At 41.0% G+C, this 288,358-nt stretch overlaps 2 protein-coding genes across 11 annotated transcripts; both read left to right on the top strand.

Moving 5' to 3' along the window:
* Positions 1–83,254: 83,254 nt before the first annotated feature.
* LOC117523746 lies at positions 83,255–110,503 on the top strand. Of its 10 annotated transcripts, none has more exons than XR_004564601.1 (7): positions 83,255–83,327; positions 86,956–89,073; positions 89,624–89,716; positions 96,613–96,739; positions 99,550–99,721; positions 100,316–100,487; positions 100,674–100,733. XR_004564601.1 is itself a non-coding variant. In XM_034185358.1 (5 exons), the coding sequence occupies exons 2-5, from the start codon at positions 88,873–88,875 to the stop codon at positions 110,217–110,219; spliced, it is 453 nt and encodes a 150-aa protein (XP_034041249.1). In that variant the 5' UTR covers positions 83,255–83,327; positions 86,956–88,872; the 3' UTR covers positions 110,220–110,503. The 10 variants fall into 8 exon arrangements, 3 of the variants coding, with proteins under 3 accessions (XP_034041249.1, XP_034041248.1, XP_034041247.1); XR_004564599.1 differs by having other exon boundaries at positions 96,610–96,739; XR_004564600.1 differs by having other exon boundaries at positions 96,601–96,739.
* A 20,118-nt stretch (positions 110,504–130,621) lies between these two features.
* Positions 130,622–284,691, top strand: sorcs3b (sortilin related VPS10 domain containing receptor 3b). The gene is made up of 27 exons (XM_034184870.1): positions 130,622–131,458; positions 194,918–194,985; positions 219,594–219,693; positions 219,808–219,966; positions 229,363–229,436; positions 230,282–230,346; positions 234,416–234,534; positions 240,395–240,484; positions 240,727–240,906; positions 241,837–241,983; positions 242,857–242,959; positions 246,069–246,145; positions 246,255–246,346; positions 247,154–247,261; positions 249,483–249,600; positions 249,742–249,875; positions 254,105–254,218; positions 264,170–264,341; positions 264,589–264,775; positions 264,999–265,132; positions 267,041–267,164; positions 270,135–270,247; positions 270,542–270,673; positions 274,160–274,259; positions 278,425–278,530; positions 278,621–278,781; positions 284,392–284,691. Exons 1-27 carry the CDS (start codon positions 130,775–130,777, stop codon positions 284,454–284,456), a joined length of 3,726 nt encoding a protein of 1,241 aa, XP_034040761.1. The 5' UTR covers positions 130,622–130,774; the 3' UTR covers positions 284,457–284,691.
* Positions 284,692–288,358: the final 3,667 nt, after the last annotated feature.

Genomic DNA, 288,358 nt, shown 5'->3' with positions numbered 1-288,358 from the left:
TGCAGCCATAATGTCATAGCTGGTGTTCCTCCATCCATCCATTTTCTTCCGCTTTATCTGGAGTCGGGTCACGGGGCAGCAGCTCAAGCAAAGCCGCCCAGACCTCCTGATCCACACACATCTCCCCCAGCTCCTCCGGGGGAACCCCAAGGCGTTCCCAAGCCAGCCGAGAGATGTAGTCCCTCCAACGTGTCCTGGGTCTTCCCCGGGGCCTCCTCCCAATGGGACGTGCCCGGAACACCTCTCCAGCGAGGCGTCCAGGGGGCATCCGGAAAAGATGCCCGAGCCACCTCAACTGACTCCTTTCGACGTGGAGGAGCAGCGGCTCGACTCCGAGCTCCTCCCGAGTGACCGAGCTCCTCACCCTATCTCTAAGGGAGCGCCCAGCCACCCTGCAGAGGAAACTCATCTCAGCCGCTTGTACTCGCGATCTCGTTCTTTCAGTCATGAGCCAAATCTCATGACCAAAGGTGAGGATCAGAACGTAGATCGATCGGTAAATCAAGAGCTTTGCCCCCCTACTCAGCTCTCTCTTCACCACGACGGTCCGATACAGTGACTGCATCACTGCAGATGCTGCACCGATCCATCTGTCGATCTCACGCTCCATCCGTCCCTCACTCGTGAACAAGACCCCAAGATACTTAAACTCCTCCACTTGAGGCAAGGACACTCCACCGACCTGAAGAGGACAAGCACCTTTTTCCGGACGAGAACCATGGCCTCGGATTTGGACGTGCTGATCTTCATCCCGGACGCTTCACACTTGGCTGCAAACTACCCCAGTGCACGCTGAAGGTCCTGATTTGACGAAGCCAACAGAACCACATCGTCCGCAAACAGCAGAGACGAGATTCTGTGGTTCCCAAACCAGATCCCCTCTACACCCTTGCTGCGCCTAGAAATTCTGTCCATAAAAATAATGAACAGAACCGGTGACAAAGGGCAGCCCTGGTGGAGGCCAACGTGCACTGGAAACAGGTTTAACTTACTACCGGCAATGCGAACCAAGCTCCTGCTGCAGTTGTACAGGGACCGGATAGCCCTTAGCAAGGGACCCTGGACCTGTACTCCCGGAGCATGTCAGCAGTCACAGTCCAGTGTTCATTAAGAACACTGAAAAGAGTGGACAAGTGTAACACTTTTGCGTGTTAATTTAACACTTTTGATTTTGCTGTGTAACACTCTGGGGATGACTACCACATATTTTTCAAGTCTCTGTGCCATTGTTGTCCTGATGACCTTTCAGTGTCACCAAACCCTTTTAGCAGGGACCTATGAATCCATAATGTCTTCCCAGGTTGTTACTGACAGCCTGGATCTCAATCTTGACCCAGGACATTCACAAACACACAACAACCTCTCACTCAGCTTCTCAAATGGTGCAATTAGATCATCCATTTATGCCAAGAGATTACAGCATAGTCAAGGTCAACAAAACTTTCTTTGCCAATAAGGTACCAGTGCCACTTGTCTCCACCCAACATGCATAAAGGCATTGAAGAGAGTAGAATCCAAATATGTTATGGATTGAAAACCAGAATGCACTGGGAAGAAGTTATAGACTCTGCACAGCTCTCACAGTACCCAAGTATAGCCTGTATAGCAAATGAACAGGATCCAAAAGATTAGTTGGTCAACCGAATCAAAGGCTTTCAGGTGGAATAAATAAATAAATATAACAACAGCATAAATAGATATATAAATCAATCACTCACTTGTCTTCAACCGCTTGCTCCAATCAAGGGTCACGGGGGCTGGAGCCTATCCCAGCAGTCATCAGGCATGAGGCAGAGTTCAACCTGGACAGGACACCAGTCTGTCGCAGGGCCACATATAGACAAACAAACACATACACACTTGCAAGCACACCTCCGGACAATTTAAGATTTCCAGTCCACCTAATCTTCATGTCTTTTGGATGTGGGAGGAAGCCGGAGCACCTGGAGAGAACCCACGCAAACTCCCCACAGAAAGGCCACAGGTGGGAGTCGACCCCATGACCTTCTTGCTGTGAGGTAACATTGCTAACCACTAAACCACCGTGCTGCCTAAATAAATAGGTAGCTAGCTAGATAGACTTCATCAAGGCTTTGTTTTTCTTTCATTCAAATAATTAGCTTTTTCATGTCATTATGGGGTGTTGTGAGTAGAATTTTGAGGGACATAAATGAATTTACTCCATTTTAGAATAAGGCTGTAACATAACATACTTTCTGGATATGCTATAGATAGATTATTCATACAGAAAAATAAAAATATGACTAATGAATACGAAATTACAGTGAATAATTTTATAATCAAAATTAAAAATAAATAATACATAAATAATAATTCATAGATAGATAGATTCGACTGAGCGATCGATCAATCTTTGATGGACTTTATCAAGGTTTCTTTTTTGTTTAATTCAAATGATTTGCAAAATATATCCTCAAAATCTGAAGATTTCAAATTGATCCCACTCATCTATACGTTGATTTGCTGTTGTACATTTTAATTTTGTGTGTTTTTTTTTTTTTTTTAACAAAATCAGTCACGTAGCACCCAAAACATCTCGAACACGTGCAAATAAAATATGCAGTAGGCTCTGGTGTTTTAAATGAAATGTAGATCTCGAAAAAGTCAAATGTAGTGACAATGCCCCCCTCCCCACCCTTAAAGGCAATTAAACACTCAACCCTGTGTTCTTGTTCCTGACAATTTTCTGTCAGTTGGCTTCTATCAACACACAACTATCTCATACCAATTAGTTTCTGTCTTTTCATATGCATGAAAATTAAAGTTGCTGCAAATTAACCAGCGTTATCCCAGTCGCCGAAGTGTGCAGCCGCTGTGCAATCACTGTTATTTTGTCATTATTTCACCCTCCTGTTAGTGTCAGGATATTCTCGAGGGTAATATGATGGGACGGGATTAACCTGACTCGACCGATCATATCTGATGGAGCTGACACTGATGTAGCTGTTTATCTGCTACGTGTGACCAAGGAAAATTAAGGACTGTATCTCTCTGAGGAGAGGGAGGCTTTTCTTAATCAAACAGTGTGGAAAGACATGACCAGAGCACTTCTGTATAGTCATTCTACTTAGTTTGCTCTCAATGATCTAGCCCCCTCTAGTGTGTATAGAAATGATCAGGTGGAGAAATGATGCCGTAGAGATCCACTTTCCACACAGACCTCATACATCACACATAGGACACACTATTTCAGTGCATAATTGAGATATTAGGGTATTTCTATTATTTCTTCACACTACAGTGAATTGCCATTGAGGGAGGGGATGAAACCTCATTTTGGGGTCAGGTTGCACCTTATCCACATTCTCGTCTCATATCTCCTCTCGGGGGCTTTTACGCTTTGAAGAATCTGCACTTTTTTATTGTTGTTCAACATTACAGAAAAGCATCACATAGATAAGCAGCTTTGGGCCACTAGGGGGCACTGTGAAACAACCCAGCCATTAGTAAATTAACTGGGGAATGATAAAGGAGGGTTATTTCTTCAGCAGCAGCTGTTTGTTGTTGTTGTTACTGAGAATGAAATTCAAAACAAACAGGTCTGTTTGGTACATTTTTGACTCCTCCTCCCCCTCGCTATTCCTCACATTCTCTCCCCCCCCATGAATCCTCTCTTTTTCATTTTTTTCTGTCTTTTTTAACAAACCGGTGGTTATGCTGTCTGGGATATGCTAATCTGCTGTGCACCGGCAACTCCCCGGGTACAGATCACTTATTAAAAGCATAGTTGGGAGAGTTTATGCAAATTGTGCCAAATCAAAGCGACCTGTCCCTTGGTTGGTTACCCCCCTTTTGCATACATTGTGAATTTGAGACCAATATGTTTCCTTTTGGTGGATTGCTGCACCGCTTTCACATCACCTCTGAGATCTGCTGGTGTGCGATTGATGTTCAATTCATGTTGTTGTGCCTTTTTTTTTTTTTTTTGAGACAACCAATACAAAAGGAGAAGTTTCATATCCTGTAGAGTAGATTGACAGATTTGTTTGAGGGAAAAGATGGATAATATCCGCTGTGGCCAAAGGCTGCTGTAAAGTAGTCTGACACAGACACTGATTAAGCCTCTTGAGATCTGAAGGGATTCTGGGTCTTAGTTGAGAGAGAGAGAGAAAAAACTCCAGAAGTGCACAGGCTAAAGAACAAAACTGCAAATTGGATTGGATGAGATTTAAGCGTCCTGTGGCTGTGCTGGCTATTTTATTTTTAACGTGTTGTTCAGGTTGCACCAAAATGCCATTGTGCTTCCCCAAATACAGACCATTAAGTATTGGCAAAAGAACAGATAAGCAGATGAGACAAGGAAAACAAAATTTCTGCTTCAGTTTTGAATTCTAAGTCCTGCTTTTGTGAAACTAATGCTTTCGAAGTCAGTTGTGTCCACTTTATACACAGCAGTGTACTGTCATGAAGGACTTAATTGGATCTCCTGACGTGCATACGGGTTTATGTTTTTACTGGCAAAATAAAAACACATCTGACTCGTACAATCAGCCCTGCCCTTTGCTCACCTCATGCTTTGCCAATTTAGACTGCAAGTTAAGTGCTCCGTGTTCCATATTTATATTCTGACAGTAACTTAAGTAAAAGGAGCAGAGGTCACTGCCTTCTTTCCAGGCATATGTGACAAGTGTAAAGTCTCATTTACTGGTTCAGACTGAGGATTTTCACCCAGATGGTACAAATGGAGGGTTATTACCTGCAATAGCATTAGTGATGACTCAACCATTAACTTCAGACAGGCAGCAAGACTGACAAAGTAGATTTCCGTATTTGTGCATATGAGGGCTCAGGGCGTAGCATTAGCCAACCCCTTTTTTTGGAGAAAATTGGTTAAACACCCACCTCAAATTAAATTATTTCTTTTAATTTAAATTTATTAAATGCTCACCACAAATAAATTCATTCCATGACCCCCAACATATTGTAAAAAGCAAAAAATAATGAGTTTTCACTATGTTTTTCTCCTCTTTTGTGTCAGACCTGTGATGGTATCACCCTTTTGCCCAGTGCTCTTATTGTGAATGACTCTTGTGCAAGAAACAGAAAGTGTTATGTGGCAATGTGGCTATCTTTGCTACAGTCACATAGCGAAGGAGCTACTCTGTTTATGTCCGTTTTTGTCTTGCAAAAGTCATTCTCCATCCACCAAAATGAGTTTCTTGTCAGCTGATGTCTGCAAAGTTTCTCATTCAGTTTTGTGCATGTTCAGAACTTTGAGGGGAGTTTAAATGGATCTTTCCTGCTGCTCTGGACTGAACACTGAGAAAACTAACTTCAAGTGTTGACAGTCAGCGAGAGACAGCAGAACATTCAGAGGCTGACAGGAAAATTAAGGATTTTTTTTTTTTTATCTTAACAAGCAGGAATCACAGACAGCAATAAACAAATTATTTCACTGAAGAGTCACCTGGAGTTAAACAGGTACAAGTCTTTTTTTAATCTTCCATGAGTGCCAAATTTTTCTGCTTTAATATAAACGCTATGCAAAATGTTTCAGTGAAGTAAATTGTTGTCTGTGTAGGTAATATTGAAAACTGTCCATGCTTGTCACATCACCCTTTTTTATTTTTATTTTATTTTTTCTGCCCCAGACATCTGCTGACAAGGAACACATTTAATAAATTACAAAACGATAAAAAAAAAAAAAAAAAACAGTCAAGAACAGGTGATTTATTCATTATTTGTGAAGAAATCAGATATTTTATTGAAATGGATGATTGGACAAACATAATATTTGGCCAAGTTTGTGCATATGCCTACCCCTATTTCAAGCAGAATTTCACGTGGAGTGCCCAGAGCGCTTAGATGTGTGAATAATGTAAATGTTTATCCCAGCTTTGAGCTTCAAAGATGCCACATCTTTAAAATGGCTTCTTACATGTAGGCCTTTGGCCAAACTCCTGAAAGTGGGCGTGTCACTACAACCTAGGGTGGCAATACTTAGCACCCATAATTCAGGCGTACATCTATCTATCTGTCTATCTATCTATATCCCTAGTTAACACCGGCGCTCGGGTCAATGCAAGATTATAGAGGGGTCAAAATTTTAAAATGCTCCATGTGTATTGAGGAAGTATACCATATTATTTTTCTGATTATATGGATCCAAAAAGTTGTAGGTTGGACTATCTATGACCGAATGTTATGGAGTTATGGAGTAAAATTCAATTAAATTTATTTATATAATGCCAAATCACAACATGAGTTGACCCAATGTACTTCACCATCAGCATCCCCAAAATAAAGTCAAGTGGGCATTGTGACTCACAGTTCATCACAAGTCAGAAGGATCAACTGTCCAATGATTTTGTCAATTGTCCAATCAACCACGTGTTCAGCCAGGGGACCACTAGGGGGGCATTCTTCTCCATTGCAAGCATTGGTGATGACAATCGACTCCACCTCAAAAAAGAGAGACAGAGCAAATAAATCAGCCAGAGTAAACAATTTTCAGAAAACTATTTCTCAGCAGCAAAGTAACAGAGTAACAGACAGGATGCTAATGTGATCACTAGAAGCTAGCCCTTTACTTCACTAATAGTTGAAAAACTTAGATGAGTCCTGCTCCAATGTTTGTAACCTAATTTAAGACGGAGGGAAAAATAGTTCAGTATAACACTAATATATTACTCATGCAAAAGGGAGAACAGATGGGTCTATCTGGATTTGAATGACTGTACAGAATCAGACTGTTTTATCTCAGCAGGTGGACTGTTCCAAAGAACATGTGCACACTAAGAAAAACCTCTGTGACCTCCTGACTTTTTTTTTTAACCTTTAGAACACATAATAATCCTGCATCCTGAGAATGCAGGGCATGGGCCGGTACATAAGGTTTAATTAAATCAGCCAGATAGAGTGGTGCTAGATCATGAAGGATTTTGTAGACTAATAATAAAATTTTAAAATATGACCATACATGGACAGGACAGCAGTGGAAGGAGAGTAAAATTGGTTTAATATGATCAAACTTTTTTCTTTTAGCCAGACCTTTAGCAGCAACATATTGAACCATTTGGAGACCTGTAATGTTGGACTGTGGAAAGCCAGAAAATAGGACATTACAATCATCCAGTCCAGAAGAGACAATTAATCAATGTCACTGCATCCACCATAGAGAGAATAGTCTGAATCTTTGCAATACTACAGAGGGTGATAGAAAGTAGTCCTTGTAATTTCTCTCATGTGTAGGTCAAAACTCATCAATGTAATGTAGAATACGTGAGCTAAAGGTTAACATTCGCTGATCAAGTTGATGCCTGTGTCTCACAGGATCAATGACCATCATCTTGGTCTTGTCAGAATATAAGAGTAAGAAATTGCTAAACGTCCAATAGTTCACTGAAGCCAAGCAGTCGTCTAATGTCCTAGTGTGGGCCAGATTATCCGCTGTTATTGACATGTAAAGCTGAGTGTCATCAGCATAGCAATGAAAAATAATTCCACAGCATTGCATGATCTGACTAAGAAGCACTACACAGAGAGAGAATAGCAAGGCTTCTTAATGAAGTGGTATAGAGGAGGATTTTCTTAAAAAAAAGGCCTGAAAGTTCAGCTACTATTTGCCAGAAGGTAAATCTGAGATGCAAGCCTAGATTTGATATTTTGGTGAAAGAATATCCCCCTTTATACCACTTTATCACAAAGCTATACAATAGTGTTCAGACTAATAGTAGTGCTATGTGACTAAAAAGTTTAATCCAGGTTTTGAGTATATTTCTTATTGTTACATGGGAAACAAGGTACCTGTAGATTCAGTAGATTCTCACAAATCCAACAAGACCAAGCATTCATGATATGCACACTCTTAAGGCTATGAAATTGGGCTATTAGTAAAAAAAAAAGTAGAAAAGGGGGTGTTCACAATAATAGTAGTGTGGCATTCAGTCAATGAGTTCATCAGTTCTGTGGAACAAACAGGTGTGAATCACGTGTCCCCTATTTAAGGATGAAGCCAGCACCTGTTGAACATGCTTTTCCCTTTGAACTAATATTAGTAATAGTAGCATCTGCTGTTGACGCTATGAAATTGGGCTATTAGTAAAAAAAAGTAGAAAAGGGGGTGTTCACAATAATAGTAGCATCTGCTGTTGACTCTACAAACTCAAAACTATTATGTTCAAACCCTTTTTTAGCAATCCTGTGAATCACTAAACTAGTATTTAGTTGTATAACCACAGTTTTTCATGATTTCTTCACATCTGCGAGGCATTCATTTTGTTGGTTTGGAACCAAGATTTTGCTTGTTTACTAGTGTGCTTGGGGTCATTGTCTTGTTGAAACACCCATTTCAAGGGCATGTCCTCTTCAGCATAAGGCAACATGACCTCTTAAAGTATTTTGACATATCCAAACAGATCCATGATACCTGGTATGCGATATATAGGCCCAACACCATATTAGGAGAAACATGCCCATATCATGATGCTTGCACCACCATGCTTCACTGTCTTCACTGTGAACTGTGGATTGAATTCAGAGTTTGGGGGTCGTCTCACAAACTGTCTGTGGCCCTTGGACCCAAAAACAACAATTTTACACTCATCAGTCCACAAAATATTCCTCCATTTCTCTTTAGGCCAGTTGATGTGTTCTTTGGCAAATTGTAACTTCTTCTGCACATGTCTTTTATTTAACAGAGGGACTTTGCGGGGGATTCTTGCAAATAAATTAGCTTGACACAGTTGTCTTCTAACAATCACAGCACTTACAGGTAACCCCAGACTGTCTTTGATCATCCTGGAGCTGATCAATGGGTGAGCCTTTGCCATTCTGGTTATTCTTCTATCCATTTTGATGGTTGTTTTCCGTTTTCTTCCACGCGTCTGTGTTTTTTTTTTTTTTTGTCCATTTTAAAGCATTGGAGATCATTGTAGATGAACAGCCTATAATTTTTTGCACCTGCGTATAAGTTTTCCCCTCTCCAACTTTTTAATCAAACTACGCTGTTCTTCTGAACAATGTCTTGAATGTCCCATTTTCCTCAGGCTTTCAAAGAGAAACGCTGGCTTCATCCTTAAAGAGGGGACATCTGATTCACACCTGTTTGTTCCACAGAATTGACAAACTCACTGACTGAATGCCACACTACTATTATTGTGAACACCCCCTTTTCTACCTTTTTTTTTTACTAATAGCCCATTTTCATAGCCTTAAGAGTGTGCATATCATGAATGCTTGGTCTTGTTGGATTTGTGAGAATCTACTGAATCTACTGGTACCTTGTTTCCCATGTAACAATAAGAAATATACTCAAAACCTGGTTTAATCTTTTTAGTCACATAGCACTACTATTATTCTGAACACTACTGTATAACTGGGGATCCAAAATGCAAAACTTGCACGATGCACAATTTCTCCAATCACAGCCACAGAAGCCTATAACATCTTCTGGGTTGTCTGGGTGTCTTGGTGGCTTTTCTCACTCTTCTCCTTCTTGCACAGTCACACAGTTTTTGAGAACTGTCTACTCCACACAGATTTACCATAGAGTGCCATACTGTTTGTATTTCTTCATAACGTAAATAAAGTTCAAGACATATTCAGTGACTTGTAAATGTTCATGTATCCATCCCCTGACTTGTCTGAAGAAAACTGACAATAAAGCTGATTATTTACAGGTATTATACCAAGGGGACCCATTACTTATGCAACCTATCATCTTGGCTTTTGCATTTTTAATTAATTTATATCAAGTTGTAGAGATTCACTTTGAGTTTGAGTTTAAAGAAGATAATTTTCAAAATTTTTATATTGAGAAACCTGATTTACTTTTTGTACCTGAGATGGCATAATTAAATTAAAATGTGTGAAATAACAAGGGGCAGAATACTTTTGCAAGAAACTGTATGTTCCGGTTTATTTGAGAAAATGTGAATTATGGCAAATGTGATAGATATGTGTCAATTTAAATACGTTATCCTTTGATGAAAACAAGGATAAGGGTGGAGGCCAAGTGGTTAAAGACGTTTGTTTTCCAATGTGGAAGGTTCCCTGTTCAAACCCACCGTTTCACATTCTCCATGTACAGTAATGTGGAGTTGCATTAGGAAGGGCATCTGACGCAAAACTTGTGCCAAATCAACATGCAGATCCACCTTGGATCTGCTGTTGCAACCCCGAGTGATAAAAAGGGAGCAGCCAAAGGGACTCACTTACACTTTGACGATAACATTGTTTGAAAATGTAATTCCTACAGCTGAAATGCATCCCAATAACCCTTGCTTGCCTTCACCAAAAGAAACTTTGGTGTATTTCTTTTGCCTTGCACACTCACTGGTGATGCTCACCCACACACATTCAGACACACGTGCAGAATGCCATTCACAGCAGCGTGGTGGGCTGCCACTGATTGCTTCAGTTCTGCATGCATAAAGAAACAGCACTGACTTCGCTCCAGCAAGCAAACCACAGTGCAAATATTAAGCCGTCTGTTCATGAATACAGTCAGGGAAACATCTGTGGAATGTCTGACATGCTAAAGGTGTTATTTTGATCATTAAATGTTATGAATGGTCTCATCTCACGCAACCCTCTTCACTAAAATGAATCCCTCTAATAATTACAAGCTTGCACAGAAAAAAAAGCCAATAAAAAAGATATAAAACACTAAATTGAATGAAATTTTGCAAGTTATTTAACAACATATGCCTCTGATTCCTGTTCTTTTTGGGTTTCTCTTTCTGTCATATAAAAAAAAAAGACATAAAATGAAATTATTTCTATCTCCCAAATGGGGGCTGTGCACAAAATGTTTGGGAACAACTGAGATGGTGGTGGAATAAAACATATGTACAGCTGAAATACAAGCAGTCCCACAGTGACTGTTGCCTTACGTATGGCAGGTGTCAGGTCACCTGGAGTGTAAAAAAAAAAAAAAAATAGAGAGAACGGACAAGAAAAAGTCACCTCCCACTTCACTCCAGGTCTGGAGGTAAAAAATGCAACCAATTAAAGAATAATATGTGCTATTGGTGTCAGACATTGTGTTTGCCACAATATGACATGACACTAACACTTCCTAATTCCAGAGTGTCAGGTGCATTAATTGCTCAAGTTCGCTCAGTGACTGGCTGGAATAAACTGGCAAACATTCCAGAGAGGAAGACAGCTCCAATTCCAAACACTAACCTATGAGCAATGCAATACAGCATGTTACAAACGAGAATCAGTAAGCAAGGATTTTGGCATTTGTTACACCAACAACAAGAGCAATCAGAGATTTCTGGCATCCGCCAATCCGGATCTGGATCACCTCCCAAATTCAGTGCAGTCTTCCATGCCCTAATATCTATCTGTGGTTGAAATTTGGTGAGAATCTGTGAAGTAGTTTTGATGTAATCCTTCAAAGGCTATATAGAGTGAAATCCTGAGCCAGAATTGGGATCCATATCACCTCCAAAATTCAGTGCAGTCTTCCATGCCCTAATATATATCTGTGGTGAAAATTTCGGCAAAATGCTTGCAGTAGTTTTGAAGTAATCGTGCTAACAGACAGACAAACACACAAATAAATAAATATATATACGCTGATGATTTTATTATGCCCTTGACAGACGTAATAAATAACAGTCAGTTGGGGCTACTTTTGGGGAGGTCATGGTCTAGTGGTTAAGCGTTGGGCTTGAAACCAGAGGATCCCTGGTTCAAATCCCAGCCTGACCGGAAAATCACTAAGGGCCCTTGGGCAAGGTCCTTAACCCTCTGGGGTCCAAGGGCATTTTTTGGACAGCTCACTCGCCTGGCATAAATGTTTTATTATTGCTGTTAACAGCTCTCCCTGCATCCCACAATCAAGTTTTATGTCTTTTTTTTCAGGACAACCTGTGCTTTCAGAATATATATGTTTTTGTTGTGTTTTATAAGTGTAATAAAGGTTTACAATCAAAAATAGGCAAGGAAAAAAAATAAAGCGAAAAATAATTTTCCACACACATTTATTCAAAACACACAGCAAACTATAATAAACAACTGTTTTGATGCTTTATAAAGGTAATTTGAGGTCTTGTGTGAAAGACTGTACAACAAAAAGGTTCAATCAACTTTTTAATCAAACTACGCTGTTCTTCTGAACAATGTCTTGAACGTTCCATTTTCCTCAGGCTTTCAAAGAGAAAAGCATGTTCAACAGGTGCTGGCTTCATCCTTAAATAGGGGACACCTGATTCACACCTGTTTGTTCCACAAAATTGACGAACTCACTGACTGAATGCCACACTACTATTATTGTGAACACCCCCTTTCTACTTTTTTTTTTTTTTTTACTAATAGCCCAGTTTCATAGCCTTAAGAGTGTGCATATCATGAATGCTTGGTCTTGTTGGATTTGTGAGAATCTACTGAATCTACTGGTACCTTGTTTCCCATGTAACAATAAGAAATATACTCAAAACCTGGATTTATCTTTTTAGTCACATAGCACTACTATTATTCTGAACACTACTGTATTCCAAAGATTAAAAAGAAGTCAGCAGGCTACAGAGATTTCTTTTACTGTGCACTTGTTTTGTGGAACAATCTATCTGCTGAGCTAAAACAGTCTGATTCTCTAGAGTCATTCAAGTCAAATTTGTGCTGTTAATTCTGGCTGACTAATTCTGCTCTCTCTTTCTCTGTTTGAGGTGCTTTTGTCAGGTTTTTCAGTGATGGATGAAGTTTATTCCATTTATTGGAGCCACAGTTGAGGATGCAGCCGACCTATGCCTGCAACATTTTCATCCTGAAGGATGACATGGACAACAGTGGTCTATAAATCATAATGTTGTGATTTGGCGCTATATAAATAAACTGAATTGAATAAAATTAAAGAAGAAGAAGAAGCAGGTTATTTTTATGCCCACCAATGATTGGCAGCACACTTTTTTCCGTCTGATGTTTATGCAAAATAAATAAATAAATAAGTAAATAATAACACAAAAAAGTTCCTTCAAAAGCAATAAGGCTCCTATGCAGTACTATATGAGCTCCGCTATACTGCTATAGCATATTGAATGCTTGCTGGACTTCTGTTGATATTGTTACACAGAGTCGGCCCTGCGTTAATGGTGAACGCAGCTCAATAATGTCTCAGTCTGGATGAAAGCAGCTCCCCACTCCCCATAAAAACCATCAGAGGGCAATCAATGTGCTTTCATCCCCAGAACGGAAATTGCACTCATGTGGCTCAGAGTCCATGAAGGTCTCCCATCCAAAACCAAATCATTAACATCAAACTTGCAGGAAAGATATCAAAATGTCAGTCTGCCATGCCATCACTGAGCAGATAAGCATTGCCTTGATTCTAATACGGTTTCATTCTCCTTGTGTCTGCTCCCAGCATTGCAGACTGTAGTCTGCAGTATGACTTGATACAAAGTTTAAAGATTGTGTGTTGTATGCAAATATTACTAAGGACGCACTAAAGTCTACTTAAAAAAAAAAAAAAACACGTCTTGTTTCTTGAAGAATGGTGGTTGATTCTCAAAATAACTTGGGTATGTGGGTAATTTTCTGAGCTTTTCCTTGGCATGTACACTCTAAAATGCACTGAGTGACTAGATGTCCCTGCCTTCCACTGTGTTAAAAAGATAAACCAAAAACAATAAATGCTATCGTCTTGTAGGTCACCAGATTAATAGATTGTCTTTTCATCTCAAAGAAGATCAAGAAGCAAATTTATTCTGTCTGTGTAATATGCTATAGATCTGACTGCCACCTGTTGGATGGTTAGTGGATGCTCAAGTCATGGCTTAGTTGCAGCTCTGCCTGCCAGCCTGAGACAGACAGAAAGCATGGATTGTGTCTGTGGTGTCTGTGTTTCTGCTCAAAAGAATTTTGATAACTTATTATATTTCTTACCGAGCAGGGGTGGTGGCCAAGTGGTTAATGCACTTGGTTTCAGTTCAGAAGGTTCCGGGTTCAAATCCCACCCCTGCCACATTTCTCCATGTAATGTGGAGTTGCGTCAGGAAGGGCATCCGGCGTAAAACTTGTGCCAATTCAACATGCAGATCCACCTTGGATTTGCTGTGGCGACCCCAAGTGCAAACAAGGGAGCAGCCGAAGGGACTTACTTACTTACTATTATATTTCTTACCGCTTTCTAGTGAATTTTCCTCCATGTTAGTTATTTGTCATCCTCTCATTTTGATACGTTTTCTCTCTCTTGCGCGCTTTTCCACTGACTTAACTTCTTGTCACTATGGTTTCCGGTTTCACGTGCACTGTGACTTCCTCACACATGTAACGTTGCACAATCCCATAAGTCCAGAGCCAGAATGTCTTGCTCTCATGCCTGCTTGCTCGTGGTCTTAGTGCAGCAGATAGCAGAATATTTGCAGAGGAATCATTTAAATCCGGTCACAAGCACCAGAGTTTGACTGTATACCTTTTGGTACGTATTTAAAAAATACATTAGCCATTTGAATTTTCAATAGGGGGCCAAATAGGGGTCAATTGAAGAACTGCATAGGGGTAAAAAAAAATGTTCCAGTCATATTGAAAGCTATACCACATTATGTGTCTGATCACAAAGATTCCAAAAAGGTTTAGTTTGGACTGTCTGTGACTGAATGTTCTGGAGTTATGGGGTAAAAACAGCAAGCATGGCAACAAAGGTCACTTTCAGTTTTTACAGGGGCCAAAAGTTAAAGTTGCTCCAATTATGGTAAAACATGATGCAAATCATTGGTTGAGTTAGTGGTATTGTAAAAAGGAATAGTTTGCACCATGTATCATGCTTAGTTATCATGTTACATGGTAACATATGTCACATGTCATAGAATCCAATGGACATCGACATTGTTTGACCTTTACTTTGGAGACTAAACATTCAACAGAGTCAGAACTATTCCATTTGTTATTCCTATTCGTTCAACCAATAATTTGCACCATGTTTTACCAAAACTGGAGCAACTTTAACTTTTGACCCTGTACAAACTGAAACTGACCTTTGTCACCATTCTTGCTGTTTTTACCCCATAACTCCAGAACATTTAGTTATAGATTGTCCAAACTATACCTTTTTGGAATCATTGTCATCAGATACATAATGTGGTATCACTTTCAATATGATTGGAACATTTTTTAATTTTGACCCTGTGCAATTCTTCAATTTACCCCTACTTGGCCCCCTATTGAAAATTCAAATGGCTAAAGTTATTTTTCTACAATATGTACCAAAAGGTATACACAGTCAAATTTTTGTGCTTGTATCCGGATTTGAACGATTCTTACAGTTATCTGCTGTACTATCTTTCTTTGTGTTTGATCCACAGTTGCTGACCCATGCTGCGTCTACGTGTTTCCTAAATTTAGCCTACTGTTTTCTGATCTGTGGAACTGGTATGTTTGCTAGCTGTGTACTGACATTCTGCTTGTTTTCTGGTTCCCTGATGGATAGTTGTTGGACACTTCCTGAGAGGAAATCATAAGTTGGTGAAATAAAGCATCACTTGATTGTTTTGCAACAGTTACATTATAAAACTCAAATAACATGCTCAATAGCACACACAACCTAACAGAATGGATCTCGGATGAATTTATCAGCGACAAAAAAGAGCAAAGATTGCTGAGCAAGGTACACAGTAAATGAAGTCTGTGACTAAAAGAGCATTAATGCACAAAAATGTCATTTGCTTATTGTTTTACAGCAGTTACATGTTCTAAAACTCAAACAGTATAATCAGAACTCCACACAACCCCATGGTTAAGGATTTTGCACGAGCAGCAGTTTTGTTTAGGCTCACCATAAAATAAATTACTAAAAAGATTTAGCAATAGCATGCTTCCTATTTTGAAATTTTATTTTATATTAAATGTTTTTATTTTAGATAAAATGCTAACCTTGGCAACTATATGTATGAGATATTGAAGACATTTGTGATTGGTTTGCCTTGGATAATACAGTTGCCAGCAAACCGATGCAATTTAATTGTCTTTGATTAAAGCCATGCTTAGCATTAAACAAGGAAATAGGCAACTTGAATCCTTCCCACTGGACTTTCATCTTGACTGAGCAACATTTTTATCAATTTACAATTAGGATCTAATGTTTACTGCATTCTTGGACATTGCAGGAAGGAAGGAAGGAATGAACGAAGGATGTGTGTGTGTGGGGGATTGTATATATTTATGTATTTGTGTCCGGGTTTTGTGTGTGGGGTAGTATATGTGTGCTGGGATTGTGTAGGTGTAGGTGGGCTTGTGTGTGGTGGGTTGCCATCATTACTGTTGCTAAGTAACAGGCCAATCATAAGCATACATACATTTGACTTTTATATTCATACAATATTTATTTGCATTGTAATTGTGTTATATAAGACACAACATCAAGTTTTACTTTTGGCCTTTTATCCAGATTGATTTACGACAAATAAAAGGAAAGTCAAGTCAATTCTGGGAGCCTGCACTGGTACCACAGAACCACCCCGGATCCCCGACGGCAACCACCCACGCGGACAGCCAATCCAAAGGAAAGAATTTGGACATTTCTGCATTTGTTGATTTTAAGTCGCTTGCAAAGGGCTTGTTTGTCAGTTTCTTTCATTTCCAAAATCTGAAAGTCACATTTTATTTAATATGACCTCAGTGGCCAACGAGAGCCAGTTTGAAATACTTCAAAATACAGACATAAGACAGATTATTTTTCCAAGATCTTCTGAGTTACAAGAACCTTTCTGTCAAAATTGTTAGTAACATCAAAACATGCACAGTGGCTTGTGATTCAAAGCATAGGCCAGAGAAAGAGGATGTTAATCATTGGAAATGATGTGAAATGTTCAAACGGTGCATTAAAGCACAGATGCATTTATCCCTTTTGATCATCTTGCATTCATATTAAGTATAATGTATACCAAGGCCACAACACTTTTCACAAACACACAAACTCCTGCTCTCAATTTTTGGTTACTTCACCTCACTCTTGTTCTTCCTTTTCAATAGCATTTGCAGAGATCAAAATGGTTTCATTCCTCTGAAGCTCAGCTCAAGGAGTCCTTAAGGATGAATACACCTCTGACTTGTGTTTGGAAAAAAAAAAAAAAAGACATGCATCTATCATCGCTTGTCATCTTCGCAGTAACCATGTAATCAAGACAATTTTGTTATAAAAGCCATAACCATCCCCAAATCAACACAAAACAGAAATTCTACAATTCTGGTATTTTGTATATTAACTATACGAGGTCTATTAGAAAAGTATCCGACCTTATTATTTTTTTTCAAAAACCATATGGATTTGAATCACGTGTGATTACATCAGACATGCTTGAACCCTTGTGGGCATGCGAGACTTTTTTCACGCCTGTCGGTTACGTCATTCGCCTGTGGGCAGTCTTTGAGTGAGGAGTCGCCCACCCTCTCATCGATTTTTTCATTGTTTAGGAATGGCTCAGTGACTGCTGCTTTGTTTGATCAAAATTTTTTTCAAAACTGTAAGGCACAACTGAGTGGACACCATTCGATAAATTCAGCTGGTTTTCGGTAAAAATTTTAATGGCTGATGAGAGATTTTGGTCTGGTAGTGTCGCCGTAAGGACGGCCCACGGTGCCTGACGGCGATCTGCGCTTCGAGGCGGCAGCGTCTCGCCGTTTCAAGTTGAAAACTTCCACATTTCAGGCTCTGTTGACCCAGTAAGTCGTCAGAGAACAGAGAACTTTCAGAAGAAGTCGGCATGAGGAGTTTATTCGGACATTCCATTGTTAACGGACATTTTGTAATGAAAGAACGTGCGGGCAGAGTCGCATGTTGGGCCGGACCCGACCGTGGGGGGTCGCGACAGGAAAAACACCTCCGTTGGAAACCTTAACGGACAAGTTGGAACATGCCCAAGCTGTTAAACAATTTCTCAGTTACTCACTTGTTGAAAGCCATCAAAAGCCGCCTGAATTTTACAAATGGTTTTCAACACGGAGGTGTTTTTCCTGTCGCGGCGCACACAGAAACAACTCGGCGAATTTGCGCGCACGTCTTTCATTAAAAAATGTCCTTAAACAGTGGAATGTCCGCATAAAGTCCTCATGCCGGCCTCTTCTGAATCTTCTCTGTTCTCTCACGACGTCCTGGGTGAATTAAGCTTTAAATTAGAATGTTTTCAGGTCGAAACAGGCCGACGACGGCGCCTGGAAGCGCTGCGTGACGTCCCGCTCCGTGGGAAGTCCTTACAGCGACAGAAACACCCCATAATCTCTCATCAGCCGTTAAACTTTTCACCGGAAACCAGCTAAATTTCTCGAATAGTGTCCACTCGGATATTCCTCACAGGTCCAGAAAAAATTTTGATAAAGCAACGCGCACCGTCTCGAGCAGCGTGTGAAACAAAGGAATTCAGCCGAAAGGGCGGGACCACATCTCACTAAAGGCCTGCCCACAGGGAAATGACGTCACCGACACGCGTGAAAAAACTCACGCATGCGCACGAGGGTTCAAGCATGATTGGTGTAATCACACGTCATTCAAATCCATATAGTTAAAAAAAAAATAAAAGTGTTGGTTTCTTATCTAATAGAGCTCGTACTTACATTATAATCACACCTTGTGGACACCTAGTATTAATTCTTTGTAATTTTGTATAATGGTTGACATTACCCATTATCCTCAGCCAATCAGATCTATGCTGTGGTGACAGTTACAGTCAACATTTCTGCCTTGAAATTAATTTTTTTACTCATTTTTTTAAAAACAGAAAGATGTCTTTTACATTGTGACTCATCTTCAATTGATTCAAATGTAATATTGAACATGTCATTGTGTTCGAATGTTTGAATCACTTTCTGCATATTGATCCAAAGATATCACATTAAAATCTTTTATGAGCTTTGTTATGTTAACATTCTGATGTTATTCTAACAAAAACCACAGGGCACTGGACTGGACTGACTACGAGATGCCGTGCCTGAAGCTGATGCAGCACACTGCAGTCTGTGTTTGGAATAAAGTTTGCCACACTGACAAGCCCATTGACGACATGAGGGATGAACACTGGGTCTGCACCCCAGGATGACCCCCCTGTCTGCGTTGTAAATTCTTATGTGGTCATCTCAACAATTGCACCTTGCTTTTGATGTTGCTTTGATTTCCTGTTTTCTGTTTTTTTGGCTTTGTAAAACTTTGTAATTGTCAGAATGGCCTAAGCAGAGGGTCACCCCTGAGTCTGGTCTGCTTGAGGTTTCTTCCTTAATTTCATCAGAGGGAGTTTTTTCTTACCACTGACACCTGTATGTATGCTCTAAAGGTTGCTAAGGTTAGACCTTACTCGTGTGAAACGCCTTGAGGCAGCTTTGCTGTGATTTGGCGCTACAATGAATTGAAATGAAATTGAATTAGGGCTCTCTGGGTTAGTTCTAATGTGTTCCTTTATTATTTCCTCACTGACTGTTTTAAATGCTGCCTTTACCAATACACTGTGGAGATTCTACAATATACTGTAATGATTCAACAATATACTGTAATGTAATACAATACATACAATGTCACAATTCTTCCAGTTCAGACAAATCTGAATATTTTGTCATCATTTTTCACTGAAATTGATGGTTGCTCTTCACATGCACAGCAAATGGTGCAAGTAATGTTGAACAACAAATGTTTCTCATTTTCCAGTGCCACCGCAGAACTGACCAATCAGTGCATGAAGGACCACTTTTTTTGTGTTGAACTTGCTAAATTTACCTTCAGCTGATTGACAGGCTACCTAATAAATAACGAAGAGGCTTCATCTGCTTGTTTAAAAGTCCTTTTTCAGACTCCTTGTTTGGCTTTTTCTAGATTCTGATTTTTTTTTCTCTCAACCAGTAAAGTTTGCTTGATCCTTCCTGGCTGCTTTTGTAACTGTAGTTTCATTGACTTTTGAATGTGTCAAGTTGGAGCCTGTACTATTTCTGATGTTATTTTACTTCACTGTTGCTTCGGATGCTTGTATTTTTATTGATAAAGATGAAAGCCTTTGCTTCCAACGTACCACCTTCAAAGAATCATGCTTTTGGGTTTAATCACACCACCCTGATATGTTGGCTGTTTCATCAGAGGAACAGCTTCATTTGAATTCTTCAGTATTTTTGTTTTTGTTTTTCAGCAATGCGTGCTATGCCAGTGACATTTCATCAAGATGAAAAACTGTCGAACAATTTTATCTTATCTGGTGTGTCATCAATGATGGCGTGGCTACAGCAGGAATTTGTAAAAATTGTACAATAGAATAGAAATTATATTTCACCTTAAATATTATTTATTCATTAAATTTATTAATTATTTACCAGGTATAGATAGCTGAATAGCATTAGCTATAGCATCTCACTTGTTAATACCTTGAACCAAGCTAGTCCTTTATAAGAGCCATCACCAGTCTGCAAAAACTATGAGTTAACCAATCACCCAAACACAGGTTACCGAGCATATTTGCCTCATCTGTCTTGGTAACTTTAAGAGTGGTGGGTGTGTTTGGACTTCATTCTTCCTGCCCAGGTCATGTTGATCATGCCCACACCCCACCCCGTTTCTAATTCATTTATTGACTGGGAGTTTGGTGGCATCAGGGATTGCAAAGATGGTGGCATTTAGAGTTACCCAACTTAACTTCAAATCTGCTCTTTACAAACCTATAGTTGACATCACTGAGGGTTTGTCTATTACAAGCATGGAACCCACTGCCCCGCTCCCTTTTATAAATACATAGGAATACATACTACTACTACTCATTACATCCCTGATGAATTTTTTTCAAGTGGATATCAGTTACTTTGAAGAAATGCATCTAAAAGTCACATTGAGAGAATACGTATCCCTGTAAAGTATTCACAGCACTTCACTTTTTCCACATTTTGTTATGGTACAGCTTTATTCCAGAATGGATGAAATTCAGTTTTCCTCACAATTCTACACACAATACCCCATAACGACAATGAAAAATAAGTTTTTGTTGTTGTTGTTGACATTTTTGCAGATTTATTAGAAATTTAAAAACTAAGAAATCACGTGTACTTTAGTATTCACAGCCTTTGCCATGAAGCTAAAATTGAGCTCAGGTGCATCTTTTTTCCACTGATCATCTCTGAGATGTTTCTGCAGATTAATTCCTTTTCCACCTGGGGTAAATTCAGTTGATTTGGAAAGGCACACACCTGTCTACATAAAAGGTCCTACAGTTGACAGTGCATGTCAGAGCACAAATGAAGCATCAAGCCAAAGGAATTTTCTGTAGACTTCAGAGACAGGATTGTCTAGAAGCACTAATCTGTGGAAGGGTATAGAAACATTTCTGCAGCTTTGAAGGTTCCAATGAGCACAGTGGCCTCCATCAACTGTTAATGGAAGAAGTTAAGATCCACCAGGACTCTTTCTAGAGCTGGCTGCCCATTTAAACTGAGCAACTGAGGAAGAAGAACCTAGTCAGAGGGGTGACCAAGAACCCAAGCTCTGTCAGAGCTCCAGCATTCCTCTACGGAAAGAGGAGAACCTTCTAGAAGGACAATCAAATCTGCAGCAATCCACCAATCAGGCATGTATGGCAAAGTAGCCAGATGGAAGCCACTCTTTAGTAAAATGCATGTGGCAGCCTGCCTGGAGTTTGCCAGAAGGCACGTGAAGGACTCTCAGACCATGAGACACAAAATTCTCTGGTCTGATGAGAACTCTTTGATGTGAATGTCACCAGGCCTCATCTCTACAGTGAAGCATGGTGGTGGCAGCATCATGCTGTGGGGATGTTTTTCAGCAGCAGGAACTGGGAGACTAGTCAGGATTGAGGGAAAGATGAATGCAGCAATGTACAGAGACATCCTGGATGAAAACCTGCTCCAGAGCGCTCTTGACCTCAAACTGGGGGACGGACAATGACCCTAAGCACACAGCCAAGATATCAAAGGAGTGGCTTCAGGGCAACTCTGTGAATGTCTTTGAGTGGCCCAGCCAGAGCCCAGACCTGAATCAAGTTGAGCAACTCTGGAGAGATCTGAAAATGGCTGAGCACCAACACTCCCAATCCAACCTGATTGAGCTTAAGAGGTGTTGGTCAAAGATAGGTGTGCAAACTTGTGGCAGCATATTGAAGAAGACTTGAGGCTGTAATTGCTGCCAAAAGTGCATCAACAAAGTATTGAAAAAAGGATGTGAATACTTATGTACGTGTGATTTCTTAGTTTTTTTTTTTAATAAATTAGCAAAAATGTAAAAAACAAACAAGAAACAAATTTTTCCATGCTGTCATTATAGGGTCTTGTGAGTAGGTATTCATTTGTTCTCTGAGGGGGGAACTCATTCTGCCACACTTTGAAAACCCCTGATGTAAGGTGTATGCTGTCTGCAAAACATGTCTCCCGGTAGCTGAACCCCAATAAACAACTTTTGCATGTTTCAGTCTGATGCTCTGCATTAACACAAAAAATTGCTATTTGTCTTAATGAGGCCAACACTTTTCATTTTGTTTCTTTACAATAAATAGTGTGCGATGGGTGAAATGAACCAACAACCTGCCTGGTATGGGAGAAGCAAAGGACTTTTAGAAGAAAGTCAGACAGCGATTACGACTCAACCAGATCAAACGGCGTGTCGGTAAAGGCCTTATTGACGGAAGACACAAATTGACTGGGTTTATACGCCTGAACCTTCTTTTCTTAGACGTCTTTCACAGTTCATAGACTGTGAAAAACACATTTCTGTAACAATGCCAGAGACATTAAATGCAGGATAGTTTTGTATTCTGCGCATACATTTGCTGTGTTTCTAACAACAGGGAGGCGGGTTGACCTTTGCCCCCTACTGCCTCCCATGCTGGTGATGGAAAGCGTTATACTATCAGACACCACATGAAAGAATTTCACTCTTGTAACTCTGCTGACTGCTGAGTGAATACCCTGGCACTATCTGTTACTGTGAGAGTGGTCCGCTGCCAGAGGCACTTCTTGCTGTAGTAGATTATTTCCTTCCACTCACATAGTTGTACTGACACGGTACTAAACGTAAGTGATACGGGATCTGCCTGCTGCATGCATCCCATCTTCACTCCTCTGCTTTGAAAAGTGTGAGAGTGTTTCACGCTTGATTAATCTTGTAAATTTTACATCTTATAACCAGCGATCTTTATTGGAGGCGGATGCAGTGTGGAATTAATGGTCACAAACAAACAAAAAAACAAACAAAAAAACAAAGACAATGCTGTTTACATGTCTATTCTCAAATTGGCAATCATGTCATTGGAAATGAAAACTGGAGCCACTTTCAGTGTGGAATCTTAAATACACATCACTGAGGCACGGATGGCAGGCACTCTGCGCCGCAGAGTGTTTATAATGCTTTTGAGAGACATTAAATAAAGAGCCTAATGTGTTCTGGTGCCCATATCTAAATCAGACTTGTCAAGAGAAAATAATCTTTGCTTTCTACGATGCCTTGTATATTGTGACGCCTGTGCTTGTTTGTTTTTGTGTTCGAGGGACTGCTTTGAAAGGGAAATGATAGGGATATTTTCTCGTCAAGCGTGATGACTTCACATTTGGAAAACTTAAAAGTCTGCAGCAGAGGGACATTGTGCATTCAGATAAGCTTTAGGCTTGGACAGAAATAGACGTATACATCAGAGATGTGCAGTAGGCTGGAGGTTTTTACCACAAAGATAATGTAAAGGGTACAGCTACTTCTATTGAACATCAAAGAAAAAGTTATTACAGCATTATTTTCATGATTATCATTAAAATTTGTAAAAAAAAAAAAAAAAAAAAAAAAAAAAAAAAGGAACAGCTATTGCACAAAGGCAGATCATTTTAAGTGGTGAGGTGACATTTGGGAGTTTACTACCTCATCCATCAGCTGAACTGATTTGAATTCCAACCAAGCTCAATCCTCTTGCAGTTTGTTGAAAGGATACTTGAGGCTGGCTCCAAAACAAGTTAGTTCTCATAGAACCCCATGTTAATATGTTGGGATGTAGTGCAGAAATTAACATGTTTACAGCTTGGTACTAAAAATGGTACTGTTCTCTGAAGTTCCACCTTCATGACAACTGTAGAGGGTGATTTTTTTGATATTGTATATATATCAATCAATCAATTTCAATCAATTTTATTTATATAGCGCCAAATCACAACAAACAGTTGCCCCAAGGCGCCTTATATTGTAAGGCAAGGCCATACAATAATTACGGAAAAACCCCAACGGTCAAAACGACCCCCTGTGAGCAAGCACTTGGCAACAGTGGGAAGGAAAAACTCCCTTTTAACAGGAAGAAACCTCCAGCAGAACCAGGCTCAGAGAGGGGCAGTCCTCTGCTGGGACTGGTTGGGGCTGAGGGAGAGAACCAGGAAAAAGACATGCTGTGGAGGGGAGCAGAGATCAATCACTAATGATTAAATACAGAGTGGTGCATACAGAGCAAAAAGAGAAAGAAACAGTGCATCATGGGAACCCCCCAGCAGTCTAAGTCTATAGCAGCATAACTAAGGGATGGCTCAGGGTCACCTGATCCAGCCCTAACTATAAGCTTTAGCAAAAAGGAAAGTTTTAAGCCTAATCTTAAAAGTAGAGAGGGTGTCTGTCTCCCTGATCTGAATTGGGAGCTGGTTCCACAGGAGAGGAGCCTGAAAGCTGAAGGCTCTGCCTCCCATTCTACTCTTAAAAACTCTAGGAACTACAAGTAAGCCTACAAGTAAGCCTGAGAGCGAAGCGCTCTATTGGGGTAATATGGTATTAAGAAGTCCCTAAGATAAGATGGGACCTGATTATTCAAAACCTTATAAGTAAGAAGAAGAATTTTAAATTCTATTCTAGAATTAACAGGAAGCCAGTGAAGAGAGGCCAATATGGGTGAGATATGCTCTCTCCTTCTAGTCCCTGCTAGCACTCTAGCTGCAGCATTTTGAATTAACTGAAGGCTTTTTAGGGAACTTTTAGGACAACCTGAAAATAATGAATTACAATAGTCCAGCCTAGAGGAAATAAATGCATGAATTAGTTTTTCAGCATCACTCTGAGACAAGACCTTTCTAATTTTAGAGATATTGCGCAAATGCAAAAAAGCAGTCCTACATATTTGTTTAATATGCACATTGAATGACATATCCTGATCAAAAATGACTCCAAGATTTCTCACAGTATTACTAGAGGTCAGGGTAATGCCATCCAGAGTAAGGATCTGGTTAGACACCATGTTTCTAAGATTTGTGGGGCCAAGTACAATAACTTCAGTTTTATCTGAGTTTAAAAGCAGGAAATTAGAGGTCATCCATGTCTTTATGTCTGTAAGACAATCCTGCAGTTTAGCTAATTGGTGTGTGTCCTCTGGCTTCATGGATAGATAAAGCTGGGTATCATCTGCGTAACAATGAAAATTTAAGCAATGCCGTCTAATAATACTGTCTAAGGGAAACATGTATAAAGTGAATAAAATTGGTCCTAGCACAGAACCTTGTGGAACTCCATAATTAACCTTAGTCTGTGAAGAAGATTCCCCATTTACATGAACAAATTGTAATCTATTAGATAAATATGATTCAAACCACCGCAGCACAGTGCCTTTAATACCTATGGCATGCTCTAATCTCTGTAATAAAATTTTATGGTCAACAGTATCAAAAGCAGCACTGAGTTCTAACAGAACAAGCACAGAGATGAGTCCACTGTCTGAGGCCATAAGATCATTTGTAACCTTCACTAATGCTGTTTCTGTACTATGATGAATTCTAAAACCTGACTGAAACTCTTCAAATAGACCATTCCTCTGCAGATGATCAGTTAGCTGTTTTACAACTATCCTTTCAAGAATTTTTGAGAGAAAAGGAAGGTTGGAGATTGGCCTATAATTAGCTAAGATAGCTGGGTCAAGTGATGGCTTTTTAAGTAATGGTTTAATTACTGCCACCTTAAAAGCCTGTGGTACATAGCCAACTAATAAAGATAGATTGATGCATTAATTAATGGTAGGGCTTCCTTGAGCAGCCTGGTAGGAATGGGGTCTAATAGACATGTTGATGGTTTGGATGAAGTAACTAATGAAAATAACTCAGACAGAACAATCTGAGAGAAAGAGTCTAACCAAATACCAGCATCACTGAAAGCAGCCAAAGATAACGATACGTCGTTGGGATGGTTATGAGTAATTTATTCTCTAATAGTTAAAATTTTATTAGCAAAGAAAGTCATGAAGTCATTACTAGTTAAAGTTAAAGGAATACTCGGCTCAATAGAGCTCTGACTCTTTGTCAGCCTGGCTACAGTGCTGAAAAGAAACCTGGGGTTGTTCTTATTTTCTTCAATTAGTGATGAGTAGTAAGATGTCCTAGCCTTACAGAGGGCTTTTTTATAGAGCAACAGACTCTTTTTCCAGGCTAAGTGAAGATCTTCTAAATTAGTGAGACGCCATTTCCTCTCCAACTTACGGGTTATCTGCTTTAAGCTGCGAGTTTGTGAGTTATACCACGGAGTCAGGCACTTCTGATTTAAAGCTCTCTTTTTCAGAGGAGCTACAGCATCCAAAGTTGTCTTCAATGAGGATGTAAAACTATTGACAAGATACTCTATCTCACTTACAGAGTTTAGGTAGCTACTCTGCACTGTGTTGGTATATGGCATTAGAGAACATAAAGAAGGAATCATATCCTTAAACCTAGTTACAGCGCTTTCTGAAAGACTTCTAGTATAATGAAACTTATTCCCCACTGCTGGGTAGTCCATCAGAGTAAATGTAAAAGTTATTAAGAAATGATCAGACAGAAGGGAGTTTTCAGGGAATACTGTTAAGTCTTCAATTTCCATACCATAAGTCAGAACAAGATCTAAGATACTATTAAAGTGGTGGGTGGACTCATTTACATTTTGAGCAAAGCCAATTGAGTCTAATAATAGATTAAATGCAGTGTTGAGGCTGTCATTCTCAGCATCTGTGTGGATGTTAAAATCGCCCACTATAATTATCTTATCTGAGCTAAGCACTAAGTCAGACAAAAGGTCTGAAAATTCACAAAGAAACTCACAGTAACGACCAGGTGGACGATAGATAATAACAAATAAAACTGGTTTTTGGGACTTCCAATTTGGATGGACAAGACTAAGAGACAAGCTTTCAAATGAATTAAAGCTCTGTCTGGGTTTTGGATTAATTAATAAGGTGGAATGGAAGATTGCTGCTAATCCTTCGCCTCGGCCCGTGCTACGAGCATTCTGGCAGTTAGTGTGACTCGGGGGTGTTGACTCATTTAAACCAACATATTCATCCTACTGTAACCAGGTTTCTGTAAGGCAGAATAAATCAATATGTTGATCCATTATTATATCATTTACTAACAGGGACTTAGAGGAGAGAGACCTAATGTTTAATAGACCACATTTAACTGTTTTAGTCTGTGGTGCAGTTGAAGGTGCTATATTATTTTTTCTTTTTTAATTTTTATGCTTAAATAGATTTTTGCTGGTTATTGGTGGTCTGGGAGCAGGCACCATCTCTACGGGGATGGGGTAATGAGGGGATGGCAGGGGAGAGAAGCTGCAGAGAGGTGTGTAAGACTACAACTCTGCTTCCTGGTCCCAACCCTGGATAGTCACGGTTTGGCCAGATTTCTAGAAATGAGAGCTGCTCCATCCAAAGTGGGATGGATGCCGTCTCTCCTAACAAGACCAGGTTTTCTCCAGAAGCTTTGCCAATTATCTATGAAGCCCACCTCATTTTTTGGACACCACTCAGACAGCCAGCAATTCAAGGAGAACATGTGGCTAAACATGTCACTCCCGGTCCGACTGGGGAGGGGCCCAGAGAAAACTACAGAGTCCGACATTGTTTTTGCAAAGTTACACACCGATTTAATGTTAATTTTAGTGACCTCCGATTGGCATAACCGGGTGTCATTAATGCCAACGTGAATTACAATCTTACCAAATTTACGCTTAGCCTTAGCCAGCAGTTTCAAATTTCCTTCAATGTCGCCTGCTCTGGCCCCTGGAAGACAATTGACTATGGTTGCTGGTGTCGCTAACTTCACATTTCTCAAAACAGAATCGCCAATAACCAGAGTTTGATCCTCGGCGGGTGTGTCGTCGAGTGGGGAAAAGCGGTTAGAAATGTGAACGGGTTGGCGGTGTACACGGGGCTTCTGTTTAGGGCTATGCTTCCTCCTCACAGTCACCCAGTCGGTCTGCTTTCCCGGCTGCTCGGGATCTGCCAGAGGGAAACTAACGGCGGCTAAGCTACCTTGGTCCGCACCGACTACAGGGGCCTGGCTAGCTGTAGAATTTTCCACGGTGCGGAGCCGAGTCTCCAATTCGCCCAGCCTGGCCTCCAAAGCTACGAATAAGTTACACTTATTACAAGTACCATTACTGCTAAAGGAGGCCGAGGAATAACTAAACATTTCACACCCAGAGCAGAAAAGGAGAAGCTGCCATGCTAAATCAGCTAAGAGCTAGTAGCTGCGCTAAGCTAGCGGATTCCTAAAAACACACAAAGTGAATAATGTGTAAATAATTTAGAGGTGATTCAGCAGAGGGAGTGCTTTAGTTAAGGCACGTGAACATTACACTGTGAAACAAATCGTTATCTAGTTAACTAGATCAATCTAACTGCGCAGATTAAACAGCTAACAGATACAGCAAAACACCGCTGTGCTCCTGAACAGGAAGTGATACAATACCGCAGTGAGAGCCAACCACCATATATATATGTGTGTGTGTGTGTGTGTATGTGTTGTTGAGTGAGTTTGGGCTTTACAGTATCCGGAAAGGATTCACTTCACTTTTTCTACATTTTATGATACAGCATTTTTCCACAATTGAGTAAAATCTATTTTTTTTTCCCCCTCAAAATTCCACTCACAACACCCCAGGCTTGCCCACATTTTTACAGATTGATAGGATGTCTGGGAGTGAGGCAGAGTCATGCAAACTAATGGGTGACATCATAGAGGGTTTGTCTAGTACATATCTGGGTGTGTGGTCCACTACCGAAGACAAGAAGGTGGTGCAGAGGGTCATAAAAACTGCCTAAAAGATAATCGGCCCAGCCTGGAAACCATCACCACATCCTGCTGCCTGAGGAGAAGAACCAAGGCCATCACAGGAGACCCCACACACCCTGCCCACTCCTTGTTTGACCTGTTGACCCTCTGGAGATGCTATAGGTCAACAAAATCCTACACCAGCAGGCTGACAGACAGCTTCCTGCCCTCCATTTTTTGCACTACTCCACACAGTATGTATATATACTCAACAAAAATATAAACGCAACACTTTTGGTTTTGCTCCCATTTTGTATGAGATGAACTCAAAGATCTAAAACTTTTTCCACATACACAATATCACCATTTCCCTCAAATATTGTTCACAAACCAGTCTAAATCTGTGATAGTGAGCACTTCTCCTTTGCTGAGATAATCCATCCCACCTCACAGGTGTGCCATATCAAGATGCTGATTAGACACCATGATTAGTGCACAGGTGTGCCTTAGACTGCCCACAATAAAAGGCCACTCTGAAAGGTGCAGTTTTGTTTTATGGGGGGGGGGGGGGGGATACCAGTCAGTATCTGGTGTGACCACCATTTGCCTCATGCAGTGCAACACATCTCCTTCGCATCATCCGTGAAGAGAACACCTCTCCAACGTGCCAAACGCCAGCGAATGTGAGCATTTGCCCACTCAAGTCGGTTACGACGACGAACTGGAGTCAGGTCGAGACCCCGATGAGGACGACGAGCATGCAGATGAGCTTCCCTGAGACGGTTTCTGACAGTTTGTGCAGAAATTCTTTGGTTATGCAAACCGATTGTTTCAGCAGCTGTCCGAGTGGCTGGTCTCAGATGATCTTGGAGGTGAACATGCTGGATGTGGAGGTCCTGGGCTGGTGTGGTTACACGTGGTCTGCGGTTGTGAGGCTGGTTTGATGTACTGCCAAATTCTCTGAAACGCCTTTGGAGACGGCTTATGGTAGAGAAATGAACATTCAATACACGAGCAACAGCTCTGGTTGACATTCCTGCTGTCAGCATGCCAATTGCACGCTCCCTCAAATCTTGCGACATCTGTGGCATTGTGCTGTGTGATAAAACTGCACCTTTCAGAGTGGCCTTTTATTGTGGGCAGTCTAAGGCACACCTGTGCACTAATCATGGTGTCTAATCAGCATCTTGGTATGGCACACCTGTGAGGTGGGATGGATTATCTCAGCAAAGGAGAAGTGCTCACTATCACAGATTTAGACTGGTTTGTGAACAATATTTGAGGGAAATGGTGATATTGGGTATGTGGAAAAAGTTTTAGATCTTTGAGTTCATCTCATACAAAATGGGAGCAAAACCAAAAGTGTTGCGTTACATACATGCATACACACACACACACAGTGAGGAAAATAAGTATTTGAACACCCTGCGATTTTGCAAGTTCTCCCACTTAGAAATCATGGAGGAGTCTGAAATTTTCATCTTAGGTGCATTTCCACTGTGAGAGACATAATCTAAAAAAAAAACAAACAAACAAAAAAAATCTGTAAATCACAATGTATGATTTTTTAAAAATAATTTATTTGTATGTTATTGCTGCAAATAAGTATTTGAACACCTGTGAAAATCAATGTTAATATTTGTTACAGTTGCCATTGTTTTCAATTACAGAGGTCAAACGTTTCCTGTAGTTTTTCACCAGGTTGTCACACACTGCAGCAGGGATTTTGGTCCACTCCTCCATACAGATCTTCTCTAGATCTTTCAGGTTTGGAGTTTCAGCTCCCTCCAAAGATTTTCTATTGAGTTCACGTCTGGAGACTGGCCAGGCCACTCCAGGACCTTGAAATGCTTCTTACAGAGCCCCTCCTTAGTTGCTCTGGCTGTGTGTTTGGGGTCATTGTCATGCTGCAAGACCCAGCCATGACCCATCTTCAATGCTCTTACTGAGGGAAGGAGGTTGTTTGCCAAAATCTCGTAATACATGACCCCATCCATCCTCCCTTCAATACGGTGCCGTCGTCCTGTCCCCTTTGCAGAAGAGCACCCCCAGAGTATGATGTTTGTATGATGTTTCCACCCCCATGCTTCATGGTTGGGATGGTTTTCTTGGGGTTGTTCTCATCCTCTAAACATGGTAAGTGGAGTTGATTCCAAAAAGCTCTATTCTGGTCTCATCTGACCACATGACCTTCTCTTGTGCCTCCTCTAGATCATCCAGATGGTCACTGGTGAACTTCAGACAGGCCTGGACATGTGCTGGCTTGAGCAGGGGGACCTTGCTGCCCTGCAGGATTTTAAACCATGACAGCATCATGTGTTACTAATATAATCTTTGTGACTGTGGTCTCAACTCTCTTCAGGTCATTGACCAGGTCCTCCTGTGTAGTTCTGAGCTTTCTCAGAATCATCCTTACCCCACAAAGTGAGATCTGGCATGGAATCCCAGACCGAGGGAGATTGACAGTCATCTTGTGTTTCTTCCACTTTCTAATAAATAATCATAACAGTTGTTGTCTTCTACCAAGCTGCTTGCCTGTTGTCCTGTAGTCCATCCCAGCCTTGTGCAGATCTACAGTTTTGTCCCTGGTGTCCTTAGACAGCTCTTTGGTCTTGGCTATGGTGGACAGGTTGGAGTGTGGTTGATTGAGTGTGTGAACAGGTGTCTTTTATACTGGTAGCAAGTTCAAACAGGTGCAATTAATACAGGTAAAGAGTGCAGAATAAGAGGGCTTCTTAAAGAAAAATTAACAGGTCTGTGTGAACCAGAATTCTTGCTGATTGGTAGGGGAACAAATACTTATTTGCAGCAGTAACATAGAAATAAATTATAAAAAAAATCATACATTGTAATTTCCGGATTTGTTTTTTTTTTATATATATATATATATAGATTATGTCTCTCACAGTGGACATGCACCTATGATTTCATGGAGGGGTAAGTGGGGGGTGTTAAAATACTTATTTTCCTCACTATATATATATATATATATATATATATATATATATATATATTATATATATATATATATATATATATATATATATATATATATATATATATTTCATATTTAAACAATTCTTTGTGGTGTATAAGGTGTCTTCTTTTTTGTGGTGTGCAGTAGTCCTGCGGGAACACCCCCAATTTAGTTGTACCCCCATACAATGACAATAAAGAGTATTCTATTCTATATACAGTCTGTGGTTCTGACTGGCAACTACCCAGGAAGACCTGCTGTTCATCCCTCGCTTCCAAACACATCCCTCCATCTGTACCATTTAATCTTACATAGGCATTATTTCAGACTGGGCTCCTCAAAAATGAAGCTTTTGTATGCTGGATCACACTGAAGAGCACCTCACCACAGTCTCATATCAGACATGCCCACATGTTGCATATAAGGCTGTATCTGTGTCTCCTTGCCCAACACAAAATCATGGCAGTGGTACGAAAGGGCTCCCCAGAGAGAAATTGTACCAAACACATCCAGTTGTTAACTTAGCTCACAAATTAGCATCTATATCTCACAACTGTACCGTGAGGTTACAGGCACTAAGAGCCTTATTTATAAAACTCTAAAACTGTTTAGAATCACGGTAAAGGCAGGTATGTGCATATGCATGGTTTTTGCCAGAGTTATAAAGCCACGTGTGCACGTTTTATCTTTATGACCAACCCAGTGGTCATGGAATGCACATATGTGCTTAAAAGCCTGTTGGTCATTCCCGACTTCTTCCATAAATGTATAAACAAAAAGGTTATAGGGTGTGGTAGGTTGTAGAGCAGTTAGGTCAGTGGGATAAGGAGTTGGGCCACCAATATGTAGACTTTAGTTCAATTCCTGGTTATGCTGCCTCCAACCTTGCAAAAGGCCCTTCATCTTCATTGTACTAGTTAGTCCACCTAGCTGTAAATGGTTTTCAGCCTTGACTGTGGAAGTAACCTGGATCACACAAATGTCCCATCCAGGGGGAGTTGTGGACTCCCATCTGCTTCACCTTACAGAATTCAGGGATAAGCACTGGTACCAGGGTCGACATAGGCAAAACTCTTTGGTTACACAACCTCTCTATGTGTCATTCAAAAAGGATCCATTCTGTCACACAGTAGAGAAGAAGACACAAATGAAAAAGATACATATCAATCAATCAATCAATTTTTTTATATAGCACCAAATCACAACAAACAGTTGCCCCAAGGCGCTTTATATTGTAAGGCAAGGCCATACAATAATTATGTAAAACCCCAACGGTCAAAACGACCCCCTGTGAGCAAGCACTTGGCTACAGTGGGAAGGAAAAACTCCCTTTTAACAGGAAGAAACCTCCAGCAGAACCAGGCTCAGGGAGGGGCAGTCTTCTGCTGGGACTGGTTGGGGCTGAGGGGGAGAACCAGGAAAAAGACATGCTGTGGAGGGGAGCAGAGATCGATCACTAATGATTAAATGCAGAGTGGTGCATACAGAGCAAAAAGAGAAAGAAACAATGCATCATGGGAACCCCCCAGCAGTCTACGTCTATAGCAGCATAACTAAGGGATGGTTCAGGGTCACCTGATCCAGCCCTAACTATAAGCTTTAGCAAAAAGGAAAGTTTTAAGCCTAATCTTAAAAGTAGAGAGGGTGTCTGTCTCCCTGATCTGAATTGGGAGCTGGTTCCACAGGAGAGGAGCCTGAAAGCTGAAGGCTCTGCCTCCCATTCTACTCTTACAAACCCTAGGAACTACAAGTAAGCCTGCAGTCTGAGAGCGAAGCGCTCTATTGGGGTGATATGGTACTACGAGGTCCCTAAGATAAGATGGGACCTGATTATTCAAAACCTTATAAGTAAGAAGAAGAATTTTAAATTCTATTCTAGAATTAACAGGAAGCCAATGAAGAGAGGCCAATATGGGTGAGATATGCTCTCTCCTTCTAGTCCCCGTCAGTACTCTAGCTGCAGCATTTTGAATTAACTGAAGGCTTTTTAGGGAACTTTTAGGACAACCTGATAATAATGAATTACAATAGTCCAGCCTAGAGGAAATAAATGCATGAATTAGTTTTTCAGCATCACTCTGAGACAAGACCTTTCTGATTTTAGAGATATTGCGTAAATGTAAAAAAGCAGTCCTACATATTTGTTTAATATGCGCTTTGAATAACATATCCTGATCAAAAATGACTCCAAGATTTCTCACAGTATTACTAGAGGTCAGGGTAATGCCATCCAGAGTAAGGATCTGGTTAGACACCATGTTTCTAAGATTTGTGGGGCCAAGTATAATAACTTCAGTTTTATCTGAGTTTACTGAGTTTAAAAGCAGGAAATTAGAGGTCATCCATGTCTTTATGTCTGTAAGATATGAAGCACAAACAGTCCTCGGAGAGGTGGAGAAAAGAAAGATGCTTCATTTGGTCATCCTGGTTTTGGAATCAAGAAAAAAACTCAATGAGGAACATAAGTGAAGCAATCGCTTGAATTAATCGCTCTGTTGCGGCTACCACAACAATAATAATAATAAAAAAAATGAAATCAATTAATAAGAATAAAAAAGAGGGCTTATAAAATTTTGTGTAGGTATTCCACAGAGCAGTTGGATCAGCTCATTTAAACATTGGCTATAAACCCAGTCAAAATTCATGCTCACTTTCAGTGAGTACCCAGAGAGTTATGGTGGTGAATTCTGGACCATGTTTTTTTTTTCTAAAAGGAATAATGTAAATGTTGAAGTTCAGGAGAGTTGGCCAAACTCAGTGGTGTCAAATATTCTCATCCTGCTTTCATCTACACAGTGCTATTCTACACACTCAAAATTTGCTTTTGCAACACTTCTCTCTCTGTTCCCTTCTTCTCTCTGCTCATCTCTGTGTTCTTGATTCCCCTTTATCTTCAGATTTCTTAGGGGATTGTTGCCATCCTCACAGGGACATCCAGGAGTATAAATCCAAAGAGTCCAAAGTCCATCTGCTCCATCCATCTTTCTACTTCTTTTCAGTTTCCTACATTTATTCAATTACACACATTCAAAATGAAATTAGCAAGGAGTGTTCAGGGTAGAACAGAGCTCAGAAGGTATAGGGTGAGTTGATTTTTTTCTGACAGGTCAGGGGATCAAATCCCAGTCAGTCACATTTGGCTGTGTGTTGAGGTATCGCTGACCAGACCCTGAAGTCCAAACTGTTCCATTCTGAGTACGATGTTACTCTGCATGTGCCTTTGCATGCAGTTTTCAGAAGGCTGTGTAAACTGGACCTTATAATAAAAGAAAATTTCCTTTGAGAAAAGTTCAGTGGAGTCAGACTTCAATCACAATTACAATCTCTCCTTGTTGGGCAGCAAGTCCTCCTCTTGCCTTGGTTTTGTAGAATTAAGTCCTTTACAGTCCGCCAGGCCAATTAGTGCTGGTGTGTAACCTTGGATACCGTAGTGGAAAGCAGAGGAGAGTCTACACCTCCCTTTGGATGACACACCAGCCTGACACAAGTTACTTCCCCAGCCAGGACCGGTACCCATTAACAGCTGGGTGGATTTATCTCGGCAGTGACATTTCTGTCTCTGACCCTCAGCCTTTGAGATCAAAAGATGCTTTGGGAGAGCTTACGGAGTCATGATGTCATGAGAAAGAGGTGTTTGTTGATGTCGATATGTTTGCAAGACAATGAAGGTCTAAGTCGTTAAGATCCTGATGTTTCTTGTCGACCTATATGATACTTGGATGCTAACTAGTGACATAAGGCTAGATGTCTTTGGTACCAGGTGTCTTCAAAAGATCCCTTGGGTACTGCTGGAAAAACCTTCAACATTTAGGCCATGTGGGGTGTTCCTCTACATATGATCAAACACATAGGTGCCTATGAGATGTGGACCCCTGTGCCTGGAGAAGACCAAGGGGGATGCCCATGCTTCACATGGCTGCAGCAGAGAGAAAATTATTTTTGAGATGTAGGAATGGACCAGTTGTCTGCCTGGGTGGTTGCTATTCAGGACCCAAGCTGATTCCATGGTATTGTGGATGTGGCAAAGCATGGCACCAGTGCATGCACCCAGACATGAATTGAATTGGACCAGGGCAATGCAGATGAAGCATCTTATCCAAGAACAAGACAGGAAGCTTAACAGAGAATTGATCCAGGTCAAAATATTGGTACCTCAACGTTTACCCCACTGCTCCCCTCACTTCTATATAATTTTGTAAATTATTCTATGCAGCAAGCATTAAAATTACTAATCAAAATGTCTCATTTAAGGTGATATCAGAGTATCAACAGATCCATTCTTCAACCCTGTCATTTACAATTTCTTTATGAGTGTGTAAAATGATTTCCTTTCAAATGATGAAGCACTGAATGAAGTAGCCCTCAACAGCTCTGCAGCGCTCCATCTTGGACTATTTTTACAGGAACAACTCCATCATCATATTAATTCAAGCGTTTTAATTTTGTGTAGCGATATAATGCAGTAGTGTTGAAAATAGGCACTCAGCAGTTACTACAGTTCTTGCTATTCCAGAATGCTCTAGAAGCTTCTATTACATTATGAACGTGAGGTCTTTCTCGAGAGAAAAACTAAAAGTTCTGGAATCTTCAATATACTTGTGTATACACTGAGTAGTTACTAATAAAATGATCTCAAAGCCTTGTGTGATTCATCTGTGCCCGCTGTAATTGTGTAATTGTGATTCCTCATATTAACACAAACTGGTGCTGGATTCAAATGTTGCTTTAACTGTAGGAGCAACTGGAACAAGTTAAGACTGATGGTACAGCTTAACAATAAGACCTTTGTACAACAGTTAGGACTTATGGTACTACTTAACATTAAGACCTTTGGAACAACAGTTAGGACTTATGTTACTACTTAACATTAAGACCCTAGTAACAACAGTCAAGACTTATGCTACTACTTAACATTAAGACCTTTGGAACAACAGTTAGGACTTATGTTACTACTTAACATTAAGACCCTAGTACCAACAGTCAGGACTTATGCTACTACTTAACAATAAGACCTTTGGAACAACAGTTAGGACTTATGCTACTACTTAACATTAAGACCCTAGTACCAACAGTCAGGACTTATGCTACTACTTAACAATAAGACCTTTGAAACAACAGTTAGGACTTATGCTACTACTTAACATTAAGACCTTAGGAACAACAGTTAGGACTTATGCTACTACTTAACATTAAGACCTTAGGAACAACAGTTAGGACTTATGCTACTACTTAACATTAAGACCTTAGGAACAACAGTTAGGACTTATGCTACTACTTAACATTAAGACCTTAGGAACAACAGTTAGGACTTATGCTACTACTTAACAATAAGACCTTAGTAACAACAGTTAGGACTTATGGTACTACTTAACATTAAGACCTTAGGAACAACAGTTAGGACTTATGGTACTACTTAACATTAAGACCTTAGTAACAACAGTTAGGACTTATGGTACTACTTAACATTAAGACCTTTGGAACAACAGTTAGGACTTATGGTACTACTTAACATTAAGACCTTAGTAACAACAGTTAGGACTTATGGTACTACTTAACATTAAGACCTTTGGAACAACAGTTAGGACTTATGGTACTACTTAACATTAAGACCTTTGGAACAACAGTTATGACTTATGCTACTACTTAGCATTAAGGCCTTAGTAACAACAGTTAGGACTTATGGTACTACTTAACATCAAGACCTTTGGAACAACAGTTAGGACTTATGCTACTACTTAGCATTAAGGCCTTAGTAACAACAGTTAGGACTTATGGTACTACTTAACATCAAGACCTTTGGAACAACAGTTAGGACTTATGCTACTACTTAGCATTAAGGCCTTAGTAACAACAGTTAGGACTTATGGTACTACTTAATAATAAGACCTTAGGAACAGAGCTCACGTGGGTGATATGACATTCAGACTGCCTTCTGCGTTTTATGATCTGACAAACTGTTTCACCTGGGGTAGCCTGTCAATGTGCATGCCGTGCGCTCGATTGCTGCAGCTGGTCCCTACAGCAATATATGTTTTTATGTGTGTCCACATGAGGACAGCAAGGAGACACACATGTGTCACAATGGACAGTTGCTTGTTCATGTCCGTCCAAACACAGTACGTGTTCTCCAGCTGGGAGGTCCAGAAACACAGATCTCCACAGCAGCTTCTGTTGGCGGCCACACCCTTGTCCGTCCAGTGCACACACCAACGTGTCACTCAGTGTCTGTGTTATGTGAGCTGTCAGTGAGTCTCTCATCAGCAGCACCTCGCTGTGCTGTGTGCGCTCAGACCTGCCTGTCCGGCCCCCATGTGATCATGTCGGTGCAGCATATATATCAGCAATTTAAACAAGTGGGGGGACGAACCACACATATGCCAACTGTGTTTTTGGGGGGGGGGGGGGCGCAACACATGCACACACGCACACACGTGTGATGCACATGCAGACTACATGTGTGTTGTTGTTTGGAAACGCCACACTCGTGGGGGCACTTAGACAAATTTTCCATCCATCTCGGAAGTGATTGTCTGCTGACTGTTTTTGTGCTAATAGCATGAATGGTCAAACATTTTCTAAGTGCCAAGCGAACAGTGTTAGATGTTTGTGTGTGCCACATAGAATTTGGCCGGCACCTGCCGCGAGAGGGATCGAATGGGCTCTCACAGCACAGTCTCTGTCTTTCAGCCGCTGGTGTTGTAGCAACAGGTGTAGGAGGTGTTGGAGGCAGCTACAATTTTACACGTATTGCATACGATTCCTGCTTCATGTGCAGTTTGACCACATTCGGACTATGTGTGAAGGGGCCCTAAAATAGGTCAAGGTTAGCCATCTTTGAACTTGTCTAAGGTCTGTGTCCCAAGAAATTTCCCTGTAAATTTGAAGACTCCATCTGTCTTTGCTTGGCATAAATCCAGGCCTATTACTGCTAGACAGACAGACAGACAGACAGACAGACAAAATGCCTTTGCAATATCCAATGGCCATATTTGATGGCCTCGGGTAAAAATAAGAAGAGGGGTTTCATTTATTATTATTTATACCTCCATTTGGACGTGTTGATGAAAACATTTGCTACGATATTAGGTTAACTATCAAGTCACAATTCATATCTTTCACTTGATAACAAACAGTGCTTTCATTGTTGAGAAAATGTAGGGACACAGACCCACAACAGGGTGCGCAAATGAATGGACAATGGAATTAGCCAAAATATAACAATTTAATGTTGTGAATGTGCACAACAGAGCAACAGACAACACAATAGAGATTAACAGTCAATTAATCACGGTGTCGTGTGGGCAGGCTCGAGGATAGAAGACGCCCGTCCAGAAAAGAGCTGGATCCCACACGCCTTCCACTTCCACCGGATCTGAAGCACTCCGGAGCCACCAAGCGCTGGGTCCCCAGGTGGCCACTGCCTCCGGCTGTCAGATCGGGTACAGCTGGCAGGAAGAACAGACAGGTGATGGTGGGTGCTTGAACACCCAGTAAACAGTTCAGAACAATTAGATCTCTCCTTTTGTGGGAGAATCTCCACCTCCGACACAAAAACACAGAAACGTACAGAGACCGACTGTTACTTCTCTGGTTTGGAAACAGGAGTGAAGTCCGTCACTCCTCCACGTCCAAAACCCAGCTCCCAGCTGATTGAAGATATGTACTCCTGCAATGGTTTCAAAAAGACAATAATAAGTGCGTTCAGCACAGACACGGCTGAGAGTGTTACCTGATCGGTAGACGATTTCTCGGCAGTGAGGTGAAGATGCTGCCCGGCTCTTATGGAGATGTGGTTGATGAAGATGAGTGACAGCTGGTGTTGTTGATGAGTGACAGCTGCCACTCCCGGTTGCTCCGGCGCCCTCTCGTGCCTGAAGCCCGCACTTCAGGCAGGGCGCCCTCTGGTGTTGGGCCAGCAGTACCTCCTCTTCTGGCGGCCCACACAACATTCATTTGCCAAAGGGTTAAGATGTGTGATTTTGTTTGATTGTCTGTCTGTAAATCTTCCCAAAATGAGTAGATACAATTCAAGCCAGATCTCATTATTAGTGGTTATTGAATGGATAACTATTGTTGAGAATTTGTAAGTGACTATCTTTGGTCCTGAGGCTTGCAGTATCAGTGATAAGAATTCATGCTCCATTTCATGATTCCTGAATCTGAAATCAGTTGCAGAAATCAGTTTTGGTTTATCATACTGAGTGCAGCATGTTAGTCAAGTCGTTACTCATCAATTTGTTAATGTTTTTCTCTTCTAAAAATTCACAACCACTAACCTGAAGCCCTGGTGCTGTCTGTCAGTGTTTTGGACTGATCTTCTGAGATTGGGCTTGCTTTGATCAGTTTATCAAACTGGGCATTTAAGCAAACTAGATTTTATGTCTGCTGTCAGTTCAACATAGTTTTATTTTCTCAGTTTTTTCTTAGCAAGGAATAATTTGCAAAATATATTCAATGATGTAGGTTTTCTCAGTTGATGGATGTGTGAAATGTGTGTACATACCTTACAGAACAAGGACTTACCCATATAGCATATAGACACCTACGCACCATTATTCCCTCCTTATTTAGCCAAGATTTGCAGTCAGCTGTACTTCCATACAGTCATCAGTAAATGAGCCTTAACACATGTACAGAAACAATGTTGATTCATTTTTGCAATTTGGCTGACAGAATTTGGACAAAGTAATAAATACATACCCTACAACGCAACCAACCCAGGTAGTAAATTAACGTTTTTATAATGTTATGAGAAAGTTTGATTTAACATTATAAGAACGTTAGTAGATAATGTTACATTAATGTTATGTTTTTAACATTTTTGGCTGACAGCAAAAATATCCAGGTATTGGTGGTGGAATGCATTTTGTGTTGATTTTTGTTGATGTGCAATATGGATCACTGGCCAGGGATCTCAAACACATATTTGACCCCTCTGTGTAAAATATGGCACCTTAATGGCCCCTAACTTGGAAAAACTCAACATCCATCACTGAGCTATATTGTAGAAATTTACTTTTTGTTATATGAAAAATTTACTTTTTGATATGGTTGAAAATGTATCCACAAAGTCCTATAACTCTGTGCGTGTAGACGCTTCCCTGTTTTAAGCCAAATGTAAGCCTGACAGAAGTTGTTTCAGATGTTGGTGACATACAGATGGCAACATCTGGACTCCTGTTTTGCACACAGTCTCTAATATCTTTTTGCTGCTGCATAATATACGCTGCTTCAAAATTATGCTGGCACATCTCAGAAAAAAAAAAATCATCACACACATGCATCTGGTGCAGTTTCAAATAGGAAATGTTCAAAGACAAAGGGAATTGCTAATCATGCTTTCTTTGAAATATTTACAGGTACATTTTTTATTGGAAAACAAAGCTATTCAACAGAGTCAAACTCCGCACAGAAAACACTCATTTCAGGCTTTGAAGTCTTTATTCTTAAGTGATTTTACAGTGAAATTTCTATTTTTGAAAAGGAGTGTGAGCTTTGCAAGGCAGCTATGGGAAAAGTTTATTTTCGCTTCAGTGCTATGGCTTGGAGACAATGGCACTGACGAAAAGACAGGAGGCGGAGCTGGAGGCGGCACAGCAAGAGATGCTGCTATTTTTGATGAGAGTGATGAGGAACAATAAGATTAGGAACAAGCAGATCAGAGGGACAGCAGAGGTAGGATGGTCTGGACACAAAGTGAGAAGGTAAGATAAAAATGTGCAGAGGATGGATGTAGGGTATATTTGGAGAAGGATGATGAGGATGGAGCCACCAGGCAGGAGGACAAGAGGAAGACCCAAGATGAGAATTATGGATGTGGTGAGGGCAGACTTGCAGAAGACAGGGTGAGATGGAGACAGCTGATTTGCTGTGGCCTCCCCGAACATGCAAGCAGCTGACACCAAACCAGAAGCTTTGAGCTAGCAAGGACAGGAAGATTCTCAACACTAATATATTTATTTATTTATTTTGCTCTTGAAACTAGCCTCTCTCAAAAAGTGGTCAACTCCTAGTAGTTCATGAGTATAACAGTAAAATACCACATTTTAAATTAATATCATATTCCAACTTTCTGAGGTAATTGGGTGTGAACATAATTTTGTTGCTGTTGTTGTAATGACAATGAATCATCATTCAGTTCAGTTCACTTCAGTTATCTGCTTGTTGATTTTAGCCATTTCACACTACTGTTACTAGACAGTGATTGTAGTGCAGTGGTAAAGTTTCTGTCTGGTAATCAGAGCGTGTGGGTTCAAATCCTAGCATTTTTTTTATTTAACCAGGGTTATTTAACCACAGGCTTCTGTATTGCGTCCCCTTTTATGTGTTATTTATATCAACCCAGTGATATTCACTAATTATACAGCTGTTTTTTATTTTAGTTTCCTCCACATCAGTGGCGTGGTGTGGTGCACCTCATCCCATCAATCAATCAATCAATTTTATTTATATAACACCAAATCACAACAAACAGTTGCCCCAAGGAACTTTATATTGTAAGGCACGGCCATACAATAATTACGTAAAAACCCCAACAGTCAAAACGACCCCCTGTGAGCAAGCACTTGGCGACAGTGGGAAGGAAAAACTCCCTTTTAACAGGAAGAAACCTCCAGCAGAACCAGGCTCAGGGAGGGGCAGTCTTCTGTTGGGACTGGTTGGGGCTGAGGGAGAGAACCAGGAAAAAGGCATGCTGTGGAGGGGAGCAGAGATCAATCACTAATGATTAAATGCAGAGTGGTGCATATAGAGCAAAAAGAGAAAGAAACAGTGCATCATGGGAACCCCCCAGCAGCCTAAGTCTATAGCAGCATAACTAAGGGATGGTTCAGGGTCACCTGATCCAGCCATAACTATAAGCTTTAGCAAAAAGGAAAGTTTTAAGCCTAATCTTAAAAGTAGAGAGGGTGTCTGTCTCCCTGATCTGAATTGGGAGCTGGTTCCACAGGAGAGGAGCCTGAAAGCTGAAGGCTCTGCCTCCTATTCTACTCTTACAAACCCTAGGAACTACAAGTAAGCCTGCAGTCTGAGAGCGAAGTGCTCTATTGAGGTGATATGGTACTATGAGGTCCCTAAGATAAGATGGGACCTGATTATTCAAAACCTTATAAGTAAGAAGAAGAATTTTAAATTCTATTGTAGAATTAGCAGGAAGCCAATGAAGAGAGGCCAATATGGGTGAGATATGCTCTCTCCTTCTAGTCCCCGTTAGTACTCTAGCTGCAGCATTTTGAATTAACTGAAGGCTTTTCAGGGAACTTTTAGGACAACCTGATAATAATGAATTACAATAGTCCAGCCTAGAGGAAATAAATGCATGAATTAGTTTTTCAGCATCACTCTGAGACAAGACCTTTCTAATTTTAGAGATATTGCGTAAATGCAAAATCACACTATCCATGGAACATAGTGTGAGCAGCTGCAGCAGTTCGCACTGTGTTCCTGCTCGAAAGACATCGTCGTGTGCACGAACCGTTGCACCGGCATCGTGCACACTTGCCCCTCGGCGCGATGTTTCGTGGTGCTACCGCTGTGAGTCGCACTGAGTTGTACGTATTCGCACTATGTAGGCAGGGGCCCTTAAGGATGTACCACCTCTGAGTTTTTAATGATTTAACTCATAAAAAATTATTTGGCACCACTATAATTTTATTCCTTGCTCTTTAAATAAGTGATTCATAATATGATACTGTCAATATGATCAAAATTCACACGGTCTGTAACCAATTTTGAATTTAGACCCCTGATGGGTAGAAATTCAGGCAATCCGACAGCATCACCTACATTGGGTAGTAACATCATAGATCACGTGGGGGCTTCCCCTGACTTGTGCGAGTGATGCTAGGAAGCACACGGAGACAACCAATCAGCATATAGAAAGGCAGCTATTCGTACAACTACTACTACTAAATGCCTGCTGAGTATTTGGATACCGTATAGATTGTGACGTACTGCTTTTTTCCTACTATATGAGTACTGAGATGTAGCATTTGTTAGCCTCTAATGTGACTTATTAGGATGACTGACGGTAGTTGGGGCTTCACTTTTCAAAAGAAAAGATTGTTTCAGCTAATGTAATAATTAATGCAATAACTTCACTGGGTTGAGTCTTTTTTTAATCACTAAGCATATGAGTATGATGACCAGGTTTGCTCAGCTACTTTGGATCAAACAAAGGGCTTCATTATGCTCATTGGTAAAGTAATTATGACTGATGTATGTGGAACATGTTGCATCAGTGTGATGAAAGTCTGCCATTGTCCTGACTGCTGGTTTAAACATTGACATTTCAATTGGTGATTTACAGCTCTCATTCTGCCCAGAAATACAGACGGCAGTGGAAGTTTCTAGGATATTTCATAAAGATTTCGAGCTTCTTCAGCTGCTCACACAATCAATGCGCCCCGTCGCAAACACACACTCACATCGCAGAGTCATTGAAACTGAGCAGTCTGATTGAGCTTTGTGTGGGGCTCGGTGACAGCGTTGATTAAACATTAAGGAAGAGATATAATGTCATTTTACCACTGTGAGTTATCCAACCCCTTTGTACTATCATTTTATCTTTGCCCTTGAACTCAAATACATCGCAGAGTGACAGGATGGAAAGAATAATGATAATGAATTATGCATAAACGGGAACTTGAATTCATCTTTATTCAACTTTGAAAAAGGTGGCGCGTTTGAGAACCCCTGAGTGTTATCTGTCATGCAGCTGACAGGAAACACTGCGGTTGGTGCTCGTAAAATAGGTTGAATGCCATCCAGAACAGTTTTATGCGGTAGTGCGGACCATGATGGGGATCGCATTTTGAGCTCAGGTGGCTATGAGAGACTGAGCAAAGAACAAAAAATTATTCAAACAGAACACAGTCTTCACGTGCAAATTCCTACAAAATCTACTTTCATGTGAGATATTTTTACTTTATAAAAGCACTGCAATTTCTAAGAGTGTTTAAAGTCATGGGTCAGGTCATTCCATGCAAACTCTCTCAGTGATAGTAGGTTTATTCATACAAATCCACCTTGCAACAGTAGAGTCATTCCATATAAACTCACCTAGTGATAGTAGACTAATTCCATACACACTCACCTTGTGAAAGTAGGGTCTTTCCATACAAACGCACCTGGCAACAGTAGGGTCATCGCACACAGAATCACCTATGGACAGTTGAATCATTCCATATGAACTAACCTAGGGACATTAGAGTTATTCTATAAGAACTCTGCTTCAGACTGTAGGGTTTTTCCCTATGAAGTCACAGAGGGGACAGTAGGCCTATTCCATATCAACTTACTTTGAGGCAGTAGGACCATTCCATACCAACTGACCCAGGAACAGCAGGAACTCCCCTTGCATCCGTACAGTAGAGTTATTCCTCACAAACTCACCTGTGAACAGCAGAGCCATTCCATACAAACTCATCTTGCGACAGCTGGGTCATTCCTTACAAACACATCTAGGGACAGCAGGAGCATTCCATACACACTTATCTAGGGAGAATAGGATTATACTATACTACCTCACCTAGGGAGAGTAGGGTCATTCCATACACACTTATCTAAGGAGAGCAGGGTTATACTATACTACCTCACAAAGGGACAGCAAGAGCATTCCATGCACACTTATCTAGGGAGAGTAGGGTTACACTATACTACCTCACCAAAGGAGAGTAGGGCCATTACATTGCACCATACCTAGGGAGAGCAGGAGCATTCCATACATACTTATCTAGAGAGAGTAGGGTTACACTATACTACCTCACCAAAGGAGAGTAGGGCCATTACATTGCACCATACCTAGGGAGAGTAGGAGCATTCCATACACACTTATCTAGGGAGAGTAGGATTATACTATACTACCTCACCTAGGGAGAGTAGGGTCATTCCATACACACTTATCTAAGGAGAGTAGGGTTATATTATACTACCTCACAAAGGGACAGCAAGAGCATTCCATGCACACGTATCTAGGGAGAGTAGGGTTACACTATACTACCTCACCAAAGGAGAGTAGGGCCATTACATTGCACCATACCTAGGGAGAGCAGGAGCATTCCATACATACTTAGCTAGAGCGAGTAGGGTTATACTATACTACCTCACCTAGGGAGAGTAGGGCCATTCCATTCCACCTCACCTAGGGACAGCAGGAGCATTCCATACACACTTATCTAGGGAGAGTAGGATTATACTATACTACCTCACCTAGGGAGAGCAGGGTCATTCCATACACACTTATCTAAGGAGAGTAGGGTTATATTATACTACCTCACAAAGGGACAGCAAGAGCATTCCATGCACACATATCTAGGGAGAGTAGGGTTACACTATACTACCTCACCAAATGAGAGTAGGGCCATTACATTGCACCATACCTAGGGAGAGTAGGAGCATTCCATACATACTTATCTAGAGAGAGTAGAGTTATACTATACTACCTCACCAAAGGAGAGTAGGGCCATTCCATACACACTTATCTAAGGAGAGCAGGGTTATACTATACTACCTCACAAAGGGACAGCAAGAGCATTCCATGCACACTTATCTAGGGAGAGTAGGGTTACACTATACTACCTCACCTATGGACAGTAGGGCCATTCCAAACATACACAATGAGAAACAACAGGAACATTCCATATTAACTCACTGAGCAACATTAGGCCCGTTCTACAGTTTCTCCAATCAGAACAGTGGATCCATTCCATAAAAACTCACTAAAGTACAATAAGCTCATTCCATACAACCTCAGCTCCAGCTTTGCACTTTGTGTCTCTTGTCAGTTATATTTTCCCCCTACACAGTTGAAAGTTGATTTCTAAACTCTGTTGCAAAGTGCATTGAAGTGGCAACACATTTTGCAATCACAGATGAAGTGTCCACTAAGATATTGACTAGAAGCAGACTTTTACAGAAAAGATCCGACTTTCCCTTTCTCATCCGTCACATTGCAGCCACATTTGGCAAATCGGGGCTATGGATGTCTTTCTCTATCCGTATCAATAATACATAAAGCTCGAGCTTTGGATCCACTTGGACAATCAGAAAAAATACACCCTAACACATTGATATATTCATAGCTTTATTTCCACCTTGGTTGCACACTTATCACTTTCATTTTGCCTCAGATATTGCTGTTTGGATATGTGTAATTTTCTCTCCAGGACTTCAAATTTCCTGCTATCTTATCATCAGCCAGTGGCCTTTGATATTATGAACTTTTAGGTGTGATATGAAGGCTGGTTTGTAGACTGTTCAACAGTATTTCAGGTCATAAATTATTTTTAGAAAAAGAAAATCCGACAATTTTTGTTTTGTTGCCGTGTGCAGGGTGAAATGTGCATACAGGATACAAATAAGCTGTTCTGATGTGGATTTTTTATTAAATGTGCTGCAAGCCACAGTGTAACAACCTGGCTGAACTCTCCAAATAACCTTTCTTTTATTATATTATATTATTATGATTCTGTCCCTAAACAGTCAGTCAGCAAATCTATTTGTTCCTTTTATAATATTCAGCATCCAATTTAGAAGTTATATTTCTGAAAATGATGTTATTTATGTGTTGGCTTTACAACTGTCAAAAGTAAAAATGTTTAAAATTATGTGTAAAGTGAATATTTAATTATTTGCTTGCACCAACCCAATCACATCATTGTTTTTGTACAGTACAGTCATAACAAAATATTGGCACGTGTATATTTTAAGCATAGATTTAAAAATGTGTTCAGAAATAAAGGCAAAATAACCAGTTTTGTTTCATAAGAATATCTGATGAGATGTCCAAAGTAAATGAACAGCCACCATATAAGTGCTCAGAGACCAACACCACGCCTACATCATCCCAATTGTATCCCACATTGTCCTCTCCACTGTGATGTTGTATAATTGGTGATGCAAACAGGTAAAAGTTGTACTATGCCTTGTTTCACAAATCACAGCCATTCCTTTAGAGTTGTTATGGGTGTCTTGGTGGCTCCTCTCACTAGCCTTCATCTTGCAGGATCACTCAGATTCGAGAAATGTAGCGTAGCACAACTTCTACAAGGAAGACTCAGGTTCCATACTTTCATTCACATCTACTAATTAGCAAAAGCTATTTCTCTAATCAGAAGCAGCTGGTCCATAGTTTAGTCATCAACCACAACCAATAAAAAATGTCAAATCCATTTAAAGATGTCAAACTTGATACCCCAATCACACTTAGCATGAATGAGCCCGAATGCCGCACGAATGAGGATGCAACCCACATTTGGGCAAATTCAAGGTGCATCGGAAATCCTCGTACAGCATTCTTACATTCATGCGACCAGAGCACATGCACTCTACACTCGTGGTGCACTCGTGGTGGAGACCATGCGAACAGCAGTCAAGGTGGACTCTAACTGCATTCTGACGGTGTACTAATATTCTCACGACATCAAAACAGCATTCAAAACTTTCTGATTGTGTTTGAGGGAAACCTGCCATGGGCAGGCATGTCCCGTCCCTGTGCATCACGTTCGGTGTGTGCAAAGGAAATATTGTGCAATGTCTGTGGCACACATTCATTTTGTGAACTAGACGTGAACATTGCGCAGTCAGGCCGAAAACACTCAGCACATCTCTGAGGGGCGGAGCAGCTCACACAGCTGAACGGGCTGTTATATCCATAATAAACCCCTAAGTACAGATACATGGCCATGACCTCTCATGGGTTACATAATGTATGTGAATTATGATGACCAGCATAGCTGGAACACCACGTGCAGCTGTGCGGTGCCCTGGCTCACAGCAAGTCAAAGGCATTGCACGGCACCCCACAGTGCAGCTGACCGGGGTGCCATAGCTGTGGAACACATATCGTGACATGTACACCATCTACCTTTGTACAAGCCACGACGGTGCACCTGCGTCGGCAAGCCATCAGGACATGAATAGAAATAAACACTCACCTTTGGAATGCCTCCAGCTGTATCTCCCACAGCCGCGGGGCACCGCACACACATCTGAACAGGCTGTTATATCCATAATAAACCTTAGATCACAGATACATTGTCATCCCCTCTCATGGGTTACATAATGTATGTGAATTATGATCATCATCATAGCTGTAACATCACGTGCAGCTGTGCTGCGCCCTGCCCCATGGCGAGTCAAAGGCGCTGCGTGGCACACCACTTATGCCCATAATGAGCATGATATTACAGATCCATTGTCAGTCCATCTCGTGTCAGATGACTTATCTGTATTATCATGTTATCATGGCTGTTAGACCCTGTCCAGACAGCTGCAGTGCGTGTCAGTGCATCACGGAGACACACTGATGTGCAGTGTCTGTGAGCATGGTGTAACGTCCAGAATGTGTTTTTTCCCCAATTGTGAAGGGGCCCTGACTCACTTCTCTGCTGCTTGCAGTAGCTGTCTGGAATTTTGCCTCCTCCACCCAAGCGCCTCCTGTTGGTCCCTATTGCCGAGGTCACTGGCCTTGCCTCTGCCTCCTCCTCTTGACCCCTGCACTTGGATCTTGTTTGCTGCCCTAGTTGCTGACCTGCACTGCGTCCTCCCCACTGCACTGCCACCATTTGGTCCTTTTCCTGGGGTAGGTTTTGCCCCTGCTTTCTTCCAACAGCAGGATTCGAGTTTGACATACCCTGACACTGTCAGGAGTGGAACTGGCTCCAAAAATTATGGAATAAATGTTTAATAGCCTCTGGTTTTCTGAGTCTTAATGGTAGAACTACCTACTCCTCCTGTCTCTATTTCTTTTCTTAATGATTGACATGAATAGACTCCAGGACATATTCACACACACACACACACACACACACCCATCTTCACGCGCTTATCCAAGATTGGATCACGGGGGTGCTGGAGCCTATCCCAGCAGTCATAGGGCGTGAGGCAAGCTACATCCTGGACAGGACACCAGTCTGTCACAGGGTCACACATAGACAAACAAACACATTAACACCTGCACACACACCTACGGGCAATTTAAAGATTCCAATCCACCTAACCTGCATGTCTTTGGATGTGGGATGAAGCCAGATCACCCATAGAGAACCCATGCAAACACGGGGAGAACATGCAAACTCCACACAGAAAGGCCACAGAGATCGATTCCCGCAGGTGGGAACCAAAACATTTCAAGAAAAACAAAAAAACATTTGTGACTACTGGAAAATGGCTGTAATTTTGAATCATAGAAAGAATTCCAAAGACTAAGAAACAAAGACATGGACAATTACAACAATCTGTAACTGGACTTTTGTTTTATTCCTGTATTGCATGTTTGATGATGTACTTTATTTGATGTCTGTTGCTGTTAGAATGGTCAAAGCGGTGGGTCACCCCTCTGAGTCTGGTCTGTTTGAGGTTTATCCTCCAAATAAACTACATTAAAATGAAAGTTCTGAGATGATTTAGCAGTCAGTTTACTGCTAATATATCTTATAATAAAGTACAATTTGTGTCAGACTGCAAGCTTTCAGAATTGGAAAAATGCCACAAATGTATTGATAAAATCAATTGTTGTGGTTGGCATAATTACCAAAAAACTGAACATGAACTAATTAAAAACCTTAATTTATTTGTCATTATTTGGCACTATTTATTAAAAAAACTTAAAGTGCATAAATTATTCAATTTTAATTGAAATTAATGGAATTGTTTACATTGTGTTGATAGGATACCATGTTGCTTTGCAGGGTGCACAGTAATTCAACAAAATATGAAAATATTTATCTTTTTAGCCAGTAAAATGCCTCATAATTATTTTTTTTTTAATGCATCACTGTCATGCAGTATTTTCTTGACCATTCCAATTTTAGGTGTCTCTTAAAGAAAATTCTCTCTTTCTTTGTGTGTCCTTGTTATATCCTTTCAAGGTTCTCTTAAAAATACCAAATAAATGACTACATTTTATGTCCCCTGATTCAGAACACTGTCTCTATAATGAGCCCATCAAATTGCAGAGTCCTTTCCAAGAAACGTCTCAGAAATGTTCAGCACAAATTATTACAAAGCCGCGTAGAAATAATAATGACTAGTGAAAATAAAATATTTTTCACAACTTATCTCCTAAGTTGGTGAAACAGTCAGAAGTGGCATACGGCTCAGTGGTAATTGTATTTGTGTCTTTACCTCTGACCTGCATAAAATGCAAAGATATATTTTGCAGGGCTGCATTATTATGATGCAGCTGAGTGTGCTTCCAGGTGGAAAGCACAACCTATATAACCATGAGGACAACTGTACAGAATATCTTTTTTTTTTATTATCATATGAACTCAGAGCATAAAGTTAGGGACCATTTAATAGAAAAGTAGCCCTTCTGAACACTGGCAGTGTTTCCTGTCATAAAGCTGCAGTGCTTGACAACGTTGCACATCCAGCTATGTTAATCTAAGTGGGCAAAGGGAGGTCCTGTAGAGCCTGACTGCATCTGATAAAGGTGATATCAAACTCAATGAAAGGAATAATGATCACACCGACATGTGCATACCTTCTTTATTAGATTAACCCACTTTAATAGACTCACAGCAAGAGTGGGAGTGGCATAGCTTAACGTAATTGGTTACTAGACGACACGCAGAGCAAAGCATTATTCATGAGACCTGCTCCAGCTGGATGATAGTCTTCTTTCTTCTCCTGCTGGAGCTTTATTTGACCATTCTAATCGCTCCTGTTATGTGATCTTGCAAGTGTGTCATATAAATGGCTGGCGTGTTCTGTTTATTTTTCCCCATCCATAATACATGGGGTATCTAAATCCTGCTGGCGTGTGCAGAAAACACAAGGGGAGAGAGAGAGAGGGAGAAGGAATGGAAAAAATGGTGTGGCTTGCTAATGACGTGAAGCATAAAGGCTCAGAACAAAGTGGCAGAAATACATACACATAAGCTAAGAAGAGTCAGAGAGGCCACGCACTGCGCTCCGCTGGCTGACAAATGGTGATTTCAGAGTTTGGGAGCTTAGAACGGCTTTAGGTGGTTTGATGTACATCTGCTCGATAGCATTTGAAATCAGTCACCGATGTACTGCCTTATACCTGACTGCAAGGTCACCCAAGCGACATTTTTACTGAGTTCTTTGTAAGAAGAATCTGCTCTCCAATGTAGCCCTTGTCTTTTTATTAGTATTTTTTAACTCAAACTGCAGGCATGCACCAATGTTCCAGGCCATAGACAGCACTGGAAAAAAAAGAATGCATGACTTACATTTCCACTGACACCTTTACGGTGTCAAATCTCACGCGTAATCACGTTCTCGCTGGGGAAACCGAGATTTCGTTGTCAGTGTAAACAAGCGTTTGCGGGTGGTGTAATGGACAAGCAACAAGCAATTTGTTTGCAACATTGCATAGTTATGAAGGTGAGTTCAAGCAAAATATGTATTTAGGTGTTTAACTAAGATAATCGTGAGTCTTTAATGTGAGCTTTATAAAAAAAAAAGTGTGTTGGTGTTAAGGGTTGTGTGTCATGAACCGGTTCTTTTTGGGTATCGTTAAGAAATGATTCAATCCATCGACATCAATAGCCTTTTTGCTTAACAATTCCCTTATCGGTCCTTCAGAGTGGCCGTTGTTTTTGGGGGTGTTTGTCAGGAAAATGATGCTTCAGTATTCGATTTGCTGCTTCATTGGTTGATTCATTGATTTATTTTGCTTTATCTTAATTTTTCCCCACTAAACCCCCAAAGAGCATATGACTGTGAGTAATATTTACCTTTTTTATGTTAAACCGACCTGTTATGGTCTTCTGAAACAGTTGATAGATGTATTTTGTAACTTAAAAACAGGACCGATGCTAACGCATTAGCATGTCTATGGCATTTTCAATGTTAAAGTTAACTCTAAAACCGTGAATATGATCAAAATGTATCAAGTAATGTAATTTTATGTTTCTCAATTAGAAACATACAAAAGAAAGGTTTCAATGAAGTGGGGCTTGATGTTGCTGTAGAACCTCAGTAGAACCACCATAACTGTGGTTGGAGAGAGTGCGCAAGAATGACAGCGAGAGCAGGTGGATCTGTTGAGAAGGTTATGGGTTCAATTCCCGCCTGTGGCCTTTCTGTGTGGCGTTTATATGTTCTCCCCGTGTTTGCGTGGGTTTCCTCTGGGTGCTCCGGTTTCCTCCCACATCCAAAGACATGTGGGTTAGGTGGATTGGAATCTTTAAATTGTCCGTAGGTGTGCGAGTGGGTGTGAATGTGTTTGTTTGTCTGTTTGTGGCCCTGCGACAGACTGGTGCCCTGTCCTGGGTGTATCCCGCCTCGCGCTCTATGACTGCTGGGATAGGCTCCAGCAGTCATAGAGACACCCTTGATTGGATTAAGCGGTTGAAGATGAGTGTGTTTGTGAACTCTGACCTACTTTAGTTCACATTTGACTTCAAGGTAATCCCTAAAGGTCAAGGTTGATCACTTATCCCAGTTAATGGCTAATGGGCAAAGCCATTAACGATATTCATGCCAAATTTGGAGGTACAATTTCACAAACTGCAACCAGGAAAGTTGTTTTGGTGATTTTAGTGTTTGACCATCCTGTGACCTTGACCCTCTTGTGTGCTGAAAGGTATCTTCCGAGGACTGCTACTTTGAAGTTGCAAGAGTCTGCAATGTAAACTGTGTGCTCCAGATCGAGTTAAAGGTGAAAAATGCAATGATTACCATAAAAACATACATACGGAGTAACAGATCTTGCCAAAACCTTGATAAAAAAGATCCCAAGCACACACAAACAAATTTCTGTTTATTTTACTTATGATATATGTTGCAGTGTGATGCATGTAAGAGTTTATTACTGTGAAAATATTACAGTACTCAAATAATAACTGTAGCTGCCAGAATACAGTGAAAAGTCAAATTTTTATTGTGCTTCTTCCTATGACGTATCAACTTTTTTTTTTTAGTTATGTTTTGATGTCAATCAACATGTTTCTCGATGCTCGATGCTGTAACTGTGTCAGAATACAACACTGGTACAATGTTGAAATAGTTAGGTTTCTCAACTGTATTTTAATTTATTTTTAATTTCTGTTAAACACATTGGAAGTGTATCTATGTATTTATTTACGAAAAAGGAGCAGATGTTTCACTTGTTCATTTTAACATTTATTAGAATAGGTTGAAAATGATATTCAATATATATTTTGAATACCTCTGTTGAGCCAATGTTATTATTTCTACACTGATTCTTTTTTCAAATCCGATGTATTTTCTACATTGATTCAACCCCAGACTTCAACATGAATCCATGTTGGATGGATGTCACTTTGCCCACTGGGCAGACTAGCTTTGGACAGATGTTGGCTTTTCAAATACAACTCCAGCTGTACTAGGAGAATGGGACATGATTGCCATTGAAACAGGAATATTCTGTTCTGATGCAAGTACCTAACTTTATGCACCACCAATGCACTATGCTATGAATGGTCAACTTAACTCGTATGTTTTTCGTCTACTGATCAAACCCATTCAATTCTAAATACATATTTTCAAAACTCTGTATGTCAATAGGAAAAAAATTAGAAAAACATGTCTTAAAAATATGCCAAAAATATGTTTTAAATTAATTTTTCTGCAGTGCATTCAGAAAGTATTTACAACGCTTCAATTTTCCCACATTTTGTTATGTTACAGCCTTTTTCCAATATGGATGAAATTCATTTTTCCCCCTCAAAATTCTACACACAATACTCCATAATGACAATGTGAAGTGTTTTTTTTTTTTAGATTTATACAAAGTTATAATAAATAAAACTAAGAAATTACGTCTACATAAGTATTCACAGTCTTTGCCATGAAGCACAACATTGAGCTCAGGTGCATCCTGTTTCCACTGATCATCCTTGAGATGTTTCTACAGCTTAAGTGGATTCCACATGGGGAAAACTCAGTTGATCCGACAAGATTTGAAAAAGCACACACCTGTCTGCATATAAGGTCCCACAGTTGTCAGTGCACGTCAGAGCACAAACCAAGCATGAAGTCAAAGGAATTATCTGTAGACCTCCCAGACAGGATTGTCCCAAGGCACAAATCTACGGAAGGGTACAGAATTATTTCTACTGCTTTAAAGCTCTCAATGAGCAGAGTGGCCTCCATCATCTGTAAATGGAAGAAGTTTGGATCCACCAGGGCTATTCGTAAAGCTGGATGCCCGTCTAAACTGAGTGATCGGGGAAGAAAAGCCTTAGTCAGGAAGGTGGTCTGATGGGACAAAGATTGAACTCTTTGGTGTGAATGCCAGGTCTCATGCTTGGAGGAAATCAGGCATAGCTTCTAATAATATTAAAAATAACAACAGGCCCAAACAATAAGACCAAACTTTTTTCTTTTAACATTCGGCCCCTGCTGGAAACTCTTGTTTATTACAGCCCTCACAGCAGAGGCACTCTGAGAGCAGCCGTAAAGCTAGTCCTATATCAATTATAAAGGTCCGGTCATGCAGAGGTCTTGAAAAATAAAGTCATATTGACTTATGGTTTTCATTTATAAATATATCAGTGGCAGGAACTGGGAGACTAGTCAGGATTGGGGGAAAAATGAATGCAGCAATGTACAGAGACATCCTGGATGAAAACCTGCTCCAGGGCACTCTTGACCTCAGACTGGGGCAACGACTCATCCTTCAGCAAATGACCCTAAGCACACAGCCAAGATATTAAAGGAGTGCCTTCAGGACAACTCTGTGAATGCCCTTAAGTGGCCCAACTAAAGCCAAGACCTGAATCGCAATGAACATCTCCAGAGAGATCTGAAAATAGCTGTGCTCCAACGCTCTCCATCCAGCCTGATGAATCTTGATCGGTGCTGCACAAAGGAATGAGCAAAACTGCCTAAAGATAGGTGCACCAAGCTTGTGGCATCATATTCAAGAAGACTTGAGGTTGTAATTGCTGCCAAAGGTGCATCAACAAAGTACTGATCAAAGGGTATGAATACTTTTGTACGTGTGATTTCTTTCCTTTATTTTTAATAAATTTACAAAAGAAAAACTTTTTCATGTTCTCATTATGGGGTGTTGTGTGTAGAATTTTGAGGGGAAAAAAAATTACTTCATTTTGGAATAAGATAGTAGCATAACAAAATGTGGAAAAAGTGAAGCAGTGAATATTTCCTGGATGCACTGTACTTACCAGTTGGTAAACTGGGAAAAGGAAGATGGAATATGTTGTTCAAGGACACAGAAAGGTAGCATTACTTGGACTAAAACACAGGTCTACATACTGAAGTACTGGGACACAGTTTGACATTGGGCTGTGACCTTGAATTTTAACTGGCTTTTATCAACTTCAGATCTCTCACCAAGGTCAGTCCAAACTGACCCTAAAATCTATATTGTTATTTTCTTCACACACACACAGACTCACAGATTGATGGACGGACGGATACACAGAACCAGTCATCGCTGTGCATGTGTGAGTGGTTAGATGTGCTCCATTTTGATGGAATACTGCTGCGCTGACACTGCAGAGCCTGTTGTGCCTTGTTGGAGGCCTGTCCTCTTCTCAGTGCCCTTTTAGTTTTTCTATTGATTTTGTTGAACTGTGTTTGGTAAAACTGGGGGATTTAACAGAGAAGCTCCAATTTGCACTTTCTAGCTTCACTCTACCGTCACCAGTGTTTGGACTCCAGGGGGAATCAGGGATGCACGCTTAAAGAACCTCAGCACCTACATGCTCCCCGTTGCTGCGTTGTGAGTCCATACTTTCGTTTCTCTGCGTATAGCGAGCTGTAATTTATTTTGCAGACAGTGATTGCAACTGATTGAACGCGTACTTTTGGTTATGAGCTACTGAAGTTAAATTCCAAACAATGATGGGGTTTCTTCTATTGCTTGAAAACAAATTGTTTCTTCCCACAAACACCGTTTCGTGCTGGGAACTTGGCTGCCTAACTACCCCGTTGTTAATGACTTGGTTATTTACTTTCTCACTCGGCTGCAATCATATCGCACGCTTCCAAAATCCGATGAATATTTCAAGCTTTGTTTTTTTCTGATTAGTTGTTCTTTTTTTTTTTTTTTAACCCACAGCAAGACAATATCATCACAACATAAATGTCATCTGTTTCAGAGAGATTATAAAAAGAAATAAAAATGACTTGCAGCTAATTTTTACTTAAGAACTTCGCTTCTTGCAGCACGGCTTTATGCATAAGCTGCTGCAGGAAGAAAAAAAAGAAATTGTGCACGCTCTTGGTGTTGCACAGCAAAGCCAGGATGAGCAGGTGCTGGTTTTAAGATTACTGACTGAACCATTTGAACTGAAGCCGCGTGCAACGCTTTTGCTTTTTTTTTTTTTTTTTTTTTGCAAAATTCACAGAAACTACAAAATAAGATTGTTTTTTTTTTCCCTGCTTGCTTGTGAAATTAGAGACGGTGTAATGGTACCAAAACAACACCAACAACAAGAGTTTTGCTTCATCTTTCTTGTATCCATCCGACTGCAGATTTGTCCGAAGGCATTCCATCTGATTTGATGAAGCTGTCAAAAACGCGAACACAAAGGATGGTTACAGAAGATGCCAGATCAAAGGTTATCTTTCTAATATCTGACTGGGAGCGGCGCCAACATTCAGGAGCCGTTTCTTCATATTGTATGAAGCTTTCACAGAACTCAGTAATTATAGCTGCCAAGCGTTATTCATTTTCAGACGGCAAAACCCAATTGGCGCTCCTTGAATGACAGTATTGCAAAAACCGTGGCAAGAGGGAAAAATGAGAGTGACTGGACTGGAATAGAAGTGTCGCAGAAAGAAGATGGATTCCTGTGCTCTCAGTGGTAAGCTGTCACAACAGTCCTCAGCAGCTGTTCTGGGAGCAGCCAGGAGTCACCAGAAATGTCTCACATGTCTCTATTCCTCCGTGCAGGCCCAGGCAGGAGTCCCACCTAACTGTGTCACATTTCCATCTCGTTGCGGCGAACGCTGTCCAACAGAGAGGCAGAGGAGGCAGGGCACAGGAGGAAGAGTCTTTAATTTAGTCTCAGGGAAAGCTTTAAGCTTCCGCCGTGGCAGAGAGGAGGAGCGCCGCGTGAAGCCCCCCCTCCACTCCCCTCGCGTTATTCGCTTCCATCACCTCCAGTAGGTCTGCTGTGATGACAAGCGAGCGTGTCGGGGCGTGAACTGACACGTTTTGCTCTGTAGCTACCGAAAACCGTTTGAGCCATTACTTACTCTGCATCTTTGATATGTATCAGGCATCAGCTTCGTTCAATATTTCAGTCTTGGTCAGCAACATTCTGTCACACTACTTTGGGATTTTGTTGTACGAGCGAAACAGAAATTCTTACTCGTCCCTCTTTTACAGAAACTAGCGGCACTCTTGTTGAGTTACTTCCAACAGAAACCTTACTAGTGATGTCCGGCGCTGCACTAGGAGCATCAAAGTCCCAGCTAGCCTACTTTTTTAACACATATTCACTACACTACTCAACTGGTGATCTAGTGATTGGTAATTTCCTGCACTAGTTAACTACACACACACACACACACACACACACACACACACACACACACACACACACACACACACACACACACACACACACACACACACACACACACACACACACACACTCATCTTCAACTGCTTAGTCCATTGAAGGGTCACAAGGGCCTGGAGCCTATCCCAGCAGTCATAGAGGTAAGGCGGGGTACACCCAGGACAGGACGCCAGTCTGTCACACATTAGTTAACTAGTTACAGTTGAAATCTTAACTAGTTAATTAGTAAAAACCAAAGAGTTAACTTGTTAAGTAGTTAACTCATTAAGCTCAAAACATTTATAAGTAAACTAACAAACATTTTGAACATCACAAAATAATCAGTAAAGGGAAAAGAGATTAACAACTTAAATAGTAAACATTTTGGCTTTGACTAGCAGCTATCATCCATCTTTAACCAGTTTGGCTCGTTGAGTCAAGATGTTTCTCACTAGTGTAACTAGTGCATATTTTGGAGCTCATGAGTTAATAAATAAACATTTTGAGCGTTATTGACTAAACCTACTGACTTTTTGGATTTCACTTGTTAACTAATGAGCACTTTGTCTTTCACTAGTTAATTTGTAAATTCCAAAGGAATCAAAAAGATTACCAGTTAAGTAATAAAGCTCAAAAAGTTCATTAGTTAGGTAATAATGCTCAAAATGCTTACTAGTTAACTAATGAAAGACAAAGTGGTCACTAGTCACACTAATTACACAAAATACTAGTGAGGTAGAGGGGAAGAGGTGTGCATTGTCTTCTTATTGTCTTTAATTTCAAATTAAAAACTGGCAAGCAGCCACGATTCAGTATTTTATCATGATCCCGCCAGCTAAAACTGCATGTGGTGAACTAGTTATCACTGACAAACTACATGTAATTAACTAGTTGCAACTTACATGTTAACAAATCAAAAACTGTGACAAGTTAAATACGAGGTCTGTGATATAAAAAGCGGTCCTTTTATTTTTTTAAAAAAATAAATGGATTTGATTCATATGTTTTTACGTCAGACAAGCTTGAACCCTCGTGCGCATGCGTGAGTTTTGTCATGCCTGTCGGTGACGTCATCGCCTGTGGGCAGGCTTTGCGTGAGGTGTGAGCTCCCCCTACCGTCGGAATCTCTTTGTCTGAGACGCTGCAGGGAGACGGCGCGCGTTGCTTTATCAAATTTTTTCAGGACCGGTGAGGGATATCCGTGTGGACACTATTCGAGAAATTCAGCTGGTTTTCGATGTAAAGTTTAACGGCTGATGAGAGATTGTGGAGTTTCTTTCGCTTTAAGAACAGCCCACAAAGCGGATCAGCGCGGCACGGTCAGAGGTGGCGTCCGTCTGGCTGTTTCGAGCTGAAAACTTCCTAATTTAAAGCTCTGTTCACCCAGGACGTCGTCAGAGAACAGAGAAGCTTCAGAAGAAGCCGGCATCAGGAGTTTACCCGGACATTCCACTGTTAAAGGAGATTTTGTAATGAAAGAACATGCGGACGAATTTGCCGAGTTGGATCCGTGATGATGTGGCAAATCCGTCTGTGCCGCGACAGGAAAAACACCTCCATGTTGAAAACCATTTGTAAAATTCAGGCGGCTTTTGATGGCTTTCAACAAGTGAGTAACTGAGAAATTGTTTAACAGCTGGGCATGTTCCAACTTGTCCTTTAAGGTTTCCAATGGAGGTTTCCATTGTTTTGCCTCTCTCATACAGACCTTTGCTGCCGTTTCAACTTCCCAGAGTTATTTTCTGCCATCTTGGATTTGTTCATCTGCTGTGATATATCTTGTGCACTGACCTACTGTTTGCATTTTGGGTAACTTCTCTGCTGCTCCTACACAAAGATGACTGCCGGTTGGATTGATCGCTCATGAGACCTCTGCCTGTTTACAGCCAAGCCTGTTGCCAGCTATCCTAACTGTACCTTTCACTCTTGTGGGACAATAAACCTGCTTTTACCTACCTTCCATTGTGATTCTCTGCCTTGGGGTCTAGCTGTCAAATCTACTTTGACAAAATGTTTAACTAGTGTGAGAAAAGATCAAAAAATGCCTGATATCTTGGATAGTGCTCAAATGGCTTCACATATGAAATCATTAAACAGCTTAACCTTTGCAGCTTGCATTAATCCAGAATTACTCAACAAAAATATAAACGCAACACTTTTGGTTTTGCACCCATTTTGTATGAGATGAACTCAAAGATCTAAAACTTTTTCCACATACACAATATCACCATTTCCCTCAAATATTGTTCACAAACCAGTCTAAATCTGTGATAGTGAGCACTTCTCCTTTGCTGAGATAATCCATCCCACCTCACAGGTGTGCCATATCAAGATGCTGATTAGACACCATGATTAGTGCACAGGTGTGCCTTAGACTGCCCACAATAAAAGGCCACTCTGAAAGGTGCAGTTTTATCGCACAGCACAATGCCACGGATGTCGCAAGATTTGAGGGAGTGTGCAATTGGCATGCTGACAGCAGGAATGTCAACCAGAGCTGTTGCTCGTGTATTGAATGTTCATTTCTCTACCATAAGCCGTCTCCAAAGGCGTTTCAGAGAATTTGGCAGTACATCCAACCAGCCTCACAACCGCAGACCACGTGTAACCACACCAGCCCAGGACCTGCACATCCAGCATGTTCACCTCCAAGATCATCTGAGGCCAGCCACTCGGACAGCTGCTGAAACAATCGGTTTGCATAACCAAAGAATTTCTGCACAAACTGTCAGAAACCGTCTCAGGGAAGCTCATCTGCATGCTCGTCATCCTCATCGGGGTCTCGACCCGACTCCAGTTCGTCGTCGTAACCAACTTGAGTGGGCAAATGCTCACATTCGCTGGCGTTTGGCACGTTGGAGAGGTGTTCTCTTCACGGATGATGTGAAGGAGATGTGTTGCACTGCATGAGGCAAATGGTGGTCACACCAGATACTGACTGGTATCCCCCCCCCAATAAAACAAAACTGCACCTTTCAGAGTGGCCTTTTATTGTGGACAGTCTAAGGCACACCTGTGCACTAATCATGGTGTCTAATCAGCATCTTGATATGGCACACCTGTGAGGTGGGATGGATTATCTCAGCAAAGGAGAAGTGCTCACTATCACAGATTTAGACTGATTTGTGAACAATATTTGAGGGAAATGGTGATATTGTGTATGTGGAAAAAGTTTTAGATCTTTGAGTTCATCTCATACAAAATGGGAGCAAAACCAAAAGTGTTGCGTTTATATTTTTGTTGAGTATAGGGCTGGGCAACGTTAATGCGCTAACGTTGCGTTAATTATTGAGGTCATTATCGCCGACAATTTTGTTCCTCCCCTTAACGCTGCGGGGTTTTTTTTTTTTAGCTTTTTATGACTGTTGCTCGTTGCCTTTTATTTTGAAAGCGTCAGTCGGGGGCGAGTTTATGCTGCTGCTTCCTGCTGATAGCTGAGTTCACACAGAAAACGCCACGAGCATCGAGAAAAGTACAGGCTATGCAATGCACAACAAAACAAAATGCAGAAAGACGCCGAACTTTTGAATGGACATTTTCGGTACAAAGTTCTACAGGATCAGGCCCAGATCCAGACCGGTTTGGACCGATGCAGCTGCATCTGTCAAATTTTTTTTTTACGCATCGTTCGTCATCGGTAAAAAAAAAAAAAATCTTGAATAATCTCGAATAGCCGAACGTGTCCCCGCGGTGAACACAGCTTTTCGGTGGTTTTCATGTCAACCTATAGTCTGTAAATTATACAGATTTTTCCGAGTTTCAGAGTCATACGGACGTACAAATAAAGTCGGCTATTCAGGGTTTGGTGTTGTGTGGGCCGCTGAAGAGGAGGTACTGCTGGCCCACCACCACCAGATGGCGCCCTGCTTGGAGTGCGGGCTCCAAGCACGAGAGGGCGTCGGAGCCGCTGGAGGTGACAGCTGTCACCTATCAACACCAGCTGTCACCCATCACCACCACTACAAAGACCGGACTGCAACTCCACCTCCTCGCCGAGAAATCTTCTACCATACAGGTAATCTTCTCTGCTGTGATTATTGTTGTCCAAAACATTGTTCTGTGTGCAGCCGTGTTCCTGCGGGCTCTGTCGGAGGCTGGATTGGCGGACAGTGAGAGGACGACGTTCTTCGCCTCTCACTCCATCCAGGAAAGAGACCAACAGGAGCTGCACGGGTGAAATTGTTGCTGGAGGTGGAGGTTCTCCCTCCTCATTGTGTACAGACTGTGGGATTACTGAGTGTGCGAACTCACACTCATCCAGAACTGTTTCTGTTTTCTGCCAGCAGTACCGGGTCTGACTGCTGAAGACAGTGGCCACCTGGGGCGCAGGGCTTGGCGGCTCCGGTGTTCTTCAGGTCCGTTGGTGGTGAGGCCTGTGTGGGATCCGGCTCTTCTCACACCAGACGTCTCCTATCTTTGAGCCTGCCACACGTCACCTTTTTGTCGGATTGATATAGCGCATATTTGTATCTGTCTGTATTACGTTGTACACCTTCACAACATTAAATTGTTACTTTTTTGGTTATTCCATTGTCCCTTCATTAACGCCCCCTGTTGTGGGTCCGTGTCACGACACTTCCCCAACATTTGGTCTGTAATAAACTATTTCTGCAGCGCGGCTCCACTTTGAAACCACGAACCATTGAAGCAATGCTTCGATCCAGTAGCTCGTTGGTTCTTTGATTCACTGCTCTTCAGAAACGGCAAGCCGCTTCTTAACCCCTCGCAAAGCCATTAAAATATCGTCAGTCACTTTTGTGTGGATTAAAGTCACTAACTGGGACTCTTGTCTTGTTGCTATCAAGAAACGAGAATCGTCCTCCGTTCCGTTCACACAGCTCGAAACGCTGCGCGGCTGAGACAGAGTCCGGTCGGAATTAATAACTTCAAAATGAATCGCCGCTTTAAATAAAATGACACCTCTTTCCAAATGTAATACAGACAAGAAACTACAATCGACTAAAAGGTTTTTTTTCCCTCCCAAAATAAAACGTGCTGTATTTTCTTTTCAAATTACATCCTGAAGTGAAGCACAGCAGCTGTAAGCTCAGCTCAGATATATGGAAACACATTCATGCCAATGTCTGAAAGGAAATGCTTTTGACAAAAACTACAGATTTTGTATATTCCTATTTATGTCCAGAGATCAAGGATTCACCATGTAGAGTTCATGATGTACAAAGTTTAAGGATCCAGTGACCAAATTCATATTTATTTACTTTAAGACTCAATAAAATGTTCAATTTCAATTCAATTTAATCAGCTTATAAAGTGCCAAATCACAACAAAATCTAAATATACTAAAACAAATACATCACAATTGTACACATATCAAATTGTGGTATGTGTACAATTGTGGGTATTTGTTTTAGTATATTTAGTCATGGACATGAATATTGTTATTTTGATATGAAACAGGATAACAAATGACCTGCCAGTGGTTTTATATTTGATTTCATTAGTGTGTTTCAGTTGAAATTTACATTTTCAAATTTATGCTATGTTCATTTACATTTTCAAATAAAACTGCTTTTAAGCGGCTTTTGAATTCATTTTTGGGTTTCACATATACCATGCGATTAATCATGATTAATCACAGAAAGTCATTGAGTTAATGCGATTAAGATTTTTTATGTTTGCCCACCCCTAATTAATATATACACACACACTCTAAGAAATAAAATGTAGAATTTAATTGATAAAGTTAAGGTAACTTTTTCCATATAACTTTGTCAATTAAGTGCAAAACAACATTGGGATTCAAGTAATAATGTTTAATTTGATTTAATTAATTTCAACTACAATATTGATTTGCACTTAATTGACAATGTTATATGCAAAAAGCTACCTCAACTTTATCAATTAAATTCAATGTTTTATGCCTAAGAGTGTATGTTCCATTTCTTAGAGTGTATATATATCTGTATTAAGCCTTAAAAAGTCGTCAGGGGATGATGACAGTGCAAGCCTTGTAATCATTGGTAAGTCTCAGCCTTTGGCCCACCAGAAGGTTGTTTAAACTTTTTGGAAATTGTGAATGCCCAGCAGACTCTTGTGACATGTTTGTATCCTCAGCCTGAAAATCTCAGCTCTGAGAAAACTTTTTGCTCCAGCAGCTTGTAATGACAATGTTGGCAGTTTGTAAAAACACTAAATTAAAAGTGACGCTCCATTTATTCAGGATTTTCCACATTTCTGGGTGTTTGAGAGGAGGTGTTGCCATGTGGATGCTGACGACGTGTTGCTAAATCAAGATACTTAAAGCAAATAAACCGCAGGCAAACAGTGTCTTATTGCCGTTTCCACTATGTCGACAGTGACACTTTTAAAGTCACGCTCCACGATCCAAATGTAATAACTGCTACATTTTGTTGTTAATGTCTGAAAATATTATTCTGGTGCTGACAAATACATTTGCTTAATTACATTGTTGATGGTTCAACATAAGCTCGGATTGCTGTCAGCTCTCTCTAATTGGTTGAACATTCATGCCATGATATTATTACACCACGAGTATTAACTTCAAACCTGCAAAAGTGACTCAAAGCTGTGTATTATCGCTGGCAAGTGATGGGAGATAGTAGAGGTATAACCTCATCTGTCTAGAAGACAAACGTATCTGAAAAGGCAACAGAATATTGTGCAGAGATCGTTTTTAGTTTGTTGATTTTGGGGGGGGGGGGGGGGGGGGCTTTTATCTCTTTCTTTAAAGTTCTTCTTTCATGACACCACAATGCCATTTTGTGTTAGCATAGACTTTGTGTTTGCAGCACACTGTCATCAAAATGTACACATGGGTTCATACAAGCGAGATTAGGAGCAAAAAAGGTTGAATTATAAGATATGAATATTTCTCTGACAGGAATAAGAGGGCAGATGCTACGTGATCACTGCTGTTTGACTTTGTAAAAGATGGCTCGAAATGTAGCAAGCGTTTTTTGATTAAATTTTGTGGCAATGTAGTCCTTAGGTCAAGGAGGACTTTATTAAATCTTGGTAGTGATTTGAATCTGCCTCAAACTTTTCTTATTCATGGATCTGAACTTCTTCCATTTACTGATGATGGAGGCCACCATGCTCACCTTCAAAACAGCAGAAATGTTTCTGTACCCTTCCCCTGATTTGTGATTCGAGACAATTCTGTCTCGAGATGCAAATCTGTCAGTTCTGTCAACTGGATTGACCCCAGGTGGACTCCAATTAAGCTGTAGAAACATCTCAAGGATGATCAGTGGAAACAGGATGCATCTGAGCTCAATTTTGATCATCATGGCAAAGGCTGTGAATACTTATGTAAGTGTGATTTCTTAGTTGTTTTTACAAATTTGCAAAAATGTCAACACATTTTTTCCCTCATTGTCATTATGGGGTATTGTGTGTAGAATTCTGAGGAAAAAAATATTTCATCTATTTTGGAATAAGGCTATGACATAATATGTGGAAAAGTGAAGTGCTGTTAATACTTTCTGGATGCACTCCATAATCCACGCATTGTTTTTTGCTTTTGGCTTTGATCTTCATCTTTTTTGCCTCATGACATAAAATATCTAAACATTTTTGCCTTTTGACATCATAAATAGCTAAAATCCACACCATCTGGATTTTTTTTCCTTTTATCTCTAAAAGTTCAAAACAACCCACATCCTCTGAAATTTTGCTTTGATTTGTGACATTCTCACCCTGTGATATCATAAATATTTCCACTCACTAGCGACTTTATTAGGTACACCTTGTTCATCCCAAGTTGGACCTCCTTTTGCCTTCAGAACTGCTTTTATTCTTCATGGCATTGATTCATCAAGGTGTTGGTCCATATTGTCATGGTAACATCATGCTATATCCATCCTCATTGTCTGATTTATTCCTTTATTATCCACAAAAATCACACTGGCAGTCAAAGGATACTTCTCATTGTTCACAGGTTCTTCTCACTCTGGGCCCGACAGCCATTCAGGTCTTTTTACATTCACAGGTCAAGATCATATGAGCACACCAATATGTGGTATACTTTAAGGTTTTCAGTTTACACTCACCAGCCATTTTATTAGGCACACCTTGCGAGTACCAGGTTGGACCCTCATTTGCTCTACGAACTGCCTTAATTCTTTGTGGCATAGGTGTTGGAAACATTCAGAGATTTTGGTCCATATTGACATGACAGACTTGGGACTTCCCCCAAGCCCAGCTGCGCGGGACTCTGCTGCGGCTTACACACACTTTGCCTCAATTTTGAGGTAATTGGGTGTGAAGATGAATTGCCCTTTTAGGGATCAATAAAGTTTCTGTGAAGGCTCTCAGTTGTCCAGGTGGACAAGGCAAGATGTTTCAGCGAAACATCAAGCGTCAAGCAACCCAGTCCAGTCGAAGATTCAAGCTTCTCTACTACCGATCAATAAAGTTGTTTGAATCTTGAATCTTGGTAGCATCACACAGTCACCCATTCAACCAGTCTGCTCATTCTCCTCTGACCTGTGACATAAACAAGGCATTTTCGTCCACACAACTGCTGCTCACTGGATGTCTTCTCTTTTTCGGCCGATTCTCTGTAAACCTTAGAGATGGTTGTGCATGAAAATCCCAGTTGATCAACAGTTTCTGATTTGCTCAGACCAGCCCGTCTGGCACCAACAACCATGCCACATTCAAACTCACTTCCTTTTCTTCCCCACTTTGATGCTCAGTTTGAACTTCAGCAAGTCATCTTCATTCTCCACCCCATCACTCAGCAGAGGTAATAATGTTGTTGGCTATTCATCGAGGTGTACACGTTCTAAGTGCCCGTATTACACTACAGCTGGATCAAAGCATTGCAAGAAAGTTACATTTACCAAGTTGCTTTCAATACAGAAAGAAAATGAACCTCAAAACAGGTGAACAAGAGAGACAACAGGTGAACAAGAGACCATCTATTTTGGTGGATAACACTATAACCACACATCATTCTCCAACACAAAAATATCACTGCGTGTCAGCATGATTTATTAGACCCATTTAATTATGTATTTAAAATTTAAATCTAAAAACTACAGCTGCCTTGTGTTGCATCCCAATTCAGAACATTGCATCTCTGTGGCTTGAAAAGTGGTGCCCACAAAAGGAGCTGAAGTCCAGACTTGATCTAAGACTCTTTTCCAAATATGTTCACACTGGACAAAAATTACAACAAATTCATTCAACACTCAATGCAAAAAATGTTAGTTGCAACTTGTTTTAATCAGATTTCTGGCAAATAGTTGGAAAATCAGTTCTAAATTCATATTTAATTGATAATTCAATTTAATAATGTTAGTATTGTGCACTTAAATTCAGTAGTTGAAAGACAAATGCTCACAATGTACTAGATACTGTATACGAGGTCTATTAGATAAGAAACCGACACTTTTATTTATTTTTTTTAACTATATGGATTTGAATGACGTGCGATTACACCAATCATGCTTGAACCCTCGTGCGCATGAGCGTGTTTTTTCATGCGTGTCGGTGACGTCATTTCCCTGTGGGCAGGCCTTGAGTGAGATGTGGTCCCGCCCTCTCGGCTGAATTCCTTTGTTTCACACGCTGCTCGAGACGGCGCGCGTTGCTTTATCAAAATTTTTTCTGGACCTGTGAGGGATATCCGAGTGGACACTATTCGAGAAATTAAGTTGGTTTTTGGTGAAAAGTTTAACGGCTGATGAGAGATTATGGGGTGTTTCTGTTGGTGTAAGGACTTTCCACGGAGCAGGACGTCGTGCAGCACTTCCAGGCGCCGTCGTCGGCCTGTTTTGACCTGAAAACATCCTAATTTAAAGCTTAATTCACCCAGGACGTCGTGAGAGAACAGAGAAGATTCAGAAGAGGCCGGCATGAGGACTTTGTGCGGACATTCCACTGTTTAAGGACATTTTGTAATGAAAGACGTGCGCGCAAATTCGCTGAGTTGTTTCCGTGACGACTCGGCGAATCTGTGTGTGCCGCGACAGGAAAAACACCTCCGTGTTGAAAACCATTTGTAAAATTCAGGCGGCTTTTGATGGCTTTCAACAAGTGAGTAACTGAGAAATTGTTTAACAGCTTGGGCATGTTCCAACTTATCCGTTAAGGTTTCCAACTGAGGTGTTTTTCCTGTCGCGACCCCCTGCGGTCGGGTCCGGCCCGACATGCGACTCTGCCCGCACGTTCTTTCATTACAAAATGTCCGTTAACAATGGAATGTCCGAATAAACTCCTCATGCCGACTTATTCTGAAAGTTCTCTGTTCTCTGACAACTTACTGGATCAACAGAGCCTGAAATGTGGAAGTTTTCAACTTGAAACGGCGAGACGCTGCCGCCTCGAAGCGCAGATCGCCGTCAGGCACCGTGGGCCATCCTTACGGCGACACTACCAGACCAAAATCTCTCATCAGCCATTAAAATTTTTACCGAAAACCAGCTGAATTTATCGAATGGTGTTCACTCAGTTGTGCCTTACAGTTTTGAAAAAATTTTGATCAAACAAAGCAACAGTCTCTGAGCCATTCATAAACAATGAAAAAACGACGAGAGGGTGGGCGACTCCTCACTCAAAGACTGCCCACAGGCGAATGACGTAACCGGCAGGCGTGAAAAAACTCTTGCATGCCCACGAGGGTTCAAGCATGTCTGATGTAATCACACGTGATTCAAATCCATATGGTTTTTGAAAAAAATAATAAGGTCGGATAATTTTCTAATAGACCTCGTACAGTATGGCCACTTTATTAGGAACACCTATATACTTGCTTGTCAAATATTTTTTTTCAGCCAGTTAAATGGACAGTGTACTGAAATGGACAAAAGCTTCATATAATGTAGTTCAGAATAAGCGCATATAATTGCGGCAACTGTTGGTGCCGGATGGGATAGATAACTGTCTTAGAAAAAGATGATGTTGTGGGATTTATAAAGAGTGTCTTGTGTGCAGTTAAACATGTGTTACAGCAGCACTGGGCACCAGAACATCTCTAATGGCATATCAAATCTTTAAAGAGCCACAAAGGCAGAAGTCCCCAGCAATTTACACTCCAGTCAGCTCAACAAAGGAAACAACCAGACCAAAACTGGGCTGCAGACAAGTGTTTGTTTGGTTTTACAAATCACCCTTAAAATATTTCCAGTCTTTATTAGTTATCACTGAGAAAGGTAAATTCAATTCAGTCTATATTACAACAGCCAAGTGGCCTCTGTGTGGATGTACATGTGCGTGTATATGGCTTTGATCATGGAGAAACTGGGGAGAGCTGACATTTGCTGTTTGGTATGCCTATATATTTTGGGTCAAGGATGAATGCTGTAAAAACGGAAAGTTGATAGAACTATTATTTTTGGAGAAATTAATGATATTTGCTAACAACAATTAACAATGGACGTTGTGCTGCAATGCACAAAAGCAATTCGGGCTTTTGGGGTTTTAAATGTTAGTTTTGCAGTGTTGTTAGTGTTATTGATTTATTGTGTTTGTGTAGTTCAATTGATTTAGTCAGTTTAGTTAAGCATCATGTTGCTGTTACCATGAGTGAAAAGTGTATTGAGTTTGATGTCTTCCACCACCATCTTTGTTTGTGGGTGTGTAAAAATAAAGGCACCTGCTTGCGGCCGAATGCAGAAAAGACAGAAAGCTCTGCCTGCATGCATGCATGCATATATCTTTGATTACAGACAAACTGGGAAGAGCTGACATTTGCTGTTTGGTATGCTTATGTATTTTTGGTCAAGGATGAATGCTGCTAAAAAAGAATTTTTTTTTTTTTTTTTTTGATATTTTGGAGAAACTATGGATATTAGCTAACAACACTAAACAACAGATGCTGATAATTACATTCTGGACTCACACCATTCCAGAAGGGGGCAGTAAATCATCTATATATTAAAAGTGTGTACATGTGTAATTTTATTTAGTACCCTATTTCCTTGATTAAATGGTTGACCTTAAATACGGGCCTGCCTTATTTAATTACTGGGTCAAAACTTTGCCGTAAAAAAAAAAAAAAATGCCGGCCTTAAATAAGCACCAGTCCTGTATAAAGGTTGGGTCCCTTATGTTAGCTGCCAGACATCTCTGCCTGGCTGATTGTCTGTGGGAGCAGTCATGGGTCCAAATGGCAGCCTCCTGCTCCAGCGTATGTGCTGATGTACAATACACCGGTAATTGAGGGAGTGACTCCTTCTCCTAGTGATCTTAGAAAAAGGAATTACAATTCATACACCACTGAGACAATGCTGCAAGCTGTTGTGTTTGCTGAAAAAGAAAAAACAAAAAAACAGCAAGGTAGGTACAGTTAATTATTTTTGACTAAGTATGCTGCATAGCGTTACCTTAAAATCCTAAAATGAAATGACATGCCTCAGTGCAAAGGAATGGTGGTAGGTGGTGCACTGGTATGGTTTTGATTTAGCACTGCATTGATTTATTATCATCCCATTATAAGAAATTGAGAACATCTAGCTAGACGGTACATCACAGATGTAAAGCGGCTGTCTTTGGTTTACCAAACCCAGGGATATGTGTGAAGCTAAATTATAAATATAAGCAATTTATAAATACATTAAGACAGTCAATCAACATAAAAAATGGAATTAACAGGAAATAAAAGGTTTGAGTTCTTCTTCTAAAAATTGTTGAGGTCTAAGGTTCTAAAAACATTCTGGACTCACACGCCATTCCAATTCATTATACAAATTTTGCATAATTTATTACCACCCTTGAAAAATGTCAGCTACCTATTTTATAAACACTACCCAATCTAAAGCCTGTGGATCCCCATGGGAAACGCACAAGTTCAAATTATTTATACAATGCCAAACACAAGTCACCCCGAGGTGCTTCACATGCATAAGATCTAACCTCCCAAACCCCGCTGAGCAAGCACATAATTGACAGTGATCAGGAAACTCCCTCCGGTGTTTTTTTGAGGAACAAACCAAACCTCAAGCAGACCAGACTCAGAGGGGTGATTCACTGCTTTGGCCATTCTAATTGTAACAGAGGCAGGAAACAGAAAGACAAACATAACCTAAGTTGGGTATCAAACTGGTAGCAATGTAGACCAGGGGTCACAACCTCACCCCTGTAGATCACCTGTCCTTCATGTTTTCAAACTCTTTCTGTGCCCAGCCAAGGTACTGGGAAATCCCAGAGTTGACTAATCAGTGATTGGAACAGGTGATTTCAGAAAGCAGAGCTGGTAACCCCTACTGCAAACCATAGGCTGCACATATATGTTTGACCTCTTAAGTCCTCGGACACCAGCACCCTCAACTAATCTTACCACAGCAAGCAAATTAAAGAAACTGGCATGAATTTCTGAATCTGTCCGTGCTTGTGTTAATGATTCAGGATAGTATTGCTACTGTGATGTTCTTTGAAATGGTACCTTGCTTTTTATGCACAAATATGCAACAGCTTACCGAAATGGACAAATCGTTGAGAACAACACTGAGCATCTTTTGGACAGGGAGCTGTGATGGTTTGAGAGGTGCATAAAAGCAAATGTTTTCCTCAGGGGGAAGCACTGTCTGGTTATACTTTAAGAAGTTCTTGAAGCTTTACAAACTTGGCCATTAGTCATTTCTAAATAGCTGAGGTGGTACAAGCAAAGTCTGGGACCATGCCATGCCTCCAGGTGTTCAGGTCTTGCCGGATCCAACAAACCATGGAACTGACCCAGATCCTGGATGGTAACCACCCAGACAAACAACTGCACAATCCCCATCGTAAATGATGCTCCCTCACAATGCAAGTGATACTTCTCATCTGTGATATAGACGTGGTGTGGATGTCTTGAAATTCATGGTCAAACAGAGTGCTTATCTCTGGATTCTGTACCATGAAGTAATAATGAGAGTCTACAACAGCCCCAATGGGACGCCAGTCTGACGCAGAATCCTTTGCGAGCTGAGGCTGGACCCATTTAAAGATGAGTGAACTGGGACAATGCAGATGAAGTGTGTTGTTTTTGCACACAGGCAGGTAGCACCAAAAATGTAACCCAGGTGCACAATGGTACTGGCAGTCAAACTCCTTTGCGTCTGATGCAGATGGAAAAGCGCTATATATAAATGCCGTCCATTGATCCCGTTGAGTGACCTGCAGTTCAAGTTGAGCTTTAATGAACTTCACCTCCAACTAATTAGCAGAGAAAACAAAGATTTACAAATGAAATTACAGATTAATTTTAGCACACATTATATTATCTTCCCATGAGTGATGCTATGGAATGCTAACATGCATTTTCTGGGGCTGTATTTCCAATGTGACTTGACTGAAATACTATGGCAAAAAACAAACAACCAAAAACAAATAATGGAAAGCACAGTTTGATCCTTTCAAAATAGTCCAACCTCATTCCCTGTCTTTTCTTCACTTCTGCAGTGCGCCACCACAAGGCTTTTTTTTTTTTTAATCCTCTGGTCTGTGTGCTCTGTGGTCACCACTCTTTGACAGTATCTGCATTGGGAAAAGGATGATCGTAGATTACATCCTTCAGCTTGGAAAATACAAAAAATAAAACAGAACAAAACCCACAGCAGGCCATATCTGACAAATATGGGGGGTTCTCCAGTGTTGGAACATTCCTCTCAGTCACAAACTGTCAGATATCCAGGGGTCTGTGAGCATATTGATTCACTATTTGACCTCCTCGTAGAAACATGAAGTGCATAATGTCCTTCATGTCAAAGAAGCACCATTGACCTTGTTGTTGACATTCCCAATGACAACTACTGCTGGGTGTCATGCAGTGTTATTCTGACAGAATGTTATGGGTTAGTTTTAGTCACAGTCTTCGATAAACTGTCATTTCATTTTAGTCAGAATCTGGTTATCTGAATTCAGGAGATTTAGTTGTCACCCTCTTGAGCAGGTCTGATGTGTCCTCTGGGCCTTTGATATCATCTTAACAGTGACTCTTCATTGTAGAACATTGCATTGTAGAACTGTAAAGGTAAAGAATAACATTAACTTGTGTGAAAATCAGTCAAGGTTATACCACCGTGCAGCAGTGCAGGAGCATAAACCTTCCCATGGGCACCAATTATTCCAGTTTGCAAACGTGCCCTTTCATCCTTCTCCATCATACATCCATCAAGAGAAATAAAAGCAAGACCACTTTTGGGGGCAAGTTGGTCTAAGCAATTTACTACTATCGCCTTGGTCCCACCAAATAATAAAACCATAAATAATGAGGTGGATTTGTCAAAATTATTCAAATAATGATTCACGTATATAGGGTGTCTCAAAAAAAAATTTTACTCAAATGTATTCTGAAATATAAATACCAGGAAGTGGTTTTACTGGGAAATAATGGTGTTTTTCTCATTTCAGAAACCCTAAAGTTTATTCTGCAAGACATTAAAGTCCAGGGAAAATGTTGCAGTTGACCCTAATTCAGAGAACAAAAATCGTTGAGTTCTGTGCAACGCCTAAGGGTTGACCTGCATCTCTTTCCACACAAAATTCAGTCTCAGAGCAAACTAACTCCCCAGCAACTGGCAAGGAGCCTTGAATTTGGTGGTTTTCCAGAAAACTGGAGAGGCATGATTTGTTTCTTAGGAAACTTCAGATGAGGAGCTTACATTGATCATGTGGTGTAAGAGATAAAGGGTTAAACCATCAAAAAGGAAAGACTGAACTAAAAACTGTGCATTGGGGAGAAAAATTACATGCTTCGGCCACATGACCATGCAGAAAATTTCTGATAATATTGATTGGTTTTTCTGTGCTGTCAGAATGCTTTTGGGTACATTTCGTTGAGGCACCCTATAAATCTATCACATATCTGCTATGAAGAAGCCTCTATGTGAGTCTAAGTACCTCACGTGTCAGGTATCAGCCTCTAATGAGCCACGACCGACCTGTCATTTGAGCCCCGACCATGTTGCAGCATATAATCCACATCAAGCCACATATGATCCACGTAGCGCCATGTAACGCAATGTTGGTGCATGTTTAGGCATGGGTTTGGTCCAAAACTCCAGCCCTCCCACACTTGTCCCTTTAAAGTGTGGGTTTTCAATTCATCGCATCCATTCAAGATGTCACATGTTTTAAACACAGTCCAAATGCATCTGTGCATTAGGCGGGAGTTCACCTGTGTTCCAGAGTCAGCAGCAGCAGTTCTGCAGTTCTGCAGTTCTGCGTGTTTACCCAGTGCAAGGTTGAAAACATGATGAAGGAAAAAGAACTACTGTGGAGAGGTTTCTCTGTGACCAAAAAACAACAACAAAAAAAACAACAAAAAAAGAACACCACAATGAGGTGGCCACTTTAATTACATACACCTGCACCTGTGTGGATTACCCCCCCCCCCCCCCCCCCCAAAAAAAAGAACAACAGCAAAAATCCTGGAAAGTCCCCTCTGCACTTCTTCTCTCTGGCTTTATTTCTTCCGAGGCTTACAGTAATTTTGACAGCGGTGATCCAACTTTTAACTTTGATTTTGCAGACAATAACGGACGAACACACTCTTTTGCGCACTCGCATTCTGTGTAAATGCGCGTCTTGAGTGTGAGTCATTGCGTCAGTGCGCACACAGCAGAGCTCATCTGATACATTATAACAAGATGTTAAATCTATCATAAACATACTTTTACAGATGCTTATAAAGAAGGAATGAACATGCAACTGTTTTACCAAGCTATTACAATAAAAACATTACAAATAATGACCTTTGAGGCTGTTCCAAATTAAAAGACCAAACAAAAATCCACTTGCTTTCCATGAAACACCTGCATATCCTCAACCTGGGTGACTGAGAATCTTCATCAATTTTTTGTGTTTAAGTGCATCTCCTTTATAGCTGCTCCCTACTTGTTTTCTTTATGGCTACATTCAGCAAGAAAATGCACCATATAATGTCACTTCTCCATGGTTCCATCAACATGACAATATGTTTTCCCAAGCCTCCACAGCTGCTATTCACCTTGTACCTTTGGGATATAGTAGTATGGGAAATTCTCAGCCTGAATAGACAGCTGACAATTTTGCAGCAAGTGTGCAGTGCAACAAAAATCTTCAAGGAATATTTGCAACACCTGATTGAATCCACGTGGGGAATTATTCAATCAGTTCTGGGGTAAAAGGTGATACAACCTAGTGTTGGAAAGGTGTACCTAATAAAATGGTGATGGATGTTTAGCCAGTAACTTCCATTTATAAGTCTTGACTTGTGACTAACAGGAAGAGCAAAATGTATAAATAATTGTGTACACATCAGAGCATCTCAGATCAGAGTTCAGCAGTCCAAACTCCGTGGTGGTAAGATAAGATAAGGAGCAGCAGGACTCAGCTGGAACCATGCAGGCTATCTTTGTGAAAAACATGAAGTACAATGTACAAAATGTCATGTACAAAAACAGGCAGGTATGTCGCTTTCTGCACATATAGTACTTTGGGTTTACGTGACGTGTTTGTTATGCATTCACAGATTGTCCGCAAATCAGCTGCAAAGCAGATGTAATAAAAACGTTTCATTCGTGGCCAATTTGTATGCAGTCGCTACAACATATTTTAGTTTGTGATGCGGACATGATGGGCACAATATATATCTGTTTTACACACTGTCCCGGTCCGCTGTCAAGCCGCAAATCCCCGTCAGTTGCGGATATCAGCGGTTAACAGCAGATATACAGCGCATAGAGTAAGTATGTATTGTGTATGAATTGAGTATATAAGGCGGATGTTATCCACATTCAGATTTTTGAACAGCTCAAAAATCCTGGCTGCGGACATGCGTGCCTCTGCGGATGATCACGGGCGTGTTCGGATGACGGCCGACTCATACAGGCATGTTACACGGATATTGCGGATGTTTGGCAAATATGGGCCAATTTTGTGCGCAATCCATACGCAAATCCTCCTAAACGCCAGTGGGACAGGGCCCTTAGACTAGTTCGATGGTTCATCTTTCAGCAGGACAATGACCCTAAGCACACAGACAAGACATCAAAGGAGTGGCTCCAGGACAATTTCTTGTAAATGTCCTTGAGTGGTCCAGCCAGAGCCCAGATCTGAATCTGACTGAACATCTCTGGACAGATCAGAAAATGGCTGTGCACCAATGCTCCCCATCCAACCTGATGGAGCTTGAGAGATGCTGCAAAGAGGAATGGGTAAAAGTGGCAAAAGATACGTGGGCCAAGCATGTGGCATCATATTTAAGAAGACTTGAGGCTGTAATTGCTGCCAACAGTGCATCAACAAAATGTTGAGCAAAGAGTGTGAATACTTACAGTGTGTACATGTTATTTCTTAGTTTTTTTATGTTTAAAGAATTTGCTAAAATTTCAAATGTTATTATGGGATGTTGTGAGTAGAATATTGAGGTAAAAAAGGAATTTCATCCATTATTGAATAAAGCTGTAACTTAACAAAATTGTAGAAAAAGTGAAGCGACATGAATACTTTCCGGATGCACTGTACAGTAGTGTTCAGAATAATAGTAGTGCTATGTGACTAAAAAGATTAATCCAGGTTTTGAGTATATTTCTTATTGTTACATGGGAAACAAGGTACCAGTAGATTCAGTAGATTCTCACAAATCCAACAAGACCAAGCATTCATGATATGCACACTCTTAAGGCTATGAAACTGGGCTATTAGTAAAACAAAAAAGTAGAAAAGGGGTGTTCACAATAATAGTAATGTGGCATTCAGTCAGTGAGTTCATTAATTTTGTTGAACAAATAGGTGTGAATCAGGTGTCCCCTATGTAAGGATGAAGCCAGCACCTGTTGAACATGCTTTTCTCTTTGAAAGCCTGAGGAAAATGGGATGTTCAAGACATTGTTCAGAAGAACAGCATAGTTTGATTAAAAAGTTGATTGGAGAGGGGAAAACTTATACGCAGGGGCAAATAATTATAGGCTGTTCATCTACAATGATCTCCAATGTTTTAAAATGGACAAAAAACCAGAGACGCGTGGAAGAAAACAGAAAACAACCATCAAAATGGATAGAAGAATAACCAGAATGGCAAAGGCTCACCCATTGATCAGCTCCAGGATGATCAAAGACAGTCTGGAGTTACCTGTAAGTGCTGTGACAGTTAGAAGACGCCTGTCTGAAGCTAATTTATTTGCAAGAATCCCCCGCAAAGTCCCTCTGTTAAATAAAAGACATGTGCAGAAGAGGTTACAATTTGCCAAAGAACACATCAAGTGGCCTAAAGATAAATGAAGGAATATTTTGTGGACTGATGAGAGTAAAATTGTTCTTTTTGGGTCCAAGGGCCACAGACAGTTTGTGAGACGACCCCCAAACTCTGAATTCAAGCCACCGTTCACAGTGAAGACAGTGAAGCATAGTGGTGCAAGCATCATGATATGGGCATGTTTCTCCTACTATGGTGTTGGGCCTATATATCGCATACCAGGTATCATGGATCAGTTTGGATATGTCAAAATACTTGAAGAGGTCATGTTGCCTTATGCTGAAGAGGACATGCCCTTGAAATGGGTGTTTCAATGAGACAATGACTCCAAGCACACTAGTAAACGGGCAAAATCTTGGTTCCAAACCACTACTTTTTTTTTTTACTAATAGCCCAATTTCATAGCCTTAAGAGTGTGCATATCATGAATGCTTGGTCTTGTTGGATTTGTGAGAATCTACTGAATCTACTGGTACCTTGTTTCCCATGTAACAATAAGAAATATACTCACAACCTGGATTAATCTTTTTAGTCACATAGCACTACTATTATTTGGAACACTACTGTATGTGCAGGCAGAGGGTACAAGTATTGTGAATCCACTTATGTCAGGTGCTTCCGATTGTTATGCTCTTTGTACATCACTAGATAGTGTTATAATTTTTAACAGTTATTTGGTTGTCTGAGATGTAAATGCTTTCTATTAGAGAATCAACATGCCAGCATTCCAATCATGCCTCATTTTTCTATGTATACGCCAACAGGGCATGTGATAGGTGTGAGTGTGCGGATTTGAGCGCTGAGAATAAAAATGACAATTGTGTCTGCTGGAAACTAGCAGTGTCAGATGCTCTGTGCTTTGCACTGCTTTCCACCTGGTGTTCCATCAAGCCCTAAGAATTACAACACATTACAAATTTAAAAGAATGCACCTTCATGCAATAATTTTATTTATTTAGTTCTGTATTTTGCTATAATGTGCTGACATTAAAACCCAAACGTACATTATTGTATATATTAATTTAATTCAAATGTCAGCTCAATTTTCTTTTATTTATATAACCCACACTTTCAAATTATTAAAGCTGAGAAGCACATAATTATACATTTGCTTCTTGATTTCTATCTGTAATATTGATGAGGATTGCACGTCTTGTTCCACCTCTCTGAGCTATTGTATCAATTCTCTCATTCCATTTATTCTCATTTTGTGGCCTAAACTGACCCTGGCTTCAACATTAAATATCTGTTGTCTTCTCATCCGTTCCATATTGAATGAATTTGCACTGTTGCAGAGGATGCCAGCAGCACTGAGGAAGTTTTGTGTATCCTTCGTACACTTATTTTTTCCCTCAAGACTTATTTATTTAGGTTTTCCTGAGGAAACTGTAAATGTGAGAGCTTGGTATTCCAAATGAAAAGCATGAATAAAATAATAATAATAAAAAAAAAACTAACCGTGACTGTTAAGTGGGTCTCACTGCGTGAAATTTAGCAGCATCAGTCTACTCCACTGCATGATTGTGAAAGGAAGTGCAACCATTTCAGATGGGATAATGATGCAGATGCAACACGAGGCGGTGTTTATCAGGTGGATGCTGACACTTTCTACTGTTACTGCTTATTGCCATGACAGAAGAAAAACAATTGTAAATTTATTTCAGAATTTTCCGTATTATTGCTTTTTTTTTAAAACAATAATTTAAGCTATCTACATTTTGGAATATGAGTTGTCATGTATCAATTGTGATGATGCTATGAACTTGATGTGTTACCATGGTGACGATAGCTAAAAGTGACTGGTTTTGTAGAAGTTTCTGTTTGGTGGTTCAATCCCTGGTTACAGCTGTCTGGGTGTCAGATGTTATAGAGTTCTAGGCTTCTGAGGCTGTGTTGTTTCTTTCACAGGGACTCGTGCTTTCTTCCCTTCACTTGTGATAAGGAATATGTATGATCCTCCAGTTACTGTATCACGATGGTCTACATGAGGGGCCCACTCCCATCTAAATATGAAGGGCTCTTTCTAAGCTGATCAAAGCATACTGTATTAATTCATCATTGCAACTATTTAGGCACTAATGAATAGATGGCTATAAATGCTATATTGTATTTCTAATAATAAGCATCCCTAAATCCTGCACACTGTAACTTTAAGAAAATCATCCTCTGTTCTGCTTCACCATTAAGCTGTACAGCAGGTGATGCAGCAAACAAAAGTTGGGCAACACCAGGTTCCTTCAGTCACAACTATAGATGCCCGTATCTCCTTCAGATTTGTTTGGGTGTCTTGGTGGCTTCCCTCACTCATCTACTTCTTTCACAGTTACTCACTTTTATAAGCTTGGACTATTCCAGAGAGTTTTCTAAACTGTAATTTTGGGTTTTCTTCAAATAAACAAACAAACAAACAAAAAACTTCAAATAATTTTATAATGATTAAAGTAAAATTCCACTTTATAATATTAATATAAGTAATGTAGTACTAATATGTTTAAATAATAATTCTGTCTAAAATTATGTAAAAATGTAAAGATAATATGTCATTGTATTTATTTAGTTTATTTAAAGCACCTAAATGTGGCCAAAAAGTACACTGAAAGTTGACTTAATTCAAAGTAATTTATTGAGCTTGTTAAAATATAAAATGTTATTTTAAAAAGTCTGTTCAGTTTTTGCAACACACTGCTCAAAAAATTTAAAGGAACACTTTAAAAACACGTCAGACCTCAGTGAGAAAAAAAAAATGCTAGATATCTTTCCTGATATGGAATGGGTAATGTGTTAGGAACAAAAGGATGCCACATCACTTGATGAAAATGAAAATTGTCAACCTACAGAGCGCTGAATTCAAAGAGATTCAAAGACACCCTGAAAATCAAAGTGAAAAAATGATGCCGTAGGCTTGCCAAAATATAACCTCAGTTCCAATGAAGTAGGGAAGTTCTGTAAAATGTAAATAAAAAGAGAATACAATGATTTGAAAATCCTCTTCAACCTATATTCAATTGAATAAACCACAAAGACAAGATATTTAATGTTCAAAGTGATAAACTTCATTGTTTTTGTGCAAATATTTGCTCATTTTGAAATGGATGCCTGAAACACGTTTCGAAAAAGCTGGGACAGTGGTATGTTTACCACTGTGTTACATCACCTTTCCTTCTATCAACACTTAATAAGCGTTTGGGAACTGAGGACAATAATTTTTGAAGCTTTGTAGGTGGAATTCTTTCCCATTCTTGCTTGATGTACGACTTCAGTTATTCAACAGTCCGGGGTCTCCGTTGTCATATTTTGTGCTTCATAATGCGCAACACATTTTCAATGGGCGACAGGTCTGGACTGCAGGCAGGCCAGTCTAGTACCTGCGCTCTTTTACTACGAAGCCACGTTGTTGTAACACGTGCAGAATGTGGCTTGGCATTGTCTTGCTGAAATAAGCAGGGACGTCCCTGAAAAAGACATTGCTTGGATGGCAGCATGTGTTGCTCCAAAACCTGGATGTACCTTTCAGCACTGATGGTGCCATCACAGATGTGTAAGTTGCACATGCCATGGGCACTAACACACCCCCAAACCACCACAGATGCTGGCTTTTCAACTTTGCGCTGGTAACAATCTGGATGGTCCTTTTCCTCTTTTGTCCAGAGGACATGACGTCCATGATTTCCAAAAACAATTTGAAATGTGGACTCATCAGACCACAGCACACTTTTCCACTTTGCGTCTGTCCATTTCAAATGAGCTCGGGTCCAGAGAAGGCAGCGGCATTTCTGGATGTTGTTGATGTATGGCATTCGCTTTGCATGGTAGAGTTTTAACTTGCACTTGTTGCAACGAACTATGTTAACTGATAATGGTTTTCTGAAGTGTTCCTGAGCCCACGCGGTAAGATCCTTTACATAATGATGTTGGTTTTTAATGTAGTGCTGCCTGAGGGATTAAAGATCACTGGCATTCAGTGTTGGTTTTTGGCCTTGCCTCTTATGTGTAGAAAGTTCTTCAGATTCTCTGAATCTTCTAATTATATTATGGACTGTAGATGATGGAATCCCTAAATTCCTTGCAATTGAACATTGAGAAACATTGTTCTTAAACTGTTGGACTATTTTTTTTCACGCAGTTGTTCACAAAGTGTTGATCCTTGCCCCATCTTTGCTTGTGAACGGCTGAGCCTTTTGGCGATGCTCCTTTTATACTAATCATGACACTCACAATTACTGTCCTCAGTTCCCAAATGCTTATTGAGTGTTGTTAAAAGGAAAGGTGATGTAACACAGTGGTAAACATACCACTGTCCCAGCTTTTTTGAAATGTGTTGCAGGCATCCATTTCAAAATAAGAAAATATTTGCACAAAAACAATAAAGTTTATCAGTTTGAACATTAAATATCTTGTCTTTGTATTTAATTGAATATAGGTTGAAGAGGATTTGCAAATCATTGCATATCATTGCAACAACTCAAAATGGCACTCAGTAGTTTGTATGGCCCCCACGTTCTTGTGTGCGTGCCTGACAGTGTCAGGGAATGCTCCTAATGAGATGACAGATGGTGTCCTGGGGAATCTCCTCCCAGATCTGGACCAGGACATCACTTAGCTCCTGGACAGTCTGAAATCCTTCATCCTCCAGGAACTGCTTGCATACTCTCTCCACATGAGGCCAGGCATTGCTGTGCTGCAGGAGGAACCATCACCCACTGCACCAGCATAGGGTCAGACAATGGGTCCAAGGATTTCATTCCGATACCTAATAGCAGACAGGGTGTTGTTGTCTAGCCTGTAGAGGTCTGAGCATCCTTCCAGGGATATGTCTCCCCATACCATCACTGTCCCACCACCAAACCAGTCATGCTGAATGATGTTGCAGGCAGCAGAAGGTTCTCCATGGTGTCTCCAGACCCTTTCACATCTGTCACATGTGCTCAGGTTGAATCTGCTCTCATGTGAAAAGCACAGCTCTTTTAAAGTAACTGCCTGTTTCCTGAAATCTCCTCCCTGCTCTTTAGACTGTGCTGGAAAACAGAGCAAACATTCTGGCAATGGTACATCTTGTTATGCCATCCTGGAGGAGTTGGACTACCTGTACAACTGCAGTAGGGTCCAGGTAGTGCACCCTGACACTGACCCAAGCCAAATCCAAAACTAGTGACAAATCAGTCAGTAAAGATGAGGAGGGAAAATGTCAGTAGCCTCTGAGTGTAAAACCATTCCTGTTTTGGGGGTCATCTCATTGTTGCTCCTCTAGTGCACCTGTTGTTAATTTCATTCACATCAAAGTAGCTGGAACTGATTAACAACCTCCTTTGCTACTTAACTAAAATGGGGAGGTAATGGTCTTGTGGTTAAGCAGTGGGCTTTAGACCAGATGATTCTCAGATATTCACACTCACCGGACAAAAGCAAAAGTCCAAATGCTTTTGCATGGTTTCCATGTAATAAACACCGTATATACAGGATTTTGTATAACAGATTTTCACTCACACACTGTAAATGCTGACATACTAATGAATAAGAAATGATTAGTGAACCAAACTTAGAAATCATCAACCTGTTGTGAACACTAATATTAAATAATTAAGTAGAAATTTGGGGTTGGGGAACATGCTTAAGTTATACCACATCAGTTAAATGAGATAGATTAATTTATTGTCCCAGGGTCCTTTGGGCGTTCTTTCAGGCATGCGCACTTTGCGCAGATCTGCACCATCTACTTCACGCGTTCCTCTCAGCCACGAGCATGCGGTAAAGACGGCGGTGAACCAGAGCTCCTCTTAGTTTGCGTTAGATATGCCAGAGGAGTATTTGCATTGAATTGGTAAGTAAATAGTTTAATACTTTGTTAACCGTCGAGTTTTCATGTTGTGGTTTCACTTTAGTTCGTGTTATTGCCGGGGGTTCAAGTAGGCCGGAGGCCTCCGGAGTTCGGCTTCGCCATTAATGAAAACTCAGCTTTCCTGAGCAGTACAGCTCCTGTTTTTACTTTTTCTAAATGTCTAATTCATCCTGAGGTTTCTAGCATCACTTATTCTCCCATGATATAAGAGCAATCTGTTAAGGATCAAGCTCTCAATTCAGTCTACCTGTGCAGTGGTTCTCAACCTGTGGGTCGAGGCCCAAAGTGGGTCTCAGCTGTTTTCAGTTGACAGTGTGTAAATCAAGTAAAAATGTGTCAAATATATATTCCGTGTTGATATGAAAGTTTGGGTATGATTGTGTTTCTTAAGGTAAAGCAAAATTTAAGGGGTTAGGATTAGACAAGTTTATACTTCTTCATACTCCTTTTCGCTCATGTAAACTGAGAAACTTCAAACGTGAGAGGATCGCTGATTCAGCTACTGCCTTGTTTTTTTTCTGATTTTCACTTATTTGTATTTTTAACTGTTTTAAGCTTCATTTACATGAGTGAAATAACAATATCAATCAATAGTCAGTAAAACTACGTACCTGAAACAAGAAGTGTACTTATTTATTTTGACATTACCTTTGCAGTGTCACTTAAAGTCAATATTAACCAGGTAATCGAACCTTTCAAGTTCATTTTAAATCTTTTTTTTCCTAAATTCCTGTTTTGTTTTGTTTTTTATTATTATTATTTGTTTTTTTTGTTTTTTTTTTTCTTTTATTTTGTATTGTTTGTTTATTTCTCACAAGTGCTTAATACTGAAATCTTCTTATCTTTTCGGGTCACGCAGAACAGTGTTCTCCGATGCAGTGGACCTGTAAGTACTGCACATTTGTTGCTAAAAAGAGGGGCTACTTGCTTAAGCATTACCGTTTAAAACATGGATTCCACACAAGGACATCTCCACTCCCATGCCTGCATAAGGACTGCTTGTGCACATTTAAATCTTTTAATGCACTCCAAGTACACCTATCAACATGGCACTCTCAGAAAGATTCAGGCAAAGTCAGGGAAACTGCATTTCACTGTCAGTTGTGCAACTTTGTTGAGCTTTGCACAGAAGAAGACTTTTTTGCCCATTTGCGTCGACACCTTAAGCTTAGACAAATGGTTGCTTGTCCATATAAAGAATGTCACTTTCAGAGCAATGTTTATTCTACTTTCAACGCACACAGAAGCAAAGAGCATCAGGCGCACAATGAGATGGCATTCAACCCTGAAATTGTTTCACAAAATGTAGTTGAAGAACTTCCAACTAATGTAAGTGTTCAGCTGGAAGAGAGTGACCCTGGAGACGATGACAGTGACTGGGAAGTTGCTGAGCTAAAAGATGTGGAGGACTTACAGATTCAGTTGGAACACAATGTAGCTGCTCTTTTCCTGAAAATGTCATCAATTCTTAACATTTCTGAAACTGCCCAGCAAGAAGTCATAGAGCAGATCAACCAGATTTACTTATTATCAGAGCCATTGCTACATTCTTCTATTTGAAGAATTCTACACACACATTGTGCAGATGTTGATGATGCTTTAGTGAATGAAATAGCTCAAGTGGTCACTGAGAATAATGTATTCCTCAAATTAACTTCTGATGACGGATCATTGTCATCCGCTAACAAGCGAACATCATACATTTCGAGGGAATTCTCTTTGGTTATGCCAGTTGAGTTTGTCCTAAGAAATGACAAGCAGACATTTGTGTATATCCCTATACTAAAAATGCTGCAAACATTGCTGAGCAATAGAGACATTTTGGAAAAAGCCATGTCACATGAGGCAGCTTTGTCAGAAGAATACAAATCTTACAGAGATGGTTCCCGCTTCAAAGAAAATGCTTTCTTGAATGAGGAAGAATTCAGGATTGCTCTTTACCTGTATATTGATGACTTCGAGGTGGCCAACCCCTTAGGAACCTCCAGAAAAAGCACAAGCTTACTGCCGTCTACTGGGTACTTGGCAATTTACACCCTAAATATCGCTCCTGTCTTCATTCCATTCAACTTGCTCTGCTTTTCAAGGCCAGCAGCATCAAAGACCATGGTTATGGTGAAATTCTTTGCCCTCTTATTCAGGACCTTGTTTTTCTTGAGCAGCAAGGCATATATGTTGAACATTTGGGAGCCACTGTTAAGGGCATGGTGTTATTTATTGCCGCAGACAATCTGGCTGCCCATTCTTTGGGAGGGTTCTTTGAAAGCTTCACAGTTAGCCAAGTGTGTCGGTTCTGTATGGCAAAGCGGGAGGAAATTCAGCACAAGGAAGTACGGACAGGCTATTTTCAACAAAGAACAAGAGAAAACCATGACAAACGTGCAAGAGGTGTCACAGGATTCAACCAAGGCTCAAGAATATGGTGTGAAACGAAGCTGTCTGTTTAGTGAAAGCTTGCAACATTTTCATGTTGTTGATGGTTTCCCTCCAGACCTTTTGCACGATCTTCTAGAGGGGGTTGTTCCATTAGAACTGGCTTTGTGCTTAAAGGCTCTGATATCACAGGGAATAATCTCCCTTAAGGCTCTGAATGATGCTATAAAACAGTTCCCATACACATTTTCTGACAGAACAAACCAACCACAGGTGATTCCAAAGACATTCTCCTCAAAGTCCACAATTGGCGGAAACGGTCACGAAAATTGGACTCTTCTCCGACTTCTGCCATTTCTGATTGGTCAACACATTCCGAAGGGCAATGAAACCTGGGAGGTTTTAATGACCTTAAAGGAAGTGGTGGAATTGACAGTGTCCACAAGCTTTACAGAGGAATCCTTGTGCTTTCTTGATAGCAAAATCTCTGAGCATAGAGATTTGTTTCAGAACGTTTTCCCAGGTGAAAAGCTACGACCAAAGCACCATTACATTGAGCACTACCCTCAGCTAATTCAAACCTTTGGTCCTTTATCTGATGTTTGGACGATGCGTTTTGAAGGGAAACACAAGTTCTTTAAAAAAGCTGTGCATCACTCTCACAACTTTAAAAACATACCCCTCACTTTAGCAAACAAACATCAGAAAATGATGGCCTTCCATTTATCTGCTTCATCCTTTTTCAAGCCTCCCACTGAAATTCACAAATTGAAGTCTGTGATGGTTTCATCATTTCCAGAAAATGTGCAGAACTGGCTCAGTCAAAGGACCAACCCACTGAACACAGTACTTGTAGCATCCTCTGTCTGCATTGATGGCATTAGGTACAGTGCTGATATGGTAATTTCTGTGGGATCATGCTCAGGGATCCCAGATTTCAGACAAATCACAAAGATTGTCGTAAACAACACAGACGTAGCATTTGTCTGCAGACTGATGACCTCATGGTATGATGAGCATCTTAGAGCATATGAACTCTGTAGTGGCCATTTTGCCACCTTCTCAGTCACCCAGTTGTCTGAAATGAACGATGTTTTTCCTCTGTCACTTTACAGAGTTCATGGCAAACAGCTTGTTTCACTCAAACGATACATATTGTGCTGAGTGGATTCAACACCTAAATGTTGCCTGTCTGAGATGAATTTCTCTCTTTTTTTATTTACTGGAATTCATATAGAAATGGAGCAAAGATTGATGCTGCGGGTTATCATAAATGATGACGACATACAGAAGATAATCTTAAATGAGAGACCCGATTCTATTGAGGAACTAAAGACACAGCTGAGGGATAAGCTGTCATTGCAGGATGACTTCAGATTACAATACGAAGATCCAGACTTCAGTAATGCGCTCTGCAATTTGACTCAAATAGCAGATTTGCCTGAAAGAGCTACTCTGAAATTAATCCCACTTGTGACTCTTGAGTTGACATCCCAGTCTTCACCCACCGAGGAGTCAGACTGCAGCACAGTGGATACTGAGATCTTGTCACCTGCTGGGTCAACATCCTCACTAAGAAAACAGTGGCCCGAGTTCTTCGACATACCTAATTTCTCAGTGGATGTAGCATACAGACTGAGACAGGCAGATCTCTTGTTCATAAGAGATCGTGTCCCATTCACTCCATCACGAGACATGAAACATGACATACTTGAGAAGCTTGCTGAAACAATGTACAGTTTCAAGGCCTACCCTGATGATGATGACTTCAGCAGTGTTGCAAAATCACTGGTTAGCAAGCACCCCAGCCTCACTGAACCTGGTCCCCAGCCAGGATGGTACAGCTGGAAGAACAGCCTAAAATTCAAGATGGCCAACTATCGTACAAAACTGCGTAACGCAGGATGTGATGATGTAATGATCAATGGGGGTAAACGAAGTAAACGCAACCCAGAGGGACAATCATCCAGCAAGAATATCAAGCGGCCGAAAAGAGGTGAAGCCAATTATTTGCCTAACTTACCTGATAGACATGATGAAAACAGCCTTGAAAATGCCAGGAAGGTCATCAAAGAGGAAATGAAGAAAAGACACCCCGATGCCACTCTTGTCTCAAAACTGATGGACGAAACATTCTCACTGCGCAGAAGGGAGATAGTGGTACAAGAGCCAACTGTGCAGAGCATGATGGAACGATGGCCAGCACTTTTCATGGAGAGACAGGTAGGTGACTTGTTTGTTTTCGAAAACTAGACTTTTTTTTTTTTTTTTTTGAAAACTAGGAAAATAAAACTGAAAAAATACAAGAAATAGTCTGAATATTTAATTTAATATTTATTTTTTCTCCAGTTGATTTAATATATTCAAGAAACTAATATGTTATTAGTTAGACGTTTCAAAGATTTATGAGAGAAAATGATACAAGAAAAAACTATGAACAGTACAATTTATTTTTTGAACATTTTTTTTTAAGTTGGGGGTTTTTTAAGTCAAGGAAATCCACTGTTCAAAAGTTGAGCTTTAAAAAGTTCAATATATGCATGATGTTTCTAATTATGATTTTTGCCATGATCAAGCAACTCTAATTCACCCTAGCTTCAAACATCAATATGTCAATCAATTAAATGGTGGTCAGCTTAAAGGTGTAAAATTCTCCCCTTAGGTGGCAGCATTTCACTTGATTCAATGGAGGGATAGCATTAGGTGCTTGCCAGCGTGCCGGCGTCGCCGCCATATTGGAGAGGAGTCAATCAAGCCGAGCCACCGGACCGCAGTTCATGTGGTGCTGGCTAAAGGTGCCACAGGTGTTTAAAGTTGTGATTTTGTAACAAAGCAAACCGTGAGGAAATCTGGTTTAAAAAAAAAAAAATCGGGAAGTTATGATTAATATAACCTAGTTGTGCACTATACCCCTCACCAAGATGGCGGCACTGGTAATGTCTGCGCCCTGTGGTCGCTCCACCACCATGTATGTTTATATTGTTTTTTTTATGGGTAAAAGTAATGGCAATGAAGGTTTTATTTCAAAGATTGGGTATGATTTTATTAATTTTAATCAATAATTAGATCGTTTTTTTTTTTTTTTTTTTTTTTTTTTTGCAAGAACTGTACAAAATCTTACACTTGTGTAGAAATATTACACACTGTACCTTTAATGTTGTTTTCCCTCTGCCTACTTCCACTCTCTGTTTTTCAGGTCTTTGCTGAGTTTAATCGCATCGCCAGCAAGAATCTTGAAGGGGACTTTTATGAAGCTCTTGACAAGCACACGCCATGCTTCATCGATCTTTTCAAGTCCAAAAAAGGAACTATGGGACAAAAACTGACAGACTTGATGCAGCACGTCAACTGGGTGGTAAGGATTCTGTTGTGTTTTTTCCAAATTTTGAGTAATTTACACTCCGTCATGATGGGTGGCTGCAATGAACTTTAGGCCTCTTTCACACACTTTGCGTATCACTCAAGTGTTGTCACCATTGGGTATTCACACTGTCTACCTGTCTGCTGTGTTGCTGTTGAATGCTGCTGCTGATAGCACATTAGATAGTGACCGCATATGCACCTGAAAATCCTGCTTTTCACTCATATTCCTCAAACCAGTAAATATTATATAAGTGACTATGTCCTGCTATGTCAATAGAGTGAATAATGTAATCTGATCATTTGACAATGAAAATAAAAAGAAAAACATTTTTGTCTTGAGTCAGGCTCGGACAAGATGAGAGTCTCAGGAATTTGATGAATCCACCCAATTGTACCATTTTCTGTTGGGTACTTAAAACCTAAAGCCCTATCTCCAATACAAGCCAGTATTATTAGAGCAAATACAGAACAAAACACTTATTCTCCTAAACTCTCAAAATGCTACAAAGGTCTTAACTTATATCTGTTCTTTGTATTTTTAGTCGCCTGATGTGACGGCACTTCGGACTGTTGTCCTCAAAGGCCTTCCAGTTCTCCTCAGTGAAGACTCCAGTGAAGTCTACAGGACTTGCCTAGTAAGTAAAAGAAACATTGATCTCAATTATATCAATTTATTGTCAAATTATTATTATTGCATATATCATAGCATTGTAAAATAGTTAAAATATAATTATTTTCCCCTACATAATTAAAAGATCCTCTTAGATGAGCTGGAAAAGACATTGTCTGCCAACCATGTATAAAGTCTGTTGAAATGAGCTCAACTTTAAAATCTTCAGCAGTCAAGCAGCATACACACCATAAATATTTTATATAATAGTGTAATACAGAAGTATGGAGTAGTGAGAGTGCCAAATTCCAAAAATAAATGTATAAAAGAAAAAGCCAATAGTGTAAAGAATGGAAAAAATGAAAAAATATAATGGATTTAGAAAGCAAATTTATCAAAAAATAAATCTATGAACAAAGACGATGATAAAATTTGAAAAAGAAAAGTGCTTATGAATAAAATAAAAAATAATGTGGTTAGATAAAGCAATACTAATAAAGAAAATAAGTCCATTAAAGAAAAGACCAATAAAAGTAGAAAAAGACAAATATATAAAATAATAAAAAGGTGCTTTTATAAAGCACATTAATTTTACATTATTAGTACATTGCCATGGCTGTTTTATTATTTATTTTTATTATTCATTGTTATTATTATTAATAATCTCTAAGGGCGCTCCCTTAGAGATAGGGTGAGGAGCTCAGTCACACGGGAGGAGCTCGGAGTCGAGCCGCTGCTCCTCCACATCGAAAGGAGCCAGCTGAGGTGGCTCGGACGTCTTTTTCAGATGCCCCCTGGACGCCTTCCTGGGGCGGTGTTCCGGGCACGTCCCCTCGGGGGGAGGCCCCAGGGAAGCCCAGGACACGCTGGAGGGACTACATCTCTCGGCTGGCTTGGGAACGCCTTGGAGTCCCCCCGGAGGAGCTGGGGGAGGTGTGTGCAGATCGGGAGGTCTGGGCTACTCTGCTCCGGCTGTTGCCCCCACAACCCGGCCCCGGATAAGTGGACGAAAATAGATGGACGGATGGATTATTAATAATATTATTTTTGTTTTTTATTATTATTGTTAGTAGTAGTATTTATTTTTTATTTTGTATTGTTGCTTTTACTGTGCACATTAAACACCATATTGTTGGTTTAAATGCTTAGTTTTTCTCTTTCTTTTTTTCTTTATTTCATTTTTTTTATCGCTGACAATGTCACTTTTAAAAGCATAGAAAATATGTACAGAAATATATGTGAAGTGGGGAGTTCATTGTGCGCAGGAGGAATCCCAATCGATAACGAAGAAACATGTCGGGTTCCCTGCCATTTAAAGTCTCTGCAGACGGCTAAGTACGGCGTGGAGTTGACTGAAATATGGTCAATATAAACAAGAAAAGGTGTTTGATCACCAGGGAGAGTTTGGCGTCACAACAGAAGACAAGAGTACAGTTATTACAGTTTTTATAGTCATGACCTATCAATAAATACACTCCAATAAAAAAAAAACATACAAAATCCTGTTTCTAAGATCTTTAGTATAAACTACAATAGATATTTGATATAAGTATAATAAAGAATGCAAAAATAAATAATACAAATAAATAGAAAGTAATGGCAATGTACTAATAACATAAAATTAATGTGCTTTATAAAAGCACATTTCTTAATTATTTTAGTTATTTGTCTATATATTTTTAGCTTTATTAGCTTTTTCTTTAATGGATTTATTTTTTGGATTCATATTGCTTTACATAGCCACATTATTTATTTTATTTATAAGAACATTTCTTTTTCAAATTTTATTATCCTTTATCTCTACTGGTGGTTGGCTCTCACTGCGGTATTGTATCACTTCCTGTTCCGGAGCACAGCGGTGTTTTTCTGTATCTGTTAGCTGTTTAATCTGCGCAGTTAGATTGATCTAGTTATCTAGATTACGATTTGTTTCCCAGTGTAATCTTTACGTGCCTTAACTAAAGCACTCCTTCTGCTGAATCACCTCTAAATTATTTACACATTATTCACTTTGCGTGTTTTTAGGAATCCGCTAGCTTAGCGTAGCTACTAGCTCTTAGCCGATTTAGCATGGCGGCTTCTCCTGTCTCTCCCGCACTTTTCTGCTCTGGGTGTGAAATGTTTAGTTATTCCTCGGCCTCCTTTAGCAGTAACGGTACTTGTAATAAGTGTAGCTTATTCGTAGCTTTGGAGGCCAGGCTGGGCGAATTGGAGACTCGGCTCCGCACCGTGGAAAATTCTACAGCTAGCCAGGCCCCTGTAGTCGGTGCGGACCAAGGTAGCTTAGCCGCCGTTAGTTCCCCCCTGGCAGATCCCGAGCAGCCGGGAAAGCAGGCTGACTGGGTGACTGTGAGGAGGAAGCGTAGCCCTAAACAGAAGCCCCGTGTACACCGCCAACCCGTTCACATCTCTAACCGTTTTTCCCCACTCGACGACACACCCGCCGAGGATCAAACTCTGGTTATTGGCGACTCTGTTTTGAGAAATGTGAAGTTAGCGACACCAGCAACCATAGTCAATTGTCTTCCGGGGGCCAGAGTAGGCGACATTGAAGGAAATTTGAAACTGCTGGCTAAGGCTAAACGTAAATTTGGTAAGATAGTAATTCACGTCGGCAGTAATGACACCCGGTTACGCCAATCGGAGGTCACTAAAATTAACATTAAATCGGTGTGTAACTTTGCAAAAACAATGTCGGACTCTGTAGTTTTCTCTGGGCCCCTCCCCAATCGGACCGGGAGTGACATGTTCTCCTTGAATTGCTGGCTGTCTGAGTGGTGTCCAAAAAATGAGGTGGGCTTCATAGATAATTGGCAAAGCTTCTGGGGAAAACCTGGTCTTGTTAGGAGAGACGGCATCCATCCCACTTTGGATGGAGCAGCTCTCATTTCTAGAAATCTGGCCAATTTTCTTAAATCCTCCAAACCGTGACTATCCAGGGTTGGGACCAGGAAGCAGAGTTGTAGTCTTACACACCTCTCTGCAGCTTCTCTCCCCCTGCCATCCCCTCATTACCCCATCCCCGTAGAGACGGTGCCTGCTCCCAGACTACCAATAACCAGCAAAAATCTATTTAAGCATAAAAATTCAAAAAGAAAAAATAATATAGCACCTTCAACTGCACCACAGACTAAAACAGTTAAATGTGGTCTATTAAACATTAGGTCTCTCTCTTCTAAGTCCCTGTTGGTAAATGATATAATAATTGATCAACATATTGATTTATTCTGCCTAACAGAAACCTGGTTACAGCAGGATGAATATGTTAGTTTAAATGAGTCAACACCCCCGAGTCACACTGTCAGAATGCTCGTAGCACGGGCCGGGGCGGAGGATTAGCAGCAATCTTCCATTCCAGCTTATTAATTAATCAAAAACCCAGACAGAGCTTTAATTCATTTGAAGGCTTGTCTCTTAGTCTTGTCCATCCAAATTGGAAGTCCCAAAAACCAGTTTTATTTGTTATTATCTATCGTCCACCTGGTCGTTACTGTGAGTTTCTCTGTGAATTTTCAGACCTTTTGTCTGACTTAGTGCTTAGCTCAGATAAGATAATTATAGTGGGCGATTTTAACATCCACACAGATGCTGAGAATGACAGCCTCAACACTGCATTTAATCTATTATTAGACTCTATTGGCTTTGCTCAAAAAGTAAATGAGTCCACCCACCACTTTAATCATATCTTAGATCTTGTTCTGACTTATGGTATGGAAATAGAAGACTTAACGGTATTCCCTGAAAACTCCCTTCTGTCTGATCATTTCTTAATAACATTTACATTTACTCTGATGGACTACCCAGCAGTGGGGAATAAGTTTCATTACACTAGAAGTCTTTCAGAAAGCGCTGTAACTAGGTTTAAGGATATGATTCCTTCTTTATGTTCTCTAATGCCATATACCAACACAGTGCAGAGTAGCTACCTAAACTCTGTAAGGGAGATAGAGTATCTCGTCAATAGTTTTACATCCTCATTGAAGACAACTTTGGATGCTGTAGCTCCTCTGAAAAAGAGAGCTTTAAATCAGAAGTGTCTGACTCCGTGGTATAAATCACAAACTCGTAGCTTAAAGCAGATAACCCGTAAATTGTAGAGGAAATGGCGTCTCACTAATTTAGAAGATCTTCACTTAGCCTGGAAAAAGAGTCTGTTGCTCTATAAAAAAGCCCTCCGTAAAGCTAGGACATCTTTCTACTCATCACTAATTGAAGAAAATAAGAACAACCCCAGGTTTCTTTTCAGCACTGTAGCCAGGCTGACCAAGAGTCAGAGCTCTATTGAGCCGAGTATTCCTTTAACTTTAACTAGTAATGACTTCATGACTTTCTTTGCTAATAAAATTTTAACTATTAGAGAAAAAATTACTCATAACCATCCCAAAGACGTATCGTTATCTTTGGCTGCTTTCAGTGATGCCGGTATTTGGTTAGACTCTTTCTCTCCGATTGTTCTGTCTGAGTTATTTTCATTAGTTACTTCATCCAAACCATCAACATGTTTATTAGACCCCATTCCTACCAGGCTGCTCAAGGAAGCCCTACCATTATTTAATGCTTCGATCTTAAATATGATCAATCTATCTTTGTTAGTTGGCTATGTACCACAGGCTTTTAAGGTGGCAGTAATTAAACCATTACTTAAAAAGCCATCACTTGACCCAGCTATCTTAGCTAATTATAGGCCAATCTCCAACCTTCCTTTTCTCTCAAAAATTCTTGAAAGGGTAGTTGTAAAACAGCTAACTGATCATCTGCAGAGGAATGGTCTATTTGAAGAGTTTCAGTCAGGTTTTAGAATTCATCATAGTACAGAAACAGCATTAGTGAAGGTTACAAATGATCTTCTTATGGCCTCGGACAGTGGACTCATCTCTGTGCTTGTTCTGTTAGACCTCAGTGCTGCTTTTGATACTGTTGACCATAAAATTTTATTACAGAGATTAGAGCATGCCATAGGTATTAAAGGCACTGCGCTGCGGTGGTTTGAATCATATTTGTCTAATAGATTCCAATTTGTTCATGTAAATGGGGAATCTTCTTCACAGACTAAAGTTAATTATGGAGTTCCACAAGGTTCTGTGCTAGGACCAATTTTATTCACTTTATACATGCTTCCCTTAGGCAGTATTATTAGACGGTATTGCTTAAATTTTCATTGTTACGCAGATGATACCCAGCTTTATCTATCCATGAAGCCAGAGGACACACACCAATTAGCTAAACTGCAGGATTGTCTTACAGACATAAAGACATGGATGACCTCTAATTTCCTGCTTTTAAACTCAGATAAAACTGAAGTTATTGTACTTGGCCCCACAAATCTTAGAAACATGGTGTCTAACCAGATCCTTACTCTGGATGGCATTACCCTGACCTCTAGTAATACTGTGAGAAATCTTGGAGTCATTTTTGATCAGGATATGTCATTCAAAGCGCATATTAAACAAATATGTAGGACTGCTTTTTTGCATTTACGCAATATCTTTAAAATCAGAAAGGTCTTGTCTCAGAGTGATGCTGAAAAACTAATTCATGCATTTATTTCCTCTAGGCTGGACTATTGTAATTCATTATTATCAGGTTGTCCTAAAAGTTCCCTAAAAAGCCTTCAGTTAATTCAAAATGCTGCAGCTAGAGTACTGACGGGGACTAGAAGGAGAGAGCATATCTCACCCATATTGGCCTCTCTTCATTGGCTTCCTGTTAATTCTAGAATAGAATTTAAAATTCTTCTTCTTACTTATAAGGTTTTGAATAATCAGGTCCCATCTTATCTTAGGGACCTCGTAGTACCATATCACCCCAATAGAGCGCTTCGCTCTCAGACTGCAGGCTTACTTGTAGTTCCTAGGGTTTGTAAGAGTAGAATGGGAGGCAGAGCCTTCAGCTTTCAGGCTCCTCTCCTGTGGAACCAGCTCCCAATTCAGATCAGGGAGACAGACACCCTCTCTACTTTTAAGATTAGGCTTAAAACTTTCCTTTTTGCTAAAGCTTATAGTTAGGGCTGGATCAGGTGACCCTGAACCATCCCTTAGTTATGCTGCTATAGACGTAGACTGCTGGGGGGTTCCCATGATGCACTGTTTCTTTCTCTTTTTGCTCTGTATGCACCACTCTGCATTTAATCATTAGTGATCGATCTCTGCTCCCCTCCACAGCATGTCTTTTTCCTGGTTCTCTCCCTCAGCCCCAACCAGTCCCAGCAGAAGACTGCCCCTCCCTGAGCCTGGTTCTGCTGGAGGTTTCTTCCTGTTAAAAGGGAGTTTTTCCTTCCCACTGTAGCCAAGTGCTTGCTCACAGGGGGTCGTTTTGACCGTTGGGGTTTTACATAATTATTGTATGGCCTTGCCTTACAATATAAAGCGCCTTGGGGCAACTGTTTGTTGTGATTTGGCTCTATATAAAAAAATTGATTGATTGATTGATTGATTTTCTTTCTTAGATTGATTTTTGATTAATATTGATTTATAAAGCAGCATTATACTTTATTTTATTTATTTGTCTTATATTTGCACTTTTATTTGCTTTTTCTTTATACATTCATTTTTGTAATTTGGCACTATCACTACTCCACACAGAAGGGCAATTTGACTACACTTTGAGTACTTCTACTTTTTGCTCACATTTTGGCTGATATTACTTGCATACATGAACTCTCATAAGGTTTTGAGTGCAGTACTGTAGAGGAGTATTTTCACAATGTGGTATTAGTACTTCTACTGAAGTAAAGGATCGAAATACTTTGTCCACCACTGTCCGCAAGTTACCAAAGTATCAAATCAAAATACTCTACTAAAAAAATACTACCTAAAATTATTTAACAATATATCATGTAATTAAATGAAGCATGTCAACGCTCCTAAATGAATTTAGGGTTGAACCAGATTCAGTAACTAGTCCTCTAAGCTTTTTTAGCAGGATACAACGAAAGAAGCACTGGCCTCAGTCACAGTTGGGGTGCTGATTGTGATGGAAGATGCTCAGCAGCAGGGTCCAAACGCAGTGCATCTCCAGCCCATCTCCACTGCCATCATACTTGAGGGAGGTACTGTCATGGACAATGTCAGAGACTTTCCCCAGGCAGTCTGCCTTCTGTTTGGGTTTATGTATGCCCTTCACTTAGCTTACCCAAAATCCATGGAAAACACATTCAGATTCATTCAAGCAGTCATGCTTGGATTGGGAAACAAAACCCTCCCTCCAAAACTGATCACTTTGCAGAACAAACTAATGGTGTAGGCCAGTTGAAATTGCTGAGTATTGCTGTGGAAAAACAAAACAAACAAAAAAAAAAACATGGTCACTTGTTAAATGTTCCAGGCAAAATGTGTAATGTTCTAATGTAACACTTTGATAGTGTTTGTAAGATGATGAGTGATTTGTTGATTGACAGTTAAGTATTTGTAGGACAGTGATGTATTTGTTAATTTTATCACTGCTGTGCACTTTTACAACATGAAAACATGTTGATTATAGTTCTATCTGTTCTAATGTAACACTTTGATAGTGTTTGTAGGACAGTGATGTATTTAATGTTAATTTTATCACTGCTCTGCACTTTACAGCATGAAAACATGTTGATTATAGTTCCAGGTAGATAGAAAGACATTTAGTCAAAAAGAAGAGAAGTGGGGAGGTAGGAAGGAAAAGAGGCAGTTACGGATAGAGGAAGGAAAAGAGGTAGTTATGGATAGAGGAAGGAAGAGAAAGAGGTAGGTGCTTGCAGAGGCAGAGAGTAAGGAAGGTAGGTAGGATGGTAGGAAGGAAGTGATGGAAGGAAGAAGGAAGGTAGATGGTAGGTGTGGAGGGAAGGATGCATTTACTGAAGGGACAGTTTTTTTTCCTTCATTTGTGTTAATTTTCTTTCCACAAAAGTGGAACACGTTGTCAGAGCCATAAATGCACCGTTGAGCATTTAAAATAAATGTTAATGGCACTAAGTTACTGAGTGTTTTCCATTAATTGTGTTTTTGGGGCTCATTACAGTTAGATAATGTGTTTTTTAATAACATAGCATTTGTCATCATTTCTATTGTAGAATTCTTGTTGGTAAAGAAAATTAAGATACAATTGACCTGAATGAGTAAAACTAAAGAGAATTAAGCTTTCACAATACATGAATAATACATTTTTACTAAATAGATAAATAAATAAAATGTTTTCTGAACACTGTTGATTTGAGTACTGCAAACTCAGAATAAATAAGTTACTGTAATCTAATTTATTTAAGTTTATTTGAGCTTTGCAAACTCAAAATATATAAGTTACTTTAATCTAATTTATTTAAGTTAATTTGAGTACTGCACAATCAAAATAAATAAGTTACTATAATAATTTATTTAAGTTTATTTGAGTACAGAGAACTAACAAAAATTAGTTAATCAAATCAAATGTATCTAAGTTAACATAAATGAATTTTTTTTAAGGCAACGACTTTGCATATTTTTTTTAAGTAAAGTCAACTTATTATATTTTACAGTGCATCAGACAAAACGTCCCATCCGATCGCAGTGCATTTTCATTTAAAACCCCTTGCATGTACGGGACAGAGCAGTCTGGATGTGTCCAATAACAGAGCTATGAAATGAAATTCAGTACTGACACTCACCGATTCGAGAAAAGTGTGTACCATATTTCCTCGAGTAAAAGACCTGCCATTTATTTTTCCAAACTATGCTCAGGCACGGGACCTAAATGAGGCAGGGCACAATTCAAGGCTGGTGATTATTAACAAAATGCTGCTTGTTGCCCGCACTGAAATATGGTATTAACTTTCACACATATGGGTGTGATGAACCAAACCGCTTTAGATCACAGCCCTCTGTGTGGCTGCAAACCTGCACACCTGCTAAATGACAGAGACCGCAAAAGGCTGTGATTTGTCACTTTTACGTTTTCACTCCTTCCTCTCCCATCATATTTTAAAGATTTTTGCAGTGTGCAAGCTGATTACATTTCGATCATGGATCAAATACACTTGGCGGGAAAGTCCACAAATATGACCAACTTTACAAAACGGAGTCAGAAAAAAGCACTCAAATGACCTGCAATTCATGGAGGAAATTGTATATGTACCATATCTTTGGTTTGGAGGTTGATGATTCTATAAGGAATGGCGGTTGTTGAGGGTCAAATTAATCCAGAAAAACACTGTTCCTGTGGTAAATAGCATAAAGATGTGAAGAAGAACTTTAAAAGGGTAACGCACATGTTGAAATCATTGCATGGCCACGGGTGACAGAGTTGCAGATGTATAAATCAGGCTTTAGGATTTTAAGGTACCACTCCGCAGTTGACTTAGATAAAGAGTGACTTGACCAAATGTAATCTTGTTAATGCACATAATGCCTGGCGATTATTTTTTTTTTTTAGATGCAGATTTGACCCATTCATTAAATGAGGCAGGCCCCAATTCAAGATCAGATATTTAATCAAGGAAATTGGGGATTCCCTGTAGATCATTTGGCACGTCCTGACTGTAACTTATGCGTTACATACATGTAACAAATTTTGTCAGTTTTATACATATAACGGATATTGTCCATTTTATACATATCCATTTCATACATAACAGATTTTATTCATTTTATACATATAACGGATTTCAGTTTGGTGGTCCACCTATATTTGACAGCAAGCAATTAAGATGAGCCTTTGAGGGTGTGTGTATGTGCCTGTGTGTGTGCGCGCATGTGCATGTGTACATACGTGTGTGCATTCCCCATTTTGAGACACCAAACCTAACTGAATAATTGGCAGCTGTGCTAGTTCATGGCCAGGTGTGTGTTATTTGCTCCACCAACCAACACAAAGATTTCATTGCTGTTTGTTGGTTTGTTTCTCTGATGTCACCAGATGATGCCAAAACTATCAGGCAGATTTTCAGGCAGAAGACTTGGTGGAAAAGCTGAGCATGAACAAAGGGATAACCCATTTCATTCTGTACATTCTGAAGCAACTGTGGCTCGGAGGTGTGAGAGTGGGTATAGGTGGTTGAGGCTCCCATGTACCTTCTGGCATGCTATAGGTGAAATTTTACATCTTCTTTTTAAGAAAAGTGTGAACACACCCACCTAGCTTGTTGATACCAATCTAGCTAAGGCTAACAGGCTAACTTTAGGTCGGGTGTATGACTAGCAGGGAATTTCCTCAAGCTTGCTGGTATGAAAAAATGTCTGGCATGCTGCCTCTATAACTGTGGCAATATCAGTGTAGTTTACATCATCAAGCTATCAATACCTGCTAATTTGTGCTAGCATGGCTAACATGCAAATTAAATAATTTTAAAATTTCACTCAATGGAAATACTGGAGCACAGACTTCTTCAATAACCTGTTAGTATAAGTAGCGGCACAGTAAGTTAAATTATCACATTTTTGTAATAACATGCCAAGAGAGGACAAACATGGTCCAGACCACAGCACATAGCAGCCCTTGCTAATAACTGGACCCATCACACAAAGCAACCATGTTGCTAAATATTTGTTTTTGTATATTATTTACTAGTATCAACTCTTGTATGTAAAATAATTTAAATGGAAATGATACATTTTTTTAAAAAAAAATCACCCAGTACATTTGTCATGAACAGGAACACTTTTCCTTTTTTTCTTTCCACCAGGCTGCAAATGTATTTGTTTCTGCTGTAAACCTGGGTACTTTAACATGGGGTTCCACGTGGAGTGACTTGCTTTTGGAGCCCACCATAAGTTGTCATTCATGGAACTGACACATCAAGATTTGACACTTCTGCATTGGCTTAATTTTTCAACACTGGATGTTGCAGCCTGCACGTAAGAACAAGAATAAGATCAATTTTATTCATCCCGAAGGAAATTATTTTGTCAGAGTACTGAAACAGTGACTGTAAACAGTGACAGTAAACAATGTTTTTTAGACATTTGGCCAAGATGTTTGACAATATTGCACATAACTCTTAGTAGCTCAATAACTCTGTTAATTGTGTATTCATCCTGCAGAAGGGAGAGGAATTATACAGTCAGACTGCCACAGGTAGGAAAGACCTCCTGTCGTGTTCTGTGGTGCACCTCGGTGGTCTCAGTCTATGGCTGAAGGTGCACTAACAGGACATCAGTGTGGCATGCAGGGGGTGGGAGGTGCTGTCCTCGATGCTAAGCAGTTTCCTCAACATCCTCCTCTCTGACACCTCCACCACAGACTATTGCTCAACTCCCAGGACAGAGCCAGCTCTCCCAATGAGCTTATTGAGTCTGTGTCAGCTGTCTTCAGCCTTCTGCCTCAGCACACTGCAGCATAGAAGATGACGCTGGAGACCACAAAGTGGCAAAACATCTCCCACATATTTCTGCACACATTGAAAGATCTGAACCTTCTGAGGAAGTACAGTCAGCTCTGACCTTTCTTATGCACAGCATCTGTCTTTACAGTCCAGTCCAGTTTGTTGTCAATGTGGACACCCAGGTACTTGCAGTAGTCCACAATGTCCACCTCAATTCCATTGATGGTAACTGGGTTTGAATGGATCTTCCATCTTCTGAAATCCACCACCAGCTTCTTCATCTTAGATACATTGAGCTGCAGGTGGTTGAGTCCACACCACTCCACTAACCTGTCCATCACACTCCTGAACTCGACCTGTATCAGGCAAAAGTTGCACTATGCACAATTTCAGAGCTGTCTGGGTGTCTTGGTGGCTTCTCTCACTAGTCTACTTCTTCCCCCTCAAGGCTGATTTACTATGCAGTACCATACTGTTTGCATTTATTAATGATTAATGTAAATGAAGTCCAAGACATAGTCAGTGACTTGATAATCTGCTCATGTATCCATCTTCTTACTTGTCTAAAGAAAGCTGTTTGTGGAAGTCATTATAGGTGTTAACACTAATTCTTATATTTGGTTTGTCCAATTACTTCCGCATTTTGAAAACAGTTTGACTGTGTATAAAAATACCTGTAATTCCCAAATGATTAAGGTGACACTTTGATTAAACCCCTTGAATTAAAACTCAAAATCTACACTACTCACACATGTTAATTGTTTCATTTTAAACTCCACTCTGGTGGCGTACAGAGGCAATTTTGTAATAGACCAATTACCTATGGACCTGACTGTAACAATATGCTCTGGTTTTTTTCACTCTTACAGTCAGTCTTGGTAGAGGTCAGTGGTGTCCAACTGCATTTTTACTTTGCCCATTAAGAACAAAAATAATTGTAATATAATGGTAATATCACAGCTGAAATAATAACTGGATGTGCCGTGTATACATATAAACATATATAATTCAAAATTTTATACCATGGACACAGTTTGTCATCTTTAAACAAAAGGTTTCAGTGAGTGAAATATTGCCACTTCAGAGTGCAGCGTTTGCAGGATTGTGTTATTTCCGTGCGCTGAGTGAGGTGCACTGGGCCAGTGAAGATACAGCAGCCTGAGTTTGGGTATTTGGTGCTGTATTTGAAATGTCTTCCCTTTCATTTGTCCTCTCTTGCATATCTTCGCTGCAACGTATTTGGCATAGCCTCACGGAGTTTTCATTTTTCTAATTTTTCAAGCATGAGCGTGTATAGATCTACAATACGTCTTCATACCAGACGTGTGCACACGATGGCATTGATAGATTGAAACCACAATCATTTCTCACATCGCTCCGTCCTGGGCACCGTAGAGGTTTCATAAATAGTTCTAATCGAACTTGAGGCAGTTTTTCTGAGACATTTCCGGGCTGGATATAGAGCCGTCTCACACTTCAGACAGCTCAGAGATGGTAGAGAAGTGAAGAGGAGAAGGAAGAGTAACAGTGAGGAAGGAGTGGGGGGGTTAACTAGAAGGAGAGACAGAAACTGAGCAAGGCAGAGAGTGGCGGGGGGAGGAAAAGCACAGTTTGTGAGCAAAGACAGTGATGGCGGTAAGCAATCGTCTGCCAATACACCCAAAAAGTAAGAGGGCACAGATACGGCGTCACCTTTGGCCAAGTTCTCAAATGCTCATTTAGAGAAACTCAGAGAAGTTGCAAAGGTTTTAACTGCTATTGACTTTTCCTTGAGTCCGCGAGGAAAATCTAAAGTTAGCCCACACAACCAACCGAGATGTCAAACGACAAAACGTTTTTTTATCCTCCGGCTCCTCTCTCGCGAGCATAAAATTTAACAGTAAACTGATACAACCATTACTTGTTTATGGTCGAGCGGCTGAAAGGGAGCGATGGGTTTCCTGCAACATTTCTCATTCCAGACATGTCCCGGTGTCATTTAATTTGTCACATCACGCCTCTATAAATCCACCCCAACATTAAACTAACACAAAGCAGAGAAAGGAGTCAGAGGCGCGTCCTGTCATGTTTGTTCGTGTCAGTTTTTCCACCTAACATACTGTTTGCTATTCAGTCTGAGCAGAAACACTTTACATAAGATGCACATTTAAAATCTATGCATGCCTATATTACTCCCACAGTATCATCTCAAATGCTCAGCAGTATTTGTGAATATAACAATATGCCAAAGGTAGAAACAGAAAAATCAATACTGAGTCCATGTAACAGCATTGATTCCAGGAATGGGTGCTTTAACATTTAAAATTAGATTTATTTTAAAAATAAATGAGCTGCAGTTGTTCTTACACACACGTGTGGAGTTTTTCCTGCAGTAAGCTACACATAATTACCACAGTTAGTCTTTTGCTCTTTGCCAATTTCTTCTTCATTTCATTCTTCAGCACTCTGTAATGCAATTACACACGTCTGGCTCCGCTATGTGTGGCTTTGATACACCACATACTCCTCATACCTCTGTCTTCCGTGGCCTTTGGGATGACAGAGAGCATTAACTATAAGCTCGGCTTAGTCGATGAAGTAATACGAGTGTAGTTTTTCAGCTTGCATTTGGGGAAAACCTTGCAGTATGGGATAGGTGAATGGCAGATGCTCACCACTGGGCCTGGACATGGAGATGAAAAATGTTGTGACTGGATAGACAGACAATAAATGATAGATGACGAATAAATAATGAATCATTAAGAAATCAAAATTAATACTAGATATATAATACAATGATATTTATTTACTAACAAATAATAGTTTGTAAACAGTAATAAAAATTCATAGATACACTGAAAAAAATTAGATTTTGGATCAACTTAAAAAATGTATGTAATTTGTTACAGCAATTTTTTTTTTTTAGTTTTTCACAATGTGTATTTATGATTTGGTAAAGTGATTCCAGCAGATTTAAACTGGAAACAACAATTTTCCATGAGACCAATGTAAATAAGTACTTTGAATGAAGTGCACTGATGTTTCACTTTTTTCAGTGTAGAAGGATGGAGACATACATATATTAATGCAGAAAAAATAAAAATGATTCATGAATATAAAATTACAATGAATAATTAATAGCAAAAATTAACAAAATGAATAAACAAAACTGATTAATATTGATAAATAAATAATAATTCACAGATAGATAGATCTATCCCCACCAATTTATTAACATAGTAATTCAAACTCAATAAAATTCTGTTCATGTTGTATGTTACTGAAATAAAAAGGCAGATAATGTGAATAAAGTGCTTAAAATGCACCAGAAAAACCAACAACTTTGTTTTCCTGTGTAATATCCCATAGACATTCCTACAACCTGCTGGATTATTCCTAGATGCCGGTTTGATGATGGATTAGGAGCAGGTGTGGTATGTCGGTGAGAGTGGCCAGGTCTTCAACTGCTTACTCCAATTAAGGGTTACGGCAGGGAGCGGGGAGTTGGAGCCTATCCCAGCAGTCAAAGGGTGTGAGGCGGAGTCCACCTTTGACAGGACGCCAGTCTGTCGCAGGGTCATATATAGACACACAAACACATTCACACCCACAATCACACCTATGGACAATTTAAAGTTTCCAATCCACCAAACCTGCGTGTCTTTGTATGGGGATGGAAGCCGGAACACCCGGAGGGAACCCACACAAACATGGGGAAAACATGCAAAACTCCACACAGAAAGGCCACAGGAGGAAATTGATCCCATGATCTTCTTGCTGTGAGGCAACAGTGCTAACCACTGAGCCACTGTGCTGCCCCCTTTCCACACACAAATATTCAAAATCAGAGAAGTGAACCTTTGCTTTCAGATTGTCTCAGACTTTTACACTGTAAATCAACAACATGTTCATACATCCACACAATCCTGCGGAAAGGTTTTTGTATGAATTTAGCTGCAAAACAAATTTGAGTGAGGGAAGTGATCAAGTAAGGCGCGCGCGTGAGAGAGAGAGATTCTGCACAGAAATGTACTAAATTGGAGATATAAACTGTTATATTGTGCTTATGTAATAGAGTTTATATAGTAAAACTTGAACAAGGATTTGACCTGATACTGTTGAAACAGACACCTCTTCACTCTCTTTTGGTTTCTCTTAGCAAATATGTAGATTTTTGAAGTTACATGTATTTTGTTTGTCAGTTTCACCTGGTGGCTGTGAAAGGTGTCGCTGCTTGTGGTTCAGTCTCGTGTCAAATGTGCACATGTGGTATAATTTCTAATTAAGACTGTTTCATTGTGATCGTTTCAAAGTGGGTCAAGCAAACTGTATTTTGTAACAGATGTCTTTGGTGCTCCAGTGGTGATAAACAAACACGCTAATTAGAAATAAACATGCCCGCTTGATAATTGTGTTATTATGTCTGTTAGTTTGATTAATTAGCAGACAGTTGTGACAAAAGAATTCCAAAACTTCATCTGGATCCACAAGATTTCATTAATTTTGTCCTTAACCCTAATGAGATGTTTTGGAGGACTGTTGCCTTTCCCAACATTTGTGTGGCACTAAACCAGCCTGCAGGTTGTCAGTCCGTCATAGTTGACAGGGACAGCCAGTCACACGCTTCACTTTGACAAGTTGGAGTTTTCCATTTTCACCTAACGTGCAAGGTGGAAGAAAGTTGAGTGTGCACAGAGCCCATGTGCAAAAAACTAACAACTGCTCCAGCAGAGAGGGCACTTCATGGTCATCTGAGGTATTGATCCCTGTGACCAAAAATGCTGATTATTCCAAAAGAATATTGATTTGAAGAAAAGGTACAAACCATGAGCTGGAACAAGGGTAATGGAAATGGAAAATGCATTGTTTACAGAATGTTTCCATCCAATGCAGATGTTCAAAGACCTTTGTAGTGAATTAACAACCTCGCTCAGTCACTTTACAGATTGCTTTCCCTGACTCGGAATCGAACTGAAGATCCTGTGGTCACAAGCTTGCAGCTCCTCTGGACCATCAGCTGAAGACATGAAGACTCCATACTTCTATCAACACTGAATTAGCCTACAACTTTCCATTGGATTGAACAACATTCTTGTATTCTTGTAGTCTTATTTTTTTAGTCCTGTATAACAACACTTTTATGATGAGTGTTGTGTAAGGTCATGGGTTCCAGTGATGTAGGTGTTGGTGAGGAAAGGTTGACGTTGCAGATGATGCTGTGACCTTTGTGGAATCAATTGGTACCCTGAGTGCAGCACTTGAGAAGCTAAGTAATGAGTTGGAGTGTCTGGGTTTGTAATTATCCTAGTTCAAGACTAAAAGCCAGATGTTTAATGATTCCTTGAACTCACCCATCGAAAATGAAACTGTTTATGGTGGAGGTTTCAGACATATAATTTATTTCAGCGTCACATTTAAGTGTCTGGGACATCAACCTTTGAGATCAGAGGGTGTTTGGCTAAAGCTTATGAGGTCACTGGACAGCAGTGTTTGGTAATGCTGATACCTTTGTCTGAGAGTGGTCTTTCGGTTCCTGATTGGAGGTCTTTGGTGCTCAGACTCTTCAGAGGATCCTTGGGTACAGCTGGAATGACTGTGTGTCAAATGAACAATTACTGAGAGAGTGTCAGATGAGACGTACCACTTGCAATGTAAGGGAACATCAGCAACGGCATGTTGGCCATGCGGCGTGTTTCTTTCAGCATGATCCAGCATGCAGGTATGATGATCCCCTGTCAAAATCCAACACCACATTTGCACTGTGACACCTGGGTAACAGATCAAGTAGGAGATTGCCTACTGGGGTAAAATATGTTGGGGACCTTGTGTCACCTGTGGCTCCTATGGTAACCATGAAAGCCCAACAGGAACCTTGAACATGAGATGGCTAACAGGGTTCTGGTGAAACGACGTTCTCAACTGCGGATCAGGCAGAGGAGGTGATGAGATGTAATCCAAATCTGTGAAGGCAGCTGAAGACTGCAGCACGTTGTCAGACCCCAGTCGTCTGGCTAAGGATTGGTCAAGGACCGTGTGCTTGTTGCCGCGCAATGACATTCCCACGTTAAACAAACCCATGCACAGGTGTTTCAAGATGGCCTGTGGATGTAGATTTTCTTCGCGTCCACAATCCTGTCTGGGAATCAATCGAAAGATAATCTTCCTCACCATCAGGGGACTAACATGATGAGGATCCCAGCTGTAACTGGTACTGGCCAAAGGGATTCTCACGTATCACCTCACTGCAGCAAGTAGTTGGCTACTTTCTATAGACAAGTTTAACTTATGTCATGGTATTAGTTGTCGAGAACCTGATCAAACGACTGAGACAAAAATACGTGTGGTGTGGTGGCCAAGCAGTTTGTGCACTTGTTTCTAGACCAGAAGGTTGCCAGTTTAAAACCACTTGTGCCCATTCTTCTTGTACTGTAGAGTTGTGTCAGGAAGGATATCCAGCATAAAACCTGTGCCAAAATCAACGTATAGTTCCATGTAGGATCTACTGCGGTGACCCAGAGAGAAGCAAAAAGTACATACTTTATGTCCACACAAAACCACGCTTTCCCTCACATGAACTAAAAGTTAGAAAGGAACAACATGCAGTGGGAATGTTCCTCACCCATACCTCCACTCATTTTTCTCAAGAAGTCAACTCAAAATAAGGCAAACAAGAATTTGTCTAACAAAGCAGCCAGTGTCACACAGCTTGCATTTCCTATTGTTAAAATATTATTTATTGTCATGCACACACACCAATATGTACAACTTACATACAATGCAATTTGTGAAAAGTAATCGAGTGCATACGAAATATTATCAGCCCTCTTATTATTATGTATGTGTAAGGTTTTTTTTTTTTATTGTGGGTGCTATACGTAGTTGCAGCGACATGCTGTGCACAAGTCTAGTAGTTTTTCCTGCCATTTGATGGTAAGGGTGTGTATCTGACCTTTATTACAAAAGACCTGATACATATCTAGATACATGGACTGCAGTGTGATTCAGGAACGACACGTTGTTGTATGGAATGATGCAATATGAGACAATTCTTTGTTTAATGTCAATATTTATTTCCCATTATATCTTAGAATATGCCAAAAGTGACATTGTTTAGTTCAAATACAGATTTCGTAACAGACCAGGCATCTTCTTCTGGTTTTTGCTTCAGTGCTACACTTTGCCTCTGCTCACTTTTTGTTCACCACTGGGGGCAGCACAACACACAGATGCAGAAAGGGCAGTATTAGAAGAAGGGGTTTGAACTCCGAAATGTTTACCCTGAGAGCCGGTGAAGCGGTAACGCAGGGTATCTTAATCTGTCCTCTCTCTCTGTGTGTGTGTGTGTGTGTGTGTGTGTGTGTGTGTGTGTGTGTGTGTGTGTGTGTGTGTGTGTGTGTGTGTGTGTGTGTGTGTGTGTGTGTGTGTGTGTGTGTGTGTGTGTGTGTGTTGACAAGATACCTAAAATAGATAATCTGGATATTGGCCAAACCTGGTGGAGATATTACTTGGGCATATATCTTGAGATGATTAACTTTCATTTACATCATTTTCATTTAAATCATTTACATTTAAACTGATTTCTGATTCATACTGGTGAATTGTTACACCCCTGTCTGATGTTTCTTGCATGTGATTCCAGAAACAAGACCCCTCACAAGTGAAGTATTGAAGCACATTTTCTTTTTTTTTTGATCTCTCTAATTAGTCTCAATTCCACATTCAGCAAAACTGTGTTTCTTCTGACCTTTTTTCCATTGCTGCATTATTCTCTGTGACTTATGTGAGGAAACAAATGCCAGACACAGAGTTTGTATATGCAAATTATTTTTGAAGGAGTGTTCATCCATTCATGGTTAGAAATGGGAGGCGAAAGTTGGCTGGTGCACATGCCTGCAATGTCCCGATGATTCAGATGCAGAGCAGAAGAACAAAGTTCTAAGTAGTTCATTGAGGTGGTACAAAACAGTAAAGAATGTAATGACATATCAAAAAGGGATGTTTTTTCATGAAGCTCATTTACTGTAAGTCAACAGCTGCCATATAAACAGATCTATTTTACAGCCACAGATACTGATGTGATGCACATTGCATTCACATATTGGCCAACATAGGAAACATCTGGAAAATTGCTGAAACATCTTGTAAACTAGGTGTTTTTTCTATTAGAGGACATTAGAATCCTCTGTTACTCCTTGTTGTGAGACGGCGGCACCGAACACACTGTGATAATAGATGCTGTCATAAACCCACAATTTTCAAATTTTTCCACTTGTCAGTAAAAAGCATTAGGTGGGTAGTTAAAAAAGAAATGCCATGAATATTTTCACTTCTAGAAGTAAGATTAAAATTGATATATTGCATTGTACTGATGATAAGACTTACCCTGATTATAAGACGACTGCCCTTTTTCAAAAAAAAAAACAAAAAAACAAAATTGGAACATTGTGAAAATCAAATCTTCTTTAATTAAGAAAATGTTTGGTAACACTTCACAATACAGACATATTAATGAACACAGTAATAAGCATTATTAACAGTGAATTAAGACTTAATTTAGCAATCTTTTGCTAAGGGTATTCATGTTAACTAAGGCATTAATTTATACACTATTTAACAATTTATAAATATAGTGATCACTATGAATAAATGGTGAATAAACAAAGTAAACTCTTAATTAATTGATACTTAATTGTTATTACTGCACCAACAAACATTATTTAGGACATGAACGACCTGATAAATGAGCTTATTTCATGCTCCATTTAACTTCAAAACACCTGCTCCTAATTTTCATCATGCATAAGATGAGAAAAATATTCCCTGCAACAAACCTAGGAGATGTTGGACAGATACAAGCAAATTTTCTGTTCGTATTGATTGAAAGCAGACTAAAGTTTAGTCAGCTTATCCTCATTATGTGCCCTTTTAATTTGGCATCTTACAAAATGACAGCATTTATTATTTTTGAGTTATTGTGTTAACAAAGTGAAGTTGACAGGCATTTATCTATCTGTGTATTCATTCAGCCATGATATTTTAAAGGGAACATGCCTAGGCTTTCACCAAAGACTAAGAACAAAATTGTTTTTTTTTTTTTTTTTTGTTTTTACAAGAGTTTTGCTGAGTTTTTTTTTTAATTATTTGTAGCTTTCCTAGCAAATACAGGACACTGCAGTTTCCTGAAGCAAAACACATAATTATGATTTATACTCTACTTCATAATTATAGCCTGCTAAAAGAATTCCATTTCATTTCAGGTGCTCTGGGTGTAGCTTTCCGTGCCTAATTCAAGATGAAGAATCACCTGGAGAATAACGATGTAGATGTTTTTTGCAGACGCTGATTCCATAAAATATCTCCACGTCTTTTTCAAATCAAGTTTTTTTATGCTTCCTACCAGAGGTGAACATCTATTTTTCATGTCTGGTGGACAGTGAGAGATTTACTGGTCTTCTGTCAGACCAGCAGGATTGACGTGTGACATTACAGAGAAACAGTAAAATGAAGCTTCGAAAAAAAAAAAAAAGATTTTATTTTTTGACAGTAATTAGAGCAGTTTTTCCTATTTTAAAAGAGAATATGAAATGTGAAAACGCTGTTGCCTCTGTCAATAAAGAACAACTACTCTCCATCTAATGAATACTGCAAAGTTGCTGTGTGTTCTGCTGTAATCTACCATCTGCTCTGCAGATCACAGTTATTCTCATATAAACACTGATATCACTATTTTTCTGCTGCCAACATGAATGCAGCATTGTCTCTGTGCTGGTTACGCAGAAAGTAGCTGCTCCTTTCCACATCTCCTCTGAAATAAGTTCTCTGGTCAACAAAATTAGTAATGGTCAAAAGATTAGGAAAAGGAGTATAACAGCTAATCTACACCTCAAAGACACGAGACAAGTAAATTTTGGTTTGAGGTAGGTCAGAAGGCTCTTCAGCAGAAGACAGTTTTGAGAAAGTAACAGAGATATAGGTTTTGGAAAAGTGTGGGGGAAATGTAGAAATATCGTTTTGTACATACACTGGAAAGTGGACACAGGGTTGCCAACTTTGGGACTTTGGCTGGAGTGAGTCTCAATGCACGCTAAAAATCTTTGGTAACCCTAACCTGAATTAAAACAAAACAAAAATTAACTTTTCTAAAATATTTCAGCAAGGTCATCCACGGGCATGTGAGAGGCAAATAAAGACAAAAGTGTACAATGGCTGGGGGTCAAAAGGGACCTGGTTGGGGGGGGGGTCAGGTGAAGCTGGAGGGCTTTAGCCATGCTAATGCTCCTCAGAACCATTTTCTGCAGTGAATTTGCAAGGAGAGAAGGAGGATGGAGGCAGCTGTTTAGCCCACTCTTTACAAGCTGGACAAAATCTATCTTCATATGCCAGCAAATTTTGTGCCATGTGAGATTTCTCTCCAAAACTGGAGAGAAGAGGAACATACTCAAACCTAACACCACTGAAATGATCTTGTTTTTAAATAAAATAAACCCCTGAAGCCCCCAAATTCAATCATAACAATCCCTAGTTGCACAAGCATTTCACGATTTATATCTCTATTACATACAGTATTTTATGATGGCACATTCACATTATAACACAAGTATATTATTAATGTCTTTACATGAAAATATAGTCAAAAATTTCAAGATGCACATAGAACCTTTATTAATTAACATGCATAGCAGTGCCTGACTGTTTCATTGTTCCATGCGAGTGCTATTAAGTTGTATCAATGCAGTGGTGAGCACAGCTAACCAAAAAGTTAGCTTTGATAACCAATAATCAAATAACTGAAAAGTTATCTTTTATGACAATAAACTGTTAATTATTTATTATTATTATTATTATTTATTATTATTATTATTTATTTATTACAGATAACCGATAACTATTAGTATTGATTCGGACGCGGCCACATCAGATTACACTGTTGGCTTCTGATAAACCAGTTTCACTTTAAGCACCGCAGGAGCTGCTGGGTAAATTCAAGGATCACAAACACAAAGAACACAAGAAAAATGAATAAATAAAAAAATAAAATCCCAAACACTGTCATCTTTCAAAAGCAAATAAAACACAGTATTAGAAGTCAGTTTATCTAAGTATTCGATACACTGTCAATTACGAGCTAAAAACTGCTGCTTTATTCGCAGGCTTTGAACCCTGCGGCTTAAACAACTGAAATACCTCCATTAATGCGTTGATTGGCAGAGTAAAAGACACATTAGTAAATATGAATTCTTCCTTGCTAGTTTCAGTGGATTTCAGCTCATCACTCACTCATTTTCAACTGCTTTTCCAGGTTCGGGTTGCAGGGGCAACAGCTCCAGCAGGGGACCCCACACTTCACTTTCCCGTGCCACACTGACCACCTCTGACTGGGGGATACCGAGGAGTTCCCAGGCCATTGTGGAGATATAATCTCTCCACCTAGTCCTGGGTCTTCCCCAGGGTCTCCTCCCAGATGGACGTGCCTGGAACACCTCCCTTGGGAGGCACCCAGGAGGCGGATTTAGTGGATTTCATCTGAATAAATAATCCACATAAAGCATCCTTTTTTTAAAACGTGAAGAAAAGTCCCTCTGTACACACAAGTGCGCCGTGAGAGCTCCTCTCCCCCTCCGAGTCTTGGCGATTAAATTACAGCCACAAAGAAAAACAAAATGTTAAAATTAGTCTGTTTTGTATTTGTGTTGAAAGGACACCTCACTGTAACGTCCAAAGTGAACCTGAACTACACTACCCACAATGCTCCCTGCATCGTATTTGTTGTTTAATGGCTTTTTTTTGTTATCCCGGCTTACGGGAACTTTATTATAAAATAAGAAGATGAAATAAAAAAATGAACGGACATGGCGAGACAAACCCAGACCAGCACCAGGACCAGATCCAGGACCAAGATCAGACGTAACCGCTCCCCAACCTGCAATCCAGGAGAGAGAGAGGAGGAGCCAAAAGGAGAGAGAGAGAGAAAAGGCAGAAACTCCCTCCTTTTATACCTCCCCTAACAGGAAGTCTAATCAACACCTCCCAGGTGGTCGAGACCTCAAGACACACACCAGACACATTAAACAACACACAAATACATTAAGACGGCAGGGGCCGTCACAACCGGCCAGTCACATTTTGCGCTTAATGACGAGGTTATCAGCAAGCAAAAGGCAGCCAGTCTGCTACAAACACACAACAGATGGACTAAAATGTTTGATTTTTTTGGTTTACAAATGTTTTTGACCATTAAACTTTGCTCACTTTAAAAGCAAAAAAAAAAAAAAAGTTATCAGACTGAAAATTATCGGAAGATAATTGGTCTGATGATGATTTTAAAACTTATCTGAAAAGCTAATCTGCTAGCAACAACATTAGCTTTGATAAATATCTGATATCGAATTATCTGAACTGTGCCCACCACTGATCAAATGCTTCGAAACAATTGCAACACAATTGCTTCATATTGATATAGTGGTTCAAAAGGCTTTGGTTTCACCATCACTAATATTAGCAATAAAATACATCAGTGGCGACACATTTTTAGCACATGTGCACGAACAGACTTACAATCATGAATTCTTGCTAACCAGGAGATTAAGGACAATAATGTGCAACTTGTCTTTTAAATTACCAAGCCCCTACATATCGCATGTCAGACATTTGTAACTAGTTGAAGTCTGTAGCCTACTGTCTCAACACTCAACAATTAGACTGATTAGGCTTCGTCTGTAGTGACAACGGACCCAGTTTTATTAGACAATGGATTATTTGATTTGTTAGGCTATTTATCATCTTACCTTGTCATCCAAAACCATCTATCATCTATCAGTGGCCGACTCAGAACCATAAGCTCTGAACCAATGGTCAAACTCTCTCTGGACTCTTCAGACGTAGCTGACGTGTCAGGTGCAAGGTTTTCAGCAAATCAATGATTACTGAATACTGCAGTGAGAACATTGTAAGCAGATGTTAACAGCTGTTTGAAGTGTGCACCTTAAACTCCTCTCCTTGCGCAAGGAGAGGAGTAAGGGTCAAGGGTTAAGGAAATGCGCTGTGGTCTGGTGGTCTAATCTAGTCATCAATAAAAAAATTAATGGGAGAAATTTTTATTTTGGCATCACATTTCTTGCTTGTGCGTGAGAGCATGAGATTGATGCTGAAAGTGTGAGTGTCACACCAGATGCATGAAAGCTGGCAACCCTGGGACAAATAAATAAATCATGTAATGAGAATTTTAAGTACTCTGGTGTATTGGTTCGTATGGAAGTAGATATAAAATAGTAGGTAATATGAATTTTGTCTACGATTTTAAAAAAATGGGCAAGATTTCCTCAATTTTGAAAATGGGACAGAACTTGAAGCCAAACATTGGCAATGGTAGTAGACCGCCCTTACAGGGATGGACCACTAGCAGCCAAAAAAAAAAAAAAAAAGGGGGAATAAAAAATATATCAAGAAAAAAAAGTTTAAAAAAGAAAGTTACACTGGTGACTTTATTATGTACTATTATAGATTTAAGTGTTTTGGATATTTCTGGCCAATTTGTCAAAAATTCACTAGTGATTATGAAAAGATGTGGTTTATAATTAAAATTTATACGTTTGACTTTTTCATGTTAGTATTCATGATGGAAAGAGTTGCTTACTACTAGTACACACACACACACACACACATAAAACATCAGTGAGAATATTACGCTGTCATTCTATGAATGATCTGAATGCCCAATTGCCTTGAATCAGACACCCCCCCCCCCCCCCCGCCAAATACTTTTCTGGATACACTCCTGTGCTCTTAGTGTAGCTTGGTAAATTGGTAGAAATTGGCCAAAGGACCTCAGAGGAGTAAGGGGAACAAACAAACTGATAAAATCAAATCTGGAATGTTGACCCCATTGACCTTGACCAGGTCAATTCCAGAGTGCAACACACATCATGTACATAGCATGTTTTGTAGAAACTGTCCGAAACATGTAGGAGGAGTTGGGGAACAAACAAACACATTTCTCAAATTATAGTATGATTACACAAACCTTGTAGTTAAACCGTAGTTCTTATGCTCACCGAACTGTGGAGGAGAATATGGACAGATCACAGATCAGCTAAGGTTTATGTTTTGAGCAGTCCTGTTTACAGAAAGACAGGCACACCAACCATCCAACAAACAGTCCTACTCCAGTGACCACATGACCTCTGTGCTGTGGCAATAACTTCTGATATTTTGACAGATTTTTTTTTCCTTGTGTTCATCCATTTACATGAAGCATTTGAGATCAAAGGCACCTGAAGCATAATGAAAATTTCACATTCAGAGCAGAGTTGTGTTTTCAGTGACAGAGACACTTCATTGCAGTGGCAAAGTGTCCTAAACTTCTACTCCCACTGTGAGTTTAAAATGCCATTCTTTCATCTGGATGATGAAGGGGATACAAAATAAGTATTTTGCCATGTGCAATAAAAGAAAGTTTCTTTTTTTTTAATGGCGAGCGGGGAGTGCACCTCGCTGTTCATCTCCTGCATGCGAGCGTGAGCTGTCTAGGTGATGGCCATTATGGTTCCTGCTACTGCCTGTGCGTCCGCTCCGCCGGGATCACTGAAGTGTTGGAACTAACAAGCTCGGGATGCAGACGACAGATGCACAATTGGGATTTTGTCCTGAAAGCTTCAGAATTTGCTCCCTCGTATTCGGTGCGGACTGGAGAGGCGGGGCCCCTGGGCTGCATGTGGCAGCCGTTTTCAGGGACCGCCTGAATTATGCACCGCCAGAATGAGATGATTACATTTGATAATCTTGCTAATGATCTCCACCAGGGAGGCGAGCACATGGAAGTGATTGAGCTGCACAGTTTTCAGTCTGGCCCTCTCATCACTCTGATTCTCTTCCACTAAATCTGAGATGTTCTCCACCCACAAACACACTCTGACCCCTACAGAGATGTAACGGCAGGAAAGAGGAATACCTACTGTGCTGCAATATCATCTATGATTTTGTTTTTCCTATTATAACACGAGCATCAAAACTCTGAAAATTGCTGATTGATCAAGTCGTTTGGACATTAGCGATATGATGACACTAGAAATCTTGGAGAACTAATGATTTAAGAGAACAGAAAGAAGCTGAACCTTCTTTGATAAAGATTTCCAGATTTTTGCACCCTTGCACACCTGCACAAAATAACCCAAAGAGTTCAGATATGATTTGTGAAAATTTCCTGGAATGATTGAGGGGAGATTTCAAGGACAACATGATATGATTTTGAGAAAAATGCATTAAAAGTCAAGGTCAAAGGCCATCAGACTGTACTCAGTCTGGGGGGAGGAGGAGTAACAGGAAGACAGAGGACAGGAAGGAGAGGCACAGTAGTAGCCAGTAAGACAATAGCGAGCAGTGTTTCTGGCATTTATATTTGTATTTACATTTTGCAAATAGTTTTTTTTACTTCTACTTTTGATACTCTGTGTGCTTCTTACCCTGTGTGCTGCAATGCTGCTGGAACCTCAATTTCCCTGATGAAGTCTTCCAAAGGGATTAATAAAGTTCTATCTTATCTAATCTAAGGTCAAGCTTTGGGCCCAAGGCTACATATAAGGCATGCATAGAACAGCTACTGCAAGGAATTGATCAAATATACAGCAACAATTGCTATTAAACACTAATATGAAGCCGCAGATCACTTCTCTCTTGGTCACATGGTCTTTGATGTTTGACCTTTGGTAATCATAGAGGCTGGTTTACAATGGCTATTTTGATCAACTGCTTAAAGATACAACTATGGTCCAATTTAAACACAAATCTCAAACCATACGTATATTTATATCACCTTTGTGTTGGTCACATGACCTTTGATCTTGAGTGACCTTGAAAGGTGAAACTTATTTAGAATGGCTATTTTGCAGAACGGGTTAAAGACACAACCTTTAACTGGAATACCATGAGTTTGGAAAGTGGATGGATGGTTAAAGATACACCAGTGATTACTATTAAACACCCACATCAAGTCATATATCACCATCGTATTGATCAAATGGTCTTTGACCTTGGGTGACACTGAAAAGTGAAAATGTTTTAGAATGAATCAGATAAACATATGCATATTGTGACCAGTAAACATTATTATATGGCTGCGATGCTACGCGTGCTCTGATTGGCTGATTTCCGGTCTGATATTTTCCCATATCAGAGTATTACCATGACAATCGGTCCGGATCGCATATCGGATTTGCGACTTTGTTTACAATTTTCACAGCGTGAAATAAAACAAAACAAAAAGAGAACAAATAAATTATAAGCGACGAAGAGGACCGTTCTCCGAGCGAATTTTATTACATTGATGAGTTGGAATTGGAGGAATTAACAGCAAATGAGCTTGAAGTGGGCATGCAAAATGAAGTCCAACAAGGTGAAAACACAGCTCCAAACAGCCATAAACAAATTATTAACGCCCATTGTCGCATATATGCTACAATCTCTGACTCAAATATGCAACTTACCAAATTGACCTGTATGCCTGTTGTCGCAAATTTGCAACATACCATCATTATTATTATTATAACATTATAACATAAAGTCATTACCAGAATACCCAATATTACTATCTAGTTTTTGTGCAAAAGTGAAATGAATAATCTCAACATTATTTACCATCTACTTAAAGGCAAAAACACACACAAAACATTTTTTTATATACAGCTATATAAATTCGGGCGTTAAGGGGTTAATAATCCTTTAATATCCAATAATTTCTCACATCTCTATTAGCCACGTGACCTTTGATCTTGGGTGACCTTGAAAGGTGAAACTGTTTTCGAATAGTGATTTTGAGGAATTGGTTAAAGCTATAAGAAAGGATACGATGAAAGATAAATATGAAGTCACATATCAGTTTTGTACCGGACATGACCTTTGACCTTTGGTGAACCTTGAAAGGTCAAACTCAAGGTCGTGACTGTAGAATTCAAACAGTTTAAACTAAATACAGATTAAACGTGATGGGAGGTTTGTGTGTTACTTTAGGATGAAGTGGTTCCATTTTGGAAAGAATTGATCAAATGTTGGTACCACACAGAACCAAATATAACACTGAATCACAATAGTTTGCATGAATCTGTGTCACGTGTCAGGTGTGAGTGCACTGTCTCAAACTTCAAAAGTGTTGCAAAATATTAATTCCTACATCTTTGGGTTCCATGAAGCATGAATTCATCACAGATATTAGTGTCCATATGGTAGCACATCTGTTACGCATCTTCAGAATGTGGTTTTCTTTTTCATATCGACGAGCCAGGTATAGCTAAGTGGAGGAAATGGGAAAGGAGAAGGAGGTAACAAACTTGCTCAGTGGTTATTGGTGCAGGTCAGATCAGGTCTGAGAGCACTCGTGTATTCCCAGTGTTGCCACATCCATCTCAACATGGAACCGAATTGAGTCCTGGATGACAACCACCTGGGCAGACAACCAGTCCACCCCCACCTCTCGAGAGTAACCATCTATCTGTAACAGTTATTCATTCATTCGTTTTCTGCCATTTATTCTGGTCCACATCACTGAGGCAGTAGACCAAGCAGCTCATCCCTCACTTCCCTTTCCTCAGCCAAGTTTTCTAACTCTTCCTGGGGAAACCTGAGCCGTTCCCAATCCATCTTTAAAGTACAATGCCTCCAGCATGTTGACAGCACTGTAACAATAAAACTTGTAATTTCTAACCTACATTGTTAATAAATGTAACTATTAAATTCTAACATTTAAATTTTCTCTAAACATTTTACTTGTCAAAATTATTATTATTTTAAGTAGTATTAGTAGTTGTAGTAAAAAAGGCTTCAAAACTGGACCTTTAATCTAGGGGTGTTGTGGGGGGGGGGGCATCCTTGCCCCACGCCCCCATTCCATCTGGATTCGCCCCTGCTTTGGCGTTTGAGCACAAAGAATGGATAACATTTATTTATGCAGAAAACATGACCAGATTTACAGGTAAGAAAGTTTTATTGCATTTTCACATCATGCGCGCCCCAGAAAGAGAGTTTAGGTGCATTTGAGTGGAAAATAGTGTTAGTTGTTGACGCGTCGTGGAGGATCAGCTGTTTTAACGTGCAGATACGGAGCGGCTCAGCTCAGCTCTAAATAAAGGAGGAAAAAAAGCATAAAAATGTCTTTGTAAAGCTCAGTACAGGTGTGCTGTTATTACCATGCTTTAAGAGGTGAGGACGAGTCGTAGCTGCTACAAAAAAAAAAACAAAAAAAAAAACGGATGAAAAGCTCACAGCTTGCTTTACTTCGTAAAAAAAAAAAAATCTGCAGGCCAGTAGGCCATCAGGCCACCGGGCAAATGCCCGGTGTGCAATACTATCAGTCCAGCGGTGGCTGTTAGAATGTCCTAAGCAGTGGGTCACCCCTCTGAGTCTGGTCTGCTTGGGGTTTCTTCCTCAGTATAGTCAGAGGGAGTTTTTCCTTACCACTGTCATCTGTGTGCTTGCTGTAATGCTTGGTAAGGTTAGACCTTCCTTGTGTGAAGCACCTTGAGGCAGCTTTGTTGTGATATGGAGCTATATAGGATAAAATGAATTGAAATTGAATAACATTATTATCATAAAGTTACCATTACTTCAAACAAATATTTCAGTTCTAGTGCATTAAAACCAAAGTTTGTGTTTTCAGTTTTGTTTCTATCAACTGTTTCTGTTTATTGTATTTGTTTCTTGAACTGATTCAAAGCCTTGATCCTGATTACTTTAACCTTACAAATAACTCTTTATTCCCATAGCAACCGAGCAATAAGGCTTCACCAGTACTAACCAGTTTAATATGAGCAAATCAAAAATATTCTTGCTTTTTTGCAGTTTTGTTTGTGTTGGCTTCTTTCAGCTACTTTTGTTGGGTTGACATTCTCAGAAAATAGTAACGTTCAAATGTTTGATGGTCTTCATTAGCGATGAAGCTTCTTGGGATTAAAGTGAAGCATCATGGGTATCAACACCTGCGACTCCCCCTGTTCCCGAATGTGTAGGTGGTATTTTCTGCAGGGAAAAAAGAAAAACAACAAAACCCATCCATTCCCTAGACTATTGCCATCCTGAGGGAGATCAGACTGGGTTATAATGTGTCTGCAGGCTTTTTAGCTCTGAGATGGTTCACTTGTGTCTATGTGACGAATTGTTGAATTCTGCAGGAGTTTTCTTTTCGACCAGCCTGGGTTAAAAAATCCAATATGTGGGCCACGCATATTAAAAACCTTGCGTGCATAGGTCCTCGTAATTCTCATATCACATCGTCTTTGTATTTTTCTCTGCCTCACTCATACCCACACAAGCACAAACATGTCGAATCTGCTCATTGCTCTCCTGGCCCAAGGTTAGTACAGATTAAAAGAAGTGCCATTGATGGAGGGCCTCCTCCCTCCCAGGCCTGTCAGAGTGTATTTGGGAGCAACCCACTTCATTTTAGCAGCATAATAGGTAAACAGAGTGCGATCAGTCCAATTACCCCTTCATTGCAGAGGCGTTCTGGCCTATAGAAAGACCGAGCTGTCTGGCAAGAGTTGCAACACCAGCACCTGCTGCCCAGAGCCTTCACTTGTATGAATCGCAATTTGTTTGCACAGCCGTGCCAAAAAGCAATGACCACGGAGTGAGCTCTCAGAGGAGGGTGCCGCTGGATAGCTTTCCGCACTGTGTGTGTAGATGCATACAGGATCAGAAGGCACTGTAGCTAGCAAATGTTGTGATTAGCATTTTCAACAATAGTAGATTATTGTACCACCTCACAAAAAAACAACACTGAGGTAATATATAGATATCACCCTATCCATCTGTCTGCCCATCCCTCCATTTATCTATGCTCTAAGTGCAACTCTTCCAAAACCATTTGCTTGGGTTAAAGAAAAACAAACAAACAACAACAACAACAAAAAAAAACAACAACATCATACCATAGGAAGATGTGCATGAGGAAAACTAATTCTGGTCCAACATCTTCAATGGGAGATTGCTGTGGTTGTGTGAATCCCTCGGTGGCTAGGAAGATTGTCTCTTGATCTATTCCGGAATGGGATGGTGGATGCAGAGATGACTGAACAGGCCAGTCTTGACATACACTCTTTCTGACAGGTGCTACACTTGGGTTTCTGCAGCAAGCTTCTGCCGGTCAGGATCTTGCTCTCTCTCCTTCCTCTTTCTCCTCTTCTTCTCTGTACTGTTTTTGAAGACTTCCACTCCTGTGTGGATCATTGCTCTCCAACTGGCTCTGAACCTTGCTTGTTCTTCCCAGGTCTTCCAACTGATGGAGCAGCTCTTGAGATTGTGCTTCAAGAGGTCCTTATAGCATTTCTTCTGCCCTCCTTTGCTCAGCTGGGATTGGAAGATCTGCTTGGGAAGTTAGCTGTCATCCATCCTAATGATGTGTCTCATCCAACAAAGCTGGTTGTTGATGATGACACACTTTATGCTCTGGAACTTGGCTTCAGCCAGGACACTGATGTTGGTATGATAGTCTTCCCACTTAGGACACTCCTCAGGCAGCATTGGTGGAATTGCTAGAGGGTGTTCAGGTGTGGTGGTTGGTCATCCAGATCTCAGATCCATACAGCAGAGTTGGCATGACAACAGCTTTGTAGACAAGGATTTTCACCTCGTGCCAAAGGTCTCTGTTGTTGAAAAAATGTGATGCTGTCTGAAGGCAGTTCCAGCACACTTGAGTCATTGTTGGATCTTGTCATCAATGTTGGCATTTGATGACACAGGGCTGCTCAGGTATGAAAAATGGGTCATGTTCTCCAGGACCTGCCCATGCAGTTTTACAGCAGGAAGTGTTGAATTGATCATGTTGGGTGGGGTCTGACACAGGATCTGTGTTTTCTTCAAGTTGATGTGAAGGCCAAGCTTGGTGCAGGCTTCAAAGATTTCAAGGATTTTCTGAAGGCCTTCTGTAAAGGATAAAACACTGCTGTTGTTGGCATACTGGAAGTCCAGGAACAACATGGTGGTGATTTTCTTCTTTGCTCTCAGTCAGCTCAGGTTGAAGAGCTTTCCATCCATACTCTACATGATGTAAATTAATGGTGGCAACTTGTCCTTGAATGGGTGAAGGTTGTTGCCATGAAGATGATGAAGAGTGCAGGGATGATGATGCAGCCCCGCTTTACTCCTGATTGAACATTGAAGGCTTCAGTTTTGGTGCCATTTACCAGAACTTTGGTGGACATGTCAAGATGGAGAAGCCTCAGGATCATGGTGAGGTTCTCCAGACCGCCTGTTTTTTGTTCATGATCTTCCACAGAGGTGAGTGTGACACACCAATTAATACCTTTGTCAAGTCAATGAAGGTGAGGTACAATGGTTGGTGTTGCTCCTGACATTTTTCTTGCAACTGGTGGACAGTGACAATCTTGTCTGTTGTTTTCCTTGATGGTCACAAGCTACTCTGGGTTTCAGGAAGGATGTTTTCAGCTCATGGTCTCAGGCGGTTGTTGGAAATCCTTGCAAGAACCTTTCCTGCATTAGACAGTAAGTAGATTCTGCAATGGCTTCCATAGTCAGACGTATCGCCTTTCGGCTTGTAGATTCTGACAATCAGACAGCATATATACTGGACAAACCCTACGTGATGTCACCCATGGGTTTTCACCCATGGGAAGTGCTGATATGACGGCCAAAAATGGCTGCTCTAGGCATTGTCATGTTGGCAGGGCTTACTCTGCCAATGACATGAAGAACCCATATTTGGGTAAAGTGGAGCATGGGTGATATTTTAATATGGGCATCTGTGGCACTGCACTCACTTTTGGTGCCAGCCTCAAGTGGCCAGTCAAGTCACTGCAACTTTTTCTTCTTCTGGGTATGCTTTATTTGGGACAGCTGGACTTATGTGTTTAATTGATGTATCATATGATACCGACCTTGTAAGTGTAGTGGGTGATGTTTTGCCTTCAGTCTTGTTTCCTATTTTTGTCTGTTTTAGAGTGACTCAGAGTTATTTCTGATTATTTTCAAGGCATGTCAAATCTGGAAACATGGACTGATGCTGTACCCATGACATCATGTGTTCTGGATAGCAAACACCAGGCAGGCAATCAGTCCATACCTACATCTCTGTGAAACACTGGTGTCCCCTTGGCATTCTTCAGCTTCTGGGGTCCTCAACACTCAGGCATCTGCATACTGGACCATGCGTAGAGAAATGCCCCACATTGCCAAAATGTCAAAGCTGATGCTCCCTCACAATGCACATGATACTCCCCATCTTAATCTTTCTTAGTAACCACTCATTTGATAAAAAGTTACAAAGTCCAGCTGTACCCAAGGATCCTCCAAAGAGACCTAGTACCAAAGACATCCAGTTGTCACTTTAGGTCACTGGTTAGCGTACAAGTCTCACAACCAGGCAGCACCTTCGTTTGCCCAAAGATATCATTGTCACCAAACACCTCTGTCCAGCGACCTCATGACTCCATAAGCTGTTCCCAAGCACCTCTTAATCTCAAAGTCTGAGGACTCAGAGACATGAATGTCACTGCCAAAATAAGCGAATGCCTGTACAAGTTCAACACTTTCACCATGTACAGATACTGTTCTAATGAGTGAGTCCAGGAAGTCAATAAAAGCCTGAATCTTATTCTTGATCCAGGACAATCTCAAACCCAGACACTTCAATTCCTCACTCAGCTTCTCAAGTTCTGCAATTAGAGTATCCATTGATTCCACAAAAAAATCACAGCATCATCTGTAAAGTGAAAGTCAGTAAACCTTCAATGCACCCAAGTCAGTGGTTTCACAACTCTCCCCAATACCCCAATGAATTATGCCAGAGCTAGAACACACACTTGACAAATGCCAGTTTTCACTAGAAAAAAACAGAGTCTCTGCCTCCACTGTGCACAGCACAGTATTCTGTATAGGCTGGCTGTGATGTCCAGTAGTTTCGTTGTGATCTTGCAATTCTCAGGATGTCCCAGAAAACAGTCGCATCAACTGAACGCTTTGCAAAAACATAGGCTGCAAAAAAGCACTGTCAACATTCATTCTTGCATTGTATTAGCACTACTCACAGGGCTAGAATGTGGTCAATACTTGACTTCTTGAGCAAGGAAACCAGATTGTTGCTGTCACTGACCAGCAAGTAGCTGGAACTGAATCCTATTAAGAATAATCCTTGCAAGCACCTTTCCTGGCACAGACAGGAGTGTGATACCCCTGTGATCACCCTTTCCTTTCCAAACTGGGACAACAAGTCCCTTTTTCCGATCTGTAGGGATGATACCTGTCTCACATTGAAACAAAAATTGCTTGCAATGCCAGTAGAACAGCATCTCGACCCGCCTGGAGAAGCTCAGCTCCAATGCTACAGATCCCTGGATCATTATTTTCCCTCTGTGTTAATTTGTAATGTTGTCATTAGTGCTGTTTTCTGATCAGCCTCCTGTGTTATCTTGACTTATTGGTTGTTGACCTCTGTGTTCACATGGGTTTTATTGCTCTGCATCTTTTATAAATGTTGTAAGAAGAATCCTTTTCACCATATTGTAATATGTTCCAGCCTTCTCTCTTGCATTTGTGTTGTTTATTGTTTAGTGTTTATTGACTTGCTGTTGTGTTACTGACTCTTGTTATTCTTGTTTTTGTCTGCTGTTTTTGCTCTAGTTACAGTGTTACTGATGTCTTGTTGGTGGCTCTTCCTGTTAATCCAGATTTTAGTTTTTTTTTTCCCTGTCCCTTTGGACTGTGACCTGAACATTCCTAGTTTTTTGAGCTCATTCTGTGTTTTGGAAATTTCTACTGTGAAGTCCCAAGAAAGACTTTTGATGTCTCTGAGCCCTGGTTCATAAGATCTGCTTGGCTTTGAATTCTCCTGTGTTTCCCCTCAGACAAGTAGAGTTAGCTTTGGACTGATTACTCTATACCAGACCTGGACCTGTGAATAGACCATCATTCCTGTCTGCTACATTTCACTGATGTTCTCATCTTATTATTACTGGACAATAAAACCTTCCTTTGTTGTCGTTCTCTGCACTGGGGTCATAGCCTTGAGTTATTATAGCAAACCTAATTCCTCTTCAACAGTTTTATAGATTTAATTGAAACCTCACACCATATGAATATATGCAGAATGATAAATAGATCCAGTCCAACAACTTCAGCTTCCAACATTTGCCAAGGTGCTTTAAAGAGATGCCTCACATCTACACACGCTCACTGCTGACATGTAAGGTGCTAAACTGCACTCTGGGAGTAACTTGGAGCTTTAGGACCTTGCAGAAGGGTCCCAATTTTCTGGTCTGATGGAAAATCAGACTGAGGATATTGATCACAAGCCCACCTCCCTACCCTCTGGAGCAGCCTTTCTCAAAGAGTGATTTGTGAGCATCCCCTAGTGGGCCATGAGTATACTGGTAAGATATCACATAGAATTTAAATTAAAAATTAAAGTTAAAAGTGTTACATGTTTTAAAATGACTCCAAAGACTAACAGATAGTAATATACTGGTGTAATATGCGATTGGAGTTGTAAACAGACATACCATTTTTGGATTTTTGGGGAGTAAGGTGGTGTGTAAGATTTTTTTTAATTTTTTTTATTTTTTGGTTAAGTGATCCTTGGTTTGATAACATTTGAGAAACACAGCTCCCCAAAATCACCTTCAGTCTGACATCCTCAAGCAGAATTAAATGGACTTGTGTTAATTTTTAATATGATGTCTTTTACATGCAGAGGTTGACCAGTTTCTGAATTCAGGTGTTACATCACCAAAGACTCACTTCCACAAATATAAAACCCCAATTCCAGTGAAGTTGGGACGTTGTGTGAAATGTAAATAAAAACAGAATACAATGATTTGCAAATCCTCTTCAACCTATATTCAATTGAATACACCACAAAGACAAGATATTTAATGTTCAAACTGATAAACTTTATTGTTTTTGTGCAAATATTTGCTCATTTTGAAATGGATGCCTGCAACACGTTTCAAAAAAAGCTGGGACAGTGGTATGTTTACCACTGTGTTACATCACCTTTCCTTCTAACAACACTCAATAAGCATTTGGGAACTGAGGACACTAATTGTTGAAGCTTTGTAGGTGGAATTCTTTCCCATTCTTGCTTGATGTACGACTTCAGTTGTTCAACAGTCCGGAGTCTCCGTTGTCGTATTTTGCGCTTCATAATGCGCCACACATTTTCAATGGGTGACAGATCTGGACTGCAGGCAGGCCAGTCTAGTACCTGCACTCTTATTACGAAGCCACGCTGTTGTAACACGTGCAAAATGTGACTTGACATTGTCTTGCTGAAATAAGCAGGGACGTCCCTGAAAAGATGTTGCTTGGATGGCAGCATGTGTTGCTCCAAAACCTGATGTACCTTTCAGCACTGATGGTGCCATCACAGATGTGTAAGTTGCCCATGGCATGGCACTAACACACCCCCAAACCATCACAGATGCTGGCTTTTCAACTTTGCGCTGGTAACAATCTGGATGGTCTTTTTCCTCTTTTGTCCAGAGGACACGACGTCCATGATTTCCAAAAACAATTTGAAATGTGGACTCATCAGACCACAGCACACTTTTCCACTTTGCGTCTGTCCATTTCAAATGAGCTTGGACCCAGAGAAGGCGGCAGCGTATCTGGATGATGTTGATGTATGGCTTTTGCTTTCCATGGTACAGTTTTAACTTGCACTTGTTGCAACGAACTATGTTAACTGATAATGTTTTTCTGAAGTGTTCCTGCGCCCACGCGGTAAGATCCTTTACATAATGATGTTGGTTTTTAATGCAGTGCTGCCTAAGGGATCAAAGATCACTGGCATTCAATGTTGGTTTTTGGCCTTGCCTCTTATGTGTAGAAAGTTCTCCACATTCTCTGAATCTTCTGATTATATTATGGACTGTAGATGATGGAATCCCTAAATTCCTTGCAATTGAACATTGAGAAACATTGTCCTTAAACTGTTGGACTATTTTTTTCACGCAGTTGTTCACAAAGTGTTGATCCTTGCCACATCTTTGCTTGTGAACGGCTGAGCCTTTGGCGATTTCTCCTTTTATACACAATCATGACACTCACATTTACTGTCCTCAGTTCCCAAATGCTTATTGAGTGTTGTTAGAAGGAAAGGTGATGTAACACAGTGGTAAACATACCACTGTCCCACCTTTTTTGAAATGTGTTGCAGGCATCCATTTCAAAATAAGCAAATATTTGCACAAAAACAATAAAGTTTAGCAGTTTGAACATTAAATATCTTGTCTTTGTATTTAATTGAATATAGGTTGAAGAGGATTTGCAAATCATTGTATTCTGTTTTTATTTACATTTTACACAACGTCCCAACTTTATTGGAATTGGGATTGTATCATTGCAACAACTCAAAATGGCACTCAGTAGTTTGTATGGCCCCCACGTTCTTGTGTGCGTGCCTGACAGTGTCAGGGAATGCTCCTAATGAGATGACAGATGATGTCCTGGGGAATCTCCTCCCAGATCTGGACCAGGACATCACTTAGCTCCTGGACAGTCTGAAATCCTTTATCCTCCAGGAACTGCCTGCATACTCTCTCCACATGAGGCCAGGCATTGCTGTGTTGCAGGAGGAACCATCACCCACTGCACCAGCATAGGGTCAGACAATGGGTCCACAGATTTCATCCCGATACCTAATAGCAGACAGGGTGTTGTTGTCTAGCCTGTAGAGGTCTGAGCATCCTTCCAGGGATATGCCTCCCCATACCATCAGTGTCCCACCACCAAACCAGTCATGCTGAATGATGTTGCAGGCAACAGAAGGTTCTCCATGGTGTCTCCAGACCCTTTCATATCTGTCACATGTGCTCAGATTGAATCTGCTCTTCTTGTTGATGTATGGCTTTGCTTTCCATGGTAGAGTTTTAACTTGCACTTGTAGATGTAGCGACGAACTGTGTTAACTGACAATGGTTTTCTGAAGTGTTCCTGAGCCCACGCGGTAAGATCCTTTACACGATGTTGGTTTTTAATGTAGTGACGCCTGAGGGACTGAAGGTTATGGGCATTCAATGTTGGTTTTTGGCCTTGCTGCTTACGTGTAGAAAGTTCTCCCGATTCTCTGAATCTTCTGATTATATTATGGACTGTAGATGATAGAATACCTAAATACCTTGCAATTGAACATTGAGAAACATTGTTCTTAAACTGTTGGACTATTGTGTCATGCAGTTAGTTGTTCAAAAAGTGGTGATCCTCACCCCATCTTTGCTTGTGAATGGGTGAGCCTTTGGGGGGTGCTCCTTTTATACCCAATCATGAGTGTCCTCAGTTCCCAAATGCTTATTGAGTGTTGTTAGAAGGAAAGGTGATGCAACACAGTGGTAAACATACCACTGTCATAGCTTTTTTGTACGTGTTGCAGACATCGATTTCAAAATGAGCAAATATTTGCACAAAAAAAAAAGTTTATCAGTTTGAACATTAAATATCTTGTCTTTGTGGTGTATTCAGTTCAATATAGGTTGGATAGGATTTGCAAGTAATTGTATTCTGTTTTTATTTACATTTTACACAACGTCCCAACTTCATTGGAATTGGGGTTGTACATACAAGCAACTAGATTGATGGCGGGGGGCGGGGGGGGGTGCACTTGGGGATCATTCTGTGAGCTCACAGATCTGTACTTTTGTGTCTGGGCATGACTGCAATTTTCAAGGACAGTGGATGTTCTGTATTCCCACTCCAGATGCTTTATGGCTCAGCAGATGTGGTTTTGCACCTGAGAGTTCACCTACAGTAGTCATAAATGTGCATTTTGAAAATGTCCAAGATTCTTCTTTTTAGATAAGCTATTGCTTTTACTGTTAAATAAACACAAAAACGGAAGTTACTTTTAGTGTTTGGCTCATAAGCGGCAGCACTGAGGTGTCCAAGTATGGCTGTTATCACTGAGTGACTGAGGTCAAGCAGCTTTATCTGAGAATATGTACAACATCTAATTAGAGGACATGTGTCTGATTCCTTGGCCGTTCCTGTGATCCAAAGATGTCTTTCTTGTCCTTGAAACAGATGGCAAGGCATTCACTTCTTCCCGGGGGCACCTATCTGATGCATAGAGTATAACATCAATCAATCAATCAATCAACATTTATTTATAAAGCGCTTTACAGCACCGACTGGTGTCCAAAGTGCTTAACATTAAAAACACAAATTTACAAAAATAAAACACATATAAAATAATATTTTAAAACAACACATAAAAAAAGAACATAAAAATAACAGAACATGTCACCTCCCCACTAAGTGTTAAAAGCCAGTTTAAATAAATAAGTCTTTAACTTAGATTTAAAAAGTGCTAGGTCAGGAATAGTACGAAACTCAAGAGGTAGCTCATTCCACAGTCTCGGGCCAGCTACCGCGAAAGCATGATCACCCCAGCGTTTATATCTTGACCTTGGAACATCTAAGTAAAGCTGGCCAGATGCCCTTAATGTCCTACTGTAGGTGCGCAAAGTTAAAATTTCAGACAAGTAGGGAGGTGCAAGACCATAAATAGCTTTAAAAACAAACATTAAAATTTTAAAATCAATTCTAAAATGAACTGGAAGCCAGTGGAGTGAGTACAGGACAAGTGTAATATGCTCACGTCTAAAAGTGTTTGTCAAAAGACGAGTAGCAGCATTCTGCACCAACTGGAGACATGCAAGAGATGACTGATTAATGCCTGAATAAAGTGCATTACAATAATCAAGTCTGGAGCTGATGAAAGCATGAATGGCCGTCTCAAGATCACGTCTACTGAGAAAGTGCTTTATTTTAGCCAAAAGGCAAAGTTGGAAAAAACTAGCTTTGACAACAGAATTTATCTGCTGATCTGTTGAAACATGTATTTTGTTTCGTGTCACCACACATCATAAGTTCTAAGCAAGAATGCCACACAATTTTTGCAATAACTCACACAGAGCTCTGTCAGCAAGAAAGAGAAATTGCCTCTCAGGATTCATTTGGCTTCACTAATTGAAACTAATACTTTTCAAATAGAATATTGATTTGGAAAATGCTCCATTTTTCAAATACACAGTGCAACAAATAAATAAATAAAAGTAAATGAATAATATGAAATGTGAAAGTGCTAATAAGACTAAAACAGAGTTGCTGGAGGCTTGTCAACTGTGTGGCACCACAAGTCATGAAGACTGTGTGAAGTCGAAGTAAAAGCTCACAGGCACTTTGCGTGACATTTGTGTAGCGTAATTTTAATATATTTTTGTTGGCACGGGAATTATGGGCAGGAAATGTTATGTGTATGACATAAAAGAAATAAAATCCATATTTATGTCCTTTTGTCAAAAGAATGCGCCACATTACGCACAGGAGGTAACATAGAAGTGCTTTTGATGTTATTTGGACTTTTTATGTATTTAATTTTTTAATAGGGCAACATATTAATACAGCATGAAAGGAATTACTCTTCAATGACGCAGGAAATATTTTAATTTAAAGCTCCAGCAACAAAGGCTACTTTGGTTAAGTTTTTGGATTTCCACAAAATCTGAAGAAAATGTTACAGCAATATAGAATTATTTTAACACGAGGAAGAACAATTTCAGTTCTTAATCCTGCTTTTTAAAAATCATCCTCGCACACAATGAGCTCAAACTGTTCCCGCAGTCACTCTCCGGCGGCGCGCCTGCCTGACGCACAGCGCCTCCCCAATTGCTCCATCACTTTGACAAATTCCTGGACGCGAGCGGATCTGCTGAATGTCTTCTTCCTCGTAACGATGATCTCTTCTGCGTTTTAGAAGTTCAAAAGCTCCGACACAGTGAGGTACTTTCTTGTTGTTGTTTTTTCTTTCCTTATTTTTCCTCCAGACTCTCAGTTCGGACGAAAACAATGGGACTGTGGATTTTTTGGAGATTTTGTCTGCTGGTTTTTGTGCTGCTGAACCCCTTTCATTATAAATTTCTGGCACACGCGGAAATAAGTTCTCCAAGAACCACCAGCAGAGCGCATCACCTGGATGTAACCACGCCGGAGGTACGCGCAAACCAAAAGTCAAGAGAGAAAATCCCATCCCAGTTCGATAGTAGTACTAAAGTTTTTGAAAAGGAATCTGTCGATGTCGGGGCTTTGACTCAAAACAATGAGATGAATACTGGAAATGGCGCACAAAGTGTTCTTGGAAATTACGCACCGATCGGCACCAGAACGACACCTATGCGTGCCAAAATAAGTCAGAAAAAGTATGGTAACAATTTCGAAGACCTGCAAAGGGGAGGCACCACCAATGTTTTGTTAAAAAACACATTTTATGATACAATAATGAGAAAAACTCGGAGTGTGGGCGCAACATATGGCGAAATGTTGGATAGGGGTGCGATCGGAGACGCGCACGGCTTTGTGGACAATGTCAGGAGTGTTTCCAACTCCAGAGTCGAGTATCGGCGCACCGGCGAGGAAGCCAGAGGGTCTAACGCGAGGCAAAGTGAGCCCCACCTGGACACTTCGACTTTTGCTCTATCAGGAGACTCTGCGCACAACCAGGCGATGGTGCACTGGTCCGGACACAACAGTAGCGTGAGTATCTGTTACCCACAAACCACGACACCAGAAAATCTTCCACACGCTGATTGCTTTTATTTTTTGCTCACTGAACTGTAAATACGGAAGGTGATTCAACCTGCCACATGATTACGCACAGCCGCTTCAGAGCGTGCAGTGTGGATCCCTGCGGTTGAACGTCTTATTGTTGAGCTGCAGACTTCTCTCCATCCATCCACTCCTTTTTTCGCTCGAACCTGCTGTTTGTTATTACGCGCGCAGAGGTTATCCCTGAAGCGCATTGCGCGCCCGTTTGTGTGGACGCGTTGATGGATGTGGCTGCCCGTTCTCAGGATTTCCCAGTGCGCAGCAGAATTATTTCCACAAACTGTCTCCTCCACTCTCAAGTTTAAATTAAAAGTTAACTCCGCAGGTCAGTGTGTGCGTGACACGCCGGTTATGGAAATGAGCTTGCATTTTGGGTAGCAATCACAACACATTAATAATTTATGAAATAATCAAGAAATGTCTAGGGGGTGCCATAGCTACAATTAAAGGAGATGGTGTCCAAATGTGGCCCTTCATGTGACACTTCTGAGACACAGTGTGACCTTTTGGCAAAGGAACAGTGTCTTGGTGATTGACGTTTGACTCCCACTTTAGGTGATAGTCTTCTAATTGACTGGATGGATGCAGTATGTTCCAAGCATTGTACTTCAAGGTTGTGGATGTGCACAACTTAAATGGATGAGAAGCCAATGCACCAAGCACAGATCCCATTTACACACACACACCACTTTACCTTCAAAGGGACAAAGCAGTGACGATTTTTATCTACTTTGAGCATGCAGCATGGAAAAGGGTTTGCTGAGTCCAGCATTTATCAGACACAAAGATCTTCAAAGGAAAGAGCTTTGATTTCTCTAATTGCAATCAGTTTAATGAACATGAAGATGCCAACTGCGTCCATCAAAACTACACCTGCTCATTTATTTGTGGTAAAATAACAGTAATAATAATAAATAAAAATAAAAAAAAATAAAAAAAACTCTAAGAATACATCTTACCTGCAAAATCTTTGGTTTTGTGTTCAAGCCACAAATCACTGCAACTGCACTGAAGCAGCTTTTACACCCCAAGAGTAATAAATAAAGTAAGAAAAAATAGTGGAACTCAATCACATCATCATCATCGCCAAGATGGCAGATCAGCCAAGTGAAAATACGAGGTCTGTTAAAGTATCGTACCTTTTTATTTTTTTTCAAAAACTATATGGATTTGATTCATATGTTTTTACGTCAGCCAAGCTTGAACCTTCGTGCGCATGCGTGAGTTTTTCCACGCCTGTCGGTTGCGTCATTCGCCTGTGGGCAGGCTTTGAGTGAGCACTGCTCCACCCCTCTCGTCGTCGTTTCATTGTCAGGAAATGGCGGAATGATTTGGGCTTTTTTTCCCCATCAGAATTTTTTCAGAAACTGTTAGAGACAGGCAGCTGGAAACCATTCAAAAAATTTAAGGTGATGTGGTGATTTAATGTAATTTTGATGTGGTGGTTTCTGCCTCTCGATGGCGGCTCGGAGCGCGGTGCGCCGTGCGCCATTGTGGGCCGTCCTTAAAGCTGTAGTAACACTCCTTAGTCTCTGTGAAGCCCGTAAAATTTTCACCGAAAGCCAGATAAATTTTTTGAATGGTTTCCAGCTGCCTGTCTCTAACAGTTTCTGAAAAAATTCTGATGGAAAAAAGCCCAAATCATTCCGCCATTTCCTCGCAATGAAACAACGAGGAGAGGGGTGGAGCAGTGCTCACTCAAAGCCTGCCCACAGGCGAATGACGCAACTGACAGGCGTGGAAAAACTCACGCATGCGCATGAAGGTTCAAGCTTGGATGACGTAAAAACATATGAATCAAATCCATATAGTTTTTGAAAAAAATAAAAAAGGTACAATACTTTTCTAACAGACCTCGTAGAATAGAATGCAATGCTAAAATACCCTCGGCCATATGAGCATTGTATTCTTTATAATTTGCAGTTGTTTAATAAATTATGAAGACCCTATTGTCTTATGTACAATTTGTACATGTTCAATAAAGCCCCTCTATCAATCAAAAACAATATTTACGTTTTAACAGCATCTGCAGGAGGCTTTCCATGTTTGTTTAAATGAGCTTTTGACAACAATGGAAGTTGTGCAAATCAAGGAATATTTGTAGATCACTCTCTGTGCATTTGTTGGTATTAATGAGACACATTTAACTCCATAGGAAGTTAGATTTGAGTTAGTGGAAGTTAGCGTGCACGCTAACACCACAAAATGGTCTTGTAAATGACTCCAGAGGTATTATCAGGTTATAAAAACAGTGTTTTCAGTTTTAGAAGTGTTTATTCTCACTAGCGTTTACATAATATATTACAAAGAGGATATATTTAAACACAAGCGAAATGAAAGAGAGTTTTGCAGATAGCTACCAGCCTGTGATATCATCATGCTAACCTCCGAGAAATGTCTTGTAAATTAGTTCAGAGGTGTTATTAGGTCCACAGCATTTTCAGTTTTAGAAGTGTTTATTTCTCACTAGCTTTTACATAATATACGAGAAACATATATATAAACACACAAAAGAAAGCGGTTTTGGAGAGACCAGCCACTGACGTCACAGTGCAGCTCTACTGATTGGCAAATACCCCCGCCACACAAAAACAAACTGAACAGATTGAATCAGAATATGACTTTTTAACCTCTTAAAATAGGTCAAGGTTAGCCATTTTTGAACTTGTGCAAGGTCAAAGACCCAAGAATGTTCCCTGTGAATTTGAAGACTGTGGCAGTAATAGAACCGGACCTATGCTGAGCACAGACAGACAGATGGACGGACGGACAGCCTTTGCAATACCCAATGGCCATATTTGATGGCCTCGGGTAAAATTGGTTAGCGGTTCTTTGCTCGTTATTATCATTACATTCTTAAAACCCCTTAAGCCCTAGAGCCTATTTCACCAAAATCACATACCCATACGTTATGATTTATTTCTCAGCTTGTACAAGGTCAAAAATGCAAAAGTTTGGATCAGCTAAAAGACAGGTCCTAGGGAATGTTGTGGATGCAAAAAAAAAATTGAAAGTAAATAATACTTGGTAAGAGTAAATGAGGTTTGTTTTTTTTTTCCCCAAAAAATGAATTCCGATTGATGTCTTCATGTGCTTGGCGTTTCAGCTGTGGTTAGTTGATATGTGATTGAAGTGGATACTTTAGTAGAGGAGACTTTGCTTGACATTTTGATGTATAATAAGTGTATGCTGGTGTCAGCATTGGTTAGTTATGAGTGTTCAAATGTTCCAAAACAGGGCAAGTCCCCAAATTTGGGGACTCTAGGGTTTAAGAGGTTAAACCTAACCCTAACCTTAATCCAAACACTAACCTTAACCAACACACAAATGAGCATTTTTGAATATAAAATGCAGAATGCACAAGAATTTATAGGAATATGCACAAAATCTGATGTGTAACTTTTCAGATCATATCATACAAAGTGTGTCATGATAACATGTTTCCTGGCGAGGATCCCTACAGACATACACATGTGCATGTTTACCTCAGTAAATGTAAAGAAACTTTGTAAAATGACTGATTATACAGTTAGCGGTTCCCCTTAGCTTCCTTTTGTTTTGGAGATGCTGCTGTCCACTCAGTCATTACAAGTCGACTGTCGGTGAGCAGCTCGTTCATTTGGTAAGCAGAACGGGTCCGGCACTGCCAATTTGTTTAAACTGTGACAGTGTTTGTTGTCTAAGTCAACACTGGACCAGCTAATTTTTTTCTCCAAAATTATGAACCAAGTTGAAAAATTCTGTCATGTTCCTTTAAGGACAGAAAAACAGGACTGCTGGGACTTGGCATATGGACACGCACAGCACTCAGAGAGAACATTGTACCACTGAGGTACAAAATGGAAGTCATCATTAATTAAAAACCAGCCTGGATCCATATCTGGCTTAAAATTGGAAAATACAGTGACAACAGTCATATTATTTCAGTCATGGGATTGTTTTGACCAAATGTTTCGCCAATCACAGTAAAATGCATGAATCGCATCAGACAGAAGAGCTTAACGTCATCACCAGTTTAGTGCTTTTCTGGACAAAAACTGTGCAGAACACACACACATTTTGATCACTGAGTTTCAAATAACTGTTTTTCTTTGTGTAGCAGTGCAAGCTATGTGATGTCAATCTATCACATGACTTTGCAAGCTGCATTATTTTATTAAATGCCTTTAAAGTTACCTAGTGGCAGCTTCATGTTGGAGTGGTACAGCAAAGAATTTTCTGAAAAATAAGATGCAACGTTTGATCTGTTGTCTTGTAAGAAAATCCTTCTTGTCTCAACTCTATCCGTGAAGCAACTAGTGAGACGAAATACAGAAGTTTCATTTTGCACGGCCACAAAAGGTGTAGTTCTTGGTGGCTTCCCTCACTAGTCTCATTCTTGCACAGTCACTTAGATTTTGACAACTACCTAGTCCAGATAGATTTAGCATATGGTACCATACATTTTCTATTATTTAAGGATGGGTGGAAATTAACTTGAAAACATATTCAGTTATTTGGAAATGCTAATGTAGTACATTCAAACTGTGCCAATGGCTGACCAGCAAACATTTAATATATAGAATTTTTTAAAATTTCATAATTTGGAAAAAAAAAAAGCTTGTCATTTGATGATTGCAGATATTTTTATAAAATATTCTGAATATACAAAATATTTTTAATCAATTTATGTTTATATTTTAAATTATGCACTAAAAATTCAAGGGGTAAAAATAATTCTGAATAGGATTTTAAGGCATCACCATGTTATTTATTTATTTATTTATTTATTTATTTTTGCTTTGGAACGATATGAGAAAGAATACTTAAAATTTTGTAAACAAAGGATTGAACAGACTTCAATGCTTAATGAATCTCCATATTAAAATATTTTTCTCAGTGATTGCTTGTAATCTATACTAAATTACTAAACATTTATGTACTCATATATTGCATTTACTGTATATATTAAGTTGCAGTGTTGTCTTTACACAACTAAATATGCATATGAACATTTAAAAAATAGAATCCTTATTGTTTATAATAAACCCCAAAGGGGTGACCGTTAGTCAGATTCAGGAGGAGCAATGTGGGTTCTGTCCTGGTTGTGGAATTGTGGACCAGCTCTTTACTCTCACAAGGATATTAGAAGGGTCTTGGGAATATGACCAACCAGTCTACATTTGTTTTCTGGACTTGGAAACGGTATATGACTGGGTCCTTCAAGGTGTCCTGTGGGGGGCACTGTGGGAGTATGGGGTACCACACCTGCAACACGCGAAGTGGTCTCTATATGACCAAAGTCGTAGGCATCGAGTTCTCATTCTCAGCGTTACATGGGACCTGTTTTCAGTGGGTGTTGGGACTCCATCATTGCTGCCCTCTTGTCACCAATCCTGTTTATAATGGTCAGGATTTCAAGGCACAATCAGGGACCGGAGGGTGTCCAGTCCAGTTTGGTGACCTCAGAGTTGCATTTCTGCTTTTTTCGGATGATCTGGTTCTGTTGGCTTCATCAGGCAGTGACTTCTGATGTGCACTGAGCAGGTTTCAGGTGGAGTGTGAAGCGACTGGGATGAAAATCAGCACCTCCAAATCTCAGACCATAGTCCTCTGTTGGAAAGCAGTGGATTGTCCCATCTGGGTCAGGTGAGAGGTACTGCCCCAAGTGGAGGAGTTTAAGTATCTCAGAGTCTTCTTCATGAGTGGGGGTAAGTTGGAGCAGGAGATCAATAGACAGATTGGGGTGGCTTATGATGTTTTATGGATGGTGTACCAGACCATCATGGTGAAGAAAGAGCCCAGTCAGAAAGCGAGAATCTCAGTTTACCAGTCGATTTACACTCCTGTCCTCACCTATGGTCATGAACTTTTGGTAATGAGCTAAAGAATAAGGTCGCCGACACAAGCAGCAGAAATGCTATCCGGGCTTACACTCCTAGACATGGTGAGAATCCCGACTATGAGGGACTCAAATTAGAGCCACTGCTTCTTCGCATTGAAAGCAGCCAGCTGAGTCGGTTTGGGCATCTGGTAAGGATGCCCTCTAGTTGTCTCCCCTGGTAGGTCTACCAGGCATGCCCAACTGGGAGGAGGCCACGGGGAAGACCCAGGATATGCTGGAAGGATTGTATCTCCCAGCTGGCTTAAAAATGCCTTGGGATCCCCCGGGAAGAGTTCCAGGACTTGGCTGAGGATAGGGAAGCCTGACATGAGCTGCTTGGTCTGCTGCCACCATGATCAGGACCCAAGCAGCTGAAAATGAATGAATGATAAATCTCCTGGTTAAAAAAAAAAAACATAAGGTGGTTTAAAGGCCTTAATTTTGAGGTATTTATTTGAAAGCTATTTTCTGTTTAAGACGTTTACATTCAAATGTAACTGTGAAAGAAGTAAGAGGGAAAATGTGGTGTTTCCAAATGTTTGAATGGAAGTGCATGATTTTGTTGGTAGTCACTAATAGTTTGGACAGCGATACACTTTATATATTTATTTGTTTATTTTAAATTTTACCTCCGTACACCACTACATTGAAATTGAAGTGAAACAATGAAGAAATCAAATCTAGGCTTAAGTCTCCCATGTGCCTTCTGGAAAACTGTAACTGATATTTCACATCTATTATTTAAAAATCATTCTGTTTCTTCACTCTATGAAGCTGTCACTGGTGATGCAACAAGCAAAAGTTGCACTTTTCACAGTTTCTCCAGTCACAACAACAGAAACCAATATCTATACTCTGTCTGTACTTCGTGTATAGTTTTAATTGATATAAAATGGATTTGTGTTTGTTATGTATAAAGTGTATTGCTTTGGTTATAAAAAATTGTTAAAATATTTGTTGTAATTTTAGAATCTCTTTACCTTTGAATTGTATGGCATTTCATAATTTGTTGTTGAAATGAGAACTTATTCGAAAATTTTATTTACAGACTTGTAACAGAAGCATCAAATTAACATGTGATGCCAAAGGTTTCCCACTTTGTCTCTTGTTTTCCACACAGTTCAATAATTGATGACATATTCAATCCACACTCCTCTTCTTTGGATTACAAAGTGGTAACATTTTATTTTACATCACCTTTCCGTCGTACATCAAGCAAGAATGGGAATTCTTTCCCATTCTTGCTTGATGTACGACTTCAGTTGTTCAACAGTCCGGTGTCTCCATTGTCGTATTTTGCGCTTCATAATGCGCGACACATTTTCAATGGGCGACAGGTCTGGACTGCAGGCAGGCCAGTCTAGTACCCGTACTCTTTTACTACGAAGCCACGATGTTGTGACACGTGCAGAATGTGGTTTGGCATTGTCTTGATGAAATAAGCAGGGACGTCCCTGAAAAAGACATTGCTTGGATGGCAGCATGTGTTGCTCCAAAACCTGGATGTACCCTTCAGCATTGATGGTGCCATCACAGATGTGTAAGTTGCCCATGTCATGGGCACTAACACACCCCCAGACCATCACAGATGCTGGCTTTTGAACTTTGCGCTGGTAACAATCTGGATGGTCTTTTTCCTCTTTTGTCCATAGGACACAATGTCCATGATTTCCAAAAACAATTTGAAATGTGGACTCATCAGACCACAGCGCACTTTTCCACTTTGCGTCTGTCCATTTCAAATGAGCTCGGGCCCAGAGAAGGCAGCGCCGTTTTTGGATGTTGTTGATGTATGGCTTTCGCTTTGCATGGTAGAGTTTTAACTTGCACTTGTGGATGTAGTGACGAACTGTGTGAATTTACAGTGGTTTTCTGAAGTGTTCCTGAGCCCATGTGGTAAGATCCTTTATACAATGATGTTTTTAATGCAGTGTCGCCTGAGGGATCAAAGGTCATGGGCATTCAACATTGGTTTTCAGCCTTGCTGCTTATGTGTAGAAAGTTCTCCAGATTCTCTGAATCTTCTGATTATATTATGGACTGTAGTTGATGGAATCCCTAAATTCCTTGCAATTGAACATTGAGAAACATTGTTCTTAAGCTATTGGACTATTTTTTCATGCAGTTGTTCACAAAGTGGTGATCCTCACCCCATCTTTTCTTGTGAATGGCTGAGCCTTTTGGGGGTGCTCCTTTTATACCCAATCATAACACTCACGTGTTTCCAATTAGGTGTTCTTTGAACATTCATCAACTTTCCCAGTCTTTTGTTGCCCTGTCCCAACATTTTTGAAATGTGTTGCAGTCATCCATTTCAAAATGAGCAAATATTTGAACAAAAACAACAAAGTTTATCAGTTTGAACATTAAATGTTATGTGTCGACGCGGGTTGAGGAGCGGACCTGCGTCTGACGGAACCCAGCGCTAAAATAACCAGAAAGCGGTTCCAATAACAAAACAATTTATTTCTCCACCCTCTGGTGCATAACAAAGTGTATAAACAAAAGATGCGTCAGTCTGGTGGAGTGAAGGCTGGCACGCTCTCCAGCGCCTAAAAGGATCGAAGCCTGGCGCTTCTGGACTCACTTTTACCGCCAAACACCCCCCAGGTGGACACGACAAACCGACTCTCTGCGAAGGATAGAAGAGGTGAGGTAAGTCAGCAGTTACAAGCGATATCCTTCAAAAGGCACACACTATCAGCAACACATTCAGGTCTGTATTTAAGCTTTATGTAAATGAGCAGCTTCTCACAACAGGTGGAGGATCAGTTGTCCGCACGCCACAGCAGTGAGAAGCGAGCTGCACAATTCTCATCACAATTCAAATATACTGCGTAACAAAATACCAAGTTACTATCAACAAGTAATCAAACAATTAATCACCTCTGATGTGTGCTGACAGCATGTGTCCCTCACCCTTCCTGCTTCACAGGCACGATGTGTCGAACCCAGGCGTGGTCCTCAGCGTCTCACAAACGAACATCACAAGGTCGAGTTCCCGGCAATTCTGCTTGAATCACACATGGCTTAAATGCAGAATGCCATCTCATTATCTGCTTCAGCTGAAAGTCTTTAAGGTTGCATGTGAGCACCATCCACAGGTGCTGCACATAACGTTGATGAGGGTGAAGGACTCTTCTGCCAGCACCTTCTCCACAGACAAATCAGTTTTCATACCACCTGGAGAGCAAAGAAAAGAAAAGAACACCAAAATGTCCAGCCACACCCCCCCAACACACAACAATTAAATATCTTGTCTTTGTGGTGTATTCAATTGAATATAGGTTGAAGAGGATTTGCACATCATTGTATTCTGTTTTTATTTACATTTTACACAATGTCCCAACTTCATTGGAATTGAGGTTGCAAATAACCCAGTAACCACTCATATGCCAGTCCTCTGATACCACATTTCTGTAATTTGTCCAATAATAAGGAATGATCTATGGTGTCAAATGTGTTCTGTAAATAAAAAAAAAAACCAAAAACAAAAAACAACAACAGCGTATTTCTTAGTCTTAATTGCATTTGTAATTTGTTCAACATAGTCAGTTAAAGCCAATGAAATCATACAAATTTTTTTCTAATTCCAAATTGGCTGGCTGTCTTGGATCACTGGTGTCTTTCTTGGAGGGTCAGTCAGTTTTTGACAACCGCCTACTCTAGACAGATTTACCATACTAATAGAATAACATGCTTTTTGAGGGCGGTATGGGAGAGCGACTGGGCATGGTCGGAGGGACTATGAAAATGCATACCACCCTCAAAAAGCATGTTATTTGCATTATTATCACTTACTGAGATACAGAACACGTGGAATCACTTTAACAATAGTTAATGTCATTTCAAAACGCACGACACCCAACAAACACATACATAAAAAGTTGGCTCACTTTAACTTTTGTTGTGTTGGCTGGTACCACGCTGCTCTCCAAATTGGCCAGGGCGTCCTTTATCAAGCTGGCTGCTTTGGCTGCTGTTCATTGTCGGACTATCCATGATAAAATCATTCGGAATGTCCATATTGGGACCAACACACACTTCTCGTCTTTTCATTTTTTCGTCTGCGGACAGTTCTTGGGCTGCGTGCTATGATGTCATCAGTTTATGCACAGTGGGTGGGTATTGGGATACCCGCCCGCTACTGTGGGCAGGTATAAACAGGTAGCGTAAATGTAAATCTATGCTACCAGCCCAGCAACACCTCGGTACGTGATAAAACTGCACCATAGTGTTTGTATTCTTAAATAATTAATATACATGAAGTACAAGAAGTTCATTTTCTTGGAAATGTTCATGTATCCATCCCCTGACTTGTCCAATCAAAACTGGCTGTAAAACTGATCATTTATAGGTGGTTAATAGCAGAGGTGGGATGAAGTCACCATCAAGTCACTCTTAAGTCATAAATCAGCAAGTCCCAAGTCAAGTCTTAAGTCATAATGACCACCAGTTTTTTGCAAACTCACTTGAGACTTGCAGATTGATGATTTGAGAATGACTTCATACCACCTCTGGTTAATAGTAATCCTTATTAATTTAATCCGATTACTTATAGAGTCTGAAAATGGAGGGGGTCGTGTATAAAAATGGCTATTTATGAAATAATTAAATCGATATTTTTGTTCAACCTTTGATATAAAGCTCAAAATCTACACTACTAGCAAATCTCGACTGTTTTATTTTAACTCCATTGTGGTAGTGCACAGAGGCACAATTAACAAAAGTCGTGTCACTGTCCAATTACTTATGGACCAGCTACATTTACAGTTTCATTCTGTGTTTTTATTGTTATTGTTGTCTGTGTAATTATTGGGCTCGTCTCAAGAAGACCGAAGTGGTCAGTGGCCTTGATATTCACACCAATGTGTGATGAAATAGCAGAAATAGCTAATGACCAAAATTAAATAAAAATAAATAAATAAATAAATAAATAAATGCAGTTGTCTTGGGATGTCCTGCTTGGGAAATCAATATTTCTGTCTGTTCCCTCTCAGGGGTGTCCAAACTATGATTCGACTGTGTGAGTAATGCTTTTTAACAGCACGCCTGACACTCTGGGGACACACAGGCATCCCAAACCTCCGAAGGCAAAAGTCTTGCGTGTGGCTGCCAGCTGCCTATTTGGTGATCAGAGAGTTATTGGCAGCCAAATGATTTCAGGCTCCTCACTGATCATTTTTTGCAAGCGTGTTTCACTGACATCTGACCGAAGTGGAGCCCGGCGTTAAAGCAGAGGACAGTTAATGAGTGTGTTTTATTGACGTGGCATCCCCTCAGCTCCTGCAGCGCACCTTCTGCTGTGTCTCGGCATAAATAACGTGCACATACCTCGAAAATAGTCTGGTTCATCGTCATGGGCCAGAGACTTGAAACCGGTCGCCAATCTGGAGGCTGCATTAGATAAACCCTGTTGCTGTTGTCTGCGGAGTGAATCGTTTTTGTTTTGGTGGCGCTTCGTCGAAGGTGGCAAGAGTCAAAGCGATCTGTTTGTCTAGTTTTTGTGGCTGAGACTGACTGGGAATAGGTTGGCCTCCTGGGCCCCATTGTTCGCACACTTAATCAGAATGAGGCAGTTATTGTTGCACATAATCTCATTGGTATAAATAGATAATAAAAAAGCGGAAATGGCACAGCCCTGGGGGACACCTACGTTTAAAGTCGGTTCATTAGACAGACAGCCATTCCATTTAACACGCCGGCGCACGGTGCATAGAAACTCCTTGATCCATAAAATCGAATGGAATGGCTTCCCAATTCACAAAGGTGTTTGACCAGAGTTTGTGGGTGTTACAGGAGGATGAAAAGCACATCAAAAAGCTGCAGATAAATCACAGCTCGAGTGCTCAGATGTAACCTAGAAATTTGAAATGTCTTTTTTCTTGATGTTGTTGCTCCAATGGAAAATAGTTCATACTGGTAGTGTTCTTTTAGATTTTGCATCAACAAATGCATTTGCACTTGATTTTGCAGTTCACATTTGCTGTCAGTTCAATTTAATATAAAGTTAAATGATATTCAGACTCGGCATGTGCTATATGACATTATACATGTTTTATTCTTGCAGCTTTTATTGTCCTTTGACTCTGACTGCTATCTAGAGAGATTTTAATTCATGCCACGCTTGAAAAATAAAACTGATATGGCTTTTTTAAAAGTTAACTTTTAGTTTTTTGTAAGTTTATAAGCAGTGGTGGCCTCGGTAAGCTTCGCTCATGAAAAAAAGAAAAATAATAAGACAAACAAGCTTATTTCAAGTAATATGTAATGTCAGTCACACCTGCTCAGAATTCCCATCATGTATGTGATGATAAGATTATTTCCTGCAACAAGTCCAGACATGTCCAGCAGATAGCAGGTATACAGTATAATAAGCAAAACAAGATCAATCTGAGATTTCTGACGCCGAGCCGGATCACCTCCAAAATTCAGTGGAGTCTTCCATGGCCTAATATCTATCTGTGGTGCCAATTTTCTCAAAATCTGTGCAGTAGTTTTGATGTAATCCTACTAATAGTCAGACAGACAAATAAATAAATGCGTACAGACTTACTGCCTTGGCGGATGTAACAAAGTTATTTGTTGGATTGGTCTAGTGTATCAACGTTCACCATATTTAAAATCAGTTTGTCCTCATTATATTTGGAAATGTACAAAAAAATAATAGTAATTTAGTTATGTTAACAACCTGGAGTGATTGGACTCATTTCTCTGTCATGTCATTGACTTCATTTTACAAAGCCTAATAATTTACTGCAGCAGGGACTTTAGGCCTACAGTGCTCTGTTGTTTGTAACTCAAAAGGCAAGTTAAAACTGATAAATTTAATGCAACAAGATAATGTACAGAATGGTATTGCCTATGGTGAATTACATTTGTCGCTGGTCCTGATCACGGCAGAGAGTAGACTTGAGATGATCATGAATCCTGTCGATGGAAAAGCATGGGGTGGAGCCTGCCCCCAGGCAGAGGATAGGGACCAGCTGGCGGTGGCGGGGTGGAGGAGGGGATGTCTTGACAGTGATCTGAAAACAGCAAAAGATAAGTGAGAAAACTGATCTTTTGAGGAACGTGTTTGGTTCCACTTGGTTGAGAGCTGATGACTACTTCAAACATCTGCTTCATTGTTAATTAACTGATTCTGAGCAACTACTTAAAAAAAAATAGTCCTCTGGTAAAACCTACACTGCACTGAATTTCCAAATATGGACTTCTGCAACATACATGACAGACGCTGCAAACAACTGCTTTCAAAGCTAAAGTTTACTTTCAAATGTGGAATTTCTACATGCAGTCAGATAATTGTAGGACTTTGAGGATGTTTAATATAAACCTCTGCCCATATTTTAATGTAAAAACCGAATTTTTAACCAATATGACTTATTTGATAATAACCTTGCATTGTTGAGGAGTACTTGCTGCCAAGTGTTCCAAAGAGAAAGAATTGGAATTTAAATTTTAGCACACAGATCTGTAACCAAGTGTGGTATAACTTACAAATTTAAAAAAAAATTAAAAGACCAAAACAATGTCAGGCGTGCGTGCTATACAGTCACCATACAAGGTTGTTAGAAGTTTGCTTTAGAGGTCACAATGGTAATAAAACAACAGACAAAACCAATTTAAGCAAAAATTTTAATTGTCCAAAATTGATTAATTTTTTTTGTTTGTTTTATTTTGCAGTGTTGACGTCCTCACATTGCAACTAACAACATAGACTCACACAAGCATCCAAATATTTGGAATCTTGCTTACTGAAAGACACACCCACAGAGGTAGTCTGCATCTTTGCCCTCACAACCATCTATGTGTGCGCCCAAACCGCCAACCTCCAGTGCTGAAAAATTAAGCCAACACAAGTGCCAAATCTTTCAGTTCCTAGAATGGCCACTTGAAGCTGAATGCAAAAGCGAGTCAATTTCCATATTAGCCTATGTTAAAATGTCCAACTTCACAACAGGAATAAACATGTTTACTGTGAGGTACAAACAGTTTTGATCCCTATAGCTAGTTACCCCGTTCATAGCAATTTTAGGGAGTGGCGGTGGGATGGGGGGTGTTAACCCATCACTTTGATCTACTTGAAGACATAGAATTCTGATTCATTAGGGGGTGGCCAACTGCTTTGAGTGACAGCTCGTATGTCAGCAGGTCCAGGGCCCTGCGTGGAGAGGCAACAGGTGATAGCTGCTGTGGACTCGACCGTGTTTGTCTTTTCTGAGCAAGTTACCTGAAATAATATGGCTTACTGTGCAATTAAGTGTATTAACAAGCTATTTGAGAAGTCAGTGCCTCAATATTTCCATTGAGTGAAATTTTACTATTTTTAATCTGTACGTTAATGCCTGTGGCACGAATTAGCACATGTTGATAGCTTTGTGACATTAGCTCCATTGATGATGCTGTGGAAACAGAAGTAATATGCCGGTCAACAATTTTAATTACCATACCTAAAGTCACCATTATGAGAACCACTGCCCAATCTATAATAATACATGTGAAACAAACAAACAAACAAAAAAAAACCCCAACAATAACAAACAAACCAAGGTTAGCCTGTTAGGCTTAGCTTGCTTGGTATAATGAAATTTTCTGACTTGATTCATCCTGACCAGGTCACACTAGTCTTGTCCACATTCCACCTCATTGGCCATTTAGGGGTTGGCTAGGACTTGGTCAGAGTCAGGCACTATTTGCAACCACCACATTCAAGCTTATATATAACCTTTAACCAGATAAAAAGCCCATTATGATCAAAACCTCTTTTACGGACCTGACCCTTGAAAGACAAGCACACATCAGAATAAAGAAGTTAACATTAAGAGAACATTAAATCAAATAACATACAAGCAATTTACAGATGAATGGACTCCATTTATATAGCACCTTTCCATCTGCTTCAGAAGCTCAAAAGCACTTTACAATTATGCCTCACATTCACACACTGATGTCAGAGTGCTGCCATGCAAGGCACTCACTACACACACTGGGATCAACTTGGGGATTAAGGACCTTGCCTAAGTTCCCTTAGTGATTTTTTGAGTCTGGCTGGGTTTTGAACCAAGGATCCTCTGGTCTGAAGCCCAGTGTGAAATCACTAGACCATCAACATCAAAGTAACAATATACGTATAAATTACAACAGGTTAAAATTTTAAACAAAGACACTGTGCAAAAGAATCCCATTCACGGTCTCTTAAAATAGAGTGGAAAACCTTCAAAGACCTCATCCATGACAGTTTCTTCAGATTGGAGGATATTCCAATCAGAGGGAGCAGAAAAACTAAAAACTTTCTTTCCCATTTCAGTGCGAACACGAGGTACACAAAAGCACAACATGTCATGCGAGCGTAAAAGCATGAAAGCTTTCAGATCTTCGAAGTAATCTGGATAAATAAATCAGAACCAATCCAAAAAGAGCCTTGTAAACTTAGTGTGTGTATATCGCCTTACATTCAAAGAAGGCATGCCAGCATTAGCATACAACTCACAGTGATGGGTGTGGTGGCTACAACCAGTGATGAATCTCAGAGCACAATGGTACACTGGGGTCAAGGACTGTAGACAACTGGTTGAAGTCTGTCTGAGTCTGAAGTTGAAGTCTGATATTCTTCTGAACAATGTCTTGAACGTCCCATTTTTCTCAGGCTTTCAAAGAGAAAAGCATGTTGAACAGGTGCTGACTTCATCCTTAAATAGGGGACACCTGATTCACACCTATTTGTTCCACAAAATTGACAAACTCACTGACTGAATGCCACACTACTATTATTGTGAACACCCCTTTTCTACTTTTTTTTTTACTAATAGCCCAATTTCATAGCCTTAAGAGTGTGCATATCATGAATGCTTGGTCTTGTTGGATTTGTGAGAATCTACTGAATCTACTGGTACCTTGTTTCCCATGTAACAATAAGAAATATACTCAAAACCTGGATTAATCTTTTTACTCACATAGCACTACTATTATTCTGAACACTACTGTATATATACATACACACACACACACACATTTAAAGCTTCAACACTGGCCAGACAGAAGCTAAGATTATTGATTTTTTCTTTTTTCTATAGCCTCTTTTTTCTGAAATCCTCTGTACCCGTTTGTCCCTCCAGGTGTCAACACCATGTGCGTGTTCATTAATCCAGCCCTTCGAAAGCCTTTAGGGCCACGCTGCCCGTTGATGTGATTGGAAGATACTGATAGAAGAGCACAACATAAGGAGTGAACCGATCACTGCTGCACCAAAGCGATTCTTTCCTTTGCAGATGCCATGTCAACATATACAGATACAAAAAAAAATACTCAGCATCATTTCTTTTTCTGCTTCCATTTCATTTTATGGCACACAAGATACAAGTTCCACATCCCTGTAGTAATAATTCAGTGAAATCCCACTTTTTGCTCCTGAAATGACATGCATGTGCATCTTTTTATCATGAATCATTTGTGCTCGGGGACCGTAATGCATCACATCAGCATGGCTCTCAGCCGCTCCTCGGCACTTAGGCTGGAGTTTAGCCCCACAAAGTGCATTTTAAGTGGCAAATAAAGGCCTGCCATCAGCTGGGTGCTGAAGCACTCTCTACTATCTATCTCCGGTGCTCTCCCTGTTTAACCCATGCACATATGTGCATGATGGGGCACGCACACTTTTTATGTTTCAATCCCAATCAAAGTGACAAAGCGGGTGCTGAATACTATTTGACAGTTTTGCATGTGATTAATTAGCTTAATAAGTGCAGCAGTGTGGAAGACACACACTATAGCTGTGATTAGGTTATGAAAACAAATTTATGCATTTTCTGATTGAGAAAATCATAAAATTGAAATTCAAATTGGAACCCAGCTTCTTCATTAATTAGAAGGGAGTCAGTGTTAAGTCAGACTGCGCCACTTTAACTTTTTTTGAGTTAAATGTCAGTGCTGATTTTGTTGTCACATTACCCCACCGTGTCAGGCTCTGGTAGGGTAACTTTAGTGAGACTGGCTGGGCCTTGAAGCGATGTATCACCTGAAGCTTCACAGTGGCGACTATCATGTTTAAAGATGACTGGGATTGCTCAGGTGGTCGTCCGCCTAAAGAACGGTTCGACTTGGCAGGTGCCAGTGACACAAATGTATTAGTTGCCAGGAAAATCTTTTTGTTCTCGCTCTGAACTAAAAAGCGCCTCACAGTGTGATGATGGAAAACTTTCAAACACAAAATGACACTTTGAAAAAATAGAATGCTTACTCATTGGGTATCCTGGACCAAATCCTTTAAAATGACAGCTTGATTTTGCTGCAGCTAAATAGAATTCTAATGAAACTCAACAGAAGGGGCAAACAAATATGCACGAGATTGATGGGAATTATTCAGAAATTATGTCAAAATATTTACTCAGATCGTTGCAGTAGTAAAAAGCTGACAGAAAGGACATATCAATTACATGACTTAATGATTGTATTGGTGCAACGCTCAGCTATCGTCAATAAGAATGTCACAAGGCTATAAATTATTGAAACAACGGAGCACTGAATTTGAAACATCACATTGTATTCTCGTCATGCCTTCGCTCCTGCTTTGTATTCTCTGAAGCTGTAACCTCGGATAGCCAAAGTGCAGGCCTTGAGCCACATCTGGCCCTCCATCCCAGCGGTGGTGGTCACCCAAATGCATTGCAAGGTAAAATTAATTAATATTCCACCATATATTGACAGACACATTATTAGTGCACTTGTTTCCAAGACACAAGGTTCCCAGTTTAAGACCACCTGTGGCCATTCTCCATCCGATGAAGTGAAATGTGCCAAATCAACATGCAGATCCATATCAGAGTTGCTGTGGCAACTCCTAGTCTAAAGGGAGACATTGAAAGGACTTCATACTTACAGATTTATAATAAAAGGCTCACTTATCAGTTACTGTATTTTCCAGAGTATAAGTTGCATTCTGCTTTATAAGTTTGGGAGGTCCTCTGATACTCTTGTGCAGTTTATATACAGAAAAAAAAACATGTTTTGATTATTATTAAGTATAACAGCTATTTATAGAGTTTTACCATCAATCAAAAAACTAAACAAATGTACTTCTAATAATGAAAAATAAAAGAAAATCATATAAAGTACTCTGCAATAATGAACAAAAATCCCAAATTAAAGAGTTGGTAATTCAGAAAAAAGATGCAGATATTAAGGGTGTAACGATACATGTATTTGTATTGAACCAGGACGTTCGGTTTGGTACAGGGCTGTGCATGGGTAATTTCGCGTTGCATGTGTTTACATTCAGTGTTGTCAACTTTCTCTGTAAATCTGGCAATTTTCCATACCCTCTTGACAATTTATTTTCTCAAAAGCGACTAGCGACAAATCTAACTACTTTTCCTGGAGTTACCGGAGACTTTTCTGATATTTGATGACTAAAATTGAAACTCTCTGTTGTCACCGAACGGCAGCAGGTCTCCTCCTCCTCTGCAGCAGCCTGCAAGTAGAGGTGGGTGGATCGATCCTAATATTGATACCACCGCTGGTACTGATATTGAACGATCCTCATGTAAAAAGATCGATACTCAATGTTTTTTTCTCTCCCGCACGCACTGACTGCTGCGCACGCAGATTCATCAAAGTCTACTTTCTTTCTGTAAGAGCTGCACTCTGTCACACAACACGGAGCAGCGCACCCTTGTATTGTGGTTTGTCAGCCCTCTACCTCAGGAGATTTTGTTTTAAGTTGTGTTGAGTGATATTTTTTAAATAAAAATGTTGATTGTGGTAATAAAGTAATTTGTTGTCATGTACAATGTTTGGGGAAATTCTATCCTAGGTCTTTTGGATCTTTTAGATCTATGAAGCTTAAATATGAAAAAGTATCGGTATTGATATCGGCGATACTGGGCCTGTATTTACTTGGTATCGGATCACTACCAAAATTCCTGGTATCGCCCACCTCTACCTGAAAGCGCTGAGTGGAGGGATATCTACAATCCTCCTCACTCAGACTCCTTTGCTGCGCTTTGATTAAATAGTCCCCAGACTTTGAGAAGCCCTGGCCTTGAGAAGTAATTTTATTTTAATAAGTGATGGGCAATTTTAATGGCAAAATAAATAAATAAACCAAGAATCAAGTTTATTTGTGGTTCTAAATATTTTAAGGTGGTTTTACTCACTTTTTTTGCCTCTCCTACAATGGTTTTGTTTTCAAAACTTTATTTAAAAAGATGTATTAACAAACATTAAACAAACAGTTAATAGGGATATAAAATAAAATGAATTGTACAAAAGTAAAGGGATTCTTTAACATTAATTCTCTTAAAAAAAAATCCCTTAGAGTGTGACAGTTTTGGGCAAGTTAATTTTTTGGCCAAAAATATGAAGGTTGAATAAAATTGAACAGGGCTTCATGCTGGAATCGTTGTACTGCGCTTTACTTGTGGAAAGGTTTTGTGAAAAGCTGTTTACTAGGAATGTATTTTTTTAATAATATTTAATATATTTGTCATTTATTTGAGAACATTTTATTTAACTTATTACCAGGCAACACTTTGCAATTATTTTATTTTCCTGTTTGTATAATGTTACAATAAATTGTTGGTTTAAACAACAAGCAAATTTTAGGTTTTGCATTTTGTTCCCATACTGTACCAAAAATGAACCGAACCGTGAGCTCAAAACCGAGGTACGTACCGAACCGTGATTTTTGTGTATCGCTACACCCCTAATATGTATGTATGTATGTATGTATATGTGGCTGGCAGCCTGTCCAGGGTGTAGCACCTCTCACCCAATGCCAAAAATCCTTTACCTCTTATCTGGAATAAGTGGGTTTAGAAAATATATGGGGAACTGGATGATTATGTTCACTGTTTATGTTTCTGGAATTTCCAATGTTTTTTTTTTAAGGGATCCTTTAAACTGGTATGGTTGTTAATAAATTAAATACATCCGATGAATGATGCAGTGTGGATACACAATACTACACTCTTGAGAGTTATTTCAAGGTATAATAGGAGTAGTATTAGCAAGAACAAAGGGTCAGCCATTCAGTAGGGTAAAACCGATCTGTCTCACAATGGTCTAAAAGCAATTTACGTTCGCTATTAGTAGGTGAACACTTCAACATTTGGTGAATTCTGCTTCACAGTTATAGGGTGATCCAAAATTGAAGGATCCAACAGTGAAGTCACTATGAACGACTGGATGCCACAACCCAGTGATCCCTGTGCAACTTTTCTGACACCTATTTCTTAAAATTCAAAAACTTAGATCACTTTCATAGTCTGTCTTGAGAATGAAAGTCAAGATCAAGCTATTTGACAGGTATACCACCTCAGTCAAACTCCCCAGCGCAGGTCACTTCCAGTAGGAGCAGTGCGCTTGACACCAGAAACAAGAGAATGCATGGAGCTCACCTTCCCATCACACGTGTAAGTGAAAAACTAATAGGAGTAGTGATATTTCACTGGCGGTGAAGACCTCTCACTTATCTACACCTCTCATGTCTGTTCATAGTGCCAGACTAGACTCAAGTTCAACAGGTTCTTCTTTCTGGGTTGATTTTGCCAAGTCCATTCCCTTGGCTGTGGTTTTTATACAACCGCTGGCAAAAAATTATGGAATCACTGGCCTCGGAGGATGTTCATTCAGTTGTTTAATTTTGTAGAAAAAAAGCAGATCACAGACATGACACAAAACTAAAGTCATTTCAAATGGAAACTTTCTGGCTTTAAGAAACACTATAAGAAATCAAGAAAAAAAAAATTGTGGCAGTCAGTAACGGTTACTTTTTTTAGACCAAGCAGAGGGGAAAAAATATGGAATCACTCAATTCTGAGGAATAAATTATGGAATCACCCTGTAAATTTTCATCTCCAAAACTAACACCTGCATCAAATCAGATCTGCTCGTTAGTCTGCATCTAAAAAAGGAGTGATCACACCTTGGAGAGCTGTTGCACCAAGTGGACTGACATGAATCATGGCTCCAACATGAAAGATGTCAATTGAAAAAGGAGAGGATTATCAAACTCTTAAAAGAGGGTAAATCATCACGCAATGTTGCAAAAGATGTTGGTTGTTCAGTCAGCTGTGTCTAAACTCTGGACCAAATACAAACAACATGGGAAGGTTGTTAAAGGCAAACATACTGGTAGACCAAGGAAGACATCAAAGCGTCAAGACAGAAAACTTAAAGCAATATGTCTCAAAAATCGAAAATGCACAACAAAACAAATGAGGAACGAATGGGAGGAAACTGGATTCAACGTCTGTGACCGAACTGTAAGAAACCGCCTAAAGAAAATGGGATTTACATACAGAAAAGCTAAACAAAAGCCATTATTAACACCTAAACAGAAAAAACCAAGGTTACAATGGGCTAAGGAAAAGCAATCGTGGACTGTGGATGAAAGTCATATTCAGTGATGAATCTCGAATCTGCATTGGGCAAAGTGATGATGCTGGAACTTTTGTTTGGTGCCGTTCCAATGAGATTTATAAAGATGACTGCCTGAAGAGAACATGTAAATTTCCACAGTCATTGATGATATGGGGCTGCATGTCAGGTAAAGGCACTGGGGAGATGGCTGTCATTACATCATCAATAAATGCACAAGTTTACGTTGATATTTTGGACACTTTTCTTATCCCATCAATTGAAAGGATGTTTGGGGATGATGAAATCATTTTTCAAGATGATAATGCATCTTGCCATAGAGCAAAAACTGTGAAAACATTCCTTGCAAAAAGACACATAGGGTCAATGTCATGGCCTGCAAATAGTCCAGATCTTAATCCAATTGAAAATCTTTGATGGAAGTTGACGAAAATGGTCCGTGACAAGGCTCCAACCTGCAAAGCTGATCTGGCAACAGCAATCAGAGAAAGTTGGAGCCAGATTGATGAAGAGTACTGTTTGTCACTCATTAAGTCCATGTCTCAGAGACTGCAAGCTGTTATAAAAGCCAGAGGTGGTGCAACAAAATACTAGTGATGTGTTGGAGCATTCTTTTGTTTTTCATGATTCCATAATTTTTTCCTCAGAATTGAGTGATTCCATATTTTTTTTCCCTCTGCTTGGTCTAAAAAAGTAACCGTTACTGACTGCCACAATTTTTTTTCCTGATTTCTTATAGTGTTTCTTAAAGACAGAAAGTTGCCATTTGAAATTACTTTAGTTTTGTGTCATGTCTGTGATCTGCTTTTTTTCTACAAAATTAAACAACTAAATGAACATCCTCCGAGGCCGGTGATTCCATAATTTTTGTCAGGGGTTGTAGATAGTAGGTAGGAACGGTGGGAAACCCATTCATTAAATACATGATGAAGCATTTGTCTAACTTAAAAATGTCATACACAGTCTCCCCATTTAATTGAATTATTTTGACATTCAGCGTGATTAGCAGACATTACATTAAATCGTTAATTTAATCCCATGGCTTGCAGATTTCAAGCAAATGTGTTTCAGTCTCAGTAATAATGTTTCTCTGATCTCATTTATATGATCCATATAAAGATAAAGACCAACTTTATTTATCCCGAAGGAAATGATTTTGCCACAGAACAGAAACAGTAAACAATGGTTAGTTAAATACACAATAACAGAAAGTTTTAGTATTAAATAGAAATCAGTCTCTCTTTTTTTTTTTTTTTTACAATAAGTACAACAAATCTCTGCAAAATGACTGGAAGATATACTACACAAGATCTTTGATAATATTGCACATAACTCTGAATAACTTTGTTCGTTATGTTTTGATATACTTTGTATCACCTCTCTGGCCCTTGTGGTTGAGGCGATAACCTGTAAAATGTGTTTTTGAATAATTCTTTTGATGACCTTGAGCTTCATCTTTGACTCATAGGCTGTAAAGGTTAATCACCTGGAGGCACACATCCACGGAATATTCAAACCGAGTTTGGAGAAAAATTGATGACCCATTTCTGAGTTATTTTGTACAAAGCCAGACAGACAGACATGAATGATTACAGCACCATATTGTGCAGGCTGATTGTGACATGTTATTGTTGGTACTATCTACTATAAACAAAAAGAATTTCAAATCTGCAAAGAAATTTTTTTTTTTTTTTCTATGGCCACCTCTGGCCTCTTTTCCATTTGGCACTTTGCAAGAATTGCTTGAGCATCCCTGCAAATAACTTGATGCATTCATGCTGTGCTTTTCTGTTTCTCACACAGCAGTTTTAAATTGTGCTGCGCATAATGCTTATAGGACAATCTTTGACAATAAGTCTATTCATGCTGTCTGTCTCTGTTGTAGTCTTTTGACATTTGCTTCAACGTTTAATTTTTTTCAGGATTTCCATTTTGACTGGGCTTCTGATTGTGCATGTCACAAATATTTCCCCATCTGTTATGTTTTCCAAATATTATGGAAGCATGCCTGATAGAGCTGCAAGGAAGGTTTAACTTTTCTAAAAGTGCCTGTTACATATGATTAAACAATTGTGAATTTGACTGTGCTTAATGACTCACCAACCACACAAAGATAAAACTATTCCTGCTCAGGAAATAAAGTTTTATCACTTTACCTGAGGTGGCCAATAGAGGCCAAACACAAATACAAAATAAATACGTAAATAATAATAAATACAGTGCATCTGGAAAGTATTCACAACGCTTCACTTTTTCCAACTATTTTTTTTTTTAAATGTTACAGCCTTATTCCATAATGGATGAAATTTATTTTGTCCTCAAAATTCTATACACAATACCCCATAATGACAAACTGAAAACATTTTTTTCAGATTTTTGCAAGTTTATTAAAAACAAACTAAGAATTCACATGTACATTAAGTATTCACAACATTTACCATGAAGCTCAAAATTGGGCTCAGATGCATCCTGTTTCCACTGATCATCCTTGAGATGTTTTTACAGCTTAAATGGAGTAAATTCAGTTGACTGGACATGATTTGGAAAGGCACACACCTGTCTACATGTAAGGTCCCACAGTTGACAGGGGATGTCAGAGCACAAACCAAGCATGAAGTAAAAGGAATTGTCTGTAGACCTCTGAGACAGAATTGTTTCGAGGCGCAAATCTACAGAAAAGTACAAAACATTTCTGCTGCTTTGAATGTCCCAGGACTGTATGGTGAAGTGGCCAGACAGATGCCACTCCTTAGTAAAAGGCACATGGCAGCCCACCTGGAGTTTACCAAAAGACACCTGAAAAACTCTCAGACCATGAGAAACAACATTCTGTGGTCTGATGAGATAACGATTGAACTCTTTGGTGTGAATGCCAGGAGTCATGTTTTGAGGAAACCAGGCTCATCCCTAGATTGAGGCATGGTGGTGGCAGCATCATGATGTGGTGATGTTTTTCAGTGGCAGGAACTGGGAGACTAGTCAGGATTAAGGGGAAGATGAATGCAGCAATATACAGAGACATCCTGGATGAAAACCTGCTCCAGAGCGCTCTTGACCTCAGACTGGGGCGACGGTTCATCTTTCAGCAGGACAATACATCCAAGATATCAAAGGAGTGGCTTCAGGACAACTCTGTGAATGTCCTTGAGTGGTCCAGCCAGAGCCCAGACCTGAATCTGATTGAAAATGCCTGCGCACTGACGCTCCCCATCCAACCTGATGGAGCTTGAGAGGTGCTGCAAAGTGGAATGAGCAAAACTGCCTAAAGAAGAAGAAGAAGAAGTTTAGAAGTTGAAGTCTTGTTCAAATTACTAAACTTTTTATATATTTCAAAAAAATTTAACCCCAGCCTGAAACTATTTGTTGTAAGGTAGCTGAGTCAGGTTTAGAAACACATTGTAAATGCACAGCACCCTTTTCCAAATGGTGGTTAGATAAGGAAATAAAATATACAAAAACAATCCAGGTTTGCACCGGTTCAGAAATTGTGCAGGTTATCGCTATCTGGTTGTCTGAGCTAAGTGACATTTTTTTTCTTTTTTCACTTCATAGATTATTTTACTGTCAAGGCAGCTTTAGTTACAACTTTTATTATTGCATTTGCAAATGCATAGAACAGTAGAAGTTAGTAAAAGTCCTCTAGAGGTTATATTTGTTTGCAAGCATTTTCTCAATTTGCAAGACATTTTCTTGATGAATCTACCTGATGCACGGTTTTTATATTTGAAAGTTTTTTGTTGTTTTTTTTTCTGTATTTGCTGGTGTTGTTTTAATTTGGAAGTTTTGTGTCCTCTCTCAGCCACTGTATTTTTCCAAAAAGCAATCAAGTATATTGTGCAAGCAATCACAAATTGGACATTGGAAACTAACAATGCTCTCTATTGTGGGCATTACGCTGGAAAACCTTTTGAGTGAAAGCCAAATAATTGGCTCATCAAATCCGATATTAAGCCTTAAAACAGACATCTGTGTCCCTTTTTTTTTTTACACATTTTGACAAATGCCAGTATGTGAATCAGAGAAACAATAGCAAACATGAATATATGACACACATTTAGTCCATGATCTCAGCTTGTCTGGTTTTATATATTTGGCAGAAGTCAGGTCATTTTAATAGCAAATGTTCTCTTCTAAAATTTCAATTTGGACTCACGTCTGCCTTTGGCTGGTACTCCGGCCCCCTCCTGGGCAGAAGTCAAGCCATTAGGAGCCAAAGCTGTGAAGGTGCAGACGAGATTTTAAGAAGTGCATGAATGCAACATTAATGTTTTAAAAATGCAAAGACATATTCTACCTTCTTTAAAAACCTGTTAGTATTTAAGATCACAGCCAAATCTCTGTTCTTTGATGAAGATAATGACTTTCTCAGTAATGAGATTACATACACTAATAACTATAAAACTGAAAAAGACTGAAATTGTCATCCTGCTTCCTTGACCTCTGAAGAATTCCTGAAGCCAGAACGTACAGTACATCCAGAAAGTATTCACAACGCTTCACTTTTTCTACATTCTGTTATGTTACAGCCTTTCTCCAGAATGGAGTAATTTTACCCCCCCCCCCCCCCCCCCCCAAAAAAAAAAATTCTACTCACAACACCCCATAATGACAATTTTTTTTTGCAAATGTATTAAAGATCACAGGTACATAAGTATTCACACCCTTTGCTCACTACTTTCTTGATGCACCTTGGCAGCAATTACAATCAATCAATCAATCAATCAATTTTATTTATATAGCGCCAAATCACAACAAACAGTTGCCCCAAGGCGCTTTATATTGTAAGGCAAGGCCATACAATAATTAGGTAAAAACCCCAATGGTCAAATCGACCCCCTGTGAGCAAGCACTTGGCGACAGTGGGAAGGAAAAACTCCCTTTTAACAGGAAGAAACCTCCAGCAGAACCAGGCTCAGGGAGGGGCAGTCTTCTGCTGGGACTGGTTGGGGCTGAGGGAGAGAACCAGGAAAAAGACATGCTGTGGAGGGGAGCAGAGATCAATCACTAATGATTAAATGCAGAGTGGTGCATACAGAGCAAAAAGAGAAAGAAACACTCAGTGCATCATGGGAACCCCCCAGTAGTCTAAGTCTATAGCAGCATAACTAAGGGATGGTTCAGGGTCACCTGATCCAGCCCTAACTATAAGCTTTAGCGAAAAGGAAAGTTTTAAGCCTAATCTTAAAAGTAGAGAGGGTGTCTGTCTCCCTGATCTGAATTGGGAGCTGGTTCCACAGGAGAGGAGCCTGAAAAAACTGAAGAAGAAAGAAAACTGAACGCTCTGCCTCCTATTCTACTCTTACAAACCCTAGGAACTACAAGTAAGCCTGCAGTCTGAGAGCGAAGCGCTCTATTGGGGTGATATGGTACTATGAGGTCCCTAAGATAAGATGGGACCTGATTATTCAAAACCTTATAAGTAAGAAGAAGAATTTTAAATTCTATTCTAGAATTAACAGGAAGCCAATGAAGAGAGGCCAATATGGGTGAGATATGCTCTCCTTCTAGTCCCCGTTAGTACTCTAGCTGCAGCATTTTGAATTAACTGAAGGCTTTTCAGGGAACTTTTAGGACAACCTGATAATAATGAATTACAGTAGTCCAGCCTAGAGGAAATAAATGCATGAATTAGTTTTTCAGCATCACTCTGAGACAAGACCTTTCTAATTTTAGAGATATTGCGTAAATGCAAAAAAAGCAGTCCTACATATTTGTTTAATATGCGCTTTGAATGACATATCCTGATCAAAAATGACTCCAAGATTTCTCACAGTATTACTAGAGGTCAGGGTAATGCCATCCAGAGTAAGGATCTGGTTAGACACCATGTTTCTAAGATTTGTGGGGCCAAGTATAATAACTTCAGTTTTATCTGAGTTTAAAAGCAGGAAATTAGAGGTCATCCATGTCTTTATGTCTGTAAGACAATCCTGCAGTTTAGCTAATTGGTGTGTGTCCTCTGGCTTCATGGATAGATAAAGCTGGGTATCATCTGCGTAACAATGAAAATTTAAGCAATGCCGTCTAATAATACTGCCTAAGGGAAGCATGTATAAAGTGAATAAAATTGGTCCTAGCACAGAACCTTGTGGAACTCCATAATTAACCTTAGTCTGTGAAGAAGATTCCCCATTTACATGAACAAATTGTAATCTATTAGATAAATATGATTCAAACCACCGCAGCGCAGTGCCTTTAATACCTATGGCATGCTCTAATCTCTGTATTAAAATTTTTATGGTCAACAGTATCAAAAGCAGCACTGAGGTCTAACAGAACAAGCACAGAGATGAGTCCATTGTCTGAGGCCATAAGAAGATCATTTGTAACCTTCACTAATGCTGTTTCTGTACTATGATGAATTCTAAAACCTGACTGAAACTCTTCAAATAGACCATTCCTCTGCAGATGATCAGTTAGCTGTTTTACAACTACCCTTTCAAGAATTTTTGAGATAAAAGGAAGGTTGGAGATTGGCCTATAATTAGCTAAGATAGCTGGGTCAAGTGATGGCTTTTTAAGTAAAGGTTTAATTACTGCCACCTTAAAAGCCTGTGGTACATAGCCAACTAATAAAGATAGATTGATCATATTTAAGATCGAAGCATTAAATAATGGTAGGGCTTCCTTGAGCAGCCTGGTAGGAATGGGGTCTAATAGACATGTTGATGGTTTGGATGAAGTAACTAATGAAAATAACTCAGACAGAACAATCTGAGAGAAAGAGTCTAACCAAATACCGGCATCACTGAAAGCAGCCAAAGATAACGATACATCTTTGGGATGGTTATGAGTAATTTTTTCTCTAATAGTTAAAATTTTATTAGCAAAGAAAGTCATGAAGTCATTACTAGTTAAAGTTAAAGGAATACTCGGCTCAATAGAGCTCTGACTCTTTGTCAGCCTGGCTACAGTGCTGAAAAGAAACCTGAGGTTGTTCTTATTTTCTTCAATTAGTGATGAGTAGTAAGTTGTCCTAGCTTTACGGAGGGCTTTTTTATAGAGCAACAGACTCTTTTTCCAGGCTAAGTGAAGATCTTCTAAATTAGTGAGATGCCATTTCCTCTCCAACTTACGGGTTATCTGCTTTAAGCTGTGAGTTTGTGAGTTATACCACGGAGTCAGGCACTTCTGATTTAAAGCTCTCTTTTTCAGAGGAGCTACAGCATCCAAAGTTGTCTTCAATGAGGATGTAAAACTATTGACGAGATACTCTATCTCACAGAGTTTAGGTAGCTACTCTGCACTGTGTTGGTATATGGCATTAGAGAACATAAAGAAGGAATCATATCCTTAAACCTAGTTACAGCGCTTTCTGAAAGACTTCTAGTGTAATGAAACTTATTCCCCACTGCCGGGTAGTCCATCAGAGTAAATGTAAATGTTATTAAGAAATGATCAGACAGAAGGGAGTTTTCAGGGAATACTGTTAAGTCTTCAATTTCCATACCATAAGTCAGAACAAGATCTAAGATATGATTAAAGTGGTGGGTGGACTCATTCACATTTTGAGCAAAGCCAATTGAGTCTAATAATAGATTAAATGCAGTGTTGAGGCTGTCATTCTCAGCATCTGTGTGGATGTTAAAATCGCCCATAATTATCTTATCTGAGCTAAGCACTAAGTCAGACAAAAGTTCTGAAAATTCACAGAGAAACTCACAGTAACGACCAGGAGGACGATAGATAACAACAAATAAAACTGGTTTTTGGGACTTCCAATTTGGATGGACAAGACTAAGAGTCAAGCTTTCAAATGAATTAAAGCTCTGTCTGGGTTTTTCAATCAATCAATCAATCAACTTTTTTCTTATATAGCGCCAAATCACAACAAACAGTTGCCCCAAGGCGCTTTTTGATTAATTAATAAGCTGGAACGGAAGATTGCTGCTAATCCTCCGCCTCGTCCCGTGATACGAGCGTTCTGGCAGTTAGTGTGACTCGGGGGTGTTGACTCATTTAAAGTAATGTATTCATCCTGCTGTAACCAGGTTTCTGTAAGGCAGAATAAATCAATATGTTGATCAATTATTATATCATTTACTAACAGGGACTTAGAAGAGAGAGACCTAATGTTTAATAGACCACATTTAACTGTTTTAGTCTGTAGTGCAGTTGAAGGTGCTATATTATTTTTTTCTTTTTGAATTTTTATGCTTAAATAGATTTTTGCTGGTTATTGGTGGTCTGGGAGCAGGCACCGTCTCTACGGGGATGGGGTAATGAGGGGATGGCAGGGGGAGAGAAGCTGCAGAGAGGTGTGTAAGACTACAACTCTGCTTCCTGGTCCCAACCCTGGATAAGCACGGTTTGGAGGATTTAAGAAAATTGGCCAGATTTCTAGAAATGAGAGCTGCTCCATCCAAAGTGGGATGGATGCCATCTCTCCTAACAAGACCAGGTTTTCCCCAGAAGCTTTGCCAATTATCAAGCCTCAAGTCTTCTTGAATAGTTCAATATTTGTCTCATCAGACCAGAGAATTTTGTTTCTCATGGTCTGAGAGTCCTTCCGGTGCCTTTTGGAAAACTCCCAGTGGCCTGCAATGCACCTTTAACTAAATGAGTGGCTTCCATCTGGCCACTCTACTATAGAGGCCTGATTGGTGGATTGCTGCAGAGATGGTTGTCCATCTGGAAGGTGCTCTCTCCACAGAGGAATGTTGGAGCTCTGACACAGTGACCATTGGGTTCTTGGTGACCTCCCTGACTAAGACCGTTCTCCCCTGATCACTCAGTTTAGAAGAGTGGCCAGCTCTCGGATGAGTCCTGGTAGATCCGAACTTACAAATTTCTGGATAAATAGACTAAAATGGACTGCATTTGTATAGCACTTTTCCAACTTCATCAGATGCTCAAAGCGCTTTACAAATAATGCCTCACATTCACCCAATGTCAGGGTGCTGCCATACAAGGTGCTCACTACACACCGGGAGCAATAGGGGATTAAAGACCTTGCCCAAGGGCCCTTAGTGATTTTCCAGTCAGGCTGGGATTTGAACTGAGGATCTTCTGGTCTCAAGCCTACGCCTTAACCACTAGACCATCACCTCCCCCAATGCATGATGGAGGCCACTGTGCTCACTGGGACCTACAGGCAATTCCTTTGACTTCATGCTTGGTTTGTGCTTTGACATGCACCATCAATTGTTGGACCTTATATGTAGACAGGTGTGTGCCTTTCCAATTCATGTCCAGTCAACTGAATTTACCCCAGATGGACTCCAGTTAAGTTGTAGAAACATCTCAAGGATGATCAGTGGATTTCTTAGTATTTTTGGTTGCTTTTGTTTATAATTTTTTTTAATCTTCCAAAAAAAAGGTTTTTTCGCATCGTCATTATGGGGTATTGTGTGTAGAATTTTGAGGACAAAAATTAATTTCATCCATTTTGGAGTCAGGGTGTAACATTTAAAAAAAGGAAAGGGTGCAGTCCTGTGAATATTTTCTGGATGCATTGTAATACTGCATTTCGGACTCTCCACACCAGAGTAAATGCATTAAATAGGTTTCAAATTAGAATGTCAAACCAGAATGTAAGTTAAAGCGTATGTCACAAGTAAATAAAATGTCAAATGAGCTGACCATTCTAAATAAATAATTATGAAAATATTGATGTATTTCATTTTATTTTTGGTGCTATATGCCCAGAGAAATTAAGTCATAAACATTGGGAAATTTGCATTATTCCATCTGCCTTTGATAAACGCTCAGAAACTTCAAACTGTGAGGAATGCGACGTCTCTCAGGTCCCACCCCTAACACGAAAGGGGGGAGGGGATTTTTATTTATTTATTTTTTAACAGTGTGAAATCAGTGAGGTTTTTTTGTTGTGGGCATTGACATTAAAATCTGTGTTTTGCAAGGATGTGGTCACATGACAAGTGTTGCTTATTAGGTGGACCGATTTCCCACAGATAATATTCTTGAGGAGGAAAGTGAGGTTTTTTTTTTATTTAATAGTTCATGTTACATCCGGGCCTAGGTGTAACCCACGGCATGACATAAGAGTGACTCCCCCAACTTCCAGCCCCAAGGATAACCAACCACAAGGACTCCAGTCCAAAATATCGATTTATTATTTTTAAATAAAAACTTCAGGGTGAGAAAAAAGGCCAAAATAACAAACAAAAACAATCTCTTACCTAGTGCTCAAAGAAAACAACCAAAAACAGTAGTTTTACCTAAACTCCTAAGAAGGAAATAGAAGAAAACTTTGCCCAGCTAAAATTGCTTCTCACACCTACTAACAAAAGTGGTGGACTCCTTTACAAAAACAAATGGTTACAAAATTCACAAAAGTAGACAAAAATAATAATAATAAAAAAGTGTCCGCAGAAACACACATCAGTTAAGAGCAGGAAGAAGGTGGAGCCTGCTGGTGGATTCTGACCTCCTTTTTGCCGCTGAAGCGATCAGTGTTGGACCAATCAACCGGTGCCATCTGTACAAGCTCGCCTAAAAAAAAAAAAATCACACACAACACACAAAATAAACAACGCCTCACCTAGGCGGGGAGGGTAAATACACCTACATGCAAAACAAACAAACAAACTACATATGACCTCAGTGTCATAACATACGTCTCAGAAAAACAGCATAAGTGAAGCTCAGCACAGCCTGAGAATGGTCTTCAAAACATGGATCTAACCACAGATTTTATCCTTTCCTTTCATGTGGCCAGGAGAAAATTCTTAACAAAGCGTGTTTCCTCTCCTGAAAGCATGGACCCGGCCATATTTGTGGTTTGGTGTATAGTCAACTCGCCATTCTACCAACTCGCCCACTCCCAAGTCGTCGTTTTTTCTCATTCCACTTGTACCTTTTGCCGATTTCTGCTCAAAAACAAGTGCAAACACGATATGCATAACCCAGGATAGTCAGTGGATGAATAAAATGATCTTCACACAATGATGACTTCATGATATGTTATTTTTGGTCTTCGTGGTCAGCTGTAAGTGAATTTGTCCATTCCTACTGTATACAATGCATTTGATTATACACATGCATTTCCTTCACTATTGTGGTCCATTTAAAAAAAAAAAAAAATAGAAGTACTAGTAATAATAATAATAATAATAATAATAATAATAATAATAATAATAATAATAATAATGTGTATATGATAACAAGAACTGTAACAATTTATAAATACACTAAAACAGTAAATTAACATAAAAAAATTCTGCAACTGGCAGGAAATAAAAGGGTTGAGTTCTTCTAAAATGTAGAAAAGCTTGAATATTCAACTGGACTGGGTTGCTTAACACGAGGACGTTTCGTTTCAAATTGCAGAAGTTTCCTCAGCTAAAATTCTTGCTCTGGTAGTCTGACTTCTGTCTTGACTCTTGTAGAAAAGAAGTCAGACTACTAGAGCAAGAATTTTAGCTGAGGAAACTTCTGCAATTGGAAGCAAAACGTCCTCGCGTTAAGCAACCCAGTCCAGTCGAATATTCAAGCTTCTCTACTATGGAAACCACCTGGACAACTGAGAGCCTTCACAGAAACATTCTTCTAAAATGGTTGAGGTTTAAGGTCTAAGGTTTTAAAAACATTCTGGACTCACACACCATTCCAACTCGTTGTAGAAACTTTGCATATTTCAAATCCAATCCACTTTATTTATATAGCACATTTAACAACAAAAACGTTCCAGAGTGCTACACATACAATAGAATCACAATAGATAAAACCCCAGTAGTCAAAAACTAAAAATAAGAAAATTAACAATAAAATTAACTAAAATGTGCAAGATAAATAAATAAATACATACAGCATACAAAAGATTAAACCAATAAAATCTACCAAAATAAAAACAAAACCAATAAAACAGAGGACCACACAACTCACGCAGTGTTAAAAACCAGAGAATAAAAGTGGGTCTTCAGACGAGACTTAAAACACTCCACTGTGGGGGTTGTTCTGACATGGAGGGGCAGAGCGTTCCAAAGTCTGGGGCCAACCACAGAGAAAGCCCTGTCCCCCCTGGTTTTAAGTCTTGTCTTGGGTAACACGAGCTGGAAATGGCCCTCAGACCTCAGAGCATGCGCCGGAGAGTAAATTTGTAGGAGGTCAGTGATGTATTGAGGGGCCATTCCATTCAAAGCATTAAAAACAAACAATAAAATCTTAAAATCAATTCAAAATTAATAGGAAGCCAGTGCAAAGATGCAAGAATTGGGGTTATGTGATCACGCTTCCAGGCTCCTGTTAAAAGTCGCGCTGCAGCGTTCTGGACTAACTGCAAACGGGAAAGAGCCCGTTGGCTAATGCCGAAATAAAGTGCATTACAGTAGTCCAGACGACTTGAAATAAAAGAGTGCACAACTTGTTTTAAAAGGTTGAAAGATAAAAACGGTTTTACCTTTGATAAAAGACGAAGATGATAAAAGCACGATTTCAAAACACCATTGATTTGTTTATCAAATTTAAAATCACTCTCTATCGTGATGCCAAGGCTGGTGACCTTGGGACGTACAGAATCCTTAAGAGGTCCCAAGTCAACGAGGGTACTTCCAAACAACATAATCTCTGTCTTGCCCTCATTAAGTTTCAAAAAATTATGTGACAACCAAGCCCTGATGTCACACAGACAGTCGAGTTGGGGTGTCAGGAGGCAAAGGCTGTTTTTAGCGATAGGCATGTAGATTTGACAATCCTCAGCATAAAAATGGTAGGCCATGTCATGTTTTTTTAAAAAATCTCTCCGAGTGGGAGGAGATAAAGAGCAAAAAGGATGGGTCCCAGGATAGAACCCTGGGGGACTCCACAATGAAGAGGGGCTGAAGACAAGGTGGAGTCCCCCAGCCTGACGGAGAAAGTCCTCTCCAACAGGTACGACCTAAACCACTCCAGAACAGTCCCCCTGACACCCACACATTCTCTCAGGCGATCTAAAAGAATTGCGTGGTCAACTGTGTCAAAAGCTGCAGTGAGGTCTAAAAGCACTAAAATGGCTGAACTGCCAGAATCAGTTCTTAAAAGGAGATCATTAAAAACCTTTAAAAGTGCAGACTCAGTGCTGTGAAATGCCTTGTACCCTGATTGAAATGGATCCAATGTGCCGTTTGTATCTAAAAAAGGCTGCAACTGTGCAAAGACGCATTTCTCTAAAATTTTCGACACACGCGGTAACTTAGAGATAGGTCGATAATTTGAAAAAGCCGTGGAATCCAAACCCGGTTTTTTGATCAGTGGCTCCACAATAGCTTTTTTACAAAAGGAAGGCACAATTCCACAAGATAGACTACTATTAATAATTTATCTGACAAAAGAGCCAATGGTGTCCCAAACCTCCTTAAAAAAGCGAGGGGGGACCGGGTCAGTGGGACAGGAAGAGGGTTTTAGATGCCTAACTATTCCTGTCAGCACAGTCATTGACACAGGCTGAAAATTACTAAAAACACACGAGCACTGATTTGCTACACAATGACACACTGGGGACGGTGATATATTGGCCCTAATGGCATCAACCTTATCAATAAAAAAGTGGAGAAATTTTTCATACGTTTCACTTGTGATTTCCAGTAAAGTGGACAGACTGGGATTAAAAACAGAATCAATTGTTTTAAAAAGAATATGAGGCTTGCCAGGATTGTTTAAAATCAATTATGAAAGATACTTTTTTTTTCAGCTTTAACCACCCTCTGATAATTATTCCAGCTCTCTTTAAGAATCTGTTTTGAAACCTCCAAACGGTCTTGTTTCCACCTGCGCTCTGGCCTCCGACAGTCACGCCGAGCTGCCCGCGTGATGTCATTAAGCCACGGTTCTTGCTTAAGCTTAGAACGCATGACTTTACAGGGAGCAACAACATCCAGAACCTCAGAGCAAGTGGAAATAAAAGAGTTCATCATCTGTTCTGTGCCAAAAGCAGCAGAATCTAACAAATTCTGCTCAAATGCACTAAAAAGAGGAATAAAAGCAGCAGCGGTGTCAGGCTTAATAACACGCCCGTGACGCACGACAGGCATCGTCATGTCAATGTCCAGACTAAAATCAAACATGATGGGGCTGTGATCAGAGAACACAGCGTCATCAATAACAACATTTTGGACAGAAAGACCAAGAGATAAAATAATATCCAGCGTGTGTCCGTGTACTTGTGTGCTGCCAGTGACATGCTGTGTCAAACTGAAAACTGCGATCAAGTCCAAAAACTCTCTGGCCAGAGGTTTTGACGGACAACAGACATGTACATTAAAACCCCCGCCGATTAAAATCTTGTCATAACGTGTCACCATCGAAGCAACAAAGTGAGAAAACTCTTCTATGAATTTATTACCACCCTTGAAAAATGTCAGCTACCTATTTTATAAACACTACCCAATCCACAGCCCATGGATCCCCACGGCCAACGCACAGCTTACAGTTTTTAAAGTTGTTGCATTAGCAACCAGTTAACAGTGTACAAGGGTGCAACCACTGATCTCTCTCTCTCTCTCTGTATCTAGAAAGATAGATAGGTATACATACACGCACACACGAGAGGTGATTGAAAAGTTTTGAGCCTGACCAAGAAGAAACCACAACTGAATTAACGTAATGCTTTGTTTTCCAACAAAATCCCCAAGGCCACACAGTTTTCCCAGCATCACTGCAGTGCCTTAATACTGTTCTCATAGTAACAGAACACCTCATTGGTGCCTTCCATACCACTTCTGTTTTATTTTCTCCCACAGTTGTCACAAGAGGGTAATATAATAGGCCCCATTGATGGTCTGTCAGCTTCTGGAGATCGTCGGTCATTATGATGCCCTCAGGCTTCCAGAAGACAGAGGACATGACCTTTCAAACAGATGAGACAGCTTTTGCTTTCTTTGGAGGGGAGAACTCACATGTTTCAATTGCTTCAACTGTTGTTTGGACTCCAGTTCAAAGTGATGGTCTTGTCTGTGGCCACGAATCATCACATGAAGTTATGGAAATTGGAACCTCCTGCGATTCTAATTGACGGTGAGAAGCCTAGGGACCCATCATTATGAAAGTTTTGGCATTCCCAGTTCTTCCATCAGAAGTGAATGAACTCTCTCCTAGGAAATGCCTATAGTCCAGGCTATGTGATGCCCGCTTACTCTTCTGTCACTGAGGACCATATCATGGATCTTCTAGATCATATCAGTCGAGGTGGCAGTTCAGGATCTTCCTGATTTTGCTCGTTGTACCCTTCTTGAATTTGGCTGACCACCGTTTAACTACAGTATAAGACAGGGGATCCTCCACTAATGTCATTACCAAGTCCTGATGGCTCTCCTTCAGAGACATTCCCTTTTTTTTCTAAGATACTCAATCACAGCACACCCACCAGCTTCACTGAAACATTGTTTCTGCAACATTGTACCCAAAGAGTCAAAATTTCACACATTCTCAAGATAAATGTTGGTTTCTCAGAATGCAAAAGATGGAGAACCACTGCCCTAGTGCATGTACAGAAGAACCTGCCTGGACTGTACCCTTTAAATATGAAATTCAAAAACTGTGTGAGTTCCTTGTTCATTCACTTGCTTTTCATCACGTACCAACACCAGATGGGACAAATGACAGGAATGGTTTGAAAATGATTTCCAAAACAGCAGGTGATGTACTGAAGAATCAATATCACATATTGATTGTGTCCATTTTAACTCTATTGTGGTTTTGTAAAAAGGCAAATACACAAAGATTATCTCACATTCAAAATACATCTGAGTATATATTAGCTTGTTGGATTTTTTTACTATATACAGTTCCTCCAGCACAGCCCCCATAAACATGTTGAATGCCGCATTCACTGTTTGACCTTTTGTACAACAAACCACTGCGTATTGTGTCAAAGAGCAAAAGCATGGTGCATGTGCCAAGTATACTTCTATATGTGGTCCATTAAACAGATCTCATTGCACATTTGCCTCAAGCCATCCATAAAGAAACGAAGCAAACTGGTGCAGACCAATCATAATCTTTTACCCCCATTAATGGGAGGCGGCATAATTTATTGTCTATTGTTGGTTGCAATCGAGAGACCTAACATGCCCAGCAAATCTCTCCACAATAGAGCAATATTTGAAAGGAAACCCTTTAACATTCAGTCCATTTCATTAATTTCTGACCATAATGACTGAACTGATTGCAAAAACCTCTCAAGCTTAAAGCATCAGAGTTTTAAGACCATGACTGAGGAGCCAAGAGGATAAGCCAACATACAGAAAGCGCACTAATGCACCAGAGACGTTTCACCGGGGTTTACTTGATGAAAGCAGCATCCCCACAATTGGTTTTCTACCAAAACAAAGTACAATCAATTTAGGCTGCAGATAAGATGAGGACAAGGTAAAGCTCTTCCTTCGATCACATCATTTCTCTTAAAAGATGTTTGTCTTTTTCTGCTAAGTGCTCCACATCGACAAAGTCCTCATAGAACCACAATCATGTTTTTTTATTTTTTAATTCATGCACCCACTTGCAGTCGCATGGTGATTTTGCCTTCACTGCTGTTGAGGCTTAAAGACATCTATGCAAATTTGCAAGCAATACTGTATTTCTTTACTCTGCAGGTGTTTGCATCAGATCATTTCTAATAGATGCGTGAATACATTAATCCTTAATCTTATGAACGTGGGGAAAGAAAAAAAACATGTTAGAATTCATGTCTGCAGACTTAGATTAGTGACACCTTGGTGCCTCGTTTTGATTTTGAGATTACTATTTACATTTTTTTTTCTAAATCCCACTTGGCTTTTCAAAGAACACAAATTGCAGTTCTTGTTTGTTTAGTGTATTTTTTTATGGGTTTTTTTACTGGATAATAAAACTGATCATGTAGAGCAGACCTGAAACGTTGTCAGCGCAAGCAGCAGATATAGGACGTTAATTAGCTCGTTGACTTAAAGAAAACAGTGTTTGTCATATTACTCAAATTACTTTTTTTTTTGCCGTTGGCTTCGGTTTTATTTTTCTTAATGAAGTTGGAAAAGTAATGAGCTTAGCAACAAATGAAAAAAAAAAAAAGCTTTATTTTCTTGTCCTCAGGAATGCATCTGTCTGAAATGTGGATTGAGGTACACCAGTGGAATCCCAGCATGCATTGCTCTCATTGATATGCCAGTTTTGGGTGTGTGATAATAACCAAGATACATTATGGGGCCTTCCTGGAAATGCATTACTTGCTGGAGTTGACTCATCCAGCAAATGTTCAACTTTTTTTCCACTCATCTTCCTCTTTCAAACCACTTCCTCTGCTCCTTATTCAAATCAGTGATGGGAGTGAGTCCATTTCTGGGTACTCTGCAGTATGCCACAAATATGGAAAATGATATAAAAGCTGGTCGTCATCAGCCCGTTATTTACTCCGGCCCGTTACATCCTGCCCCTCTCCATTTACTCCTAAATGGTGAAATGACACACAGTGAATAACATTTTTACACCCCGTTTTTGCACTCAATCTGTGCATGGTCAAACACCATATATCAACTGCATGCCTCCATCCATATCCAAACCAATGCACAACCACAAATACGTAATTATGGATTAGGGGTCTGAGAAAAAGAAGGAAAGACTGCACACAAGGTCACACCTTATCAGATCTAGTAAGGTCACAGAATGCTGACCTCCGTATTTGGGTGAAATCAGCTCGTGAAGGCAACAGAACAGATTCGGTTCTTTGTTGCCACAATTCAGTGTGGAAATTCACACAAACACACCCCAAATATTTAGTTGTAATACATTTGTGGATGGTTCAGAAGCAGTGTGTAGATTCTATTCCAGGAAAAACTTATTTTGTGGCCTTTTTCACCACAAAAATCTGAAGGTTCATTCAGAATTCTAACTTTTCAAAAAATCTCAATTTTAATAAAAAACTTCTAATTTAGTTAAAAAAAAATTAAAAAGTTGAAAATCATTCTTGACTTTTTTTTCCTTAAGAAGAGTTTCTACAAATCAGATTCAACCTAAAATATCCAAATTCTTTTTAACATCTGAATTCAAATTTTAACATACAAAATTTTGATTTCTTCCTCACAATTCTGAATTTTTACAAAAAAAAAGAAAGAATAATTGACTTCTAATTTGACTTCTGTATATCCAAGATATTTCATTTTTTGTGTGGTCAGCTGTTAATATACAGCCATTCCGACATGTAACACATTCCAAATAAAGTTGGGACACTAAAGCACTTATCACATTGTAATATCTCTAATTGGACCATTCCATCTCCCAACACTTAAAAAAGTTTCCGCACTGAGGATACTGAGCAGCGAAGTTTCAGCAGTGAGGACACTTATCAACTGGTTTTTGTCCCATACTTCTTGCAAACACATTAAAAGTTGTGTAACAGTACAGGATTGTTGTTTTTTTTTTTTTTTTTCATTTTAATATTCTCCACACATTCACAGGTTAGGACTGCAGGCAGACCAGTCCAGTACTCGTACCTTCTTCCTCCATACTCAGGCCTTTATAATGTGTACAGAAAGTGGTTTTGCTTTGTTTTGTTGAAGATTGCATAGACATACCTAGAAAAGACGTCATCTTGAAGCAAATATTGCTCTAAAACCTCAGTGTACTTTTTTACCACCACAGAAGTGTAAATTACCTTTGCCAAAGGCATGTTTCTGTGTAGGCTCTCAGTTGTCCAGGTGGTTTCCATAGTAGAGAAGCTTGAATCTTCGACTGGACTGGGTTGCTTGACGCGAGGACGTTTCGCTTCAAATTGCAGAAGCTTCCTCAGCTAAAATTCTTGCTCTGGAAGTCTGACTTCTGACTCCTGTAGAGACGAATAAACAGAAGCCAACAAAAGCTGGAGTTTTAAACCTAACCAGACCCCTCCTACTGAGAGGCAGACTGCTATAGGCTGGTGACTAAACAATAGCTCTAATTAGCAACTATTGTGCTCTAGTTAGCACCCTCCTAATGACATGGCAGCTGTCCCTCCTAATGATGGGATGGATGCCTCTCCTGATGGCTCCCTTGACGACTCTCCTGTTGACGTGAAAGACTCATTACCGTGAACAAAAGACTGAAACTCCTTTGACCTGAGTACCCCATTGTAAGCAGGGGATAAAGCGTGTCTCAGACCACCTCCCCGGTTAAAGCTGGGTTTCAAACGTTTCACAAAGAATGTCTCCTTGACCCCTCTCTCAAACCATTTCTTCTCTCTGGCTAATATTTTAACTTCCTTGTCCTCAAACATGTGGTTAGTGTCTTTAAGGTGGAGATGAACTGCAGACTGAGGTCCACTGGCGCCCTCTCTGCGGTGCTGGTATAGCCTTTTGTGTAAAGGTTGCTTAGTCTCACCTATGTAGTGTTCGTTACAGTTTTCTTGACATCTGATAGAATACACTACATTGCTCTGTTTGTAACTAGGGATCCTGTCCTTAGGGTGAACTAATTTCTGTCTCAAGGTGTTAACCGCTTTAAAGTAAACTGGGATTTTGTGCTGTCTGAAGATCCTCTGTAGTTTTTTTGCCAAAGGCACTAACATGACCTTTGGACTTGTAGCTGATAACAGTCTGGATGGTTCTTTTTGTCTTTGGTATGGAGCGCACCACCATTTTTCAAAAAAACAAACAAACAAACAAACAAACAACAACAACAACAACAAAAAAACTCTGGAATACTGTTTTGTCTGATCACAGTACACTTTAGCACTGTGTGATAGTCCAACCCAGATGCTTACGAGCCCAGAAAAGTAGATATTGCTTCTGGACAAGATTAACATAAGGCTTCATTTTGCACAGCAAAGTTGAATGTTGAATGTACATAATTCTGTACTGTACTTGTACTGCTTGACAAAAATTCCCCAAAACCAATCGTTTGCCAATGTAGTTATATCAGGTATTGATGAAAGATTGTTCTTGATGCATAGCCTTCTGAGTGATTGTAGATCATGGAATTTAGAGTTGTGACCTTGCCCTTTATACACTGAAATTCCCCCAGATTCCTTGAATGGTTTAATGATATTATGCACTGTGGAGGGAGAAATAAGCAAATCCTTTCCCATTTTTGTTTGAGGAACAGTGCTTTTAAACATTTCAACAATTTTGTCAGGCATTTGGTGACAATGCTCATCTTTGCAAAAACTTGATGACATGATAAAAAACATCTGTTGACATCACCTGTTTGTTTGTTTGTTTTACCTCATTGCCAACCCCCAAATTGCCTTGTACTATTATTTATTTTCTTGTTTTGCAATCTGTTGTAGGCCCGACATGTTGGAATGGTTGTATATTAACAAATTAAACAATCACTCTGGAGGGTTTTTAAATCCTATTTAAAAATCATTTCCCATATTGTCCCAACTATTTCTGATTTGGGATTGTAGATATTTGTCAGAGCTTCCCTTGGCATTGAAGTTCTTAGCCACAACATTAAAAACAGCCTTACATCACTCATGCTTAACAACTTTGGTGTCCCTTGGAATTTTCTTCTGCTTCTTCAGTTGTCTCCTCCTATTTGTTTCAAATACAGTGCCACATTTGCATGAAAGTGAGTATATTTCTAACATTTATACACAATGCTTTGTGCTGGCATGATGTGTTACTGCTGAGCAGATGAGAAAGAGAAAAAAAAACATCACAAAGCGATCTGTTTAGACTACCCATGAACTGCCTCAGTCCTCTTCCCCCCTCATACCGCACCTCCCAACTACCTAATTAAAAAGAAATAATATTTGAGGGGTGCCAAATTAATGATGCCTTTCTGGGGGCTGAATAAGCAACAGGTGTCATTTGAATCAAAGAGATGATTCATCCTCAAATTGAGAGCAGTGTAGAAAATATTCTTCTTCCCAACATGGCATTGATATGCCTCTCACGTACTGCTGAAGCACTTTAGAAATTTGAGCATTGCCCTAAAAAAAAAATAAAATAAAAAAATAAAATAAAAAAAAAGATGTGGCTTGATATGGAAATGTAAAGAAGTGATTTGGTACCACAGTGCTTGCCTGTGTGTGTGAGCAGCATCGTACTGCACGCATGAATGCTTGTGCAAGTACAGTGTGTAGGTGGGAGTGGTGCTGCGATATTTATATTGGGCTGATTCTGTACATCCTACTAAAGTTATGACTGCAACACCTTTGTGTTACCATGGTGGCGTCTATTCAGTCACTCAAAAGAGACTAAATCTTTTGCATGGACAAATAACAGCTGACTGCAAAAAAAAAAAAAAAAAACTTCCTACTGGTTCTCTGTGAAAAATACTGGATGTAGAAAAAAGTATGGCTACAGTAAGAACTTGAAGGAAGGAAGGAAGGAAGGAAGGAAGGAAGGAAGGAAGGAAGGAAGGAAGGAAGGAAGGAAGGAAGGAAGGAAGGAAGGAAGGAAGGAAGGAAGGAAGGAAGGAAGGAAGGAAGGAAGGAAGTACTTACATAAGAGGATGAATAAAACCCAACTCCTTGGAGGGTAAGAGCCAATCTGAAAAATGATTGGTTGACTTTCCCGAGGCAGAGCTCTCTTTGCTCACATCAATAAAACATAAATATGAATAAATGCACTGCTTTTGGTCTTCGAGGGCCTTTACTTAATTTCATGTATGCTAGTGAGCAATGATATGCATGGAAAATTGTATTTACCTAGAAGGCTCAAAATAATTCTTGATGCTATTTTTATTTGTTTTCCCCCAGTATTTACATAAATCATAGGCTACACCACAAACTTTGATTTTTTGTGTGTGTGTCTTTAATGCAACTTTATTTGCTTTTTTTGTCATTTAACTTGCATATCATGTGTCAGATGCAGGAAAAAAAATGTGTAAATTAAACAATTTATATGCACAATAAGAAACAGACTTTTTTAAAAATTATAAAGTGATGCACATTCAATATTCGGTAATGAATCTTCATACTTGCGAAGATAATTTCCTGAATTTACTTTTACATTTGGTCATAGAACAACCATTATTCAGCTGCTTGCTTCTGAATAGATCTGCTGAAAGTGTAAAGAACAGCAGTGAGGAAACACTTTTAGCTTGAATCATATATGGAGGTCCTAAAAGCACCAAAAAGCACGCTTTTTAAACCCTCATCGGTGGCTACGGCACTTGTTAATTAATTAGTGTAACTGTTATATTAGTGCTCAATCATCTCCAGACATCAAACAATATTAAAACACTCACAGCTAAGCTTATAAAATTGAATTCAGAACACATGATATGATCAAAGAGTGAAGCATCAAAAGGAGAACACATTATTATAATGCTGAACACTGCAATTATTATAAGAATTATTATTTTTTTAAATTCTCTGAGCTTACTGATTTTCCCAGGCTATAATAAATAAAGCAATGAGTATCGCACACGGCTTCTTGCTATATTTTTAGCAGGATTGCTCATCACTCCCTTATCAAAGGAGATGATACCGAGATGTATGGATGAAGACATGATTCAGAAACAATACTTTTTAGAAAGGAATTATTTGATTTGGTGCAATGTAATCCAATCAGATAAAAAATTTTTGTTTAATGTAGACATTTGTTTTTGATGACAAATAAGAATAAACAAAAAGTCGCATTGCTTACGTTCAAAAACATATTTCATAAAAAAAATCAGGGACCTTCTTCAGGATTTTGCTGCCCCTGCTCATCTTTTGTTCACCACTGGGGGCAACACTACATAGTGTAGCATGAAGCACAGCATAGAAAAAGGCCAGAGCAAAAAGCCAGCAGTTATTAGCATAGCATAGCATAACTCAAGTCTCACTCTGAATGAGACTTGAGAGCTCTGCAAAAAGAACTTGTGAGCTGAACGTAAATTTCAAAAAGCTACATTCATCTGTTCTCCTGATTTTATTTCTTCCTCACAAAGTTAAACATTCCTGTGAACAACCTCTTGAGAGCCTCGCCTGACATTTGAATGCGCTGGAGAGGTTGACAGGTTCATAGGACTTTTAGCTCAATTCAGAGGTACATGTATTGATGTTGTCTTATCTAATACTTTAAAATTTATTCTTTCATTCATTTTCTGGACCTGCTTATGCCACCTGTGGAACCTAACTTAGCTGTCACTGGGCGAGAGGTAGGATACACAGTCAAGAGAGTGACAATCTTTTATTTTAAAATTTTTGTTGTTGTTGTTGTTTATTTGTTTTGGGGGTTTTTTTTGTTTCTCCATGTAATGTGTAGTGGCATCAGGAAGGGCATCCAGCGTAAAATTTATGCCAATTCAACATGCAGATCCACCTCTGATCTGCTGTGGCGACCCCGAGTGAAAACAAGGGAGCAGCCGAGACTTAGACCCCTGTCCCACATACTGCGATTGGGCAGAATCCACCTACAGTTGGAAAGTATTGAGTTGTGGTCTGAAGACAGATGGACAGCAGTCTCTGGGCAGTCTACATAGTTGGTCCCATTCACTCGGCTGTTCCAAGTGTGTTGCACATGTTCAAAACACTCTTGGCGCCATCTAGATGGGATACCCATCTGACGGCGGTCTATGTGCAGTTTGTGCGCCATCTGATTGCAATCTACATATTCTGACGGCGTCATAACAGCATTTGAAATGATCTGAACGTGGCTGATTGAACTCTGAGATGGATCGGTCACAGCAAAGGCTGCCAGCATGCCGTGCTCGTGCCAAGTATGTCCACCTCCACTGGACCCGCCAGGGAGGGCAAAGGAAATGTTGATATGTAATAACATGTATGTGGCATGCATTCATCATGTACAGTGAATGTAAACAGAGCACAATCAAACCAAAAGCACCGTGTGCCGCTGCAGGTCAATGCATCGCACAGCCCACACCGCCGCAGATCTGAACAGGCTGTTGCATCCATTATAGACCTTACAATACAGATACATTTCCATTCCTTCCCATGGGTGACATAAATAATGTGAAATATTGTGCCCATCATATCTGTGACACCAAGGGGCAGGTGCACCCCACGTGCAAGCACATGCAGCAAAGTTTAGCACGCAGCAAAGTTTAGCAGCAAAAGGTGTCCAGTGGCTGACAGCGGCACTTGCGCACCTCACGCGCACGTGTAGCGGCACATTCAGCCATTATGAACACACACACACACACAGAGCGATCACTTCACCATTTCAGCTCCTGTTCTACGCATGCACACACACGTGAAGTCAGTGAGTGCTGGGAAGGAGCGGATGAGCGAAGATGTGATTACATGGGAGTTGAGTGAGTGACAGCACTGACGCCGGCTTGGACACACATAGCATGAGTCCATACGTTGGTTGTACTCTGATGTCCAGTACGGCAGGGACTGTGCAAACGGAGGACACAGCGATGCGTCCCACTCCTGTCCCGTGTTTGCCATCCAGATGTTTGGACATCAGGCAGTCTTCAGCGCCTTTCATGGCTGCCTGATGGCAGTCTGTGTTGTCTGACTGTGTCTAAATGCACTTTTGATGCGATCATGCAGGTGTGGACGAGGTACTCTGGATGGGATCTGCCCAGTCTGCATACCTTTTTCCCTCCCGACTGCCTCCAGTTTATGGCCATTTGGGGTGAATGTGAGGCATAATTGTAAAGCGCTTGAGCGTCTGATGCAGATGGAAAAGTGCTATATAAATGCAGTCCATTTACCATTTTTGCTGTGTCAGCCTGGTTCCTGTGCATTCTTACTATGTGTGACGGGGGCTTTACTTTTTTGTTTGTTTGTTTTTTGTTTTATTTTCCGATTTGCATTTTACCACGTCACTCTTAGGTTAATGTAAACCAAATTATTCATGTTAACTGAAGTCAACAATAGTGATTGCAACAAATTACTAATCATAATTATATTTCTGTAATTACATATATTATGATGTATATACGAGTACACCCCATGACTGAGCACTCCTGGAATTTTGCTTTCAAATCATAATCATACAATTCAGCAACATCAGTAAACCCACCTCTCTTCAAATCATTATATTTCACTGCAACCGATGCTTTTTGAATGTTAACAGATTCTTATCCAGATCTGTGTTTATTTTCACTTCCTCACTGATTTATGTCTGATCAAATTTTGATAAAGAGCTGTACATTATGTTGCTGAAAATGTTCCTTCTTGATATTTGAACAAAGGTATAAACTAATTCCAAATGCACATCAAGATTTCAAGCAACACCAAAATGTAATGCGTGCTTCTTCCAGGAGGGCAGCAGATCTTAAAATGATTTAAAGTTTTACTCTCAGTGTCATGCCAAATCAAAATGCCTTCCATGTATTTTTACATTATCTGCACCGCCATACGAGGTCTGTCAATAAAGTATAGGTTCTTTTTATTTTTTTCAAAAACTATATGGATTTCATTCATATGTTTTTACGTCAGACATGCTTGAACCCTCGTGCGCATGCGTGAGTTTTTCCACGCCTGTCGGTGACGTCATTCGCCTGTGAGCACTCCTTGTGGGAGGAGTCGTCCAGCCCCTCGTCGGAATTCCTTTGTCTGAGAAGTTGCTGAGAGACTGGCGCTTTGTTTGATCAAATTTTTTTCTAAACCTGTGAGACACATCGAAGTGGACACGGTTCGAAAAATTAAGCTGGTTTTCAGTGAAAATTTTAACGGCTGATGAGAGATTTTGAGGTGATTCTGTCGCTTTAAGGACTTCCCACGGTGCGAGACATCGCGCAGTCCTCTCAGCCGCCGTCGTCAGCCTGTTCAAGCTGAAAACCTCCACATTTCAGGTTCTATTGATCCAGGACGTCGTGAGAGAACAGAGAAGTTTCAGAAGAAGTCGGTTTCAGCATTTTATCCGGATATTCCACTGTTAAAGGAGATTTTTTTAATGAAAGACGTGCGGACGGGTCCGCGCGTCGGGACGCAGCCGCTGCGACGCTCCGCCACAGGAAAAACACCTCTGTTGAAAGCCTTAAGGACAAGTTGGAACATGTCCTGCCTGTTAAACAATTTCTTATATACTCACTCCACTGAAAGCCATCAAAAGCCGCCTGGATTTTACAAATGGTTATCAACACGGAGGTGTTTTTCCTGTGCCGCCGCACCGCGTCGGCTGCGTCCCGACGCGCGGATCCGTCCGCACGTCTTTCATTAAAAAAATCTCCTTTAACAGTGGAATATCCTGATAAAATGCTGAAACCGACTTCTTCTGAAACTTCTCTGTTCTCTCACGACGTCCTGGATCAATAGAGCCTGAAATGTGGAGGTTTTCAGCTTGAACAGGCTGACGACGGCGGCTGAGAGCGCTGAGCGACGTCTCACACCGTGGGAAGTCCTTAAAGCGACAGAATCACCTCAAAATCTCTCATCAGCCGTTAAAATTTTCACTGAAAACCAGCTTAATTTTTCGAACCGTGTCCACTTCGATGTGTCTCACAGGTTTAGAAAAAAGTTTGATCAAACAACGCGCCAGTCTCTCAGCAACTTCTCAGACAAAGGAATTCCGACGAGGGGCTGGACGACTCCTCCCACAAGGAGTGCTCACAGGCGAATGACGTCACCGACAGGCGTGGAAAAACTCACGCATGCGCACGAGGGTTCAAGCATGTCTGACGTAAAAACATATGAATGAAATCCATATAGTTTTTGAAAAAAATAAAAAGGACCGTTACTTTATTGACAGCCCTCGTATGTATATATATATATATATATGTATACCCACCAAACAGTCGTGCAGATCCTGATTTCACTTAACAGCTGAGGAGTGGAAACGCCAACTCCTCCTGACCAGCTGCAAGTGTACTGAAACATCTGCAAACTCAGAATATAAAGTACAGCTTTTCGAGCTTAGCAGCAAAGTACGTTGCAACAATAAGCTTAGCTGAAACAGACAAAGACGGCTGAGAGTTTACCTGAGTACCTCAGAAGATTTCTCGGCAGGGGTGTGGTGTCTGCTCCAGGCTTTTATGGATGGCTTGATGAGATGATGAAGGACAGCTGTCAGGGTCCCTGGCGGCGAACTGCGCCCTCTGGTGCCTGAAGCCCGTCTACAGGCAGAGCGCCCTCTGGTGCTCGCCAGCAGTACCTCCTCTTCGGGCGGCCCACACAACAGGACCCCCCCCATTGGGGTGTCAGGCGTAGAAATCGGTCAGGAGGGCCGGGTCCAGAATGAAGCTCCACTTCACCCAGGAGCATTCTTTGGGTCCGTACCCCTCCCAGTCCACCAGATACTGGAACCCCGGCCCGTCGACAGACGTCCAGAAGCCTGCGGACGGTCCATGCAGGCTCACCATCGATGATCCGGGCAGGAGGCGGCACTGGTCCGGGAGTGCAGAGGGTGGAGGTGTGATACGGCTTAATCCGGGACACGTGAAAGACTGGATGAATCCGCAGTGAAGCTGAGGACTTTGATGATAGGAAAAGGTCCGATGTATCTGTCCTTCAGTTTATGGGAGTCCACCTGCAGAGGGATGTCCTTAGTTGACAGCCAAACCTCCTGCCCGGGCTGGTATGCAGGGGCTGGGGAACGCCGGCGGTCTGCATGGTCCTTAGCCCTCGTCCGGGCTGTCAGAAGGGCAGAGCGGACAGTGAGCCATACCCGACGGCATCTCCTGAGGTGGGCCTGGACTGAGGGGACCTCAACCTCTCCCCCCACGGCTGGAAACAATGGGGGCTGGTACCCCAAACACGCCTCAAAGGGGGAGAGGCCGGTGGCAGACAAGACCTGACTGTTATGGGCGTACTCGATCAAGGCCAGATGTTGACTCCAGTCCGTCAGGTGTGCGGAGGTGACACACCGCAGAGTTTGCTCCAGGTCTTGGTTCGTCCGCTCTGCCTGTCCATTGGTTTGAGGGTGGTACCCGGACGAGAGGCTCATGGTGGCCCCCAGTTCCCTACAGGGGGGGACCACGATCCAAGACTACGTTCGTGGGGATACCATGCAGACGCACGACATGGTGGACCAGGAGGTCTGCAGTCTCCTGGGCCGTCGGGAGCTTCGGGAGGGCCACGAAGTGGGCCGCCTTGGAGAACCGGTCCACTATCGTCAGGATGGTTGTCATACCCTGGGACACAGGGAGACCCGTGACGAAGTCCAGGCCTATGTGGGACCAGGGGCGACGAGGCACCGGCAGCGGCTGGAGGAGTCCTTGGGCCTTCTTATGATCAGCCTTGCCCCTGGCACAGGTGGTGCAGGCCTGGACGTACTCCCGGACATCGGTCTCCATCGACACCCACCAGAAGCGCTGCTGGACGACTGCCACGGTTCTACGCACCCCTGGGTGACAGGAGAGCTTCGAACCGTGACAGAAGTCCAAGACCGCAGCCCTGGCCTCCGGTGGGACGTACAGCCAGTTCTTAGGTCCATCTCCGGGGTCCGGGTGTCGTGTCAGGGCCTCCCGGACAGTCTTCTCCATGTCCCAGATGAGGGTTGCGACGACAGTGGACTCAGGGATGATGGTGTCCGGTGGATCCGACAGCTCTGGCCTGACTTCCTCTTCATGCACCCGGAACAGCGCATCGGACCGTTGGTTTTTAGTCCCGGGGCGATACGTGATCTGGAAGTCAAACCGACCAAAGAACAGTGACCAACAGGCTTGCCTGGAGTTCAGACGCTTGGCGGTCCGGATGTATTCCAGGTTCCGATGGTCCGTGAAAACCGTGAAGGGAACCGAGGCTCCCTCCAGAAGGTGTCTCCACTCCTCAAGAGCCTCTTTCACCGCCAGAAGTTCCCGATTGCCGACGTCATAGTTCCTTTCAGCCGGGGTCAACCTGCGGGAATAGTAGGCACAAGGATGGAGTACCTTATCGGACTCCCCACTCTGGGACAGCACGGCTCCTATCCCCGAGTCAGAGGCATCCACTTCAACAATAAACTGGCAATCAGGGTTGGGCGCCCTCTGGTGTTGGCCAGCAGTACCTCCTCTTCGGGCGGCCCACACAACACATACTACAAATTGCTATTAGCATGGCACCCACTACCCAGCATCACTGTTCATGCACAAACCAAACCCTAAGCTTAACCTCAACCTACGTCTTGAACTTGAAATGTGTCAGTTGCCTCCTTTACAGCTTTGATACAACAGTGTCCCTTTTTATCTCACAATAATCAGAGCACTTTCTTTTTGGATGTCGTACAATCATAGTGGTATCAACACCCCTTTCATTGTTTGCTTTTTTGTTGTTGTCAAATATTTCTTCTTTTTTTTTTTTTTTTTTTGCGCAACAGCTGAAGAAATACAGTAATTTAGTGAAAGATTTGTGGGGGAAAAAAAACAAAGTTTTACTTGAAAGGGAGGTGATGGTCTAGGTATTGGGCTTGAGACCAGAAGATCCTTGGTTCAGATCCCAGCCTGATTGGAAAAGGGCCCTTAGGCAAGGTCTTTAATCCCCTATTGCTCCCGGTGTGTCGTGAGCACTTTGTATGGCAGCACCCTGACATTGGGGTGAATGCGAGGCATTATTGTAAAGCACTTTGAATGTCTGATGCAGATGGAAAAGTGCTATATAAAATGCAGTCCCTTTACCATTTGAAGGATCTTCCAGGAAAAGCTGGATGTTGTGAGGAAGGGATGGCGAACCTGCACTTAGCAGCCTTGTCACAGACAAAGAAAATATTTATTCAGCCCTTTGAATCCAGGAACTATGAGCAGCATTCCTGGTTTACAGAACTGGATTGCTGGGAATGCCAGTTATTTGGAATCAACCGATATGGCGTTCGGAGCCATGCTAGATTTGTAAACCTGAACTGTACTATACAACTGTCTTTTTAACCTTTTTGTAAAGGAAGAAGAGAGGATTTTGTTTTCAAGTCATGAGCTGTTTTGGTAATTTTATGTCATGTTAATGTACCTTGATTTGTGATGTTGAATGTTGTTTGCTTTAGATGGTTGCTGCTGGTGTGAATGTCACGTGTGAGAGTGATCTGTGGTCTGGCTATGTGTCCGAAGGCAGGTTACCCTACAAATTGCACAGTTTTGAAGTAGTGAATTGTAAATACAGTTAATAGAAACACGGGTATTTCAAGCAAACTCTCAAATATCTCAAAAACATTTTAACGGCAATTTGAGAAAAGCCATATTTTGCAGAACTGCAATGGAAAGACATTTTCCACTATTATAATGGTGTATTATAATGTACAAAAACAGTCACATGACATTGTAAAATACATGGCACATGCGTGTGGATGGAGTACGAGATGGAGAGCTTGTTAAACCTTATACGACATAACATTATGGCAATATTGATTTGAAAACACAAAGAAATGGCAATATTTAGCCGGAATTACCCATCAGTGACCATGTCTGTTGAAATGATTAGAATTACAGTTCTTGCAAGAGCTTTGCTGGGATGACAGTTATCATGAAAGGGCAAAGCTCAGCAGTCGCTTCCCATCACTCAATGAAAATTCTGACATTTAGTTATTATATTTGGTCAGCATACTGAAAATATCACTTAACTTTTGTGCAAATCTCTAAAGGAAACAGGACTATATTGTGTGCACATGACACACGTGATACACAGCAGCTTAGCTGGAATCGATTTAGTTATGATTGTGTTATTTGTTTTTATGACACTGTGGCTGTTGGGAGTTTTTCTCTTGTTTTTTGTGGCATTGACAGTGATTTGGGATATATATCTGTGTTTGTTTGTGAGGCTGTGTCATGCGTAATCTGCATTATAGCAGCTGTAAGTCTCATGGGTTTTGAGACTTGTTTTAAATAATTTTATTCCATGCAATAAAAATTGCTGTCACTGTGAATATGAAGTGGTTCTGCAGAATGACAACAACAAAGCTGTTTAAGACAGTTCATTGCGGGAGGATGGCACTGAAAGCCCAGGTGAAAAATTCACAGCCTGCCACTGGTGGTTATCTATGCATGATCCTAAAAACAATAGTAATAGGGATGACATCATTTTGGGGGAAATAATTGTTTTCTTTGTAAAAAAAAATTAAATATCTAGATTAGATTAGATTAGATTAGACAGAACTTTACTGATCCCTTGGGAAGACTCCCCCAGGGAAACTGAGGTTCCAGCAGCACTGTATAGAAGCACACAGTGTATCAGAAGTAAGAGGCAATTTGCAAAATGTAAATGCAAATATAAATACCAGAAATACTGCCTTACTTGCTACAACTGTTCCTCTCCTTCCCGTCCCCTGTCTTCCTGTTACTACTCATCCCAACTGAGGAGTTGTACAGTCTGATGTCCTGAGGGACAAGAGTTTTTGAGTCTGTTGGTCCTGCACTTGGGAAGGAGCAGTCTGTGGTTGAACAGGCTCCTTGAGTTGCTGATGATGGTGTGCAGAGTGTGACTGTCATTGTCCATAATGTCCAGCAGTTTGTATAGTGGACATAAATGTACAGTAATGTTCAGAATAATAGTAGTGCTATGTGACTAAAAAGATTAATCCAGGTTTTGAGTATATTTCTTATTGTTACATGGGAAACAAGGTACCAGTAGATTCAGTAGATTCTCACAAATCCAACAAGACCAAGCATTCATGATATGCACACTCTTAAAGCTATGAAATTGGGCTATTAGTAAAAAAAAAAAGTAGAAAAGGGGGTGTTCACAATAATAGTAGTGTGGCATTCAGTCAGTGAGTTCATCAATTTTGTGGAACAAACAGGTGTGAATCAGGTGTCCCCTATTTAAGGATGAAGCCAGCACCTGTTGAACATGCTTTTCTCTTTGAAAGCCTGAGGAAAATGGGACGTTCAAGACATTGTTCAGAAGAACAGCGTAGTTTGATTAAAAAGTTGATTGGAGAGGGGAAATCTTATACGCAGGTGCAAAAAATTATAGGCTGTTCATCTACAATGATCTCCAATGCATTAAAATGGACAAAAAAAAAAAAAAAAACAGAGATGTGTGGAAGAAAACGGAAAACAACCATCAAAATGGATAGAAGAATAACCAGAATGGCAAAGGCGCACCCATTGATCAGCTCCAGGATGATCAAAGACAGTCTGGAGTTACCTGTAAGTGCTGAGACAGTTAGAAGACAACTGTGTCAAGCTAATTTATGTGCAAGAATCCCCCGCAAAGTCCCTCTGTTAAATAAAAGATGTGCAGAAGAGGTTACAATTTGCCAAAGAACACATCAAGTGGCCTAAAGATAAATGAAGGAATATTTTGTGGACTGATGAGAGTAAAATTGTTCTTTTTGGGTCCAAGGGCCACAGACAGTTTGTGAGACGACCCCCAAACTCTGAATTCAAGCCACAGTTCACAGTAAAGACAGTGAAGCATGGTGGTGCAAGCATCATGATATGGGCATGTTTCTCCTACTATGGTGTTGAGCCTATATATCGCATACCAGGTATCATGGATCAGTTTGGATATGTCAAAATACTTGAAGAGGTCATGTTGCCTTATGCTGAAGAGGACATGCCCTTGAAATGGGTGTTTCAACAAGACAATGACCCCAAGCACACTAGTAAACGAGCAAAATCTTGGATCCAAACCAACAAAATAATGCCTCGCAGATGTGATGAAATCATGAAAAACTGTGGTTACACAACTAAATACTAGTTTAGTGATTCACTGGATTGCTAAAAAGCAGTTTGAACATAATAGTTTTGAGTTTGTAGCATCAACAGCAGATGCTACTATTATTGTGAACACCCCCCTTTTCTACTTTTTTTTTTTTTTTTTTACTAATAGCCCAATTTCATAGCCTTAAGAGTGTGCATATCATGAATGCTTGGTCTTGTTGGATTTGTGACAATCTACTGAATCTACTGGTACCTTGTTTCCCATGTAACAATAAGAAATATACTCAAAACCTGGATTCATCTTTTTAGTCACATAGCACTACTGTTATTCTGAACACTACTGTAACCTTGCATGGAATTAATGCAAGAAGATTCAGCAGTCAGTGTTTGTCTTCTTCTTCCTTTTCTCCCATTTTGAGTCGTCACACCAAATCATCTACATGTCCTCAGTCAGCACATCCATAAACCTCTACAACACACCTTTGTGTCTCCTGCTTGGTGGATTCATCCTGAGCATCCTTCTCCCTATATACCCTGGGTCAATCCGCAAATGTTGTCATTGTCACCTCTCTGACTTTGTCTCCAAACCATGCTCCTTCTTATTTCTTGATTCATTCACTTGCATTCCAAAGTGCATCTCCGCTTCTCCAGCCATATCCCAACCTGTTCCCTACTCTGACTACAGCTCACAATGTCATCTGGAATCATTATATTCCATGGAGAAGCCTGTCTGATCTCGTCTGTCAACTTGTCCATCGCCACTGCACATAAGCCAGGGCCCAGAGCCAATCCTTGATCTAATCCCACACTGTGACTTTCACAGTAAGTGTCTTAGGACTGCCACTGGCCCATCTTGTTATTGTGAAGTATTAGTATCAAGACTTATGAGATTTTATGTAATTTTATTACCTGTCCCAACTGAGACAGGAGTATCTGTTCACAATAATTTTGACTTTTCTCATTAAATCACCATTTTGGAAAGAAGACACAGCACCCTGTCAACATGTTTTAAAATACCTGTGCTAATGAAATCAGAAGTGGTGGTAAAATATGTGGGGGATGAAATCATGTTTCTATGATTGTGTGGCTGTGATGATGCCTATGAGTGGGACACCCTTGCCTTACTCTGTGTAAAATGGATCATAATTATGCAAAGCCAACTTTTCTGTTCAATTAAAAGACACATTAAATAATTCTTTGATTTGTTCATATTTCTGGACAATTTACATACTCTGCCACAAGCCATCAATCATGGCTTTTCCTTAAGGAATAACATTCATTGTTATTTTGCTGTTGTCATTGTTGATTCTGATTACCTGCTTGAAGCAGTTCATTCAATTATCATTCATGAGGTTATTTTCTTTTGTTTCCATAATTAGTTGCTGTGATTTGGTACATAAGTAAATGATCGTGGAGTTGAATGGTTTGAGTTTACTCACCTTTCTAAAACATTATGAAAAGAAACGGGGAGCCAGAGGAACAAATCTTTGGTGGATATGAAATAGATGGATTTTTTTTTTTTTTCATCTCAGGACAGACGTCTTCTATCCTCGAGCCTGCCCACACGTCACCCTTGTGATTGACTGTCTGTTAAATTTCACATTCCTCTGTGTTGTGCTCATTCACAACAGTAAAGTGTTCATATTTGACTCTTTCATTGTCCATTCATTTGCGCCCCCTGTTGTGGGTCTGTGTCACTACACTTTCCCCAACAGGATATCTCGGCCAGCGTCATGGATCCCGAGGGGCGTCACCCATCTGTTGGACAGCCAATGGAAGAGCAGGGTGCACAGGCGTCTGCAGGAGACGTGCTCGGTGAGTTGCAGCAAATCCTCACTGCCTTTACCGCTCGGCTGGATTTGATGACTGAGCAAAACGTCATCCTTTCGCAGGATGGAGGCTCTCACCGCACAGGTGGAAGCGCGCAATCAGAGCGCTGCTGCTGTTGCTCCTCCTGCCGACCATGTGCCCGATATTAACGTTCCACTGGTCATTCAACGAAACCCCCCACCATCCCCTGAAGCATACATAAGTCCCCCAGAGCCATACGGGGGTTGTGTGGAGACGTGCGCAGACTTTCTGATGCAGTGTTCGCTCGTCTTTGCACAATGACCTGTGATGTACGCGTCTGATGCCAGCAAGGTGGCTTATGTTATTAACTTGCTTCGTGGTGAGGCACGCGCTTGGGCTACAGCGCTTTGGGAGCACAACTCACGGCTCCTTACCTCTTATACTGGGTTTGTGAGGGAGTTCAGAACAGTGTTTGATCACCCTAAAAGAGGAGAGACCACTTCAACAGTGCTGCTGTCAATGCGACAGGGGCACCGGCGCGCAGCCGAATATTCAGTCGACTTCCGCATCGCGGCTGCGAGGTCCGGCTGGAATAACGTTGCGCTCCGCGCCACCTTCATAAACGGACTGTTGTCGGTCCTGAAGGAGCACCTGGTATCTAAGGAAGAACCGCAGGATTTAGATGGGCTTATCGATCTCGTTATACGGTTAGACAATCGGTTGGAGGAACGCCGTCGGGAGCGAGACGAAGGACGTGGCCGGGCACGCGTCGTCCCTCTCCCTTCCGGGTTCGAAAAGGTTCCGCCCTCCCTACGCTCCACAGCACTCCGTGGAGCAACAGCTCCCCCTGCTGACGTTGCTAGGGAAACGCACAGGGCCAAAATGAGAACAGCTGACAGAATGAGGAGGCTGGTCCGCGGGGAGTGTTTTCTCTGCAGCTCAAAAGAGCACATACAGAAAAACTGCCCCAAACGGCCAAAACGACAACACCCGCCCTTAGAGAGTGGGCTAAGGGGGGGTCATAACATTCACGTGGGACACACACATATTGCCACACGACTCCCAGTTACAATCCTGAGTGGGGATTTAACCCTTCAAGCCCCAGCACTGGTGGACACGGGGTCAGAAGGGAATCTGCTGGATAGCAGATGGGCAAGGGAGGTAGGGCTCCCTCTGGTGGCGCTTCCTTTGCCATTGCAGGTGCGGGCACTAGATGGCACCCTTCTCCCTTTAATCACGCACAAGACACAACCTGTAACTCTGGTGGTGTCTGGGAATCATCGGGAGGAGATCGAGTTTTTTGTGACTCCTTCTACCTCCCGCGTGATTTTGGGTTTCCCGTGGATGTTGAAACACAATCCCCGGATTGATTGGCCGTCTGGGGTGGTGGTTCAGTGGAGTGAAACCTGCCATCGGGCGTGTTTAGGATCCTCGGTTCCTCCCGGTTTACATGCTAAGGAGGAGGTCAAAGTCCATCCCAATCTGACGGCGGTGCCGGTTGAGTACCACGATCTTGCTGATGTCTTCAGCAAGGATCTGGCACTCACCCTTCCCCCGCACCGTCTGTACGATTGTGCCATTGATCTGATTCCAGGCGTTGAGTTCCCGTCCAGCAGGCTGTACAACCTGAGCGCGAATCAATGGAGACCTACATCCGGGACTCATTAGCTGCCGGGCTGATACGGAACTCCACCTCCCCGATGGGTGCAGGTTTCTTTTTTGTGGGCAAGAAGGATGGCAGACTCCGTTCATGCATTGATTACAGGGGGCTGAATGAGATTACGGTTCGCAACCGATACCCGTTGCAGTTGTTGGATTCCGTGTTCACCCCCCTGCATGGAGCCAAAATCTTTACTAAGCTGGATCTTAGGAATGCGTATCACCTGGTTCGGATCCGGAAGGGAGACGAATGGAAGACGGCATTTAACACCCCGTTAGGTCACTTTGAGTACCTGGTCATGTCGTTCGGCCTCACTAACGCCCCTGCGATGTTCCAAGCCTTGGTTAACGACTCTTGCGGGACTTCCTGCACCGATTCGTCTTCGTATATCTGGACGATATTCTCATCTTTTCTCCGGATCCTGAGACCCATGTCCAGCATGTACGTCAGGTCCTGCAGCGGTTGTTAGAGAACCGACTGTTTGTGAAGGGCGAGAAGTGCGAGTTTCACCGCACTTCTTTGTCCTTCCTGGGGTTTATCATCTCCTCTAACTCCGTCACCCCTGATCCGGCCAAGGTTGTGGCGGTGAGAGATTGGCCCCAACCAACAAGACGTAGGAAGCTGCAACCACTAATCCACCATGCTGCAGAGGTTTGCAATGTTAGTGTTAAATCACACAACAAACACTGGAGTGTAGATTTCTCACAGTCAAACATTTTACAGTTGATTATACAGTGCATCCGGAAAGCATTCACAGACAATCAAACTCAAAACCCATCTGTTCTGTTGTGTGGGCCGCTGAAGAGGAGGTACTGCTGGCCCACCACCACCAGAGGGCACCCTGCCTGGAGTGCGGGCTCCAGGCACCAGAGGGTGCTGCCGCCTCACAGGAGCAGCCGGGGTGACAGCTGACACTCATCACCTGTGACAGCTGTCACCACTCATCTGATCTGCATCGGTATATCAGCAAGACGTCATCTCCACCTCTTTGCCGAGATATCGTTCTACCTGAAAGGTAATATCCTCAGCCTGACTGCTTGATAGAAAGCCCTTTTTGTGATTTTTGTGAGTGATAACAGACTTTTTCTCCAACGAGAGGTGGAGGTAGCTTCCCTGCCGTGCAGATTGCTGGGTGCAGACGCACCCACGTTTAATTGTGTTTTTGTTCCTCGCCAGCAGTACCAGGTCCGACACGCGGAGGCAGTGGCCACCTGGGAGTTCGGGACTTGGCGGCTCCAGTATTCCCGGGGTCTGGTGGCGGAGGAAATCGTGTGGTTCCGGTTCTGCTTTGGACAGGCGTCTCCTATCTTCGAGCCTGCCCACACGACACCTTGTGATTTGACCTCTGATCTATTGTGTAATCTGTTGTGTTTGTTGTGCACGTTCGCAACAGTAAAGTGTTGTTATTTGACCTATTCCATTGTCCATTCATTTGCGCCCCCTGTTGTGGGTCCGTGTACTTACACTTTCCCAACATGTTCAAACTGGCATTTGACCTCTAACTGCAGTCTATCACTTGATATTATGTTGTTTTGTTTTAATAATGTTTGTGATCTCCAAATAATGTAATGTAATGTATTATTATTATTATTATTATTATTATTATTATTATTATTATAGCACTTCACTTTTTTCACATTTTGTTATGTTACAGCCTTATTCAAAAATGGATGAAATACATTTTTCCCTCAAAATTCAAAAATTCTACACACAATACCCCATAATGACAATGTGATAAAATATGTACATAAGTATTCACAAAATTAAGCTCAGGTGCATCCTGTTAGCCACTGATCAGCCTTGAGGTGTTTCTACAACTTAATTGGAGTCCAACTGGGGTAAATTCAGTTGATTTGATGTGATTTGGAAAGGTACACACACCTGTCTACATATAAGGTCCCACAGTTGACAGTCCACATCAGAGCACAAACCAAGCATGAAGTCAAAGTAAATGTCTGTAGACCCCCGAGACAGGATCGTCTAGAGGCACAAATTTGGGAAAGGATACACAACCATTTCCCGCTGCTTTGAAGGTCCCAGTGAGCACAGTGGCCTCCATCATCCAGAAATTTGTAAGTTCGGATCCACCAGGACTCATTTGAGAGCTGGTCACCTGTTAAAACTGAGTGATCAGGGAAGAAAGGCCTTAGTCAGGGAAGTGACCAAAAACCCGATGGTCACTCTGTCAGAGCTCCAACATTCCTTTGTGGAGAGAGAATCTTTCAGAAGGACAACCATCTCTGCAGCAATCTACCAATTAGGCCTGTATGGTACAGTGGTCAGACGGAAGCCACTCCTTAGTAAAAGGCACATGGCAGCCCACCTGGAGTTTACCCTAAGGCACCTGAAGGACTGAAGGACTCTCACACCATGAGAAACAAAATTCTCTGGTCTGATGACCTTACAATATAAAGCGCCTTGGGGCAACTGTTTGTTGTGATTTGGCACTATATAAAAAAATTGATTGAATTGATTGATTGATTGATGAGACAAAGATTGAACTCTTTGGCATGAATGGCAGGTGTCATGTTTGGAGGAAACCAGGCACAATCCCTACAGTGAAGCAAGTTGGTGGCAACATCAAGCTGTGTGGATGTTTTTCAGTGGCAGGAACTGAGAGACTAGTCAGGATTGAGGGAAAGATGAATGCAGCAATGTACAGAGACATACTGGATGAAAACCTGCTCCAGAGCGCTCTTGACCTAAGACTAGGGCAACAGTTCATCTTTCAGCAGGAGAATGACCCTAAACACACAGCCAAGATAACAAAGGAGTGACTTCAGGACAACTCTGTGAATGTCCTTGAGTGGCCCAGCCAGAGCCCAGACCTGAATCTGATTGAACATCTCTGGAGAGATCTGAAAATGGCTGTGCACCGACGCTCCCCATCCAGCATAATGGAACTTGAGAGATGTTGCAAAGAGGAATGGGCAAAACTGCCCATAGATGGGTGTGCCAAGCTTGTGGCATCATATTCAAGAAGATTTGATGTTGTAATTGCTGCCAAAGGTGCATCAACAAAGTATTGAGCAAAATTTGTGAATGCCTTTGTATATGTGATTTCTTAGGGCCCCTTCACACATAGTACAAATAAGTATGAATCAGAGGGAATCAGAGCAAAACAGCTCGAATGAGTGAGCCACGAAAACAACAAGCCGATGTCAGGAGGGATGCACGGTTGGGCAGGCATGATGTATCCTACTGCAACAAACACTGTCTTATAACAGGAGCGTAAAATGGCTAAAATCAACAAGGAGATGAACATATTTTAAAAATAGATAAATTAGACGATGTAGACGAAGCGGAAGTTTTCGTTGCGAAACATACGCACCCCACATGTGTTGTGGAGGGGGCGGGGGGTGCGAAACACACGCACACCACATGTGTTGTGGGGGGGTGAGGGGCACAACACGTGCGATACACATGCATGACACATGTGTTGAGAGGGGAGCCGATACTGTGGCACGCCACGTGTGTGTTGCTTGGCAACTCTACAGTTGTGGGGCCACTTAGACAAATTCCACAGCCAGCTCAAAAGTGGTTGAATGCTCACTATTTTTGTGTTGACAGTGCGACTGGCACCACATTTTTTAAGTGTCCAGTGAGCAGTGTTGGATGTTCGTGTGTGTCAACTGGAATTTGGCCGACACCTGCCGCTAGAGGGATCGAATGGGCTCTCACAGGGCACTCTCTGTCTTTCAGCCACTTGTGTGTGTGAATAGTTGTAGCGACAGGTGTACGAGGCATTAGAGGTGGCTCCAATTTTTCACGACTTGCATGCAGTTCCTCCTTCATGTGCCAGTTGGCTTCAATCGTATTATGTGTGAAGGGGCCCTTAGATTTTATATATATACGTTTGCAAAAAATTTCAAAAACCTTTTTCATGATGTTTGATGGTGTATGGGGTGTACAATTTTAAGGGAAAAAATTAATTTACTTCATTTTGCAATAAGGCTACTTTCTGGATGCACTGTAAGAGCACGACTGATACACTGGTTGGCCAATAATATCAGCTAATATGAGCCTTTCACAAATATACTTGAATCAGTGTTATTTTTGCTGATTTGAAGACTTTTATTTTATGAAATAAACAATGCAGAAAATCACTTTATTTGTTGGAAATGGTGTTTATTATTTTCAATGCTGTGAACCATGGCTGGGACCCCATCACCCCTTGGTTACATTGGTTACAAGAGTTACAAGAGTCAGAGGCATACTGACCAGCTACCATTCATTTTCAAACAGAATGGGTGATAAGAGACAATTGGTCACTATGCTGCCAGGTAGGTGAGGCCAAAATAGACAAGAAGTCTTTTTATGCAAATGCTGAGCAAGGCATCATGGCAACTGCTGGTCCAGGTAAAGGTGGGTTGGTTGGTAGTTACATTTATAGTGATTTATACACGTTAATGTTTAAACTGTAACACATCAAGCCTCAATTACATTTATTTGTGAAAATAATTTCCTAACAAAATGTTCGGACTCACTGACTTTTTTTTTATGTACATATCAGTAGATATATAGGTATCGTCATTTTTGCTTCCCTGTTTGTATCATATTGTCCGGCTCTACAAATAAGATTAAACTTTCCACCAAGTGTCACATGTCTCGATGTACAGATCCTGTGCTATCTATAATGGCTTCAGCTTTTGTTTGTATACTTGCTGCTTGTTATCTACTTGCCCTCTAGATACTCTGTCTATTGATAAGGTTGACAACATAGGAACCTGTAGACTCCAGCGATGTCCTCTCCATAAATCCATTTACAGACAAATCATCCAAACAAGCATCTGCCTCACTGGTCTGTTGGTCCCTGAGGTAAATCTTTAATGACCCACTTCAATGGATTGGGTTTTGTTAGCAAGCCGACAGCACAAAGACGTTGAAAACAGCTACTAATGACAATTAAAGCATGGCTGCCGGCAGGCTCTTTGCCATCAACTCTTATTTTTAGCAAATGTCTAACATCTTCAGCTAAACTCTTGAGTACTTGATTAAATTGGATTTGCAAATCGGCATTATTGATTGAAACTCGTAAAACTGTGACCATTAACAAAACTCGAAGCATTCTGTTGCTTCAGTATTGCTCACTCAGTTAGTCTACTAATGCTGGATCCCTTTGGTTTGATGCAGATAAAATCAATTGCAGATTTAATTTTCCTCATACTCTTCATAATATCCCCCCAACAATGAGTCATTGTTGGTCATGAAAGAGAATTGACGAAAGTAACAATCAACAGTTTGAGAGCATTTTTCTCTCTTCTTCAAAGCAGCCAATTAAGCCTAACATCACAGCCATTTAACTAAGACTGTGCTCCAAATTGATTCCGACTTTAGTGTTGGACCTTGCAGACATGGTGCACTTAGTTATGCAAATGCTTATCTCTCTGTGTGATTGGTTAATTAACCTGCGTAGCAGATAGTCCCAGCCATGAACACTAGCTGTTTGATGGCTAAATTGTGGGTCAATTGGGTTTTTAACATTTTCAAAGCAGACTTAGAGGCACGTCTTTGTTCCACCAAGTCTTGTGTGGCTTTTTATTTTCGATTTAATGACTCACTCCACAGGTCCCATAAGGTTAATGTGTTTAAACTCACTGTAATTGAGCTTTTGACTTATCTTTTCAGGGCTTTTTGGGGGAAAAAATGTCCTATTATGCCATGTTTCTGTTCCTTGATTGTTATTATCCAACATTCCCACCGCCCCTCCCTTTGTGCCCTGCCTCAAATTCCATACCACCCTTTTCCATCCTGAGTTATGAGCATCCCCATGGGAAGTCATTTATATTGCCATTGGAGTGACAATAATGCATTTGCACACCATTTCCCTCTGCCCCACGCGCGCTGACAGGCTTTTATTGGCCCCATTTTTTTTGTTTTCCCAGAAGCACATTGTCCAAACCGTCCTCACAGAACTAAAATATTCACATAGAAAGTGCTGGACGCCTTCCAATCAGCAAAACAAGTGACATCTATCTGCGCGATTACGCCTCATTTTGACGGTAAAAAAGACAGGGCAGCGCAAGTCAGCCGCTCCACTTTCTGCATTTCATTTCATCGCTCAGTGAACAACCATGTTCACATTCTGCTGTCATGTAGGTATCATTCCGCATGAGATGCAGACACAACTCTTGACGGCCCTCGTGGATGTTTTTTTCCAGATCTTACCACCAGCAGAGCGATATCTTTTGACAACTTGCAGATCACTTGTCATTAAGATAACGTACTGTATGCCGCCGATATTTAGAAATAAAGAGACGTACCAGACGTGGTGCATTCATTCCACGTCAGTACACGCCGACAGGTAATGCGTGCTTGTGAAGCACTTATCCACAGGCTTTTTACTAGAGATTTTGACACTTAATTAAATATGTCTGTTGCTGTTACTTTGTAGGTGATCCTGATCTTGACGAAGCTGTATGACTTCAACCTGGGGGCGGTAACTGAGAGCTCTCTCTGGAGGTAAGGTTGTATTGATTTCTTTGCTATTGTGCCCTCGCCTTCTGAACAGAAAAGTTAAGCTGTCATTGCGTGACTTTTCTAAAAATGCAAACGCGGAACCCTAAAACAATAATGTATTCACAGAGAGTGCACTACACAGTGAGTATGATTTATAACTTTAACCCCCATGCTTGAATATGAACAAGCAAGCAAGACTGGGAGCCAATATGAAGCATGTTTTAATAAAACAAACTGAAATGGTTCATGATGCAGCTTTATCCTCTGGGGCTCATAAAACCTCATAAATTAACCAGGTGATATTAGCAGTAAGTAAAATAGTTTTTTATTAACCTTTTCCAATTAAATATTGTTGGGGTTTCATGTTGAATATCCTTGACAGTCAGGTCCTTAAGTTATTTTGTTTATTTATGTAGCTTTAATTCAAGGGGGTTTGGGGGCCCATAAGTAATTGGAAAAAATAATTCTAATCCTATTACATTTTTTCCACGAATCTGATTGGTTAAACGTGTGAGATTTCAGACCGTATAATATCGGGGTAACGGTGGCAAAATATTTGACTTTTTTTGACCGGTGTTCTGACGAGATATCATTCTTGTTGAATGTCATTATATTATATTGCACATGTGCAATATTGTCGGGACACGGAACTGTCGATTTATGCAATGAGACACACAATTCAACAGAACACCAGCTGCGCGCACTGCTAGCTGTTAGCACTGTTAGCTGGGAGCGAGAGAAAGTCGCGTAGCACTGCCGCCGCTGAAATGGGTGAATTTAAGCTACCATACGAAAGTATTGTTGTGGATTCTGATACAGAATCACTGTTTCACGTTTGATGGATTTTGGGGAGGCGATGGTCTAGTGGTTAAGGTGTTGGGCTTGAGTCCAGAAGATCATGGGTTCAAATCCCCACCTGACTGGAAAATCACTAAGGGCCCTTGGGCAAGGCCTTTAATCCCCTATTGCTCCCGGTGTGTAGTGGCGCCTTGTATGGCAGCACCCTGACATCGGCGTGAATGTGAGGCATAATTGTAAAGTGCTTTGAGCATCTGATGCAGATGGAAAAGCGCTATATAAATGCAGTCCATTTACCATTTGTATTTGATGGATTTTCACATTTGATGGATTACTCCGCGTCCTGACCGATGTTGGAGCGACACTGCCTTGGCTCGGCGGTAAGCCTCGCCGACCAAATTACCTACAGAAAAATAAACCGTGCACCCTCTTGTGTCTGATGATTTGTGGACATTCATGCTGTCGCAAAATTAAAGTCTGCAACCATATAACCGGCATGAACATCTACAAATCATCAGACACAACAGGGTTATTCCCTAAATATAAGGTTCATTGCGAGAACGAAACAGCACTTTTACAGCCAGTTTTCTTTGAGACAAATCAGGGCATGGATATATTAATATTTCCAAGCCGCAAAATAAGTCTTGGGCTTAATTTACCTCCATCATTCAGAAATATAAACAGGATGGTAAATGGTATGGTAAATGTGTCTATGGTAAATGTGTCTGGAAGAGACAGTTCTACTATCAAGACCATCTGCTTCCTATTATAGCTACAGCTGTTTCTGATTAGGCAAATCAGAATGAATGCTTTGCAATCTGACTCATTCTACTAGAACCTGACTATGCAAGAAGGAGACCAGCGAGGGAAGCCACCAATGACGACACTGAAGGAGTTATAAGCTTAGATATTTTATGCGCCATTAGTTTGTCTATTTTCTTATGGGCTCTGAAAATGGAGGTAGTTATGGTAGTTGCAAACATACTTTGCATTCATTCTATTTTGCAGCCATAGCACCTGTGACATGAAGGGTTCTTGAGCACTTTGACCATCCAGACAATACAGACGAATATTACAAGGCCTTACAGTCAGATACGTATATTTGGGAAAGAATTCTGTTGATTATCAATTGTTATATTTGAACATGAATGTTAACAGCTGAGTGATGAACACAACATATTTGCAGAGTATTTAGTACACTAAAATAGAATCTGGGTTACTTTTGACTGAAAAATTGAATATTTGAAAGCACCTTTGAGTGAACATTCCAGACGTGTGTCACTGCTGTAACATTCTCAGTTATCTGTTGGACATTACAACAGTAATGGCACACAGTTTTTTAAGTTAAAATAAATGCACTTTTGCCACTCTTGGTGGCTTTCCTCACTAGTTTCCTTATTTTGTGGCCGATCGTTATTTGAGATTCGCCTCCTCCAGACACATTTATAATACAGTACCATGTTGTTTGTATTTCTGTGATGTAAATGAATTCCAAGACATATTTAGTGATTTAGAAACATCCATTTATCCATCCCCAAAGACGAAAATTGGCTGTAAAAGTGATAATTTAATGGTGTTACACTGAAGCTGCAGTGACTTGTGCAACCCATCATTTTGGCTTTGATATTTTTATTTCCTTTCTGTTATGGTGTAGAGATTAGTTTTGAGTTTAAAGGGCATCATTTTAGATTATTTATTTATTTATTTACATAGAGAAGCCTGATTTTGTTTCTTTGTTTATTCAGTTTAGTTTATTACACTTTCCCAGTGGCTTACAACATACAGTACACATCCAATCGAATGCCTAAAATCATTATAATCAATCAATCAATCAATCAATTTTTTTATATAGCGCCAAATCACAACAAACAGTTGCCCCAAGGCGCTTTATATTGTAAGGCAAGGCCATACAATAATTATGTAAAACCCCAACGGTCAAAACGACCCCCTGTGAGCAAGCACTTGGCTACAGTGGGAAGGAAAAACTCCCTTTTAACAGGAAGAAACCTCCAGCAGAACCAGGCTCAGGGAGGGGCAGTCTTCTGCTGGGACTGGTTGGGGCTGAGGGAGAGAACCAGGAAAAAGACATGCTGTGGAGGGGAGCAGAGATCGATCACTAATGATTAAATGCAGAGTGGTGCATACAGAGCAAAAAGAGAAAGAAACAGTGCATCATGGGAACCCCCCAGCAGTCTACGTCTATAGCAGCATAACTAAGGGATGGTTCAGGGTCACCTGATCCAGCCCTAACTATAAGCTTTAGCAAAAAGGAAAGTTTTAAGCCTAATCTTAAAAGTAGAGAGGGTGTCTGTCTCCCTGATCTGAATTGGGAGCTGGTTCCACAGGAGAGGAGCCTGAAAGCTGAAGGCTCTGCCTCCCATTCTACTCTTACAAACCCTAGGAACTACAAGAAAGCCTGCAGTCTGAGAGCGAAGCGCTCTATTGGGGTACAACACAATAACAACACAATGTAATAATAACAAGATGTTAAAACAGATGATAACCCACAAAATAAAGTATTCAGTGTTAAATTGCAGTGAATTTAAAATATCAGGGAGAAGCTAATAATGACATATAATTAATACCAATAAAAGAAAAATAAATTATACATACCAGTGAATGGATAGGATAAATCAGGTGCACAGCACCTCTGCAAGCCATTCTATCAACTGCCAAAATAGCAAACAGCAATAAAATAAATAATTATTATTTTTATGAATTATTGCTGCCAATGTGTTATTATTTAATCAGAAAATTCTCCCAGGGGAAAAAACGTGTAGGATGTGGAATAGCGCAAGGTTCGCAAACTTTTTCTTCCGCCTCTGTTTGGAAAGAGAGAGACCACAGTTTTACTTCCATCACCTGTCACCATTCTAAAATGTAAATGATACTCAAAGGATGACAGGATGTCTTCTGTTTTAGCTTTTAATAAAATAATGAGCAAAAAAATTATTAAAGCTGTACAGTCTTTCAAATTTCACCAAACTGAGAAAATGAAATTTCTACCAAAATCCAAGCATTATTATGTAGACTTATTTTTGTACCATGTTTCAAAATTACTGCTTATTTTAATGAAGAGAACATATTTATCTGGGGGAAATTCCATGGCAAATATTGTCTCTTCCATTAAATTTCATTGTGCAGATGAACTGCAGGAGGAAGCATGTGTGCACATGCATGAGGTTTTGAGATTACCTGTGACCTGATCCACTTGTTTGATGCTACCAAATGTATGCCATGGCATCTGATCATTTGAATTTGTACCCATCAGGGGTTGAAATTCTAAATTGTTTCCAGAAAGCATGAATTTTGATCATATTGACATTATAATACTACGAATCCTTTATTTAAATGCTAAGGATTAAAATTGTAGTGGTGCCAAAGAAAATTATTTTCATGATTTAAATCTTTAAAAACCCAGAGGCAGTACAGCTTTACCTATTACCTATATTTCAGATAAATATTTCTGGACCAGAACTTTAAACAATATGAGTATAAAGTTTCTGGTTTTGTATTTTTATCAATTGCTTCTGCTTCCTTTTTTTCATTCCGTGGACCAGGTCAGAGCCTTGCTTGAAACTGCTAAAGAGTTCAGTGTTTTTGAAGAAAGAACACATCTTGGTTTCTGTTGATTGTCAACCTGTGAGATTTATCTTTGGGTTCCTCTGTTTGGATCAGTGCTTCTCTTCTGTGACCTAGGACCTTCCTGATGGAGTTTGTGATAGATTGTTATCCCTAAACTTTTTGTTTTAGGAGCAGTTGACATGCAATCGCTACTGTATAGCACTATAATTCAATTCTCTATGGATTGAGAGGTGAATTACAGTGCCCTGTCAGGTCATAAATAAAAATGGAATTCATTAAGGATTATACCATAGAGCACAATCCTGCTTCTGAGATATTTTTTTCTCACCTCTTCCATAGCCTGCAGAGAACTCATTTTGTTTTGAAATACACATGAAATAGAGACCATCAGCCCACCGAGCAGAGACTTCCAAATTAATATCTGTTTCACTCGAGGCGCCGTGAAGATTTACACCTGACTTGACGTGTTTTGAAATCCCATATTATGTACAGGAGGTCTTCCATCTTCAAGGTGTCTGCTTAACAATGGCGCCACGAGTAAATTAGAGTGTACCTCCGGGGTTGTACGATCGCTCTTAGTGTGGTTATTAGAAAAGCTGAGATTTGAATGTTATGAAAGTAAATGGGAGTAAATGATTTCTGTGATAATGCAATAAATGATTTATGACTATGGCTTCGGGCCGCTGTTGGTGGCAAAATGCGACGTGAAGATCAGTGGGCGACTCACTGGAGCTATTTAAGTGCACATCAAGTCTCTTTGTGTTTCTCGCAAAGGAAATTTCACAATGTAATAATATCGTTTAAGGCGCTTTCTTGCTCAACCAAAGAGAGACGTGGCGGCTGAAAGGAATACTTAAGCACAGGTACATATGTGTACAGGCATCTTTGAAAACAATGTCAACAGTGAATGGAATGATTCAGGTTAATGCACAGACAATGATAGCAGGCTCTGGGTATCTATCCAATTATGCAGTGAAATTACATTTGGAAGCACTCAGGTAGAACTGAGACCGTGGATTGCCTGTTTGTTGCCAGGAGAAATATGAAGATTGGGATGACAAATACATCTACCCTTGTCATTTGAGACATGGACTTGTAAGAGACTGACGGTTCTGTGAAGTGAATGTATCTCTACAGGAGCTTTGTTTGTTTGTTCCTGTTGGGTCTTTTTGCATATTGCTGGAGATGTAATTTTCCCATTTTGTATAAACAGGCCATTTCATTAACAAGCGCTGGCCGGGATGGGAGATGCATTTGGCTGTCGCTCTCTGCAGCTTTTTTTTTTTTTTTTAAGCAAGCATGGTATCTTAAATTTCATCTTAAATTACTATGTGTCACTTTTTGATTGCTTGTTTGTTGCAATGTGGCATCAGACTAAAAAATTTATTCCAGATATGTTGCTTTTTGCCAGTGCATCATGAGCGGTATTTAATGTTCCTTCTACAGATTACCGTGTATGGTAAAAGTATGGCATTTCTGAAGTACTTTTCCATCTGATGAATGTTCTGTGCTTTACACTGATGCTTCACACTCAACCATTCACACACGGATGTCAGCATGCTCAACCCTATACTGGGATTAAATTGGATTAAGGACCTGTCCCAAGGGTCCTTAGTGATTTTCCTGACAGGGAATCAAACTGAGTATCTGGTCTCAAGTCCACTGCCTTAACCTCTTGACCAGTGTTGCCCAGTACTGTTCCTTGGGATCCAAAGTAATGTGCATTTTCGATTTCTCCCTACTGTAACTGCATATAATGAGCCAAATCAGTTAAGGTCCATTGTTGTCAGTTGTTGATTGGCTGAACACCCCTGACTGAGTTGATCTGGCTTGAGTAGGTCAGGGAAAAATGGAAAACATGTAGTACATTGGGTCCTGAGGACCAGCGGCCCCATTTACAACCACTGCACATAAGGAAAATGAGAGCCAAAAGAGGCACTTGACAACTTAAACACATACGTTGTGATTCATCACCATAAACTGACAGCAAAATATGCCTATCTCTGCACAAACTGTGACCCATGCATATGAAGATTTTGGAGATGGTGAAGCCAGATAGAAATATGTGAGTGGCATGATTACAAACATTTATACCATGGTCAGTGAGAATTCCATGTCTAACTGGCGTGCATTACTTTTGTGTATATGCACACGTAGTTCAGCGAGTTAAGTCACTGTTATAATCACTCCGCTCTGGTCGTCATCATAGCAATGTGCAAATCAGTTGGCACAGATCAGCTGTGTTTTGACAGGTGAATGACAGAAACATGGATTTCCAAGTGAATTTTAATATTTTTGACCAAAATAAAACGTTTGAGGAATGGAAAGAGGAGGAGAGCAGACGAGAAGAACAGCAAAAGCAACGGCATAAAGATTTAACATCGGACGAAATGGACAAGATTGAAGACGGGAAAGAAGAAGAAAAGGGTTGTATCCTTGCGGGCTGCCGAGCGCTCCACATCAAAACAGCGAGCATAGTTTCAGGACCTGTTGCTAGAGTTGGCCGCAGCTCCACAACGCAAAGAGTGGGGCGGTGTTAGTGGCCCGCTGTGGCGCTTACCGAGCCTGCAGACACGGTAAGTGCATTGGCGGCAAAATGTCTTGAGACTGGCATAAAATAGTCTCAAATACTTACGCATTTTTATCAAGTTCTGTTAACTTAAATAAATATTTGTGTGTTAGCTCACTGTGTGGGACCATGGTATAAGCGGATTAAACAACCCGAAGCCGTGCATTATACGGTTTGAATGCACGACGTGGAGTCTAAAACACCACGATGCGTCGTGCATTCAAACCGCATAATGCACGGCTTCGAGTTGTTTAATCCTTACATAATTGTTGTGTGGGCCGCTGAAGAGGAGGTACTGCTGGCCCACCACCACCAGAGGGCGCCCTGCCTGGAGTGCGGGCTCCAGGCACCAGAGGGCGCTGCCGCCTTATGGGAGTAGCCTGGGTGACTGCTGTCACCCATCACCAGACACAGCTGTTCCACTCAGCACAGAGGTATATCAGGAGGACGGCGTCTCCACCTCAGTGCCGAGATATCGCCTAAGACTGAGGTAATATTCTCTGCATTTACATTCTGAACAACCAGCTAAACTTGTTAAACCTTTTCAGGACTGTTGACTACTGGTAGCTTCATTGCTTGGATAAGTACTCACCTTCCTGCTGTACATTGACAAGAGGTGGAGGCGGCTTCTCCCCTCTCCGTTACTGGGTGCGGTCGCATCCACACCTGTGTGTTGTTGCTCTCTCCCGCCAGCAGTACCGGATCCGACGAGCGGAGGCAGTGGCCACCTGGGAATTCGGGACTTGGCGGTTCCAGTATTTCCAGGGTTCGGTGGCAGAGGAGATCTGGGTGGTTCCGGTTCGACTGAGACGGACGTCTGCTACCTTCGAGCCTGCCCACACGACACCAGCGGATTCGACCCCAAATTGTGATTGTTGTATTTATTGTGCTCGTTTCACAATAGTAAACCTTGTTATTCACCTTCCTCCATTGTCCGTTCATTGCGCCCCCTGTTGTGGGTCCGTGTTCCTACACTTTCACAACAGGATATCTCGGCCAGCGTCATGGACCCCGAGGGGCGTCAACCGGCTGTTGAACGGCCAATGGAAGACCAAGGCGCGTCGGAGGCTTCGGGAGGGGTAATCGGTGAGTTGCAGCGGATCCTCACCGCTTTCACCTCTCTGATCGATTTAATGACCGAGCAGCACGTTCTCCTAAACCGCAGGGTGGAGGCTCTCGCCGCACAAGTGGAGGCGCGCCCTTCGGGCGCCGCTGCGGCTCTCCCTCCCGAGGACCCTGCGCGTGAAAGTGACGTTCCACTGGTCGTTCAACGGTCCCTTCCTCCGTCCCCAGAAGCATACATAAGCCCTCCAGAGCCGTACGGAGGCTGTGTGGAGACGTGCGCGGATTTTCTGATGCAGTGTTCGCTCGTCTTCGCACAGCGTCCCGTGATGTACGCGACTGATGCTAGCAAAGTAGCTTATGTGATAAATCTGCTTCGCGGGGAGGCACGTGCTTGGGCTACAGCGCTCTGGGAGCAGAACTCACGGCTCCTTCATACATACGATGGGTTTGTACGGGAGCTCAGAACAGTGTTCGATCATCCCAACAGAGGAGAGTCCGCTTCAACCGCACTACTGTCAATAAGACAGGGGCGTCGGAGCGCAGCTGCTTATGCAGTCGCCTTCCGCATCGCGGCGGCGAGATCCGGCTGGAATAGCACTGCCCTCCACGCTGCCTTTGTAAACGGACTGTCACTGGTCCTAAAAGAGCACCTGGTGGCTAAGGACGAACCGCGGGATTTAGATGGGCTCATCGATCTAGTCATACGACTCGACAACCGGTTAGAAGAACGCCGTCGGGAACGAGGCGAAGGGCGTGGCCAGGCACGCGTCATCCCTCTCCCTTCCGGGTCCGATCGAGCTCCGCCCTCCCCACGCTCTTCTGTTCCTGCGCTCCGTGCGCCTATGGCTCCCCCTGCTGACGAAGCTATGGACACGAGCAGGGCAACATTTAGGGCACCTGGAGCACAAAGGAGGCGGGCCCACGGAGCTTGTTATGTTTGTGGCTCGAGTGAGCATCTCGCAAACGACTGCCCCGAGCGGTTAAACTCCAACGCCCGCCCCTAGAGACTGGGCCAGGGGTGGGCCAAAACATTCACGTGGGACACACCCACATTGCTACACGACTCCCAGTTACGATCCTGTTTGAGGATTCAACCCTGAAGGCCCCAGCACTGGTGGACACGGGCTCTGAGGGGAATCTGCTTGACAGTAGATGGGCCAGGGAGATAGGGCTCCCTCTGGTGGCTCTTACCTCGCCTGTGCAGGTTCGGGCACTAGATGGCTCCCTACTCCCACCAATCACGCATAAGACACCTCCAGTAACTCTGGTGGTGTCAGGTAACCACCGGGAGGTGATCGAGTTCTTTGTGACTCAGGCCACCTCCCGTGTGGTTTTGGGGTTTCCATGGATGCTAAAGCACAATCCCCGGATCGATTGGCCGTCCGGGGTAGTGGTTCAGTGGAGCGAAACCTGCCATCGGGAGTGTCTAGGTTCCTCGGTTCCTCCCGGCTCCCAAGCTAAGGAGGAGGTCCGAGTCCCGCCCAATCTGAAGGCGGTGCCGGCGGAGTACCATGACCTCGCTGACGTGTTCAGCAAGGATCTGGCTCTCACGCTTCCTCCCCACCGCCCGTATGATTGTGCCATTGATTTGGTTCCAGGCAGTGAGTTCCCGTCCAGTAGGCTGTACAACCTCTCACGGCCGGAGCGTGAATCAATGGAGACCTACATCCGGGACTCATTAGCTGCCGGGTTGATCCGGAATTCCACCTCTCCGATGGGTGCTGGTTTCTTTTTTGTGGGTAAAAAGGATGGCGGGCTTCGTCCATGCATTGATTATAGGGGGTTGAACGAACTCACGGTTCGCAATCGATACCCGTTGCCCCTGTTGGATTCAGTGTTCACCCCCTTGCATGGAGCCAATATCTTCACCAAACTTGATCTTAGGAATGCGTATCATTTGGTTCGGATCCGGAAGGGAGACGAATGGAAGACGGCATTTAACACCCCGTTGGGCCATTTTGAGTACCTGGTCATGCCGTTCGGTCTCACTAATGCTCCCGCGACCTTCCAAGCGTTGGTAAATGATGTCCTGCGGGACTTCCTGCACCGGTTCGTCTTCGTGTATCTGGACGATATACTCATCTTTTCCCCGGATCCTGAGACTCATGTCCGGCATGTCCGTCAGGTTCTGCAGCGGTTGTTGGAGAACCGCCTGTTTGTGAAGGGCGAGAAGTGTGAATTCCACCGCACTTCTTTGTCCTTCTTGGGGTTTATCATCTCCTCTAACTCCGTCGCCCCTGATCCGGCCAAGGTTGCGGCGGTGAGAGATTGGCCCCAACCTACAAGCCGTAGGAAGCTGCAACAGTTCCTCGGTTTTGCTAATTTCTACAGGAGGTTCATTAAGGGCTATAGTCAGGTAGTTAGCCCCCTGACAGCCCTGACCTCACCAAAAGTCCCCTTCACCTGGTCGGATCGGTGCGAAGCCGCGTTCAAGGAGTTGAAACGGCGCTTCTCGTCTGCACCAGTTCTGGTGCAGCCCGATTCTAGCCGCCAGTTAGTGGTTGAAGTGGATGCCTCGGACTCAGGGATAGGAGCGGTGCTCTCCCAGAGCGGGAAGACCGATAGGGTCCTTCACCCGTGTGCCTATTTTTCTCGCAGGTTGACCCCCGCTGAACGGAACTATGACGTCGGCAATCGGGAACTCCTTGCTGTGAAAGAGGCCCTTGAAGAGTGGAGACATCTGTTGGAGGGAACAGCCGTGCCATTCACGGTTTTCACTGACCATCAGAACCTGGAGTATATCAGGACCGCCAAGCGGCTGAACCCCAGGCAAGCCCGCTGGTCACTGTTCTTTGGCCGTTTTGACTTCCGGATTACCTACCGTCCCGGGACCAAGAATCAGAGGTCGGATGCATTGTCCCGGGTGCACGAAGACGAAGTCAAAACGGAACCGTCGGATCCCCCGGATCCCATCATCCCGGAGTCCGCTATCATGGCCGCCCTCACCTGGGACGTGGAGAAGACCGTCCGGGAGGCCCTGACCCGTGTCCCGGACCCCGGAAACGGACCAAAGAACAGACTATACGTCCCACCAGAGGCTAGGGCTGCAGTCCTGGACTTCTGTCACGGTTCGAAGCTCTCCTGTCACCCAGGGGTGCGTAGGACCGTGACAGTCGTCCGGCAACGCTTCTGGTGGGCATCCCTGGAGGCCGACGTCCGGGACTACGTCCAGGCCTGTACCACCTGCGCCAGGGGCAAGGCCGACCACAGAAAGACCTCAGGGCAGCTACAGCCACTGCCCGTGCCTCATCGCCCCTGGTCCCACATCGGTCTGGACTTCGTCACGGGTCTCCCGCCGTCCCAGGGAAACACCGTCGTCTTCACGATAGTGGACCGTTTCTCCAAGGCGGCCCACTTCGTGGCCCTCCCGAAGCTCCCAACGGCCCAGGAGACAGCGGACCTCCTGTTCCACCACGTCGTCCGTCTGCATGGCATACCATCAGACATCGTCTCCGATCGCGGTCCCCAGTTCACCTCACATGTCTGGAGGAGCTTCTGCCGGGAACTGGGGGCCACGGTCAGCCTCTCGTCTGGGTACCACCCCCAGACCAACGGGCAGGCAGAGCGGGCGAATCAGGAACTGGAGCAGACACTTCGCTGTGTGACAGCCGCGCACCCGACGGCCTGGAGTACCCACCTGGCCTGGATCGAGTACGCCCACAACAGCCAAGTGTCATCAGCCACCGGCCTCTCCCCGTTTGAGGTGTGCTTGGGGTATCAGCCCCCCTTGTTTCCGGTGGTTGAGGGAGAGGTCGGTGTGCCCTCGGTCCAGGCCCACCTACGGAAGTGCCGTCGGGTGTGGCGTGCCGCCCGCTCTGCCTTGTTGCAGGCCCGGACGAGGGCGAAGAAACATGCAGACCGGCGGCGAGCCCCGGCCCCCAAGTATCGTCCTGGGCAGGAGGTCTGGTTGTCCACCAAGGACATTCCTCTACAGGTTGACTCACCGAAACTCCAAGAACGGTACATCGGACCTTATAAGATCCTCAAGGTCATCAACCCCGCCGCAGTGAGGCTCCAGCTTCCGGCCTCACTGCGGATCCATCCAGTTTTTCATGTTTCCCGGATCAAGCCCCTTCACACCTCACCCCTCTGCACCCCGGGTCCGGCGCCGCCTCCTGCCCGGATCATCGACGGAGCGCCGGCTTGGACTGTCCGCCGGCTCCTTGATGTCCGTCGGATGGGCCGGGGTTTTCAGTATCTGGTGGACTGGGAGGGGTACGGACCCGAGGAGCGCTCCTGGGTGAAGAAGGGCTTCATCCTGGACCCGGCCCTCCTGGCCGACTTCTACCGTCGCCATCCGGACAAGCCCGGTCGTGCGCCAGGAGGCGCCCATTGAGGGGGGGGTCCTGTTGTGTGGGCCGCTGAAGAGGAGGTACTGCTGGCCCACCACCACCAGAGGGCGCCCTGCCTGGAGTGCGGGCTCCAGGCACCAGAGGGCGCTGCCGCCTTATGGGAGTAGCCTGGGTGACTGCTGTCACCCATCACCAGACACAGCTGTTCCACTCAGCACAGAGGTATATCAGGAGGACGGCGTCTCCACCTCAGTGCCGAGATATCGCCTAAGACTGAGGTAATATTCTCTGCATTTACATTCTGAACAACCAGCTAAACTTGTTAAACCTTTTCAGGACTGTTGACTACTGGTAGCTTCATTGCTTGGATAAGTACTCACCTTCCTGCTGTACATTGACAAGAGGTGGAGGCGGCTTCTCCCCTCTCTGTTACTGGGTGCGGTCGCATCCACACCTGTGTGTTGTTGCTCTCTCCCGCCAGCAGTACCGGATCCGACGAGCGGAGGCAGTGGCCACCTGGGAATTCGGGACTTGGCGGTTCCAGTATTTCCAGGGTTCGGTGGCAGAGGAGATCTGGGTGGTTCCGGTTCGACTGAGACGGACGTCTCCTACCTTCGAGCCTGCCCACACGACACCAGCGGATTCGACCCCAAATTGTGATTGTTGTATTTATTGTGCTCGTTTCACAATAGTAAACCTTGTTATTCACCTTCCTCCATTGTCCGTTCATTGCGCCCCCTGTTGTGGGTCCGTGTTCCTACACTTTCACAACAATAATGGTGCCTTGTGCTAGCGAGTACTGAACCCGGGAGAGGTCACTTAAAGTGATATTTTTTTCTGGCCATGATCATTTGTGCGCACATTTTCCTTTCATTGAGCCGATGAATTAATAAAACGTGCTCTCAAATGAATAAAACGTGCTCACGTTTTCCTGGCCGTGATAATTCGTGTCCACATTTTAATGGCCGTGATAATTCGTGCGCACATTTCCTTTAATTGAGTCCTCGAATTAATTAACGAGCACACGTTTTCCTTTCATTCAAAATGAATTCCATAATATGACCTAAATTGTCATCCTCACGAAGGGAAGACGCTTCGCCCTCAGCATCCTTTTTCATGGCGTCATCCTCCAGATGATGTCATGCTGGGTAGCTGGAGTTCTCTATATGTCCATGTGCGCCCAAACCATGATGATATACCCTGACCAGATCCGTTTCGAATGGGGAAATGTATCACACTGTCTGCTGGTTTGTTGACTAATAGTCAACATTTATGTGTCAAGACAATATTGAATAATTGAGTGCACGTTTTACAAATCGTGGCCACATTTAAGTAGATCCTGCCTTTGTTTTACTCAAACAATGCTTAAAACGTGTGCACAGCATAACAAAACGTGTGCACAACATAACAAAACGTGCGCACAATATAACAAAACATGCACACAATACAATAAAATGTGCACACATTCTCTCCACATGCAAAACATTTTGCAATGACACTTCCAGGGCTCCGTAAGTGAGTCATAACCCAAACATTTAATTCCACTTCATAATACATATTACATGTGCATTTCACCATAAATAAAAAAAAATAGCATTTTATTTGTGATAGTGAGCCATAGGTATTCCATAATGACTTATTAATTGCTAAATATATAAGACAACTCAGATCTTAAACCACATTTAATATTTCATCAGCGCTGTCTTGAGCCGCAGCTGCTGAAATGTAACTATATTAGTGTTGGACATGACTGGATTTTTGTGATTATTTGGACAAAGTGTGAAGTGCCTGATGCTACTGGTATGATGCAAATAGTTTCTCACCTGCAATCTTAATTTCAAAAAGGGCCCACATTCGTGTGGCTGCTCAAATTTCAGTAGGAGAGATTTTATCTCAGTAAATGGAGCAGTGTGATGACTTCACAGCAGTGCAAATGATTCTCAGACAATTATAATGATAAATAATTGTTTACTGTTCTGTTATTTGAAAAGTTTTTTGCTGGTTCTTGTGGTGAGTTTGTTCAAGCTTGTTAGAGTTATGTCCAGAATTATTGTGATTTCAAAATGAAAAACAAACATGGTGCACCATGAGAGAGTGTTCATTACAAATGTTTGGGACAACACTACTTGAGGACTCTAGTGTTGCTACTCGCTGTCTTTATTGTTTTGTCATCTCACTACTGCAAATATACACAAGTACCTCGATTTCTGTTTCAGGAACATTTATTTTCCTGCTGTTCCTCTAAGTAAACATTTCAGGCTTCATGTGTATGTTTGACTATTCATGAGGTGTTTTGCATTGACCATTTGTGGTGGGATATACGCAAGTCAGATCCATGTGCACACAATTCCAGGTAGTGTGTGATCTCTAAAGAGGATTTTGCTTTTAGGTGTGTGTATGAACAGTTTTATAAGCCTGATTCTTTCATCCATTCATTCATTTATTCCATTTCTGCCACTATACTCTGCCACATTCCGTGGCCAGTAGCAGTAGACCAAGCAGCTTAACTCACACTTCCCTATCCTTGGCCAAGTCCTCTAACTCTTCCCAGGGGATCCTAAGGTGTTCCCAGCTAGCTGGGAAATAATAATCCCTCTGCCATGTCCTGGGTCTTCCCCAGTGGCCTCTTCCCAGTTGGACATGCCTGCAAGAGCTCTCTGGGGAGACAACTAAGGGGTGTCCTCTCCAGATACTCACACCACCTCAGCTAACTCTTTTCAATGTGGAGAAGTAGTGGCTCTACTCCAAGGTCCAGATATATGAGCTTCTCACCCTGTCTATGAGTGTAAGGCCAGATCGTTGAAAGAGGAAGCTAATTTCTGCCATATGTCCGTGACTTTGTTCTTTTGGTCATGACGAAAGAAGAGTAAACTGACTGGTAAAATGAGAGTCTTACCTTCTGCCTCAGTTCTTCCTTCACCACAATGGTCTGGTACAGCATCGACAGAGTCTCAGATGTTGCCCATTCTGTTTGTCTTGCACCCACTCATGAACAAGACTCCCAAGATGATTGAACTCTTCCACTTGAGGCAATAACTCTCCTGACCCAGAGCGGACAATCCAACCTTTTCTGAAAGAGGACCATGGCCACAGATGTGGAGGTAGTTACCCTCCTCCCTGTCACATTACACTCAGCATTGTTTCTGTTTGCTGACCTTTGATGTTGGTTGTGTTTTTTTATCCTGATCATTCATTCATGATTTCTGATCATGTTTTCAACCTTTCATTGTGATCATCTAATTCAGATGTTGAAATTTGATCCCAGACACTGACATTTGAACCTGATCACTGGCATTGGATCCTGATGTTAATCTTTGATTGTGACTGCTGTTCTTTGTTCTACCTCTTGATCTGGATCGTCCTTGGCCCATGTCACACCCCTCCATCAACTTTTATTGAAATTAGTTATGTATAAAACTGTTGAGAGTCCAACAAACAACCAGAGTCAGCTGTGACCCCTGGTGGTGGAATAAAATACAATTCTATATGAGATTTAATGTATGGGGTTTTTCTGGGGGGTGGGGGGGGGTCCTTTTTTAATTAACAACTGAACATTTAAAATTTGGACTTTTAGTGAGATATTCTCCTGTTAAAGTGGGGGGGGGGGGCGACATTTATGCACAAATGTACAATGAGTGTAAGTAAATTTCAATTGGAGACGATTGGAGATGAAATTCAAATGTGGAGATGATTCATGAAAATGATGAATGCATCAGGTGGAAACTAGCAAGGACACATGTATTGCTCTGTGTGATCCTTTACCCTGAGTGGAAAACAGAGGCCACCATCTTCTTCAGTGTAGAAATATCACTGCTTAATATTCAAGGATCACACGTGTTATAACGACTCACACAACTCATGTTTATGTTACACAGCTGAGCATTTTCATATCTGAAATTCTTGGACTCACTCCGTACCTTGCAGACAGCCAGTGTTTTCAGTTTGTGCCAGTAGTTCTTGGAAATGAGTGTGCAAATAGTTTGAACTTCGATGAGACAGGCAACCGTTGACCGGACAATAGACTGTTGATGGTGAAGTACAGGCCTTTCTACCTGCCTCGTGAGCAGTGATGCCGGTAACGCGTTACTTAGTAACGCGTTACTTAGTAACGCGTTACTCTAATCTGACCACTTTTTTTAGTAACAAGTAATCTAACGCGTTAATCTTTCCAAATCAGTAATCAGATTAAAGTTACTTCTTCATGTCACTGTGCGTTACTATTATTTTTCATTGTGGGTCGATAGCAGCATTAAACTTGGTCTGTGGGCAGGAGGTCGGGGTTCGACTGAACTGCCCACTTTAAGTGAGCTGTGAGCTTTTCATCCGCGTTTTTTTGCAGCTGCTCGACTCGTCCTCACCTCTTAAAGCGCGGTGATCAGCACACCTGCACTGAGCTTTACAAAGACATTTTTATACTTTTTTCCCTCCTTTATTTAGAATTCTGAGCTGAGCTGCTCCGTATCGTCTCGTTAAAAACAGCTGATCCTCCGCGACACGTCAACAACTAACACTATTTTCCACTCAAATGCACCTAAACTCTCTTTCTGAGGACCACATGATGTGAAAACGCAATAAAACTTTCCTACCTGTAAATCTGGTCATGTTTTCTGCATAAATAAATGTTATCCATTCTTTGTGCTCAAACGCCAAAGCAGGGGCGAATCCAGATGGAATGGGGGTGTGGGGCAAGGATGTGCCCCCCTCACAACACCCCTAGATTAAAGGTCCAGTTTTGAAGCCGTTTTTTACTACAACTACTAATACTGCTTAAAATAATAATAATTTCGACAAGTAAAATGTTTAGAGAATTTAAATGTTAGAAAAATGTTAGAATTTAATAGTTACATTTATAAACAATGTAGGTTTGAAATTGCAAGTTTTACTGTTACAGTGCTGTCAACAGTTAAATATGAGGTCAAGAAAGAGGTCTTTATTTTACTTTTTATAAAACAAGTATTTATTTTCATTGAAGTCAAGAAAGGGTGACTATAAAGTGAGTTTTGGCAAAACAGGTATCATTGTCATGTTGACGTGGGTTGTTGTCGGCAGCTGGGGAAAGTAACTAAAAAAGTAACTAGTAATCTAACTTAGTTACTTTTACAATTGAGTAATCAGTAAAGTAACTAAGTTACTTTTTCAAGGAGTAATCAGTAATCAGTAATTGGATTACTTTTTCAAAGTAACTGTGGCAACACTGCTCGTGAGTTTAACGCTGTGTTTATAACAGCTGTTTACATGCCACCATGAGCTAACACCGCTAGCACAATAGGCCATCATTAGCAAACAAGAGGCTAAACACCCTGACACTGTATTCATCATAGCCAGGGATTTTAACCACTGCAACCTCAGGACTGTTCTCCCTAAGTATTATCAGCACATAAGCGAGAGAAAATAATGTCCTAGACCAAGTCTACAGCAATGTGAAAAGTGCCTATAAGGCTGCCCCAAGACTACATTTTGGAAAGGCTGAGGACGATAAAAAGGCCAGATATGACCTGAGCAGAACCATCAGAGAGTCGAAGAGACAATATAGACTGAAGTTGGAGGAGGTACTACTTTACCTCTGACCCTCCACACGTCGGAAGGACTCCAACACATCACAGACTTCCGGGAGAGGAGCAGCGGAGTCACTTCCAGCCAAGCCACATTACCTGATGAGCTGAACGAGTTCTCTCACTTTGAGGCCCAAGATACTGATCAGCAGGGAAGGATGTTGGGCAAGAAGAGCATATAGGACTCAACACTCATGGTGACATCGGCAGATGTGCACAGGGTTCTGAGCAATAGAAATCCACGGAAAGCAGCTGACACTCAGGGTTTGGTCATCAGAGCCAGCTGATGTGTTTGCTGACATATTCAATCTGTCCCTTGCACAAACCTCTGTACCCACATGTTTTGAGTCCACCACCATAGTGCCCATCCCCAAGAGAAGCACTGTCACCTGCTTAAATGACTATCTTCCCATAGCACTCACTCCAATCATAATGAAGTTCTTTGAAAGGATAGTCATGACCCACATTAAAAAAACATCCCAAACACCGTAGACCCCCTATAGTTTGCATATTGCCAAAACCAATCCCGTGATTATGCAGTTAATGCCACCATCCATACAGCTCTCACGCACTTAGAGGGCAGGGACACATATCTCAGAATGCTGTTTATCGACTACAACTCAGCATTCAACACAGTGATCTCCCACAAATTCACAGATAAGCTCCTCATGCTTGGACTGACACCCTCTCTCTGTAACTGGGTGCTGAAGCTTCTAACAGGCACACCCTAGTCAGCGAAACACATCTAGCACAAGAACTATGAGCATGGGGACTCCCCAGGGCCATGTGCTGAGCCCCCTGTTCTACACACTCTTCACATATGACTATGAAGCCTCCCAGAACAACACCAGCATCATTAACTTTGTATATGACACTACAGTCATCAGTCTGATCACTAGAGGGGATGAGACAGCATACAGAAGAGAGGTGGTGAATCTGGTACCCTGGTGTTGTGACAATAATCTTTACCTCAATGCAGACAAGACCAAAAAAATGGTTATTGATCCAAGGAGGAGTGGAGAGCTGCACACACCACTATACATTGATGAGACAGAGGTGGAGAGGGTGAAAACCTTCAAATTCCTCAGCACTCACATTAGTGATGATCTCACCTAGTCATACAACATCCGACAGATTATCAAGAAGTCCCAACAAAGACTGTACCTTCTGAAGACTCCGAAAATTAGCCATGTCAGCCAAAATTCTTAGCAACTTCTACAGGTGTACGATTGAGCGTGTCCTCACCACTACCATTACAGTCTGGTATGGTAATTGCACAGGAAGGCTTTCCAACATGTCATTAAGACCTCACAGTACATCTTTGGGGCAGCCTTCCCCTCACTGCAGGAAATTTACCAAACCAGAGTCCTACGTAGGACACACAACTTCATCAGGGACAGTGCACAACCCCAACACTCACTCTTCACACTCCTACCATCAGGCAGACGCTACGGGAGTTTGAAGTCCAGGACTACTAGGCTGGCAAACAGCTTCTACCCACAGGCCATTAGGCTTCTCAATAACTCTCTTACACACTGACTCCTGCACCACTTGAATGACTGTTATTACACTGTCATTCTTCTCCTCATCATTATTATTGTCATCCTCTAAGTATTTATTATAATAGCTCTGTTCACTATTTATGCATCCATGCATCTTACGACTCCCGCACAGCAGGAAATGTTGCTTAAAACTACACAATATTGCACAAAATTGCTAATACTGCATAAACTACAAATCTGCACATCCTCTATAAATAGTAAATGAACTGCATTTATATAGCGCTTTTCCATCTGCATCAGACGCTCAAAGCACTTTACAATTATGCCTCACATTCACCCCGATGTGAGGGTGCTGCCATACAAGGCGCTCACTACACACCGGGAGCAATAGGGGATTAAAGGCCTTGCCCAAGGGCCCTTAGTGATTTTCCAGTCAGGTGGGGACTAAACTACACATACTTTATTTAGGGCCCCTTCACACATAGTACAAATGTGGTCGAATTGCACATAAAGTGCACATGAAGCAGGAATGCAGGAACATGTATGCAATATTGTGTAAAATCGTAGCTGCCTCCAACACATCGTACATCTGTTGCTATGACTATTTACGCAGTCCAGCGGCTGAAAGACAGAGCTGTGAGAGCCCCATCGAACCCTCTCGCAGCAGGTGTTGGCCAAATTCCAGCTGACACACATGAACATCTAACACCACTCGCATGTTACTTACAGAATGTGTGGCCATTCATGCTATTAGCACGGAAACAGTCAGCAGACAATCACTTTCGAGCTGGATGTGAAATTTGTCTAGTGCCCCCACGAGTGTGGCTTTGCAAACAGCAAAGCAAAGCCTCCCAGACCTCCCGATCCACACACACCTCCCCCAGCTCCTCCAGGGGGAACCCCAGCTGAGAGATGTAGTCCCTCCAGCGTGTCGTGGGTCTTCCTCGGTGCCTCCTCCCGATGGGACATGCCCAGGACACCTCTCCAGCGAGGTGTCCAGGGGGCATCCGGAAAAGATGCCTGAGCCACCTCAGATGGCTCCTTTCAACATGGAGGAGTAGCGGCTCGATTCCGACATCTCTTGACCATAAGTGAGGGTCGGAACGTAGATTGATCGGTAAATCGAGAGCTTTGCCCCCCCTGCTCAGCTCTCTCTTCACCACGACGGTCCAATACAGCGACCGCATCACTGCAGATGCTGCACCGATCCGTCTGTTGATCTCACACTCCATCCGTCCCTCGCTTGTGAAGAAGACCCTGAGATACTTAAACTCCCCCACTTGAGGCAAGGACACTCCACCGACCTGAAGAGGGCAAGGCACCAATTTCCGGTTAATAACCATGGCCTCGGATTTGGAGGTGCTGATTTTCATCCTGGACGCTTCACACATGGCTGCAAACCACCCCAGTGCACAGTGAAGGTCCTGATTTGACGAAGCCAACAGAACCACATCATCCGCCAACAGCAGAGATGAGATTCTGTGGTTCCCAAACCAGACCCCCTCTACACCCTGGCTGCGCCTAGAAATTCTGTCCATAAAGGTAATTAACAGAACCGGTGACAAAGGGCAGCCCTGGCGGAGGTCAATGTGCACTGGAAACAGGTTTGACTTACTACAGGCAATGTGAAGCAAGCTCCTGCTGCGGTCGTACAGGGACCGGATAGCCCTTAGCAAAGGACCCTGTACTCCCGGAGTACCCCCACAGGGTGCCTCGAGGGACACGGTTGAACACCTTCTCCAGATCCACAAAGCACATGTGGACTGGTTGGGCGAACACCCAAGAACCCTTGAGCACCCAATGGAGGGTGTAGAGCTGGTCCAGTGTGCTGCGACCAGGACAAAAACCACACTGCTCTTCCTGAATCCGAGGTTCAACTATCGGTCGAATTCTCCTCTCCAGTACTCTGGAATAGACCTTACCGGGTAGGCTGAGGAGTGTGATCCCCCTATACTTGGAACACACCCTCCAGTCCCCCTTCTTAAACAGAGGGACAATGGACCCTCTGTTTAAGAAGGGTCCATGTATTGTCCATTGTATTTTTTAAATGGTGTGTGGTTGTATGTTTTTTTATACATCCAAGTCCTTCTTGATATCAGGCATTTTTCCACAGCTTTTATAAGACAATGACGGTAGGTCAGTGGTAACATTTCCGGCTGGCAATCAGAGCTTTTGGAAATTGCAGGTTAGAATCCCGTGGGTGGCATATATTTTTTTTCACAGCAGCTGCGCAATGTGGCTATACATCCTGCAGCTGCTCGCACTGTGTTGCTGCGTGCACGAAACAGTCGCAGCATTTATTTTTTATTAAAGGTTTTATGAAGAAGAAGACCTCAAAGTTCAGCTACCATTTGCCAGAAGGTACATCTGAGATGCAAGCCTAGATTTGATGTTTTGGTGAAAGTAAACCCTCCTCTGTACCGCTTCATCATGAAGCTGTATAGCTGGGGATACAAAATGCAAAACATGCACTATGCACAATTTCTCCAATCACAGCCACAGAAGCCTGTAACCTCTTCTGGATTGTCTGGGTGTCTGTCCTCACTCTCCTCTTTCTTGCACAGTCACTCACTTTTTGAAAGCTGTCTACTCCACACAGATTGTGGAAATGTTCATGTATCCATCCCCTGACTTGTCTGAAGAAAACTGGCAATAAAACTGATCATTTACAGGTATTATACCAAAGGGGCTAATTACTTATGCAACCCATCATCTTGGCTTTTATATTTTTAATTAATTTATATCAAGTTGCAGAGATTTACTTTCAGTTTGAGTCTAAGGAAGATAATTTTTGACATTTTTATATTGAGAAGCCCAATTTACTTTTTTGTATTTGAAATGCCATAAACAAATTAAAATGCATGAAATACCAAGGGGCTGAATACTTTTGCAAGCCACTGTAACTGCCTGTTTTTACTGTGTACATGACAACTAAGAAACCTAAATTAACTGAAGTGCAAAGTAGGCAAAATGTGTTTGTGAAAGTGATGTTGTTGTGTGCTTTTGAAGCTCTTCTTTGTCATCCTTCTCTCTACAACCCTGTTTGCTTCGTTATTATACACAAGTGTGTGTCACGTATGTGACTTGGGATTTTTTTGTTTGTTTGTTTTTCAGATTTCAGACCTTTCTCTGATGTTCCAAAAGGAAGGAGTTTTGTACTCAGTTCCTTTGTGCAGCTGCATTAATTAATTTACATGCATGCGTGTGTGTGTGCATGTATTTTGGGAAAAAAACACATGATGGATTTGGTCATGACATTTCCTCTTGGACACCAACAAAGTGATCTGTAATATAACTGAAACTGCATGTTACATGCTTGACACTAATTAACGCAAACTCATCCTTAGCGTTTCTGTGATGGCATTATATATGGTTCTCTGTTGTGTTGACGTTTGATTGAGTTGAACAGGTATGACTCTTGAATTTGACCTTTCAAGGTCAGCCAAGGTCAAATGTCATGTGGCTAATAGAAAAATGATATATGACTTCATATTAATGTTTATAGTAATGACAGGTATATCTTTAACCAGTTCTACCAGAAGACTCAACAGGTTAAAGGAAGATATTTATTACAGAGGAGGATACAGAGTTGTAATTTTGATTTGGCCTCAGTCCCTGTCTTGGCAGTGGGGTGGCTAAGATGATCTTGAATCCTGCCGATAGACAGGGGTTGAGCCCATCCCCCTATAATAAACAGGAGCCAGCTGGTGACGACGGGGAGGTAGAGGGAATGTCTAGCAGATAACTGAAAAACAGCGGGAGGTAAGGCAGAGAGGGAAGCTTTTAACGGGCGTACCCACATGTTATTGGTTTCTGGTTGTGATCTGCTTGTGATTGCGTGCATGGCTCTAGACAATTGATTGTGAGAGACACTAAATAGTGAGTCCTCTGGTAGAACTGACACTATGCTTCATTTTCTCAAAATTGCCATTCTAAATGTACCCTATAAATAAGCACTGGACCAAAACTTCGACCTTGGTCTGTGACCTTGACTTTTAACCTTCGTTTTTCCCATAAAAATCAAAAAAGTTTGACCTTGGCAGATCGTCAATCATACCACCAAGACTGGTCCAAATCGGATCAAATCTCTTGGAATTCACACATTGCAAGCTGAGGCAGAGTCCAAAAAACAAGCAAAGTTCCAAATACACGGCATCGGGAGTTCACAGAACTGAGGCAGAGGCAAAGACAAAAAACGAGCAGAGTTCAAGGATAAGACGAGGCGGAGGTGGATTACACAGGCAAGGTCAGAAATACAGCAAGGCAAAACAGGACAATGGAGTGCGGCTGGAAAGTGCAAAAATGCAACAATCTGGAGAGAGACTGTGAGGGCTTAAATACTAGTGGAAGAATCAGGGAGTGAAATGAGGAACAGGTGTGCAGAAGGTGCTGGAAGGGGGTATAATCCTGGAAGACGGAAGAAGTGCAAGAGAGTGCAGTAAGACAAAAGCAAAGTCAACTGGGGCAAGATAATTAAGTGACAGAAAACCAAATGGTACAAAATGTGACATGACTAACTGTAATAAACATGAACAAAACAGAGGGGCAAACTAAGAACTAAGGTAGCGGGCCAAAGAGTGGAAAACCAGAAAACTAATGATAATAACTAAAACGAGAGGATGTGATAGAGGAAAGTGAATACACTAAACATGACAAAACAAATTATTCACAGAATAGGAAATAAATTGATAAACAAATCAAAACCAGGGACTAGGTAATGCAATGAATGACTAAACCATAAATAAATGATAAACAGAGGTAACAAAAGCATTACACAAAGAAACAAACAAAACCAAACCAAGACATAAATGATAACGTATAATAATATGAAAAGTAAAACCTCAGTGGAAGCCTAGACCAAAATAAGGGGAAAACCCAGATATGAACCCCGGGCCAGAGCAGATCCTGACACATGCGATACCTGGTTTTACAAAAAGGCAGATATGGACTCAAAAGCATAACCACCTTGATGATGGTGACAACCCATTAGCATAAAGTCAGCCACCACGATTGATTTTTATGCCATACCTGAAGTAAATGAAATGAAACTAAAGGCTTTCTGATAGTAAATAATCAATGTGAAAACCTCTAATATGCTTCAGAGCTGCAGCCATGCGAGGGAAAACTGATTTGTGGTTAATGAGCTAAAGCATGTCAGCTCACCGGCACAGTATATGGTATTTTATGTCTCTTGAAAATCAGAATGTCCTTAATTTGTTAATGAAACATAAGCAACCTTTGTGTGCAGATCTGCTGATTATGGAAGCACCTACGTCAAACTCAATGACAAATTGGGCTCAAGGACAGTTTTAAGTTACTTGTACGTCTGCCTCACCAACAAACAGAAGGTCAGCAGTCTCTTTCTTTTCTCTGTTTGAACTCCTGTGAGGTTCTTCTTCACATCAAATTACAGCTTTTTCCTCTGTCTCTCAGTAATGCTATATCCCTTACCTGTACTTTAGATAATGATGCTTAGTGACCCAGAGGTAGAGAGCGCTGTTCTCATCAGCTCGGATGAAGGGGCAAGCTTTGAGAAGCATCTCATTAACTTCAACGTCCAGAGTCTGCTCTTCCACCCCACACAGGAGAACTGGATCCTGGCTTACAGTCATGATAGCAAGGTAAAAACTGCTTTTACTGGACATCAAATGGGATCCTCACATTTTATAGATTCTTCAGTGTGGTATTTTGTTGTCATTCTGGTGTTTTTGCGAGTATGCCTTCAATCAAAGATGTCAAACTACAGTGCACAGCATATTGGACTATGTGTCAATAAATAACATTCTTTTTATACTGTATGTGAAAGTCAGGTATGGGTATTCTAAAGGTCACAAAGAAATTGGGGGCTTCAGGGTTTTTTCATAGCACTTTTTCTGTATAAATTCATACTTAAAATATACGAGGTCTGTGATAAAAGTAACAGACCTTATTATTTTTTTAAAAAACCATATGGATTTGAATCACATGTGATTACATCAGACATGCTTGAACCCTCGTGGGCATGCAAGAGTTTTTTCACACCTGTCGGTTACGTCATTCACCTGTGGGCAGTCTTTGAGTGAGGAGTCGCCCACCCTCTCGTCGTTTTTTTTCATTGTTTAGGAATGGCTCAGAGACTGCTGCTTTGTTTGATCAAAATTTTTTCAAAACTGTAAGGCACAACTGAGTGGACACCATTCGATAAATTCAGCTGGTTTTCGGTAAAACATTTTAACGGCTGATGAGAGATTTTGGTCTGTAGTGTCGCTTTAAGGACGGCCCACGGTGCCTGACGGCGAGCTGCGCTTCGAGGCGGCAGCGTCTCGCCATTTCAAGTTGAAAACTTCCACATTTCAGGCTCTGTTGACCCAGTAAGTCGTCAGAGAACAGAGAACTTTCAGCAGAAGTCGGCATGAGGAGTTTATTCGGACATTCCATTGTTAACGGACATTTTGTAATGAAAGAACGTGCGGGCAGAGTCGCATGTCGGGCCGGACCCGACCGCGGGGGGTCGCGACAGGAAAAACACCTCCGTTGGAAACCTTAACGGGCAAGTTGGAACATGCCCAAGCTGTTAAACAACTTCTCAGTTACTCACTTGTTGAAAGCCATCAAAAGCCGCCTGAATTTTACAAATGGTTTTCAACACGGAGGTGTTTTTCCTGTCGCGGCGCACACAGATTTGCGCGCACGTCTTTCATTACAAAATGTCCTTAAACAGTGGAATGTCCACATAAAGTCCTCATGCCGGCCTCTTCTGAATCTTCTCTGTTCTCTCACGACGTCCTGGGTGAATTAAGCCTTAAATTAGGATGTTTTCAGGTCGAAACAGGCCAACGACGGCGCCTGGAAGTGCTGCACAACGTCCCGCTCTGTGGGAAGTCCTTACAGCGACAGAAACACCCCATAATCTCTCATCAGCCGTTAAACTTTTCACCGAAAACCAGCTTAATTTCTCGAATAGTGTCCACTCGGATATCCCTCACAAGTCCAGAAAAAATGTTGATAAAGCAACGCGCGCCGTTCGCAGCGGCTATTCAGACAAAGAGATTCCGACGGGCGGGGTGGAGCACTCCTCACTCAAGGCCTGCCCACAGGCGAATGACGTCACCGACACGCGTGAAAAAACTCACGCATGCGCATGAGGGTTCAAGCATGTCTGACGTAAAAACATATGAATCAAATACATTTATTTTTTGAAAAAAATAAAAAGGACTGCTTTTTTCATCACAGACCTCGTATCTATTCTGTATGATTGATAAGCCTGGTTCTGATAAGCCCTGAGCCTGGTTCTGCTGGAGGTTTCTTCCTGTTAAAAGGGAGTTTTTCCTTACCACTGTCGCCAAGTGCTTGCTCACAGGGGGTTGTTTTGACCGTTGGGGTTTTTCCGTAATTATTGTATGGCCTTGCCTTACAATATAAAGCGCCTTGGGGCAACTGTTTGTTGTGATTTGGCGCTATATAAATAAAATTGATTTGATAATGAGTTAACTGATGGTGTTTCATTGGTGAACTGTGTGATGGTTCCTTTTCTTCATCTATGAGCAATCTGAGAAATTCTAAACTAAACTGTATGAGTGAAAGATGGGCATCGTTGCTTAGAGAAAGGATGTTCCACGTCCCTACCTTCATGAGCCACCTTACATTTGGAGCTGGACACCACCATGCAGTGGACAATCCTTCATCACCATAGTACAGTAGTTGCCACCTTCTAGAGGTATGACCCTTAATGCTCTCCTGTGGTTATGTTGTTTGTTTGTTTTTTATAAAGGAGGCTCCACATGGATTTTCCCCAATCCCTATACAACAGTATAATGACAACATAGTGACACCTGGATGCAACAGACATAGTCCATAAACCCAAAGCCAATTTGACCTAATCTGGATCACTTAAACTCCCCAAACAACCTCAGTATACCATGGCCTATACAACAATATACAGTAGCCATCCCAGAGAGGTAGCTATGGTTATAGGAGTCAATACAAGGGTCAAAATGTAAAATTACTCCAATCATATCCAATCAAACTACATTATTTGTCTGATCATATGGTTTTCAAAAAGGTATAGTTTGGACTGTCAGTTTCATGAAGTTATGGAATAGTTTTGACTGTTGAATGCTTGGTCTCCAAAATAATGGTCAAACAGGCTCAACAGCTATTGGATTCAGTGACATAACTAAACATGGCAGATAGTTCAAACGGTTCCTTTTTGGAACCACATTAGCTCAACCAATAATTTGCATCATTTTTAAAATCAAAATTAGAGGAATGTTTGACTTTTATAAGCACTGTTTCAATATTTTTACAATGGCTCATAATGAAGGGAGGTCAAAAGTTGATTAAATACAGTCAAGAGGCTTAAGGGATGCACACAATAGCAACAGTCTATACCCCACAATTGTCCATGAAAAGGCAGGTGAGAAGATTGATCACTGGAACACGCAGAGGTCAGGTACACGGCAGATCAGTCCAACAGGAAACCGTGTCCTTATGGGGAGCAGCAGAGGGTCAGAACACAGTGATCAGTCATAGCAGGCAACCATATGTGGAATCAGCAGGCTAATCTCAAGAAACACAGAAGGGCAGCATGAGTTGGTAACCCAGAGACAAACATGGAGAAATAATGTGAGAGTACGCATACAGCTAGATATTCTAGCAAGGGAGTGATGATAGTGAGAGGCAATAACATTTGAGGAACAATTAATGCAGAAGTGGAGAAACACATGAAGCCTGAATCCAATTAACAGAAAGTAAAGCTACAAGGAGAAAACACATAGGAAACGTCAGACTAAAAGCACAAGGAATCACTAACATGGGGGATAATCTGCTTGATAATGAAAAGAATAACTAACATGGAAGATAATATCACTAGGGAAGCATGAGGAATGAATATCAGAAAGTAGAAAGAGCAGAGAGCTATAAAACAACACTAGAATATAATATACACAACACTAGAGACAGGCAAAACCACACCAGAATAAAACACCACAAATGTGAACTATGACTTTTTTTTTTTTGCAGTATATTGTTTTTAGTTTATTTGTGTATAAATATTCATTATTATTATTATTATTATTATTATTATTATTATTATTATTATTATTATTATTATTATTATTATCAGTAATTGCGTAATCTTTTCATGTCAAACCATCATGTTGTGTGCAGTAAAGCAAGATGTCATGTACATAGAACTGTCCATCAGTCTATGATTTTTGGAGGTCGTCCACAACGACACAAGATTCTGCGGCGTGTGACTAGCGGTGCTTCCTTAAAGCTAGGCACTGTGATTGTTTTTCTGAATGTTATTTCACTAACATGCACACAGTGGTGGGCAAAGCTAACCAAAAAGTTATCTTCGATAACCATTAATCTGATAACTGAAAAGTTATCTTTTATGACCCTAAACCAATAAACTGCTAAAAAATGTATCTTTATCACAGATAATCGATAACTTTTAGTATTGATTCGGACGTGGCCACGTGAAATTACACTGTCGGCTTCTGATAAACCAGTTTCACTTTAAGCTCCACAGGGGCTGCTGGGTAAATTCAAGGATCACAAACACATAACAATGCACAAAAAATGAATGAATAAAAAAATAAAACCCCAAACACTGTCATCATCTTTCAAAAGCAGTAAAACACAGTATTAGAAGCCACAGTTTATCTCGCTATTATATACCATCATTTACGAAGCTGATGCTTTTTTCACACACTTTGAACCCTGCGGCTTAAACAACCGACATATGTACATTAATGCATTGATTGGCAGAATAAAAGACGTAGTAAATATAAATTCTTACCTGTTAGTTTCAGTGTAATTCATCTGAAGAATAATCCACATAAAGTGTCCTTTCTTTAATCCAAAAGAGTGTCTAAACAGTGAAGAAAAGTCCTTGTGTACACAGCTGCACCGTGAGAGCTCCTCTCCCCCATGAGTCTTGGTTATTAAATTATACCATCAGCCACAAAGAAATAAAATAAAATAATGTTAAAATTAGGCTGTTTTGTTTTTGTGTCGAGAAGACGATAACACTCACTCTAATGTCCAAAGTGAACCTAAACTACACTACCCACAATGTTCCCTACGTCGATTGGCCAATCATGTTTTGCACTTAACAATGACATAATCAGCAAGCGACAGACAGCCAGTCTGCCACAAACACACAACAGACGGAATAAAATGTTTGATTTTAGGGTTTACAAACGTTTTTGAATGTTAAACTTTGTTCACTTGACCAGCAAAAAAAAATTTATCAGACTGAAAGTTCTCAGAACTAAATTTATTGGAAGATAACATGGTCCGATGGTTTTAAAACTTATCTGAAAAGCTAATCCGCTAGCAAAAACATTAGCTTTGATAATTAGCAGTTATCGGATTAGCATAACTGTGCCCACCGCTGCATGCGCATTACCATAACTCAATGCAAATAGCCAAACTTATGACTAGTATGTTTAACCTGTTATTGCACAGTTTATAGAGGTGGGCTTGGAAGGTGAATGCTGCCTTATGTTTGGAGATAGAAACTAAATTACTAGATAATTTCATTATCTAAGCATAAGTTAATTTTAAATCAACACTAAATAGACTTATCTTGAGAAGATACAGTTGTATGTGCTGATTTCAAAGAAGTGGTATTTAACATTAATAATGAGGAAATGAAGAGTTCAGGCGAAAACCCCATAAATGCCACGCCCATGGAAAATGAGATAACCATTGCAAGTGAAAGCTTACAGAGGCTTGTATCCAATAACAAAATCAATTCTACAACACCCCATAAATCCTAAGATAAATACAAGTCAAGATGCGGTTGGTATGCAGAACCTTGTAAGCGCCATCCCAGTTTGTGTGCAAAACCACATAGTGAACAGCACACCACTCACTGGCATGTATCTCATCACGTGACGCAAAGATTGAGGCGCCCACGAGAGCTTCTCTAATGCTGCATTTACACATAACGACGGCACGTCACAAATGCCACGAAGTATACATTCTTGGTTGCTGATCACGAATGTGATGATTTGAGGCAGAGGCATCAGGTGTCCTCAGGAACTGCTGCAACATGTTACCACGCGTTATGATTAATGGAACGTGTTGGTGGAGAATTATCAGAAACCATTACGCACGGTCAAGAATAATGTTCCACATCGTTAAGGTCTGTCACGTTGTGAATGAGGTGAATTGTCTCCGCACACCCACCCATATTCATCCATCAGCTGATGAAAATTCAGATCACTCCAGTTTGCTCCTTTAAATCCACACCAGAAGAACTTTGTGACTGCATGCTTAGTTGGGCTCTGTGCCATGGAGTGGCACAGAGAGGAGGAGGAGACCGGGGGGGGGGGGGGGGGCAGATGTGTGACTCCACGCGGCTCTTGTCTCTCTCATTTTCCCCAAACATCAGGCACAGCAGCAGGTGGAACACCTGCAGGAGCACGCTGAGGAGCATTGGAAAGAAACTTTTAGCCGACTTGGCATCTCTGTCCTCCTTCGGCATACTGCAGCAATGAAACTGAATGCGGTGCAGCAGGGTTTAATTGTGCGCACGTCAGACAACAACGCTGTCACACTTTATTAAGGATCATCGCTAATCAAGATGGATCAACACGCTCAGTTCCGACCTCCACAACATGAGGCGAAATGAGGGCGGTGCGTGACATTCGTGGAAGATGTTTTGACAGCCAAAAACATGCTCCACAAAAATCCCGAATATCACGCACCAACATGCACTATTAAGAAACCTATTCAGATGCGTTAAGTCACATTAAGAATGTCAGGAATGTGCCAAGAATGATGCATATATGACATTCATAACGCGTACTGCCTATCAGTAAATGCAGCATTAGCATATATTAAAGTGATGGACTTACTGAGTTTTGCAAACAAACTGAAAGTGGAGATACCAGGTTTTGCAGCCAAATCTATTAAAGGTTGCTAATTAACACATTTCTGAATAAAGGTTGATTTTTGAGATTCTGCTATTTTGTTCAGTGCAGCATAACCATTTAATAACAAGAAACAATGATTCATGGAGATGTACAACTTCCATCAGGTAAATATCCTTATTTAAAACAAGAGTGGTCTGGTAGAGATACAGCGTTTTGCGCCTGAACTCTTCAAATATCAAACACCAATGAGTCATCGGGATGAAAAAACATTTTAGTGGTAGTTAGTTTTCTAGAAACTTGATATTAAGAAGTAGAAATTAACTGGCATACACTTTTTTGTAATTTTGTGGAGGTTTTATGCTGTTTCTTACACTTGTATCAGCAAAACAAACTGTTGTGGACAAAGGTTAATGGAGGAAATTCATTTCAAAGTATGATGAAAATGGGAGAGCAATAAATATGTTTCCTGGAATACCAATGTTTATGCAAAGTAGCTATTGAGGTGCTTTTTCCTGATAACACAAAGTGATACTCACACATTCAATAATATTTTTGCATCAGAAGGCCTCAGAACATGTGATAATTTGTTTGACCCAGATGTTCTGTTGAGTGACTTACCCAAATTCATGTGTTGAGATGAGTTGTGCTAGTTGGTTTGGTGTCTATTAAATGTTTGGTGCATTGACTGTTGTGCCTGTAAATTTGGTTTGTTGTGGTCATAGCTTTAATTGTTGTGGGTGTAGCTTTGATTGTTCTGACCGTATCTTTAATTTTTGTTTGTATAGTTTTGATTGTTGTGGCCGTAGCTCTGATTGTTGTGCCTGTAGTTTTGATTGCTGTGGTTTAGCTTTAATTGTTGTGATCCTCACTTTGATTGTTTTTTTCCATAGCTTTGATTTTATACCGGCAGCTATGATACGTGCAGCTATGATTGTTGAGATGGACACCACAGTTTTGAATGTGGTGCCCAGCTATATGATTGTTGTTCCCAGAAAAAACCCAGTAAAACCCCATAGTAACTTTAACTTAAAAAAAAACCCTGAAACTGATGACAATTTTTTTAAGTGTATTTATTTTTAGTTAAAGGAACATTGAATGAATGAATGAATGAATGAATGAATGAATGAATGAATGAATGAATGAATGAAAACTGTTTATTTTGAACATTTGATACAACAACAATTACAAGATAGATCAGTAAAGACAACAACAAAAAAGTTCCTACTGTGTACCCAACATGTCCGAAAAGGGGTAGGGTGAAGCATCAGCTTATTTATCCCTACTCCTTCTTCCCCACAACCAGTAATACTCTTTGCCACATATACACATAGATTCCTACACACCTAAACCGATATCAATATATATATATATATATATATATATATATATATATACATATATATACACATACACATACATATATACATACACACATCAACATACATACACATATACATACACATATATACACATATACATATATACACATATACATACACAAACATAAATATACACCTACACATACCTACTTACATACAAAATACTATATATTTACAAGCCGAAGCAAAAAACAAAAACACCCTAACCCTCATTACCCTTCCTCCTCCCTATACCCAGAAAAAAACATATTTTTGTACCGCTGTTTGAACTGGTTCAAACATTCTTTAATAAGTGACTTATAAATGAGTTGGGTTCACTAAAGTGTGTTTATGTAATCAATTTCTGAGTGAAATTAACTTATCAGGCTTCACAGTATAGCTAAGATTATTGTACCTGTAGCTGTGATTACTTCGTGTGTAGTTTCATTGTTGCCTCTGTAGCCTTGAATATTGTGTTGTCACTATGATTGTTGTGCCTATAGCCTTGATTATTGTATCTACAGCTTTGATTATTGTGTCTGTCGCATTGAATAGTGTTTTCAAAGCTATGATTGATGTGCCTATAGCCTTGATTGTTGTAGCTTTTGTAATTTTGCCTGTAGCTTTTAGTGTTGTATTGCATCCATAGTTTTGAGTATAGTTTGATTGTTGTGTCCGTAGCTTTGATTATTGTGTTCGTACCTATGATTGTTGTGCGTATATTCTTGATTGTTGTATCTGCAGCTTCAACTCTTGCGCCTATCGCATTGATTATTGTTTTCAAAGCTATGATTGTTGTGCTTATAACCTTAATTGTTGTATCTATAACTTTGAATACTGTGCCTGTAGCTTTAAATGTTGTGTCCATAGTTTTGATTGTTGTGTCTGTAGCCTTGATTCTTTTGCCTGTAGCTTGAATTGTATCAGCCCCGTCACAAAAAGTGCCCCATTTTCATGACACAATTTATTTTATTTTGTTATTTATAATTATCCCCTTCTCCTAACTCTAACCATAGCATAACATAAGTTTCTTCCCTCCGGTAAACCTAACCATAACCCCTCAGCATCCCCCCATCATTCCCCATTTCCTGCCCCATCACAAAATGAATTGGTGCCCCCGTCACGAAAAGCACCCCATTTTCATGCCCCATCACAAACCAGTAGTAGATTAATGTACTTTTCATAATTCTATCACAAACTGGGTTGGTTGTATCGACAGTTTGATTGTTGTGTTAGTGTTTATAGCACTGATTGATGTGTCTGTAGCACTGATTTCGATATCAAACATTTGGAAAATATATTTTTATTTTGGACTACAAATCAGTTAGTAGAGAAATTCTATAATTTGATACTATTTTATTTTATTTTAATGTATTCTATGATTTGCACTGGGACTCTTTACTGATTTGAAGCCACTGAGTTTGAAATGTAAAAATTAAACACGCATAGACAAATTAAAATTTTGGACACATGCTGCACAAACAGTCTGAAAGACTACATCCTGCCTCCCGCCCACTGCATGCTGGAAAGCCTTCCAGCCTCAATACCACGCCTGAATGCAAAATGTTTCCAATATGATTCATTTGGCTCACCCTAAAATACCTAAAAAAAAAAAAAATGGCATCCTAAAATACCTGTATTGGTTGAAGTTACTGTTTGCATTTCTGTGTCCCCTTGTGGACTGTAGTGCCTGACCAATAATTTGGAACCACTTCCTTTAATGTTCAGTAATGTGTTTCTCTCCTAAAATGAGAAGCCAAGTGAACATGTGCCTGTTTGTGTCTTGCAGCTGTACAGCTCGATGGACTTTGGGAAGAAATGGCAGCTTGTTCACGACAACGTGATGCCAGGGCGATTCTACTGGTACGACAATGTGACTCTCTCTTTGTAATTATCCCGTTAATGACCTCCGCTGTCAAAAGAATCTGATGACTTTTGTCCAAAACCAGATTTTCATCCAAGAAGCCAACTAAAAAAAAAAACAACAACAACAAAAAAAGTCTTGCTCTGGTTCCAGTGAACATTGTGTTTCACTTTTCTATAGCAGGACTATGACATGCTGTTTTTGTTGTTCCTGTCATTTGGTAATTTCAGCAGCTTCGGCATGCGGCTGTGAATATTGATGCGGAGCTGTTTATCCGTGTTCGCTGTGGTATGTGTCAAATTTAAATGTGTTTTTTTTTTTTTAGCAGGTTAAAAAAAGGACGCTGGTTAGAGGACATCTTTTCACATGCTTGAACAACAGCGAGGTTTGATAAATTAGGGGACCACAGCGGGTACAGTGACATCCGAGACAATACATTATTTGTGCTCTCCGAAACACTTTTTCGCACATATTATCAAATCGTTATCATTCCGCATAGCATGAAACACTAAGCTGTTTCATAATGTTTTTGTTTTGTTTTTTTTCTGCTGTAGATATTTATGGGAGTTTTGGATGTTTTCTTAAACCTTCCCCTTGATGTTTCCTCAGTTTATGCTTTTTTGAATTGAGATTAATTACAGCTGGCGGCACAGTCTCTACACCGACTGATTTACTGGAGATCCAGACATTTTTTTTTTTTTTTTTTATGGCTTTCAGAAAACAGGGCTGTCCATCTTCTGCTGTGATGTTTTTCTCACAGCCTGGCCTCTCTTTCTCTTCTGCTTATTTTTCATGCTCTTCCCCCTCCTCTATCTCCACCACCTCCTCCTCCTGCTCATTCTAGGGCAGCAATAGGGCTGGACAAAGACTCTGACGTGGTCCACATCGAGACGCGCATCGCAAAAGGCCGTGAGTGCTGCTCTCTGCTTTGCCGCAGTAACGCGACCCACAGAGCCCCTTGTCTCTCATTTAGAGCGAGGTCACTGGGAAGATGAGGCCTGTTCGGCTGTTCCAATTGGTCCCTGAAGTCGACTAAAGGAGAATAGGTGTCTCCTGACAAAAATGGAGAGTTTTAGTGGGTTGATGGATGTTTCCTCTCCATAATCTCTCCCCCGTGTCTCACAAATGAACCCTAAACTCTCCCTTTTAAACAGCATACTAGATTCTGTCAAACCAATTACAGGGTTTTCATGCATTGAAAATATTATATCCAAGTGCAGTCAGAAAAGCTGCAAACTCTTCTTGTCAGGCAAATTAACTTTTGCATTGTCATATTTAGGGATTTTACTGTATTTTATGTTCCTAAATACATTAAAAGTCACAGCTGATCATTTCTGAGTCAGGATTAACGTGGCAGTGGACTAATCCCTGCTCAGTAAGTGTTACTGTTGAGGTAACCAGTTGTTTGGGGATTATTGTGGAAGCCCGTTGCTGTTTTATTAGCGTGCAGAAATGATTAAGGTGGTACTGGGAAACATCTAACACAAATTTAAGCTCTCGAGCCTGCTTATGAGCAAGTTGGAGAGAGGCCAGCTAATGTGGATCACATGGTGGAAGACTGTTGAAACAGTATTAAAAAGTATGTTTCATCAAAAGTGACTTTTATGAGTTAAATTATGCACAGTCAGTTCCATAGGTACGAGGACAGCAACGCAATTTTTCAAAATTTTCCAAGTGAGGGGAGCCACCAAAACACTCTCAACAACTCTAAAGAAGTTACAGGCTTCTGTATCTGTGATTGAACAAACTGTACATAGTTTGTTCCTTTTATCTGTTGCATCACCGGTTTTATCACATATTACAACAAAAATCTGCCCTATACTCGGAAACCAGCCCTCATGAGATACAAGAAAAAAAAGGGCTGATAAATCATATCATATGAATCACTTGTCCTATCAATTTTACTACCCTGGAAGCTGTGGCAATAAAATCAGTGCAATACAAATCTTAAAACAGGCAATACAAAAAAGACTTTGAAAATACCAGGCTTTGTATCGCTCTGCTTTTCATCCCCACCAATGACACACCCCCATTTTCTGCTACCCTGGTGCCAAGTGCAGGATCCTGATACAGGATCCAGATCACTTCATTCAACCAAGATGTCTTATCAAGGTGAGAGAGCTTTAGCCTCCCTTAGCAGGAAGAATTCTACAACTTGATTCTCATACTGCAGTTGTGAGACATCAAGATGTTAGTGAAGAGGACACTCATGACTTTATAGAGAGACATAAGAACATTCCGTAATTTACATGTCTAAATGATTTATTTGCATTATTCGTTCTACATGGTTCATGATTGTGATTATTCTTTAACTATTTTGATGAGTATATAGATCAGACCTACTGTGTTATGCTATTTATTATTAGCACAAATGTTGAATGAACGTTGTTGGTGTAGTGAGTAAATGAGTTGTCATTAAATGGAGTTGACGATAATTATATGCTTCTTGTTCTTTATTTTTGTTGTAATATGTGATAAATATCTTATTAACTGTCTGTTTATGTAATCACACCCTGTATCTGTATCAGCCCGAGTCCGAAGGATAACCGTGAAGTCTAGCTGGATACATGATACATGGCATGATACATAAACAGACATGTGATAAGGTATACATATAGTACAAGTTCGTAGTGGAGTGACACAGAGAAGGATTTTCTGAAAAAGATGTGAAGTTTCAGTTATAGTTTGCCAGAAGACAGATGGGCGACTCAAGGTTTTGATTTGCTTTCTTGTGTTAAACTCCTTCTCTGTGCCAGCCTACCATGAAGCTGACCGGTGGTGCAACAAACAAAAGTAAATGAAGTGACTGAATCACAGTGATCAATGATAGCCCAGGTAGGACTGATGAAATCCTTGGCTACCATCACAACAGTAAACCTTACTTCAAAAATGAAATTGTGTAAAGTTTTTAGTCTATAATATGACAATGAATTAGGTTGACTTGCCCAACAGTACATGAGATACAGCAGATGGTATTTTCTTTCTTCTCTTTTCCTTTGTGAATAATTAGCCTTAGCTGGTTTATTTGAATTTTAAGCTGTAGCACTCTAAGGAATACATGTGTACATTGGTGCCGACATCTTCAGGAGAGATTTCATTTTGAGCCCAAAAACAATTTGTTACTTTGGCCTGTAATTTATTAAAAGGTTGGCCGTAACTCAACAGCACTGTGATTAAACCCAGCCAGCTTGACGGACACAGAGACAGCAAGAAACAGGACTTTCTGGCATTTGGTTGATTAATCTACCCCACACAGGTGTAAAGCTCGTGCAAAAATAAATGTAGCAAGGTGAAATTCAGATTGAAATATGTTCCTACTAGTTTGGCTAGTGAGAATTACTCTTTGGCTAACTTTCGTCTACCGGGCAAAAGGTCAGTTGATTGAATCCCACCAGAAACCACGGATATATACAACTCAGTCATGGAATTGTTAATAGGATTAGGTCTCTGACTAAACAGTCTTCTGAGCAAGAATTCTGGTGTTCAAATTCTCCCTTTTGGGCAGCACAGTGGCGTAGTGGTTAGTACTTTTGCCTCACAGTAAGAAGGTCATGGTTCTGAATGCTGTTTGCATGTCTCCTCCATGTTTGTGTGGGTTCCCTCCCAGATCACTGGGAGGGAGACATGCAGGTTAGGTGAGTTGAAAACTTTAAATAGATTGCAGTTGTGAGTGTGTCTGTCTGTATGTGGCTTGCGATGGACAGGTGTCTCTTGCCCAGTGACTGCTGGGATAGGCTCCAGCATCTCCATGACCCTCAACTGGAATAAGCAGGTACAGAAAGCGCATTAATGAAATCCTCCCTTACCAAAAAAGTATACAAAAAGTTTATTGCATTACATAATCTACAGTATTTTCCAGAGTACAAGTCACACCAGAATATCAATTGCATTTACTGCTTCATGCAACAAGAAGCAAAATGAATTTAACTGGAGTATTATTTATTCATAGCATTAATGAGCACCACTAATGAGGTAATTAAGGCACAAATGTGAATAAACTGCTTCTTTAAACCACTAAAGAGACTGTTCTATGTGAGCTAAACGTGCAATGCAATTAAACATTTGAAAACTTGGTGCATTATTTATTCATTTGTAACAAACACTATTTACACAATCAGAAGCTACAAACTAACTGTCATAGTAACAAGTGCAAAACTTGAGTAAACTGCTTCTTTAAGCCACTGAAGAGAATTATATGTGAGGTGAACGTGCAGTGCAATTAAACATTTGAAAACTATGCATTATTGATTTATTTATAACACAAACATTGCTTAGGCAATCAGAAGCTACAAGCTAATGTAGCTGTAACAAGTAACTGCTGAGTAAACTGCTTCTTTGAGCCATTGAACAGATGATCATATGTGGGGTAAATGTGCAATGCAATTAAGTGTTTGAAAACTCTGCGTATTATTTATTTCTAACACAAATGCTACTTTAGTGATCAGAAGCTACCTTCTAATTAATCTTATTGTAACCAGTGAGCAAACATATAACAAAACATGAGCAAAACATAAACATATAACTACACCAAGAAGATTTCATTGACATTCAAGTCTGTTCAGGATTTGATCCAAGAACCCTGTGGTTGTAAGCTCATGTCCCTAACCCCTAGACTGTGAAGTCTAGCATTACCATATGTGATTTATGTGTTACCTGGGGATACATCCAGTATATGGCAAGTACAGAGATTGTTTTTTATATACTTGTCAGTATAAACAAAGTACACTTTAAGTATAATCTGTTGGGTGTATAGCTGATAAGTACATAACAAGTAAATTGAAAGCATATTTGCATACTTTTCATTTAAAAAGAGGCATGCTGCTGGTCAACTTGGATAAACTTCTTTTTGGTAAGGACTGTCAAAAACTACAAAGATATGTCACTCGGTTACTTAAAGTTGGCAAACTTTACATTAGCTTTAATCCAGAGATAAACAGTTGCAATTTCCTGCTGACTGGTTCCTTTTCTGTCTTTGCAGGCGCTCTGTATGTAAAGTGCAGAGCCCATCGATGTACAGAAACTAACAGACAGTACCTCTTTCCTGGACATATAGACACCAACTCCCTGGTTGTACAGGACGAATACGTTTTCACACAGGTTCGACTCATCATACATTCCCATTTTCTTCAGATTTATGAGTTGCGTCTTGATTAAATCAAAACAGTTGTCATCGTCCTTTCACACAAAGGCTACTGTCACTGTGAACTTTGATTTAGTTTTGTTCTTTTCTTGGTTTTCGTGTGCATTCAGCTTTTCCATCAAAACCCTCATAATGGCTTTCCCTAACACACCTGTTCCCCACTGGCCCGATGTGTGTTTTGATGATGTTTTGTCTCGTTCATGTCAAGGCACGTTCAGTGTTTGAGTTTCTGCACAGACATACTCCATACCTGAAAAATGTGTTTGCTGGCTGACAGCACGCGCCAGCGGACCTGTGAATAGACAGGTTGGTGTCCTTATTACCGCTCACATTGACTTTGACTCCCATTAAGAACGTGGCAGCCAGGGTCATTATTAGAAATTTAATTTTCACATGCCCTCCACTGTCATTGATTTGCATGCAGAGTTCAGTAATTTTCAGTCTCTTGGTTAGCCTCAACACATTTAATCATTTCTGTCAGACTCCCACTAAAACTGGCCGCTTACTATGTGGTGATGTGATACTGTTGTGCCTTTTCACTATAAATGTACTTCAAAAGACACACAGATAATGGTGTGCATCTGTACCTGTGCACCTGATCTTGAGGATTTATCATGATTTCTGACCTTTGATCATAACTCTGGAAATTTCCTGTTTAATTATCTTTCAACCCTGACATTGCCCGAGTAGTATTTTTTCCACAACCATGATCAAAGGAAACAGGATTAAAGACCAAAACTCGCAGATCAAGCAGGATCTGCTCTTTGATTAATTAAATATCAAATCCAGGATAAAATGAATCAGATTCAAAAGTTAGAGCAATAATACCAAGGATCAAAGACGGAATCTGCCATTTGATCAGGATCACAGTTATCAAGTTTAACAATCTAACTTCAAGATCACAGAAATCAGAAAATTAAATAAATAAATAAAGTCAATCACAGATTAAGGATCAAAGGCATCACCTGATGGTTGATTAGTATCAATGAAGTCAGGAATACAGATTAAATGCATACTCAGGATCAAAGACAAGATCAAAAGCAAGCTTTCCCCAGCTCTTTCTTCGCTATCCAGCTGACTAGTTCACGAACTATCACTTACTGACCCAGTAACTGCCTAAATATTATGCCATCTTCCTCTTTTTTTTTGTTTGTTTGTGTCTTTGCTTTTTTAATTCTCCACCAAAACATATTGCAAAGAAAAATGTCTCAAAATACATCTGGGCATACAAAATGAAAAAATTGCTGCAGGTCGTGGCAACAGAACAAATCATGCCATTCGTAATTTTACCAGCAGCACTACTCATTGTTAAGTGACAATAGTGAAAGATGAGCATGAGCGCTGCACTGCGCGCAATGCACAGTTTGGAGAAAACAGGACTAATTTATGCTTTTTTTTATTTGGCTTTCCACTAGATTGTTAACGCATCATGCTAGATAACGCAAACTATTAAAATATGTTTAATTCATTAATTGTTTATCTTACTGCTTGATGACTGCAATGTCCTTTCCAATGCCATGTTTGTCAGATAACAAAAAAGTAGTGCGTTATTTGCTCCTGCGTTGCTGGTGCACGTAGATCGGTAGCACAGCATTCTGTTGGTTTGGCGGTCTGAGCTACTTTTGTTATTGTGGTCATATAGAAGCTTGTAGTCCTCGTCCAATTTTGTTCTTGACTTTCAGCAATGTTTCACTGTGTGTTTAATGCAACCCAGTCTCACATTTTTTGTTTGTTTGTTTTGTTTTTTGTGCTGCCATCATGAAATTATTTAAAATTTTGGTGACAGGGTTTTTTTTAGTCACTATTACTAACCCTACTCCTTCCCCCAACCCTAACCATAACCACCCCCAACCCCCCGCTTCACTTTTAATTTCATGCAGCCATCACAGAATGTGTTAGAGTGAATTTGTGCTCCCATTACGAAAATGTGGCGCTTTTCGTGACAATATCACGACCCAATAGATTGATGTATATTTTGTGCTGCTGAATCACGACATGCCGTGAGATATGGTAGGTTTGATGGTACCCAGGTATGCTACCACCGATTTTCCACTTCCCCCTGAAGGATTCAAAATGTTCGCTGGACCTCATCCGTCACTTGTACCTCCTCATCTGTCCTTCTGGCGCATTCTTTTGCACATTTCTGTTTATGTACTTTTGCTTTGTTTTGCTGGCTGTTGCTGTCATTTTCTTTTGTGTAAGTTCCACCAATAAGCATCACACTCCACCCAGCAGCATTTCAGGGCTGCTCCGAAGTACATATCCTGCAGCAGGGTTTTGCCTCAGCCTGAAAAAAGGTTCTGAAACATCACTATTCAGGGGCGGTCCCTGCGGTGGCCTTTTAGTAAAAAGGCGTTGGTCCACCTAAAATTATCCACAAGTTCCTGCGGTAGAAATAGGCCTAATGCACGTGTAAAAGATATAAATATTTCCCGCTTTGATTCCTTCCTGGACATATTAAACATCTGTGCTGTGCCAAATGTGCCAAGCATACTGGCAATTAACATAGGAAATAACACCCTGCAAGACACAAATTATTATTATTATTATTATTATTATTATTATTATTATTATTATTATTAGGCTTTTGTGCGGATAATAACAAACACCGAAATACATTTATTGAGCACATAATAGATTTTGTTTGCTCAGAGCTAAAGGTGCTTGTGAGGCAGCATTTTACCTTTCCCAACAGCCACATGTGCTGCCATTTATCTCTCGCTCATAAATTAATCAAACTGCAAACAAATTATAGGATTTTGAATGCAAAACTTTTTTTCCCCATTTTGTCCTCTCTGTCCTGTCACTCCAACACTTCATCTACACCTTCCTATGTGTAACGTGGAAGTTGGGTGCTTTAAAGGTGTGAACCTTTTTTTAATTCTTTCGGCTGCTCGTATTTTTGGCGTGGCCATGCCGCGCCTTCCATCATGTAATGTACGACCAGCTAAGATTTATGGGAAAAAAAATCCAATTATGTGGGATTTTCTTTTTTAGGACTAAGCATTCTTATTCAACTCCCATCTTTCATTGCAAACAATTATCCCCGAATGTTTGCTGTTGCTTTATAATTTATTTATCCACAGATGTAATCTTTTGATATGATATGATGTCATTGCAGCGCTACTTTAGCAGTGACCTAGTTTCATTTTCAACTCACTAAACACAAACTTGATTGGAACGGCTGCTATATGAATGAAAAAGCATGGGAGGTTGTGGGGAAGGGGCGATATCACAGCGTGCGTCAGAAATGGTGATTCAATAAAATGCTCAAATTGCATTTAGTTGAGATGAGATTGACCGTCAAGGAAGCAGCAACAGAGGAGGGGAAGATGCTGGTGTAAATATCTGGACACCGAGCATCTGCACGGGGCTCCGTTGGCACCAATGACTTTCTTGTGACTTTCATTGCTTGAGGCAGTTGAATTTAACTTGACAAAGAGTAATGAGGTTATCGATTGGGCTACAATGAAATAAGCAGTCTTTAACACCTCCAAAGTCTCTTGGGAGAGAAGGAACAGCCAAGTGCAACATCCTCAAAAATGTGGCCTGGGAGCGTGCAGCTCATTGATTTTCGATAGATTATTCCATTAGAGCCCTAATGTAGTGTGTTGGGGGACAAAGACCAGGCTTCTAGTTGATTGGAAAATAAGCAATCAAGTAGCATTGTCCTGCCTATAAATGGATGGGAAAGTAGCAGTACATTAAGATCTTCAAGATGCATTGTAGATAAAGTCAACACAATTTTGTGCTCTCCTACTTTTACATACTGAGACAATGATGGAATTATTTGTACTTTTTAATCCCCTTTAAATCAAAATTGCGAGCAAAATTTATCAGTCACATATTGACACATATTTGAAATAGTTTATGCTTTCACCTATGTCAAAGGTTTGACTATACATACATATGTACACATATTTCAGAAAGAAAAAAAACAACCATGCACAATAAAAGTGATCACAGCATGACATTTAAACCCAGGCGGCCTTACAATAATACATGGGTATAAAAATACACCTCCCTACAACAGAGTTTGCATGTACGATCAATATTTTTAGCCTTGTATTCCATTAAAAGAATGCTAAGATGTATTCTTATTATTCATATTACAAAATTAAAACATTGCTTTATTTGACTTCATCATCAAAGAAACAATGTAAGTTCTCAATGAAACTAGCAGTTCCTATTATTCTGGGATCGCAGAGCTGCATATGTTAATTTGATGAGTTGCATACACAATGAGAGTATTGCCCTCATTCTTGCAGGTGTACGTGCCTGTTTTTGAACACACAGAATACAACAAATACTCCCAACTCAGAAATCTAATGAGCTCTGTCTATTCAAATGTTATGCCCAATATAATACTTTGCCTTCAGTCAACTATTCAGAAATTCAAGGCTGTGTTCTTCTAGTATCCCTTTTGAATTGTACGTATATTGCATACAAAAATTTTATCACTAAAAGGGAACTCAGAGAGCATATAAATTAAATCTCAAACTACATTCCAAAATTCCAGTTTATTTTGTCCTTCTGCTCCAGAACACTATCTGGATAAGGAGGATATGGATCTATGATGGGGCCTGGATACCCATTGACTCTGATCTGTGAGCCATAGATCATCAACACTCAGCTTTGAGCCTGACTGCTCATCTTTATTCAAAACATTTGGTCTTTGATCTTGATTGATGGTAATTGATCCTAATCTATGATCAAAAACAAAGACTGGCAAGTAAGATCTATCCTTGATCCAGATTACATGCTTTTGATTGTAATGCTAAGCTTAGCTCTCAGTTGTTGGTTCTTGATCTTGAGGTTTCATCATGATTTCTGACCTTTGATCATAATAACTCTTGAAATATCCTGTTTACCTATCTTTCATCCTTGAAATTGCCCAAGAAGTGTTTTTCCATAACCATGATCAAGGAAACAGGATTAAAGACCAAAACTTGCAGATCAAGGAGGATCTGCTCTTTGATTAATTAAATATCAAATACAGCATAAAATGAGTCAGATTCAAATGTTACAGCAATAATATCAAGGATCAAAGAAGGAATCTGCCATTTGATGAGGATCACAGTTATCAAGTTTAACAATCTATTACAGGATCAAGATCAAAGGAATCAGAAAATTAAAAAATAAATAAAGTCAATAACAGATTAAGGATCAAAGGCATCACCTGATGGTTGATCAGTATCAGTGAAGTCAGGAATACAGATTAAATGCATACTCAGGATCAAAGACATTAAGATCAAAAGCAAGATTTCCTCAGCTCTTTCTTCACTATCCAGCTGACTAGTTCACGAATTATCACTTACAGACCCACTAACTGCCTAAATATTATGCCATGTTCCTCTTTTGTGTGTGTGTGTGTGTGTGTGTGTGTGTGTGTGTGTGTGTGTGTGTGTGTGTGTGTGTGTGTGTGTGTGTGTGTGTGTGTGTGTGTGTGTGTGTGTGTGTGTGTGTGTGTGTCTTTGCTTTTTTAATTCTTCACCAAAACCTAATACAAAGAAAAATGTCTCAAAATACATCTGGACATACAAAATGAAAAAGTGCTGCAGGTTGTGGCAACAGAACAAAACATGCCATTCAGCAGCACTACTCAGTGCTAAGTGGCTACAAAATCAGAGCATTGCTCCCAGTGTTACTTTGTTAAGGAATAAATTTGTGTGTTTTTTTAACAATCCCTCTGACCTAAATAAGGCAAAATTATATTTTCTCATTTTTCTGTAAAACCCTAATCTGAGGTGAAATGAAGCTCTTTCAACTCAATGTAATATGTGCATTATATTTATTTGTGCTTTCTCTTCTTTGTAGGTAACCAAGTCTGGACGAACCAGCTACTTTGTGTCTTACATGAGAGAGTCCTTCAAGCAAATGCAATTACCGAAATACTGCCTACCAAAGGTAAGCGCCAAAAAATGAAAATAACTCTAATATTAACATATTAACCTAAAGGGACATTTTTTAATGTCTTTTCTGTGGTATCCTGGGAACACAACAGTATTCGTTGGCGAAGGACTGTCACAATTATTCAACGTCCCCTCGGCAATAGATGGAGTCTGCAGTTCTGTCTCTTTTGTTTGCTTGTTTCTCCCTGTCATCCTTTCTCTTTTTTTCTGTCACATTCTTACACTTTTCTTTAACAGGACATGCACATCATCAGTACAGATGAGAAGCAGGTGTTTGCTGCAGTCCAGGAGTGGAATCAGAACATGACTTACAATCTGTATATCTCAGACTCCCCCGGGGTCTACTTTACTCTTTCGTTGGAGAATCTGAGGACCAGCAGAGGACCAGCAGGGAACCTTCTGGTTGACTTCTATAAGGTGTGTAGTTAGTCCTCTTGATGGTCTTTTGCTGTATCTGCATGCTTTTATAATCTGAAGATAGGGGACATCATAGGTCTTATATTAATGGGCCCCATATTGGTGATTGAGCATATTGGAACCCAATCTTGCTGTTAGGGGTTCATATTAGGGATAGACCGATAATCAGCTCGGCCTATTATTGGTTGATTATTGGCCAGGCCAGTTATCAGCCCCAGCTGATTATCTGTCTATCCCTACAGAGCACCCAGAGGGATTATCAGCCAATGCTGATTGTTGGCCCAACCGATTATCGGTCTATCCCTAGTTCAGATCACTCAAACAGAAGAGGCATTTCTATACTATTCTATCAAAAAAGGATTCATCTGTAAAGAGTACTAAAAAGCCCATTTAATCACACTAGGATTTGTAGGCTACATAAGATAGGGACTGACTGGAAAAAAGATCAGGTTTTAAACCCTGTTTGTGACCAGTAAGGGGAGTATGTTCACATGCGGCTTTTATTTACATGATTTGGTCAAGTACATATTTTCGACTTCTCCTGTTTTTCCTCTTGGAGTCACTACAGCAGAACTGATGTGGATCTGCATGTTGATGTGGTACAACTTTTACGCTGGATACCCTTCCTGAAGCAACTCTACATGAAGAATGGGCACGGACGGTCTTGAACCAGGAACCTTCTGATTTCAAAGCAAGCACACTAACCGCTTGGCCCACCATGCACCCCTATTTGCATGATTTGCCACGCTTAGAAATATTGCCATGTCAATGCAAACTGAACCAAAGGGAAAGACCCTGGTCCACCACAGAACAAATTAAACTACCGGTGTGGACGCACCCTCAGACAATAAATCCAGTTTGCAGCCATTATGAGACATTAATCTGTCAGTTTATCACTACTGTGCCTGCTGTGTCTGCTTTCCTGTACAGGTTGAGGGGATAAATGGCATGTATCTTGCCAACAAAGTGGTGGATCATCAAGTGAAGACATTCATCACATACAACAAGGGACAGTCATGGGCTCTGCTGCCGCCTCCGACCACCGATGTGGCTGGAAATAACCTCCACTGCATTGTGGTGAGCTGACGCCTTTCGGCTGGAGTAAATGTTCTATTCACGACCAATGGAGCTTATGACACACAGCATTTATCAAATGTTTCAACCTCATCACCTGTGCTTTGAATATCTTTTGATTGAGAGCCATATTTGCACAGGGCCAGGTTCTAGCTGCCTTTTTGAAGTTCCTAAGTGACAGAGGAGATGCTTGGCTGGATAGTCTTATTATCCGTGCACTGCGACACGTTTAGTTTCAGAGGTCCGGGCTTTCCATTAACCTTTGTGATTTCAATTTACTACCTGTATTCACACAAGACTAATAAATGTTATATTATGCTGAATTACATTACGAAGCCCTTATTGTTATTCAGCATGTATGATATTTGCCTAATCCAGCCTATATGTTCTTCAGAGACTGAAATAATGCATTGTATATTGTTCCCTTCCAATCTTCCTCAGTGCCGTACAAATGACATTATGCTCTTGGCTGCTTTCTGATTCCCCCCACCCTCAAAAGCCATGTTAGTCCTTTCTCCTTCTTCTTTTTCTTCTTTTTTTTTTTTTTTGTAATGTGGTTCAATCTGAGAAATGACTCTAAATGATTTGAATCAATTTTGCCAGTTTTATCATTGCATCTTGGGGAATTTTAATTACATGCCTTGTTTGCTTTAGAATGAAACAATTCAAACGCCCTCAGTGTCCTCTCAGCCATTTTCATTTTGTCTGGCAAAAGAGATGAAAGAAACAAAGTATGCTTGTTTCATCAGTCTGAGAAAATGTTAGCAGTTTTTCCTTCAATAGGAAGAAGAGCTCAAAGGTAACACCAGTTCTGATTGCTTGTGTTGAGATCAAGGATGATGTACTTTGTTTGAACTTGTGCCGTTTTGTTGACAGCCGTTCTGTTCCTTGCATCTTCACTTGGAAATGTCTGAGAACCCTTACACATCTGGACCCATCACCAGTAAAAAGTCTGTACCAGGAATCATTGTGGCTACAGGTAACATTCAGACATTAAAACTTGGTGACTGTTCAGTATCTCGAAGAGCTATTGGTCCAAAGGTCCATCAGGCTGGATGTGGAGATGGCGTAATGCCCGACTGAGAAGGCCCTGAGCAGAGGAGGAGCATGCAGGCTTTAGCTTTAGCACTTTCCCGCTGCCAGGCCAGAAGCTAAATAAGGATGTCCCATGGAGACACCTTGAGAACGCAAAGGTGTCACTGAACAGTTTGCTAGCTAAATAGGTGACCGGCCTTCTTTAGGAACCTTTAGGAACCTTCAGACCAATGGACCTTTGGAAAAATAATCCGTCCCCATTAAATTCAGTGGTGGGCACAGTTAAGATAATCAGATAATAGCTAATTGGCAAAGCTAACATTTTTGTTGGATGATTAGCTTTTCAGCTAACTTTGAAAACCATGAGCAGAGTATTTAGCTTCCACTAAATTGAGTTAGTTCCACTAACTAACATGTATTTGAAGAAAGTTTAAAAGTTAGACACATTTGTTGACCCTAATCTGACATGTTTGTTCCTGTTGGATCTAATCTAGTAAGTAAAATCAGCACATGGCTCAAAGGAAACAAACATCACCTCTAGGAGATGGAGGATCAGGAAGTCAAGTCAGATTAAATGCATTAAATAGATCATTTTAATTCTTTTTTGCAGTTTTTTCTTTTAATATTATAATACAAAGTACTTTATTAATCCGGGGGGGGGGTGTCTGAATGTTGCTGTTACACACATGACAGACAACATATCAAGAAATAACATACAGTACATGTCTCAGGCAGATTCAGATAAAAGCTCTGCAGGGTATTCAAAACAGAGAGACCCATTAATGAAACATCAGCATATTAATTAAATGCCAAACTTTTCACGGTCCTCAGTACAACCACCTTTCCAATCAATCACATCATCGTCATCATCACTACCAACTACACACCAACATCATCATCACTGACAGACAGCTGGAGTGTTCATCAAACAAACTTCACTGCAGCAGGTATAAAGGACTTCCTGAATCTCTTCGAAGACCATCTCGGCATAATCAGTCTGTCAAAAAAGAGCTACTCAGCTTACACAAAACATTGTACACTCCCGCTGCATGTTAGGCCTGAGCTGTCTGCCTGTTCTTCTCTGTTATTTTATGCAGTCAGGAGTCAAACTGATCATGGATCCTGCCTTCTTTAGAAATGCATTGATGTTGTTTTGTCTTCGGGCCACAAACCTCACCCCCAGCAGTATAATGTTATGCAGAGGACCCCAGTGCAGAGAACCACAATGGAAAGAAGGTATAAAACAGGTTTATTGTCCCACAGGGATAAATGTAGCTGTCAACAGGCTTGGTCATTAAAAGGCGGAGGCCAGGCACATGAGTGAGATCAGAACTAAACGCCAAAACACAACCCATGTCATGCAGGCTTGACCTGCTGACATTAAACGAGCAGGGTTTCCTGAGGACTGTGACTTTGTAAAAATGGCACTGGTGTTATTTTTCCAGTCCAGTCTGTTATCCACATAAATCCCACGGTACTAACTGGAATGAGCTATTACAACAGCCACGAATTGTGGCCAAGTGGTTAGTGCCCACCCCTGCCACATTTTTCCATGTAATGTGCAGTTGCATCAAGAAGGACATCTGGCATAAAAGTTGTGCCAAATTAACATGCATATCCACCGTGGATCTGCTGTGGCAACGACAAGTGTAAACAAGAGAACAGCCTGCAGGACATACTTTCTTTATATGAAGTGCCTGACATATGCCTACGTGTGCGTGCATGTGTCTGCAGCCCATGTTCATTTGTGCATTTTATTAATTATGTCTGTCTTGATAATCATCTGATCTTGACATGCAAACCATTTTGGGAACATCCATCTTTATGTTTCAACATTAGAGATAAATCAGTTTGTCAGGGTACTAGGGGCAGTTTTTCATCGCCTGCATTGTATGCATTTTTTGGTCAACAAAAAAAAAGGTATTCAATTGGGGCCTGAAAATAGGTGTAATCTGTGGTAAAATTAGCATTGTAGGCATTCCTGAACAGTGTAAGCAATCTGGAAAGTTTTAAGGCTATTTAAATAATATGTGACGTCAAGTTAAATCGTGACCCACAAAGAGTGAATCATCAGTTTTAACTGGTGCAGACTGAGGATGCTCTTGTGTAAAATTGTACAAGCATGTACCTTCTGATTTCCCTCCAACACCCCCCCCCCCCACCACCACCACCACCACCACCACTAACATGAAATCTGTGAAAGCATGTTGCACTCTTCAGCAGAAGACAATTTTGAGATGTTATCAGAAACAGTTGGGGGAAATGTAGAAGTAGCGTTATGTGCCAATGCAAGCCCAGAAACAATCTTTAATTGGAATCGTACATATGTATTTGGGTGTATTCACAAATATTTGGTTACACTTTGGTAATATTTGGTAAGTGGATATGAAAATAGTAGATAATATGAATTTTGCTAACTATTTTTGAAAAATATGGCCTGATTTCCTCCATTTTGAAATTAGGATGGGCAATGGGGTCAAAAATCAGAAGTGGGAGATCACCCTTAAAGCCAAAAAAAATAATAAATTAAATATAATATAATAAACATCAAGCCAAAGCTAAAATTGTATAGCAATTAGCAAAATTATTTTAGCAGATTATTACTTTAGTGTTACTGTGGTTAACTTTTCAGTTTGCAGATTAGAGATGATCAAAGTAAACATTTGTGCTAGCTGTGCCCACCACTGGTTAAAGTGATCACACTAACCCTGACAGAGGTGGCTGTGCATCACTGCAAGGCTTTGCATCGCTAAAAATATCTCCAGTCTCACAGGTAAGAGTATTACAGCACTGAAGCCACAAAACTAATCACGCAGTGCCCTCTTTCTGTCACTGAAATTCGATAAGTCGTTGAATCTCCTGAATCTCATATTTTTGGTGAAAAGATAAGGTTGTAGTAAGTCACCAAGCTGTCCGCCGGGGGATAATGAGGACATGATTCATAAAATAATTTTTATCAGATGACGCCCAGATGCATTATAGCCTCGCAGTGAGCCGGCCGTTCACTGTGTAAATACGTCCCCCGTAAAATTATTCATGTTTTTTGTGCTCAGGGAACATCGGAAGAGAACTGTCCTCTGCCAACCTTGGAATGTTTATAACATCTGATGCAGGGAATAGCTGGAGACAGGTGCGTCTGCATCCTGCTTTTCACTGTGCGCGACATGTGTTCACACACAAAGTGCATTGTGATGAGCGGATCAGTTTGATTGACGCTTTTGAAATGCACATCAATGCAGATTTTTGACGAAGAGTACAACATATGGTTTCTCGACAATGGAGGGGCTCTGCTGGCGGTTCTGCACGCGGCGACACCTATTCGACACTTATGGTAGGTGCAGCAGCCGCGCAATAATAGGTGATTTTATAATTCAGGTTCATGCAAACTACCGCTGGCGATGGTGTGAGTGGGAATTCATTTCCACATTTGGGTGGTGCGATAGGTGTGCACGCAATTACAGGTAATGTTTTGAAATACTGGTGGGATAAGTTTGCATGATTGCTTATTACAACCGCGCCACTACAGCTTGAAAAGTGTCAGAAGCATTTCCAGCTGAAAAGGGTCCATTGCAGCTTAGTACTCTTGGTTGTATGTGATGTTTGAGTGCTTTTATGTAAATGAGGAGCAGAGCGGGGTGAAAATGTGAGCCTGTCAGTGTCCTCGTAAGTCCCTCGGATGGTTGCAGTTTGCAGCCCTACATCAGCTTTGATGTCCCTGAACACTACAGCCCTGTCAAAAGTGATTAAACTCTGATGGGTGATTTGAAATGCCATCAATCTATTTCCCATGTTGCAACACAAGTCACATCTCTCTTTTCCCATTGTTTTTGTCACCTTTGTAAAATTTACCGGGAGCGAGGGCCATTTGTTCACATGCTCGGTGTTTGTTTCCTCGATTATTTTTTATATCAGAAACAATCCAAGGTGCCTCATTTTTCAAGACTTTACAGGATCTGAAATCATTCTGTATATTTGTTGGATTTTTTTTTTTATTGCTTCACTTATTGCAATGTTTAATGTTATATAAATAGGGGAATATATGGCCACTACTGTATATATTGCAGGAAGAGTCAATTATGCTTTGAGGACAGAAAGACAGATGCTGTCACAGCTGTTGTTTCTCGATGATGTTTTACAGGATCAGCCTCGATGAAGGGAAGAAATGGGACCGCCACAGTTTCTCCTTGGCGCCTCTATATGTGGATGGAGTTTTAATGGATCCAGACTCTGAAAATCACATTATCACGTAAGCAAGGACAAAAAAAAAGCACAGCCCTGAAGGAATAAAAACAATAAGAGACTCGAGAAATCACCTCTAGTGTTGCTGTATAATAAAAAAAAAAGGTACTCGATTGCACAACTGACCTGACAAATTCACTTAGCTAACAAAAATAAAAACCAATCAAGTTTTTCTGGATGAAAAGTGAAACGTCTTCAAGGGCCGGAACGTGTCTACTTGACCTGACTTAACCTACTTTAAAATTCACATAGTGCACTACACTATTTGTGCATGCCTCTATTGACATTAAACCTCAGGAATGGTCAGATAATCTTAATTTTGGTGTTAAATATTTAGCAAGATTCAAATTTCTACAGACTCTTGTTAATATCTATAATAATATCTATAATAATATAATAATCTATAATAATAATAATAATACCTGTGCTAAGTCCTTATTTTATGTTAGTTATCAAGTGTTTGCTTTTGCTATTTGATTGGAAGTCTCTGGGATCTGGTTTAACATTTAAACATAAGTTATGCTTTACTTCCATCATTTACGTCTTTGTTGTAGATGCAGAGAGGGCTCCCCCTATCTGTTAGCTCCAATAACATTAGAAATGTGAGACTAAACTACACCCACTGTAAACACCCACATTGTACAAAAAGTGCTGTGTGACACATTTTCTGGGCCTTTCACAAGATGGACACTGTCTGTGAGGGTCCCGGTCCAGTTTTCATTGTGACTTTTAATAAATCCAAAATGAGGAATACAGTGGTTTGGTTCTTGGAAAGAGTCAATAAATTACATAAAGAACTGGGTAGAAATTACACTCTAATGGAACACTGTTAGAGAGTGAAAGATTGCAATCACAAAATGAAAAGCATCAGAGGGCTGGTGCATATACTGTGTACACTCTACACTACACAACTCCTCACTCAGGGGGAGGAGGAGTAACAGGAAGACAGAGGCCGGGAATGAGAGGAACAGTAGTAGCCAGTGAACCAGTATTGATCAGTATGTCTGGTATTTATCTTGAAAACTGTTTTTCTTTTTACTTTCACTTTTGATACTGTGTGCTTCTTACCCTGTGTGCTGCTATACAATGCTGGTGGAACCTCAGTTTCCCTGAAGGAGTCTTCCCAAGGGATCAGTAAAGTTCTATCTAATCTAATCTATAAATGTACAACGGGCTGCAGTGGGGTTTTTGATGATGTATGACTTTATCATACAACTTCTGTGTGACATTATTGTGAAGTAATTCATACCAATCAATCACAAATATTTTGCTGATCAATATATCCTTTGATCATCCATCAAGGTGTTTCTCTGGCCATGGTTTTGTTGTCCATTGACCTTTGATCAAACTCTAAATCTAATAACCTGCCGAGTTGGAAGGAAATCCATCCAGCTGTTTTTGAGTTGTCTTGTCGCACCGACACAAATATACGTGCTAGTAAAAGCAATACACAGCTATCGCCGCTTTGCGGATGCACGGGGTTACAAGAAAATTCATCCACTAGTCAGATGTCAATAACAGCTGAGGCAAGTCACAGGTCAGGGTTTAAATTACTCAGAGACACCTTTCCCGAAATCATTGAAAGTTCTTACTAGACCTTTGACCACGATGAAATCAGAACTTACTGTAATTCAGTATTCAATGAAAAGCACATTTTAGCCTAATATTACTCAGAGACCCAAAGTACCTACTGCATCAATTGGATATTTTTTTCCTAAAAATGCCTGTAAAGGCTTGTGTTGACCTTTGACCTTGATAAAACTGCATTTCATTGTATGTCAGAATCCATCAAAGAGCACATTTTGACACTAAAATATTCAGTTACACCAAGCTGCTTTTTGATTCAAGTGAGGCTTGAATTACTCAAGGACCCAAAGTTTCTGTTCCAGCCAACTGAAGATGTTTTTCTGAAAATTAATTTTCTTTTGATCTTTGAGCTTGATGAAATTAGCAACTGAATCTTTCCCATAAGTAAAACCCACGAAAGTCGGTATCACTTTGAGTTTTTTTATTAATTCATATTACAATTTAAAGTTTCCGTACCTTTCAATATGATGCTGATGTGATGCAGAAGGAAAATGATGTTGTGCATCAAAAATCATTTAACACCAAAATCCACGCCACAAAGTCAGTCAGAAAAACGTGACATGATTTTGTATTTGTGTGAACACTGTTACATTTGGGTCAGAAATTGTGTCTTATCTTGTGTTTCTTTCAAAATTTTGTAGTTTCTTTGGACACTCAAGCCACCGTTCAGAATGGCAGCTGATCAAAATTGATTACAAGGGCATCTTTAATAGGCGATGCATGGATGGAGATTACCAGACGTGGCACCTGCACAACAAGGTAACACCACGGTTAAACTGAAGACGCGCATTTGCACGTCGCTGCACCCTCGCTGCACGCTCAAACATGAACAGGAGTCTTTGTTTCAGCTGAGCTTTCTTTCCTGTGAAAAATTGTTTCATTTTCTTCTTCCCTTGACAGGGAGAGTCGTGTGTGATGGGTGAGAAACAGATTTATATGAAGCGCAGACCTGGCAAGAGTTGCATGCTGGCACAAGGCTATTCCAGGATCTATTCCTCAGAGCCGTGCCAGTGCACAGCCTTTGATTTCGAATGGTAACGACACATCACCTCAGAGATATCACCTCCGTCACAAAGGATATCTCATCACCAGCATCTGTTAGTTCGTTAGTTATCAGAATTTAACTAAATCTGCATAGACTTCAATGAAATTTGGTGGGGCAGGGATCAAGGAAGAACCTATTTAAAGAACCAGAACAAGAGGCACATTCTGGCTTTGATCCTTTAAGGATAAACTTTGATCATGATTATGGGGTCAAAGTAATCAGCAATCAGAATAGAATAGAGCATTTATTGTCATTGTACATACAATGAAATTTGTCCTCTGCATTTAACCCATCCAAGTTACAGTTAGACACAATCCAACCACTAGGAGCAGTGGGCAGCCACAGTCTGGCGCCCAGGGACCAACTCCAGATGTAGAGACTCTGCCTTGATCGTGGCAGAGAAAGGAATCAACCCTAAACAAGCGTGTTAATAATAATAATAAATAATAAACAATGCAATAAACAATGAAACAGGAAACCCCTGGCGTGTGAGACAGCGTGTCGTTCGCATAGAGTTCACTTTGGCGATTACAAGAAACAGCATTGCATGAGCAGAACAAAGGACCGGTGTCGCTGTCCGAATGGTCCCCTTCTAAAAATCGGTCCGCCTTTTACATCTGTGCATGCTTCATTTCGGACCACTCAAAAGCAATCAAATGGATTAATGTGATTATTAACCATCAGATGATGAAGGTAAAACCTCTTAAATCATTCTAAAGTCAGTTTTAAGCAGAAATGAGTTTGTTTTAAGCAGAAACTCTGCAAAATTCTGTGACGCTTTGAAATGACTAAGGCGCAGTGAACGCATCAGCTAGCAGCTTGTTTCACCACAGCACTCTGATCGCTTCCTCCGTCTTTTATGATGAAATAATGCTGAATTTACGTGGAAACAATTGTTGTACAAAAGCTTCAGATGTCTGTCACTGAGATAGATGATGACTGGAGTGCAGTTTGAAGCAGAAACGAGGTTTTAATCCATGAACCGCAGCTAACCGCATTCTCAGATGCATTTTTAGGGGGGACCATTCGGTTGGCGACACCGCGATCGTTCAGTGTGTGAAACAGCTGGTCAGGAAATAGCATTGTCGACTGGCACACAGGCCAAAACGGGAACCACATCAAAAGAGGCCAAAAGGTTTTATTCACAGGATCAAAGATGAGTGATCAGCCTCAACGAAATCAATATGCAGATCCATGTAGGATCTGCTGTGGCGACCCCAAGCAAAAAAGGAGAAGCTGAGAAAAGATCAGGATCAAAGGTCATGATCAAAGATCTGAAATTAGGGATCAAGGGTCAGGGATTCCATATAACAAGTACGACACTGTGTGGGAATTCTAAAATTTTGCACTTTGAGTTGGTGAACTTTTTGCAAGTGATTTACTAAGAATAGTACATTCCTTTGCTTTCACTCTGGGTCACCAGAGCAGATCTGAGATGGATCTGCATGTTGATTTGGCATGTTTTATGCTGGATGCCCTTAGTGACACCACTTCTAAGAACGTGTCCAAATAATAGCAAATCATAGGTAACATGACACAGACAGCAGCATGTAAATCAGGAGTTTATGTGTGTTAATAACAGCAAGTGCAAAATGAAATTCAAGCAACCACTTGCAGGTAAACGCACAATAAGGCAAACACAGACATTTTAGCAGGAATTGTTTTTTATTGAAGATGTACCAAACCGAAAATGAATGTGCCTTGACAAAGGTTTGCGGGAGGTGCAGGGTGTGTGGCACAAGCCCAGATTCAGCACTGCTGCAGTGGAAATCCTCCACCCTCTTTTCTATCTCTTTAAACTATTGGTTTCAAAGGTGCATTCCCACAACAGAGGTGCTTTTCTCAGCTTGCTGGCTCCGCTTTTAATGTATTCTCTTCGCATTCACAAAACATCGACTCTGAATCGATAGATTTGTGATAGCACCCTGTCTTCAAACATGCAACTACAGATGCAGTCTCTGAAAATGTTTTATTTTTGGTATGATAAATCACATTGCGTATACTAAATTAATCTATTTGTATATTATCCTCCCAGTATTTTGCACACTTGGGTGGAAACACCCCAAATTGCATGTTCATTGATGCAAATGTGCTCTTTTTCCCCCCTTTTTTGTGTTTTTTTTTTTTGTTTGTTTGTTTTTGTTAATAGATCAGGTTGGGTTCATAGTGAAGTCACCCCACTGAGAACTCACCCCAGGTGAAGTCACCCCACTGTGTTTTGACTGAAGTCACCCCACTCCAGGTGAAGTCACATCACTCTAATAATGCAGTATTTCAATTCTGATATGTTCATGTAATAAATTATTTATACACACCAGTGGGATAATATAGTGTTCTTACTCAAGTTTTGTTAGTGAGATGATATTTTAAGGTAGACCAATGTAATTGTCAGGCAAAAAGCCCACTGATGGGAGCAGGGGCACCACCAGGGATTTTGGTCTCCTCCAAAAGAAATCAGACTGGGCCACCCCCATATTATTTTGTCAGCATTATAATTGTATTTGGGGACGTCTCTGGGCCCCTGTCAATCATGGGCCCTTAGAATCATTCTCCTTATTCTCCCCTTTTCAGCACCCCTGGATGAGAGAAGCAGGGACCACTGTCCAGTTCTATACATCACACTGGCAGGTCCCTAACTTTAAAGTAGTCATTCTTAATTATTTTTAAAAAATAAGCATGGATAGCTGGAGTGGCGTGACTTCACTGAAAAAGGTGGGGTGGCTTCACCTGGGGGAGGTTGCAATGGAGTGACTTCACTGAAAAAGTGGGGTGGCTTCACATGGACTGGGGTGGCTTCACCTATGGAGGGGTTGCATTGGGGTAACCTCACTGAAAAAAGTGGGGTGGCTTCACCTGGGGGGGGTTGCATTGGGGTGACTTCACTGAAAAAAGTGGGGTGGCTTCACCTGGACTGGGGTGCCTTCACCTGGGGGAGGTTGCAGTGGGGTGACTTCACTAAAAAAGTGGGGTGGCTTCACCTATGGGGGGGTTGCATTGGGGTGAATTCACTGAAAAAAGTGGGGTGGCTTCACCTGGACTGGGGTGCCTTCACCTGGGGGAGGTTGCAGTGGGGTGACTTCACTAAAAAAGTGGGGTGGCTTCACCCAAACTGGGGTGGCTTCACCTATGCGGGGGTTGCATTGGGGTGAATTCACTGAAAAAAGTGGGGTGGCTTCACCCAAACTGGGGTGGCTTCAGTTGGGGGGTGTTTGCAGTGGGCTGACTTCACTCCCTACCATCAGGTTACACATTTGTTTGTAGGCAGTATCGCATTTGCTCATGTTTTTACCCTAGGCCAAAATATGGCAATCGGGCATTGCGAAGACTTTGCGTCCGTCTGTCCATCTGTCTGTCTGTCTGTGTTCAGCATAACTCCATTTCTATAACTGCCAGGCTCTTCAAATTCATAGGGAACATTCTTGGGACACATACCTTGGACTGATTCAAAGATGGCTAACCTTGACCCATTTTAAGAGGTCAAAAGGTCACATTCTGTATCTTATTTGTATGCTCATACAGCCGAGGGTATTTTAGCGTTGCGTTATATTTATACATGCAAACCTTTAGTAAATCAGGCCTTGTCTTCACGATCCCATGATTTTCTGTTCATAGGTGCACATCAAGACAACGATTTGTTTTTTTGTTTTTTTTAAAGGGGTGGTCCAGTATAATGGATATAGATGGATAGAATCTTGTTGGGGTTTAAGGATTGTGGGGTGTTGACTGAGATATGTGCCTTTCCAGTTTTATCTTTGGTTCTTTAATTAGTCTATTTCAGCTGTACTCAAAATAGTGTTGGATTTATATACCTAAAATTGAATTATTATTTTTCATAACTTCACATTCCTTGGTGCCCGTCTTCCAAAGCATATATGCTTGAAATCGGACGTGACCATTAATTCAATCTAATTATGGTTCAGAAATCATTGATGAGCATTAAGAACTTTTTATCATACTGCTGTACTTGGCATAATGTCACGTGACTTATTAGAATTCCATTAATAATGAACAGCTAAATGAATTTTAAATATCTTTTATCCATCTGTCTGAAATTCTGTTTGATCCCTCTTGTCTGACAAGAGGGATCAAACGTTGTGATCTTAAAATATGCCTCAACATTACGACTCTGAAGTATTTGCCCGGGCACAAAAGCTTGTAGAAGTTAGACTATTTGAGGAGCAGTGTTTATCATTTTATGAAGTGTCGTGTTTTTGACAGTGACTACGGGTGGGAACGCCAGACGGATGGGAAGTGCTCCCCTGCTTTCTGGTTTAATCCAAACAGCGCCGCTAAGAGCTGCAGCACCAGCCAAAGTTTCCTGAACAGCACGGGGTAAGTCGGCCTCCTCATTTTATCCAAGCTTCAGTCATAGTTTGCTTGTCAGAAGCTTTGATATATTTTTTTAAATACAGTCGGATACATAAGTACTTGGACAGTGACACAGTTATTTGGAATTTTGAGTCACTGAGTAACTGCGTAAGAAGAAGAAGAAGAAGAATGTTGAGGGAAGGCATTGAGGTCTAACCTCCAGTGCTGGTAAATGAAGTCAACACGGATGTGCCAAATCATGCAAGTTTTTTGAGTGGCCAATTGAGGCTGCCTCCAAAGGCGAGTCAATTGCAATATAAACCCATATTAAAATTTCTAAATTTATAGCAGAAATAAACATGTTTATAGCTTGGCACACAATAAATAAAAAGTTTCAATAGCTAGCTTCCCTGTTCATGACAATTTGAGGGTTGCGGGTTGAGGGACCTGCCAACAGTGGCGGCCATGTGTGTCCTTTCTGAGCATTTCATTCCAAATACCTGAGACAGTACGCCTTGCTGTGATTTGGAACATTGTAGAAGGCTGGGCTCCAGTATGAGTGACGTCTTAATTTGTATATTAGCACCATTTGCACAAATTAGCAGGTGTCGCCAATTGGTGAGGTTGCCTGCGCTGCTAGTTCACGGTTACTGAGGCAATATGCCAGTCCAATTTTTTTTTCAACACCCACACCCCAAGTCACCTGCTTTGAAAACCACTGCTGAGTCCATAAAAATATGTTAATAAAATACCCATCCAAAGTTAGCCTGTCAGATTTAGCTTGTTTTCTGTCTTCAAGATGGTGGGTATGTTCAGGCTCCATTCTTTGTGCCCACATCACACCAGTCTTCTCCACCTCTTTACCCATGCTTGAGTTGGGAACTTCCCACGAGTCCTAGGGTCCACTAGTCCTAGTTGTTGTGAAAGTGTAGGTACACGGACCCACAACAGGGGGCGCAATGAACGGACAATAGAGAAAGGTGAATAACAAGTTTTACTGTTGTGAACAGGGCACAACCAATACAACAATTAATACTTTGTAAGTCGAAATCTGCTGGTGTTGTGTGGGCAGGCTCGAAGGTAGGAGACGTCCGTCCCCGTCGAACCGGAACCACCCAGATTTCCTCCGCCACCGAAAACCAGGAGTACTGGAACCGCCAAGTCCCGAATTCCCAGGTGGCCACTGCCTTCGCTCGTCGGATCCGGTACTGCTGGCGGGAAAGAGCACAAACACACAGGTATGGGTGCGACAGCACCCAGTAGACGGAGAGGGGAGAAGCCGCCTCCACCTCTTGAAATAATGAAGCAGGAAGGTGAGTACTTATCCAAGCAAGGTGCTTTCTGTAATCAGCTGTCCTGAAATAGTTTAGCAAGGTTTATCAGAGTCCTCAAAATATATACTAGCAGAGTAGGTTACCTTAATCTCAAGGCGATATCTCGGCACTGAGGTGGAGACGCTGTCCTGCTGATATACTCCGTCCTGAGTGCAGTCAGCTGTGTCTAGTAATGGGTGACAGCTGTCAGCCTGACAGCCTTCGTCGGCGGCAGCGCCCTCTGGTGCCTGGAGCCCGCACTCCAGGCAGGGCGCCCTCTGGTGGTGGTGGGCCAGCAGTACCTCCTCTTCAGCGGCCCACACAACAGGACCCCCCCCTCAACGGGCGCCTCCTGGCGCACGGCCGGGCTTGTCCGGATGGCGTCGGTAGAAGTCGGCCAGGAGGGCCGGGTCCAGGATGAAGCCCTTCCTCACCCAGGAGCGCTCCTCGGGGCCGTACCCCTCCCAGTCCACCAGGTACTGAAAACCCCGGCCCATTCGACGGACATCAAGGAGCCGGCGCACGGTCCAAGCCGGTTCCCCGTCGATGATCCGGGCAGGAGGTGGTGCCGGACCCGGGGTGCAGAGGGGTGAGGTGTGATGGGGCTTTATCCGGGAGACGTGGAATACTGGGTGGATCCGCAGTGAGGCCGGAAGCTGAAGCCTCACTGCGGCGGGATTGATGACTTTGACAACCTTGAAGGGACCGATGTACCGTTCTTGGAGCTTGGGGGAGTCCACTTGAAGGGGAATGTCCTTGGTGGACAACCACACTGCCTGCCCAGGACGGTACGTGGGGGCCGGGGCCCGCCGCCGGTCTGCATGTTTCTTCGCCCTCGTCCGGGCCTTCAACAAAGCAGAGCGGGCAGCACGCCACACCCGACGGCACTTCCGTAGGTGGGCCTGGACCGAGGGCACACCGACCTCTCCCTCGACCACCGGAAACAAGGGGGGCTGATACCCCAAGCACACCTCAAACGGGGAGAGGCCGGTGGCTGATGACACTTGGCTGTTGTGGGCGTACTCGATCCAGGCCAGGTGGGTACTCCAGGCCGTCGGGTGCGCGGCTGTCACACAGCGTAGTGTCTGCTCCAGTTCTTGGTTGGCCCGCTCTGCTTGCCCGTTGGTCTGGGGGTGGTACCCGGACGAAAGGCTGACCGAGGCCCCCAGTTCCCGGCAGAAGCTCCTCCAGACATGTGAGGTGAACTGGGGACCGCGATCGGAGACGATGTCTGATGGTATGCCATGCAGACGGACGACGTGGTGGACCAGGAGGTCCGCTGTCTCCTGGGCCGTAGGGAGCTTCGGGAGGGCCACGAAGTGGGCCGCCTTGGAGAAACGGTCCACTATCGTGAAGACGACGGTTTTTCCCTGGGACGGCGGGAGACCCGTGACGAAGTCCAGGCCGATGTGGGACCAGGGGCGATGAGGCACGGGCAGTGGCTGTAGCTGCCCTGAGGTCTTCTGATGATTGGCCTTGCCCCTGGCACAGGTGGTACAAGCCTGGACGTAGTCCCGGACGTCGGTCTCCAGGGATGCCCACCAGAAGCGTTGCCGGACGACTGCCACGGTCCTTCGCACCCCTGGGTGACAGGAGAGCTTAGAACCGTGACAGAAGTCTAGGACTGCGGCCCTGGCCTCTGGTGGGACGTATAGTTTGTTCTTTGGTCCGTTTCCGGGGTCCGGGACACGGGTCAGGGCCTCCCGGACGGTCTTCTCCACGTCCCAGGTGAGGGCGGCCACGATAGCGGACTCCGGGATGATGGGATCCGGGGGATCCGACGGTTCCGTTCTGACCTCCTCTTCGTGCACCCGGGACAATGCATCCGATCGCTGGTTCTTGGTCCCGGGGCGGTAGGTAATCCGGAAGTCAAAACGGCCAAAGAACAATGACCAGCGGGCTTGCCTGGGGTTCAGACGCTTAGCGGTCCTGATGTACTCCAGGTTCCGATGGTCAGTGAAAACCGTGAATGGCACGGCTGTTCCCTCCAACAGATGTCTCCACTCTTCGAGGGCCTCTTTCACAGCAAGGAGTTCCCGATTGCCGACGTCATAATTCCGTTCAGCGGGGGTCAACCTGCGAGAAAATAGGCACACGGGTGAAGGACCTTATCGGTCTTCCCGCTCTGGGAGAGCACCGCTCCTATCCCTGAGTCCGAGGCATCCACTTCAACCACTAACTGGCGGCTAGGATCGGGCTGCACCAGAACTGGTGCAGACGAGAAGCGCCGTTTCAACTCCTTGAACGCGGCCTCGCACCGGTCCGACCAGGTGAAGGGAACTTTTGGAGAGGTCAGGGCTGTCAGGGGGCTAACTACCTGACTGTAGCCCTTGATGAACCTCCTGTAGAAATTAGCGAAGCCGAGGAACTGTTGCAGCTTCCTACGGCTAGTGGGTTGGGGCCAATCTCTCACCGCCGCAACCTTGGCCGGATCCGGGGCGACGGAGTCAGAGGAGATGATAAACCCCAGGAAGGACAAAGAAGTGCGGTGGAACTCACACTTCTCGCCCTTCACAAACAGACGGTTCTCCAACAACCGCTGCAGGACCTGACGGACATGCCGGACATGAGTCTCAGGATCCGGGGAAAAGATGAGTATATCGTCTAGATATACGAAGACAAACCGGTGCAGGAAGTCCCGCAAGACATCGTTTACCAACGCTTGGAAGGTCGCGGGAGCATTAGTGAGACCGAACGGCATGACCAGGTACTCAAAATGACCTAAGGGGGTGTTGAATGCCGTCTTCCATTCGTCTCCCTTCCGAATCCGAACCAAATGATACGCATTCCTAAGATCCAGCTTGGTGAACATCTTGGCTCCATGCAGGGGGGTGAACACCGAATCCAACAAGGGCAACGGGTATCGATTGCGAACCGTGATCTCGTTCAACCCCCTATAATCAATGCATGGACGAAGTCCGCCATCCTTTTTACCCACAAAAAAGAAACCTGCGCCCATCGGTGAGGTGGAATTCCGGATCAACCCGGCAGCTAAAGAGTCCCGGATGTAGGTCTCCATGGATTCGCGTTCCGGCCGTGAGAGGTTGTACAGCCTACTGGACGGAAACTCACTGCCTGGAACCAAATCAATGGCACAATCATACGGGCGGTGGGGAGGTAGCGTGAGGGCCAGATCCTTGCTGAACACGTCAGCGAGGTCATGGTACTCCGCTGGCACCGCCTTCAGATTGGGCGGGACTCGGACCTCCTCCTTAGCTTGGGAGCCAGGAGGAACCGAGGAACCGAGACACTCCCGATGGCAGGTTTCGCTCCACTGTACCACTACCCCGGACGGCCAATCAATCCGGGGATTGTGCTTTAGCATCCAGGGAAAAACCCAAAACCACACGGGAGGTGGCCTGAGTCACGAAGAACTCGATCACCTCCCGGTGGTTGCCTGACACCACCAGAGTTACTGGAGGTGTCTTGTGCGTGATTGGTGGGAGTAGGGAGCCATCTAGTGCCCGAACCTGCACAGGCGAGGTAAGAGCCACCAGAGGGAGCCCTATCTCCCTGGCCCATCTGCTGTCAAGCAGATTCCCCTCAGAGCCCGTGTCCACCAGTGCTGGGGCTTTCAGGGTTGAATCCTCATATAGGATCGTGACTGGGAGTCGTGTAGCAATGTGGGTGTGTCCCACGTGCATGTTTTGGCCCACCCCTGGCCCAGTCTCTAGGGGCGGGCGTCGGTGTTTTAACCGCTCGGGGCAATCGTTTGCCATATGCTCACTCGAGCCACAAACATAACAAGCTCCGTGGGCCCGCCTCCTTTGTGCTTCAGGTGCCCTAAATGTTGCCCTGCTCGTGTCCATAGCTTCGTCAGCAGGGGGAGCCGTAAGCGCACGGAGCGCCGGAACAGAGGAGCGTGGGGACGGCGGAACTCGATCGGACCCGGAAGGGAGAGGGACGACCCGTGCCTGGCCACGCCCTTCGCCTCGCTCCCGGCGACGTTCCTCTAACCGGTTGTCAAGCCGTATGACCAGATCAATGAGCCCGTCTAAATCCCGCGGTTCGTCTTTAGCCACCAGGTGCTCTTTTAGGACCAGAGACAATCCATTTACAAAGGCAGCGCGGAGGGCAGTGCTATTCCAGCCGGATCTCGCTGCCGCGATGCGGAAGGCGACTGCATAGGCAGCTGCGCTCCGACGTCCCTGTCGTATGGACAGTAATGCGGTTGAAGCGGACTCTCCTCTGTTGGGATGATCGAACACCGTTCTGAGCTCCCGTACAAACCCGTCGTATGACTGAAGGAGCCGTGAGCTCTGTTCCCAGAGCGCTGTAGCCCAAGCGCGTGCCTCCCCGCGAAGCAGATTTATCACATAAGCTACCCTGCTAGCATCAGCTGCGTACATCACGGGACGCTGAGCGAAGACGAGCGAACATTGCATAAGGAAGTCCGCGCACGTCTCCACACAGCCGTCGTACGGTTCTGGAGGGCTTATGTATGCTTCAGGGGACGGAGGAAGGGGCCGTTGAACAACCAGTGGAACGTCATTCTCACACGCAGGGTCCTCGGGAGGGAGAGCCGCAGCGGCGCCCGGAGGGCGCGCTTCCATTTGTGCGGCGAGAGCCTCCACCCTGCGGTTTAGGAGAACGTGCTGCTCGGTCATAAAATCGATCCGAGTGGTGAAAGCGGTGAGGATCCGCTGCAACTCACCGATTACCCCTCCCGAAGCCGCCGCTGCGCCCTGTTCTTCCATTGGCCGTTCAACAGCCGGTTGACGCCCCTCGGGATCCATGACGCTGGCCGAGATATCCTGTTGTGAAAGTGTAGGTACACGGACCCACAACAGGGGGCGCAATGAACGGACAATAGAGAAAGGTGAATAACAAGTTTTACTGTTGTGAACAGGGCACAACCAATACAACAATTAATACTTTGTAAGTCGAAATCTGCTGGTGTTGTGTGGGCAGGCTCGAAGGTAGGAGACGTCCGTCCCCGTCGAACCGGAACCACCCAGATTTCCTCCGCCACCGAAAACCAGGAGTACTGGAACCGCCAAGTCCCGAATTCCCAGGTGGCCACTGCCTTCGCTCGTCGGATCCGGTACTGCTGGCGGGAAAGAGCACAAACACACAGGTATGGGTGCGACAGCACCCAGTAGACGGAGAGGGGAGAAGCCGCCTCCACCTCTTGAAATAATGAAGCAGGAAGGTGAGTACTTATCCAAGCAAGGTGCTTTCTGTAATCAGCTGTCCTGAAATAGTTTAGCAAGGTTTATCAGAGTCCTCAAAATATATACTAGCAGAGTAGGTTACCTTAATCTCAAGGCGATATCTCGGCACTGAGGTGGAGACGCTGTCCTGCTGATATACTCCGTCCTGAGTGCAGTCAGCTGTGTCTAGTAATGGGTGACAGCTGTCAGCCTGACAGCCTTCGTCGGCGGCAGCGCCCTCTGGTGCCTGGAGCCCGCACTCCAGGCAGGGCGCCCTCTGGTGGTGGTGGGCCAGCAGTACCTCCTCTTCAGCGGCCCACACAACACTAGTCCCAGTATTAAGGCGAGCATGTTGAAGTTGTTTTTACATTTATGGTAGGCTATATGTTGCACTAAAGTAGGTTAAGTAATTTTACAAAGGTGTGACAATTAAAAAAAACATTTCATTGTGACTAATTACCATTATTTGTTCAATTCAGCGGATTTATAGACAACAGTACAATTAAAGATGATTAATGGTGTATGTCAGCAGAATCACATGTTCTATTTTGTAAATTGATCAAAACTGGATCTGGTTTGTTTGCTATTTGACAGTATTACATTTATTTGTGAACTTTAAAATCAGTTTGGGGTTGTAATATACGCCATTAAATAATATAAAGAGGTTAGGACCAGTGGACCGGAAGACCAGTGGACCCGAGGACTAGTGGACCCTCCCCTTCTGAGTTAGATAGAGTCAAGCACTGCCATGGTAGCGACATTTGTACTCCTAGCACCATATTTCTTTCTTAACTGTTGATATATGTAGATGAAGTCCGAGACATATTCAGTGACTTGAAAATGCTCATTATCCATCCTTCGATTTTCTAAAGAAAACAGACTTTTGAAGTGATGAGTTACCTTTATAAAAACAGTTGTGAGCACAGCTCAGCTAATCCGCTAACAGCTAATTAGCAAAGCTATTTTTTTCATGAGTAGATTCACTTTATAGCTAAGCGAACAATTTGCTTTAATCCAAATTAAGTTTTGCTAACTCTAAATCCGATACCATTTTTTATAACAACAAAATTTAACATTCATAAAAATGCTTAATATTTCTGATTCTCTGGTCTCAATCCCCCTATTAAACACTTTAATACTTTTAATTGCATTTGTGCATTTTATTATTTATGTCTATCTTAATTACTACCTGAGCTTTGCATGGTGAACTTTTTGTAACGCTCCATGTTTACATGACAACATATTTTAAAAAAAATAACAAAAAACAAACAAACAAACAAAAACAAAGCTGAAATGATGCAATAAAAGTTATCGGTTAATTGTAGTGTCAGCTCTTTTTTTTTTTAGCAGCTTATAGGTATAGCGTTATCACAGTTAACTTTCAGTTAGCGGATTAGGATTTATTAGCGCTAACTGTGTTCTCTGCTGCTAATAACCCTTGTTTGTAGTTTGTCCAGTTACCTATGGACTCTGACTATGGAGGCACTACGTGTGCAAATGCTTATTGTGTTGTTTATTGTTAATCCCCTTGAATTAAAAAGTGCAAGTCGATGCTACAAGCACATGTTGCATTTTAAACACCACTAGCGTGTTAATTAGATTGGGTAGTGTTTATAAAATACGTAGCTGACATTTTTCAAGGGTGATAATAAATTGTGTAAAGTTTCTATAATGATTTGGAATGTGTGTGAGTCTGGAATGTAATTATCAATGTCCATTGTTCACTGTTGTTGCGTAATATCCATAATTTCTCCAAAAGTATTTGTCCTATCAACATTCCACTTTAGTGGCGCTCATCCTTGACCCAAACTACATAAACATACCAAATAGCAAATGTCAGCTCTCCCCAGTTTCTCTGTGTTTGAAGGTACACGCACGCACACACAGAGGCCAATAGGGCAGCACAGTGTCGTTTGGGGGTGGGCGCTAAAAGTGTAAAATATGACGTATATGCCGTAATTTGTCTATTTCAGTGGGGTTTTGGGCAAATTTGGGAAAATCCGGAGCTCAAACGTGTTGAGATGGTTTTGCTGGCGAGAGAACAGAGCTACTCTGGTTAGCTGTGTAGGCTAAGACTTACATGACGTCTCCTACCTCCTCGCCTTTTCTTCTCCTGCGGGAACCGAAAAAAAAAAACTTTTCGCGACTGCTTCGGTGATTGCAGCCAATAACAAAACACATACATGTCAACCCATATGGATTGTCCATAAATTATACAGATTTTTTCAAGTTTCAGAGTCATATGGACGTACAAATAAAGTCGGCTATTCAGCGTTTGGTCTGTAATCAACCGTTTCTGCAACGCGACTCCACTTTGAAGCCATGAACCATTGAAGCAATGCTTCGATCCACTAGTTCGTTGGTTCTTTGATTTGCTGCTTTTGACAACTACAGATTTTGTTTATTTCTATATATGTCCAGAGATCAAGGATCCACCATGTAGAGTTTATTATGTCCAAAGTTTAAGGATCCAGTAACCAATTTCATATTTATTTACTTTAAGACTCAATAAAATGTTGTTCAATTTCAATTCAATTTCAATTTAATCAGCTTATAAAGCGCCAAATCACAACAAAATCCGTCTCAAGGTGCCTCACATAGAACAGTTCAACATAAAAAATTTAAATAAATAAATTAAAATTAAAAAATTCAATACATAATTAAAAACAGAAGTAAAAGAATAAAACAAATAAAAAAAAAACTATTCATAAGAAAGAGAATAAAAATAGGCTTTAAGTCTTGACTTAGAAATGTCCACGGACTCTGACTGCCTCATGATCGCAGGAAGACTGTTCCACAGAGCAGGTGCACGATAAGAAAAAGCTCTTTGACCCGCTGACATAGAAAACCTGTAAAGCCTACTTTTAGTACACAAAAGGTTCACAAGAGGTTTCCTTTTGAATCAATTCCCTTATTCATATAAGGGAATCGATAAGGAATTGGATCGATAAGTGGAATCGATAATGTTATTGATATCAATAAAATCTTATCGATACCCATCCCTAATAAACACAGGGGCGAAGTCGAGGATCATCGACATGCCAGTCTGCAACATCGGCACTGGCGAGGCGATTTTCGATACACTTGATTAAGTTCTGGGGTATGATTTATTTTTATTTTTCAGCTTGACGCATGAATACTAGATCTCCATTGTTTGAAATTCAGCTGTGGAGGAAATACTAATGATCCTGACTTTAATGTCATTGTGGCAACTCATAATATGTGGACAAAAACCCAGTTACGTCATACCGCTATGCGGTTGTGTGTACGGTGATAAAACAGATTTTGGTGTGATTTGGAGGTTCTAAGGATTTTGTGTTGATTTTATAGATTTTCTCACTTGGTTATACAGGTGGACCCTCAAAGGGGTTGACATGTATGAAAACAGTGCACCATTTATCCACATGAAGTTATGTTGTGTATATATTAAATGGAGGTCCCCGTTAGTGGTCAAATCCCGCAATATCACTGAGGGTTCGCTTATGGACCTCACCTTCTATGTTTCTTAGGTATCGTAAGGTTTTGGCCAATAACTGTAAGGAGGGAGGGAGGAATGTGTACTCCCCCAGGAGACAGGTCTGCCACCCCCGACCACCCCGAGGCCTCCGCCTGTCCACCAGCCACGGAGATCTCAGCGCCGCCGTTGGAAGCAACGTCACTTTCACGGTCTACCTTGACAACGTGAGTCATATCACCCCAACACTCTTGTCCATCCCTCACTTTTGTGTCCTCTTTTACCTCAGCGTCTTTCCTCTTGAGTTTTTGTGGCGTTCATATTCACCTCCAAACTATTTGTGACACGGGGGGCTGCGGGGGCGTCTCGGCAGATGCACTTTAGTGGGCCGAGCGTCGCTCGTACGCAGTCAAAGAGAAGCACGGGCGAGTTAAGCTGTCACGACACATGCCACGTCTTACCATCTGTCCTCAGGGAGACTCGCCGAGAACCAGCATCCAGCTCGACTTCGGGGACGGCATCAAGATCATGTATTCCAACGTGAGCCGGAGTGACGACGGCATCAAGCACGTCTACAGAATGACTGGGATTTACCGAGTGGCGGCTTACGCCGAAAACAACCAGGGCTCTGACAGCAGCGCACTGTTTCTACACATCACCAGTATGTGAATAATAAAAACACACACACATCATTATTCATTGCTGCTGCACTGTGCACACCATGAATCTTCTTCATGGACGCTCACACTCGCCACCTCCCTCAATTCCATTTTGCCCATTCTGATGCATTGAGAAAACGCGCACCTGGAGCCCAGCGTACATCACAGTAACGCTGTGTTTTCTCAACGTGTGTGCGTTTGTGTGTGCTCTTGTTGCTCCCTCAGGTCCAGTGGAGCGTATATATCTGTCAGCCCCTATTGTAGCCATTCGGGGAAAGGAGGCTAATCTCACTGCGGCGGTTTGGCCGAGTCACACCAGAACACTGACCTTCTTCTGGTGGTTTGACAACAACTCTGAGGTAATTCTGTCCCGCTCATTTTTATTTATTTTTTATATCTCACCGCCACATATGTTCTATTCTATAACACATTTTTCCATCATGCTTGTGTTTGTGTCTCTGCAGATGTATTTGAACATGATAACTCATTAAGTAAAATATATGGTAGACACTTCATACCTACACCATAGGTATGCGTGTTCCGACTACATTAGCTGCAGATGTTTGAATATTAATGAGTATAACGTTTCTTTCTGGTGATACATATATACTTAATAAATAGGAAACACTTGATACTTAGTCCATAGATTTCCATATGAGGACTACATTAACTTATCAGATATAATGTTTTTGACTTTGCTGTACATATATTTCCATATGATAAGTATGACATTTCTGTGTGTTGATACTTATGTACTTAAAACAAATAGGAGACAAGTGATACTTACACCATAGTTACCCCCGTCCAGCTGATTAGATTTTATGGTTTTTATGTTAAAAAGTAGAAAGTTCCATATTTATGGCAATAAAGATATTTGTCTTACAAAGAAAACTTATGAAGAATACATGGTGGATGTTTGATACTTACACCATAAATATACCTGTGAGGACAACATTAGATTATTAGATGTGATATTTTTTATTTTTTATTCATATTTATCTATAACAATGAGTTAAACATTTCTGTTTGATGATAATTAAATACATCCCTGTGTGGATATTATATTGTTAGTTTTGATTGGTCTTTTATTGTTGTTTGGTTGTTTATTTGTTGCTGCATATATTTGTATACTAACTGTTATAACACAATTTCTGCTGAAAGTAATTAATAATTAGCAGACGCTTGACACTTACACCATAGATTACCTATGAGAACGACATTTGTTTATTAGATTTGATGAGAAAGTGGGGTTTGGTACATATTTTGTACATTGTTGTAAATGCCTATTAAATGGCACTTCATACGTGTACCACAGGTATACCTATGAGTATTATATTGTCTTATCAAACATATTTTTGTTTGTTTGTTTATTTGCTGCATATATTTTATATTAATGAGCGTAACATGATATCTGTTGTAAATACAAATCATAGCCATGATCCTGATACCATAGATATACCTGTGAGAACTATGTCATCTTTTTAGATAGGTGTTGTTTTTTTGTTTTTTTTTTTTTTTTTTTTTGCTGCATACATTTGTATATTAATAATTTAACATGATTTTGCTGGAGAGTAGATGAGCTGCTTAGATTTAAGGGTTGTCTGGTGCATATATTTTCATTTTAATGAAGATGAAATAAATTTTCCCTAATAGCCTTTGAGCCTTGAATAGAATATTGTGTGATAGACTTTATGTGTAGAATGTGTGTATATTATGCTTACATAGGGATGAGACATACAAATTTGATGATTAAAGTGCTGATATGCATAAACAATTCCAACAGCCGTAACTCAGTAACGCTTGATGAGACGTGACGTATTCAGACCGCGAGCGCTGCTGTGTTGACACTGGCGCATTAATTAGGGTGGCCATTTCTAAAACATCACATTTTGTCAAAATTCTAAGGTGCCTAAAATTAGTCAATTCAAATGTCGCCTTGCTTGTGTTTAGTGGATTCTTTTTAAAACTCTGCCAATTTTCTCTTCTTTGTCCTTGTGCAGCTATTTGTAGCCTGAAAGTAGCGGTCTGCCGAGCTTTTACACAAATCATATTTAATGCCGCACCGTGCGACTGTTCGTGTGTGTGTTTCTGCTGGATGCAACTAGAATGGTGGTCATATTTATTTATCACGTAGATGGTATTCACTGCAGCATCCGTGATTATACAACACGTCAAGGGCTGCACACGTATGTAGCTGAAAGGGTGCTGGTGTTTTTTATTTTTTCTGTATAATTCACTGTGTTTATCTTCTTCTTTTTTTAATCCAGCCTATTATAAGCTTGGAGGGAAGCATCACATACAGGTTTCAGAGAGAGGGCAAAAACAAGGTCACGGTCCAAGTTGCCTGTGGGAACACCATCATGCAGGATTCAAAAGTTATAACTGTTAAAGGTGAGTGAGGGAGACAATCTTCAAAGCACTTTAATTGGTCCGATCCTCGGGTCATGAGAATGCAGAATGCTTTGTGGGGGACTTGTGACGCCCCTCAGCAGTCCACTCCACAAGACGCCGTGGTGACTCCAGCATGGACTGATCTATGTATACTCTCCAATTTATAATGGAGGGTGACATCATTTTGGAGGTTTTATTTTCGCTCCTGTTTGTTTGTTTGTTTGTTTGTTTGTTTGTTTGTTTGTTTGTTTGTTTGTGAACTGCCTGGAGCCCACAATTTTTCATATATTGATATGAAATTTTTTTACTGAAGATTCGTATCCTGATAGGCAGGAACTGATTAAATTTTCAAAGTCAGGAAAAATCTTGGAAAAATCCCTGTCCTTTAGCATTGATTGAATTTTTAGACATTCATAACTTGTCAGAAAAAATCAGATTTGTTTCATATTTGAGAGCGTTATGTAGGATGGTATCCTTTATCCACTCAGAAACTTTGATCTGGATCTGATCCAGATTACACTTTTTGTGGCCATTTAAATCTAACATTGAAAATCCCATTTGATATATATATATATATATATATATATATATATATATATATATATATATATATATATATATATATATATATATACAAGGCTGGGTAGGATTACTTTGAAATGTAATCCAAAAGTAATCAGATTACAAGTAATCCACATGTATTCTTTCAAAGTAATCTTACCCAACCTTATATATATATATATATATATAACATTATATCTTCATCATATAATGTTATATCTGATCCAGATTCTGGGTTTTGTGGCCATTTAAATGTAACATTGAAAACCCCATTTAATGTATATTTTACATTATATCTTAATCAAACGTGCCCCAGTCACTCTCATATTTGGAAGTGAGGTGCAGACTGGCACTCACTATCATCTGACAAAGTTTGATTCAGATCTGATCAGGACTGTGGATTTTGTAGACATTTGAGTTTAACATTGAAAACCCCATTTAATGTATATTTTACATTATATCTTAATCAAACATGCCCCAGTCACTCTCATATTTGGAAGTGAGGTGCAGATTGGCACTCACTATCATCTGACAAAGTTTGATTCAGATCTGATCAGGACTGTGGATTTTGTAGACATTTGAGTTTAACATTGAAATCCCCATTTAATGTATATTTTACATTATATCTTAATCAAATGTGCCCCAGTCACTCTCATATTTGGAAGTGAGGTGCAGACTGGCACTCACTATCATCTGACAAAGTTTGATTCAGATCTGATCAGGACTGTGGATTTTGTAGACATTTGAGTTTAACATTGAAAACCCCATTTAATGTATATTTTACATTATATCTTAATCAAACATGCCCCAGTCACTGTCATATTTGGAAGTGAGGTGCAGATTGGCAATCACTATCACCTGACAAAGTTTGATCTGGATCTGATCCGGATTGTGGATTTTGTAGACATTTGAGTTTAACATTGAAAATAACTGTTGGTGTACATTTTGCATTATATCTCAATCAAAAGTGCCTCAATCACTCTAATTGTTCTGTTATGGATTTACCTACACCACCAAAATTGGATGGAGGTTCCAATGTTATGCCTGTTTGTCTGTCTTCCAGTTATCAGTTAGAAACCAAGGGCCAAAGAGCAATGACAAATTGTGCACAGCAAAGATAACCAATGTTCTGTGAAATTATCAGAAAAAGGAATTCAGAAGCCGAACAAGTCGAAAAAACACCTGACAACACCACAAAAAAAAAACTTTGATTCAATTGCATGAACTAAATACATACTCTTGACATTTCATCATATCTATTTTAGCTTATGAAAAGCCACTTCTAACAGGACTTTGACCTTGAAAAGTTTTTCCAAGGTAAATTTTTGTGGAAATGGAAACTAGTGTTGGTGGAGCTTGCGGTCTACGAGCGTGGTGCTCTAGTCTTTGCTGTAAGTACTTTATGAATAGCAAACACTTGAAATTTACTCTATAGGCATGTCTATGAGGACTAAATTAGCTTATTAGGTCTGATGTTTTTCCCCCCTCCATATTCTATTTTAACAAAGTTGACATGATTTGTGTTGAAAATACTTAATAAGTTGTAGACACTTGAAACGTATACTACAGGTATATCTGTGAGCACTATGTTGGGTCCCCCCCATAGTATATATTTGTATTTTAACAAGGTTGACATGATTCCTGTTATAAATAGTTAATAAAGAGTACTCTCTTGAAACTTACACCATATGTATATCTGTGATGACTAAATTAGCTTATTAAATTCTTTTTGCAGCATATACTTGTAAATTTATATGGGTTTTTTTGCAAACTTAATGAAAAAACATGCACTTGAAACTTACGCCATATGTATATCTGTGATGACTAAATTAGCTTATTAGATCCTTTTTTGCTGCGTATAGTATTTGTAAATTTATATGATTTTTTTTTTTTTTTTTTTGCAAAACTTAATGAAAAACATGCACTTGAAACTTACATCATAGGGACGCCTGTGATGGCCAAATTAGTTTACTGGAACAGATGTTTTATAGTCCATATAGTTGTCACACTTGGTGCTTAGACCATAGGTACCACAGGTAAAGGTGCAGGCAACCTGTAGGAGCATCATAATGCAGGATTTAAATGTTCTAACTGTTGAAGGTGAGTGAGCCACTTTAATTGGTCTAATACTCACCTCATGAATATTCAGTACGTTTTGTTGGAAGGGAGGCTGTGTGATGCCTCTCAGCAGTGCACTCAGCAAGACACCACACTGACTCCAGCATGGACTTATCTAATGAATGAAATGTCACCGTATGTGAACACAAAATCTTGAGGAGCAATTAACTTCAGGGTGTGCATGCTGCCAAATAAAAAAAAAAAAAATAAAAATTGCACATCAGATTAATGAAAAGCAAAACTCAAAGCAACATTCATATTCTAACAGCCATCACTTCGTGTTTTTCCCAGAGTTCTTCAGGTCACTGCTGTTGTCGTTCTCGCCAGCTCTTGACGAGCACAACCCTGACATCTCGGAGTGGAGGGAAGACGTGGGCCGTGTGGTTCGGACAGCTCTCTCACAGGTACACCAACTCACTGCTGCTTCCACACTTTTAAAGCCGCCATCATAGGCCCCTAGTGGCTTTCGGGGTCATTACTGTTTTATAACGTGCTGTGTGAGTGGCGGCGAGACACGAAGTTTGATGATCCACATGAGAAAGCTGTGCTTTTTTTTTTAAGTTTACCTGAGATGACATGAGGTGGACACTACAGTCAAGTGTGACTCTGAAATGGTTCTGATGTCAAAATATTTTGCCATGGGAACAATGTCGGATTATTTTAGCCGCAGGTCACGCGGGTCTGTTCTGTTCCCGCAGATGTCCGGGGTCCCTGAGGAACAGCTGCTGGTGTCTCTGTACCCAGGTCTTCCAACGAGCGCAGAGCTCTTCATCCTGCCTGACAAGCACACAGCAAGTGATCACAAGAGAAGGAACGAGGAGCTGCAGGCGGTAAGAATCAAAGAATTCCAGCACAGCGGGTTTGTTAACATGTGAACTTCAATAATAATGATTAATTCCCAACTGTGTAAACAAACTGATCATATGATGCTGATTGCAAGATACTTTTACACTGATAATGATAGGATTTTTTTTTTTCCTCAGCTGTTAATCAAAAATTTGCTTGAGGTTTATTGGCAGAATCTCTGGTGTCTTCCCATCTGTCTGTCCGTCTGTCAATGTTAATGATGAACAGACAATATTAAAAAGTCATATTTCCAAGTTGGAAACTCAGTCAAGGTGGCTTGAGCATAACAAGTCTGATGTCACGTTACTGGTAAAGAACACCTGCTTTATCATGAAAAGAGCTGGCTGAACTGGTTTAGGAATCTGATGAGGGCTTTTCCCTAGAGAGGACTTCCAGGTACATCCAACTAGGAGGAGGCCCTGGGGAAGACCCGGGACACGCTGGAGGGATTACATCTGCCAGCTGGCTTGGGAAGGTCTCAGGATCATCTGGGAAGACTTACAGGGCTTATCTAAGGATATAGGGAAGGTGGGATGAGCTACTTAGTCTGCTGCCACGAGACCGGATTATTGACAGAAAATGAACAATTGAATGAATGAATTACGAGACTTTGACTAAAGCCTAGACGTGAGAGTGACTGAATGGATAGATGGCTGTTCTCAATAATAAATGAACAATTATTTCACTTATCATGGACTGCAAATTATAGTAATCTGTCTTTAGAGCAGTTTGTACTTTGGTAGGGCAGAATCTTATAAAATTAGAATGGGGTGACTGTAGTTGCCGCCATTTCGGGCATTATTTTTGCTGACAGATCAGAGCTTCTGCACATGCAGGTGCTCGCTTTTCAACCATCTTTCCTGCAGGGAATTGTCATAATAATTACCTCAGGAATAAATGTGGAATACATACACCTTTTATTTGGAACAAGAGCATTATCAAGCCCAACGATGAACCTATGCAAGGTATTAGCGAGGTGTATGACCTACAATAGCAAGTTTTATCATAATCTATGAATTCACTGTTGCATTACCACATACCCCCCGAGGTTTCAGAGACGTGCCCCACTGGTGGCCACAAATAGAACTGAAATGTACCCAATGTCAAATTTCTCCAAGATCTTGATGTGAGGTGACCCTGTGTACCAAGTTTCACTTTGATATGCCAAGTGTTTTTCAAGATCTATCATAGACATCGACCAGGCTGACACACACTTACACACAGAAGGACAGATGCACACAGGTTCTGGCTACTGCAATCCTATATTGTATGTAGACCTTGAGGCCCATTGGTGCCTGAGCTCATCCCTTGATTCTATAGCATCAAGCGATTAAGAATCTACAAGGGAGGTGATGGTCTAGTGGTTAACCCTCTGGGGCCGACGCCATCGTATACGACGGCTAAGACCAAGCTTTACTAAATTATAAATAACTGTTTAATGATATGAGATAAAAACTTACTTTTTTTTTGCTGATAAGTTAACTCAGCGGACTTTCGAGCCAGCCATCTTTGTAGTCCTCATAGAAGCTGTGTGATGACGTGTGCAATGTGAGTGTCCAATTGGAATTGGTTCACCGTCACATGGTTTTCCAAAATCCAATCATAGGGCAGATTTACCTCACGTGAAAAGCCAAAGATCGTTTTCAGGAGTGATATGTTACTAGTTGGCCCATTTGAATAGCCCCCTGGGTGCTCCAATGAGTACATACTATTGGGCTCCATGCGCCCTGCGTCATTACGCACAGCGATCAGTGAAAGAAGACGGAGCAGACAGAGAGCCTCTGATGACAATCTCAGGTGCTCAAACAAAGAGTGTGTAACTATCAGGATTGCTCCACTAGTTTGCAGGTGAATATTACTGATAACTCTGTTGCTTTCTCTGTGTAAAGCACTGTTTACCAAATCAATGGAGCGAGGGGGAGGGCCGCTCCTCAGACTGTAAGGAGCCAAAGTGGGCCAAAGTTTGATGAAAGCTGCTTTAGGAGCAGCACAGAACACTCCAAAACACAGTAGAAGTAGAAGTTTGTGATGTAACCTTTGTGTAATAGCAGACAGAAATTGCTTTGAGATGAGACAAACTAAATGCATAGACCATTTTGTATATATTGTTCAAAATATGCATTTGTGTTTATTGTATGAATGTTTTTGTTGTACAGTCTTTCACACAAGACCTCAAATTACCTTTATGAAGTGTTAAAACAGTTGTTTATTATAGTTTGCTGTGTGTTTTGAATAAATGTGTGGAAATTTCCGCTTTATTTTTTCCTTTCTTATTTCTGATTGTAAACCTTTATTAAACCTTTATAAAACACAACAAAAAACATATACATTATGAAAGCACAGGTTGTCCTGAAAAAAAGAGACATAAAACTTGATTGTGGGATGCAGGGAGAGCTGTTAACAGCAATAATCAGACATTTATGCCAGGCGAGTGAACTGTCCAAAAAATGCCCTCGGACCCCAGAGGGTTAAGTGTTGGGCTTGAGACCAGAGGATTCTCAGTTCATATCCCAGCCTGACTGGAAAAATCACTAAAGGGCCCTTGGGCAAGGTCCTTTATCTGCTAGTTGCTCCCGGTGTGTAGTGAGTACCTTGTATGGCAGCACCCTCATATCAGGGTGAATGTGAGGCATTATTGTAAAGTGCTTTGAGCATTTGATGCAGATGGAATAGTGCTATATAAAGGCAGTCCATTTATCTTGTCCAAGGACATAGACGGAAGTGTAACTAGGAATTAAACCCAAGTCTACATATTGGTTGCCTATCTTCTCGTCCAACACATTCTTACTCCCAAGTTATCACATTTTGATCCAAAACTGACACGACACTCAAATGTGACAAGTTGGGTAGCCCCTTCGGGTCATTTAGTGTCGCAACGGGAAATGCTAACCTTAACCTTAACCCCTTAACACCCGATATTTTATATAGCTGTATATAAAAAAATGTTTTGTGTGTGTTTTTGCCTTTAAGTAGATGGTAAATAATGTTGAGATTATTAATTTCACTTTTGCACAAAAACTAGATAGTATTCTGGTAATGACTTTATGTTATGTTATAATAATAATGATGGTATGTTGCAAATTTGCAACAACGAGCATACAGGTCAATTTGGTAAGTTGCATATTTGAGTCAGAGATTGTAGCATATATGCGACGATGGGCGTTAAGGGGTTAACATCAATCATGATCATAACCCAAACACAGTTGAATGTTCCATAATGATGAAAGTTAAGCAGATAATTCTGTCTGTTATCGGAGAGAAATGCCACGACTGTAAATTGACATGTTTCCCCAAGTGACTACGTGTACGTTTGTTGTCAGGTGGTGATGATGTCACCTCGCCGTAATCCCAACATGCATTTCTGAGCATTAAATGTGAAACAATATTTGCATATTGTGGAAATTTGTAGGAATATACGCAAAACATCACCCTAACAATAATGTTTGTTTTCTTGTGTTGGTGTCCAACAGCTGTCTGATATTTTTGCCACGGTCCTGAACCAAGGCCTCATCCAATTTGAACTGAAAGCCGATATTCACATTATTGTGTACATCACTCAGCAAACTCTGGGTAAGTTTGCTGTTAACAGTGTATGACTAGCTTTTGTCATTTTTGCCTGTTTTTTGTTTTCTAAGCTTTTATGCAGACACACGCAAATGACGCATTTCCAATATGCCTATAGGCATCATGTTTGGCCTGTTTAGCAACACTTCCACTGTTTGCATTTGTTATGCTTTAGCTTCTGCTTGCTGATGCACCTCAGATAAGGTGTTTGTCTTCATTTGCATGATTTGACTGAGTTTTGCTCATAAACTGGAAAATAAAGCAAGAAAAAAAAGACAACAGTTCGTTTATTCTGATTCAGTTTATCACAACTTTCAAACAGCTTTTCACAGTGCATCGGTTTTCCAGCAGGTAGACATTACTTCTCTTTGAAATCAACTGATCAATGAGCTCACCGACAAGGAAGGCGTTCGGTGTGCTCTGAGGAAATCGACAGGGTCACTGGATTATTAGCATATCATAAAAGTGTGTCAATCAACCCCCGGATGGCTTTAACCTTTTCATCCACCAACTGATCTGTCTTCATTTGTGTCTGCGTTGCCTTTAAAATGATCGAGAAAGGTCACAGACTTCATACACTCCTCTGGAGGAGAGAAAGACGCGCAGCGAGGGGGAAATGCTTTTATAAATGCTGAGATGCAATATTCAAACAATGACCGTGCATAAGTTATCTTCTAGAAGAACAACAGGGAGACTCTTCCTCTTGAAGGTTCCACTAAATCCCTCAGGGGTGTGACCATGAACTATATATATATATATATATATATATATATATATATATATATACTCAACAAAAATATAAACGCAACACTTTTGGTTTTGCTCCCATTTTGTATGAGATGAACTCAAAGATCTAAAACTTTTTCCACATACACAATCACCATTTCCCTCAACATTCCACAGGCCACAATTGACAACCTGATCAACTCTATGTGAAGGAGATGTGTTGCACTGCATGAGGCAAATGGTGGTCATACCAGATACTGACTGGTATCCCCCCCAATTAAACAAAACTGCACCTTTCAGAGTGGCCTTTTATTGTGGGCAGTCTAAGGCACACCTGTGCACTAATCATGGTGTCTAATCAGCATCTTGATATGGCACACCTGTGAGGTGGGATGGATTATCTCAGCAAAGGAGAAGTGCTCACTATCACAGATTTAGACTGGTTTGTGAACAATATTTGAGGGAAATGGTGATATTGTGTATGTGGAAAAAGTTTTAGATCTTTGAGTTCATCTCATACAAAATGGGAGCAAAACCAAAAGTCAATCAATCAATCAATCAATTTTTTTATATAGCGCCAAATCACAACAAACAGTTGCCCCAAGGCGCTTTATATTGTAAGGCAAGGCCATACAATAATTATGTAAAACCCCAACGGTCAAAACGACCCCCTGTGAGCAAGCACTTGGCTACAGTGGGAAGGAAAAACTCCCTTTTAACAGGAAGAAACCTCCAGCAGAACCAGGCTCAGGGAGGGGCAGTCTTCTGCTGGGACTGGTTGGGGCTGAGGGAGAGAACCAGGAAAAAGACATGCTGTGGAGGGGAGCAGAGATCGATCACTAATGATTAAATGCAGAGTGGTGCATACAGAGCAAAAAGAGAAAGAAACAGTGCATCATGGGAACCACCCAGCAGTTTACTTCTATAGCAGCATAACTAAGGGATGGTTCAGGGTCACCTGATCCAGCCCTAACTATAAGCTTTAGCAAAAAGGAAAGTTTTAAGCCTAATCTTAAAAGTAGAGAGGGTGTCTGTCTCCCTGATCTGAATTGGGAGCTGGTTCCACAGGAGAGGAGCCTGAAAGCTGAAGGCTCTGCCTCCCATTCTACTCTTACAAACCCTAGGAACTACAAGTAAGCCTGCAGTCTGAGAGCGAAGCGCTCTATTGGGGTGATATGGTACTACGAGGTCCCTAAGATAAGATGGGACCTGATTATTCAAAACCTTATAAGTAAGAAGAAGTATTTTAAATTCTATTCTAGAATTAACAGGAAGCCAATGAAGAGAGGCCAATATGGGTGAGATATGCTCTCTCCTTCTAGTCCCCGTCAGTACTCTAGCTGCAGCATTTTGAATTAACTGAAGGCTTTTTAGGGAACTTTTAGGACAACCTGATAATAATGAATTACAATAGTCCAGTCTAGAGGAAATAAATGCATGAATTAGTTTTTCAGCATCACTCTGAGACAAGACCTTTCTGATTTTAGAGATATTGCGTAAATGCAAAAAAGCAGTCCTACATATTTGTTTAATATGCGCTTTGAATGACATATCCTGATCAAAAATGACTCCAAGATTTCTCACAGTATTACTAGAGGTCAGGGTAATGCCATCCAGAGTAAGGATCTGGTTAGACACCATGTGTGGTCATCCATGTCTTTATGTCTGTAAGACAATCCTGCAGTTTAGCTAATTGGTGTGTGCCCTCTGGCTTCATGGATAGATAAAGCTGGGTATCATCTGCATAACAATGAAAATTTAAGCAATACCGTCTAATAATACTGCCTAAGGGAAGCATGTATAAAGTGAATAAAATTGGTCCTAGCACAGAACCTTGTGGAACTCCATAATTAACTTTAGTCTGTGAAGAAGATTCCCCATTTACATGAACAAATTGTAATCTATTAGACAAATATGATTCAAACCACCGCAGCGCAGTTAATACCTATGGCATGCTCTAATCTCTGTAATAAAATTTTATGGTCAACAGTATCAAAAGCAGCACTGAGGTCTAACAGAACAAGCACAGAGATGAGTCCACTGTCCGAGGCCATAAGAAGATCATTTGTAACCTTCACTAATGCTGTTTCTGTACTATGATGAATTCTAAAACCTGACTGAAACTCTTCAAATAGACCATTCCTCTGCAGATGATCAGTTAGCTGTTTTACAACTACCCTTTCAAGAATTTTTGAGAGAAAAGGAAGGTTGCGTTTATATTTTTGTTGAGTGTATATATATATATATATATATATATATATATATATATATATATAGATTTTTTGATGAGCCAAATGGGATGGCTGCAGATGTCACTAGTAGACATTGGGAGGTACTAAGAGGTGGTGCTTAAGCAAGACAATCATGACCTGCATGACACAAATAAAACCTGAACACACCCTGTATCTCAGAGTTACAAGACAAAGATAAATCTGACAGGCTGGGTGCTGCTTTTCATAGCGGGTCACTTGGGGTGTGGGTGTTAAAAACTATAACCAGAATATTGCCTCAATAAGGGCCCCATCACACTCAGACGTAGACTTGAAGAACCCACTGCAACCTGAAAACTTTGATAAACACAGCTGGGATGTGGTCAAAATGGAAAAATGTGCTATTTCTATGTCTGTACTTCACCCTGATTACGTCACTGCCACATACTCACAGTGTCTCACACGTTTCCACTAATTTCTTACCACATCAAATTCATTCATACAATGTTTTTACTATGAACAATCACATTGCACTACACACATCACAGTCTCACCCTCACTCGTGCTGTTTTTATCAATACTGTGCCACACGCTGCACTTTTTTATTTGTTCTGCAAGTTTTCTTGTGTCTACATGTAGGTTCAACAATTAATGACTGTCTGAAAAGCAGCCTCTGCTAATGGGGCCTACATGGACACAGCTGTCCTGCATACAGTAGCTGTCACTCAAAGTAACCACACAAGAGTATGACTTAAAACAGCTTAAACTGATGGGTTATTTTAAAAAGTATTCTCCCATACAGTTGTTACAGCGACTGCTCCTTTATTTTAATGTATCTGTTAATTTATGTTTGATGCCTGCTTTTAAAATCTGTTTTGTGTAGTAGCACTTTGAGATTTGCCTTTTACTAAATAAAATTAACTAATTATTGTTATTACTATTATTATTATGGACAGAGGAAACTCGTTTTACAGACCAAAACATGTTTAATGCTGCTGTAAATATGGTGATTTTAACATGTGCCTCTATGGCGAGTGGCTCACTTGTGGAGCCAACCTCAATTGGACATTTGGAGGAGTGCAAGGTTTGGCACTTGAGCGTTGGCTTCATTTTTGAGCAGCGGATGTTGTGGCTTAGTGATGACTAGCAAGAAGCAGCTCCTTTTTCTTTCAGGAAAAAAGAAAAAGCTCAACACATTTATTCCAATGATCTGACTTAATGCGTCTGCCTTTCAGCACCACTGGTGGATTCGAACGCCATCCACAGTGGGTCGGCCATGCTGTTGCTGCTCACTGTAGTGTTTGTCGGTTTGACAGCGTTCTTCATCTATAAGTTCAAAAGGTTTGTTCCCTCAAAGAAGCACATGATTCAGACTACGTTTCAAACTCGTTCTCTTCTTCTCACAGCTGTCTTGTAATGTTCTTGCTGCAGGAAAATCCCTCCCATCCATGTCCAGACTGAAGACAGCCATGAGAAGGATCCTGAAGTGATCAGTACCGTGAGTCCGAGTGACAGCATGTCCAAAGTCAAGCTCAGTGAGTTTCCTTCCCAGAAAGAACTCATAGAAAAGGAGCTGGAAGCAAGGAGCAGAGGTATGTTACTGCTCACCAACATCTCCAGTCAATCTCTTATTATGTAGGTGAAATCAAAAGCTGCAGTTTATACACAGTTGCAGTTTATGCAGTTTGTCCAAACTGTGAGCAAACACTCAAAGTATTTAACACACTCTGGCTGGTTAGCGGGAGAGTCAGTAATCAATCAGTTAAACTCGGTCAGTATCAAGAGGAATACTTTACCTGCACATTTATCAATTAAAATTATGACTGCGTTCACATTACTGGCTGAAGTGGCCTCATTTTATTGCTTTTTTTTTGGAGGTTCGGCGGGGGTATTCTTCTTCTTCTGTTTGTGGACACTTCACATTCTTGTTTGCAAGTGAAATCCCCCCCCCCACACCCCAGACTAAACTCAGAGTTAAGTGAGCTAGCCAGTGTTATCACCATTTAGACCACTGTTTCCCGACCCTGGTCTTCAAGGACTCCCTGCTCTACCAAAAGCGATTAGCTCATTCAAGCGTGCTCGCTCAATCAAAAGTTAACAGACACAGTTTGTTTGTTTCTTTCTTTTTTTGGGGGGGGTCAAAATAAATTGTTTCTTAATAATTTTTTACTTATTAGTATTTTCCTTATCTCTATGTAGCGGGATGAAAGTCCCAGGTCCTGATTGAAAAGACGTTCCCGCTAGCTTGACTAACGCGGAATTCCCCTTTGGCTGACCTGGTAGAGGAATGGTCTTTAGTGCGAGCCGTCCGGGTTCGATCCCACCGCCGTCCCGGCCACAAAGGTCCTGCGGTCACATCTACATTTGTATTTCTTAAAAAAAAAAAAAAAAACACTTCAGCTTTGTGTGCACAATTAATACACTCCAAAAACAAATGCAGTGCTCAACTTAAATAAATTAAGGTAAACAAAAAAAATTGCATGGATCTTTTTGAAGTATAATTCCAACTCAGCCATCCCACTACTAAGTCTAATTTTCATTTAGATTGTGAACAATTTTGTTCCATCTTTTTTGTTATCAGCTTACTAAAATGTGAGCATGCAAAAACTTTTTTTTTCATACTGAAAATACTCTTCAATTAATTCATACAAACGCTCCCCATGAAGCATTTTTTAGAGTGTAGCATTACTTAAGTGGTTTATTCATTCCTTTGGCATTAGTATTAGCATTTAACTTAAAATTTCACGTTTGAGTGGCAGTGTCTTAGCATCACATGACTTAAAAGGTGATGCTCGCAGTACAGTTTAATATTTCGCCATCCTGCTGCTCTGACTTTTGTATTCTTATTGAACTAATGAGCAAAGTGTTCATACAGTGAATTTGAAAACATCTTCATCAGTGCAGTTATGCCACATTACAGTATTTGCCACTTGCACATCACACACACACAAGAGCAGCATGTGCAGTGACCGAACACGAGCATGTGATTGCCCCGACATTAGAAGGACAAACAAATAGGTCGCTGCAGACAGAGTCTTTAATACAAGCCGCGGTGCTCCTGGCCCAAACTTGGACTGCAAGACTTTGCTCTTCTTCGTTTCTCAGTCGTCTCCTCGTCCTTGCACATCTGAAAGAAATTATCTGCTTTTTAGGTCACCTTTGAAAGTGTTTATCTACAAAGGGCAAAGCAACATGGGATCTTTGATTTGGGTCTCGGTAGATGAACTGAATGTGCAACCTGCTGCTCAAAGATTGAATTCTTGCAGAATACAAATACTTTGACATATCAAACACTAACATTTGCATCATGATCATCATTTATTAATCTCATAATTAGCTTTATTGGTTTATCTGCAGACGTGTGCATAGCGTAAGGATATAATTAATGAAAATGTCATTTCAGTGGGGTTTTTTTATATTTCTTACACTAAATCTGAAACATGCAGTGAGATGTGTCTTTTTTAATGCCAACAGAATGTAACTCTGATTTTTCTTGTAAATTAAACCTTTTCATTGCCTTTTGGAGGATAGGAATCACATTAATGCCAGAAGAAAAACATTAATCGGCTTTAATTAAATTTATATCAAATTCAAGCCATTTTAATGTGTTCTCATTTTAATCCAAACCGTATATCAAGCTCCAAGAAGCAGATTTATCGCTGTGTTAAATCTGCTAATTATTGATCGTTTCTTGCAGCACGGGCATAGTTATGAAGTTAGACTCTGAAAAAGTTAAATATAAGATGTTAAAAAATAGGTTTGAGCAATTAAAATCAAGATTTGAATACAGGTACTGATTAGGTCAGGATCTAAATTTGATTTATGTTAATAGAAACTGGCTTTAAACTAATGCCTGATGAGCTCATGTTTCATAATTAGCAGAAATTTACATTTTGTGAAGAAACGGGAGAATGCCATTAAGGTGTAATTGGAATAAAGATATATTAAGCCCTAAAAACTCTCAGCATTATCCTAAAATGGTCTTCAGAATAGGTTTTAGAGCTGTCAAGTTAGTATTTTCCAGCAAGCAAGAGAATGTTTTCAAAGAAAACCTTGCCTTGTAATTTTTTTGTTTTTTTTTTTGTTTGTATTGTTTTTTCCCCACAGTCACAAATCCTCACAAGTCAGCATTTTGGGAGTTGACATGTTGTCATGTGAAGCTGAGTATGACACACTTTTGTGTTCTATTTACAAAAGCAAAGTGGGAGTGCTAAAAAAAAAAGATAAACAAAGGGTTATATATGGATCTGGCTGTATCCGCTGTGGCGACCCCGAACAAAAACAGGAGCAGTTGAATGGACAACAATATATGATGTACAATGGGGTAAAAAAGTATTTAGTCAGCCCCTGATTGTGCAGGTTCTCCCACTTACAAAGATGAGAGAGGTCTGTAATTTTCATCATAGGTACACTTCAACTATGAGAGACAAAATGAGAAAACAAAAACCAGAAAATCACATTGTAGCATTTTTAAAGAATTTATATGTAAATTATGGTGGAAAATAAGTATTTGGTCAATAACAAAAGTTCAACTCAGTACTTTGTAAGATAATCTTTGTTGGTAATGACAAAGGTCAAATGTTTCCTGTAAGTCTTCATCAGGTTTGCCCACAATGTAGCTGGTATTTTGGCCCATTCCTCCATGCAGATCTCCTCTAGAGCAGTGATGTTTTGGGGCTGTCGCTGGGCAACATGGACTTTCTGTTGTGAAAGTGTAGGAACACGGACCCACAACAGGGGGCGCAAATGAACGGACAATGGAGGAAGTCAAATAACAACACTTTACTGTTGTGAAGAAGCACAACCAACACGGCGAATTACAATTGTAGACAAGTAGTCAATTCACAAAAAATGTGTCACATGGGCAGGCTCGAAGATAAGAGATGTCCGTCCAAAGCAGAACCGGAACCACACGATTTCCTCCGCCACCGAACCCCGGGAATACTGGAGCCGCCAAGTCCCGAACACCCAGGTGGCCACTGCCTCCGCTTGTCGGATCTGGTACTGCTGGCGAGGAACAAAAACAGTTAGATGTGGGTGCGTGTGCACCCAGCAACACGTATGGTGGGGAAAACCACCTCCACCTCTCGTCGAAAAAAGAAACAGAATATCTGCTGTCCAACACACACAAGCAACAGATATTCCTGTCAGAAAGTCAACACAGTCAGCTGAGAACGTTACCTCCTTGGTAGAGCGATATCTCGGCAAAGAGGTGGAGATGTCGTCTTGCTGATATACCACTGAAGATCAGATGATTGGTGACAGCTGTCATAGGTGATAAGTGACAGCTGTCACCCCTGCTGCTCCTGTGAGGCGGCAGCACCCTCTGGTGCCTGGAGCCCGCACTCCAGGCAGGGTGCCCTCTGGTGGTGGTGGGCCAGCAGTACCTCCTCTTCAGCGGCCCACACAACACTTTCAACTCCCTTCACAAATTTTCTATTGGGTTGAGGTCTGTAGATTGGCTTGGCCACTTCAGGACCTTGAAATACTTTTTACGGAGCCACTCCTTTGTTGCCCGAGCGGTGTGTTTGGGATTGTCATGCTGGAAGACCCAGCCATGTTGCATCTTCAATGCTCTCACTGATGGAAGGAGGTTTTGGCTTAAAATCTCATGATACATGGCCACGTTCATTCTTCCCTTAACACGGATCAGTCATCCTGTCCTCTTTGCAGAAAAACAGCCCCAAAGCATGATGTTTCCATCCCCATGTTTCATAGTAGATATGGTGTTCTTGGAATGCAACTCAGCATTCTTCTTACTCCCAACACGACAAGTTGAGTTTTTACTAAAAAGTTCTATTTTGGTTTGATCCGACCACATAATATTCAACCATATGCTCTCTGGCAAACTTCAGTGGGGTCTGGACATGTACTGTCTTAAGCAGGGGGACACGCCTGGCACTGCAGGATTAGAGTCCCTCTCTGCGTTGTGTGTAGCCTTTGTTACTTTGGTCCCAGCTCTCTGCAGGTCCTTCATCAGGTCCCTCCATGTAGTTCTGGGACTTTTGTTCACCATTCTCATGATCATTTTGACCCCATGGGATCACATCTTGCGTGGAGCCCCAGATCGAGGGAGATTATCAATGGTCTTGTATGTCTTGTATGTATGTCTTCCATTTTCTTACAGTTGCTGCCACAGTTGATTTATTCACACCAACCTGCTTGACTGTTGTAGATTCACTCTTCCCAGCCTGGTGCAGTCCTTTGACAGCTCTTTGGTCTTGGCCATGGTTGAGTTTGGAGTCTGACTGTTTGAGGCTGTGGACAGGTGTCTTTTATACAGATAATGAGTTCCAACAGATGCCATTAATACAGGTGGAAGACAGAAGAGCTTCTTAAAGAAGAAGTTACAGGTCTGTGAGAGCCAGAAATCTTGCTTGTTTGTGGGTGACCAAATACTTATTTTCCACCATAATTTTCAAATAATTTTTTTTAAAAATCCTACAATGTGATTTCCTGGAATTTTTTTTCTCATTTTGTCTCTCAGAGTTGAAGTGTACCAAAGATGAAAATCAGACCTCTCTCATCTTTCTAAGTAGGAGAACTTGCACAATCAGGGACTGACTAAATACCTTTTTACCCCACTGTATATAGCATAAGCATATACTGCAAGTCTGATTATTTTTGTAATGCACATCAAACAAATATTTTCTCCCAATCTGAATCATGTGAAGACGTTCGTGGTCAAAGATAAAGTTAACTTCCTATTGCTTTGTGCACACTGCTGATTTGAACGTACTGACACTGCATGCTGAGGTAAACGTTGCACCTCTGAATGCGCAGGTGCCTGCACAACCTGCATCTACAGTGAAGTTGATCTTATCCTCACCTCCCTCACAAACTCAGCCCGCCTCTGACAGCACAGGTTCACGCATCGAGACAAACAGGGGGCTTTAAGAAAACAATAAAAGGCTGCAACAGTGAATCTGGAATCAAATCTTCAACATCATCTGTATAACCATTTGATCTTCTTGTAAAATATTAGCCTACATCGAAGAGTTTCTTTTCCTCGTGTAGATAATGTCTAAACAGCAAATAATAATAATAATCCAGAGATATCATCTTGTTTTTCTGATCATGTCCTCCAACTGCATCAGTCAGATCTTCACCCCCTGTGGACTTTTTTTTAAGGAACTTGTGATTTTAAAGAAGTTGGCTGGGTCTGTATTTATTCTATTTTTGTTTTGTTTCCCTATTTCCAGGAGGAATCGGAAGAAATATGGAAAGGATTGTTACAAGGGAATTTCCAAACTGTACTAATGTCTAAGACTGAGTAGGTACCGACTGCTGTGTTTCGACTGTGCTCAGTTGTTTGCTTTGTTGCTTTTGTTTTATGTCATGGATAGAATAAATATCTGCTTTATGGAGGTGGATCTCCAGCCAGACTCTTTGGCCTCTACTTTCAGGGCGGTGAACTGCAACAGTCCAGAACTGCCGCTTCAGGTAGAGGTGTGATGATGCATTGCTGTTTGATAATTCCCGCTACAAAAATGAAACAAATTCCAGATACAGATTCTTTATTGTCATTGTATCCAGTACAATGAAAGGTGAGGTGCAAGCCGTTCAGTGCAACTATAAAACCAAGTAAACCATGCACAGACTGGTAAGGTCTGGAGAAGAAAAGAAAAACATACATAACATTTAAATCGAATGGAAAAGGTATGCCCAGAGCACAAATTAAAGAAATTTAAAAAAATAAATAAAAACGTAGTAGCAAAAATGTACAAACTGTGGTAGTGGTGCAGCTTAACTAAAATTTCCTTTAAAAATTGTTCATTTTGTGATAACAGCATGGAATTTAGTACACATATTCTAAATTAACTAATGTTTATTTTCAGATATGGAGCCATCCTGGATCCGACCTCTAATCAAAAAGAATTACACAGGGGTCAAAATTTAAAAATGCTCCAATCATGTTGAAAACTATACCACATTTGTCTGATCATAATGATTCCAAAAAGATATAGTTTGGATTATCTATGACTGAATGTTCTGGAGTTATTGGGTAAAAACAGCAAAAATGGTGACAAAGGTCAGTTTCAGTTTGTACAGGGGTCAAAAGTTAAAGCTGCTCCAATTTTGGTAAAAAAAAAAAAAAAAAAAAAAATGATGCAAATTATTGGTTGAGTTAATAGCATTTTAAAAAGGAATAGTTTGCACCATCTGCCATGCTTAGTTATCATGTTACGGGGTAACGTATGTCATAGAATCCTATCAGACTGGATGGTCAGGAAGTGCATGACACAAATGCACGGCTCGAACAGACAGCTCTGGTTGTAAAAAGGCTTTATTTGAGTGGATAGCAATGGTCAGTAGACAAGTAGGCAGTCAAGAAAAAAAAATCATCAGGCAGTTGGCATGGTCAAAGCAACAGGCTGGAGGTCAGGTACACACAATGAGGAAGGCAGGACTAGGAACACAGGAACAGAGCTGGAATGCAGGCACAAGGCACAACAAACTGGCAAGGAGCAAACACACCCAGTGAGCTTATATAACCCCAGGTGATAATAGGCAAATCTGGAACAGGTGTGCATGGAAAGCACCAGAAAAAGGCTGTGGCCATAGAGAGGGAAACATCCATCACCAAGAACCAAGAGACAGACAAGAGAGATAGTGACAGACAGACCCAAGCAGAAAAAACCCAGCAAGAGAAAGAACACACACAAAAGCAAAAACACAGCAAAACAGAAAAATAACAAAACAAAGAAAATAAAACCGAAAACCAGACAAACATTCAAGCCTTGACAAATCCATTGGACGTTAACTGTGTTTGACCTTTACTGTGGAGACCAAGCATTAAACACAGTCAAAACTATTCCATTTATTAATCCTTTCATTTCAACCAATAATTTGCATCACGTTTTACCAAAATTAGAGCAACTAAACTGACACTGATCTTTGTCATCATTTTTTGCCGTTTTTACCCCATAACTCCTGAACATTCAGTCATAGATAGTCCAAACTATACCTTTTTGGAATTGTTATGATCAGACACATAATGTAGTATAGTTTTCAACATGATTGGAACATTTTTAAATTTTAACCCCTGTGTAATTCTTCATTGACCCCTGTAGCACATTAGAGATCACCTGCAGGATGGCTCCATATCTGAAAATAAACAGTTAATTTAGAATATGTGTGCCATATTCCATGATTTTATCACAAAATGAACAATTGTTTTGTTATGCTGCCCCACTATGACTATTTCAGTGGCAGTGGATATTGCACATAAACAAATATATTACACTTATTTCAATGCATTGCGAGCACAAATGCATTGTGAAGCTGAAAAAGCACCACAATATGATGTAAATTAAAGAATGTTTTGACTCCTAACAGTGATGTTATGGCTGAATGTTGTCTCTGGTCTCCTGATTGGATTCAAACTATATCTTTTTGGAATCTTTATGTTCAGACAAATAATGTGGTGTTGTTTTCAATATGATAGGAGCACCTTTTAATTTTGACCCTCGTGTAATTCTTCAGTTGACCCCCACCTGGTTACCTATTGAAAATTTAAGTGACCAGTCCATTTTTTTTTTTCTTTTTTTCAAAAGAGTAATGTCTAAGGAGTACTTGTGCTGCATTTGGTGCTTGCATCACCATTTGAAGCACAGTTATCTCCTGCACTATGACAAGTCTGAAGGTGTTATAGGCTTCTGTCGCTGTGACTCAAGAAACTGTGCACACGGCAGCTTTTGGATGTTGCATCAGCAGTTATTCAGTTTCATTGTGAAGTGGAACATATAAGGATTTTAATACCAGAAAACAAGATCAAATCTAGGCTCTAGTCCCACATGTGCCTTCTGGTGAAGTGTAGCTAAAATTCTGTCTTCCTTTAAAGAAAGTCCATCTTTCTTCCACTCCACTATGAATCTGTGTAACTGCTGATGCAATAGACAAAAGTTGCACAATACAGAATTTCTCCAATCACAACCACATAAGACTAACTGCTTAGGCTTATTATGGATGACTTGTTGGCTTCCCTCACTTGCCTCTTTCTTGCATGGCCTCAGTTTTTGAGAACTGCCTACTATACATTTACCAAACAGAATATTAATGAAGACATATACAGTGACTTAGAAATGTTCCTGTATCCATCCCCAGTTTATCTAAAGCAAACTGGCTGTAACAGTGATGACTTATATGAGCAATAATCTGTATTTTGTATTTTCATTACTGTAAAGCGCTTTGAGCGTCTGATGCAGATGGAAAAGCTCTATATAAATGCAGTCCATTTTTGTCTAATTACGTCTAAAAAAAAAATGGAGGGACTGTGTACAAAAATGGCTGGATTTCTGAAATGGGTAAAGTGCAACCTGACTACACAGCAAAAATGTGATGAGTAGTTTGTGAAACTGTCATGAAATGTGGTATATTTTCATGATGGTATTACAAAATTTGGAGTGACATGAGCCGGGATTGGGAGCGTTGGGGTTGAGGTTAAAAATTGTGACCGAAACATGACCATGTCATGAATATGGAATGTAATTTCTGAAAAAAAAAAATGTGAGACTGAGCTGAAATGTGATATTTTTGCAAATTTTTTGCTCCTTGAATTACAGCTAAGTATCCCCTGCAGGCCCATCTGGATTATTTCATTTCAACTCCATTGTAGTGGTGCAGAAACAAAATTACAAAAATATTTTCACTCTTCAAATAATTATGAACCTGAACTGAAACAACAATGATGTCGTTTATGCAGTTTTAAACTTGCTCCTCATTTAAAAATGTAACAATGCTGAAATACCCTCAGCCGTATGAGCATAAAAATAGGAAACAGAATGTGACCTTTTGACCTCTTATAATTGGTCAAGGTTAGCCATCTTTGAATTTGCCCAAAGTCTGTTTCCCGCAAATGCTCACTGTGAACTTGAAGACTCTGGCAGCAATAGGACTGGAATTTTGCTGAGCACACACACACACACACACGCGGACAGACAGACACACGGATGGACAGACGCAAAGTCTTTGTAATACCAATGGCCATATTTTGGCCTCTAGCAAAAATCAGCAGCTCAAAAAAAGCTTAATGTCTGAATAGAACTGACAAAATATTTGTCATTTATTTCCTAATAATTTAACATCTTTGCCATTCCATGTATGATCTGTGCTAAAGTACAGTGTTCATAGCAAAAATGTGCCAGAATTCTAAAAAAACAAACAAAC

This window comes from Thalassophryne amazonica, chromosome 13, assembly GCF_902500255.1.
Source record: "Thalassophryne amazonica chromosome 13, fThaAma1.1, whole genome shotgun sequence".
In the NCBI taxonomy this organism is placed as follows: Eukaryota; Metazoa; Chordata; class Actinopteri; order Batrachoidiformes; family Batrachoididae; genus Thalassophryne; species Thalassophryne amazonica.
Note: the sequence above shows the minus strand (reverse complement) of the source record. Positions and strands in the feature narration are given on the sequence as shown.

What these genes read in the sequence shown, in the direction of transcription:
- sorcs3b (XM_034184870.1), top strand. Translation starts at nt 130,775, where the DNA reads ATGGGACTGTGGATTTTTTGGAGATTTTGTCTGCTGGTTTTTGTGCTG. An exon ending in GGTTTGACAACAACTCTGAG is followed by an intron (nt 265,133 to 267,040) that starts GTAATTCTGTCC and finishes TTTTTAATCCAG; the next exon opens with CCTATTATAAGCTTGGAGGG. An exon ending in CATCACTCAGCAAACTCTGG is followed by an intron (nt 274,260 to 278,424) that starts GTAAGTTTGCTG and finishes TCTGCCTTTCAG; the next exon opens with CACCACTGGTGGATTCGAAC.
- LOC117523746 (XM_034185356.1), top strand. Translation starts at nt 88,873, where the DNA reads ATGTTGTTTTCCCTCTGCCTACTTCCACTCTCTGTTTTTCAGGTCTTT. An exon ending in TGCAGCACGTCAACTGGGTG is followed by an intron (nt 89,074 to 89,623) that starts GTAAGGATTCTG and finishes TTGTATTTTTAG; the next exon opens with TCGCCTGATGTGACGGCACT. An exon ending in AAGTCTACAGGACTTGCCTA is followed by an intron (nt 89,717 to 96,609) that starts GTAAGTAAAAGA and finishes AAGCTTTTTTAG; the next exon opens with CAGGATACAACGAAAGAAGC.